Source organism: Pseudophryne corroboree, chromosome 3, assembly GCF_028390025.1.
Source record: "Pseudophryne corroboree isolate aPseCor3 chromosome 3, aPseCor3.hap2, whole genome shotgun sequence".
In the NCBI taxonomy this organism is placed as follows: Eukaryota; Metazoa; Chordata; class Amphibia; order Anura; family Myobatrachidae; genus Pseudophryne; species Pseudophryne corroboree.
This window is the reverse complement of record NC_086446.1, coordinates 658828348-659116705: the sequence shown is the minus strand read 5'-3', so window position 1 is coordinate 659116705 and position 288358 is coordinate 658828348. Positions and strand designations below refer to the sequence as shown.

The following is a 288358-nucleotide window of genomic DNA, read 5'->3' as shown; positions in this document are numbered from 1 at the left end:
GAGGTGTGAGGTGTTCAGAATAGACTGGAAATGAGTGGAAATTATGGTTATTAAGGTTAATAATACTATGGGATCAAAATGACCCCCAAATTCTATGATTTAAGCTGTTTTTTAGGGTTTTTTGAAAAAAACACCCGAATCCAAAACACACCCGAATCCGACAAAAAAAATTCGGTGAGGTTTTGCCAAAACTCGTTCGAACCCAAAACACGGCCTTGGAACCGAACCCAAATCCAAAACACAAAACCCGAAAAATTTCCGGTGCACATCACTACTATTTGGATGCTGTCACCGATATAATCCTCCATCATTCTTTCAATGGTGACAGCATCATGTGCAGTGACAGTAGACATGTCAGTAATCGTTGGCAGGTCCTTTTGTCCAGACCAGATGTCAACACTTGCTCCTGACTGCCCTGCATCACCGTCAGCGGGTGGGCTAGGAAATGTTATCCTTTTCCTCGCAGCGCCAGTTGCGGGAGAAATAGAAGGAGGAGCTGTCGATGGGTCACGTTCTGCTTGAGTTGACAATCTTTTCACCAGAAGGTCTTTGCACCTCTGCAGACACGTGTCTGCCGGAAAAAGAGTTACAACGTAGGGTTTAAACCTAGGATCGAGCACGGTGGCCAAAATGTAGTGCCCTGATTTCAACAGATTGACCACCCTTGATTCCTGGCAAAGCAAATGAAGGGCTCCATCCACAAGTCCCACATACTTAGCGGAATCGCTCCGTCTTAGCTCCTCCTTCAATTTCTACAGCTGCTTATGCAAAAGCCTGATGAGGGGAATGACTTGAATGGCCATTTGCTGCTCTTCCATCCTCTAAAGCATATAGAGTGTTGCATTCCACCTCATTACCACCTCTTGCTTCAGGTGATGGCAGGACAGGATCAGGAGTGTTTGCTGGCTCTCCAGTCTTCGGCACGCAGTAGCAGAGCCAGCCCTAACCAATATGATGCCATAGGCAAGATTTTGGCTGGTGCCCCCTAGCACCACCGCTGGTTCTGCCTCTGACCTTGCACTTCTTTCCCAGCACCATCACCCCTCATCCATAGCAATTATTTTGGTGTTTGTACCCCCTATATTTTAAATAGGAACAGTTCGCACATTTGGCGCACAGCCCAAAAAGGGGTGTGTTTTTGCTGGCAAGGGGCATGGCCACATAATAGTAACCCCAATTCTAATTACACCCCACAGTACTGCACTTTATTCACATTTGATCATGTGATAGTTTCCATAAGTCATATTATATCCCACGGTAGTACCACTTTACCTTATAAACGTTATTCCTCACAATAGAGCCCGTTATTCACATTACAACACATTGAATTGCTCCTTATTCACATTACACCACACTGAATTGCTCCTTATTCACATTACACCACACCCTATTGCTCTTTATTCACATTAGACGACACAGTAGTGCCCTTTCTGTATGCAACGCCACATAGTAGAGCACTTTAAACACATAATGCCACACAGTAATGCCCCTAACACATATGAGACACATTATTAATGTCCTTATAAACATAATGTGCCTTACACATTATGACAACCTTTATTAATGCCCTTTTACACATAATGTCCCTTACACATATGCCACACATTGTTAATGCCTTTATACACATAATGACACACATAGTGCCCCCTACACATTTGCTGCACATTATTAGTGCCCCTATACACATAATGACACATACAGTAGTACCCTGTTACACATATGCTGCACATTATTAATGCCCTTATGCACATAATGACAGTGGCCCTTACACATATGTTGCACATTATTAATGCATTTTTACATGATACACATAATGCTCCTTACACATATTTCGAACACTACTGCACAACCAACCCACTCACATGCACACAGCACTCACACTGCCACTAACAATGTGACCTCTGGCTCTGCTTGGATACAGATGTGTCCTCATAAATCTTGCCTCAATGCGAACGTCGGGCACATTTTTTTTTAATGAAAATGCATCTTATTTGCATTGCTATGTGGCTAGGATGCACAAGCAGCTTCTGCTGATTAAAATGATATGCAGCATGCCTATATACTGTGTGAGACTGTGGCTGTATCTGCATATGAAACACACAGAATATAGGCATGCCACATATAATTTTAATCAGCAGAAGCTGCTGGTGCCCCTAGGCATATCAAATGCCCTAGGTAATTGCCTAGTTTACCTATGCCTATGGCCGGCTCTGTGCAGTGGCTGAATGTCGAAAGTGGCCCGCAATTTTTCGGGCTACCGACAGCATCTCCTGCACGCCCCTGTCATTTTTCAAAAAATTCTGCACCACCAAATTAATTGTATGCGCAAAACATGGGACGTGCTGGAATTTGCCCAGATGTAATGCACGCACATTGGGCCTAATTCAGGGTTGATCGTAGCCGTGCAAAATTTTGCACATCAACGATCAGTTTTACAGAAATCACGTGAACACCCAGCATAGGGCTAGCCCGTCCCACATGTCTGGCTCTGCCCCGCCACACAGGTACAAAAGCATCTCACGGCGGCGATGCTTATGTAGCTGAAGAGTAGCTCCCTGCCAGTGCAGCTCCTGTGCGCTGTCAGGGAGCTACTCGTCACTGCTTGGTTCGCAGCGGCTGCATGCGATGTCACGCAGCCCCCGCGGCCCGTCCCCCCAATAGTCTGGGCACGTCTGCGTTGCCCAGACCGCGCCTCCTAAACGACAGCCAAATGCCGCCAGCCCGCCCCCTCCCACCCAGCGACCGCCTCTGCCTGTCAATCAGGCAGAGGTGATCGCAGGGCTGAGACAGCCTTCGGCTGTCTGGCATGCGCTGGCGCACTGCGGCGCTGGTGCATGCTGAGCTCAGCCCTGATCGCTGCTGTACGAAAATGCACAGCAGTGATCAGGTCTGAATTAGCCCCAATATTGGTGACGTTGTCCATTATCACAAATCCCCAGGAGAGTCTAAGTGGGGTAAGCCATTGTGCGATGATGTCCCTCAGTTTCCGTAAGAGGTTGTCAGCGGTGAGCCTCTTATGGAAACCGATGATACACAGCGTAGCCTGCCTAGGAACGAGCTTGCGTTTGTGAGATGCTACTATTGGTACCGCTGCTGCGGGAGGCAACACATCTACCCAGTGGGCTGTCACATTCATGTAGTTCTTAGTTTGCCCTGCTCCACACGTCCATATGTCCATGGTTAAGTGGACAGTGGGTACAACTGCATTTTTTAGGACACTGAGGACGTGTCTGTACATTCTCTGTATCACCTGCCTAGTGAAGTGGAATCTAGATGGGATTTGGAACCGGGGACACACTACCTCCATCAATTGTCGAAAATCCCACTGCACTAATGGCAGATATCGGACGCACGTCTAACACCAACATAGCTGTCATGGCCTCAGTTATCTGCTTTGCAACAGGATGACTGCTGTCATATTTAATCTTCCTCGCAAAAGACTGTTGGACAGTCAATTGCTTAGTTGAAGTAGTACAAGTGGTCTTCTGACTTCCCCTCTGGGATGACGATCGACTCCTAGCAGCAACAACAGCAGTGGCAGCAGCAGTAGGCGTACCACTCAAGGATACTCCAGAGGAATCCCGGTTAGGAGAGGACTCGTCAGTCATGCCAGTGACATGGCCTGCAGGACTACTGACGTTCCAGACTGATGAGGAAATTGACGTTGAGGGAGTTGGTGGTGTGGCTTGCAGGAGCTTGGGTACAAGAGGAAGAAGGGATTTAGGTGTCAGTGGACTGCTTACACTCTTAACCAAAGTTTCACAGCTTGACACTGACTTATGATGAATGCGCTGCAGGTGACGTATAAGGGAGGATGTTCCTAGGTGGTAAACGTCCTTACCCCTACTTATTACGGATTGACAAAGGCAACACACGGTTTGATACCTATTGTCCGGATTTGGGGAGAAATAATTCCACACCCAAGAGGTGGCTTTTTTGGTATTTTACCCAGGAATGACAAAGAGCTTATTCATCCCACAGACAACAACTGTCTCCCCCGGTGCCTGATTTAAACAAACCACATCACCATCAGAATTCTCCTCGTCAACTTCCTCCTCAGCGCCAGCAACACCCATATCCTCATCCTGGTGTTCTTCAACAGTGACATCTTCAATTTGATTATCAGAAACTGGACTGTGGGTGCTCCTTTCAGAACTTGCAGAGGACGTGCAAATGATGGAAGGTGCCACCGCTTCCCTTCCAGTGTTGGGAAGGTCAGGCATCGCAACCGCCGACACACTTGGACTCTCCTTGGGGATTTGTGATACCATCTTAGAACTAGAGATGAGCGCCTGAAATTTTTCGGGTTTTGTGTTTTGGTTTTGGGTTCGGTTCCGCGGCCGTGTTTTGGGTTCGAACGCGTTTTGGCAAAACCTCACCGAATTTTTTTTGTCGGATTCGGGTGTGTTTTGGATTCGGGTGTTTTTTTCAAAAAACACTAAAAAACAGCTTAAATCATAGAATTTGGGGGTCATTTTGATCCCAAAGTATTATTAACCTCAAAAACCATAATTTACACTCATTTTCAGTCTATTCTGAATACCTCACACCTCACAATATTATTTTTAGTCCTAAAATTTGCACCGAGGTCGCTGTGTGAGTAAGATAAGCGACCCTAGTGGCCGACACAAACACCGGGCCCATCTAGGAGTGGCACTGCAGTGTCACGCAGGATGTCCCTTCCAAAAAACCCTCCCCAAACAGCACATGACGCAAAGAAAAAAAGAGGCGCAATGAGGTAGCTGTGTGAGTAAGATTAGCGACCCTAGTGGCCGACACAAACACCGGGCCCATCTAGGAGTGGCACTGCAGTGTCACGCAGGATGGCCCTTCCAAAAAACCCTCCCCAAACAGCACATGACGCAAAGAAAAAAAGAGGTGCAATGAGGTAGCTGTGTGAGTAAGATTAGCGACCCTAGTGGCCGACACAAACACCGGGCCCATCTAGGAGTGGCACTGCAGTGTCACGCAGGATGTCCCTTCCAAAAAACCCTCCCCAAACAGCACATGACGCAAAGAAAAAAAGAGGCGCAATGAGGTAGCTGTGTGAGTAAGATTAGCGACCCTAGTGGCCGACACAAACACCGGGCCCATCTAGGAGTGGCACTGCAGTGTCACGCAGGATGTCCCTTCCAAAAAACCCTCCCCAAACAGCACATGACGCAAAGAAAAAAAGAGGCGCAATGAGGTAGCTGTGTGAGTAAGATTAGCGACCCTAGTGGCCGACACAAACACCGGGCCCATCTAGGAGTGGCACTGCAGTGTCACGCAGGATGTCCCTTCCAAAAAACCCTCCCCAAACAGCACATGACGCAAAGAAAAAAAGAGGCGCAATGAGGTAGCTGACTGTGTGAGTAAGATTAGCGACCCTAGTGGCCGACACAAACACCGGGCCCATCTAGGAGTGGCACTGCAGTGTCACGCAGGATGGCCCTTCCAAAAAACCCTCCCCAAACAGCACATGACGCAAAGAAAAAAAGAGGCGCAATGAGGTAGCTGTGTGAGTAAGATTAGCAACCCTAGTGGCCGACACAAACACCGGGCCCATCTAGGAGTGGCACTGCAGTGTCACGCAGGATGTCCCTTCCAAAAAACCCTCCCCAAACAGCACATGACGCAAAGAAAAAAAGAGGCGCAATGAGGTAGCTGTGTGAGTAAGATTAGCGACCCTAGTGGCCGACACAAACACCGGGCCCATCTAGGAGTGGCACTGCAGTGTCACGCAGGATGGCCCTTCCAAAAAACCCTCCCCAAACAGCACATGACGCAAAGAAAAAAAGAGGCGCAATGAGGTAGCTGTGTGAGTAAGATTAGCGACCCTAGTGGCCGACACAAACACCGGGCCCATCTAGGAGTGGCACTGCAGTGTCACGCAGGATGTCCCTTCCAAAAAACCCTCCCCAATCAGCACATGATGCAAAGAAAAAGAAAAGAAAAAAGAGGTGCAAGATGGAATTGTCCTTGGGCCCTCCCACCCACCCTTATGTTGTATAAACAAAACAGGACATGCACACTTTAACCAACCCATCATTTCAGTGACAGGGTCTGCCACACGACTGTGACTGATATGACGGGTTGGTTTGGACCCCCCCCAAAAAAGAAGCAATTAATCTCTCCTTGCACAAACTGGCTCTACAGAGGCAAGATGTCCACCTCATCTTCACCCTCCGATATATCACCGTGTACATCCCCCTCCTCACAGATTATCAATTCGTCCCCACTGGAATCCACCATCTCAGCTCCCTGTGTACTTTGTGGAGGCAATTGCTGCTGGTCAATGTCTCCGCGGAGGAATTGATTATAATTCATTTTAATGAACATCATCTTCTCCACATTTTCTGGATGTAACCTCGTACGCCGATTGCTGACAAGGTGAGCGGCGGCACTAAACACTCTTTCGGAGTACACACTTGTGGGAGGGCAACTTAGGTAGAATAAAGCCAGTTTGTGCAAGGGCCTCCAAATTGCCTCTTTTTCCTGCCAGTATAAGTACGGACTGTGTGACGTGCCTACTTGGATGCGGTCACTCAAATAATCCTCCACCATTCTATCAATGTTGAGAGAATCATATGCAGTGACAGTAGACGACATGTCCGTAATCGTTGTCAGGTCCTTCAGTCCGGACCAGATGTCAGCATCAGCAGTCGCTCCAGACTGCCCTGCATCACCGCCAGCGGGTGGGCTCGGAATTCTGAGCCTTTTCCTCGCACCCCCAGTTGCGGGAGTATGTGAAGGAGGAGATGTTGACAGGTCGCGTTCCGCTTGACTTGACAATTTTGTCACCAGCAGGTCTTTCAACCCCAGCAGACCTGTGTCTGCCGGAAAGAGAGATCCAAGGTAGGCTTTAAATCTAGGATCGAGCACGGTGGCCAAAATGTAGTGCTCTGATTTCAACAGATTGACCACCCGTGAATCCTTGTTAAGCGAATTAAGGGCTCCATCCACAAGTCCCACATGCCTAGCGGAATCGCTCCCTTTTAGCTCCTTCTTCAATGCCTCCAGCTTCTTCTGCAAAAGCCTGATGAGGGGAATGACCTGACTCAGGCTGGCAGTGTCTGAACTGACTTCACGTGTGGCAAGTTCAAAGGGCATCAGAACCTTGCACAACGTTGAAATCATTCTCCACTGCACTTGAGACAGGTGCATTCCACCTCCTATATCGTGCTCAATTGTATAGGCTTGAATGGCCTTTTGCTGCTCCTCCAACCTCTGAAGCATATAGAGGGTTGAATTCCACCTCGTTACCACTTCTTGCTTCAGATGATGGCAGGGCAGGTTCAGTAGTTTTTGGTGGTGCTCCAGTCTTCTGTACGTGGTGCCTGTACGCCGAAAGTGTCCCGCAATTTTTCTGGCCACCGACAGCATCTCTTGCACGCCCCTGTCGTTTTTTAAAAAATTCTGCACCACCAAATTCAAGGTATGTGCAAAACATGGGATGTGCTGGAATTTGCCCATATTTAATGCACACACAATATTGCTGGCGTTGTCCGATGCCACAAATCCACAGGAGAGTCCAATTGGGGTAAGCCATTCCGCGATGATCTTCCTCAGATGCCGTAAGAGGTTTTCAGCTGTGTGCGTATTCTGGAAAGCGGTGATACAAAGCGTAGCCTGCCTAGGAAAGAGTTGGCGTTTGCGAGATGCTGCTACTGGTGCCGCCGCTGCTGTTCTTGCGGCGGGAGTCCATACATCTACCCAGTGGGCTGTCACAGTCATATAGTCCAGACCCTGCCCTGCTCCACTTGTCCACATGTCCGTGGTTAAGTGGACATTGGGTACAACTGCATTTTTTAGGACACTGGTGAGTCTTTTTCTGACGTCCGTGTACATTCTCGGTATCGCCTGCCTAGAGAAGTGGAACCTAGATGGTATTTGGTAACGGGGGCACACTGCCTCAATAAATTGTCTAGTTCCCTGTGAACTAACGGCGGATACCGGACGCACGTCTAACACCAACATAGTTGTCAAGGCCTCAGTTATCCGCTTTGCAGTAGGATGACTGCTGTGATATTTCATCTTCCTCGCAAAGGACTGTTGAACAGTCAATTGCTTACTGGAAGTAGTACAAGTGGGCTTACGACTTCCCCTCTGGGATGACCATCGACTCCCAGCGGCAACAACAGCAGCGCCAGCAGCAGTAGGCGTTACACGCAAGGATGCATCGGAGGAATCCCAGGCAGGAGAGGACTCGTCAGAATTGCCAGTGACATGGCCTGCAGGACTATTGGCATTCCTGGGGAAGGAGGAAATTGACACTGAGGGAGTTGGTGGGGTGGTTTGCGTGAGCTTGGTTACAAGAGGAAGGGATTTACTGGTCAGTGGACTGCTTCCGCTGTCACCCAAAGTTTTTGAACTTGTCACTGACTTATTATGAATGCGCTGCAGGTGACGTATAAGGGAGGATGTTCCGAGGTGGTTAACGTCCTTACCCCTACTTATTACAGCTTGACAAAGGGAACACACGGCTTGACACCTGTTGTCCGCATTTCTGGTGAAATACCTCCACACCGAAGAGCTGATTTTTTTGGTATTTTCACCTGGCATGTCAACGGCCATATTCCTCCCACGGACAACAGGTGTCTCCCCGGGTGCCTGACTTAAACAAACCACCTCACCATCAGAATCCTCCTGGTCAATTTCCTCCCCAGCGCCAGCAACACCCATATCCTCCTCATCCTGGTGTACTTCAACACTGACATCTTCAATCTGACTATCAGGAACTGGACTGCGGGTGCTCCTTCCAGCACTTGCAGGGGGCGTGCAAATGGTGGAAGGCGCATGCTCTTCACGTCCAGTGTTGGGAAGGTCAGGCATCGCAACCGACACAATTGGACTCTCCTTGTGGATTTGGGATTTCGAAGAATGCAGTTCTTTGCTGTGCTGCTTTTGCCAGCTTGAGTCTTTTCATTTTTCTAGCGAGAGGCTGAGTGCTTCCATCCTCATGTGAAGCTGAACCACTAGCCATGAACATAGGCCAGGGCCTCAGCCGTTCCTTGCCACTCCGTGTGGTAAATGGCATATTGGCAAGTTTACGCTTCTCCTCCGACAATTTTATTTTAGGTTTTGGAGTCCTTTTTTTTCTGATATTTGGTGTTTTGGATTTGACATGCTCTGTACTATGACATTGGGCATCGGCCTTGGCAGACGACGTTGCTGGCATTTCATCGTCTCGGCCATGACTAGTGGCAGCAGCTTCAGCACGAGGTGGAAGTGGATCTTGATCTTTCCCTAATTTTGGAACCTCAACATTTTTGTTCTCCATATTTTAATAGGCACAACTAAAAGGCACCTCAGGTAAACAATGGAGATGGATACTAGTATACAATTATGGACTGCCTGCCGACTGCAGACACAGAGGTAGCCACAGCCGTGAACTACCGTACTGTACTGTGTCTGCAGCTAATATAGACTGGTTGATAAAGAGAAGATGTCTATGTAACTATGTATGTATAAAGAAGACTGAAAAAAATCCACGGTTAGGTGGTATACAATTATGGACGGACTGCCTGCCGAGTGCAGACACAGAGGTAGCCACAGCCGTGAACTACCGTACTGTACTGTGTCTGCAGCTAATATAGACTGGTTGATAAAGAGAAGATGTCTATGTAACTATGTATGTATAAAGAAGAATGAAAAAAATCCACGGTTAGGTGGTATTACAATTATGGACGGACTGCCTGCCGAGTGCAGAGACACAGAGGTAGCCACAGCCGTGAACTACCGTACTGTGTCTGCTGCGACTGGATGATAAATGATATAAAAAATATATATATATCACTACTGCAGCCGGACAGGTATATATTATATATTATATAATGACGGACCTGCTGGACACTGTCTGTCAGCAGAATGAGTTTTATTTTTATAGAATAAAAAAAAAAAAAACACACAAGTGAAGTCACACGACGAGTGTTTAACTTTTTCAGGCAATCACAATATAAGTATACTACTAACTATACTGGTGGTCAGTGTGGTCAGGTCACTGGTCAGTCACACTGGCAGTGGCACTCCTGCAGCAAAAGTGTGCACTGTTTAATTTTAATATAATATGTACTCCTGGCTCCTGCTATAACCTATAACTGGCACTGCAGTAGTGCTCCCCAGTCTCCCCCACAATTATAAGCTGTGTGAGCTGAGCAGTCAGACAGATATATATAATATTATATATAGATAATAGATGATGCAGCACACTGGCCTGAGCCTGAGCAGTGCACACAGATATGGTATGTGACTGACTGAGTCACTGTGTGTATCGCTTTTTTCAGGCAGAGAACGGATATATTAAATAAACTGCACTGTGTGTCTGGTGGTCACTCACTATATAATATATTATGTACTCCTGGCTCCTGCTATAACCTATAACTGGCACTGCAGTAGTGCTCCCCAGTCTCCCCCACAATTATAAGCTGTGTGAGCTGAGCAGTCAGACAGATATATATAATATTATATATAGATAATAGATGATGCAGCACACTGGCCTGAGCCTGAGCAGTGCACACAGATATGGTATGTGACTGAGTCACTGTGTGCTGTGTATCGCTTTTTTCAGGCAGAGAACGGATTATAAAGTAAACTGCACTGTCCTCACTAGTAAACTCTCTCCACTCAGTCTCTACACTTCTACAGTAACAGTACTCCTCCTAGTCAGCTCCAGTAAATCTCTCTCAGTCTCTTATAATCTAAATGGAGAGGACGCCAGCCACGTCCTCTCCCTATCAATCTCAATGCACGTGTGAAAATGGCGGCGACGCGCGGCTCCTTATATAGAATCCGAGTCTCGCGATAGAATCCGAGCCTCGCGAGAATCCGACAGCGTCATGATGACGTTCGGGCGCGCTCGGGTTAACCGAGCAAGGCGGGAAGATCCGAGTCGCTCGGACCCGTGAAAAAAAACATGAAGTTCTGGCGGGTTCGGATTCAGAGAAACCGAACCCGCTCATCTCTACTTAGAACGCACAGTTCTTTACTGTGCTTTTGCCAGCTTGACTCTTTTAATTTTTCTAGTGGTAGGATGAGGGCTTCCATTGTCATGTGAGGCTGAACCACTAGTCATGAACATAGGCCAGGGCCTTGGCCGTTCCTTGCCACTCCGTGTCGTAAATGGCATATTGGCAAGTTTACCTTTCTTCTCATATGATTTAAATGTATTTTTTGGGGTCATTTTACTGAACTTTGGCTTTTTGGATTTTACATGCCCTCTACTATGACATTGGGCATCGGCCTTGGCAGATGACGTTGATGGCATTTCATCATCTATGTCATGATTAGTGACAGCAGCTTCAGCACTAGGAGGAAGTGGTTCTTAATCTTTCCCTATTTTATCCTCCAAATTTTTCCTCCATTATATTTATGGAGTTATATAACAATATGCGACACAGGAGAGCGTACCCCTACACCACATGGCAAACCCTGTAAAAATTATTTGGATAATAACCCTTTTATTTTGAATTATTATAATAATATGCAGCACAGGAGAGCGTACCCCTACACCACACAGGGCAAAGCCTGTAAAAATTATTTGAATAATAACCCTTTTATTTGGAGTTATTATAATAATATGCAGCACAGGAGAGCATTCCCCTACACCACACAGAGCAAACCATGTAAAAATTATTTGGATTAAATATTAATAACCCCTTTACTTGGAGTAAATAATATACAGCACCACTGGACTTATACAGCAGTACCCCTGGACTTATACGGCAGTACCACTGGATTTATATGGCAGTACTGCTGGACTTATATGGCAGAACCACTGGACTGGACTTATACGACAGCACCACTGGACTGGACTTATACGACAGCACCACTGGACTTATGGCAGCACAGGACACCATCACTGGACTGATGCAGCACAAGACAGTACCACTGGACTGGACTTATACAGCAGCACCACTGGACTTATGGCAGCACAGGACATCACCACTGTGACTGATGCAGCACAAGACAGCACCACTGGACTGGACTTATACGGCAGCACCACTGGACTTATGGCTGCACAGGACACCACCACTGGACTTATGGCTGCACAGGACACCACCACTGGACTTATGGCTGCACAGGACACCACCACTGGACTGATGCAGCACAAGACAGCACCACTGGACTGATGCAGCACAAGACAGCACCACTGGACTGGACTTAAACAGCACTGGACTTATAGGTGCACAGGACATCACCACTGTGACTGTAGTCTTGCAGCACAAGACACCACCACTGGACTGATGCAGCACAAGACAGCACCACTGGAATGATACAAAAGAGCAGGTCGCCACCCCATGCGCCACGCCACTTTCCCGGACAGACACTGAGGATACACGTCCTCTTGCTACACTCTCCAGGAAGATGGCGGGGCGAGAGGTGCAAAATAAAGAAAGTCCAGATCTCACGAGAATCTGACACCAGGATGATGACGTTTTGCCTCATGAGTCTGGGGGGAAAATCCGAGTCGGACTCGGCTCGTGAAGTCCGGGGGTATTTGGATCTCTGAGATCGGAACCCGCTCATCCCTAATTATATATATATATATACATATATATATATATATATATTAGTGATGTGCACCGGACATTTTTCGGGTTTTGTGTTTTGGTTTTGGATTCGGTTCCGCGGCCGTGTTTTGGATTCGGACGCGTTTTGGCAAAACCTCCCTGAAAAATTTTTGTCGGAGTCAGGTGTGTTTTGGATTCGGGTGTTTTTTTACAAAAAACCCTCAAAAACAGCTTAAATCATAGAATTTGGGGGTCATTTTGATCCCATAGTATTATTAACCTCTATAACCATAATTTCCACTCATTTCCAGTCTATTCTGAACACCTCACACCTCACAATATTATTTTTAGTCTTACAATTTGCACCGAGGTCGCTGGATGACTAAGCTAACCGACCCAAGTGGCCGGCACAAACACCTGGCCCATCTAGGAGTGGCACTGCAGTGTCAGACAGGATGGCAGATTTAAAAAATAGTCCCCAAACAGCACATGATGCAAAGAAAAAAAGAGGTGCAATGAGGTAGCTGTGTGACTAAGCTAAGCGACCCAAGTGGCCGACACAAACACCTGGCCCATCTAGGAGTGGCACTGCAGTGTCAGACAGGATGGCAGATTTAAAAAATAGTCCCCAAACAGCACATGATGCAAAGAAAAGAAGAGGTGCAATGAGGTAGCTGTGTGACTAAGCTAAGCGACCCAAGTGGCCGACACAAACACCTGGCCCATCTAGGAGTGGCACTGCAGTGTCAGACAGGATGGCAGATTTAAAAAATAGTCCCCAAACAGCACATGATGCAAAGAAAAAAAAGAGGTGCAATGAGGTAGCTGTGTGACTAAGCTAAGCGACCCAAGAGGCCGACACAAACACCCGACCCATCTAGGAGTGGTACTGCAGTGTCAGACAGGATGGCAGATTTAAAAAATAGTCCCCAAACAGCACATGATGCAAAGAAAAAAAGAGGTGCACCAAGGTCGCTGTGTGACTAAGCTAAGCGACCCAAGTGGCCGACACAAACACCTGGCCCATCTAGGAGTGGCACTGCAGTTTTCTAGCGAAAGGATGAGTGCTTCCATCCTCATGTGAATCTGAACCACTAGCCATGGACATAGGCCAGGGCCTCATCCGTTCCTTGCCACTCTGTGTCGTAAATGGCATATTGGCAAGTTTACGCTTCTCATCAGACGCTTTTAATTTTGATTGTTGGGTCATTTTACTGAACTTTTGTTGTATACTTGACGACACAGAGGTAGAGCAGTGGACTACTGTACCATACTGCTATATATTATATACTGGTGGTCAGCAAAATTATGCACTGTCCTCCTACTACTGCGCACAACAACTAAAATGCACCACAGGTATGGATGGATAGTATACTTGACGACACAGAGGTAGGTAGAGCAGTGGCCTACTGTACCGTACTGTTATATATTATATACTGGTGGTCCGCAAAATTATGCACTATCCTCCTACTACTGCGCACAACAACTAAAATGCACCACAGGTATGGATGGATAGTATACTTGATGACACAGAGGTAGGTAGAGCAGTGGACTACTGTACCGTACTGCTATATATTATATACTGGTGGTCAGCAAAATTATGCACTATCCTCCTACTACTGCGCACAACAACTAAAATGCACCACAGGTATGGATGGATAGCATACTTGACGACACAGAGGTAGGTAGAGCAGTGGACTACTGTACCGTACTGCTATATATTATATACTGGTGGTCAGCAAAATTATGCACTGTCCTCCAACTACTGCGCACAACAACTAAAATGCACCACAGGTATGGATGGCTAGTATACTTGATGACACAGAGGTAGGTAGAGCAGTGGACTACTGTACCGTACTGCTATATATTATATACTGGTGGTCCGCAAAATTATGCACTATCCTCCTACTACTGCGCACAACAACTAAAATGCACCACAGGTATGGATGGATAGTATACTTGATGACACAGAGGTAGGTAGAGCAGTGGACTACTGTACCGTACTGCTATATATTATATACTGGTGGTCAGCAAAATTATGCACTATCCTCCTACTACTGCGCACAACAACTAAAATGCACCACAGGTATGGATGGATAGCATACTTGACGACACAGAGGTAGGTAGAGCAGTGGACTACTGTACCGTACTGCTATATATTATATACTGGTGGTCAGCAAAATTATGCACTGTCCTCCAACTACTGCGCACAACAACTAAAATGCACCACAGGTATGGATGGCTAGTATACTTGATGACACAGAGGTAGGTAGAGCAGTGGACTACTGTACCGTACTGCTATATATTATATACTGGTGGTCCGCAAAATTATGCACTATCCTCCTACTACTGCGCACAACAACTAAAATGCACCACAGGTATGGATGGATAGTATACTTGATGACACAGAGGTAGGTAGAGCAGTGGACTACTGTACCGTACTGCTATATATTATATACTGGTGGTCAGCAAAATTATGCACTATCCTCCTACTACTGCGCACAACAACTAAAATGCACCACTGGTATGGATGGATAGTATACTTGACGACACAGAGGTAGGTAGAGCAGTGGACTACTGTACCGTACTGATATAATACTGGTGGTCACTGGTCAGCATAATTATGCACTGTCCTCCAACTATTGCGCACAACAACTAAAATGCACCACAGGTATGGATGGCTAGTATACTTGATGACACAGAGGTAGGTAGAGCAGTGGACTACTGTACCGTACTGATATAATACTGGTGGTCACTGGTCAGCAAAATTCTGCACTGTCCTTCTACTACTGCGCACAACAACTAAAATGCACCACTGGTATGGATGGATAGTATACTTGACGACACAGAGGTAGGTAGAGCAGTGGCCTATACTGGCTCAACTAGGACTTTAAACTTTAGCAAAGCAAATTTTGAAAAGATGAGGGTATTTTTCAGGGATATTGAATGGAAAGGTTTGTTTTTAGGAAAAAATACTACGGAGAAATGGGAGGTACTAAAATTCCTGCTAGCTAAAAATACACTCAAATATATTCCTATGAGTAGCAAAAAAGGGAATAAAAATCATAAACCGATGTGTCTTAACAAAAAGATTAAGGAACTTATGGGCAAGAAAAGGCGAGCATTTAAAAAATACAAATCTGACGGGGAAGCAGAGTCATTTCAGCACTATAAGGAATGTAACAAAAATTGCAAAAAGGAAATAAGAGCGGCTAAAGTAGAAACTGAAAAACTAGTAGCAAAGGAAAGCAAAGCGAATCCCAAAAAATTCTTTAAATACATTAATAGCAAGAGATTAAAAAAGGAGAGTATAGGCCCTTTGAAAGACAAGTTGGGAGTCTTAAGCAAAAATGATAATGACATAGCGGACACACTAAATGAGTTTTTTTCAACAGTATTCACTAGAGAGGACCCAATTCAGGGACTGACACACAATCTCAATAATGACAATATCACACTGATAGGTACTTGTTTAAGCGAGGAAGTAGTCTGTGACCGATTAAAACATTTAAAGATTAATAAATCACCAGGGCCCGATGGTATTCATCCAAGGGTTCTAATGGAGCTTCACTCTGAACTGGCAAAACCGCTATCTTTGATCTTTGAGGATTCAGTTATATCAGGTATTGTTCCCAAAGACTGGCGTATAGCGGAAGTAGTGCATATATTCAAAAAGGGAAGTAAAGCTGAACCAGGTAATTATAGACCAGTTAGTCTTACATCTATAGTGGGGAAAGTATTGGAAGGTATTCTAAGAGATAGTATTCAGAAGTTCCTTGAAACCAATAAGGTCATTAAAAGGAATCAACATGGGTTTATGAAGGACAGATCCTGTCAAACCAACTTACTTGTCTTTTATGAAACAGTAAGCGCAAACCTAGATCAGGGTAAAGACGTGGATGTAATCTTTTTAGACTTTGCCAAAGCGTTCGATACTGTACCACACATGAGACTTATATACAAGCTACAAGAATCAGGGCTAGGAAGCACAATATGCACTTGGGTCAAAAACTGGTTAGATAATAGGAAGCAGCGCGTTGTGGTTAATGGATCTTTTTCAACTTGGACTGAAGTGCTAAGTGGTGTGCCGAAAGGCTCAGTATTAGGACCGCTATTGTTCAATATTTTCATTAACGACCTAACAGAAGATCTAGAGAGCATGGTGTCAATTTTTGCAGATGATACCAAATTGTGTAAGGCTATAAATACAGAGGAGGATGCCGAGTCTCTTCAGAACGACTTAGTTAAATTAGAAGCATGGGCAGCCAAATGGAGAATGCGCTTCAACACAGACAAGTGTAAGGTAATGCACTGTGGTAACAAGAACAAAAATTACACCTACCTACTAAATGGGGTAAAATTAGGGGATTCTGTACTGGAAAAGGACTTAGGTGTCCTCATAGATAGCAAGCTAAGCAGTAGTACCCAAAGTAGGACTGCAGCAAAGAAGGCTAATAAGATATTAGCATGCATAAAACGGGGTATTGATGCGAGGGACGAGAGTATTATACTCCCGTTATATAAATCACTAGTGAGGCCACACCTTGAATACTGTGTACAGTTCTGGGCACCGTACTACAAAAAGGATATCCTGGAGCTTGAAAAGGTACAGAGGAGGGCGACCAAACTAATTAAGGGCATGGAGACGATGGAATACAAGGAAAGGCTTGAAAGACTAGGCATGTTTACATTGGAAAAGCAGAGACTAAGAGGGGATATGATCAACATCTACAAATATATAAGGGGACAATACACAGAGCTTGCACGGGACCTGTTTTTGGTTAGATCAACACAGAGGACTCGTGGACACTCGCTCAGGTTAGAGGAAAGGAGATTCCGCACAATACGGCGTAAAGGCTTTTTCACGGTAAGGACAATACGTGTTTGGAATTCCCTGCCCGAGGGAGTTGTAATGGCGGAATCTGTCAACACCTTTAAGAATGGGTTAGATAAATTCCTAATGGATAAGGATATCCAGGGGTATGGTGCATAGTCATGCATTATAGTTACTATAAATAGGGATAAAATGCAATGGCTGACAGCAGCATCAGTCAGAAATTTTACTCAAATCATCATGCATAGGACACCACAAATAGGTTGTACTCGATGGACAATTGTCTTTTTTCAACCTCAGATACTATGTTACTATGTTACTATGTTACTATGTTACTGTACCTTACTGCTATATATTATATACTGGTGGCCAGCAAAATTATGCACTGTCCTCCTACTACTGCGCACAACAACAAAAATGCACCACAGGTATGGATGGATAGTATACTTGACGACACAGAGGTAGGTAGAGCAGTGGACTACTGTACCGTACTGCTATATATTATATACTGGTGGTCAGCAAAATTATGCACTGTCCTCCAACTACTGCGCACAACAACTAAAATGCACCACAGGTATGGATGGATAGTATACTTGACGACACAGAGGTAGGTAGAGCAGTGGACTACTGTACCGTACTGCTATATATTATATACTGGTGGTCAGCAAAATTATGCACTGTCCTCCTACTACTGCGCACAACAACTAAAATGCACCACAGGTATGGATGGATAGTATACTTGACGACACAGAGGTAGGTAGAGCAGTGGATTACTGTACCGTACTGATATAATATTGGTTGTCACTGGACAGCATAATTATGCACTGTCCTCCAACTACTGCGCACAACAACTAAAATGCACCACAGGTATGGATGGATAGTATACTTGATGACACAGAGGTAGGTAGAGCAGTGGACTACTGTACCGTACTGATATAATACTGGTGGTCACTGGTCAGCAAAATTCTGCACTGTCCTCCTACTACTGCGCACAACAACTAAAATGCACCACTGGTATGGATGGATAGTATACTTGACGACACAGAGGTAGGTAGAGCAGTGGATTACTGTACCGTACTGATATAATATTGGTTGTCACTGGACAGCATAATTATGCACTGTCCTCCTACTACTGCGCACAACAACTAAAATGCACCACAGGTATGGATGGATAGTATACTTGACGACACAGAGGTAGGTAGAGCAGTGGACTACTGTACCGTACTGCTATATATTATATACTGGTGGTCAGCAAAATTATGCACTGTCCTCCTACTACTGCGCACAACAACTAAAATGCACCACAGGCATGGATGGATAGTATACTTGACGACACAGAGGTAGGTAGAGCAGTGGACTACTGTACCGTACTGATATAATACTGGTGGTCACTGGTCAGCAAAATTCTGCACTGTCCACCTACTATATACTACAATGCAGCACAGATATGGAGCGTTTTTCAGGCAGAGAACGTATAATACTGGTGGTCACTGGTCAGCAAAACTCTGCACTGTCCTCCTACTATATAATACTGGTGGTCCCCAGTCCCCACAATAAAGCACACTGAGCACAGATATGGAGCGTTTTTCAGACAGAGAACGTAGATATTTTCAGGACACTGAGCACAGATATTTGCAAGCACACTGAGCACAGATATTTGCAGCACACTGAGCACAGATATTTGCAGCACACTGAACACAACTGAGAGAACGCTGCACACGTCTTCTCCCTATCATCTCCAATGCACGAGTGAAAATGGTGGCGACGTGCGGCTCCTTATATAGAATACGAATCTCGCGAGAATCTGACAGCGGGATGATGACGTTCGGGCACGCTCGGGTTAACCGAGCAAGGCGGGAAGATTCGAGTCCGCCTCGGAACCGTGTAAAATGGGTGAAATTTGAGGGGGGGGGGGGGGGGGTTCGGATCCCAAGGAACCGAACCCACTCATCTCTAATATTTATATATATATATATATATATATATATAGACAGATAGATAGAGAGAGAGAGAGAGAGAGACAGACCAGAGGGCGCTGTGACTTTAATTATGATTGTCCATGAAAAAGGCTACAGTTTTTGAGTGGAAGTTGAATATTCAAATATAATTGCAACATGACTTAGATCCCAAAGTGGAACCATTGTCGAATGGAGCTTGAACCACCGGATAATGTACTCAGCTAAGTAATGACCTTGAAGATATCCTCTCACCAGAGAAGACACCCCAAACATGGCACCAGAGGCCTTTAATTAATAGAAATTTATTCATGACATTCAAATATAAATATAAATATAGAAAGTCAATCTTACATCATAAAATAGGTGCTACACAGAGCCATTGCTATACTGGAACAGATATATTGAATTTTCACCAACCACCCTAAGGTGTGAGCTCGGTGGTGGAGGTCCCAATATAGACAAAAATGGGTCCGACCACCAAATACAATATGCGTTTTGTCTTTTGGACAGGACTTCTTCAGGGGTAAGGAGAATCACAATTTGTAATAAATGGTAAGCAAAAGTAGTGTTCACTAATAAAATCCACTGGCCTATAATGTCCCTTTGAGAATCAAAAAAGACCGCAAATTGCCACTAATAGCAGGTGGCAAAGGGTGTTCCCTAGCAAGAACCACTGACCAGTCACGTCCCTAAGGGGCTCAATAAGTACATGGGATCCTTCTAAGAACATATAAGTCAGCAGCAGAGTTCCTGTTTCTTCAGTGGTGCAGTGGACTTCCATCTAAATATATATATATATATATATATATTTGGAAAAGCATTTATTCATTTTTTGGATTGTTTTTGGTGCTGAATATTTTAACATTCTAATATTTCTTTCTCAGTTAATGAATTTTCTCTGTAACTTTATTGGGCGCGAGTATATATGTTGGAAATGATCAAATCTCTGAGGAAGAATATGACTTGAATAATTGTTGTCCAACTACGATGTAACATCTCTCTCTCTTGCTCAGATACATATGCACCACCTTTTAGAAAAGAGATTTTATATATATATATCTTATTATAACAAGATATAGTTAATTGTTGGATATATCCAAACAAGATGAGTGATTATATATTAAATGATTTTAGAGGTGGGTTTTAATTATGTTATTTTTATTGATTATAATGTTGTATGTGTTCCATTTGCGTGCTATCAGAGGCGTCACCAGGTGTGGTGACACCCGGTGCGCACCCCTGATGTACTGCCGCGATCGCGGCAAAAAAGGGGGCGTGGCCTTACAGCTAGGGGGCGTGGCTTCGCGGGGATACCGGGATCGTCACTCTGGGGGCGTGCCCAGCATCGGTGCTGTAACGGAATTTCACACTGCAGCACCTGGCTCCTGTCACTGCGGAGGAGCTGACATTTGGTGTCACCCCCTCCAGGTGTCACACCCGGGTGCGGGCCGCACCCCCCGCACCCGCCTTGTGACGCCACTGCGTGCTATATATATTGTTGTATGTATTTCTACATGTATTTTTATATGAACAAATTTAAGATAGACATTGGTGTATGTTTGAACGATTAGATTTGGTCTAATTATGTATTAACTAATGTAATCACGGCAAGCTGTAACAGCCGGCGGCTCTGTGAATTGAAGTATGACGTTGCTCTGTGGGAGAGGCCTTTTCCCCTATAAAATCCTTCTTGCTAACTGACAGACCAGCCTCCTGACGAAGTGATATACGAAACGCGTTGGGGCGTGGTCTGTCAGACGTCTCTCTTCTGCAAGTGTACTGGATGATCCGCTCGATTCCTCGGCACGGTGGCTTGACGGGTCCTGGCTTATTCACGGCCGGATACGGTGCTTTGTCCCAGACTGTGGTAGGCGATCACAGCTACAGCCTTGTGGAAACACTTTTATATCATGTGGTAATCAGCCCACAGCGTGGGTAATCAGGGTGTTTTATCCATTAAAGTATTAATTTGCACTATGAGCGCACCTTCTCCTTACTTTTATTTCTAGAAAATATATATATATATATATATATATAAAAATATGTAATTATTGTTTCTTATTTGAGGTATGTTTTGTTTTTTGTGTGTAATTGTGTTTTAAATTTAGTTTAATATATATTATATATAAGGATCACAAACACGGGGACTCCGATGAACACTTTCGGTGTTTATTTTGAACAGCAGGTCACCACATAGCAAGTTAAATCCATATACAGTCAGTATTACAGGCAGTAGCATACAGGCCCTCTCAGCATAGCAGACTCTTGATAGGCTCCAGTGGTCCCTAGTCTAACCCACACAACCTGGCCTATCACTTGGGTAGCTATTCCACCGTCAAGAGCAAGGTGACTCTGCCCTGGAAACCCTTATATCAGGAAATCCCAGGTGCTGCTGATCACACACCTGGTATTCTGCTACTGCTTCCAAAACCTGGTCTGGATCCTATACATTACTTTCACATGGTAAAATGCTGTCTCTGTCACACTCCTCCCCTCTTAGTTTCAACCACCCTGGTGAAGCTACACTATTTTCAGGTGAGCTCTCTGCCTCTCCCACCCTTACCTGTGTCATCCGCCCAGGTACACAGCCCTCCACTGCCTTCCGGAGGTCACCCACCTCGCCTTCTTCCTCCTCTCCTAGCTTCACCATAGGGTTGCTTGGAGGAACAGGACCTACAAACCTCCTGGAAAGGGCATCGGCATTGAGGTGCTGTTTCCCCGGACGATGCCTCAGCTCAAACTTAGATGGCTGCAAAGCCAAAAACCAACGGGTCACACGAGCATTCACCTCTTTGTATGCATCCATTGCAAGGGTGCATGGTCTGTGACCAACAAAAACTCTTGTCCCAATAAATAATACCTTAATGACTCAACTGCCCATTTAATGGCCAAGCACTCCTGCTCCACAGTTGAGTACCTGCGCTCCCTGGGCAATAATTTACGGCTAATATAGAGGATGGGCTTCTCTCCATCTACCTCATGGGATAGGACTGCTCCTAATCCTGTCCCAGAGGCATCCGTTTGTGACACAAATTGCTTTTTAAAGTCAGGAGCTTGCAAGACAGGCTCAGTACACAAATCTCATCTTAAATCCTGCCAAGCAGTTTCCACTACGTTATCTTGTCTGGGAATTGTATTTTAAGACATTCAGTTAGTGGAGCCGCTCTGGCGGCAAAATCTCGAATGACCCTGCGATAATATCCAACCAAAACGAGAAATGTCCTAAATTGTGATTTACATTTAGGTCTAGACCATGTGAGGACTGCTTCTACTTTACTAGGCTGAGGTTTAACCTGTCCTCTGCCCACAATGTACCCCTAATACTTGGCCTCAACCATACCAATGGCACATTTCTCAGGGTTGGCGGTAAACCTGTGTGCCCGTAGAGACTGTAAAACGGCATCTACCTTTAGTAGGTGTGACTTCCAGTCAGAGCTGAAAATGACAATATCATCTAAATATGCAGTCGCATATAACCTGTGGGGCCGCAGCTCTCTGGAAGGTTGATGGGGCACCATGTAAACCAAATGGGAGCATTTTATATTGGAATAAGCCTTCTGGGGTAGAGAAAGCTGTTTTTGCCTTAGCAGCTTCTGTTAACGGAATCTGCCAATAACCTTTTGTCAAATCAAGTGTAGTGAGATATTGACTATTGGCTACATTTTCTACCAACTCCTCAACCGGGGCCATAGGGTAAGAATCAAACCGGGACACTTGATTTAATTTACGGAAGTCATTGCAGAACCATAAGGCACGTGAAGGCTTCGGTACTAGGACAATTGGATTATTCCACTCACTGGTGGATTCCTCTATAACTCCTAGGCGTAACATCTCTTCCACCTCCTGCTTTACAGCTGCCCGCTTTGCTTTGGGTATGCGATATGGCCTCTGTTTAATGACCACCCCGGGTGGAGTCACAACATCATTGTCAGATCTGTGGTTATGTCTGTCCCCGGAGTGAGCACTAGTGGGTCAGTGCTGGTGGTGCGATGGAGAAACCGAGGTGGCTGTAAGAGATTCCTGCGCATGTGCGCAATGATGTTTATTAAATGCTCACGAGTATGTACAGTAATTGAAGCAGATGAAAACTTGAGATGCATGGTACAAGAAATGCTGACAACGATGAAATAAACAGTCACAGGTATCTAGCTGGTCTGGAAACCAGTGCAGTAATTAGGCAATGAAATACAGGCAATGAACTAGTCTGGAAACTAGTATAGCAATCAGATGGTGATCACTCCCACAGTTGGTTTGGAAACCAGCAACGATACTCCACACAGTCAGTTTGTAAAGCAAAGTCCACAACCAAGCAAGTTTAAGCAGGAGACAACTTGAAACACATATGGAGTGGTTGTATTAAGTGCCAGATGCCATAGCACAATGCTGAATGCAAGTTAACCATACACAGGTGAAGATAATGAATAGCACCTGAAGAAAGTCTCTTACTGCAAAAGGTGGAGGCTGACTGTAGCAGAAGTTAGAGCTGAAGTAAATGCTGGGACCTGTAGTTCCACAGGAATACTGGAACCGGGAGATCACTTGGAGATGCCAGAAATAGGAGATCGCTGGAAACAGGAGATTGAAGACTGGAGATTGGAGATTGGAAACTGGAGATTGGACACTGGAACCAGGAGACGCTATGCAGCAATGCGATGCGTTGTCCAAGGTGATGAGACCGAGCCGATGCTCTGGACTTATACCCCCTGGTCGGTAGTCATTGGATACTTGGATCATGTGAGCAATAACAGCGCAGGATTGGGTGCTCTCCTGTCAGCTGACCGCAAGTGTCATGGCAGCACCCATGCTGTGCAGATGGCTGGTACACAGGAGGGCACCCGCAGAATGGACTTCAGGGGTTCACCACAATAGTGGGTACTGCACTCCGCAGACAGGATGCTCATATAGCCGCAGACTGGGGCCATGACCTCCGGAGGCCTGCACACAAACATGTCTTTCCCGGAATGGCAGAAAACACATCTTGGTAGCGTTTCACCAAGTTCACCACTCCCCGTTTCTGTTCAGGAGTAAGCGTGACTTCAATGGGTACCTGGCATTCTGAAATCTTTTTAGCTACCAAAGTGGGCCGATTGGCAAATTCCTTCCAGGGTTTTAACAGGTTTACATGGTAGACTTGTACCTCCCTCCTTCTACCCTCCTGTTGGACCCTGTAATTGACCGGTCCCACTGCCTTGATGATCTCATAAGGGCACCGCCATTGTGCATACATCTTGCTTTCTGCGGTGGGCACCAGCACTAACACTTTGTCTCCTGGATTAAAGGACCGGTTGACTAAGGTGACGTCATACCTCTGTTTCTGACGTTGTTGGGCCCTTTCCATGTGTATGTTCAGTAGCGGCGCAATCTGCCTTAGTCGGCCGTATAACTGGGCCACAAACTGAACGACGTTATGGTCCTGGCATGGTTGTTCTTCCCACCCTTCTTTTAAGAGATCTAGAATTCCTCTGGGCTGTCTCCCATAGAGGAGCTCAAAGGGACTAAACCCTGTAGAGGATTGGGGTACCTCTCTGACCGCAAACATCAAGTAAGGTAGGAGCAGATCCCAATCTCGTTTTTCTTGTGACACTGCCCTCTTTATCATTTGCTTAAGGTTTTATTAAATCTTTCTACCAGACCATCTGTCTGCGGGTGGTACACCGAGGTGGTTATCCTGTTTATGTTTTACAACCAACATAAATCTTTCATGAGTTTAGACACGAAAGGTGTACCTTGGTCCGTTAAGACCTCTTTCGGTATTCCTAAGTGGGTATACATGATTAGTAGTTCTCTGGCAATAGTGCCAGATGTCATATTGCTCATGGGTATAGCCTCTGGGTACCTGGTGGCATAATCAGCTACCACCAATATGAATTGGTGCCCTCGAGCAGTTTTTTCCACTGGCCCTATCAGATCCATACCAATCCGCTCAAAATGTATGAAAATGATAGGGAGGGGTACCAGTGGAGCTCTAAACTCTGGCGGAGGGGCTGTCCCCTGGCAGACTGGGCATTCCTGACAATACCTCTTAACGGAAGCATAGATGCCGGGCCAAAAGAACCTTAACTGGATGCGTTGGAGTGTTTTCTCCTCCCCTAGATGGCCACCCCACAAATGTGTATGGGCAGCTTCTAACACCAAACGGTCCAGTTTCCGGGGAACCAAGAGCTGATCTACCCTTTTCCCTTGTAAAGTAACAACACAATATAGCAAATCATTTTTCAAAACAAAATATGGTACACCCTCGGATGGTAAAGCATCAACTACCCTGCCGTTAACTACTTTAACACTCTCAAAGGCATGTACCAAATTGCTGTAATCGCGTTGATCTCTCCCAAAGTCCTGCAGTGATATCTTCTCACCAACTGGGTTCCAATGGGCCTCGGACTCAGTCTCTTGGGGTGGTTTGGGACCGGCAGCCTCTCTCTCGGATGCTAAACTTTGGTAGTCTCTGGCTTCTGAGTTGTTTCGGTGGTTGACGGTTTGTTGCTAGCATGCCAGGTAACCAGCTCCTGCAGCAATGGAATGTCCCGGCACAGGATCGGCGGATACGGGGGTGAACGGTCAGGGGTAAGTACACACGTGGGCACTCCTCCACATCGACATGGACGCACAACACCCTGACAGGAGGCTGGACCTTGTCAGCTCCCGGAGAAACCACATTGGCCGCGACAATAGTGAGCTCACTGCCGATATCCACCAGGGCCTATATCTACCGGTTTTCCACCTGTACCTGTACCCGGAACAGGAAGGACTCTGCTTGGGATAACCCAGCCGCCACCATGCTGACCAACGGCCATGCCGTTTTTCCAGCACTGCAATCCATCGGCTCGCCCTGTTTCGGGCAGTCCTGCCGCACATGACCAGGCTTGCCACACTCAAAGCACACCAAGGGAGGCGGAGTCTTTGGTTTAAATACTGGCAGAGCCGGCCCTAACCAATATGATGCCCTAGGCAAGATTTTGGTTGGTGCCCCCTAGCACCATCGCTAGTTCAGCCTATGACCCTGCACCCCTTTCCCAGCACCATCACCCCTCACCCATAGAAGTCCATATTTTGGTGTTCCTACTACCTATATTTTAAATAGGAACAGTGGGCCCAAAAAGGGGTGTGTTTTTGCTGGCAAGGGGTATGGCCACGCAATAGTACCCCCAATTGAAATTACGCCACACAGTCCTGCAACTTTATTATCACACTGAATTGCTCCTTATTTACATTACACCACACCATATTGTTCTTTATTCACATTAGACCACACAGTAGTGCCATTTCTATACATAACACCACACAGTAGAGCACCTTATACACATAGTGCCACACATCAGTATGCCTTTATACACATAATACCACACAGTAATGCCCCTTACACATATAACATACATTATTAATGTACTTATAAACTTAATGCACCTTACACATTATGCCAATCTTTATTAATGCCCTTATACACATAATGTCCCTTACATATTTGCTGCACATTATTAATTCCCTTATACACATAATGAGGCACATAATATCCCTTACACATATGCCGCAATTATTAGTGCCCTTATGCAGATAATGTCCCTTACGCATATGCCACACATTATTAATGCCCTTATACACATAATGACACACATAGTGCCCCTTACACATATGCCGCACATTATTAATGCCCTTATACACATGACACACATAGTACCCCTTACACATATGCCACACATTACTAATGCATTTATACACATGACACGTATAATGCCCCTTACTCATATGCCGAATACTATTGCACAACCAACCCACTCACACACAGCACTCGCACGGCAGTTTACACTGTGACCTCTGCTTGGATACAGATGTGTCCTCATAAATCTTGCCACAATGCAGCAGGAGATGCCTGGCGTGGGTCAGCTGGCAGCTCTGCTAACGTCGGGCACCTTTTTTTTAATAAAAATTCATCTTATTTGCATTGCTATGTGCCTAGGATACACAAGCAGCTTCTGCTGATTAAAATGATGTGCGGCCTATATACTGTGTGCGACTGTGGCGGTATCTGCATATGAAATGCTACACACAGAATATAGGCATGCCGCATATCATTTAAATCAGCAGAAGCTGCTGGTGCCCCTAGGCATAGCAAATGCCCTAGGCATTTGCCTAGTTTGCCTATGCCTAGGGCCGGCACTGAATACTGGGACCTGAGTTCTGGGGTTTAGGTGGTGGCCCGTATCCTGACCTGGCTTTATTCAGCTTTCCCAGCATCAGGTGCCGCTCAATCACCACTGCCAACTCCTCAAATGTCTGGGGGTCAGCCTGAAGGGCCCACTGCTGCACCGAGCGGTCTAACACCTGCATAGCCTGGTCCAGTGCGAGTACTTCCACAATCTGTACTGCTGAGTTTTTATCTGGCTGCAACCAGGCCCTTGCCTGTCAGGCTAGTTTGGCTAGCTGAATCCTGGGAGGCTCAGAGCCCTCCAGCCACCAGTAATGGAATTCTTGGGCCCAGTCACTCCAATCCTATCTAGTATAGCCTTTTTCAGGCCAGGAAAGGAGCGTGCCTCAGCCACAGTCATGTCCACATACGCCAGCTGTGCCTGCCCTGTTAAATAGGGAGCCAGCCTGTCAGACCATTCCTCCGCAGGCCATCCCAACCGCGTGGCCATGCGCTCAAACGTGCAAAGGAATGCCTCTATATCAAGGGTGGGCAATTATTTCAGCCGAGGGGCCACTTGACACTTTCCTGTCAGTATTCGAGGGCCGCACACAAAATAGCAGAGTTACAGGCACATTATCATATACAGTTACACAGACATAATATAATTTATGGTCACTCATACCTTAAAGACTGTCACTGCATGAAAACTTTGGCTGCTTTGGCAGGTCTATCATTCTACCTGCCATGCAAGATAAAGTGCAGGAGCATCAGGGCTGTGCTCCGTGCTGGGTAGCCTCGCCCCCTGATGGGACACTGCTTCTTCCTTCCTTCCTTCTAATAATCAGGGATGGTCCATTGAAGTAGAGGGGGCCCAAGACATATGCCCCGAGAGACCCCTGCTGCTGTGAGCCCACCATTTTCCCACTGCAAAGCAAGCAGTCCTTCCCCCTCATCTCGCAGGCGGAGCTTTGCCTGGGCTGGCTGGGAGGGTGAGAGTAGCAGGGGAGGAGGGGCTGCGCTGACAGGGAGCAGGGGGAAAAGAGCACAGAGTGCCGGCTGTAGCTAATAGAGCCGCACTGTCGCAGGCATCATCTCGCAGCTGGTGACCTGGGCTGGAAGATGGCCGGGACAATGACAAGCGGCCCAGTCGGGCTGCTTGTCATTGCGCGCAGATGAGAGGCAGCGGGCCGGGCAGGATCGGTTCGCGGGCCGCATCCTGCCCGCGGGCCGTATTTTGCCCACCCCTACTCTATATCATCCGCTGGAGTGAGCTTTAGTAGCCTTTCCTGCTCTGGCTCAGATTTTTTAAGCGCTTTTAACTCATCGCACAACATTTGAATTTGAGTTTGCTGTCTTTCAGCCTGGGTTCGTTGCGCCTCATGTAACATCTGAATCTGGGTTCGTTGCGCCTCATGTAACATCTGAATCTGGGTTCGTTGCGCCTCATGTAACATCTGAATCTGGGTTTGTTGCCCCTCATGTAACATCTGAATCTGGGTTCGTTGCGCCTCATGTAACATCTGAATCTGGGTTTGTTGCCCCTCATGTAACATTTGAATCTGGGTTCGTTGCGCCTCATGTAACATCTGAATCTGGGTTTGTTGCCCCTCATGTAACATTTGAATCTGGGTTTGTTGCCCCTCATGTAACATTTGAATCTGGGTTTTTAGCGCCTCATGTAACATCTGAATCTGGGTTTGTTGCGCCTCATGTAACATCTGAATCTGGGTTCGTTGCGCCTCATGTAACATCTGAATCTGGGTTCGTTGCGCCTCATGTAACATCTGAATCTGGGTTTGTTGCCCCTCATGTAACATCTGAATCTGGGTTCGTTGCGCCTCATGTAATATCTGAATCTGGGTTTGTTGCCCCTCATGTAACATTTGAATCTGGGTTCGTTGCGCCTCATGTAACATCTGAATCTGGGTTTGTTGCCCCTCATGTAACATTTGAATCTGGGTTTGTTGCCCCTCATGTAACATTTGAATCTGGGTTTTTTGCGCCTCATGTAACATCTGAATCTGGGTTTGTTGCCCCTCATGTAACATTTAAATCTGGGTTCGTTGCGCCTCATGTAACATCTGAATCTGGGTTTGTTGCCCCTCATGTAACATTTGAATCTGGGTTTGTTGCCCCTCATGTAACATTTGAATCTGGGGTTTTTGCGCCTCCTGTAACATCTGAATCTGTGTTTGTTGCCCCTCATGTAACATTTGAATCTGGGTTCGTTGCGCCTCATGTAACATCTGAATCTGGGTTTGTTGCCCCTCATGTAACATTTGAATCTGGGTTTGTTGCCCCTCATGTAACATCTGAATCTGTGTTTGTTGCCCCTCATGTAACATTTGAATCTGGGTTCGTTGCGCCTCATGTAACATCTGAATCTGGGTTTGTTGCCCCTCATGTAACATCTGAATCTGGGTTTGTTGCCCCTCATGTAACATTTGAATCTGGGTTCGTTGCGCCTCATGTAACATCTGAATCTGGGTTTGTTGCCCCTCATGTAACATTTGAATCTGGGTTTGTTGACCCTCATGTAACATTTGAATCTGGGTATGTTGCCCCTCATGTAACATTTGAATCTGGGTTTGTTGCCCCTCATGTAACATTTGAATCTGGGTTTGTTGCCCAGCTGCAAGTTCAGCAAATTGTTTTAGTAACTCCTCCATATTGCCCTGCGTTGCCCCTTTAAGGACAAATCTAGGAGGTTTAATATAATGTGCCAGGCTTATCAAACAGTCCAAGCCGACACCCGCCTGTTTTGCTGACTATTTAACACATAACAGCAAACAGTCTGCCTATAATGCTATGGCCCTTTAAGGCTGCCACTTGCACTGCATAACCAGAGAGGAAGAAAAGAAAAGGGAAAACTTGCAGTTTAATCACCGGTATGCTTACCGACAGTTTCTGCTGTACACCGTGTTCCTTGCTCGCATTCTCCACCACTTGTGACATGGTAAAATGCTGTCTCTGCAACAATATATTAAAAATTTTTTTTGTGTATTTCAGTTAAAGACCAGACATGCCTAGTGAGAGGCATCATAATTCCCCATAGCTCAAATGGATAATATTTCTGTCAATCAATTGTTGCCTGTCAAATCAATTCATTTACCTGCTGTTTCAGCAAACACACACAAAGAGAATGAATTCAGGTGCATTATTCAATTGAATAGTGCACCTGCATCGTTTTTTTTGCTGGCATTACCCCATAGAAGCCTATTTCCCCATTGCTGGTGTGAGGGACCCCCCCTCCCCAGCATGCTCCCAGTGGCCGACTCCTGGGTCATAAACCCGGATGTCCATTGCGAAGAATAGTTCTATTGGAAGAGCTGTCCTTCGCAATACCAATTACATATGTTAGGCATATGTGATTGGTATCGCTGCGATGATCGGCGATGTCAATCAGCAGAGCCGGCGCAACCCGCTCAGCAGAGTCTGCAAAGCAGGGAGGCGCTGGCCAAGAGAGGCGCTCTCCCTGCTCTGAGACTCCGCTGCTGTGCGCTGCTGCTGCCGGCTGCCACAGCAACAAGAGGCTCGAGACCAGTCCACCAGCACTGTCCAGCAGATCTTCCCTCCCTCCTCCTACCAGCAGAACACGCAGGGGGGGGTTTCACTCCATCGTCCGCACAGGCTGGCCACTTTCACTTTCTATTCCACGTCCTGGCTGCAGCGGCAGCCTGCTTGTGATTTATGACATGAAGCTGTTCTCCGTTCTCCCTGCGCTCCAGCCCTCCCCCTCTACAACATGCTGACATAGGTACAGTTGGAGGGTATGCTGATGCAGGGGCTTGAGTGTGGTCAGAGCAGGCCGAGTTTAACTCTTTGAAACCTGTTTTCTAATGTATTGAAGAATGCTGCTGCTGTAAGTGTGTGCTTTCTATATATTTTTTTTGTTACCAGAGCTCTATCTATCTAGGGGGTGGGGGGGAAGAGAGCAATTATTATATGTATAAGTGGCACTGAAACTGTGGGCATGTGTATAAGTAGCACACACGTATATGTGTAACTGTATACGTGACACTGATACCGTGGGCATTATTATGTGTGTAAGCGGCACTGCTACCGTGGGCATTATTGTGTGTGTAAGCGGCACTGCTACCGTGGGCATTATTATGTGTGTAAGCGGCACTGCTACCGTGGGCATTATTATGTGTGTAAGCGGCACTGCTACCGTGGGCATTATTGTTTGTGTAAGCGGCACTGATACCGTGGGCATTATTGTGTGTGTAAGCGGCACTGATATCATGGGCATTATTATGTGTATAAGCGGCACTGATACCGTGGGCATTATTGTGTGTGTAAGCGGCACTGATATCATGGGCATTATTATGTGTATAAGCGGCACTGATACCGTGGGCATTATTGTGTGTGTAAGCGGCACTGATATCATGGGCATTATTATGTGTATAAGCGGCACTGATACCGTGGGCATTATTGTGTGTGTAAGCGGCACGGATACTGTGAGCATTATTATGTGTAACTGTATACGTGACACTGATACCATGGGCATTATTATGTGCTATCATGGGAATTGTGTATATGGGGCACTACTGTGTAGCATAACGTGAATATGGGGCAGTATTGTGTGACGTAATATGAAATAGGGGCACTACATACTGACGATACTTTTGTGCTACTGTGTGGTGTAATTTGAATTTGGGGTACAATTGTGTGGGCACACCCCTTCCTTGTGAGACCTCACTTGCCTTCAGTGTGTGCTTTCCCTTTATTAAGTATTGGAGAGAGGGCGCAAATTTATAGTTTGCAGGGAGGCGCCAAACACCCTAGCACCGGCCCTGTCAATCAGTACATCCAGCCCTGAGTGTAGTGCCCCGGCCTGACGTCAGGCAGCAGCCACCATCAGTGAAACTGAGCTGTGAGGACAGTAGGCGGGGCCTACCAGGGCTGTTTCTAGGCAATTTGGCTCCCAGTGTGAGATTTAAAAATGCGCCCCCGTCCCCCATTGCCATAAGAAATTGCGCCCCTGTAAAGGGGGCATGGCCTTGTTAAAATGGGCATGGTCTCATTAAATGGGTGTGGCCTTGTCTGGAAAGACTGCCTTACACCCCAGTTTTTGACCGTGCACTAACAGATCATGGCCACCACAGGAAAAAAAAAAAATCTACCATATTAAGCCCCACACAGTAATGCCCCCTACACCATATTATGTCACACACTGCAATGCCCTTGATACATTAAATCCCCATTTTACATATTACGGCAGGCAAGAGTCCCCATTTTGCACATTACAGCATCCAAGAGTCCGCATTTTCCACATTACGGCAGGCAACTGTCCCGATTTTACACATTGTGGCAGGAAAGTGGCCCCATTTTACACATTACGGCAGGCAACAGTCCCCGTTTTACACATTACGGCAGACAAGAGTCCCCATTTTACACATTACTACAGTCAGAGTCCCCTTCTACAAAGAAAGAGAGAGAGAGAGAGAGAGAGAGAGAGAAAGAGAAAGTTATACTTACGTTAGCAGCAGTCCTCCCGCTTCCCGCTCTTCAGCCCGCGCCGGCCCACCTCTCCCTCTTCCTAGCTTGCTGGCAGGCTTCCTGGGCAGCTCCCCCTTCTCCCCGTCATCAGTCCTCCACTCGGGCGCTGAGTTTCGTGTAATGACGCATTTGCATCGTGATGTCACTATGCAAACGCGTCATTGCACGAAACTCCGCCCCCGAGCAGAGTAGTAATGACGGGGAGGAGAAAGAGCAGCAAACTGAGCCACCTAGAGCCGCGGCGGGCGCCCCGTGCGAATGCACACCTCGCCCGCTGCAACAAATGGCTCTGGGGCCTCCCAGCCTCTCTCCAGCTCTGACTCTGTGAGTGAACATTTGATGAAGCCGGGACCAGCTCTTGATTAGCGCAGGCCGGGGCACGGATTTTAAGTATTGAGTGTAGAAATGCCCAAGTTGGAAAAATAGTAGTTAAGATGCATACACACTAGACAACGTTGCTCTATGAGCGATGTCATCTAGTGTCTCCCCTCCCGGGCCAAGCGGTCGACGGCCGGCCGTACACACTGAGCGATATGACCATTCATATCGCTCAGTGATGTCATGCATCAGCTGGGCCGTGCAGGCAGCTCCTGGACGACAGTCCAGATTGATCATGCATGCACCGCCAACATCATCGCCGGCATACACACTTGCCAAGAAAGTGAACGATGTCGCTCAGTAAGGGAGGAAATGAGCGATTATGTTTATTTTATCGGCAAGTGTGCTGGGGAAAATGACCAGGGATGGTAAGGGGAAGGACTGGAGGGGGAGGTTGAAGGACTGGAGGAGGATGGACGGACTGGAGGGGGGTGGAAGGACTGTATGAGGGGGAGGGGGGAGAGAGATCAAACACGACGAGGGAAAGGTCCAAGGAAGGGTACATAGAAAAGAAAGCGGGTTAGATTAAGAGACTATTACAGGTTGAGTATCCCTTATCCAAAATGCTTGGGACCAGACGTATTTTGGATATCGGATTTTCCCGTATTTTGGAATAATTGCATACTATAATGAGATATCATGGTGATGGGACCTAAAGCTAAGCACAGAATGCATTTATGTTACATATACACCTTATACACACAGCCTGATGGTAATTGTAGACAATGTTTTTTATAACTTTGTGCATTAAACAAAGTGTGTGTACATTCACACAATTCATTTATGTTTCATATACACCTTGGCCCTCATTCCGAGTTGTTCGCTCGGTATTTTTCATCGCATCGCAGTGAAAATCCGCTTAGTACGCATGCGCAATGTTCGCACTGCGACTGCGCCAAGTAACTTTACTATGAAGAAAGTATTTTTACTCACGGCTTTTTCTTCGCTCCGGCGATCGTAATGTGATTGACAGGAAATGGGTGTTACTGGGCGGAAACACAGCGTTTCAGGGGCGTGTGGCTGAAAACGCTACCGTTTCCGGAAAAAACGCAGGAGTGGCCGGAGAAACGGTGGGAGTGCCTGGGCGAACGCTGGGTGTGTTTGTGACGTCAACCAGGAACGACAAGCACTGAAATGATCGCACAGGCAGAGTAAGTCTGGAGCTACTCTGAAACTGCTAAGTAGTTAGTAATCGCAATATTGCGAATACATCGGTCGCAATTTTAAGAAGCTAAGATTCACTCCCAGTAGGCGTAGGCTTAGCGTGTGTAACTCTGCTAAATTCGCCTTGCGACCGATCAACTCGGAATGAGGGCCAATATTTTTAACAACTTTGTGTATTAAACAAAGTTTGTGTACATTGAGCCATCAAAAAACAAAGGTTTCACTATCTCAGTCTCATTCAAAAAAGTCCGTATTTCGGAATATTCCGTATTTCGGAATATTTGGATATGGGATACTCAACCTGTAGTAAGAATAAGAAATAAGATACCACAAACCAGATTAGTAGATGACAAGAGTCCTCACAGACATCCACTAGGTATTCAGCTCTTGGTATCTCCTCCAGTCCCATAGACATGCCAAGGGTCCAGCATTTGCAGGAGAGGTGCTCTGCAGCAGGGCACAGTCTTGAAGCCAACAAGCCACACTGGAAACGGGGACGGGAAGGAGAATTAGCAGAAATGGGGACCAGGAACAGGTAGCCACCAGTGCCTCACTAGCAGCGGGACAAGCAGGATTGCAGCAAACTTTAATGAGCGGGTCCCGTCAGAGTATGAAGAAGACCTCTACAATCTGGAACCACTGTAGAAGCAGAAAGGAGAACTGCCACACACTCCCCGTTTCAGCGCACTGCGGCACAGAACAGAGCGGCCAGCTGGCGCCCAACACAGCAGGCAGATGGTAAGGAGGGAGAGCGGCCGATGAGGGTAGTAGGGGCCCCCACACAGGCTTATCACAGGTCAGCGGCAGTCCCAGGCAGTCAACAACGAACCGCTCCAGTGCCCAACCGCCGGGCCCTGGATTTTAAACAATTAAAACAAAATAAAAAGCCTTGTGAAGTTTACCACCAACCACCACCTATCTCTCTACAAGCCCCCGTAACATGTTGGGCCCTAAGCAACTGCTTATGTCGCGTAGTGGTAAATCCGCCACTGGATCCGAGTGATGCATCTGAAGATGCAGCCTACGGATCACCATCGCAACCATCTGGCGCGATTCACAATGGTTTCAGGCACCGGCCAGCCTGCATAAGCTGAAGCTTAAAGGCCCCATACACTAGAACGATAATGTCCGATTTCAGCCCAATTCGGGCATTCGGGCCAAAATATTGTGTGAAATCAGGCATTTTGGCTGTGTATCCGATCCGATGCGCGTTCCTGTGAGCGTCGGATTGGATCCCCTAGGTCGCTAGTGCTGCACTCGTGATATATCGTGATCACCTTGAATCGTATGGAAAAAGGTGTATTTTCTGTGCCTGCGATATATCTCATGCGATATGTCGTAGGAAGTTTGACTGCCATTCCCAGGACACTCCCATCAGCGGCAGCAGCAGCATCAGCAACACACGATGCAGCAGGAGAAGAGCCCAGCAGATATTAATCCAATCAAATCAAATCTTTTTTTGGCCCAAGTAGGTATTTCCACTGACCACCAATCATTGTTCATCAAGCACACTGACCACCAATGTATTCACACTGTCCACCAATGTAATCACACTGACCACCAATGTATTCACACTGACCACCAATGTATTCACACTAACCACCAATGTATTCACACTGACCACCAATGTATTCACACTGACCACCAATGTATTCACACTGACCAGCAATATATTGTAAATTATTGTTCACATTTTATTATTTTCATGTGGGCCCAAAGTCATTTTCAAACCCCCTTATGGCCATGTGTTTTCCCTGCCACTGTACCCCCATGCTGTACCTTGTGTTTCAGGGGCCCTAAAGTTATTTCAACCCCCTAATGTTCATGTGTTTTCACCGCCACTGTACCCCAATGCTGCATCATGTGTTTCAGGGGCCACAAATGGCCATGTGTTTTCACCGCCACTGTACCCCCATGCTGCACCTTGTGTTTCAGGGGTCCTAAAGTAATTTCAACCCCCTAATGTTTGTGTTTTCACCGCCACTGTACCCCAATGCTGCATCATGTGTTTCAGGGGCCCCAAATGGCCATGTGTTTTCACCGCCACTGTACCCCCATGCTGCACCTTGTGTTTCAGGGGCCCCAAAGTAATTTCAACCCCCTCATTGCCGTGTGTTTTCACTGCCATTGTACCCCCATGCTGTACTTTGTGTTTCAGGGGCCCCAAAGTCCTTTCAACCTCCTAATGGCCAGGTGTTTTCACTACCACTGTACCCCCATGCTGTATCTTGTGTTTCAGGGGGCCCCAAAGACATTTAAACCCCCTAATGGCCATGTGTTTTCACCACCACTGTACCCCCATGCTGTACCTTTTGTTTCAGGGGCCCCAAAGACATTTCAACCCCCTAATGGCCATGTGTTTTCACCGCCACTGTACACCAATGCTGCACCATGTGTTTCAGGGGCCCCAAAGACATTGCAACCCCCTAATGGCCATGTGTTTTCATCACCACTGTACCTCAATGCTGTTCTTGGGCTCATGGTGTTACTAGTGATATACAGATACGTTTTTTACATGTGGCGAGGTAACAGTGTACTACTGATGAAGCAACAAAAAATGTTTCCTCTTTGTAGCGAGGAGGCGGAGAAACGCGTTAAGATAACATTTACTTTAAAGCATCATCCGTGGCGGAGCTCTTATCTACAAGTGGTCTGCAGTATCATTAATTATCATCTATTGAGCTCTCAGAGATGTCTGCGTATAAAGGATAACAGCACCAGCAGCCGGGAGACTCAGGATCTGTGAGACCAAAGCTAATTATTGTCTGGCCAGACATATAAACTGTTTATTCAAAATCCTGCTAGCAGACCCGTGTGGTGGACATTGATTACAGAGGAGTCTGTGTACCAATCTGATTCTGCTACAGCACTGCCTGTAATCATTTATAAACAGCTGAGTTTAGGGCATTTGCAACAAAGTTTCCGTCCTATGTTCCACAGTGTATTAACACTGAGTGGTAAATCACAGGCTATAAGGCTACAAAGAGGAAACATTTTTTGTTACAATCAATGTGGAATTGACATCATTCTTTTTATTTATTTATTTTTATGTTTATTTTTTATATTTATATGTGTACTGCATTTTAAACTATGAAAATTGTGGAGCATGTATCATTTAAAAACCGGCCGGTGGATGTAACTTTTTATGTGTTTTAGGGACATAGTATTTTAATAAATTGGTTATTAAATTCCTGAGCGCTGTAATAACTTTTCTTTTTTTGGGTTTTAGTACTTTTCTCAGGGTTGCGCAATCCCTATATTACTAGCAGCCCAGGAATTAAATTGATAAGCGCGTGGTCGCACCCTCTTGGTCTGTTCCATTGATGTTTGTGTAATGAGGAACGTATTTACTATAAAAAAAATATTAAAAAAAATATATTATTACAAATTAAACACCATGTAAACAAAAAACCATTTAACCATATAAACATTTAACCATATAACCATATTAACATTTAACCATAAAAACATTTAACCATATACCTTAAATAAAACCATTTGTAAAACACTAAATATGTGTGACATAGACTTCATCACCGGAGATGTACTGTGGATCAGTGCCGTAACTAGGCATTTTAGCGCTGTGTGCAAGAAATGGCATTGGCGCCTGCTATGCAAGATAGTCGCGCGAAAAATATATAGGGGTGTGGCTTCATGGGGAATGGGTGTGGCCACAAAATAATACCAATTAATACTACGGTGCACAGTAGTCTCCATTATTCAAATTACACTGCACAGTAGCGCCACTACACCAGGTAGAGCTCTTTTACACATTACGGCAGACAGTCCCCCTTTTTACACATTACGGCAGGCAGCGTCCCCTTTTTACACATTACGGTAGACAGCGTCCCCCTTTTTACACATTACAGCAGACAGCGTCCCCCTTTTTACACATTACGGCAGACAGCATCCCCTTTTGCACATTACGGCAGACAGCGTCCCCCTTTTTACATATTGCGGCAGACAGTCTCCCCAATTTTACACATTGCGGCAGACAGCGTCCCCCTTTTTACACATTACGGCAGGCAGCGTCCCCTTTTTACACATTACGGTAGACAGCGTCCCCCTTTTTACACATTACAGCAGACAGCGTCCCCCTTTTTACACATTACGGCAGACAGCATCCCCTTTTGCACATTACGGCAGACAGCATCCCCCTTTTTACATATTGCGGCAGACAGTCTCCCCAATTTTACACATTGCGGCAGACAGCGTCCCCCTTTTTACACATTGCGGCAGACAGCGTCCCCCTGTTTACACATTGCAGCAGACAGCATCCCCCTTTTTACACATTGCGGCAGACAGAATAGAGATAGATAGATAGATAGATAGATAGAGAGGAAGAGACAGACAGATAGATAGAGCGATATCTCTTCCCGCTGTCAGTCAGGCTCCTCGGTGCTGGCAGATCCGGGTCAGGGGGGAAGGAGGAGGAGGGAGGGGGACTGGAGCCACAGCAGCGCTATGTAATTGGTGGCGGCGCTGCTGCAGCAGTCCCCTCTCCTTCCGCATTGGCTGCCCGCCGCTGCTGTGAATGCTGGGATGAGGGAAGCGCATCCCAGCTTTCACAGCAGTGCCGGGCAGCCAATGCGGAAGGAGAGTGGACTGCTGCAGCAGCGCTACTACCAATTACATAGCACTGCTGCGGCTCCAGTCCCCCTCCCTCCACCTCCTCCTCCTCCTCCCCTGCCTCCAGCGCTGCTGCTCTCCTACCCTGCTTCCGGCTTCTCCAGCGCGGTGCACACAGCAGAGGTGGCTTGTAATGAGTCAATTTGACTCATTACAAGCCGCTGGCTGATATGCACCTCAGTGTGACTGTGCTGTGTGCCAGGCACACCTGGCACACACATAGTTACGGTGCTGCCGTGGACATGAATGTCTCTGGAAGGTCAAGGCCAAGGGGTATTCTGATAAAGTGCACCAGAATGCGGCATTGGAGGAATTAGTGGATTACTGAAGGCCCTTTGTGTCCACTGCGGACAAAGAATGGGTCAAGAAAAAGATCCAGAACCTTCGTACTGTGTTCCTTAAAGAACACAAAAAAATTGAGCAGTTGAAAAAGTCTGGAGCAGGTTCGGCCCAGATTTACAAATCCTCGCCCTGGTACTACAGCATGCTGGAGTTTGTCCTGGACCAGGAGCATACCCGAACAGGGGATATATTTACTAACATTCATATTTGTAGGGATTTGGTGGGAGATTAAACACGAATGACATCGGTTGTGTGAATTTGCAACTTTTTGAATAAAGTGCATGTTATTTACTAAGCTGCCGAGTTGTCTTTATTTGTATTTTCCGATGTCGATGTGATTCGTATTGTCTGGCAGTGTTTTACGGGAGTGATTAGTGAAACACTGCCGTACTTAACACAATGAATCCCGGCCGGATCAGTGAGATCCGTGCAGGGCTTCATTGTGTACATTATATGAAGTCTGTAAAGTGTTAAAAATCCCCAAAAAATTTGCGTGGGGTCCCCCCTCCTAAGCATAACCAGCCTCGGACTTTTTAAGCAGGTCCTGGTTGTAAAAATACAGGGGGAAAAATTAATAGAGTCCCCCCATATTTAAACAACCAGCACCGGCTCTGCACCTGGTCCTGGTGCAAAAAATATGGGGGACAAAAGACGTAGGGGTCCCCCGTATTTTTTAACACCAGCACTGGGCTCCACTAGCCAGAGAGATAATGTCACAGCCGGGGGACACTTTTATACTGGTCCCTGCGGCCGTGGTATTACCCCCCCCAACTAGTCACCCCTGGCCGGGGTACCCTGGAGGAGTGGGGACCCCTTAAATTAACAGGTCCCCCTCCAGCCCCCCAAGGGCCAGGGGTGAAGCCCGATGCTGTCTCCCCCATCCGTGGGCGGTGGATGGGAGGTTGATAGCCATAGTGTAAAAGTAAAGAATATTGTAACTACAGGGCTGGTCTTGTTTTGCACAAAATGTGTTTGCTGCTGCGAGGCTGCACAGGCGTTCGCACACTTGCAAAGCGAAAATACACTTCCCCGTGGGCGGCGACTATGCGTTTGCACGGCTGCTAAAAGTAGCTAGCGAGCGATCAACTCGGAATGAGGGCCAAAGTTCTATGTGCCATGTTGGCAAATAATTGCATAAATTTGCAGTTGGTTTAAAAAAACAAAAAACACTTTTTTTCTATAAACAGTTTAAAAGTAACTAAACAGGTGTGGTGTGTATTTTATTTACCTTTAAATACTGGTCCCGCAGCACCTTCACAATGGCCTTGCAGGTATCAGGGATTATCCAACCCAAAGCCTGGGGGGAGATGAGGGTCCCGAACTTCATATCCTCCAATGACCACCCTGTAGCCAGGAACCTCAGCGTAGCAGTCAGCTTCTCCTCAGCAGTGATGGCCCTCCGCATCTTGGTGTCCTGCCTCTCAATGTAGGGAGTCACAAGGCCCAACAACTCCTGGGAGGTAGCATCATCCATTTGCAGGTAGTTCTAATAGTCCTCGGGGTGGTTCTCCCTAATCTCATTGATAGCCATAGTGTAAAAGTAAAGAATATTGTTTTTGTAGAAGAACTACAAGTCCCAGCAAGCCTCCCCCGCAAGCTGGTACTTGGAGAACCACAAGTACCAGCATGCAGGAGAATAACAGGCACGCTGGTACCTGTAGTTCTACTACAAAAAAAATACCCAACAAAAAACACAAGACATAGAACAACTTTAGAAATAAACAACCGCGCCTGATTAAGTTACGAGATGCATACCCAAATACTTGTCATAAATATATTGTCAATTCTGAATATTGGCCCTCATTCCGAGTTGATCGGTCGCAAGGCGAATTTAGCAGAGTTACACACGCTAAGCCTACGCCTACTGGGAGTGTATCTTAGCTTCTTAAAATTGCGACCGATGTAATCGCAATATTGCGATTACAAACTACTGAGCAGTTTCTGAGTAACTTCAACCTTACTCTGCCTGTGCGATCAGTTCAGTGCTTGTCGTTCCTGGTTTGACGTCACAAACACACCCAGCGTTCGCCCAGACACTCCCCCGTTTCTCCAGCCACTCCTGCGTTTTTTCCGGAAACGGTAGCGTTTTCAACCACACGCCCATAAAACGCCGTGTTTCCGCCCAGTAACACCCATTTCCTGTCAATCACATTACGATCGCCGGAGCGATGAAAAAGCCGTGAGTAAAAATACTATCTTCATTGTTAAATTACTTGGCGCAGTCGCAGTGCGAATATTTCGCATGCGTACTAAGCGGATTTTCATTGCGTTGCGATGAAAAATACCGAGCGAACGACTCGGAATGAGGGCCATTAAGTATATAGCCCAGTTGTCAATGAAAATGATATCTTACACAATGTGTTCTTTTTGGGGATTTTAATCAGAAAAATGATGTATTAAAATCTTTTTGGTTATTGCATACATATAAAAGTACTAGGTGATTCATCGCGCCCTACGGGCGCTCTTCACACCGTCGTAAGGGGCTACGCCCCCTTAACCCTTGCACACCCTTGTGGCGTGCAATATTTTTATTATATGGAGTATTACCTCCAAGCATAATTGTGTGAGTGGTTAAATATTGCACGGACAAAGGGTGTGCAATGGTTAAGGGGTGGAAGCCCCTTGCAACGGCGTGATCAGCGCATGCAGGGCCTGGTGAATCACCTAGTAGGTGCTTTGGTTGGGGGAGTAGGGGGTGCGGGGAAGAGGCGGATGGGATCCTGGGGTGCCACGGGAGGTTGCGGTGGTGCCGCAGGTGGGGAAGGGTGCGTGGGTGGTGGTCCGGAGGCGCTGCGGGTGGGGGAGGAGCAGTTGCGGGGTTGCCCCAGGTGGGGGAGGGGTGGATGGGGTGGTGTGGTGGGAGGTACGGGTGCGGGGTCGCTGCGGGTGGGGGAGGGGGTCCGGAGCTATTGCATGTATGTGTGACTGCTGCATAATGTGTGTAAGTGTTACTGGTACAGGGGGCGTTACGTGTATACGCGACACTGGTACAGGGGGCGTTACGTGTGTAAGCAGCACTGCTACAGGGGGCGTTACGTGTGTAAGCGGCACTGGTACAGAGGGCGTTATGTGTGTAAACGGTGCTGGGGGAGGGGGCATTACGTGTGTAAGCGTCACTGGTATAGGGGGTGTTACGTGTGTAAGCGTCACTGGTACAGGGGGCGTTACGTGTGTAAGCGTCACTGGTACAGTGGGCGTTGCGTGTGTAAGAGGCACTGGTACAGGGGGCCTTACGTGTCTAAGCGGCACTGGTACAGAGGGCGTTACGTGTGTAAGCATCATTGCTACAGGAGGCATTACGTGTGTAATTGTCACTGCTACAGGGGGTGTTACTTGTGTAAGCGTCACTGGTACGGGGGGGGGCGTGACATGTGTAAGCGTCACTGGTTCAGGGGGCATTACATGTGTATGCGTCTCTGGTACATGGGGCATTACATGTGTAAGTGTCTCTGCTACAGGGGTCATTATGTGCGCTGTGCGTTTGTAAAGTATGCGAGGGTGCAAATTTATAGTTTGCAGGGGGGCGCTGAACACTCTAGCAACGGCCCTGACTGCACACCCACTGCAGTGCACAGCACTGTCACCTTTTACATTGATTCAGCGTCCAGACATTACCCTCCGCGATATCACCCTCTCTATCCGCTACATTAACCATCTCGGGGCTTCCAGGCCGGCAGGCCAGGTGCTGTGTTGCGGAGTCAGGGCCTCTGGGCATCTGGGTGCGGCTGTGGTGGGGAGGCACTTCTGTGACATCACACGCAGAGCAGGCTCTGGGGCTCAGAGAGTATGCGGCGCAGGGAGGCCTATGAATGTCTTCCGCTGCGCCGCTTTCATACACATCTATGCCAGTGGCCGCAGCAGCTTTTGTTCCACCAGTGGTGCGGCTAGGGAGTGGGGATTGTTGATGCCGGAGGGGGCAGGTGGACTGGCAGCAAGACATTGGTGGTCATTCCGAGTTGATCGCTCGCTAGCAGTTTTCAGCAGGCGTGCAAACGCTATGCCGCCGCCCAGTGGGAGTGTATTTTAGCTTTGCAGAAGTGGGAACGAAGGGATCGGAGAGCGGCTATAAAAAATTTTTGTGCAGTTTCAGAGCAGCTTCAGACCTACTCGGCGCTTGCGATCACTTCAGACCATTCAGTTCCTGATTTGACGTCATGAACACGCCCTGCGTTCGGCCAGCCATGCCTGCGTTTTTCCGAACACTCCCTGAAAACGGTCAGTTGACACCCAGAAATGCCCTCTTCCTGTCAATCACTCTGCGGCTGCCTACGCGACTGAAAAGCATCATCGCTAGACCCTGTGTAAAACTACATTGTTTGTTGTAATAGTAAGCCACACGTGCGCATTGCGCTGCATATGCATGCGCAGAAGTGCCGAGTTTTTGTCTGATCGCTGCACAGCGAACGAATGCAGCTAGCGATCAACTTGGAATGACCCCCATAGGACGCTGCAGTAAAAGGATTGTTTTTTCCCCTATCTACAGCGCAGAGACTTGCTGCAGATGCAGTGGCATACCCTCCAGCTGCACCTTTTTGGCAGGTACAGGACCTTTTTTTTTATGGTGTGTACCGTTTTTTGACTCTCCAAGCTTCCATTGAAAGTATAGGAAAAGGGGCGTGGCCACGCAGCTGTACTCGTGGCCACGCCCCCTTTTCGAATTTGCATCAATGTTTATGTGTAAATTGTTGGAGGGTGTGTTGCTGCAGATGCAGTGGGACTATTTTGGGTTGTGGGGCTGGAGCTGCAGCTCCATCAGTCCCATTGCTAATCCTGCTCTGTGAAAACACAGCAGGCAAAGGGCAGAGCCTCCCATTGGATGTAACCTGTGTGGGAGGGCGTTTCTCGGCCAATCAGCTGTGGGCTGGGTGTGATAGACCTGCCACTAACGCAATGGGAGCTCCTAGCCACGCCCAGCGTTAGAAACCCAGGCACAGAATCACAGGGCTATTATATAGGAGATGATGCAAAGTATAAGAGAGAGGAAGGGGGGGGGAGAAAGGGGGGGGAATGGAGGAGGGAGACAAACACGGGAAACGAATAAATGAGAGGATGAAAACAGTTGCTGCAGTGTTCAGGGGGAGAAAAATCTAGATGTTCTGATTTGTTTGGGAAAATTATAAACACTGCAGTGATCAGTCTGTGATGCACTCAGATCGGTGGCGTCCCACCTCTGTAGTACTAATGTCCTTCTGGATGTCTTGTGAGCTCAGTGCCGATGAAGTAGTGTGTACAAGTGTCCTTTTGAGGTTGCAGAATATGGGGTACCCCTGGTGACCTGCTGGCAATTTAGGATAAGATTGGGGCTGGTACTGTGGTAATTAGGACTCCGGACGCACCGTTATCCCTTGCGCCCCGATCAGCCGCGGTGTCGCTCTGAAAAGCGCACCGTGGTTCTCAGGGCAGCTGGGATGCAGTCACCACAGCAGCGGCTCTCTCGGTATGCTGTCCCCTCGCTCGTTCTCCAGAGATGAGGGTGTGACACCTGAGGGCTTGGCACACCCTCATCTCTGGATTAGCACCCCACCCACTGCCTCTCAGGCTTTTAAAAAGGGAACCAGCACATGCTGACTGCACAAAAGACATAGACAGAGCCGTGGAGAAGGAGAGGAAGCAGAGAACGAGCGAGGGGGCAGCATACCGAGAGAGCCGCTGCTGTGGTCACGTGACTGGACCGACCCGGAAGGAAGAGAGGTTACCAAGGAGAAGCGAGACGCTGCGGGCAAGAAGAGGAAAGACGGAGCTGAGGGAACGAGGTAAGGGACCCCGTAGGAGAGGAGAAGGCAAGGCGGACAGCCGAACAGGGCTGGAAGCATTTCCCTTCTCTCTCTCTCCAAGACGGTGACTGCATCCCAGCTGCCCTGAGAACCACGGTGCGCTTTTCAGAGCGACACCGCGGCTGATCGGGGCGCAAGGGATAACGGTGCGTCCGGAGTCCTAATTACCACAGTACCAGCCCCAATCTTATCCTAAATTGCCAGCAGGTCACCAGGGGTACCCCATATTCTGCAACCTCAAAAGTACACTTGTACACACTACCTCATCGGCACTGAGCTCACAAGACATCCAGAAGGACATTAGTACTACAGAGGTGGGACGCCACCGATCTGAGTGCATCACAGACTGATCACTGCAGTGTTTACAATTTTCCCAAACAAATCAGAACATCTAGATTTTTCTCCCCCTGAACACTGCAGCAACTGTTTTCATCCTCTCATTTATTCGTTTCCCGTGTTTGTCTCCCTCCTCCATTCCCCCCCCCTTTCTCCCCCCCCCCCTTCCTCTCTCTTATACTTTGCATCATACTTTTATATGTATGCAATAACCAAAAAGATTTTAATACATAATTTTTCTGATTAAAATCCCCAAAAAGAACACATTGTGTAAGATATCATTTTCATTGACAACTGGGCTATATACTAAATATTCAGAATTGACAATATATTTATGACAAGTATTTGGGTATGCATCTCGTAACTTAATCAGGCGCGGTTGTTTATTTCTATTGTGTATACCCTTAGAGGTGTGGGTTTACCTCTTTCACAACCTTGCTGCCACAAAAGATATCCAGACAGGCAGGGCGCCAGATACAAACTTCTCTGATAGAACAACTTTAATTTACATGCATGCACACTTACACACACACACATACTTACCTATGTTGACACGGAGCCCCTCGGTCCTCTTCTCCAGTAGAATCCCGGGGTACCTGTAAATAAAAAATATACTTACAAACAATCCTGTGTAGATTGGTCCTCTTCTTTAAGTTTGTAATCCAGGGACTTGTTAAAATAAAAAAATTAACAACCCGAACCACGAACTGAAAGGGGTCCCATGTTTACACATGGGACCCCTTTCCCCCGACTGGCGGGACCCCCCATGACTCCTGTCAGTGAAGGTCCCGCCAGCCAATCAGGGAGCTCCTCGTCATGGCACTCTCTTGATTGGCTGTGCACTCCTGCACTGTCAATGAGAGGAGCGCACTGGTTACAATGTAGCATAGCGGCACTTCATTGTAACCAATGATGGGAACTTTGCAGTCTGCAGTTAACTGCGAGTTAATTAGGGTCACCTCTGATTGACAGTGCAGGAGCGCACAGCCAATTAGGAGAGTGCCATGATGTGGCGCTCCCTGATTGGCTGGCGGGACCTTCACTGACAGGAGTCACGGGGGGTCCCGCCAGTCGGGGAAAGGGGTTCCATGTGTAAACATGGGACCCCTTTCAGTTCGTGGTTCGGGTTGTTAGTTTTTTTATTTTAACAAGTCCCTGGATTACAAACTTAAAGAAGAGGACCGATCTACACAGGATTGTTTGTAAGTATATTTTTTATTTACAGGTACCCCGGGATTCTACTGGAGAAGAGGACCGAGGGGCTCCGTGTCAACATAGGTAAGTATGTGTAAGTGTGCATGTATGTAAATTAAAGTTGTACTATCACGGTGTGTGTCTTGTGTTTTTTGGGGGTATTTTTTTTTGTAGTAGAACTACAGGTACCAGTGGGCCCGTTATTCTCCCGCATGCTGGTACTTGTGGTTCTCCAAGTACCAGCTTGTGGAGGAGGCTTGCTAGGACTTGTAGTTCATCTACAAAATAACAATATTCTTTATTTTTACACTATGGCTATCAGCCTCCCATCCACCACCCACGGTTTGGGGGGAACAGCCTCGGGCTTCACCCCTGGCCCTTGGGTGGCTGGAGGGGGGACCCCTTGATTTAAGGGGTCCCCACTCCTCCAGGGTACCCCGGCCAGGTGTGACTAGTTGGGGGGGGGGTAATGCCACGGCCGCAGGGACCTATATAAAAGTGTCCCCCAGCTGTGGCATTATCTCTCTGACTAGTGGAGCCCGCTGCTGGTGTTAAAAATACGGGGGACCCCTACGTCTTTTGTCCCCCGTATTTTTTGCACCAGGACCAGGCGAAGAGCCCGGTGCTGGTTGTTTAAATATGGGGGGAAACTATTCATTTTTCCCCTTTATTTTTACAACCAGGACCTGCTCAAAGAGCCCGAGGCTGGTTATGCTTAGGAAGGGGGACTCCACGCAATTTTTGGGGGGAATTTTAACCCATTCACACCCCTTCCCACTGATAAGCTTGCACGGATCTCACTGATCCGTGCATGCCTATCAGAATACGGATAAAAAAAGCAGGTCTATTTGAAAACTGCTTTTTTTTACAATTTGTAACATTTACCGGCAGTGTTTGGCTATTGCCGGCAGTGATTGTGAATAGGAATTGTTAGTAAATTACCGAGTTGTATAAAATAACAGGCATGTTTGACCAATGGTGTATTCATTCGTATTTTTTTCTCTGCCCTCAAAAAAAATACGAATGCACTCATCACTGCCGAGATTTGAGTTTAGTAAATTCACGAGATGACACGTTGAACAAAAAACGCAAAATCTGGAGCTTAGTAAATATACCCCCAGATTTCACCTCCCTCCCTCGAACTGACACACCAGAGCCTGAAGACGGTGAGCCATCGCTGTCGGCATCTGTATGCATATTTTTAAAAATAAGTTTAAGTTTATCAAAGTTCCACCATCAGTCCAGCACAGTACACTAATTAAATGTGGGCCTCCTGCCAATCCACTGCACCCATCCCGTTAAAATAGGCCAGGTACTCATCCCTGACTTGTTTTGCCTGTAGATTCGTCCTAGAATGGAGTGGAGGTGGCTCCACAGAGGGAAATGGTGAAGTCTCCTCTAGGTGTTCAGGGTCTGGGTCTCCTGGCGCTCCTATGGGCTGTGTCCTATACTGGGTAGTTTTGCTGTGCAAATAGTTATGCAGGATACAGCACGCAGTCACCACCCAATCAATCTTCTCCACCTGCAAAATGATAGCCGTAAGGAATATGTAGAAGCGGCTAGACAGGATCCCAAAAGTGTTCTCTACAATTCGTCATGCCTGGGATAGCCTAACATTGTAGATGCGCTTCTCCCTTGTCAGCTGCCTTTGGGGGTACGGCTTCATAATGTTCTCGTGGAGTGCGAATGCCTCATCAGCCACGAAAACAAAATTGAGGCCGTAATTGCTTTGCTCCCTAGATGGCAAGTTCAGGGTCTTCGTGGTGAGCTGCTCGTAGAAGGTGGTATTCTTCAGCAAGCCACCGTCTGATGCACAACCGTTTTTGCCAACGTCAATAAATATGAATTCATACTTGGCATTCACCACTGCCATTAGCATGATGCTGAAATACCCTTTATAATTATAATAAAGGGAGCTGCTGTTTGCAGGAGGATTGATGCTTACCATCTATCGCTCCACCACAGTTCAAGAAATGCCAGGTGGTGGCAAACTCCTCTTCCACGGCTTGCCATTCAGATGTACTTGCTGGGAGCTATAAAAAAAAATAGAAATAAAAAATTATAAAACATGTATTTAAACAGTGTTTTTTTTAAATCTACTACAGAATACAAGTGTGGAGATTCCACTCACCCCAGACCTGAGCCTCAACCTTGATACAGAGGAATCACAGCCCGAACTTCCTACCCCTGAAACACCCGCTACCCCGGATACCTCTGCATCACCAGCACCTCCGCCACGCCCCCGAAAGAGAGTCCCCCAAAAAAAGATCACCGCCCATGAGGGCGAAGACATAATATTTGAGGAGATAAAGGCAAGACTTGCGTGCCCCCCCCTTCAACCACTACTCCAATTTTGGGGATTTTATGGCATCTTCTATGCGCAAACTACCCCCAGGTGTCTCAAAATGCTGAATAAAGCACGCAAATCTAAACTTCACGAAGACCGCCGTCCTCTCTCTCTTCCTCCCACCTAATCTCATCCTATTCCACCCACCCAACCCGATCTCATTCCGCCCACCCAACCACAGCCTACTCCCCCACCCACCTGCTCCCCAGCCATATACTCTGCTATGCTGGAGGCAGAGGAGGACATGCCCCAGTTTGAACATTTGTAGGCATCTAATAATTCCCAATAAATATGGTGCGGTAAAGGCTATATGGTGTTTTGGGCCCAGATTTTTGGGGTAGGATACACGCATGCTGTAGGTGCATGATAATGGGTCTGGTACCATTCATTCTGCACTTTACAGCATGTGTGTAATCTCCCAATCAAATCTGTGCCCAAAACACCATATAGCCCTCCATTTTAGGAGTGAAAGTACCGCCCCATATTTATTGGGAATGAAAAGTAAAATAATCTATTATTTAATCCTTTTAATTATTACATTTATATATATATATATATATATATACACTCATACTAGGTGATTCATTGCGCCCTACGGGCGCTCTTCACACTGTCGTAAGGGGCTATGCCCCCTTGACCCTTGCATTCCCTTGTGGCATGCAATATTTGTATTATATGGAGTATGGTTAAATATTGCACGACAAAGGGCGTGCGATGGTTAAGGGTTCGTAGCCCCTTGCAACGGCGTGAACAGTGCACATAGGGCCTGATGAATCACCTAGTAGGTGCAGTGGTTGGGGAAGTGGCGGGTGCGGGGGAGATGCGGATGAGGGAGGGGGTCCGTGGGTGGCTCGGGTGGGGGAGGGGCTGATGTGGTGGTGGGGGAGGGGTGGGTTCTGCGGGTGGGGGTCCTTAGCCACTGTGGGTGGGGTAGGGGCAGGTGCAGGGGTGCTGTGGGTGGGAGAGGGGTCCAGAGCCACCGTGGGTGGTGGTGGTGGGGGTGCCGTGGATGGGGCCCGGAGGTACTGCGAGTGGGGGAGTGGCAGGTAATGTTTCTCCTGCTTCTCCTCCTGGAAGCAGCTAAGCTGCTGTCCTCCCTTTGGCAGTGGCTCTCGCACAGCAGCCAATCACTATTGTTAGCTCTGGTGTCCCAACACCCCACATTACAGGGAAGATGAACTTAATAAACGACAGCTCCCAGCAGGCCTTAGCGCCGGAATGCTTCGGTGCTAAGGGCTTCTGGGAGCCACAGTTTATTTAGTGCGTCTACTTCCCTGTAATGCGGTGCGTTGGTACACTGGCCCTAACAATAGTGACTGGCTGGCAGAACTGACTGACTCGCTGAATCAATGTAAAAGGTGAGAGTGCTGTGCATTGTCAGTGACACTGCACACCCACTGCACTGCACAGCACTGTCACCTTTTACATTGATTCAGCGTCCAGACATTACCCTCCGTGATATCACCCACTCTGTCTGTTACATTAGCCATCTCGGGGCTTCCAGGCTGGCAGCCCAAGTGCTGTGTTGCGGAGTCAGGGCCTCTGGGGATCTGGGCGCGGCTGTGGTGGGGAGGCACTTCTGTGACATCACGTGCAGAGGAGGCTCCGGGGCTCAGAGAGTATGCGGCTCAGGGAGGGTTATGAAAGCCTTCTGCTGTGCTGCTTTCATACACATCTATGCCGGTGGCCACAGCAGCTTTTGTTCCACCTGCACTGCGGTTAGGGAGTGGCGATTGTTGATGCCGGAGGGGGCAGGCGGACTGGCAGCAGGCCATAGGGAGTCATTCTGACCTGATCGTAGCTGTGCTAAATTTAGCACAGCTACGATCACTTACACTGACATGCGGGGGGATGCCCAGCACAGGGCTAGTCCACCCCGCATGTCAAGCCCCCCCCCCCGCACAAGTACAAAAGCATCGCACAGCGGCGATGCATTTGTACTTGAAGAGTAACTCCCAGCCAGTGCAGCTCCTGTGCCCCCCCTCCCGCCCAGTGACCACCTCTGACTGTCAATCAGGCAGAGGCGATCGCTAGGCAACGACAGCTGTCGGCTGAATGGCCATGCACAGTTCTGACCTGATTGCTGCGTTGCCATGAACTGCAGCGAGTTATCAGGTCACTATGACCCCCATAGGATGCTGCAGTAAAAGGTTTTTTTTTTCCCTATCTACAGCGCAGAGACTTTCTGCAGATGCAGTGGCACTCCCTCCAAGTTGACCTTTTTGGCAGGTACAGGACCTTTTTTTTATGGTCTGTACTGATTTTTGGCTGTCCAAACTTCCATTAAAAGTATAGGGAAAAGGGGCGTGGCCACGCCACTGTACCCGTGGTCACGCCCCCTTTTTGAATTTGTCCCGATTTTTATGTGTAAATTGTTGGAGGGTATGTTGCTGCAGATGCAGTGAGCCTATTTTGGGGTGTGGAGCTGGAGGTGCAGCTCCATCAGCCCCATTGTTAATCCTCTGGGAACACACAGCAGCCAACAAAGGGCAGAGCCTCCCATTGGATGTAACCTGTGTGGACTGGATGTGATAGACCTGCTGCTAACCCAATGAGAGCTCCTAGCCACTCCCAGTGTTATCCACACAGTCACAGAGTGACAGATCTGGGCAATTATATAGAAGATATATCTGAATTGTGATATGCTGTGTTTTTTTACATTTTTATGTGCCATGTTGACAACTAATTGCATAAAGGGGGTCATTCCGAGTCGATCGCTAGCTGCCATTGTTCGCTGCGTAGCGATCAGTGATAAAAAGGCTAATCTGCACATGCGTATGCACCGCAATGCGCACGTGCGTCGTACGGGTACGAAGTCCTTTGTGGTTTTGCACTGGTTCTAGCAACAATTCCAATTGCACAGCCGAACGCAAGTAAATTGACAGGAAGTGGGAGTTTCTGGGTGGCAACTGACCGTTTTCTGGGAGTGTTTGGAAAAACGCAGGCGTGGCCAGGCGTTTGCTGGGTGGGTATCTGACATCATTACCGTGTCACTCATCGCAGCAATCATCGCACAGGATAAGTAACTACAGGGCTGGTCTTGTTTTGCACAAAATGTGTTTGCTGCTGCGAGGCTGCACAGGCGTTCGCACACTTGCAAAGCGAAAATACACTTCCCCGTGGGCGGCGACTATGCGTTTGCACGGCTGCTAAAAGTAGCTAGCGAGCGATCAACTCGGAATGAGGGCCAAAGTTCTATGTGCCATGTTGACAAATAATTGCATAAATTTGCAGTTGGTTTAAAAAACAAAAAACACTTTTTTCCTATAAACAGTTTAAAAGTAACTAAACAGGTGTGGTGTGTATTTTATTTACCTTTAAATACTGGTCCCGTAGCACCTTCACAATGGCCTTGCAGGTATCAGGGATTATCCAACCCAAAGCCTGGGGGGAGATGAGGGTCCCGAACTTCATGTCCTCCAATGACCACCCTGTAGCCAGGAACCTCAGCGTAGCTGTCAGCTTCTCCTCAGCAGTGATGGCCCTCCGCATCTTGGTGTCCTACCTCTCAATGTAGGGAGTCACAAGGCCCAGCAACTCCTGGGAGGTAGCATCATCCATTTGCAGGTAGTTCTAATAGTCCTCGGGGTTGTTCTCCCTAATCTCATATGAGAGGAAGTTCCACTCTTCAACAGCCACTCCAAACCCTCTTCCATTTCAGATCCCTGTCACGATTCAGCTTCATATAGCCATAGGCTAACAGAAGTTGATACCTGTAGGAATCCATCACAAAGTAGGGTATAGCACTTTGTTGAAACAAGCCAAACAAAGCAAAGCGCATTAGCAATGTAGAATGCTCGGAAGGTATAAACCAGCCTCACTTATCACAGATCAGCAGTGTGCACATGTATAAAATGGCTGCTGCTATTTATATTTATATGCCTATTTGGCCCACCCCCCCAGCACCAATCCAGCCAATCACATATTGTATAGGTGCAGTGTCCACTGGGCTAATGGCTGCTGCTAGTTAATTTGCCTTTGGGCCAGCCCCCTAGCACCCTAATCCAGCCCATCAGATATATCTTATGGTACCTGTGAATGCATTGCGATAAATCGCCTGCGATATGTCGCCACGTGACATATCGCAGGCAATATATCACATGCAAAAAAAAAGTCAAATTGTACCAAATCGTTTGGAATCGTATGGAAGCTCCCGGGAGAGTTCAAGGGAAATCGCCCAGACTTCAGCCTCAGACATATCGTTCTAGTGTATGGGGCCCTTTACTCAGGATGGCCATAGGATCTGGTCACCAGGGTCCAGGAAGTCTTCATCTGATAACACAGACCCGGGAGTCGTCCCGCCCTCCAAACGGGGCGGCATGCCCTCTGTTTTGAGAAATGCCCCAGGTGCGTTCCCCGCATCCCAATTGCATGCTGCGGCTGACAGGGCAGCAAGCAATATCACAAGGCCTGTTATTCACATGCACAGTACGGGTCTTGCACCTGCGCAGACCTCCATACATCGCATTTGTACACAATCCATCGGGTTTGCATACAAATAGTAATTAGGCCCTTTGAACGTTGTTCCTTCATACTTGCACTTTGAGCTCACAATTAATTAATTTACATATGACCAGATTTAACAGAAAAATTCACCTCGTGGGATCTACATCCCCACCAGTTCATCCATTTGAAGGAGAATTATCATTAAAATATATATATATATATATATATATATATATATATATATATAAAAACAACAATAGGTTTATTATACAAAACAGCTGAACTTTTAATTGCTATATTATTTAATATCACAGGCAGATAAAATATACAAATTACATTTCTTTATAAACTCCCATACAGTAGTCTACACAGGGGGCCACTGACTGGGGCCACTTTTTGGCCCTGGCATTTGTGTACGCATGGGTAAAGGGGTGCGGAGACACTGTTCACGGGGGCTTGCTGTGAGTCAGGAAGGCGTGGACTCGCAGCACGCCCCCATATTTCTTTAAAACAGGCACTTCGGGTGGAAGGGGGGGGGGGGGGCAAAATGGAGAGCCAGAAGCTGCGCACGGCTTTCCCGGCTCCCTGTGTGACCGGCATATGCTAGAAGTGCCAGATGGGCAGTCTTGCCCTGAGTCCACATACCTGTCTTTGGGTGAATTATAAATTTGGGTGAATTATAAATTCAGGTGTATTCTAAATTTAGGTGTATTGTGTGTTCAACGCATAGTAATTTATAGCAAAGTCCTATGGTGGGTACACACTGATAGATATATCTGCAGCTCAATTGATCTGCAGATATATCTATACACGCACGGCCAGTTCAGCTGTCAATCACCGCCGGCTGCAGCAGCTTGTGTACGGGTGGTCGGCTGGTTGCCTGTGCACACACAGCGATGCGCCAATATATCGGTACATACTGTATATTGACCATCGGCTGTGCTGCAGGGCCGATGTGATATGTCTGTGAATGGTGGAGTTCACAGACATATTGCCCGTACACACTGGCGATGGACCCGCGATATATCGGCCATTCAATAGAACGGGCCATATATCGGCCAGTGTGTACGGGCCTTTAGTCGACATGTCTATTTTTTTTGCTTTATCTGCTATCTACTATCTTTCAGTTGCTGAATTATTCATTAATCTACTTCTAAATCTCATGGAACATGCATAATATCAGTGATATTACAGGAGTCTCTTCTGATAGGGGGTATTGAATAAAAAATATTGTTTTTCCTCTTCATTTAGAGCCTTCTTCATTTAATGTGGTTGTCAGATGTCTGGCTTTGGTAAAAAGGGATTAGCATCAAATTATGTCTGTAAAAACTGTCCTTGTTACTGGGGAGAAGCTGGCATAGTGCATGGTGCACATGCGGCACATAGGAGGTCAAGTGTCGTAATTGGGTCCAACCCATCAGTTGGATACAGAGGTTGGCAGATTTTCCAGCTTTGATATAGACCACCATTGTCACTACTGTCACACGTAGGCATTCTTGTCAAAGTGTCTAGGCAATCCTCTCTGTGCCTTTCGGCTATTATTATAGTCTTGATGATTTGTACGTGCTGACTTCACAGATGTTACTCCATTATAAGAATAACGTATCCTATAAAAGAAAATAGTTTTAAAAAGAGAAATAAAAAATAGCCTAAATATAAATACATACAATATGTGACATTTAAAGAAAGGTGTCCTGGTTTCAGACTCCAGTGATAGTGATGTAAGCTTTGCATTTTCCATCTATGGGCCTAATTCAGACCTGATCGGCTGCTGTGCGTTTTTGTACAGCAGCCGATCAGGTCTGAACTGCGCATATACCGGCGCACTATGATGGCCATCTCAGCCCTGTGATTGCATCTGCCTGATTGACAGGCAGAAGTGGTCGTTGGGCGGGAGAGGGCAGGCCGGCGGCATTTGGCTGCTTGTTTAGGGTGCGGTCCGGCAATGCACGTGTGCCCGGACCGTGTGGGGGGTGGGCCACGGCGGCTGTGTGACGTCACACGCAGGTGTTGCGACCCAGACAGTGATGAGTAGCTTCCTGCCAGCGCGCAGGAGCTGCGCTGGTAGGGAGCTACTCGTCAAGCACAAAAGCATCGCTGCTGTGCAATACTTTTGTACTTGTGCGGCGGGGCAGAGCCAGACATGTTGGGCGGACTAGCCCTGTGCTGGGCATTTTTCCGCATGTCTGAGTAACTGATCGTAGCTGTGCAAAATTTTGCTCTGCTGCGATCAAGTCTGAATTAGGCCCTATGGTGGAAGGAATCTATTTCTTCAGGGGACACCTTCCCTTTGCTAGGTCCTTATTTAACAGACAAAGGGGTATATTTACTAAAGTGTGCCGGGTTGGTGACACTGCTGGCAATGCGGCAGGAGCGGCGCTGGGAGATCACATGATCTCCCAGCGCCGCCCTTCCATAGACTGTAAACTGGAGCCGTGATGCATCGACATGGCTTCCTTTGAAACTGCACAGCTTACCGGGTTGAACCGGGTTGATCTGGGTTGACCCTTTTCCCCCTAGCAAAAAACACGGGTAAATGCGTGCCCCCGTACATTTATCCATGTTTTTTAAGCTAGTGGAAAAGGGGTATTACAAAGCCCTCACCCACTCCTCTCCCATTTACATCTCTGACCTTATCTCCCTCTACACTCCCACCCGTCATCTTCGCTCAGCTAATGCACACCACCTCTCCTGCCTACTGATTACTTTCTCCCACATCTAGCTCCCCGATTTCTCACGTGTTGCTCCATTTGTCTGGAATTCTCTCCCCCCCTCCTCAGACTCTCCACCTCTCTACAAATCTTCAATCGGGCCCTGAGGATCCACTTCTCCACCAAACCCAGCCTCATCTCATCTTAACCCTCTGTTCCATGCTGAATGTTTACCCCATCTGTGTCACCCCTGTCTGTCTGCCCCTCCACTTCAGAATGTAAGCTCTCACGAGCAGGGTCCTTGTCCTCATGTGCTTATCCTTCGCTTAATTAAAACGTCTTCAACTGCACCAAATCCCGCAGTTTTCTGCCACCCTGATACTTATGTCAGTGTCATCTGCTGATGTAGCTATGTTTATTTACCCTGTACTTGTCCTATATTGTCTTCAACTGTAAGTCGCTGTTTTCCTGTTTTGATTATTTTGTTTATGTACTCTGTAAATGGGCGCTGCGGAACCCTTGTGTTGCTATATAAAGGATGATAATAATAATCATCATCATCATCATCATAATAATGGTAATAATACACTTTTAGGATTAAGGAGACTAAGTTTTTTTAAATATATGTTTCATTTATAATACTTATTATGTGCTAATCACCAGTGCAAACATTACATTATTTACAGTCATAATGAATTATAGGCAAAATAATTTGCATATATGTAAATTATTTTGCCTATAATGCATGCTAATTATTTTGCGTATAATGCATTATGATTGTAAATGATTTAATTATCCACCTAAACGGTTGACATACAAGATTCAATGAATGGTAATCAACATATAGTAAGTGTTATAAATGAAAAATATATATATGTATAGTCTCCTTAATCCTAACTTCCCCTATGTGTTGAATAGCTACTTATGCCTGCTGTCTGGCACACTTTGGGTTGGGGGTGGTAGTGCCAGTATATGCATAATATATACAATATATATGCACTGGCAGAACTTGTGAGTGGTGGGCCCAGATGCAAAAAATAAGAATTTACTCACCGTAAATCACCGGTAATTCTATTTCTCGTAGTCCGTAGTAGATGCTGGGACCATGGGGAATAGACGGGCTAGGTACTATCTGGTGTGCACTGGCTCCATCCTCTATGCCCCTCCTCCAGACCTCAGTTAGGGAAACTGTGCCCGGAAGAGCTGACATTACCAGGAAAGGATTTTTGGAATCCAGGGTAAGACAAATACCAGCCACACCACTCACACCGTACAACTTGTGATAACCTTAACCAGTTAACAGTATGAACAACAACTAAGCCTCACTCAACGGATGGCTCATAACAATAACCCTTATTAAGCAATAACTATATACACGTATTGCAGAAAGTCCGCACTTGGGACGGGCGCCCAGCATCCACTACGGACTACGAGAAATAGAATTACCGGTGAGTAAATTCTTATTTTCTATGACGTCCTAGTGGATGCTGGGAACTCCGTAAGGACCATGGGGATTATACCAAAGCTCCCAAACGGGCGGGAGAGTGCGGATGACTCTGCAGCACCGAATGAGCAAACATAAGGTCCTCCTCAGCCAGGGTATCAAACTTGTAGAACTTTGCAAAGGTGTTTGAACCCGACCAAGTAGCCGCTCGGCAAAGCTGTAAAGCCGAGACCCCTCAGGCAGCCGCCCAAGAAGAGCCCACCTTCCTTGTGGAATGGGCTTTTACTGATTTTGGATGCGGCAATCCAGCCGCAGAATGAGCCATCTGAATCGTGCTACAGATCCAGCGAGCAATAGTTTGCTTTGAAGCAGGAGCACCCAGCTTGTTGGGTGCATGCAGGATAAACAGCGAGTCAGTTTTCCTGAATCCAGCCGTCCTGGCTACATAGATTTTCCAAGCCTTGACTACATCAAGTAACTTGGAGTCCTCCAAGTCCCGAGTAGCCGCAGGCACCACAATAGGTTGGTACAAATGAAACGATGATACCACCTTTGGGAGAAATTGGGGACGAGTCCTCAATTCTGCCCTGTCCATATGGAAGATATGGGCTTTTACATGACAAAGCCGCCAATTCTGACACACGCCTAGCTGATGCTAAGGCCAACAGCATGACCACCTTCCACGTGAGATACTTTAGCTCCACGGTCTTAAGTGGCTCAAACCAGTGGGATTTCAGGAAATGCAACACAACGTTAAGATCCCAAGGTGCCACTGGTGGCACAAAAGTGGGCTGAATATGCAGCACTCCCTTAACAAACGTCTGAACCTCAGGCAGTGAAGCCAGTTCTTTTTGAAAGAAAATGGATAGGGCCAAAATCTGGACCTTTATGGACCCCAATTTTAGGCCCATAGTCACCCCTGACTGTAGGAAGTGCAGAAATCGACCCAGCTGGAATTCCTCTATAGGGGCCTTCCTGGCCTCACACCAAGCAACATATTTTCGCCATATACGGTGATAATGCTTTGCTGTCACATCCTTCCTAGCTCTTATCAGCGTAGGAATCACTTCATCCAGAATACGCTTTTCCGTTAGGATCCGGCGTTCAACCGCCATGCCGTCAAACGCAGCCGCGGTAAGTCTTGGAACAGACAGGGCCCCTGTTGCAACAGGTCCTGTCTGAGAGGCAGAGGCCATGGGTCCTCTGTGATCATCTCTTGTAGTTCTGGGTACCAAGTCCTTCTTAGCCAATCCGGAACGATGAGTATTGTTCTTATTCCTCTCTTTCTTACTATTCTCAGTACCTTGGGTATGAGAGGAAGAGGAGGAAACACATATACCGACTGGTACACCCACGGTGTCACTAGGGCGTCCACAGCTATCGCCTGAGGGTCCCTTGACCTGGCGCAATATCTTTTTAGCTTTTTGTTGAGGCGGGACGCCATCATGTCCACCTGTGGCCGTTCCCATCGCTTTGTAATCTGTGTAAAGACTTCTTGATGAAGTCCCCACTCCCCCGGGTGGAGGTCGTGTCTGCTGAGGAAGTCTGCTTCCCAGTTGTCCACTCCCGGAATGAACACTGCTGACAGTGCTTGCACATGATTCTCCGCCCAATGAAGAATCTTTGTGGCTTCCGCCATTGCCATCCTGCTTCTTGTGCCGCCCTGGCGGTTTACATGGGCGACCGCCGTGATGTTGTCTGACTGAATCAGCACTGGTTGGTTTCGAAGCAGGGGCTCTGCTTGACTCAGGGCATTGTAAATGGCCCGTAGTTCCAGTATATTTATGTGTAGAGAAGTCTCCAGAATTGACCACAGCCCTTGGAAGTTTCTTCCCTGAGTGACTGTCCCCCATCCTCGGAGGCTTGCATCCGTGGTCACCAGGACCCAGTCCTGTATGCCGAACCTGCGGCCCTCGAGAAGGTGAGCACTCTGCAGCCACCACAGAAGAGACAGCCTGGCCCTCGGGGACAGGGTGATCAGCCAATGCATCTGAAGATGCGATCCGGACCACTTGTCCAACAGATCCCACTGAAAGATCCTCGCATGGAACCTGCCGAAGGGAATGGCTTCGTATGAAGCCACCATCTTTCCCAGGACTCGCGTGCAGTGATGCACCGATACCTGTTTTGGTTTCAGGAGGTCCCTGACCAGAGATGCCAATTCCTGGGCCTTCTTCACCGGGAGAAACACCTTCTTCTGTTCTGTGTCCAGAATCATGCCCAAGAAGAGCAGATGCATCGTAGGAATCAGCTGCGACTTTGGAACATTCAGAATCCAGCCGTGCTGTTGCAACACTTCCTGAGAGAGTGCTACGCTGATCAACAACTGCTCTCTGGACCTCGCCTTTATGAGGAGATCATCCAAGTACGGGATAACTATAACCCCCTTCTTCCGAAGGAGTATCATCATTTCGGCCATTACCTTTTTAAAAATTCTCGGTGCCGTGGACAGGCCAAACGGCAACGTCTGGAATTGGTAATGACAGTCCTGTACCACAAACCTGAGGTACTCCTGGTGAGGTGGGTAAATGGGGACATGCGAGTAAGCATCCTTGATGTCCAGAGACACCATAAAATCCCCCTCTTCCAGGCTTGCAATAACCACTCTGAGCGATTCCATTTTGAACTTGAATTTCTTTATATAAGTGTTCAAGGATTTTAAATTCAGAATGGGTCTCACCGAACCGTCCGGTTTCGGTACCACAAACATTGTGGAATAGTAACCCCTTCCCTGTTGAAGGAGGGGGACCCTGATTATCACTTGCTGGAGGTATAGCTTGTGAATTGCCGCCAGTACTACCTCCCTTTCCATGGGGGAAGCTGGCAAGGCTGATTTGAGGTAACGGCGGGGGGGAGTCGCTTCGAATTCCAGCTTGTATCCCTGAGATACAATTTGTACAGCCCAGAGATCCACCTGTGAGCGAACCCACTGGTTGCTGAAGTTTCGGAGACGCGCCCCCACCGCACCTGGCTCATCCTGTGGAGCCCCAACGTCATGCGGTGGACTTAGTGGAAGCAGGGGAGGACTTTTGTTCCTGGGAACTGGCTGCATGGTGCAGCTTCTTTCCTCTACCCCTGCCTCTGGCAAGAAAGGATGCACCTCTGACCCTCTTGCCATTCTGAGCCTGAAAGGACTGCATTTGAGAATACGGTGCTTTCTTAGGCTGTGAGGAAACCTGAGGCAAGAAAGTCGACTTTCCAGCTGTCGCTGTGGACACGAGGTCCGAGAGACCGTCATCAAACAATTCCTCACCCTTATAAGGCAAAACCTCCATGTGTTTTTTAGAATCAGCATCTCCTGTCCATTGCCGAGTCCATAAGACCCTCCTGGGCGAAATGGACATTGCATTAATTCTAGATCCCAGAAGGCAAATGTCCCTCTGGGCATCCCGCATATATAAGACGACGTCTTTTATATGGCCCAGTGTTAGCAAAACAGTATTTCTGTCGAGGGAATATATGTCGTCTGACAGAGTATCTGTCCATGCTGCTACAGCACTACACATCCAGGCTGAAGCAATAGCAGGTCTCAGTAGAGTACCAGAGTGTGTATACACAGACTTCAGGATAGCTTCCTGCTTTCTATCCGCAGGCTCCTTTAGGGCGGCCGTATCCTGAGACGGCAGGGCCACCTTTTTAGATAAGCGTGTCAGCGCCTTGTCCACCCTAGGGGATGTTTCCTAACGTAACCTGTCCATTGGCGGGAAAGGGTACGCCATCAGTAACCTCTTAGAAATCACTACTTTCTTATCAGGGGAACTCCACGCTTCTTCACATAATTCATTTAATTCATCAGATGGGGGAAAAGTCTTTGGCTGCTTTTTCTCCCCAAACATATAAACCCTCTTGGTAGTAACAGGGTTAACCTCAGAAATGTGTAATACATCTTTCATTGCAAAAATCATGCATCGGATGGCCTTGGTCATTTTAGACTGTAAGCGTGCCTCATCATCGTCGACACTGGAGTCGGACTCTGTGTCGACACCTGTGTCAACCATCTGAGATAGAGAGCGTTTATGAGCCCCTGACGGTTTCTGAGTCGCCTGGGCAGGCGCGGGCTGAGACCCCGGCTATCCCAAGGCTGCAGCGTCATCAAACCTTTTATGTAAGGAGCTTACATTGTCGTTTAAGACCTTCCACATATCCATCCAATCAGGTGTCGGCCCCGACGGAGGCAACACCACACTTATCTGCCCTTGCTCCGCCTCCACGTAACCCTCCTCATCAAACATGTTGACACAGCCGTACCGACACACCGCACACACACAGGGAATGCTCAGACTGAGGACAGGACCCCACAAAGTCCCTTGGGGAGACAGAGAGAGAGTATGCCAGCACACACCACAGCGCTATATAACACAGGGATTTTCACTTTTAATAAGTGATTACCCAATAGCTGCCTTATATGTCTTATTTGCACCTAAATTTATGTGCCCCCCCTCTCTTTTTTACCCTTCTTGTACCTGGATACTGCAGGGAGAGCCTGGGGAGCTGCTTGCAGCGGAGCTATGAAGAGAAAATGTCGCTTGTGTGCTGAGGAAGAAGGCACCGCCCCCTCAGTGGCGGGCTTCTGTCCCGCTTTCTGTGTAAAAAAATGGCGGGGTTTTTTACATATATACAGTGCCAGACTGTATATATGTATTTTTATTGCCAAAGGTACTTCAATTGCTGCCCAGGGCGCCCCCCAACCCCCAGCGCCCTGCACCCTACAGTGAGCGGAGTGTGTAAGTGTGCTGGGAGCAATGGCGCACAGCTGCGGTGCTGTGCGCTACCTTAATGAAGACAGGAGTCTTCAGCCGCCGATTTCGTCGTCTTCAAGCTTCTGTTCTTCTGGCTCTGCGAGGGGGACGGCGGCGCGGCTCCGGGAACGGACGATCGAGGACAGGTGCCTGTGTTCGAACCCTCTGGAGCTAATGGTGTCCACTAGCCTAAGAAGCACAAGCTAGCTGCAAGCAGGTAGGTTTGCTTCTCTCCCCTTAGTCCCACGTAGCAGTGAGTCTGTTGCCAGCAGAAGCTCTCTGAAAATAAAAAAACCTAACAAATACTTTCTTTTCTAGCAAGCTCAGGAGAGCCCACTAGGAGCACCTAGCTCTGGCCGGGCACAGATTCTAACTGAGGTCTGGAGGAGGGGCATAGAGGGAGGAGCCAGTGCACACCAGATAGTACCTAATCTTTTCTTTAGAGTGCCCAGTCTCCTGCGGAGCCCGTCTATTCCCCATGGTCCTTACGGAGTTCCCAGCATCCACTAGGACGTCAGAGAAATACAATTTGGGCCCTCCTCCTCCATCCCAGCCCAAGTTCACAGTATGCCACATGGCAGTGGGTAACAGGGAGAGGCAGAGGGTGATCGCGTAAGGCAGGGGGCGGCAGAGGCCGACAGGGAGAGGGATGACAGGGAAAGAAGGTGGGTGACAGGGGTACAAGCAAAATGTCCTGAGTGGTGAGAAGAACAGGGGGCATATACCTTGGTGAAGGCAGGAACATAGAGGCCTTTGCAGTGTCTGTGACAGGGGCCCCGGCCCCTTGTTGCTTTCTCAGTAAGGCACTTGGTCAGACAGACTCTGACAGTGCCAGTTACACAGGTTATGATTTGTTTTTAAGTCACAGACAGCAGATAGCTGTCTGTTAATTAGAGGCAGTATATGGCTGTGGTCATCAGAACTGATAGGTGGTAGTATGCCTATCAGTCCGGCACACACAAGGGACAGGTCTCTCAGGCATGGGGCCCACCCTGCTCTCTGCACTGTGCCATTCACCAGACGTTGCTCAAATTGGTCTGCAGGGGGGGCAAAATTGCTGGTCCGGGCAGCAGTGGGCCCCTTAGTACTCAGGGGCCCTGGTGCAATGCACCTGCTGCACCAATGGTAGTTCCGCCGCTCTATATATGTGTCTTTATATATAGACAGGGGAGTAAATTCATAACAGGAGAGTGGAGGCGAAATAGATGGTAGCATACAAGACAGCCTTCCCTGTTCTGTCTCACCCCCCCCCCCCCCCGTGACTCCCTAATCAGCCCCTTTCTGTCACCCCAGCCAGTTCCCTTTCTGTCTCTAGCCAGCCAACTTTCTGTCTCCCCAGCCAGCACCCTTCTGTTTCTTGAGCCAGCACTCTTCTGTCACCATTGTATGTTACATTATACACATCCAGATATTGAGGTTTTCATATATTGAGATTGTGGAATATTTCATATATTTAGATAGTGGAGCATCTTTTTGTATACCTTGCTTCTTTGATACTGTCATTCAAAGAGAAGCAGAGTATGGAACCTCCGATGATGGTAATAGATGATCCTCCCCATCCAATAAACAGAGCAGCTCCTAGCTCATACCTGTTTGGAAAAAATAACCTCTTATAAAGCCTTCCAAATAATGACTGTGGGGCAGATTTATCAAAGCTTGGAGAGGGATAAAGTACCAACCAATCAGCTCCTGCAAAATGACAGTTACAAGCTTATTGGTTAGTACTCTATCTCCAGCAGACTGCAGCGTCAGCCATATAGTGCAGGGGAGAGCCACTTAGCACACATGAACATACATGTTCTGATGTATGTTATATATGTGCTTGCTGGTTCCCCCGGTGATCGACAGCGCTTTGTGCTTTAGGCACCCGAAACTCAGCATCACACTCCTAAGCCCTTCCTCGTACGCCACTTGGCTAGTTTTACAGGAGTCTGGGGGTGAGCTTAGAAGAAGTGTGACTCCTTATGCTGAATCATAGGTGCCTCAAGGTGCCTGAAGCACACAGAGCTGCCTATCCGTGGGGGAGCAAGCCAGCACATATATTACATACATCAGAACATGCATGTTTATATGTGCTAAACAGTTCCCTGCAGCACATTATGGTTGGCACTGCAGCCGCCTCTGTTTATCTCTCTTCACTTTATATCACTTCAAATTTTGATAAATCTCCCCCAGAATGTTTCCTATCTCATTATTCACTAACTTACTTCTGCTCCAGGAATGATGGATCAAAGAATTCTGTGGTTATCCGGTGAGCATAAAGAGACACTCCAGCCATGGCACACAGACCTGGAACCAATATAAACACATAGTGAACATATGACCATGTATGTCATGTCTCTATTTCTTGTGAGTGGATGTTCTGCACTGTGAAGCTAGACCTGTTCCACTTTCATGAGCACATTTTACTTTTCATCTGAATTATAATTAGAATAAGGACTGTTTGTTATCTTTTATATATACATAATTGTTTGACATTTTTTCTCTAGTTTAAAATGGAATCCAAATTGGGCTCTAGTGAGAAAATAAGACATGAGGAGTAATTTATAGACTACTGAAAAAAAAAAAATCAAGAATAAGCAACAAACAAACTATACCAATGGATCAGCTCACTTTAGAGGAATCCAATTTATATGTAAATATAATCTAATTCCCTAACACTCAATAGTAAAAAGAAGGGAACATTTTCTCATAGAACAATGCAAACACATTGGAATTCTTCTGAGGCAAATGTCTCGGCATTGAAACACGTTCAAGAGTGTGCAACTAATCATAGTTGCCTACCCTCCCTCATTCTGCAGGAGACTCCCTGAAATAGCAGAAATCTCCCTGACTCCCTGACTAGTCCAGCAATCTCCCTCATTGCACCTTATCCCCATTATGTAGCTATTACATTCTTGGGGAAAAAATAAATCAGAGCTATATACATTAAAATGGATCATAAGTGCCAGTTCCCTGTATTAAGGCACAATGAGCCCTATGGCTACATGCATTTTAAATAAGGTTTCTTGTGGTCTCTTACAGTGTATGGAACCTCTTGTAAAACACAATACACAAACAAATCCTGTGAAATATCTTTGTCTTTTCTTCAATAAGTAGCTCTTACTAACTTTGGGGATCATTTACATTTGAATGTAAGTCATTTTCATGACACTCCTTTCAGATGTAGCAGTACATGTCCGCGCTGATAGGTGTTCACATAGATAACAAACTTAGCAGTAGTACCCAAAGTAGGATTGCAGCAAAGAAGGCTAACAAGTTATTAGCATGCGTAAAGTGGGGAATTAATGCAAGGGATGAGAGTGTTATACTCCCATTATATAAATCCCTAGTGAGGCCACATCTTGAATACTGTGCACAATTTTGGGCACCATACTACAAAAAGGATATCCTGGAACTAGAAAAGGTTCAGAGGCAGGCGACCAAACTGATTAAGGGCATGGAGACGCTGGAATATGAGGAAAGGCTTGCTAGGCTAGGCATGTTCACACTGGAAAAGAGGAGATTAAGAGGGGGACATGATTAACATTTACAAATTTATAAGGGGACAATTTACAGAGCTTGCGGGGGATCTGTTTTTGATGAGATCAACACAGAGGACACGTGGACACCCGCTTAGGTTAGAGGAGAGGAGATTTTGCACACAGAGATGAAAAGGTTTCTTCACAGTAAGGACAATGGGGGTAATTCTGAGTTGATCGCAGCAACAAATTTTTAAGCAGTTGGGCAAAACCATTTGCACTGCAGGTGGGGCAGATATAACATTTGCAGAGAGAGTTAGATTTGGGTGGGGTGTGTTCAAACTGAAATCTAAATTGCAGTGTAAAAATAAAGCAGCCAGTATTTACCGTGCACAGAAACAAAATAATCCACCCAAATCTAACTCTCTCTGCAGTTGTTATATCTGCCTCCTAGTGATGAGCGGGTTCGGTTCCTCGGAATCCGAACCCCCCCGAACTTCAGCCTTTTTACACGGGTCCGAGGCAGGTTCGAACCTTCCCGCCTTGCTCGGCTAACCCGAGCGCGCCCGAACGTCATCATCCCGCTGTCGGATTCTCACGAGGCTCGGATTCTATCGCGAGACTCGGATTCTATATAAGGAGCCGCGCGTCGCCGCCATTTTCACACGTGCATTGAGATTGATAGGGAGAGGACGTGGCTGGCGTCCTCTCCGTTTATAGAGAAGAGAGTAGAGAGTTAGAGACACTATTTAGTATTTACTAATTGTGGGGAGCATATTAGGACTGGAGTACTACTACTTGCTGATAGTGTGACCATTGACCACCAGTTTAATTAATCCGTTCTCTGCCTGAAAAAAAACGATACACAGTGTGACACAGTCACATACCATATCTGTGCTCAGCCTCAGTGTGCTGCATCATCATATGTAATACTGTATATCTGACTGTGCTGAGTGCTCACTGCTCACACAGCTTAATTGTGGGGGAGACTGGGGAGCAGTTAGAGCAGGAGTACATAAATAATATATTTTAAGTACAGTGCACACTTTTGCTGCCAGAGTGCCACACTGCCAGTGTGACTGACCAGTGACCACACTGACCACCAGTATATTGTGATTGTCTGCTTAGGACGGAGTACTACTTGCTGATAGTGTGACCAGTGACCAGTGACCACCACCAGTTTAATTAATCCGTTCTCTGCCTGAAAAAAAAACGATACACAGTGTGACACAGTCACATACTATATCTGTGCTCAGCCCAGTGTGCTGCATCATATGTAATACTGTATATCATTATCTGACTGTGCTGAGTGCTCACTGCTCACACAGCTTAATTGTGGGGGAGACTGGGGAGCAGTTATAGCAGGAGTACATATTTTAAGTACAGTGCACACTTTTGCTGCCAGAGTGCCACTGCCAGTGTGACTGACCAGTGACCACTGACCACCAGTATATTGTGATTGTCTGCTGACCACCAGTATATTGTGATTGTCTGCCTGAAAAAGTTAAACACTCGTCGTGTGGTGTTTTTATAAACGCATTCTGCAGACAGTGTCCACTGTCCAGCAGGTCCGTCATTACATAATATATACCTGTCCGGCTGCAGTACTAGTGTGATATATATATATATATATTTTAATTTTATCTCATTATCATCCAGTCTATATTAGCAGCAGACACAGTACGGTAGTCCACGGCTGTAGCTACCTCTGTGTCGGCAGTCGCTCGTCCATCCATAATTGTATACCACCTACCCGTGGTTTTTTTTTCTATCTTCTTGATACTAGTAGCTTACTTTAGGAGTCTGCAGTGCTGACAGACAGTGTCCAGCAGGTCCGTCATTACATAATATATATACCTGTCCGGCTGCAGTACTAGTGTGATATATATATATATTTTATTTTTATCTCATTATCATCCAGTCTATATTAGCAGCAGACACAGTACGGTAGTCCACGGCTGTAGCTACCTCTGTGTCGGCAGTCGCTCGTCCATCCATAATTGTATACCACCTACCCGTGGTTTTTTTTTCTATCTTCTTGATACTAGTAGCTTACTTTAGGAGTCTGCAGTGCTGACAGACAGTGTCCAGCAGGTCCGTCATTACATAATATATATACCTGTCCGGCTGCAGTACTAGTGTGATATATATATATATTTTAATTTTATCTCATTATCATCCAGTCTATATAAGCAGCAGACACAGTACGGTAGTCCACGGCTGTAGCTACCTCTGTGTCGGCAGTCGCTCGTCCATCCATAATTGTATACCACCTACCCGTGGTTTTTTTTTCTATCTTCTTGATACTAGTAGCTTACTTTAGGAGTCTGCAGTGCTGACAGACAGTGTCCAGCAGGTCCGTCATTACATAATATATATACCTGTCCGGCTGCAGTACTAGTGTGATATATATATATATTTTATTTTTATCTCATTATCATCCAGTCTATATTAGCAGCAGACACAGTACGGTAGTCCACGGCTGTAGCTACCTCTGTGTCGGCAGTCGCTCGTCCATCCATAATTGTATACCACCTACCCGTGGTTTTTTTTTCTATCTTCTTGATACTAGTAGCTTACTTTAGGAGTCTGCAGTGCTGACAGACAGTGTCCAGCAGGTCCGTCATTACATAATATATATACCTGTCCGGCTGCAGTACTAGTGTGATATATATTTTAATTTTATCTCATTATCATCCAGTCTATATTAGCAGCAGACACAGTACGGTAGTCCACGGCTGTAGCTACCTCTGTGTCGGCAGTCGCTCGTCCATCCATAATTGTATACCACCTACCCGTGGTTTTTTTTTTCTATCTTCTTGATACTAGTAGCTTACTTTAGGAGTCTGCAGTGCTGACAGACAGTGTCCAGCAGGTCCGTCATTACATAATATATATACCTGTCCGGCTGCAGTACTAGTGTGATATATATATATATATTTTATTTTTATCTCATTATCATCCAGTCTATATTAGCAGCAGACACAGTACGGTAGTCCACGGCTGTAGCTACCTCTGTGTCGGCAGTCGCTCGTCCATCCATAAGTATACTAGTATCCATCCATCTCCATTGTTTACCTGAGGTGCCTTTTAGTTGTGCCTATTAAAATATGGAGAACAAAAATGTTGAGGTTCCAAAAATAGGGAAAGATCAAGATCGACTTCCACCTCGTGCTGAAGCTGCTGCCACTAGTCATGGCCGAGACGATGAAATTCCATCAACGTCGTCTGCCAAGGCCGATGCCCAATGTCATAGTACAGAGCATGTAAAATCCAAAACACAAAAGATCAGTAAAAAAAGGACTCAAAAATCTAAAATAAAATTGTCGGAGGAGAAGCGTAAACTTGCCAATATGCCATTTACCACACGGAGTGGCAAGGAACCGCTGAGGCCCTGGCCTATGTTCATGGCTAGTGGTTCAGCTTCACATGAGGATGGAAGCACTCAGCCTCTCGCTAGAAAAATGAAAAGACTCAAGCTGGCAAAAGCACAGCAAAGAACTGTGCGTTCTTCGAAATCCCAAATCCACAAGGAGAGTCCAATTGTGTCGGTTGCGATGCCTGACCTTCCCAACACTGGACGTGAAGAGCATGCGCCTTCCACCATTTGCACACCCCCTGCAAGTGCTGGAAGGAGCACCCGCAGTCCAGTTCCTGATAGTCAGATTGAAGATGTCAGTGTTGAAGTACACCAGGATGAGGAGGATATGGGTGTTGCTGGCGCTGGGGAGGAAATTGACAAGGAGGATTCTGATGATGAGGTGGTTTGTTTAAGTCAGGCACCCGGGGAGACACCTGTTGTCCGTGGGAGGAATATGGCCATTGACATGCCTGGTGAAAATACCAAAAAAATCAGCTCTTCGGTGTGGAAGTATTTCAACAGAAATGCGGACAACATTTGTCAAGCCGTGTGTTGCCTTTGTCAAGCTGTAATAAGTAGGGGTAAGGACGTTAACCACCTCGGAACATCCTGCAGCGCATTCATAATAAGTCAGTGACAAGTTCAAAAACTTTGGGCGACAGCGGAAGCAGTCCACTGACCAGTAAATCCCTTCCTCTTGTAACCAAGCTCACGCAAACCACCCCACCAACTCCCTCAGTGTCAATTTCCTCCTTCCCCAGGAATGCCAATAGTCCTGCAGGCCATGTCACTGGCAATTCTGACGAGTCCTCTCCTGCCTGGGATTCCTCCGATGCATCCTTGCGTGTAACGCCTACTGCTGCTGGCGCTGCTGTTGTTGCTGCTGGGAGTCGATGGTCATCCCAGAGGGGAAGTCGTAAGACCACTTTTACTACTTCCACCAAGCAATTGACTGTCCAACAGTCCTTTGCGAGGAAGATGAAATATCACAGCAGTCATCCTGCTGCAAAGCGGATAACTGAGGCCTTGGCATCCTGGGTGGTGATAAACGTGGTTCCGGTATCCATCATTACTGCAGAGCCAACTAGAGACTTGTTGGAGGTACTGTGTCCCCGGTACCAAATACCATCTAGGTTCCATTTCTCTAGGCAGGCGATACCGAAAATGTACACAGACCTCAGAAAAAGACTCACCAGTGTCCTAAAAAATGCAGCTGTACCCAATGTCCACTTAACCACGGACATGTGGACAAGTGGAGCAGGGCAGGGTCAGGACTATATGACTGTGACAGCCCACTGGGTAGATGTATGGACTCCCGCCGCAAGAACAGCAGCGGCGGCACCAGTAGCAGCATCTCGCAAACGCCAACTCTTTCCTAGGCAGGCTACGCTTTGTATCACCGGTTTCCAGAATACGCACACAGCTGAAAACCTCTTACGGCAACTGAGGAAGATCATCGCGGAATGGCTTACCCCAATTGGACTCTCCTGTGGATTTGTGGCATCGGACAACGCCAGCAATATTGTGTGTGCATTAAATATGGGCAAATTCCAGCACGTGCCATGTTTTGCACATACCTTGAATTTGGTGGTGCAGAATTATTTAAAAAACGAGAGGGGCATGCAAGAGATGCTGTCGGTGGCCAGAAGAATTGCGGGACACTTTCGGCGTACAGGCACCACGTACAGAAGACTGGAGCACCACCAAAAACGCCTGAACCTGCCCTGCCATCATCTGAAGCAAGAAGTGGTAACGAGGTGGAATTCAACCCTATATATGCTTCAGAGGTTGGAGGAGCAGCAAAAGGCCATTCAAGCCTATACAATTGAGCACGATATAGGAGGTGGAATGCACCTGTCTCAAGCGCAGTGGAGAATGATTTCAACGTTGTGCAAGGTTCTGCTGCCCTTTGAACTTGCCACACGTGAAGTCAGTTCAGACACTGCCAGCCTGAGTCAGGTCATTCCCCTCATCAGGCTTTTGCAGAAGAAGCTGGAGACATTGAAGGAGGAGCTAACACAGAGCGATTCCGCTAGGCATGTGGGACTTGTGGATGGAGCCCTTAATTCGCTTAACAAGGATTCACGGGTGGTCAATCTGTTGAAATCAGAGCACTACATTTTGGCCACCGTGCTCGATCCTAGATTTAAAACCTACCTTGGATCTCTCTTTCCGGCAGACACAAGTCTGCTGGGGTTCAAAGACCTGCTGGTGAGAAAATTGTCAAGTCAAGCGGAACGCGACCTGTCAACATCTCCTCCTTCACATTCTCCCGCAACTGGGGGTACGAGGAAAAGGCTCAGAATTCCGAGCCCACCCGCTGGCGGTGATGCAGGGCAGTCTGGAGCGACTGCTGATGCTGACATCTGGTCCGGACTGAAGGACCTGCCAACGATTACGGACATGTCGTCTACTGGCACTGCATATGATTCTCTCCCCATTGAAAGAATGGTGGAGGATTATATGAGTGACCGCATCCAAGTAGGCACGTCAGACAGTCCGTACTTATACTGGCAGGAAAAAGAGGCAATTTGGAGGCCCTTGCACAAACTGGCTTTATTCTACCTAAGTTGCCCTCCCACAAGTGTGTACTCCGAAAGAGTGTTTAGTGCCACCGCTCACCTTGTCAGCAATCGGCGTACGAGGTTACTTCCAGAAAATGTGGAGAAGATGATGTTCATTAAAATGAATTATAATCAATTCCTCCGTGGAGACATTGACCAGCAGCAATTGCCTCCACAAAGTACACAGGGAGCTGAGATGGTGGATTCCAGTGGGGACGAATTGATAATCTGTGAGGAGGGGGATGTACACGGTGATATATCGGAGGATGATGATGAGGTGGACATCTTGCCTCTGTAGAGCCAGTTTGTGCAAGGAGAGATTAATTGCTTCTTTTTTGGTGGGGGTCCAAACCAACCCGTCATTTCAGTCACAGTCGTGTGGCAGACCCTGTCACTGAAATGATGGGTTGGTTAAAGTGTGCATGTCCTGTTTATACAACATAAGGGTGGGTGGGAGGGCCCAAGGACAATTCCATCTTGCACCTCTTTTTTCTTTCATTTTTCTTTGCGTCATGTGCTGTTTGGGGAGTGTTTTTTGGAAGGGCCATCCTGCGTGACACTGCAGTGCCACTCCTAGATGGGCCAGGTGTTTGTGTCGGCCACTAGGGTCGCTTATCTTACTCACACAGCTACCTCATTGCGCCTCTATTTTTCTTTGCGTCATGTGCTGTTTGGGGAGTGTTTTTTGGAAGGGCCATCCTGCGTGACACTGCAGTGCCACTCCTAGATGGGCCAGGTGTTTGTGTCGGCCAATAGGGTCGCTTATCTTACTCACACAGCTACCTCATTGCGCCTCTTTTTTTCTTTGCGTCATGTGCTGTTTGGGGAGTTTTTTTTGGAAGGGCCATCCTGCGTGACACTGCAGTGCCACTCCTAGATGGGCCAGGTGTTTGTGTCGGCCACTAGGGTCGCTTAGCTTACTCACACAGCTACCTCATTGCGGCTCTATTTTTCTTTGCGTCATGTGCTGTTTGGGGAGTGTTTTTTGGAAGGGCCATCCTGCGTGACACTGCAGTGCCACTCCTAGATGGGCCAGGTGTTTGTGTCGGCCACTAGGGTCGCTTAGCTTACTCACACAGCTACCTCATTGCGCCTCTTTTTTTCTTTGCGTCATGTGCTGTTTGGGGAGTGTTTTTTGGAAGGGCCATCCTGCGTGACACTGCAGTGCCACTCCTAGATGGGCCAGGTGTTTGTGTCGGCCACTAGGGTCGATTATCTTACTCACACAGCTACCTCATTGCGCCTCTTTTTTTCTTTGCGTCATGTGCTGTTTGGGGAGTGTTTTTTGGAAGGGCCATCCTGCGTGACACTGCAGTGCCACTCCTAGATGGGCCAGGTGTTTGTGTCGGCCACTAGGGTCGCTTAGCTTACTCACACAGCTACCTCATTGCGCCTCTTTTTTTCTTTGCGTCATGTGCTGTTTGGGGAGAGTTTTTTGGAAGGGCCATCCTGCGTGACACTGCAGTGACACTCCTAGATGGGCCAGGTGTTTGTGTCGGCCACTAGGGTCGCTTAGCTTACTCACACAGCTACCTCATTGCGCCTCTTTTTTTCTTTGCGTCATGTGCTGTTTGGGGAGTGTTTTTTGGAAGGGCCATCCTGCGTGACACTGCAGTGCCACTCCAAGATGGGCCAGGTGTTTGTGTTGGCCACTTGGGTCGCTTAGCTTAGTCATCCAGCGACCTCGGTGCAAATTTTAGGACTAAAAATAATATTGTGAGGTGTGAGGTGTTCAGAATAGACTGAAAATGAGTGGAAATTATGGTTTTTGAGGTTTATAATACTTTGGGATCAAAATGACCCCCAAATTCTATGATTTAAGCTGTTTTTTAGGGTTTTTTGAAAAAAACACCCGAATCCAAAACACACCCGAATCCGACAAAAAAAATTCGGTGAGGTTTTGCCAAAACGCGGTCGAACCCAAAACACGGCCGCGGAACCGAACCCAAAACCAAAACACAAAACCCGAAAAATTTCAAGTGCACATCTCTACTGCCTCCCCTGCAGTGCGCATGGTTTTGCCCAATTGCTAACAAAATTCTTGCTGCGATCAACTCAGAATTACCCCCAGTACGTATTTGGAATTCCCTGCCTGAGAGAGTAGTATTAGCGGACTCAGGGGGTAATTCTGAGTTGATCGCAGAAGGAACTTTGTTAGCAGTTGGGCAAAACCATGTGCACTGCAGGTGGGGCAGATATAACATGTGCAGGGAGAGTTAGATTTGGGTGGTTTATATTGTTTCTGTGCGGGTAAATACTGGCTGCTTTATTTTTATACTGAATTTTAGATTTCAGTTTGAACACACTCCACCCAAATCTAACTCTCTCTGCACATGTTATATCTGCCCCCCCTGCAGTGCACATGGTTTTGCCCAACTGCTAACAAAGTACCTGCTGCGATCAACTCAGAATTACCCCCTCAGTCAGTACTGTTAAGAATGGGCTAGAAAAATTCCTAATGGATAAGGATATACAGGGTTTTGGAGGGTAGATCACACACTATAGTTAAAAAAAAAAAAAGAGGAATAAACATAAAAGCCGACATTCACAGCAGATAAGATTAGTCGTAAAAATAATACAGTGTAGGAGACCACAAATAGGTTGAACTTGATGGACAAATTGTCTTTTTTCATCCTCAAAAACTATGTTACTATGTGTTACTTTCACAGTCTCCCTGAAATGCTTTTTCAAAAGTAGGCAAGTATGCCACTAATTGATATGGCTGAAGAAACCCCAAAAACCAAAGTTTTACCCACTTGGAGGGCCCAGAGCAGCTTGTTCTTTCTCCCTGCCAATTGTCCACTTGCTGTGACCAAGACAATAAACTGGAGCAATTTGATTATTCCAAAGGGCCATATGTGTATGAAGGCTGCAGCTGTTCTCGACAATCCAGCAGGATCCAATAAGATTGTCTCAGCAGTATTTACAGTGTGTATACAGTGTAACTAATTGGAATATCAAAAATCTCTTACTGATATTTACAGTTATAATTGTATATTTTTACATTGCCTGTTTCAAAATATTTGTATTAAGTGCCTTAGTGAATAAATGTTATAAATATGCACAGTACCTATGCAGAAATTATTACCATTACTTAAAGGCACATTTTCTAGTTTGTATGACTGAAGAGACGCACCAGTCTGAATTGTTCATTGTTATAATAAAATCATGGAATTTTAGAGAGAGAGCACAGAGTGCACATGTCCTGGGATGGAGCAGTGTAAATTGGTTAACTTATATCCAGGATTGAGGGGGTAAGAGGTGGGGTATATTGGGTTAACATATGTCCAGGAGAGAGAAGCAGGGGGCAAGGTGGATGGGGTGTATTGGGTAAGCCTATGTCCAGGAACCCACACCAAAACCGCCTTACATGCTTCCTACAGGTCCAACTGCTTCTTACTCTTGCTCTCAAGTTATTCTCCAACATTCCTGCAAACAGACTTGGGGGATGATAAGTAGAGGTGAAGTGCCAACCAAACAGCTTCTAGCTGCCATTTTACACACTTCTTAGTTGCTTGTTATGAACAACTTCTCCACTTTATCTCCTCCAAAATGTGATAAATCACCCCTCTGGTCTGTCAGGGCCAACTCACTTTCAATCTAGACCATTAAGCTGTTAGGATCTCCTGCTCTGTGCTGCCACGTCGCCATGGCAACCGGGAGGCAAGTGTTAGCGAAGTAACCTGAGCGCAGCTGATACTCCGGTCCGGATTTTTACTGTGCAGTGGTTACAGGCTCTGTGCACGGCAGGGAATCCGGCGCTGGTTTTGTGCTCACAGTCTGTGAGGTCTGAGTGGGGCGTGGACAGCACCTGCTATATAAACCATCCTCTCAGGCTAGGCAAATGCTGCTGAATCTTTGTTTGTTAGTTAGTTCCAGAGAGTTAGCTAGTACTGTGTGATTTTGTATTTACTTGTTGCTTACTGCAAATAGGCCTTGGGATTCGGTACTTCATTCTGCCAATCCGGACCTAGCAGTAAGACTGGAGTCAGTTGTTTAACCTGCTGGGGTTCTTTTGCTATTCTGTGAACCCAGCAGGTTTGCGGCTGTACTCTCAGACCTGCTTGCTTAATCCTCCCTCACTGTGCAGGGCGTCCAGGTGTCAGTTTAGTGGCAGTAAACTGAACCTGTGCCCTGCAAGTGGGGGTTAGGATTGTGGATACTCTCCTTGTGTCTATATTTCTATCTCTGACCAAGGAGTTTATTCCCACACCCGTTGGTAACCCTTTGGGGTTTTTTTCTGTTGCTCTTAGCAACATCATTTCGGGTGCTCCACATGTTAAATCACTACATCTTGCTTCATTGTCCGCTCTATTCCATCTGAGCATTCCTGACACTAGGGAGACACCCAGTTCCTGAGCCTTTGGGCTTCTCCGTTCACTTTGTGTTTATTAGTTATTCCATCACCTCCTGTGTATGTTATGTTATACTGTCTGTGAGTTCGTTTGCTTCGCATCCCTCTCTGGTCATACACCGGTATACTCCTGTTAGCACTGGTGTGCGTAACATATTCAGCAGCCTTACTCCTGTTGAAATTTTGTGGGAATATAGAGCATACCCCTCAAAATATTTTGCAACAGGTGGTCGATCAGGTGCAGGTCCTGTTTCGACAATTTAATGAGATGTCCATTAAAATGAACACCCCGCAGGCCGCTAGCGGAGCTCCCGCAGCAGCAGCGGCAAGTTCAGGGGTTAAGGAGCCGAAAGTAAATCTCCCGGATCGTTTTTCCGGAGATCACTCGCAGTTCTTTTGTTTCAAGGAGAGCTGTAAGCTATATTTCAGGCTTAGGCCCCAGTCTTCTGGGTCGGAGATTCAGCGGGTGGGCATGGTGATTTCCTTGCTACAAGGAGACCCACAGGTCTGGGCATATGGGTTGCAGCCTGACTGTCCGTCGCTTAAAAGTGTTGATGCTTTTTTTACGGCACTGGGCATTTTGTATGATGACCCTGACAAGATGGCTTCAGCCGAGGCTCAGATTACGGTCCTTAAGCAAGGGCGACGGCCAGCTGAGGTTTATAGTACGGAGTTTCGGATGTTGGCTCATGATACCCAGTGGAATGACCCAGCCCTGAGAAACCAGTACCGAAGGGGCCTTACTGACCAGATAAAGGACCAACTGGTACAATATCCCTCGCCTGATAGCTTAGATCAGCTCATGCAGTTATCCATCCGGGTGGATAGACAGCTGAGAGAGCGTAGGCTTGAAAGGGAGACCGCAGTTTCCTTTTTTCCCAAGGGAACCTCAGACTCTGAGGAATATTCCGAGGAGCCTATGCAGATTGGGGCTACCCGCCTCTCCTCGCGTGAGAAGACGCGGAGGAGACAGCAGGGTTTGTGTTTATATTGTGGGAATAAAGGTCATGTTGTAGTATCATGCCCAGAAAAGCCGGAAAACTTCAGGGCCTGAGGGTGATGGGAAATATCCTGTCAGGCCAGAAGTCAGAATTTCCCAAAAAGACTTTTCTCATTCCGGTGACTTTGGAGATCCTTGGCCAAGCTGTCAAGACAGAGGCCTTTGTTGACAGTGGGGCCGATGGGGTTTTCATGGACCATCAATTCGCCCTGGAACACTCTGTTCCCTCAGTACCTTTGGCATCAGAGATTGAGATCTGTGGGTTAAACGGGGAACCATTGCCCCAGGGTAAAATTACCTCCTGCACCAGCCAAATTCCTTTGTTTATTGGAGCCACACACTCTGAAAAATTGGCTTTCTATGTGACTGTCTGTTCTTTTGCCCCATTGGTTTTGGGGTTACCCTGGTTAAAGGCCCATAACCCTCAATTTGACTGGGTCTCTGGGGAGATTCTTAGTTGGGGTAGTGATTGTTTCAGGAGTTGCTTGAGCCTTCCAGTCAGGCTCTCGCACCTAAGTTTGCTGGGATTGCCAGGATGTTATGCAGATTTTGCGGATGTGTTCTCCAAAAAAGTTGCGGAGGTACTACCTCCTCATTGCCCCTATGACTGTGCCATTGATTTGTTGCCAGATGCTAAGCTTCCCAAGAGCAGGTTGTACTCCCTGTCACGTCCAGAGACTCAGGCTATGGCAGAGTACATTCAGGAGAACTTGGCTAAGGGATTTATCAGACCCTCACAGTCCCCAGTTGGGTCGGGGTTCTTCTTCGTGGGTAAAAATGACGGTTCGTTGCGACCCTGCATCGACTTCAGGGAATTGAACCGTATCACGATTAAAAACTCGTACCCACTGCCTCTCATTTCGGTTTTGTTTGACCAGCTTCGTACTGCCACCATTTTTTCTAAGATTGACCTACGCGGTGCTTACAATCTAATCCGAATAAGAGAGGGGGATGAATGGAAGACTGCCTTTACCCACTCAGGGCATTATGAATATTTGGTGATGCCTTTTGGGCTCTCTAATGCCCCGGCAGTCTTCCAGGAATACATGAACGATGTGCTCAGGGAATATTTGGATAGATTCTTAGTTGTTTATCTAGATGACATCCTAATCTTCTCCCATTCCCTGGAGGAACATCGGAAGCATGTAAGCTTAATCCTCCAGAAACTCAGAGACCACCAGCTTGGGGCGAAGCTGGAGAAGTGCGAATTTGAAGTCCAGCAAATCGCATTTCTAGGGTATATTATCTCCTCAGAAGGTTTCCAAATGGAGGGTTCTAAGGTACAGGCAGTCCTGGATTGGGTGCAGCCCACTAGTTTGAAGGCGCTTCAGCGTTTTCTGGGCTTTGCAAATTTTTATAGACGATTTATCGCTGGATTTTCGTCTATAGTGGCCCCCTTGGTGGCACTCACTAAGAAAGGGGCGGATGTTGCTCACTGGTCTTGTGAGGCCAAAGCGGCCTTTGCCCGTCTCAAAATGGCATTTGTCTCGGCCAAGGTGCTGCGACACCCAGATCCAGAGCGTCCTTTTGTGGTAGAAGTGGATGCCTCTGAGATAGGTATTGGGGCAGTGCTCTCTCAGATGGGGGTGTCTGATAATCGCCTTCATCCCTGTGCTTACTTTTCCCGTAAATTTTCGTCTGCCGAGATGAATTATGATGTGGGTAACCGGGAATTGTTGGCTATAAAGGATGCACTCGGGGAGTGGAGACACTGGCTTGAGGGGGCTAAGTTTGTGGTCTCAATTCTTACCGACCATAAGAATCTGGCATATTTAGAGTCAGCGAAACGGCTCAATGCCAGGCAGGCACGATGGGCTTTGTTTTTTGCTCGCTTTAATTTTTTGAGAACATATCGCCCTGGGTCAAAAAACATCAAGGCTGATGCGCTCTCGCTGAGTTTTGCTCCAGTCCAAGAGACCACCGAGGAGCCATTGCCCATTGTGTGCTCATCATGTATTAAAGTGGGCATTACCCAGGACCTCTTGTCATTAGTCCTTAGAGCACAGGAGCAGGCTCCTCCAGACCTTCCGGTAGGTCTCTTGTTTGTGCCTCCTAGGTTAAGACAGCGAGTGTTCCTGGAATTCCATGCCAAGAGGTCGGCAGGGCATCCGGGTATTGCCAGAACTCGGGAGTTGCTGTCTAGGGCAGTATGGTGGCCCTTGGTGGCTAGGGATGTGGATCAGTGGGTTCGGGCATGTGACGTTTGTGCCCGAAATAAAACTCCTAGAGGGGTTCCTGTCGGCCCATTACATCCACTCTCTATTCCATCTAAGCCATGGACCCACATTTCCATGGATTTTGTGGTGGACTTGCCCAAATCCTCGGGGATGACAGCCATTTGGGTTGTCGTTGACAGGTTTTCGAAGATGGCGCATTTCGTTCCACTGGTTTGGTTGCCATCGGCCAGACGCCTGTCTGAGTTATTTATGCAGCATGTTGTGCGCCTCCACAGGTTGCCACTTGATGTGGTCTCTGACCGTGGATCCCAGTTTGTGGCCAAATTCTGGAGGGCATTTTGTTCTGATCTCCAGATTTCTGTGAGCTTGTCGTCAGGCTACCATCCACAGTCTAATGGGCAGACTGAGAGGGTGAACCAGTCCTTGGAGCAGTTCCTCAGGTGTTATGTCTCCAAGTGTCATACTGACTGGGTTGCTCATCTGTCCATGGCGGAGTTTGCCTATAACAACGCGGCTCACTCTGCTACAGGGATCTCTCCCTTCCTTTGTGTGTATGGGCATCATCCTAAGGCCAATTCTTTTGACCCCCTGGATTCCACGCCTGGTGGTTCCTCTGTGGTTTCGGCCCTTAGGGGTATTTGGAGGAAAGTGAAGAAAGCCCTTGTGTCTGTGTCATTAGTGACCAAAAGGGTTTTTGATAAGCGGAGAAGACCCTGCAGCTTCAAATTAGGAGACTTCGTCTGGTTGTCCACCAAGAATTTGAAGTTGAGACAGCCATCTCATAAGTTGGGCCCCCGGTTCATCGGCCCTTATAAGATCACCAGGGTTATCAGTCCGGTGGCATTTCAGTTAGATCTGCCCCGTTCATTGGGTATCAATAAAACATTTCATTGTTCCCTTTTAAAACTGGCGGTTGGTAATCCTTCTGCCAGTGGTAGACCTTCTCCTCTTCTGATACGGGGTCAGAGGGAGTTTGTGGTTGAAAGGGTTCTTGACTCCAAGATGGTTCGGGGTCGGCTGTCATTTTTGGTGCACTGGAAGGGGTATGGCCCGGAGGAGCGGTCGTGGGTGCGCAGTTATGATCTTCATGCCCCCAGACTGATACGCTCTTTCTTCTTGCAGTTCCAAGATAAACCCGGTGGTAGGGGTTCTTTGACCCCTCGTCAGAGGGGGGGTACTGTTAGGATCTCCTGCTCTGTGCTGCCACGTCGCCATGGCAACCGGGAGGCAAGTGTTAGCGAAGTAACCTGAGCGCAGCTGATACTCCGGTCTGGGTTTTTACTGTGCAGTGGTTACAGGCTCTGTGCACGGCAGGGAATCCGGCACTGGTTTTGTGCTCACAGTCTGTGAGGTCTGAGTGGGGCGTGGACAGCACCTGCTATATAAACCATCCTCTCAGGCTAGGCAAATGCTGCTGAATCTTTGTTTGTTAGTCAGTTCCAGAGAGTTAGCTAGTTAGTGTGACTTTGTATTTACTTGTTGCTTACTGCAAATAGGCCTTGGGATTCGGTACTTCATTCTGCCAATCCGGACCTAGCAGTAAGACTGGAGTCAGTTGTTTAACCTGCTGGGGTTCTTTTGCTATTCTGTGAACACAGCAGGTTTGCGGCTGTACTCTCAGACCTGCTTGCTTAATCCTCCCTCACTGTGCAGGGCGTCCAGGTGTCAGTTTAGGGGCAGTAAGCTGAACCTGTGCCCTGCAAGTGCGGGTTAGGATTGTGGATACTCTCCTTGTGTCTATATTTCTATCTCTGACCAAGGAGTTTATTCCCACACCCATTGGTAACCCTTTGGGTTTTTTTCTGTTGCTCTTAGCAACATCATTTCGGGTGCTCCACATGTTAAATCACTACATCTTGCTTCATTGTCCGCTCTATTCCATCTGAGCATTCCTGACACTAGGGAGACACCCAGTTCCTGAGCCTTTGGGCTTCTCCGTTCACTTTGTGTTTATTAGTTATTCCATCACCTCCTGTGTATGTTATGTTATACTGTCTGTGAGTTCGTTTGCTTCGCATCCCTCTCTGGTCATACACCGGTATACTCCTGTTAGCACTGGTGTGCGTAACATAAGCTGCAGACAACACTGGGAGAACTAAAGACCTAATATATCATGTAAATAAAAACATGACGCCTACCCTTGTGATGAGTGTAAATGCAAAAAAAATCTTTTGTTAGGGAATGCCGGTAGACTCTGGAATTTCAGGTGGCTCTTCCTGATGCCGTTTCAACCACATCCCAAGTAAAAGTGGGCGGCCTAGGTAGTTTGATAACTCAATTTGCATTGTCATGAGACTGCCACCAGAGGGCAGCACAGAAGAAGTGCCAGCGGGATCCGATCTGAAGATCGACAGTATCTAGGTCGACAATATTTATGTCGACCACTATAGGTCGACAGTCACTAGGTCGACATGGATGGAATGTCGACAGGGTTTCTAGGTCGACATGTGCTAGGTCGACAGGTCTAAAGGACGACATGAGTTTTTCAAAAAAAAATTATTTTTTTGAATTTTTTCATACTTAACGATCCATGTGGACTACGATTGGAACGGTAAAGTGTGCCGAGCGAAGCGGTAGCGGAGCGAAGGCACCATGCCCGAAGCATGGCGAGCGAAGCGAGCCATGCGAGGGGACGCGGTGCACTAATTTGGGATCCCGGTCACTCTACGAAGAAAACAAAAAAAAAATCCTCATGTCGACCTTTAGACCTGTCGACCTAGCACATGTCGACCTAGAAACCTGTCGACTTTCCATCCATGTCGACCTAGTGACTGTCAACCTATAGTGGTCGACCTAAACATTGTCGACCTAGATACTGTCGATTTGATGAACCACACCCGTGCCAGCACATAACTTGTATAAGAAGTACCTTAGGATGAGCCTGGAGCTCAGCTTCCTGGCTGCAGCCCACTCTGTGTGATGTCAGTACATCAGATACAGTAAATGGAGAGGCCGGCCCAGGATGCATTAGTGCTATGGCCATCCTCAAGGATCCTAACAGTTCTTGTGGCCAGGACACCTATAAATCTTTTAAAATGTGTTTGTTAGAATGAATACACCTGTGCACTAGATAGGAGATCTGTAAAAATATTAGAAGTCCTTAAGGACTGTGTTTAGATCAGAACATATAACAGTCCTTAAGGACTGTATGATGTTGTAATGGTTAGCATCCACCATGGCCATAACTATGCAGTTTGTATATTCTCCCTGTACTTGCATGGGTTTCCTCTGGGTACTCTGGTTTCCTCCCACACTCCAAAAATATACCGGTAGGTTTATTGGCTCCCAACAAAATTAAACCTATCATAAATGTGTCTGCGTGTACATGTGGTAGGAAACATAGATTGTAAGCTCGACTGGGACCGATGTGAATGTGCAAACATTCTTTGTAAAGCGCTGCGGAATATGTGTGCGCTACATAAATAACTGGTAATAAATAAATAAACAAACAAACCCATTTTATAGTACATGCTTTCTTATTATGAGGCCAGCAATGCTACTATATTATTAAATAACAATGCAGTCTATGGTATGTGAACTTATGACTATTTATTATTATTATTATTATTATCCTTTATTTATATGGCGCCACAAGGGTTCCGCAGCGCCCAATTACAGAGTACATGAATAATCAAACAGGAAAACAGCAATTTACAGTTGATGACAGTATAGGACAAGTACAGGATAAATAAACATAGTTACATCAGCAGATGACACTGGAATAAGTATCAGGTGAAGGAAGACTGCTGGAGTTGATGTAGTTGAAGATTATTAAAGTAAGAAAGGATAAGCACATGAGGGAAGAGGGCCCTGCTCGTGAGAGCTTACATTCTAACGGGGAGGGGTAGACAGACAGGGATGACACAGACGGGGTACATGGAGAGTGTAGAACAGAGGGTTAGGATGAGATTTGGCTGGGTTTGGTGAAGAAGTGGGTCTTGAGAGCCCGTTTGAAGTTTTGTAGAGAGGTGGAGAGTCTGAGGGGGAGAGGTAGGGAATTCCAGAGTAGTGGTGCAGCACGTGAAAAATCTTGGAGTAGGAGTGGGAGGAGGTGATCCGTAGGCAGGAAAGTTGTTGTGCATTAGCAGAGCGAAGAGGACGTGTGGGAATGTAAAGGGAGATAAGATCAGAGATGTAGATGGGAGAGGAGTGGGTGAGGGCTTTGTAAGTGAGTGTGAGAAGCTTGAAATGGATTCTGAAAGGGAAGGTGAGCCAATGAAGGTCTAGTAAGAGAGAAGAGATAGACGTAGTGCGTTTGGTGAGGGAAATGAGCCGGGAAGCAGCATTGAGGATAGATTGGAGTGGAGAGAGGTGTTTGTCAGGAATGCTGGTCAGGAGGAGATTACAGTAATCCAGTCTGGAGATGACCAGTGAGTGGATAAGAGTCTTAGTAGCATCCTGGGTCAGAAAGGGTCTGATCCTGGAAATATTTTATAGATGAAAATGGCAGGTTTGTGAGAGGTGCTGAATGTGTGGTTTGAAGGAGAGGGAGAAGTCAAGGATTACTCCAAGACAGCGCACTTGGGGGCTAGAGGCGATAGTAGTGCCATCAATAGATAATGAGATTGTAGGAGGTGAGGTTATGCGGGAGGGAGGAAAGATGATCAGCTTGGTCCTAGACATGTTAAGTTTAAGAAAGCGCTGTGACATCCAGGAAGAGGTAGCAGAGAGACAGTTGGAGATACGAGTGAGGAGAGCAGGGGAGAGGTCTGGAGTTGAAAGATAGATTTGGGTGTCATCAGCATAGAGATGATATTGGAAACCAAAAGAACTAATGAGCTTACCTAGTGAGGATGTATAGAGAGAGAAGAGGAGAGGACCAAGGACAGAACCTTGGGGTACACCTACAGTTAGTGAAAGTGAGCGGGAGGTGGAGTCATGAGAAGAGACAGAGAATGAACGGTCAGGGAGGTAGGAGGATAGCCAAGAGAGGGCAGTGTCGCTATAGATCCTCACTTCTCCCTTCCAGATTTGAATCCACCAATTAACACCATGTACTCCTTACATTGTCCTTTCATCCCTCTCTTTAGTATACATAACTTCCAAATTCTCTTGAAAAAAAAATGAAAATATAATTTTACAAATAAAATAAGGAGATTTATGGTAGACTTACGATTGTTAAATCTCTTTCTGCAAAGTACATTGGGTTCCACAGGGAAACATCGGGTGTCGAGTGGATGTTGATGCAGAGAGGCATCAACAGGCTAAAGCTTTAGGCTGTCCCAGGATGCAATGGGGCCTCCTCTATAACCCTGCCTCCAGGCACTGTGAGCTCAGTTTTGTTAACCAGTCCAATGTAGGAGCAAGCAAAAGAGAAGGCAGATGTTAGTCACGTAGAACCACATTCTCACGACAGGAGAAGGGACCAGCAGCTAATGCCATACAAACTCATAGAAGCTAGATGTGTCAGGGTGGGCACCCTGTGGAACCCAATGTATTTCACAGAAAGAGATTTAACAATGGTAAGTCTACCATAAATCTCCTTTTCTGCAGCAAGGTACATTTTTTAACACAGGGAAACATCGGGTGATGTCCTAAAGCAGTTCCTCAAGGGAGGGGACATGCCTTAGCGGGTGTGAGAACCCAGCTTTCAAAGGAAACATCCTGGGAGGTGGAAGCATCAAAGGCATAGAACCTAATAAACGTGTTCACTGAGAACCACATAGCTGCCTTGCACAATTGTTCTGCAGACGCGCCATGGCGGACCGCTGAAGAAAGTCCAACAGACTGAGTAGAATGGGCCTTAATAGCAACAGGAGCTGGAAGTCCAGCCTGCGCATAAGCTTGTGCAATCACCATTCTAAGCCATCTGACCAAGGTTTGCTTATTCGCAGGCCAGCCACGTTTGTGGAAAGTGGAAACCAAACAGTACAAAATGGGTATCTGACCTCCTAATAGAGGCAGTTCTCTCAAAATATATGCGGAGAGCACGTACTACATCCAAAGACGTTCTTTGGAGGACAATTCAGTAGAGATGAAGGCCGGAACCACAATCTCTTGGTTAAGGTGGAAAGATGACACCACTTTAGGTAAGTAACCTGGACAAGTTCTCAGAACTGCCCGGTCATGATGGAATATCAGAAAGGGTGGACGACAGGACAGAGCCTAAGTCCGACACCCTCCTAGCTGAGGCAATAGCCAGCAGAAACAGGACCTTGGCTGTGAGCCGTTTAAGGTCCACAGACTCAAGAGGTGCAAATGGAGACTCTTGCAGGGCATTCAGGACAACAGACAGATTCCAAGGAGCCACAGGAGGGACATAGGGAGGTTGAATTTGTACACACCCTGAGTGAATGTATGAATGTCAGATATAGACGCAATTTTTCTCTGAAAACACACCGACAAGGCAGATATGTGAACCTTGAGGGAGGCCAGACGAAGGCCTAAGTCCAGGCCTTGTTGCAGAAAAGCAAGGATTCTGGGTGTTTTGTAACTGTATGCATCATAGTTCTTATCAGTACACCAGGTGAAGTAAGAATTCCAGATCCTATAATAGATCCGAGCAGACGTCGGCTTAAGTGCTTTCAACATAGTTTGAATGACCACCTCAGAGAAACCTTTGGCTCTCAGTAGTGAAGATTCAAGAGCCACGCTGTCTGAGCCAGCCTTGCCAGGTCTGGTAGAGACAAGGGCCCTGTACAAGGAGGTCCGGTCGTTGAGGAATTAGAAGAGGACGCTCTGTCAATAGACCCTGCAGGTCTGACAACCAATATCGTCTGGGCCACACTAGAGCGACTAGAAGTAGTATTCCTCCTTCTTACTTGAACTTCCGCAGGATCCTGGGCAGGAGTGACACCGGAGGGAACACATAAGGCAGCTTAAAGTTCCATGGAATAGCTAGTGCATCCATGTACGCTGCTTGAGGATCCCTGGTCCTTGATCCAAACACCGGAACTTTGTAATTGTGTCGAGACGCCATCAGGTCTACAGCTGGTAGACCCCACTTGTCCACTAGGAGTTGAAAGACTTCCGTATGAAGACTCCACTCTCCGGCTTTCACGTCCTGGTGACTGAGTAAGTCCACTTCCCAATTGAGGACACCCGGAATGAACACTGCCGATATTACTGGCAGATGGCGTTCCGCCCATTGATGAATTTATGACACTTCCAACATTGCCATGCGGCTTCGAGTGCTGCCTTGATTGCTGATGTATGCTACCGTGGTGGCACTGTCTGACTGTACTTAAACAGGCCTGTTCTGTCAAACAGTAAATAAAATGGTAACTTGTGCCCTAGCTGCAGCTCGGCACTCGCCCAAAAGAGCACAACTTCTTTCTAGATACAATAATAAACAGAAGAGCGATCTCCAAGCACTGCTATATGAGATTCAGATCCATATATATTTCCGTGGTCCTCAAAGAAAAAACATAATACAAGATACGTCTATTAACGGATTCCAAAGCTTTCTTTAGATATTAAATTCCGTCACCGGAAACTGACCTGTATTAAAAAAAAGATGCGTTCCCATAAAGGTTTCTTTGAAACTCCATATCTCTGAATAGTGTAACATCAAGCTTATAACATATGGCCCATCTGATTCTGAATACGGCTTACCTTTATAATAAGCCCTATGTGCACTGAAAGGTATCTTTGAGTCCTTGCTTGTGTGTGGACCTCCTATACCCCAAACAGATGTCTCCAACGTACTCGATAGAACAGCAGTTATTTATAAAAAAAATATTCCTTATTCCATCTTAAATAAGATAAAATTTATTTTCACAAACACTGTGAAACATAAAAAAAACATAAAAAGTCAAAAAAAACATGCAAACAGGAGGCAACTTGATATAGACTAGCGATGCCACTTCCACTTGCATCCCTCAGATGGAATGGGGGAATGTTACCAACCAATATGGGATAGAGTGAACAATGCCCATAAGATGGGTACCAACATCAGCGGTGTGGCCAAGTCCGGGGTCCTCCTGTAATAGCACCAACGCGTTTTGGATGTAATCTTTCCTCAGGGTTCTGTACTAGAGGCAGGGCAAGAGACAATGCATTGAACACTGCCCGCAACTCCAGAATGGTTATCGGGAGGAGTGATTCCCATCCCCTCAGGCTGGTGTCCGTTGTCAGCAGGACTCAGGCAGGGATCCGAAAGGGACGGCCCCTGCTTGATTGCTGGTCCTGAAGCCACCAGGTCAACGACAGACGAACCTCCAGAGTCAAAGTGATCATATGAGACCTGATCCAGTGAGGTAGGCCATCCCACTTGGAAAGTATTAACCTCTGCAGAGGGCAGGAATGAAATTGAGCATACTCCACCATTTGGCCAAGTACTTGCAGAGCTGAGTGTAACGACACTCCATTGCAGGAAAGGAAGTATCTCATCCTGAAGTTTCAGGACTTTCTCTGGAGACAGAAACAGACATTGATGGTGCGTGTCCAGGAGTGCTACCAGATGCACCGTGCTCTGAGTTGGGACCAGCTAGGATTTCTTCCAGTTGATGAGCCACCCATGGGCTAGTAGGAAGCTTACAGTCAGTTGTATGACCGAGGAGGACATTGTGGGAGTTTGCCAGGATCAGCAGGTCATCTAGATACAGCTGGATCCTGATTCCCTGACGATGGATATGCACCGTCATTATGGCCATGACCTTGGTGAAAAACTGAAGAGCCATTGCCAGTCCAAATAGCAGAGCCTGGAACTGATAGTGTAGGTTGCCAGTAGTAAACCGCAGATACTGCTGATGACTTGGCAATAGGTATATGCAGGTACGCAACCTGTATAGCCAGGCATACCTTATAGTCTCCGGGTTCCATCGCCAGTACATTTTAGTGCAGCGCACACTCTCACAAACTTGATTAGTGATTTGAAGTTGAGAATAGGCCAGAAGGATCCATTCAGTTTCGGTACTAGAAACAGGGTCGAGTCATGACCACTGCCTCTTGAGGACAGAGGCACCGGCACTACCACTCCTGTAACCAGGAGAGAACTCACAACCTGCTGCGAAGCTTGCGCCTTTAACTGATCAGAGAGGATGACCATGGCACAAAACTGGAAAGTGGGGTTTCTCTTGAACGAGACTGCGTGCCCGTGAGAAACAACTTCTCACACCCATGCGTCTGAAGTGGTCTTTAACCAGAGCTGGGTGAACTGCAGAAGTCGGCTTCCCACCCAGGGAGAGGCCCACCCCATCATGCGGCAGGCTTGTCTTGTTTAGATGCAAGCTGACAGGTCGCCCGAGACTGCTTTGTCTCGGGTATGCCTAACCTTTTGCTGTCCCTTGAGGCTGAAAGGAATGAAAAGTGGTACCTTTTGCCTTCTGTGCAGAAGGATTAGTATTTGGGAGGAAGGCAGTCTTAGCAGCCGCCAGTTCAGACTCAATTTAATTTAGGTCTTCTCCATGACCTCAACCGCAGAATACGACTAGCCAGAACAGACATAGTCGACGCCTTGACCGCCAACACACCTGCCTCAGAGGATGCCTCCTGTATGTATAGGTGGCGGTGGTAATTTGAGACAGGTATTGTCTGGCATCTACAGATATATCGTCAGGCAGCTCATCCGCTATTGCAATAGTGGGTCTATGTATAGCACCTGTAAGGAGTAAATAGATTTCAGGCATCCCTCCACATGCTTATCTGTCGTTTCTTTCAGAGAACTGACAGTGGTGACAGGCGGAGTGAATGACACCACTAGGTGGGTGACATGAGAATCCACCAGTGGTGAATTTTCCCACTTGTTACATAACTCTGCAGGGGGAGGATAGCGACTCAAGGCCCATTTAGAGTGAGAGACAGGGAACTTTTTCCCTGGATTAGCCCAGGTTTCCTGCCTGATGTTCACTAAATGGGCAGATTGGGGTAATAGATCATTAACCATCTTCTGTCTTTTAAACATATCAGTTTTCGTAGTGACAGTAGTGGATTTCTCAAAATCATCTGTGTTTTGTAGGATTTGCTTAATAGCACCCACTAGAGCAGGAACATCAATCTGTAATTCACTAATTCAGAGTCCTTGTCAGAAACGCCTGATTCAGTGTCTGACCGGACAGTACCCTCCTCTTCAGATGAAACACCTGAGAGATTCCTGGATTAGGAGGAGGAAGCAGTCCGCTTAGGTAACCCAGAGACACGGGAGTGACCTGGGGTAGATTTTTGTCTAACCAAGGAATGAGTAAACTGCAACTGGTTAGACAAATCATCTTCCCAAGGCGGATTTATCACAGGGACAATTTGAGGCTGTAATGGCACAGGTGGTCTCATAGGGGGCGTTAGGCGTTCCACTAGAGTACCCAGTAGGTATGAGAATTAAGTATGGATCCTGATTGGGTACAGGAGCTGTGTACTGACTGAGGGATGTATGACACAGAGTACACAGACCATCATACACAGATTCTCCCTCAGGTAAATCTGTGGGGCATACTCTGCATGATGCACTAGCATCCCCAGATTTCCCACCCTGTTAGACATTGTACACAATTGCAACACAGAGCGTATTAGTACGATGAAGCCAGACAGAGTATAACACCTGCAAATAAATCCGTTATTATGTGAATGAGTACACAGTAGAATACATATAATAGGTAAATATTGTGATGCACTATATAAACGACCCTGACGCACCTAGTAATTGAGGGTACAGAATATAGTGATAGATTTTCTGGGAAACAATGAAAGTGAAACCTTACGGCAGAAACAGGCACACACAGTCACATTAGCAGGGTGTGGTTCGTTTTATCGACAGTGCCTAGGTCGACAATGTTTAGGTCGACCACTATAGGTCGACAGTCACTAGGTCGACATGGATGGAAGGTCGACAGGGTTTCGTCCCCTCGCATGGCTCGCTTCGCTCGCCATGCTTCGGGCATGGTGCCTTCGCTCCGCTACCGCTTCGCTTGGCACACTTTACCGTTCCAATCGTAGTCCACATGGATCGTTAAGTATGAAAAAAAAAATTTAAAAAAACTCATGTCGACCTTTAGACCTGTCGACCTAGCACACGTTGACCTAGAAACCCTGTCGACCTTCCATCCATGTCGACCTAGTGACTGTCGACCTATAGTGGTCGACCTAAACATTGTCGACCTAGGCACTGTCGATCTTCAGACCGGATCCCCATTAGCAATGCAGATAATTATTATATGACAATGACAATAAAACTGCACTGAACTATTATATATATATTGTAACAGGAGTCTTGCTAGAATGTGCTCTGCTACAAAAATTCCACCAGCAACTGACTCCAGGCTTGTGCAAAAACAACAAATACCTTTTATTCAGGTTGCTCAAATCCAAAGATACACATAAAACAAAGATCACTGTCTCTAATATAAACAACCAGGGAGGTTAGGCCCTGCCTCACTCCCTGTTACTAAATAAGGAACACTTCAGGTCCCAGCATCCTGACACTAGTGCCCCAGTCTTCCGGATCCCACTGTACCTAGCAGGCCTATCACCTGGACACTAACTGCCTTCAGAAGCCCTGACTAATGAGAGAGACTCTGCTTTAAACCCAGCAGCCAGGTGCTGGCTGATGAAGCAGCTTCTTGGGCTAAGAATCCTATAAGACCTGGTCTGGGCCAAATGGATGGGAACCTGGTCCATCCACACTTCCCATCTACCCCCAGGACCCTGTGTGTAGCTTACAGGTGGCCAAGTACCTCTCCTGCCACAAAATATATATATATATATATATATATATATATATATAAATAAAAAACAAAGTGCAGTCCTAGACCGGAGGTATATATCAGAACAAAATACTCGTACAATATATCCTGTAATTGGTACACTTTTTCTTAACTAACGCTGTCTATACAGAGACATGTAGAATACTCAAGTGTTTGTAAAGTCACAGCGCTGTCTACAGGCAGCTTTACAAGGGAGACCTTGCCCTCAGTCCCAGAGACCAGACGCAGCTATACCTAAGATGGTGCCCAGCGTCTCAATCCGGGAGTGAGGGAGAGTGTGACGAAGCTCCAGGGTTGGAAAATCTGCAGTAGTTGTCGCCCTGGGCCGGGGAGGGGGGGGGGGGGCTACAGCTCCCATACCAACTCCTCTGTGCTGGGCCTCACCACCGGTACTATGGAGCCTTATTAACATGGGCGTTAGTACACACGACCTGTACTCCTGTGCCCTAATGGATATAGGGGGGAAGGCCTGCTCGGTGACAGTGTCCATGCCAGCATCACAGTCCGTCTCCGCGATTTAGTGGTGGGTCCCGCCTAGGGGACCCTCTTACCTTCTCCACGTAGCAGCCATGCGAACCGGGAGAGTGTCTGCGACCGTGTACCTTGAGCCAGAGCATCTCCGCCACAAGTACCCGGGAACTGAGTCTCAGGAGTATTCTATGCCACTTGGGAGGTGACAGAGACGCAGCGCTGAATGTCACTCTGACATGTAACAGCGCTGCGTCCCTTGAAGTTTTCTTTAAAGCATTTCTTCAGGGCTGCCCAGCGCAGCCCTCCTGTTAGTGACTGCTTCTACAGGCACCAACTCAAATCTGAGCTCACAGTGCCTGGAGGCAGGTTTATAGAGGGGGCCCCAATGCATCCTGGGACAGCCTAAAGCTTTAGCCTGTTGGTAACTCTCTGGATCAAGATCCACTCTACACCCGATGTTTCCGTGTGGAAACCAATGTACCCTGCTGCAGAAAAATAAATTTAGAGCTCACTAACACAGAGGGTTATGCAGGTAATTCAGAGATGAACACAGCTGCAACAGCATCTTCGTGCTAATGCAGCGGCAAATGAGACACAACTGGCTGCGACGCGAAACCGCCGATGTGTGTACAAAGACACCCTATAAGCACTGAACACTGCACCTACCTATGGCACCCACAGAATGTTACTGATACCGACCCACTTGTGACACACCCCTGAATGTTAGCCACCCCCAAGCCACCACCCAGAAACACCCATCAAAATAGCAAGGTTCTCCAAGCAATTTCAAACTGCATTTACCAGTGGTAAACATTGGTACTGCATCTCAGACGCATGCACAGAGGATAGGATTCTACACTTCCCATTGCTAGGAAGGACTTCCTGACCTGGGATAATGGAAATAATTCACCATGCAGCTTATAAACATATTTACCCATAATACAAATGATGACATACTCACCACTCAGAATGTACAGCAAGCCGGAAATACAAGTTATTTTCACTTTAGTCTGGTCGGAGCCTCCGATCTTGGTGCACTTCATCCCAACCAGGGCAAAAATGGAACCAAAAAATCCTAAGCTGACAGCAGCTATTAGTAAACCACGGCAGGCTTGGATATATCCTGAAATAAAGATGACATCTTGCTAAACTACTACATATGCACAAATCAGTGTCATCTGCAGCTATGAATTCACTTTTCAAATACTATGACTTGTTTTTACTTTGGCTTAAAAATCAAAAAGGTGTTGTTTTATATAGCCAGGCTGGCATTGTACTCTGTTCACTGCCACTCGGGTATTAGGGTCAATGGCTCATTGTATTGTGCAATGACTAATTCATTCTACGTAATGAAACAAGCAATATGGCAGCACCCACTTATACAGTACTAACTGATGTAACGCAGCACTACAAAGAAATAAGGTTCTATGGACCCGATTCAGCACTGATCATAGAAGTGCGGAAGTCGCTATTCAGTGAATTTCTGCACGTCTGCACATGCAATCGCAATCTAAGTCCCAGCGGGAGGGCAGCGACACAGCATTTTGGGGGCGCAGTCCGGACAATGGAGGCATGTCCGGACCGTTTGCGGGGCAGGCCACGGTGGCTGTGTGACTGCACACCCAGCATCTGCAAGCCAAAACATGGTGGCTCGGAGGCTGCCTTCGCAGCTAGGCGTAACCCTACACATGTGAGCGCATCGCTGCTTAGTGATGCGCTCACATTTTAGCGGGGGTGGGGGGAAAGACCCGGTATGTGGGGTGGCCTTGCCCTGTGCTGAGTGGCCCCCTGCATGCTAAAGAATGGAGTTGTAAAATCTGTGATTTCTCGCAAATCTACAACTCATGCTGAATGAGGCCCTTTGCGCAAAATGGTTCCTGACCACACAGTACGTGTTTGTTTGTTTTTTGCTATCTATGTAAAATCACGTGAAAACAAATCCAAGTACACTACACATACTGGCAGTGGGCATTTTCCTTCTAGTCTTCTATTTCTGTTCATAGACTCCTTAGGGTCAAACAGTAAGAAGATAAAACAAACAATCATGTTTTTAGGAGTTATCCATTAACAAACTCATAAAATGGTTCATTAATTTCTCTAACTCTAGAACACACACAGTTATAGGGTAAGCATCTCGTATAACTTCAAGTGATCCCATGGAATATTCTAAAGGTTTCAAAACATTAAACTTTTAGTAGCTTTGTTATTTAAATTCATACATTTTTTCATGAGAATTTATATTTAAAAAAAAGTTAAGTTGCAATGAGAAACTTTCTGAGGCCCATAGTAAATGGTGAGCATTGCACTTTACAAGGTCAGGTAAAATGTGCCTGTGTGAAAGCTGGTTATGGGGAAAAGGTCACAACAGTTTCAGAACAGTAATAATACAGTGTTGCTATAAAGGTGCCTCTTTATAGCAGTGGTTATCAACTCCAGTCCTCAAGTACCCCCAACAGAGGGACGTAACTAGGAGTATAAGAGCACTGAAGTCGTGGAGGGACTGCCCAGGAGGCAGCATCATCACTGCCCCATGACACTTGCATTTGGCTTGCAGGATTCTAGAACGGCACCCTGCAGCTAGTATTGCTGCTGCAGAGTTGCCCAGACACTGGACAGACACCCTGCAACTTATACAGCCACCCAGAGCTTGCGGCCCAGCACCCTTGGTGTGACATTAAGATGTCATGTGTACAGGAGACGGGTCCAGTACAGGGGGGATCAGAATGATTTCCCGACTGACGGGATTCCGGCGGTCGAAATGCCGACGCCGGACTCCCGACCTTGAGCGCAACGTGTCTCCATGCAGGCTCGCTGCGCTCTCCACAAGGTTCTATTCTCCCTTGGGTGGTGGCGTTGACCACCACCTAAGTGGGGTTTATGGCTGGCAGTCAGGATTCTGACTGTTGGCATTTCAATGGCCGACGAGATTTTGGCGTCAGGATTTTGACCGCCGGGATCCCAAAAGTCAGGAATATAACTGCATACTGTACAAAGTATATTTTACGTTTTCTATCTGTGAAAACAGGTGGGATAATTACTGACCCAGCAAAATAGATTAACTCAGCTGTGTATAATTGAAGAAAGACAGAAGATATGTCCTGTTTGGGAGTGCTGGAGATCTGGAGGTGAAAATCCCTCCTCTAGAGAGATGCTAAGGTGATCAATGTTACTGCTTGTAGCTGTTATTGCCCCAGGCTACCTCACAGGACAAGTTGCGTGTAGGGCTATTAGAATATATAGGCTTATGGGCCTTATTCAGCCACAGTTGCAAAATTGCAAATCGGGCGATTATCAGCAGACTGTGCATGCGCTGCGAATGCACTGCATGTGCGCAAATGCAAAATTTTAATTGCAATTTAGTTAAATGCGATCATAATTTGATTGACAGGAAGTGACCATTCGTGGGTGTTAACATGGCATTTGTGGGGAGTGGTTGGAAAAACGTAGGCGGATCATGGTTGTTTTCGGGGTATGGATCTGACGTCAGTTGCAATGGCCTGCGACTAAATACATGGTGACGGTGCGACTGCATTCTCATTATTCGGAGTAGCCCTGGGTCAACCACAGTTGTCAACGGTATTCGATTTCTGCATATGCAATGCATCACAATTTTGCGATTGCATCAATGGGCATCTGTTACCTTTCTGGGCGGCTCTTTACATGCGATTTTTAGCAGCCGCAGGATTAGGAAATCACAATTTCTGTCTCAATTGCGATCCAAGTTGAATTAGCCTCTATATCTTGTAGCAAATGCTAGGGGCTTCCAGATTTGTAATATTCATTCATGGAAGTATTTATTGTGACGCTACTAAGATGAAGCTGCAGTGCCTGATAAGGAAACTTTTATGAATAGTAGAATCATTATTTGGCATCTGTGTTTCTGCAGTCAGAATATGACCACTATGTGATCTTATGTACCTTCCAAGTGCACTACAGGGAAGTAATAGACAATCATACAGAGTGCCGCACTTGCCCACTTCTAAGGCTTCTATGTTAGTGGTGAAAATTGACAATAGACCCATTGTTCAGTTCTCAAGCCCACCTTTAGCAGTATTAGCAATGGCAGAGAAGAAAGTGTGATCTAACATTAAGATTAGAACTCTCATTTAAATTCTCGTGAATACATTTTTCGATATGACAAAATCTCATCATCATTATTTACTTGTAAATTGCACATAATACAAATTGTACATACAGTAAAACAACAAGCACATAGCAGGGTGATCACAAATGAGTAAATGTGAAATAGAAAGAATACAGAGGGACCTCTTCAAGAGGTTTTGCAATGTGTTAGATAAACAGCACAGAAATGCAGAAAGCACAAAACGAATAGGACATGCCAGCAATACATGTTAACCTGTGCGGCAGACACTTGACGTCTTTTTTTTTTTTTTTTGCCTTTATATGCATTAGATTTTTTAGCAGTATTTTTTAAGCAGCTGTTTGTATTTCCAGTAATCTCAAGGGAAAAAATAAGCTAAAAAACAGAATAAAAGTGGAAAAAAGCAGTAAACAGTAATTCACATAAAACAAAACCAAATACACAATTTTTTCAATGATAAAGGATTAAAATTATTTGGCAAGTAATTTAGAAACATAAGGTTCACTCACAGAAGCTCAAAGATCAAGGAGTATATATGTACAAAGTGGCATTAATATGAAATACAAACTCGCCAGGCTTTGTACTTAATATTAGTGCTGCTTAAAAGTTTGAGGACAAACCGATCAAGATGCAACAGCTTGCCAAAGCCGACTCTTCTTAAGATTAAATTCAGGATTCACATCCACCTAATAAATAAGAATGTCCTTAATGACGGAGCATTGCTCTGTAATTGGCTGTTATCTACAAAACAGGATACTGAACTGCAATTGCTTTCCGAACATTAAGCAATGAATGCGTCAGTAATGAATGGACCATCTAAAGATGTAGTCACCTATATTTCAATGAATAATTATTACTGTATGCTATATTTTAATGTAATCTGCTTCTTGATTTCCAGCTCTATGCAAGATAGTTATTTTATTTACATAAATGTTTATTGTAGTTACATTGGGGAAAAAGTTATTGACAGAGATTTCTCCATATCACTGGATTTAAATGGGCAATTTTTTTTTTAGTCAAACCAAAAATAATTTACCTTTTAAAAAATGTAGAAAAACAGCAATTTGGAAAAATCATTTGTTACATTTCCACCGAAATCTACATCTTCTTGTAGAATTAGAGAACAGTTTATGCACCTTAAATAATTATTTGCAAACCAACTTTTCCTACCTTCTAAGGCCAGCATGGAAGGAAAGTCTTTGCAGTTGGATACCCCGGTTGAGTCAGTAACACAGGTCTTCCAAAGGTTGGACCAGAAAGTTGCTGTGGTTATTACTGAACCATCAATAGAGGAGACCTTCCAGTAATCAGTGGGTAATGTGGAACAAACCAGGACCCAGCCTGAGACCGCCAGTAGAAAAGCAATAATCTCAGAGGCCATGTGGGACATTGTGGGACCAAGTTATTCTCTCAATCAAAAAAACTATTGTCCAAAAAAAAAAAAGTTCAGAAAATGTAAAGAAGTTAAAGAAAGGTAGAAAAGGAATTGTTAGAAAAGACGCAGATTGAGTTGTATGATTCTCCAAATGTTTCTGAACTATAAGGAAAGAGGATAGTTCCCAGCTAACAAGTCTTGCAACAGAGAAACTGCTGGAAATACTGTTCCACAAGCTTTATGACTGGGAATAGCCCACCCTTTTCCCTAAATGTCCCTCCCTAATTAATTCATTTCCATTCGAAGCAGTTGGTAAAGCATTGATATTGTTTTGTCGCAACCTCTCACCAATGTTTGATGTTTCTCACATATTTCTTGTTTTAACAAATCCTCTTAAATAAGGGGTTCAGCCTAGTCTGACATCTGCAATGACAAATAGTTGACGGAATGACCTAACTAAATGCTGTGAACTTAATGGAAATTGTTTTGTCTGTCAGACAATAATCACTTAATCCAAGAAAAGATTATAGACATTACTAAAAGTACTCACCAAGCCTCATTCATTGCCCATATTGAAGACTTCAATATTCTGTTGGCTACAGGTGAGTGGAATCACTCTCATTTATTTTTATTGAACTTTATGATCAAGGTAAGGACTCATCACCTAATTGTTCATATGTAATAGTGTATGTTATAAAACCTTTCAACACTACATCAAAGCCTACTGTATGCACTAATATTACATTCAGAGATTAATAAAAATAAACATTTGTAGATGCTAATTTTATCAAGTCCATACTGACCATGCCAAGAGTACACAAAATATGAAATCTTCCCATATCAGAAAATATATATTCTGTAGTAAATGTATAGAGATGTGGATATATTCTGTACTTTACAGTGTGACGTGGGTTAGGGTTAATCACCTTCACCTGAGTAGTCAAATAAATTTTGTTTAATGGATTCCTGTTGGCTAATGAACCCAGAATAGGCACATTAACGAGTTAATTAACGACTAGTGGGACCTGTAACTCAAACCTGTCAGAATAACAAATGAGGCATTTTCTTAAACTTTCTCTGTGACGTGGAGTATGGGCTATAATGGAAAGACAGAAATACTGGTAATCATTAATACGGAGAATAGTTTTTATGTAGTGGTGCCCATCTGTCAAGCAGGAATAAGTAGATTAAATATTGTCTGTTAACAAAGTAAAGAATCAAGTTGTAAACAAATTAATCACAAGAATACTTTACATTTAGAGCCACCATTATAGGCTGCTCGCAGGATCAGCCTTCCACGAAAAAACCACCAAAAGCCATTCCTGTGGTTCCGCATTTAGGTTGGGGCTGAAATTCTGGTGGTTGGGATGCTGTTAATCAAAATAGTGACTGTAGCATCCCTAGTGATAGTCTCCCGACAGGGGTCGGGAAACATTTATAACTAACCCCCTAACCCTCCCCGGTGGTGCCTAATCCTAACACCCCTTCCTGCAGCCTAATCATATACCCCCTCCCTGCAGCCTCACCCCAACCCTACCAGGGGGGGAAGGGTGCCTAACTCTAACACCCCTTCCCATAACCTAAACCCCCCTGCAGCCTCACCCCAACCCTACCAGGGGGGGTGCCTAACCCTAACACCCCTTTCCATAGCCTAAACCCCCCTGCAGCCTCACCCCAACCCTACCGGGGGGTGCCTAACGGTAGCCCCCCCCCCTCCCCGCAGCCTAAACCTAATCCCCCTTTCCACAGCCTAAACCTCCCCACGCAGCCGAAACCCCCCCTTCCCTCCGGCCTTACCCCTCTGGCAGCCCGGCAGCCCATTGAGATCCTGGCTGTTGGGATGCCGGCGCCAGCATTCTGATCCATGTCGGGATTCCGACATCAGTATTTTGATGGCCGGGATTCCAGCCATCGGGATCCTAATTTAGGGGAAGATTTATCACAGATTGGAGATAGAGTGGAGAGTGATAAAGTACTAGCCAGTCAGCTCTCTAACTGCCATGTTACAGGCTGTGTTTTAAAAATACGTTAGGAGCTACTGATTCCAATGCTAATTTAGCAACGGCATTTTACACTGCCGTTATACAAGACATGTGTTTACTTATGCAAAGTGTCAGAGGTAGTACCGGGGCATAGGGATTCTTCTTTGCCACCTGGACCAGCCTTCCCATAGGCATAGTCAAACTCCAAAAACATTCAGTTAATGAAGTTTGATGAATGAATGTCCCCATAATACAATATGGCGCCAGCAGACAAGATCAGGAATAAAAGGAGATATCACTGATATCTCCTACTTTAGAATGAATGGGTCCATTACATCATTCCTTCAAAAGTAGGTGAACAAAAAAATCTTTCACCTACTTTAAGGAATAATAAATAAGCCACTATGCGCGGGATGTAATGCGGTGGCCGTGCAGGATGCCAGCAAACTCTGACTTTTTTTAAAGGGTTAATCACAAAGCATGGTTTTGCCTTTTAAGTGATTGCCCCTTTAAAAAAAGTCAGAGTTCGGCCAGCACCCCTCACAGCCGCCGATCTCGGACGTCATTACACCACCCTATGTATTCTCCACCTATCTTGGAACAGGGATAGTATCAATCACACTTGAGGATGGTAGTTGGGTGTATTTTAAACAGCAGGAACTCTCTCACCCAAATCAGATGATCTTATAGAAGGCAGCTTCCCCTCAGAACACAGATAGCTCAGCATGGGTGTAAACTAGGTTCTACTCCTTCTGTATCTGTGACTGGAAGTCACTGTGTTTAGTTATGGGTGGCTCTGGATATTGATCAGACAAACTGCACTCTCTTGTTTATGGCTCAGGATAAGAAACAGTTTACATGACATGCAGCTGCGCACGTGGGCGGGTACATGTGGGTACGGCGTACCCTTAAGAATTTAGCCGTGGGTACGCCGTACCTACCGCCGACGGGCCGCTGCTCCATCCCTCCCTCCGCTGCTGCTCACCGCCGCTGCTGCTTGAGGGGAGGAGAGCGCAGCATGCGCCTCTCTGCCCCTAAGTGTCTACCTTCAATTTAGCGCTGGCCCGTGAGCCAATCAGAGCTCGCAGTCTGGCAGCCAAGGCTCCTGATTGGCTGCCGGACCGCGAGCTTTGATTGGCTCACGGATCAGCGCTGAATTAAAGGTAGACAACCGCACCCCCGCCGGAGACTGAGGGGCAGGAGAGGCACAGGCTGCGCTCTCCTCCCCTCACACACAGGATCAAGACAGCAGCAGCGGTGAGCAGCAGGGGAAGGGGGGGGGGGCATGTATACCTGGCACTGGAGGCATATCTGGCACCGGGGAAATATCTGGCACTGGGGGCATATCTGGCACTGTGGGGGCATTTTTGTGTCTGGCACTGGAGGCATATCTGGCACTGGGGGGGCATTTCTGTATCTGGCACTGGGGGCATATCTGGCACTGCAGGGACATGTGTATCTGGCACTGGGGGCATATCCGGCACTGGGAGTATATCTGGCACTGTGGGGGCATTTCTATATCTGGCACTGGGGGCATATCTGGCACTGGAGGTATATCTGGCACTGGGGGGACATGTGTATCTGGCACTAGGGGCATATCTGGCACTGGGGGGACATGTGTATCTGGCACTGTGGGACAATGTATATCTGGCACTCTAGGGGCATTTGTGTATCTTGCACTGTGGGGCAATGTGTATATGGTACTGTGGGGCAATGTGTATCTGGCACTGTGAGGCAATGTATATCTGGCACTCTGGGGTCACCTGTGTATCTGGCACAGTGAGGCAATGTGTATCTGGCACTGTGGGGCAATGTATATCTGGCACTGTGGGGCAACGTGTATCTGGAACTGTGGGGCAACGTGTATCTGGCACTATTGGGGTCATATGTGTATCTGCCCCTCCCCCATGTGTATCACGCCCCCATTTTCATTGGCCACGCCCCATGTGGCATTTGGTCACACCCATTTTTTGGCACGCGCGCACACAGTACCTATAAGACATTTTTTCTACTTGCACCACTGATGATATGTATAGACAGTCCGTCATCTCAAACCTTGGAGCAAGGTTTTGATATATCACACTCAGTATGCTGTGACATACTCTCTTTGCCAGACTGTCAAAATCATCATCATTACCAGTACTATTAGGTAGCAGTTTTACTTTTAATCAAAAGATGTTAATATCTTTGTTTTTCTTTATATATGGATAGCTGGGATCAGACCAGCTGGAAGAATATTATAAGGATTTTTCCAGATTTATTTATAGAAAAACTGCAAATCACATGCAAGCTACTTACAACTACTGTAGTGATAATTTTGTATTAGTGCAATCAAAACATGGAATCGAGGTATAAATATTGACAATGTTACTCTCATGTCATCTGATAACAGAAACTGCATATTGAGGATTTCCAAAACACCCGCTGTACCCCTGTGAACTTTAATTATCAAGAATATGATGCTGTTCATAGAGGAGGGTCATTGCTGCCTGTTGGAGCAATCATCACATTATGAAACATTACAGGCATCAGTGGGTATGACAGAGTCCAGGCAAGCAATATTCAGTGTTATAGTATAACTTATTGAACTATACCCAAATATCAGATTTGTGTGGAAACAAAATACAGCATAGCAAGTAAATTATAAATATAAATTGTAAATTATATCTAGAAAATGTCTGGATCCCAAGTAAGAAGTACATTCCCATAAATAATTCTAAACAGTGTCAAGCAAATATATATATTTTTTTTTTCAAACACATTTTTTATTATGTATTAATGAAAAATAAGTTCTGATCACAAAATATTATATGATATGACATAGAAATTCAGAGTCAAAGTCGTACATTGAAAAAGATACAAGGAAGTATAGATAAACAGGTATTTAACAATACCAATCGAGCAGGAACTGCATAAACTGTTTGAGATATCTCTAATACAAATCAGAAGAACCAGTTCCTATTAGATACCCGTATCTAACCCATGTTATATATATAATAGACGTAAGGATATGACTCTGAAAATAAATGTTCACTATCTAAGTATACCGGATATGTATAAACAAAGTAATAAAATAATAACAACCCTAAACGCCTAGGAGATGGGGGAGGAAGAGGGTGAGGGGGAGGGGAGAGTAGCAGCAATTCACCAAGTATCCTATAAATAAAGCTCCGAACATCAAAAAGGGGTAAATAAACAAAGAGTCAATTCCGGCCACAGCCCAAGGGAGAGGTAAAAGATTAAAAGAATTTGCAATGTTACGAAGTAATTGCCATTCAGAATTTTCAAAAACTTGCATAATGCGCTTTTGTGTTTCTATATTAAGCGAATCAATAAATGGTGACCATTTCTGATAAAATTTGTCTATGTATTTATCTATATCAGACAGGGTATCCTTCCTATCGAAGTACAAAAGCTGAAGTAGTTTGATTTTGACTTCTTGCAAAAAAGGAGATGACCTATATATCCAATGTATTAAGATAATTTTCTTTGCCACAGTTACTATTATGGTTATTAAAGGGATATAGTCTGACAGATGAAATCTAATAATCCAATTTTTAAAATTTGCACATAAACATGCCAAAGGGTCTAAAGGAAGGGAAGTGTGAAGCAAAGTATTTATGTAATTCAAGACTTTGTTCCAGAATTTTTTAATCTTTCTATAGCAAATATATTTTTATTAAAAATACAATATGTATATATACATAACAAGGTGCAATTTTCATCTGCATATGTGTATTTGACCAATTACAGTAGCCAGAGAGATTGGGAAGTTTACATGACCCCTCAGTAAGCCTGGTTGCCAGCAACTGACCATTATCTAAAATTGGAGGTACTGGTAGTATTATGAGAGGTTCTGAATAATACATTCCACTGTCTCTCAGAGTTATCTCGTCATGTATGTCACTTCCTATGTAGTGCAGTAGTTCTCCTATATAGTTATTGCTAGTGTTTTGTTCAAGTACAACCATTAAAGTACTGTAAGTTGTTCTTCAGTGACATTAAAATGGTACTTGGTGAAACAAAATGGCTACTACCCCTGTATGCGGATGTGTCTTTATTACTCTGTAAAACATCCTCCAAGTAAGAATAGATTTATAGCAAAATGGATTTCTGTCGGGAATATATGACTTCATACTATAATTTTCCCCAAAAACTTAAAAAACAAACAAACAATGCATACCACCAATGAAACAGATGCATTATAGAGGATTTAAAGTTATCTTAACCTGAATTATTAATAACTGCAGGGGTCATTCATGCATTGAAATCTTGAGGACACATTATGAACAAAAAAGAAAAGAAAAACAGGACAAAACGGTTATTTGCAATTGTTAAAGAAGTATGCATATTTATACATTTGATCCAATGCTTTTTCTTCAAGACAAATGTATCTTAGGGAGAGATTTATAAAATCTTGGAGAAAGGTTGCGTGTGGAGAGCGAGAGGGTGAAAAAGTGCCAACCAATAAGCTCCTATTATTTTTGGAACACAGCCTGACAGGAGTAAAATGACAGGATCTGATTGGTTAGTGTTTATCTCTTTTCACTTCAGCTCTCCACAATCTTTGATTAATCTCCACTAAGTTTCAAGGTTAAAAAAAAAAAAAGTAAACATAGATGAAAAAGAAAATTTGCTGACATTTGTGACAGCAGGGCATGGTTTCCAGTTTTCCCCGATGCATCTGTAATAATAGAAAATATTGTAAACACAGGACAATGTTTTCTGTCTTCTTCGTCCATTGGCAAAGGTTTCAAAAATGTTAATGTAACATTCCCATGATTAGAGGACTATGTTTCTATACTTGTCTCTCACAATGAGTAACATCTAGTGAGACAAATAATAGCCCTTTATTAAAAAAAAAAAAAATTCTTTCTTCATCCACATAAATAAATAATTTTCAAGTCTATTAATATGAGTCCAGCTAAAGATGTCTTCCAAGACTTTGTTGTCAAAGGACCGTGTAGTCAGTTTCCATTTTGACAGCTTCTGTCCCGGCGACACCCTCATATAGCTCTGGTACAACCAATTCGGGGACCTGTAGCACTGTCCTATCATTGGAGGTCTTCTTCCCACTCTCCAGTCGTTTGTGCAGTTCCGAAAGGGAAATCCGGTCGGCAGCCCTCCAGGCCCAGCAAGACTTCATAATGTTGTATCTGAAAAAGAGATGTATGATAAGGCAGGCATAAAGCATGTATGACATTGGGGTCTATGTACTAAGCTTTGAAGATTGATAAAGTGCGGAGAGCTAAAGCACCAACTAATCAGCTCATAACAGTCATTTTTCATACACAGCCTGTTAGGAGCTGATTGGCTGGTACTCCTACCACTTTATCTCTCTCCAAGGCTTAGTACATAGACCCAAATATTTTGAATACGATGAGGAATCTGAATGACTATACAATATGACAACACATTCCATTAAACACATCTTTATGTAGGACTGAAGGAGTACTATAAAAATAGAGATGTGCACCGGAAATTTTTCGGGTCTTGTGTTTTGGTTTTGGATTTGGTTCCACGGCCGTGTTTTGGATTCGGACGCGTTTGGTAAAACCTCCCCTAAAAATTTTTGTCGGATTCGGGTGTGTTTTGGATTCGGGTGTTTTTTTTTCAAAAACACCCTCAAAAACAGCTTAAATCACAGAATTTGGGGGTAATTTTGATCCCATAGTATTATTAACCTCAATAACCATTATTTCCACTCATTTCCAGTCTATTCTGAACACCTCACAATATTATTTTTAGTCCTAAAATTTGCACCGAGGTCGCTGGATGACTAAGCTAAGCGACCCAAGTGGGCGGCACAAACACCTGGCCCATCTAGGAGTGGCACTGCAGTGTCAGACAGGATGGCACTTAAAAAAATTGGCCCCAAACAGCACATGATGCAAAGAAAAGAGAAAAAGAGGTGCACTGTGGTCGCTGGATGGCTAAGCTAAGCGACACAAACACCTCAATATCACAGGAATTATTCGTTCTAATCAATGGTATTATTGGTCCAAATCACTGGAAGAAAATGACAAAATCACAGGAATTATTTGTTCTAATCAGTGATATTATTGGTCCAAATCACTGGAAGAAAATGACAAAATCACAGGAATTATTTGTTCTAATCAATGGTATTATTGGTCCAAATCACTGGAAGAAAATGACAAAATCACAGGAATTATTCGTTCTAATCAATGGTATTATTGGTCCAATTTACTGGAAGAAAATTACAAAATCACTGGAATTAAATGGCAGTAATGTCGGGAATTATAGCAAATGGCAGTACCACTGGACATTTACGGAAGTGTCAGACAGGATGGCACTTAAAAAAATAGTCCCCAAACAGCACATGATGCAAAGAAAAGAGAAAAAGAGGTGCACTGTGGTCGCTGGATGGCTAAGCTAAGCGAAACAAACACCTCAATATCACAGGAATTATTTGTTCTAATCAATGGTATTATTGGTCCAAATCACTGGAAGAAAATGACAAAATCACAGGAATTATTTGGCAAGATCACTGTAATTAATAATTATAAATCACTGATATTAATTGGTAAAATCTCGCTATCGCCTGCCTAGTGAAGTGGAATCTAGATGGGATTTTGTACCGGGGACACAATAACTTCATCAATTGTCTAAATTCCAATGCACTAATGGCGGAAAACGGGCGCACGTCTAACAGCTCACTGATTATACTGAGAACTGATTATACTGATCACTGATGATACTACAGAGAACTGACACTGAGCAGAGAGAACAGCACTGGACTATTGTACTGTAGTATACTGGTCACCACAATGCAGCACTGACACTGAGCACAGATATTAAGCACTGATCAGGATACTAGAAGTGACACGGTGCAGCAAGATAACGCTATGGCCTACTGTACTACTATATACTGGTGGTCACCACAATGCTGCACTGTACTACTATATACTGGTCACACAACAATGCAGCAGATATTGAGCACTGATCAGGATTCTAGAACGGAGTCTGACACGGAGCTGCAAGATACAGCAATGGCCTACTGTACTGTACTACTATATACTGGTGGTCACCAAAATGCTGCACTGTACTACTATATACTGGTCACAACAATGCAGCACAGATATGGATACTAGAAGTGACACAGAGCTGCAAGATACAGCAATGGCCTACTGTACTGTACTACTATATACTGGTGGTCACCAAAATGCTGCACTGTACTACTATATACTGGTCACAACAATGCAGCACAGATATGGATACTAGAAGTGACACAGAGCTGCAAGATACAGCAATGGCCAACTGTACTGTACTACTATATAATGGTGGTCACCAAAATGCTGCACTGTACTACTATATACTGGTCACAACAATGCAGCACAGATATGGATACTAGAAGTGACACAGAGCCGCAAGATACAGCAATGGCCTACTGTACTGTACTGTACTACTATATACTGGTGGTCACCACAATGCAGCACTGTACTACTATATACTGGTCACACAACAATGCAGCAGATATTGAGCACTGATCAGGATACTAGAATTGAGTCTGACACGGAGCTGCAAGAAACAGCAATGGCCTACTGTACTGTACTACTATAATATACTGGTGGTCACCACAATGCAGCACACTGAGCACAGATATGGAGCTTTTCAGGCAGAGAACATGGCCACGTCCTCTCCGCTCAATCTACAATGTACGAGTGAAAATGGCGGCGACGCGCGATTCTTTATATGGAATACGAATCTCGTGAGAATCCGACAGCGGGATGATGACGTTCGGCCTCGTTTGGGTTAACCGAGCAAGGCGGGAAGATCCGAGGCTGCCTCTGTACCGTGTGAAACACGTGAAGTTCGGGGGGGGGGGGGGGGGGGGTTGGATCTTGATGAACCGAACCCGCTCATCTCTATATAAAAAGAATACTAAATACAAGGTAATGGCAAAATGTATATTTGTTTAAGAATATCCACATTTGCTAGTGCACATAACTTGATGAAAAGTTACTTACGAGTGATGAAATTAATATTTGTTCTACTATTAACAAGTGAAAATGAACTTAAACGTTAAGGCTGGTTACATACCGTCACAACTTGACAGAGCGGATGACCCAGGTAAGCATATACACTTACCGATTGGCTGCTCGTTGTGTCGGTTTTGCATCCCAGCCAGGCATTTGAATTTGCCCGCCCAGCTGTGACTTCAGCCATACGCAGCAAGTGCAGAGATGGTCAGCGAACTCCCCGTACACACAGTCATATGCGCTGATACTGTATATCTGAAGATATATTAGCCATCGGCTGTGCTGAAAAGCCAAAGCAATATGTCTGCGAATGACATTGTTCACAGACATATCATTTGTCTACACCAGCAGACCTGTTAGCAATATATTGTCCATACGCTAGAATGGCTGATATATTGTCCAGTGCATACCCAGCATAAAATATTAGAAGGTAATTAATTTGAAGAAAATAAACAGATAGAATGGGAAAATTAATACAGGATATATAAAACCAACGATAAGAGTCTGATCCTTACAAAGTTTGTTTGCAGCTGGACGGTCTCTTCATGATGTTACCACGCTGCAGGTGTTGCAAGGTTTGGGAAGGAGGAACCTCAGGGTATGGGGGAGCACCTAAAGTACAACAGATAAAACATATTCATATACAGTAGATCTTTGTTTCACAATTTTGATTTTCAACTAACCCCCAGTAAGTCATATTCTGGTGATTTCCTAAAGCATGTACAATTAACCTATTTGACACATAATCATCCTACTGTATGTGTCCCCGTAGATGTATATATTCAGGACACAACCTATGTTGGTACATGAGTTCCAGTTGAAATACCCTGAAATAAAATAGTTTGTAGTTCCAGTAATTGCCAGCCGGTAGCTAGAACTTAGTTTATCTTACATCTGAGAACATCATACATATACAAGAGTAATAGCACGCTCATGAATAAGCTATTCTAATACAATAATATGTCTTTCCTCTTCTGTGGTTACAGTAAACGGATGAGCACTGCTTACCCAATGTTATAATCTCGTACAGGAGAATTCCAAAGGACCACCTGAAAGAAAGCAAGATAAATAATAGTAAACAAATAGTGCATTATCTATACAAACTAAGCTGAAAACAGGATAAAGATTCACATTTACTAAGTAAACTACAGTATTGCTACATATTGTACCATAATTGTTATATTCTCCTCTATGGGAAGATGTTAGCTTCCCGACAGATGGGATCCTGGTCAATATACCGATGCCGGGATCCTGAGGGAGGATGCAATACCGGCGTCACATTACCGACAGCCAGCATCCCAATCGTCTTCACAGCAGGATGTGCTGACGTCCGGCCGCAGGGGTGTTTTAGGTTTAGGCAGGAGAAGGGGAGATAGGGTTAGGGAGCAGGAATGGGAAGGTTAGTGATCGGGGAGGGGGTGGGGGGTTAGGGTCAGGCACCACTGGGGAGGTTTAGGGTTAGGCACCCACAAAGGAGGGTTAGGGTAAGGATAGGGAAAAGGTGAGGGTTAGGGGGATTAATGGGGGTCTGTTGGGATTCTGAAGGACAGGATGCCACTGTCGGTATACTGACAGCCGGCATTCCATCCATCGGTAAATCATACTGAACCCTTCTCTATGTACACTTGTGAAAAGTTATTTAATTTGTACAGTACAGTACTTGTGTTTTACCAACACTGACAGTTCAGTATATATAAAGTAAAACATTCACAAGATTGTGGTTAGTAAAAGTATTATGTAAATGGGGATGTGGTAAATGTTATATGTTTCCCTTAACGTATTCATGTTATCATAGGAGATACAATGTGCCTACAAAGTGGTATAACTGACGAATATAATTCCTTAAATGTCATACATACATACATGCTTGCTGGAGAGAGATGCATGTCAGCATCAAAAGTCATTGTAAATCCAGCACAATGAAGCAATGAGCTGTCATGTACTTTGGGCCTAATTCAAGGTTGATTGTAAAACAACATTTTCCTCTAATGAGAAAAACCATGTGCACTGCAGGTGGGGCAGATATAACATATACAGCGAGAGTTAGATTTGCGTGGGTTATACTGTTTCTGTGCAGGGTAAATACTGGCTGCTTTATTTTTACACTGCAATTTTGATTTCCGTTTGAACACACCCCACCCAAATCTAACTCTCTCTGCACATGTTTTATCTGCCTCACCTGCACTGCACATGGTTTTGCCCATTAGAGGAAAATGTTGTTTTGCAATCAACCTTGAATTAGGCCCTTACTGCTGTGCATTTGTTATATTGCGTCAACATGGAAGCAGTTTTAGGAGAGTCTAATTAACCTCCTTCTGATTGGAGGAGGTGGATAGATCAGGGCTCTCTAGGTTACCTGAGATAAAGCCTGATCTGAGCCAGATGTTTACAAATGTCCACCTTGAGCACTAATGATTATGAAGCAACTTATTAAAAAAAAGAGTCCAATGCAATTAAGATATGAAACCATACAACTGACACTTGGACTGATAACGATCCCCATATATCTTTGTTGTGATTACTTATTTATGGCATACATGAGATTCCCAAAAGTATTGTTTCAGGAAAAGAGTAACACACCTACCAAATAATGGGCTGGTCAGTGATAGAACTATTTTGAAGAGGTTCCCAAACGCGGTCCTCAAGGCACCCTAACAGTCAAGGTTTTAAGTATATCAATGGTTCAGCACAGATGGTTAAAACAGATTTACTGAGGTAGTATTATGTCACCTGTGGCCAAGCATGGATATTCTGAAAATCTGGACTGTTAGGGTGTCTTGTGGGCCGAGTTTAGGAATCTCTGAGCTAGTTGATCGTATGCAGCACATGTGCTCTAGGAGTAATAAAACCCTGATAATGGAAAAGGCCCCTAGGTATGCTGATTATGGAAATGGATATGAGCATATGTATGTGTAATTTGTTTTCTATGCCACAGATTTAAACTTAGTGGTAGGAATTATGGATAACAATTATACATAATGCAGGTAACTGCAGTTCATTTTTTATACTGAATAAGCCAAAGATTATTTAGATCATCTTATGTATCCTACTTTCTGGGTCTTAATACATTAGTGTGAAGCTGATGAGAACTCACACATCAGATTTGTCTGCAACAGGTAAGTGAAGGAGGCGTTCAGGAGACATCCATTTCAATGGGGTAGGACGTCGGTTGGGAAAGGATCCCCTAAAATGCATTTCAGAGGCCCCACCCAGACCAGTGAGTTTTGTGGTAAAATTCCGATGGATGATGACGTTCCGAGCTGCTACATCCCCATGCACCAGACCACGCTCATGCAGGAACTCCTGTGGGAGAAACACAGTGGATGTAAGTCATTAGCAGAGATTTGGAGCTTATATCCACTAAGTGAAACATGTGCAATGATAATAATAATGTTGCAACCCGTGCAGTCCCTAAATGACCTACAGTAAGTATATTAAATTTGATAGTATCATTATTGGCTTAATCAAAAGAGAAGACTGCACTAACAGATCCCAGTCTGTGATCTAGCTGCAGTCAATACATATAGGGTCAGTTTGGCAACTCACTGCTCTAAGCACCAAAGGGCAGGTGTGTCCCATTTGTTTGTTGCTTAAATTATTTTACAAGTACGGGGGATCCTTTTCAGAACACATTTAAGCGTACCTGTGTTTTGTGGGCTAAACCAATTACTGTACACTAATTTGTAATGTATCATGACATACATTTATTATATAAATCGCCATTGTGTCTGTCTAGGACAAACGCAGTAGAGCTGGATGGCATGTACACCTTCACCGCTTATAGCTTCCTCCCACTGCCACAAATAATCCTGAGGAAGGATTCAGAAAAGTTCCCGGTAATGCTGATAATGTGGGAGCCTCCTCAGGAAGACACCCCCCCCCCCCCCTAATCCTGGCAGAAAGTGGGGGGTAAAGAGGAAGCCTGGCTGATGACTGATGGGATAGGCAGCTACCTGCAGACTGCACATAGAACCCCAACAATTACTGTCTGACATTCCTACAATTTGCTCCATGCAGCCCAGCCCTACTCTCCCACCTTAGACACAGCAACAGATTCTCCTTGGGTAGATGCACATCCTGACAAGACCCCAAGCTCAGTTGTGTCCCCTGGAGGCAGAGAGGAAACCCAAAGTACTGGAAGGTGTGCTCTGCAGTAGTGCCAAGAGTTTGAGAGAGAGAGAGAGACGGAGGGGGGGGGGGGGGGAGAAACCCTGCAATGGCATGCACAATAGCTAGTGACAGGGGAATGGTCGGTCCAAATACTCATTTTCAATATTGGTTAATCCACCAAATGGCTGGCACTATTTGTTGGTAATGGTAACGGCCTGGTACAAACTGATTTCCAAAGCAGAAGAGGGTGCATTCAATAACATATGGGGAAACGGGAAAGCTCAGAATGCCTTAATATGCAGACAACATTCTGCATTTCTGTTTATATACTCTATATATCCACCTTCACGGCACTCCACAAATCCAGTCTATTGCGCTGTCTTGTCCCTTCCTCCTTCAAAACATTTCCAGAATATGGTAATTTCTTACTCAAGATGTTACCAAACCTTTATACATCCTCTCATTATCTCCCACCTAAACTAACTGCTACTATCTGGGCTTCCCCTCGCCTTTCCTTCCCTTCTACAAACCATCCAAAATGCAGTGGCAGGACTGATCTTCATATCTTGCTGCTCCACATTCACAGCAACACTCTGCAATCCCAATACTCATTCCCCATTACCTCCAGATTTCAGTTCAAGCTCCTCACTTTCACCTTCACCAACCCATCCTTTCATATTTCTCTGACTGTGTCGCAAATACATTGACACTCTCTTAGATCTGCCTCTGGCCTTTACATCTCCTCTCTGATAACCACCTCTCTCTTCCGCCTCAAAGACCTCTCTCGCGCTGTACCCAAATTAAGGTTTGCACTACTACACCTGACCAGATGCTCCCTCAACTTTCAATTTTTAAAAGCTCTCCCACAACCTACCTCTTCACTATAGCCTACACTATGCCATCTCATAATACTACCTTAGGGTTATGCTGCTGGGGGTATTAGAGTTAGGCTTTGGGGAGGGTGGATTAGAGTTAGGTACCTCCGGGGGAAGGTTAGGTTTAGACACTTAGGAGGGAGGGGCAGGGGAGAGGGGTTAACACTCTTACCTCCCCCCTGTCGGGATTACAACTATCAGGATTGCCGGCATCAGTATATCACATGCGCCAGCAATCATACAGAACCCCTGTAGACAAATGTAAAATTGAACAATACAAGACTTGCAGAAATGTGTTACACGTACCAGCCCTGAAAGTATCTGTAGTGCAATGATGTAAACTTGGCACTCGGTGATGTCATAGAGTAGCCCATCCATTGATATGACATCCTAAAAAAAAAAAAAAAAAAAAATTAATTTTACACACACACATTATACACTCCTCCAAAGAAAGCATGGCACTCGTAGGGACTCCTTTCCAACAGGTGTTTTAATCAAGGTGTACAAACAGGTTTGTACACCTTGATTAAAACACCTGTTGGAAAGGAGTCCCTACGAGTGCCGTGCTTTCTTTGGAGGAGTGTATGCCATTGCACTGGGCACCGGGATCAGCTGTTCTCAAACATGGAGTGCCGGTTGATTTGGAGTAATATAGACTCCAAATCAATAGAAAAACCATCTACCGTATGCGTGAGTATCAGCATTGTGTACAACTAGAATAAGGCCCTTAAACTGCACAGCTAAATGTGATCCCTTTTATGCATGAGGCGGAAAAATACAGGCATTTGTACAAAAAGGATGTATGTGGCTAATATATAGCTCTATAGCTTGTAACTGATCTTTATTATATCTGATTCTGCAGTGCCGCCAGTGGATAATGGATAATGACACATGGTACAATGGGCCTCCTTCAGGTTTGTAAGCAAAGTAAAAAAGCACACAACTGGGCAACACCATGCTGCACTGCAGGTGGGGCAGATGTAACATGTGCAGAGAGAGATTAGATTTGGGTGGGGTGTGTTCAAACTGAAATCGAAATTGCAGTGTAAAAAAAAAGCTGTCTAACATTTGTGAGCTACATGCAAAAGCAGTCAGTATTTACCCTGCACGGAAACAAAATAACGCACTCAAATCTAAAATTATCTGCACATGTTACATCTGCCCCACCTGCAGTGCAACATTGTTTAGCTTACAAACGTGAATCAGGTCCAGTATGCAATAACAAATGTAAATCATTTCAAGCACAATCCACTACAGTTGTATTCAACCAGAGCTGTATGGAATGCTTAACAGACAAGTGGGGTCATTCCGAGTTGATCGCTCGCTAGCATCTTTTTGCTGTGCTGCGATCAGATAGTCGCCGCCTATGGGGGAGTGTATTTTCGCTTTGCAAGTGTGCGAACACTTTTGCAGCCCACGGCACAAAAAAGTTTTTCGCAGTTTCTGAGTAGCTCTGGACTTACTCAGCCACTGCGATCACTTCAGTCTTTTTGGTCCCGGGAATTGACGTCAGACACCCGCCCTGCAAACGCTTGGACACGCCTGCGTTTTTCAAAACACTCCCAGAAAACGGTCAGTTGACACCCACAAACGCCCTCTTTCTGTCAATCTTGCATACACATGGGTCAACCAGTATTGTCAATGGTGGTCGATGGTTCTTATTTTCTGTGTATACATTGCACTTATGCATACGCAAATTTGCAAATGCAGTGGTGGTGCTCCTTTCTGGGTGGCTCTTCACATACGTTTTTTCGCAGAAGCAGGATTGAGAAAATTGCAACCTGAATAAGGCAGAGTGTGCGTTAGCACCACACAATGTGTCCCAAGTCACTTGTAGGTGCATGCGTGATGATGACAGCTACGGATGCTAGAACAGTGGGTGGGACAGGTTTGCGCTTTTAGACCCACAGAGTTGCGACTTAGGGCTTTAGTCAGAGTTGGACGCAGCCACTGTGTTCGCACGAAGTGGTCGCATCCATAGGGTTTGTGCACGCGCACCAGCAATAGTAAGTATGCCCTACCCTTCACCATGCGATCGCGATGACATGATCAGGATACGATGCCATGATGATTGACAGGTGATGGGCATCCTGGGGCGCAGATGCTTTATTTTTGGGAGGAGATCAGGCCACGCAGGGGTGTCATGGCCATTTCCGGGGCCAGCCAATGACGTTGCCTGTAATTCCTATGTCTACGCAGCCAGGTTATGAAGGCAGGGGTCTACCTCTATTCAATGCCTTCACAATTAAATTGCGAATGCATCACATGGCGGTGCCACACATGCTGCGCGGCCTTGCCCTGTGCTGGGCGGCCCCCAGCATGTGGGTATATGGACACAGACTGTGCTCTGGGAGTAAAATCTGCACCATACTTCCTGGTAATGTATGAATCCCATCACCTGTGGTGAGCTAGTTAATTGATAAGAAAGGTGTTTCACCACAGGTGATGGTGATCATACATTACCAGGAGAGTCCAGGAACAGAGCATTTTCTCCCTCATGGAGAGGGTCAGGTAGGCAAGTATGATCTGCACCCATCTCTGACTAACCCCCTCAGTCCAGCCAATTGTTGCATTAGTATATGAAAGTGAGTACAATGCAGCAACCAAAGGGAAAAACAGCCACAGAAGTGTTTGACTCAGAAACAGGCCATAGAGAACATAGGGGCAGATGTATTAACCTGGAGAAGGCACCAGCCAATCAGATCCTAACTGTTAATTTACATATTGGAGCTGATTGGCTGGTGTCTATCACATTGCACATATCACTGGTTTATCACTTCCTTATGCCTTCTCCAGGTTAATACATCTGCCCCATACTTCTATAATAGAACGTAATCTCTTTATTATTGCACAGTATTAAACACATAAAAAGGTTAAAAGATTTTTCTCTATATAGATGGTAAGTAAAAGGGCTTGTAAAACTGGAACTGTGTACAGAACAAATCAACACCTGTATAAACAAACAACATAAAACATTTTTTTATTATGATCACAAGTTCAAATAGGGATAGAGACTTGGCCGGGTGTTTCCTGAAAATAGTTGCTATTCACAGCTTAAAAGCACCATTGGCGGGGGCACTGCTTTCAAAGTACTTAGCAAAATGAAGAAGCTCATGAACGCTAGCATCATCTATTTGCTAATGTGGCAGGTAGGGTGAAAGTTCTATTTTTTAAATATGTTCTAAAGCAAAGTTGCCTTTTAGGAATACATTTGGTGGCTTCTACTCACCTTACGGCAGTTCCAGAGAAACTGCAAAAATGATCCTGGTTGCACGCACTCCAGCACCATGCAAAATGGCTTTGCCTCAGAGCGGCACCCTATAATCTCCACCAGGTGAGGGTGTGGGCCCAACCACAACTGAAATTCTGCCCTTTGCAGGAAATCACGGACATCATTTGGCTCAGCGGTGCCTAGGGGAATCAAATTTGACTTACAAATTTGTAGTTATAAATAAGGTAGAAAGGAAAAGTAAACAAATGCAATAATGAGAAAAGTGACAGGAGAGATAAATGTACTGAGATGCACACACGCACTGTATCAGCTACTGAGAATTTCCTGCCATTGATTTTACTTATGTTGTGGGCAAGTGCTGGGACAGCCTAGGCAGATGCTTGAGGCCCAGAATTGTTTGGGAGTCAGAGTATACGTAATAGATTTGGGGGTGCATTGGATGTAATAAAAATATTATCACTGCCTTTCATACAAACTATCCATAGCAATATAATACGTTTATTTCTGAGTGCCAGCTCTACATAGAGAACAAGGACCAGATGTACTAAGCCTTGAAAAGTGATACATTTCATGGTAATAAAATACCAATAAACCAGCTTCTAACTGTCATTTATCAAACCCAGCCTGTGACATGACAGTTAGGAGCTGATTGTCTGGCACTTTATAACTGTGCAATTTATCAGTCTTCAAGGGTTAGTGCATCTCCACCTCAGTGTAAAAAAATCTAACTTTCTTTATGAGATATAATTACCTCAAATAAATAATATAAGTGGTCAGAAAATAGTTAAAAATCCCATAATAAATATAACCAGTAGGAGGAAACAGATTTGAGCTTTCTAAGCACACTGTCTCACACCTAATGGTAAAACGCCTCTCTCTTGTTGCTGGCAGTTGCTCTCTATTCTCTCCGATTCGGTGCGCTGATTGAGTGTTCAGAACCACACACACAGCAATCATAGCAGAAGCTGCTTCTATTGGACATGCACAGCAGCTGCATTATGTCCCTTATACTGCATGTTGTGGACATAAGGGGTCATTCCGAGTTGATCGCTAGCTGCTTTCGTTCGCTGTGCAGCGATGAGGCAAAAAAAGGCACTTCTGTGTATGCGTATGCGGCGCAATGCGCACGTGCTAAGTAATATTACAACAAACGATGTAGTTTCACACAAGGTCTAGCGAAGCTTTTCAGTCGCACTGCTGGCCGCAGAGTGATTGACATGAAGGGGGCGTTTCTGGGTATCAACTGACCGTTTTCAGGGAGTGTTCGAAAAAACGCAGGCGTGTAAGGAAAAACACAGGCGTGGCTGGGCGAACGCAGGGCGTGTTTGTGACGTCAAAACAGGAACTGAACAGTCTGAAGTCATCGCAAGCGCTGAGTAGGTATAGACCTACTCTAAAACTGCACAAAAAAATTATGCCGCCGCTCTGCGATCCTTTCGTTCGCACTTCTGCTAAGCTCAAATACACTCCCAGCGGGAGGCGGCATAGCGTTTGCATGGCTGCTAAAAACAGCTAGCGAGCGAACAACTCGGAATGACCCCCATAGCTCTACTAAAATCCTATTATGGGCCTTATTCAGTTGCAGTTGCAGTTTTGCTAAACCAAAACTGCAACTACTATCACTCACTAGCACAGGGCAAGGCCGCCCAGCATGCTAATGGCGGACAGCAATGCGATCCGTAGCCTAACTGCGAAGGCAATCGGACAGTCGCCACTTTTTGCGTTGTAGCAGCCACTTATGATGTGGCGCGGCCGCCCCTAACCCACCCCATTTCCAACACCACGGCCCGCAATGCCGCATCGCTGCCCACCCAATGCCATGACGCTGCCCCTGACCGCCTCTGTCTGTCAATCAGCAGAGGCGTTTGCATCAATGTGATCGCATTGGCTGCCCACGCATGTGCAGATAGGTACAGGCACTTGGCAGAAAACTGGCCAGATGCGATCACAGCCGAACAAGGCACTATATACTACAATTGTGGACATGACTTGAGCCTCTGTAGATGAGTGGGTGTTTGTGTGGTGCTGGTGGTGGTGGTAGTGGTGGTGAATGGGGGTGGGGTTAAGTGGCAACTGGAACCTTCCCCCTGCATTTGCCTATGCTACTTCTGTAGCCCTAATCATTGTTTGCTGCAGTAATAAGTTGCTGTAATCTGACAAGTGCATCTTGTACGTGGCCAATTCGGCAATTTTGGACCACCATAAACCATCACAGCAGCAAACATAGATCAGTCTCATAAAAGTGTAAGTGCTGAATAATAGGATAGGCAACATGTTTGTCTTTCTCCTACACCCTTCATAAAATACTTTCAGGAAGTGTGCTACAGGGAGCAACCTGCTATGTGTTTATCAGGCTGATATTTATATAAAGAGGTTACACACCCATGTGACCCATTATAACATACAGTAAAAGTGATTCTGGGCTACTTGTGTTGCCCAGCCAAAGCACAGACTATACAAAAAGTAAAAAATAGCGGATCATAAGTACAAAACTATAAATATGATACTGGCTGGCTATAACTTATGTACATAGGGCCTCCGTGATCCATATTTGGGGCACAGCGATGTTATATACATTTGTTATTACAGTTAATACAGCTCTGCTCAGCTGTTGCGCTAAGCTAACTTCTGTGACCGCAGACATGGCAGAGGATTTTGAAGCATTGAGGAGTGCGGGAAGCAGTGGTGGCTTTCCCACTTGGCACGTGAGCATCAGGAACACATATGGTCAACTAGTGTCATCTGCTGATGGCCACGCACAGAGCAATCATTGGTTCTGTTGTTATCCGCACACATATATGCAGATGTGAGACTGACACATACGAGATGTATTAATCAGATAAGGTATTTTGTGGACCTACCTTTCAGTTGTTTAACAACAACATCTCTGCCTTGACTTCCATCTCTTCCTGTCAGCACTGTCTTATAAAGTGGACCAAACCTTCCTTCCCCTATCGGCTGTAGGGGATTGCTGATACTCTCCCATGGGGTCTCTAGAGCCAACAAACTGGGATCTCGTGACTTCAGCACAGTCTCCATTGACATTTCTTCTAGAGAGATCCCTAAGTTGACACCTCTGCTGCTGTCCTGGAACAGCTGATCTGCATTTAGGAAACAAAAGAATTACAAGTAAGAATCTGTGCATAATATAATGTTCTCTTAATTCATGAAGGACGACTGGGAAGATTTATTAAACCTCCTAAAGAGCAAAAGTGGAGTTGTTGCCCATAGCAACCAATCAGATTCACTTATCTATAGTAGTACATTCTATAAAATGAAAGCTTCTGTAGAATATGATTGATTGATAAATAACCCAACTTTTTCTTTTTAGAAGCTTTGATAAATCTCCTGCTAGTCTCTAATTACATTGGTATCTTGGCTGCTTTGAATGAGGTTTCCTGTTTCCAAGGAATTCTACACTGGTGACCAATAGCAGCAAACAAGAACCGGCATTATCATGGGACACTGATTCGTAAAGAGCGTCAGACTAGACTACAAACAAATATCTCTATGGTAACTTTTCTAACCAATATATGGAATATTTACTGGCAACATTTAGAAAACTGCAACTAATTATCTTGTATAGTGTTGTATAAACCGTATATTAGCAGGAAATGGGACATTATCACTTGGAAAAGGGAGCTATTGCTTCATTCACATTATTGTTTCACTTGCATATATAAAATACAAATAAAAATAATAGACATAGTTATACATGAACATATTATTGTCTATGTAAAATAAAAGTTTTAGGGGTGTATGTACTAAGAGGCTGATTTATTAATCAATTTTATCATATGCAAGAGTTTTCAAACTCGTTGCGCATGATAAATGGTCTTTCAGCCAATCAACTCCCCTATTTGAATTTTGGACTGCGCTGAAGCCCCACCTGTGCAGTCCTAATTGTCATGTGTTTGAAAAATGACAGTTGGGAGCTGATTGGCTGGAGCACCCATTAATCATACGCAACAGGTTTTAAAACTTGTTGCATATGATAAAACTCGTTGATAAATCAGCTGCTCCAAACCCTTTGATTGGAATTTTTTTAGTAACCCACATCGCATTTCCCATACTTACAACGGGAAATGCGATGTGGCCGAATTCACAGAAAATTAAAAAAATAACAAAAAAAAAAAAAAACCCACTGCAGTGTGCCCTGTGGCAAAAACACAGGGCAGCACTGCGATCTGCAGCCTTTGCCTAGATTTCTCTGCCCCCTGGCAGAGAAAGCTATGTGGAGACCAGGCTCCGGTGATCAGCTCTGTGTGTCCGACAGACACACAAGCTGATCACTGTTTAAAACAAAAAACAAAAAGCATAAGAAAAATCATACCAGTCCAGGAGCAAGTGATCGGTTCTCCGGTGCAGGCTGCCGGGCACCGGGTCCTCTATGTGCTGCACTGTGACCCCCTGGTGCAGTAAAGTGACACCGCAAAATGGCAGCTCATTTTACAGCACCGGAGGTCACAACAGTGCACAGGATCCGGCGCCCGGCAGCCTTGCAGGAGCAGCGATCACCAGCTCCCTGGACTGGTAAGTATAATGACCTGCGGGGGGGAGTAGTCGTGACAGGGGGTCGACCCGGCTGTAGCGGCGATGTCAACAGTGGCAGTGCATGCATAGCAGGACATCGGGGTATTTTTCCGGAAAAAAAATACCCTGATGATGCTGCGGAGTGTCATTGCAGGGATAGAGATCTGTCCCTACATGCGATAATTGATACATCCATGCAATGTAATCAATTATTGCAGTGCGAATATGTGCGAATATGGGCGATTTTATCACCTCACTTCCACATCCTTGAATGCTGATGGTGATGAATAGGCCCCTTACTCTTTTTATAAAATATATTTTTACAATTATTTCTCTGACGTCCTAAGTGGATGCTGGGGACTCCGTCAGGACCATGGGGATTAGCGGCTCCGCAGGAGACATGGCACAAAAGTAAAAGCTTTAGGATCAGGTGGTGTGCACTGGCTCCTCCCCCTATGACCCTCCTCCAAGCCTCAGTTAGATTTTTGTGCCCGGCCGAGAAGGGTGCAATCTAGGTGGCTCTCCTAAAGAGCTGCTTAGAGTAAAAGTTTGTTAGGTTTTTTATTTTCAGTGAGTCCTGCTGGCAACAGGCTCACTGCTACGAGGGACTTAGGGGAGAGAAGTGAACTCACCTGCGTGCAGGATGGATTGGCTTCTTAGGCTACTGGACACCATTAGCTCCAGAGGGAGTCGGAACACAGGTCTCACCCTGGGGTTCGTCCCGGAGCCGCGCCGCCGACCCCCCTTGCAGATGCCGAAAAGTGAAGGTCCAGAAACGGCGGCAGAAGACTCTTCAGTCTTCATAAGGTAGCGCACAGCACTGCAGCTGTGCGCCATTGTTGTCAGCACACTTCATAGCAGCGGTCACTGAGGGTGCAGGGCGCTGGGGGGGGGGCGCCCTGGGCAGCAATGATAGTACCTTATTCTGGCTAAAAATACATCACATATAGCCCCTGGGGGCTATATGGATGTATTTAACCCCTGCCAGGTCTCAGAAAAACGGGAGAAGAAGCCCGCCGAAAAGGGGGCGGGGCCTATTCTCCTCAGCACACAGCGCCATTTTCCCTCACAGAAATGCTGGTCGGAAGGCTCCCAGGCTCTCCCCTGCACTGCACTACAGAAACAGGGTTAAAACAGAGAGGGGGGGCACTTATTTGGCGATATGTATATATATATTAAAATGCTATAAGGGAAAAACACTTATATAAAGGTTGTCCCTGTATAATTATAGCGTTTTTGGTGTGTGCTGGCAAACTCTCCCTCTGTCTCCCCAAAGGGCTAGTGGGGTCCTGTCCTCTATCAGAGCATTCCCTGTGTGTGTGCTGTGTGTCGGTACGTGTGTGTCGACATGTATGAGGACGATGTTGGTGAGGAGGCGGAGCAATTGCCTGAAATGGTGATGTCACTCTCTAGGGAGTCGACACCGGAATGGATGGCTTATTTAAGGAAACACGCTGCAAGGTCGGTTGACGACATGAGACGGCCGGAAAACAAATTAGTACCTGTCCAGGCGTCTCAAACACCGTCAGGGGCTGTAAAACGCTCATTTACCTCAGTCGGTCGACACAGACACAGACACGGACACTGACTCCAGTGTCGACGGTGAAGAAACAAACGTATTTTCCTTTAGGGCCACACGTTACATGTTAAGGGCAATGAAGGAGGTGTTACATATTTCTGATACTACAAGTACCACAAGAAGGGTATTATGTGGGGTGTGAAAAAACTACCTGTAGTTTTTCCTGAATCAGATAAATTAAATGAAGTGTGTGATGATGCGTGGGTTTCCCCCGATAGAAAATTATTGGCGGTATACCCTTTCCCGCCAGAAGTTAGGGCGCGTTGGGAAACACCCTTTAGGGTGGATAAGGCGCTCACACGCTTATCAAAACAAGTGGCGGTACCGTCTCCAGATAGGGCCGCCCTCAAGGAGCCAGCTGAGAGGCTGAAAAATATCCTAAAAAGGTATATACACACATACTGGTGTTATACTGCGACCAGCGATCGCCTCAGCCTGGATGTGCAGCGCTGGGGTGGCTTGGTCGGATTCCCTGACTGAAAATATTGATACCCTTGACAGGGACAGTATTTTATTGACTATAGAGCATTTAAAGGATGCATTTCTATATATGCGAGATGCACAGAGGGATATTTGCACTCTGGCATCAAGAGTAAGTGCGATGTCCATATCTGCCAGAAGATGTTTATGGACACGACAGTGGTCAGGTGATGCAGATTCCAAACGGCACATGGAAGTATTGCTGTATAAAGGGGAGGAGTTATTTGGGGTCGGTCCATCGGACCTGGTGGCCTTGGCAACAGCTGGAAAATCCACCTTTTTTACCCCAAATCACATCTCAGCAGAAAAAGACACCGTCTTTTCAGCCTCAGTCCTTTCGTCCCCATAAGGGCAAGCGGGCAAAAGGCCAGTCATATCTGCCCAGGGATAGAGGAAAGGGAAGAAGACTGCAGCAGGCAGCCCATTCCCAGGAACAGAAGCCCTCCACAGCTTCTGCCAAGTCCTCAGCATGACGCTGGGGCCGTACAAGCGGACTCAAGTGCGGTGGGGGGTCGTCTCAAGAGTTTCAGCGCGTAGTGGGCTCACTCGCAAGTGGACCCCTGGATCCTACAAGTAGTATCCCAGGGGTACAGACTGGAAATTCGAGACGTCTCCCCCTCGCAGGCTGCTGATGTCTGCTTTACCAACGTCTTCCTCCGACAGGGAGGCAGTATTGGAAACAATTCACAAGCTGTATTCCCAGCAGGTGATAATCAAAGTACCCCTCCTACAACAAGGAAAGGGGTATTATTCCACACTATATTGTGGTACTGAAGCCAGACGGCTCGGTGAGACCTATTCTAAATGGGAAATCTTTGAACACTTACATACAAAGGTTCAAATCAAGATGGAGTCACTCAGAGCAGTGATAGCGAACCAGGAAGAAGGGGACTATATGGTGTCCCTGGACATCAAGGATGCTTACCTCCATGTCCCAAATTGCCCTTCTCTCCAAGGGTACCTCAGGTTCGTGGTACGGAACTGTCACTATCAGTTTCAGACGCTGCCGTTTGGATTGTCCACGGCACCCCGGGTCTTTACCAAAGTAATGGCCGAAATGATGATTCTTCTTCAAAGAAAAGGCGTCTTAATTATCCCTTACTTGGACGATCTCCTGATAAGGGCAAGGTCCAGAGAACAGTTGGAAGTCGGAGTAGCACTATCTCAAGTAGTTCTACGACAGCACGGGTGGATTCTAAATATCCAAAATCGCAGCCGTTTCCGACGACACGTCTGCTGTTCCTAGGGATGGTTCTGGACACAGTCCAGAAAAAGGTGTTTCTCCCGGAGGAGAAAGCCAGGGAGTTATCCGAGCTAGTCAGGAACCTCCTAAAACCAGGAAAAGTGTCAGTGCATCATTGCACAAGAGTCCTGGGTAAAATGGTGGCTTATTACGAAGCGATTCCATTCGGCAGATTCCACGCAAGAACTTTTCAGTGGGATCTGCTGGACAAATGGTCCGGATCGCATTTTCAGATGCATCAGCGGATAACCCTATCTCCAAGGACAAGGGTGTCTCTCCTGTGGTGGTTACAGAGTGCTCATCTTCTAGAGGGCCGCAGATTCGGCATTCAGGATTGGATGCTGGTGACCACGGAGGCCAGCCTGAGAGGCTGGGGAGCAGTCACACAGGGAAAAAATTTCCAGGGAGTGTGATCAAGTCTGGAGATTTTTCTCCACATAAATATACTGGAGCTAAGGGCAATTTACAATGCTCTAAGCTTAGCAAGACCTCTGCTTCAAGGTCAGCCGGTATTGATCCAGTGGGACAACATCACGGCAGTCGCCCACGTAAACAGACAGGGCGGCACAAGAAGCAGGAGGGCAATGGCAGAAACTGCAAGGATTTTTCGCTGGGCGGAAAATCATGTGACAGCACTGTCAGCAGTGTTCATTCCGGGAGTGGACAACTGGGAAGCAGACTTCCTCAGCAGGCACAACCTCCACCCGGGAGAGTGGGGACTTCATCGGGAAGTCTTCCACATGATTGTGAACCGTTGGAAAAGACCAAAGGTGGACATGATAGCGTCCCGCCTGAACAAAAAACTGGACAAGTATTGCGCCAGGTCAAAAGACCCTCAGGCAATAGCTGTGGACGTTCTGGTAACACCGTGGGTGTACCAGTCGGTGTATGTCTTCCCTCCTCTGCTTCTCATACCCAAGGTATTGAGAATTATAAGACGTAGAGGAGTAAGAACTATACTCGTGGCTCCGGATTGGCCAAGAAGGACTTGGTACCCGGAACTTCAAGAGATGCTCACAGAGGACTCATGACCTCTGCCGCTAAGAAGGGACTTGCTTCAGCAAGTACCATGTCTGTTCCAAGACTTACCGCGGCTGCGTTTGACGGCATGGCGGTTGAACGCCGGATCCTAAGGGAAAAAGGCATTCCGGAAGAGGTCATTCCTACCCTGGTCAAAGCCAGGAAGGAGGTGACCGCACAAGATTATCACCACATGTGGCGAAAATATGTTGCGTGGTGTGAGGCCAGGAAGGCCCCATGAAGAAATTTCAACTCGGTCGTTTCCTGCATTTCCTGAAAACAGGAGTATCTATGGGCCTCAAATTGGGGTCCATTAAGGTTCAAATTTCGGCCCTGTCGATTTTCTTCCAGAAAGAATTGGCTTCAGTTCCTGAAGTCCAGAAGTTTGTCAAGGGAGTACTGCATATACAACCCCCTTTTGTGCCTCCAGTGGCACTGTGGGATCTCAACGTAGTTCTGGGATTCCTAAAATCACATTGGTTTAAACCGCTCAAATCTGTGGATTTGAAATATCTCACAGGGAAAGTGACCATGCTGTTGGCCCTGGCCTCGGCCAGGCGAGTGTCAGAATTGGCGGCGTTTGTCTCAAAAAAGCCCATATCTGATTGTCCATTCGGACAGGGCAGAGCTGCGGACTCATCCCCAGTTTCTCCCTAAGGTGGTGTCAGTGTTTCACCCGAACCAGCTTATTGTGGTACCTGCGGCTACTAGGGACTTGGAGGACTCCAAGTTGCTAGATGTTGTCAGGGCCCTGAGAATATAGTTTCCAGGACGGCTGGAGTCAGGAAAACTGACTTGCTGTTATCCTGTATGCACCCAACAAACTGGGTGCTCTTGCTTCTAAGCAGACGATTGCTAGTTGGATGTGTAGTACAATTCAGCTTGCACATTCTGTGGCAGGCCTGCCACAGCCAAAATATGTAAATGCCCATTCCACAAGGAAGGTGGGCTCATCTTGGGCGGCTGCCCGAGGGGTCTCGGCTTTACAACTTTGCCGAGCTGATACTTGGTCAGGGGCACACCCTGACTGAGGAGGACCTGGAGTTCTCTCATTCGGTGCTGCAGAGTCATCCGCACTCTCCCGCCCGTTTGGGAGCTTTGGTATAATCCCCATGGTCCTGATGGAGTCCCCAGCATCCACTTAGGACGTCAGAGAAAATAAGAATTTACTTACCGATAATTCTATTTCTCGTAGTCCGTAGTGGATGCTGGGCGCCCATCCCAAGTGCGGATTGTCTGCAATACTTGTACATAGTTATTGTTACAAAAATCGGGTTATTATTGTTGTGAGCCATCTTTTCAGAGGCTCCGCTGTTATCATGCTGTTAACTGGGTTCAGATCACAGGTTGTACAGTGTGATTGGTGTGGCTGGTATGAGTCTTACCCGGGATTCAAAATCCTTCCTTATTGTGTACGCTCGTCCGGGCACAGTATCCTAACTGAGGCTTGGAGGAGGGTCATAGGGGGAGGAGCCAGTGCACACCACCTGATCCTAAAGCTTTTACTTTTGTGCCCTGTCTCCTGCGGAGTCGCTAATCCCCATGGTCCTGACGGAGTCCCCAGCATCCACTACGGACTACGAGAAATAGAATTATCGGTAAGTAAATTCTTATTTTCTGTTATTAGGGTTATTTCAGCGCTTCTGATAATGGAGGAGACTATGCAGGTAGTAGCACAATACCCCTAACCAAACATCTGACATGCCACACCCAAATACAAAAGGATGAGACTATTCCATGAAACAGCTTTGTACATGTACTCTGTAGTACAGAATAAACAGAGTTTATAAGTAATTTTGTATCACTCTAATGTACATATTCCATAGTTACGTCTTTATACAGCATAATGTTTCCTTTTAAGAAATGAAATTACCTTGCAGATGCTTCATTTTAGATTTCCTCCCACGATACCGGAAATACAGAATAATGGCAAGCAGAATCACAGTAATCCCAACTAGGAAGACAGGGACCACAATCACTTCATACTGATACGTCTCTACAACTAGAGAGGAAAAAGAAGTCAAATTGCTTAATATTCTACAAGGGGTATTGCCATACCTATGGTGTGCCTTCTATCAGTCAGTTATTTTCATTCAACTGTGTTGCTCCACCCCAGCACTATCTGTGATTATGGAGTCTATTTACTAAGCCTTGGATGGAGGAAAAAGTGGACGGAGATAAAGTACCAGCCAATCAGCTCCTATCATTTTTCAAACCCAGCCTGTAACATGGCAGTTAGGAGAATATTGGTTGGTACTTTATCTTTCTCTACTTTACCTCCATCCAAGGCTTAGTACATAGACCCCATTACTGTACAGTCTATGGTGCTGGAAGCCTGAACATATTGTGCAATAAATTAGTTACAACACAACATTGTTTTGCATTACTATAGCTATGTAATTGTATTATTTTGGTCCCCAGATTTTAAGATCCTCATGATTTCCTTGGGAGAAGCTAATATATATATATATATATATATATATATATATATCAGTACAGCAGCAACCGGCACTCACAAAAAGAGACTCAATTTGCTCAGGTGCCTGGATCCAAGGGTATATATACATCCAGTAAGTGAAACAGCACTTGGAGACAACAGTAGTAGTATATCAAAAAAGTATAATGTGACAGTCAACGTTTTGGAGCTTAAAGCCCTGTCGTCAGGACCAAAAAAACACAACAGGTACATATATATTAGCTACATACCCGTGCTTCGCTACGGGATGAGGATGGTAAATTAGAATTATAATTGTTCGTTAATTTACGTTGGTTGGAGATCTAGTATATAGGCATATCTTGCTTCCCTGATCCACTTTGTGTAGTGGCCGGACCTCTTTTTGGTCCCCCAAGGGACCCTGCTCTTCCCGCTATACAAATCTCAGTCTGTGGCTTCTTGCTGCCTCCATTCCCCTCCTCACATCATGTCAGTGCCCCTGTGAAATGATCGATTTATTTACAGTTTCTTATATAGCGCAGCACATTATGCATCTCCTGATATACTCTGTGCTGCTCGTGGACCCTGCTACTTCCACTATATAACTCTCAGTGTGTGGGTTTGTGCTACCTCCATTCCCCTCCTGACATCATGTCACTACCCCTGTCACATGCAGCCCTGCCCTGCCTGACATATCATGCATCTCCTAATATACTATGTGCTGCTGGGGACCCTGCTCCTCCCACTATATAACTCTCAGCGTGTGGCTTCCTGCTTCCTCCTTTCCCCTCCTCACATCATCTCACTGCCATTGTCACTTGAAGCCCTGTCATCACTGACATTTCATGCATGTCCTGAAGTCTGTGCTGCTGGCCCACCCCTAGGGGTGTTACCACCACAGTGTTTGTTCCCAGATTGTAAGTCATATGTGTACCAAGTTTGGTGTAAATTGCACCAGGCATTCCAGAGTTTTGCTTTCTGCTGAAATATTCTGTGCTGCTGCCTCATGCCTAGGAGAGCTAGGGGTGTCTTACCTGCACAGTGTTGGTTCCCCGATTGTAAGTCATATGTGTACCAAGTTTGGTTTAAATTGCTCCAGGCATCCCAGAATTATGCTGTCTGCTGAAATACTCTGTGCTGCTGCCTCACCCCTAGGGGTGCTAGGGCTGTGTTACCCCAACAGTGTTTGTTCCCAGATTGTAAGTCATATGTGTACCAAGTTTGGTGTAAATTGCTGCAGGTATTCTGGAGTTATGCTGTTACATACATATACACATACACATACACATCCATTGTTGGCGATTTCCATGGATGGGCAGTGACATTTGTAAAACCGGTTCTTAGCAAGCACCTGGGACCTAAAGAGAAGCAACCTGCCAAGTTTCAATATTGTAGGCCTTGTGGTTTAAGAGATTTCTTGATGAGTCAATCAGCGAGTAAATCTTTTTTGCCTTTCATATATATAGATATATATAAATCCCCAGCTTCGGCACTGCACAGGTAAAAATTCTATACTTTGCCCGGTGCCCTCCACATCACAGACTGCACGGCTGTATGTAGTATATGAATCCAATGGCGGTGCTCAGGACTTAAAAGAAACACGCTTCACACATAGCTTACAGGCAACGTTTCAGCGCTGCAGCACTTTTATCAAGCCACAAGCTGCGGCGCTGAAACATTGCCTGTATACCGTGTGTGAAGCGTGTTTCTCCTAAGTCCTGAGCACCACCGTTGTATCTATATATTACATAAAGCCCTGCATTCTGTGATGTGGAGGGCACAGGGCAAAGTATAGAGGTTTTACCTGTGGAGTGCCGGAGCTGTCAATTTTTATGAGATATATATATCCTGAAGAAGTCTGATTGAGACGAAACGCATTGGGTTCCCTGTAGTGACCCCCCTTGCCTATTTTAAAAGCTAAATCCGAATTCCTTACCTTTTACAAAGATCTTTTATGCTTTTACTTGTGAAATTTTATGTCTTTTTTATTCCACTTTTACATATTAAAAAGCTTGTTTGTTAATTTTATATTTTTTGGCTCATAAATCTTAATCTTTAATGACTCTGTTTTAAACAACACCAGTCGCCGTTACCCTTATTCCCCCATTCTATATCCTTTTAGCAGTATTGTGCCTGTACTGCACCTTTAGGGTTGGCAGACACCTTTAAGTAGGTACGTGTGCGTTTTTTTTAATCAATACTAGTGCTTTTTTAAATCACTTTTTTTACTGAGATTTTACCTCACAAGTGGCGCAATATAATTTTCTGTTACACAATATATATATATATATTTATATTGTCAATAGCGATGTATTGTATGTCTTATCTTTTATGCTAAAATAGCTGTACATTTTACCTTGAGAATCTGTGCTCTGTCCCTCCCTATATAAGGGCAAAAACCCTGTGACAAGGGGAGTAACAAGTCATTTGTGAGTGCTATAGCAACATTTGTAAATATCCCATGTACCGTCCAATGGCAAAAAAAAAATAATTCCCATAGAAACATGGGACAGACAATGAAGACACGCCCCGCTCAGTTGTGGACCTACATAGCAGCTGTACCTGCTGCTCCTATGGTAAATACACCCTGCCTGGGGCAACTACGGACACTTCCTGAGTAAGGCAATGAATGTTATATTTACTGTGATCATTCGGAAAGTACTGTAACTTACGGCAGAGTTGATCAGTGCTGGAACAGTTCAACAGAGTACGTCCAGGGGGTCGGTAATGTGGGTCATCCATTATTAAATACTTGGGTTACTTGTTACAATCTATACAGAAACAAATAAAACAAAAATAAAACAATGTTTAACGCAAATAAAAGCAGAGTTAAATTACATAGTTAGAAACATAGAAACATAAAATTTGACAGCATGTAAGAACCACTTGGCCCATCTAGTCTGCCCCTTTTTTTACCATATTTTTACCTTGAACCTTATTTAGCCTTATTTTTTTGTAAGGATATCCTTATGTCTATCCCATGTATGTTTAACTTGCTCTACTGCCTTAGCCTCTACCACCTCTGATGGGAGGCTAGTCTACTTATTTCTGTGAAGTAATTTTCCCTCAAATTTCCCCTGAACCTCCCTCCCTCCAGTTTCAGTACATGTCCTTGTGTTTTAATACTTCTTTTAATTTGAAGAATGTTTCCCTCCTGGACTTTGTTAAAACCCTTGATATATTTAAAAGTTATCATGTCCCCCTTTTCCCTTCTGTGTTCCTAACTATACATATTGAGATTTTTTAGTCTTTCTGGGTACGTTTTGTGATGTAGGCCATGCACCATTTTAGTTACCCTGCTTTGTATGCTCTCTAATGTATTAATATCCTTCTGAAGATATGGCCTCCAGAATTGAACACAGTATTCTAGATGAGGCTCTACCAATGACCTATACAGTGGCATTATTACTTCTTTCTGCTGCTGCTGCTTCCTCTCCCTATGCAACCAAGCATCTGATTTGCCTTCCTCATTGCTTTGTTACATTGCTTACCTGCCTTTAAGTCACCTGAATAGTGACTCATAGATCCCTTTCCTCCTCAGTAGTTTCCAGTATAGTGCCATTAATACTATATTTAGCCTTTGTATTTTTGAGACCCATGTGCATGATTTTGCATTTTTTTTGGCATTAAACTGTAATTGTGACATTCTTGACCATCTCTCTAGTCTACCTAGATCTTCAATCATTTATTTTACCCCCACCTAGTGTGTCTACCCTGTTGCGTATTTTTTTTCCATCTGCAAAAAGACATACTTTCCCTTAAATGCCATTTGCAATATCACCAATAAAGATATTAAAAAGCACTGGTCCAAGTACAGATCCCTGGGGTACTCCACTGGTAACATTTCCCTCCTGTGAGTGTACTTCATTTACTACAACTCTCTGTTTTCTATCCTGCAACCAAGATCTTATCCATTCAACCATCTTAGTATCCAATCCCAAGATTTTGAGTTTATTTAGCAGTCTGCAATGTGGGACAGTGTCAAAAGCCTTACTAAAGTCTAGATAAGCTATATCTATGGCTCCAACTTTATCTATTACTTTAGTTATACAGTCAAAAAAGTCAATAAGGTTTGTTTGATATGATCTCATTCCCCAGTGAATCCATTCTGTTTGGGATCCTGTAAATTTCCGGATTTGAGATAATCTACAACTCTTTCTTTTAAGAGTGTTTCCATCAATTTCCCTACTACTGATGTAAGTCTCACTGGTCGGTAGTTGCTTGCCTCTTCCTTGTTTCCACTTTTGTGCAGTGGGACTACGTTCACTCTTTTCCAGTCCTCTGGAATTACTCTTGTAGCTAGTGACTGGTTAAATAATTCTGTTAATGGTGCTACCAGCACCTTTTTAAGCTCTTTTAGAATCCTTGGATGTATCCCATCTGGCCCCATTGATTTATCCACTTTCAGCTTTGAGAGTTCTGTTAGGACCTTTTCCTCTGTAAATGTACTGGTTTCATTTTTTCTGAATATCCCTGCAACTTAACTGTGGCCCCTTCCCCTCTCTTTCAGTAGTGAATATTGAGCAAAAATAATTATTAAGATGAACCGCTATTACATTGGCTCCTTCAACAAGACTCCCAGTCTCTGTCTTTAGTCTTATTATTCCGCGTTTTGTTTTTCTCCTTTCGCTTATATACAGTACCTAAAAAAAGTTTTGCCTCCTTTAACCACTGACTGGGCCATATTCTCCTCAGCTTGTGCGTTTGCACATCTGATTACCTTCTTAGTCTCCTTCTCTCTAACAAGATATATATCTTTGTCTTCATTATTTTGTGTCTGCTTATATTTCCTAAAAGCCATCTAAAAGCTTGAAATCCTAGCAAGTTTAATTGACAGATACAATATATTTTCTTATGTTTGATGTGTTTATATTTTATATATACTCCATTTGTACAGTATATTGTGTTCTTTGATTGGCACATGCACATTCCACATGATATCTGGAATAGATTTTATTGATATGGGGTGTATCTAAATATGTATCATACTACTTTATTTTAACCCTATTTGAGTTCTCTATTTACTTGCAAATCTTTTATTATTATTAGGATTACTACTCTTATTGTTTGTACTTATGTAGTGCCTTGAACTCTTTAATTTTGTTTGTAACATTTCCCAATGTGGCATAAGTGCAATGCCCTAACATTCTTATTTCTTATCAAATTAAACATTTGTACCGGAAATTCAGTTTTCTGCCAATCTTGTTAATAAATTGAGCATGTGCTCTATTATCTTGAATATGAACCAAATACATAAGCCAGTTTCATAGTAATCCAAATGTGTCGCACATGTGCAGGTATTTTTTAATCGATAATTTACTGTATACTGTATGTAATATTTACATAGCAGAGCTGACCTCCTTTACCTCTGAGGATTTGGGCACATAAAGGATGGGAGACTGGGCAACATTATTATTATTATCCTTTATGAGGCTTTGACATATTACGCAGCACTGTAATTAATCTCATAATGCAAACAAATCAGGTACTATGAGATGAAACAGAAGATACATATGACCTAGCTCAAGTGGGCTTACACTCTAAGAGGTGTGGGGAACAAAATTACACATAAGATAGCAGAGTAAGTATTGCAGTTGGCGGTAGGGAAAGTGCATGTGACCATTGTGAAGCATTATCAGCCACCACTATTAAAGCATATACTGGAGACTAACATTTCCTTGCAGCTACCAGCGGTTGGGCATGGTTGGAATGAGGAGAGGCAGTGGAAGGTGGAGAAATGAAAGATGAACCAGTCATTCCAGAAATCTTAAAACAGCCAGCTAATGTCAACCATGTCCATCATTAAGATTAACCAAACCTCCTTCCTCTCTCTCTCTTGCTCAAGCAGCTGTGACTGGTATATTTGTTTTGCATCATGCTCACTGCTGGATTCTGGAGTCAGGACACATTAACCATGTTTGCAGAAGTTGTGGTGACAGCTGTTGCCACCAAGGAGGCTGCAGTGATCAACAAAGGAGGAACAGAGTTGGTAACAGAAATGTCAGTTGAAATCAATGGGTCCAGGCAGCGATGGGCTCTTCTAAGCGGCTCAGACGCAGCCTGGGCCATGACTTATTGCGACATAGCGGCATGACATCATAGGTCATCCAGCTGTACGTGCATCCACTGGTGCCGAGAGTGGGAGGGTAACTAATTACCTGGGGCTGTCTTGCTGTAGGGGCCAGACAGGGGCCCAGGTTCACCGTCCCACCCTCCTCATCCTGAGTATACTTACCTTGAAAAAAAAAACGAAATACCTAGGCGCTAATTTTAAGGAAAAATTGGATATGTATGTGTATATATACACATGCAAATATGCACGTGTACATCCAAATTGATCGTACCTCTGTGTCTCCCGTTCGCTGCTGCAAACAAACTTCTGTACGTTTGTATATGAATATAAGAAGAGAAAAATAATACAGCTGCGCCCGGGATTAACAGAGCATATAGTAAACCATAATTAATCCATTAATTGCACATGCGGATACAGGTCACCGAGTGTCAAATCAATCAAACCCAATCAATAATGCACATAAATGTTTTAATATAACAAAATAAAATTATATTTAAAATATACTGTGCACAGTATCAAATTAATATTGCTTTAAAAAAGCCAAGGAGAAAACATATAAGACATAAATCATAAAAATGTATCCAGTTATGGACACAACACTGTAGCATAAATGATATCTCAGACTTGTCTCAATTGGGAAATATGGTCATTGAGAAACACTGTTTGCGCAATTGATTTTTTATACAATGACTATAAAATCAATTTAAAGTCCACAATATTGTATGGTGCTATATAAAATTTGCACAGATATCTCAATTCATCAAGTCCATACGGTATATAACTGGTCTTATGATAAGTACTGTTCGTGCAAAAAAAAAAAACTGTGATATAAATTGCTTGTTCACTAAAACAGGTACGTGTGGCGTCCCACCGTGATGTTACCTGATATGTAGTAAAGGTAGGAGCTGATGTTCGGATTAAGCACACCTCATGTGGCTGCTAAATTGACTGGTAATGTTGAGACCGCTGGTCCTTGATTAAATAGCGGAGGGAAAGGTGCTAGTAATGACCGCCAGACTGCGCTGGCCTCAATGATCACCTCGTGATGCTCTCACCGGAAAATCCGTCCCGTAGATAGTGCAGATAGTGACCGCCAGACTGCGCTGGCCCGAAGGATCACCTCTTACCGCTCTCACCGGCAGACCCGTCCTGTGGCGAGGAGGAGCCGAGCTGGATTTAAACACCTCACGTCAACCCGCCGGGTCAGATGGAAAAGATGTGACCGATAAGCTGCAGCAGAGATAGATTAGCTGTGTCTCATAGGCACCAGTAAAGGCTTTTTTGTCGGTTCGGACCTCTGGATATCAGACCAGAGGAATAACGTGTAGCAGGTATCCCAGGTGGGAACAATAGGGAGGAGTCCTAACGCGTTTCGTCACACCCACGTGACTTTCTCAAAGGTACCTTTGAGAAAGTCACGTGGGTGTGACGAAACGCGTTAGGACTCCTCCCTATTGTTCCCACCTGGGATACCTGCTACACGTTATTCCTCTGGTCTGATATCCAGAGGTCCGAACCGACAAAAAAGCCTTTACTGGTGCCTATGAGACACAGCTAATCTATCTCTGCTGCAGCTTATCGGTCACATCTTTTCCATCTGACCCGGCGGGTTGACGTGAGGTGTTTAAATCCAGCTCGGCTCCTCCTCGCCACAGGACGGGTCTGCCGGTGAGAGCGGTAAGAGGTGATCCTTCGGGCCAGCGCAGCCTGGCGGTCACTATCTGCACTATCTACGGGACGGATTTTCCGGTGAGAGCATCACGAGGTGATCATTGAGGCCAGCGCAGTCTGGCGGTCATTACTAGCACCTTTCCCTCCGCTATTTAATCAAGGACCAACGGTCTCAACATTACCAGTCAATTTAGCAGCCACATGAGGTGTGCTTAATCCGAACATCAGCTCCTACCTTTACTACATATCAGGTAACATCACGGTGGGACGCCACACGTACCTGTTTTAGTGAACAAGCAATTTATATCACAGTTTTTTTTTTTTGCACGAACAGTACTTATCATAAGACCAGTTATATACCGTATGGACTTGATGAATTGAGATATCTGTGCGAATTTTATATAGCACCATACAATATTGTGGACTTTAAATTGATTTTATAGTCATTGTATAAAAAATCAATTGCGCAAACAGTGTTTCTCAATGACCATATTTCCCAATTGAGACAAGTCTGAGATATCATTTATGCTACAGTGTTGTGTCCATAACTGGATACATTTTTATGATTTATGTCTTATATGTTTTCTCCTTGGCTTTTTTAAAGCAATATTAATTTGATACTGTGCACAGTATATTTTAAATATAATTTTATTTTGTTATATTACAACATTTATGTGCATTATTGATTGGGTTTGATTGATTTGACACTCGGTGACCTGTATCCGCATGTGCAATTAATGGATTAATTATGGTTTACTATATGCTCTGTTAATCCCGGGCGCAGCTGTATTATTTTTCTCTTCTTATACTTACCTTGACTTGGGAAGCCAGTCACTTCTCCTCTGCAGTGTCATCTTTTGAGTGACAACTTCGGAAAGATGATGATGTAAAAGCAACGACTCTTTGCTTAATAGTGCACATGCGCCATCTTCCCAAAAATCACTTGGTGCTGGCAGAGGAAGAGGGACCCGCTTCCCGGATCAAGCAAAGTAAAATTCCATTATGCTATTATTACCATGCTTGCATGCCGTAACTCCACCCCCTATGCTGCTCCATGACAGCTGACAGCATAAGGCAACCGAGGAGAGGCAAACAACGAGTTGAAATGGGTACATTTAGTCTATAGACCACAATAAAACACAAAAATACATTGTCAGTTTACAATCTATAGACTAACATCTCCATATTCACATGTGATACATATATTTTACTTGAGATCCAGACACCTGTAATGCCATGGTTAAAGCACCTATGGGTTGAAGTAGAGAATCTGGCTGGTATACGTACCTATAAAGTACGATGGATTTAGATTTGCTCTTATGAATATGATTAATTCCTGGATAATTTGAAGGACATATGAGTTGTATGACACGTATATTTTTAGTATATATACATTGAAGCAAATAAAAAAACCTGTGTCATTCAGCCTTGTGACATCCCTTCATTGGGAAATTAGTTCTAGAACTGAATTACTTAAGGTAAAGACTTTCAACTGTTTTTTTTTAACCTACAATTACTATCCCTAAGGAGATACAATGGATGTAAATCTGTTCGTAAATTGAATTGAATGTAGGGAGAATACCCCAAAACTAATAATATTTGGAGGAAAGTAACCTTTACCATACAATCCTTTATCAATAGACCAATAAAGGTCATTTAATAAGTGCAGCATATAGTGTGTGAGTGCACAAAAGTACAGGACATCTGTATTATTATTCCTGCTTATCCTTCTCCTTCTACTTTCTCTTCTTCCAATAACAAAGTACATGGTAAGACAGTTCAATAGAGAAAAAATAAGAATTTACTCACCGGTAATTCTATTTCTCGTAGTCCATAGTGGATGCTGGGGACTCCGTAAGGACCATGGGGAATAGACAGGCTTCGCAGGAGACTGGGCACTCTAAAAGAAAGATTAGGTACTATCTGGTGTGCACTGGCTCCTCCCTCTATGCCCCTCCTCCAGACCTCAGTTAGGAAAACTGTGCCCGGAAGAGCTGACACTACAAGGAAAGGATTTGGAATCCAGGGTAAGAATCCAGGGCAGGACTCATACCAGCCACACCAATCACACCGTATAACTTGTGATAACCATACCCAGTTAACAGTATGAACAACAACTGAGCCTCAATCAACAGATGGCTCATAACAATAACCCTTTAGTAAGCAATAACTATATACACGTATTGCAGAAGAAGTCCGCACTTGGGACGGGCGCCCAGCATCCACTATGGACTACGAGAAATAGAATTACCGGTGAGTAAATTCTTATTTTCTCTGACGTCCTAGTGGATGCTGGGGACTCCGTAAGGACCATGGGGATTATACCAAAGCTCCCAAACGAGCGGGAGAGTGCGGACGACTCTGCAGCACCGAATGAGCAAACTCAAGGTCCTCCTCAGCCAGGGTATCAAACTTGTAGAACTTAGCAAATGTGTTTGAACCCGACCAAGTAGCAGCTCGGCAAAGCTGTAAAGCCGAGACCCCTCGGGCAGCCGCCCAAGAAGAGCCCACCTTCCTTGTGGAATGGGCTTTTACTGATTTTGGATGCGGCAATCCAGCCGCAGAGTGAGCCAGCTGAATCGTGCTACAGATCCAGTGAGCAATAGTCTGCTTCGAAGCAGGAGCGCCAACCTTGTTGGCTGCATACAGAATAAACAGCGAGTCAGATTTCTGACTCCCGCCGTTCTGGAAACATAAATTTTCAAAGCCCGGACTACGTCTAGCAACTTGGAATCCTCCAAGTCCCTAGTAGCCGCAGGCACCACAATAGGTTGGTTCAAATGAAACGATGATACCACCTTAGGGAGAAATTGGGGACGAGTCCTCAATTCTGCCCTGTCCATATGGAAGATCAGATAGGGGCTTTTACATGACAAAGCCGCCAATTCTGACACACGCCTAGCCGAAGCTAAGGCCAATAGCATGACCACTTTCCACGTGAGATATTTTAGCTCCACGGTCTTAAGTGGCTCAAACCAGTGGGATTTCAGGAAATCCAACACAACGTTAAGATCCCAAGGTGCCACTGGTGGCACAAAAGGAGGCTGAATATGCAGCACTCCCTTTACAAACGTCTGAACCTCAGGCAGTGAAGCCAGTTCTTTTTGAAAGAAAATGGATAGGGCCGAGATCTGAACCTTTATGGACCCTAATTTTAGGCCCATAGTCACACCTGACTGTAGGAAATGCAGAAAACGACCCAACTGGAAGTCCTCTGTAGGGGCCTTCCTGGCCTCACACCAAGCAACATATTTCCGCCATATGCGGTGATAATGCTTTGCTGTCACATCCTTCCTAGCTCTTATCAGCGTAGGAATTACTTCATCCGGTATACCCTTTTCCGCTAGGATCCGGCGTTCAACCGCCATGCCGTCAAACGCAGCCGCGGTAAGTCTTGGAACAGACAGGGCCCCTGCTGCAACAGGTCCTGTCTGAGAGGCAGTGGCCATGGGTCCCCTGTGACCATCTCTTGAAGTTCTGGGTACCAAGTCCTTCTTGGCCAATCCGGAACAATGAGTATTGTTCTCACTCCTCTTTTTCTTACTATTCTCAGTACCTTGTGTATGAGAGGAAGAGGAGGAAACACATATACCGACTGGAACACCCACGGAGTTACCAGTGCGTCCACAGCTATCGCCTGAGGGTCCCTTGACCTGGTGCAATATTTTCTTAGCTTTTTGTTTAGGCGGGACGCCATCATGTCCACCTGTGGCCGTTCCCACCGATTTGCAATCTGCTCGAAGACTTCCCGGGTGGAGGTCGTGCCTGCTGAGGAAGTCTGCTTCCCAGTTGTCCACTCCCGGAATGAACACTGCTGACAGTGCTTGTACGTGATTCTCCGCCCAACGAAGAATCCTTGTGGCTTCCGCCATCGCCACCCTGCTTCTTGTGCCGCCCTGTCGGTTTACATGGGCGACTGCCGTGATGTTGTCTGACTGAATCAGCACTGGTTGGTCTTGAAGCAGGGGCTCCGCTTGACTCCGAGCGTTGTATATGGCCCTTAATTCCAGTATGTTTATGTGCAGACGAGTCTCCTGACTTGACCACAGCCCCTGGAAGTTTCTTCCCTGAGTGACTGCCCCCCATCCGCGGAGGCTTGCATCCGTGGTCACCAGGACCCAGTCCTGTATGCCGAACCTGCGGCCCTCGAGAAGATGAGCACTCTGCAGTCACCACAGAAGAGACACCCTGGCCCTCGAGGACAGGGCGATCAGTCGATGCATCTGAAGATGCGATCCGGACCACTTGTCCAACAGATCCCACTGAAAGATCCTGGCATGGAACCTGCCGAAAGGAATGGCTTTGTATGACGCTACCATCTTTCCCAGGACTCGCGTGCAGTGATGCACCGACACCTGCTTTGGTTTCAGGAGATCCCTGACCATGGTCACTAACTCCTGAGCCTTCTCCTCCGGGAGAAATACCTTCTTCTGTTCTGTGTCCAGAATCATACCCAGGAAGGGCAGACGCGTCGTAGGAATCAGCTGCGACTTTGGAATATTCAGAATCCAGCCGTGCCGTAGCAACACTTCCTGAGTGTGCGCTACGCTGACCAACAACTGCTCTCTGGACCTCACCTTTATGAGGAGATCGTCCAAGTACGGGATAACTGTAACTCCTTGCTTCCGGAGAAGTACCATCATCTCCGCCATTACCTTGGTAAAGACTCTCGGTGCCGTGGATAGACCAAACGGCAATGTCTGGAATTGGTAATGACAGCCCTGTACCACAAACCTGAGGTACTCCTGGTGAGGCGGATAAATGGGGACATGCAAGTACGCATCCTTGATGTCCAGAGATACCATAAAATCCCCCTCTTCCAGGCTGGCAATGACCGCTCTGAGCGATTCCATTTTGAACCTGAACTTTTTCATGTAAATGTTCAAGGATTTTAAATTTAGAATGGGTCTTACCGAACCGTCCGGTTTCGGTACCACAAACAGTGTGGAATAGTAACCCCTTCCCTGCTGAAGGGGGGGTACCATTATTATCACTTGCTGGAGGTACAGCTTGTGAATAGCCGTCAGGACTATCTCCCTCCCCGTGGGAGAAGCTGGCAAGGCGGATTTTAGGTAACGGTGAGGGGGCGTCACTTCGAATTCGAGCTTGTATCCCTGAGATACAATTTGTATAGCCCAAGGATCCACTTGTGAGCGAACCCACTGGTTGCAGAAATTTCGGAGACGCGCCCCCACCGCTCCTGGCTCCGCCTGTGGAGCCCCAGCGTCATGCGGTGGACTTAGTGGAAGCAGGGGAGGACTTTTGTTCCTGAGAACTGGCTGCATGGTGCAGCTTCTTTCCTCTACCCCTGCCTCTGGCAAGAAAGGATGCACCTCTGACTCTCTTGCTTTTTTGAGAACGAAAGGACTGCATTTGGTAATACGGTGCTTTCTTAGGCTGTGAGGAAACCTGTGGCAAGAAAGTCGACTTTCCAGCTGTCGCTGTGGATACGAGGTCCGAGAGACCGTCCCCAAACAATTCCTCACCCTTATAAGGCAAAACCTCCATGTGTTTTTTAGAGTTGGCATCCCCTGTCCATTGCCGAGTCCATAAGACCCTCCTGGCAGAAATGGACATAGCATTTATTCGAGAGCCCAGCAGGCAAATGTCCCTCTGGGCATCCCCCATATATAAGACGACGTCTTTAATATGGCTAAGTGTTAGCAATACGGTATCCCTGTCCAGGGTATCCAACTCCTCTGACAGAGTATCTGTCCATGCTGCAACAGCACTGCACATCCAAGCTGAAGCAATAGCCGGTCTCAGTAGAGTACCAGAGTGTGTATACACAGACTTCAAGATACCTTCCTGCTTCCTATCCGCAGGTTCCTTTAGGGCGGCCGTATCCTGAGACGGCAGGGCCACTTTTTTAGATTAGCGCGTCAGGGCCTTGTCAACTCTAGGGGAGGATTCCCAGCGTAACCTATCCGTTGGCGGGAAAGGGTACGCCATTAGTATTCTCTTGGGAATCACCACTTTCTTATCAGGGGAAGACCACGCTTCTTCACATAACTCATTTAATTCATGTGACGGGGGAAAAGTCACTGGCTGCTTTTTCTCCCCAAACATATTAACCCTCTTGTCAGGGACATGGTCAGCCTCTGAAATGTGTAATACATTTTTCATTGCAATAATCATGTATTGGATGGCCTTAGTCATTTTTGGCTGTAATAGTGCCTCATCCTCGTCGACGCTGGAGTCGGACTCCGTGTCGACATCTGTGTCAACCAACTGAGATAGTGGGCGTTTTTGAGACCCTGACGGCCTCTGAGGCGCCTGGGCAGGCCCGGGTTGAGAGCCCGGCTGTCCCCCGGCAGCAACATAATCAAATCTCTTATGTAATGAGTTTACATTGTCATTTAAGACCTTCCACATATCCATCCAATCAGGTGTCGGCACCGACGGGGGCGACACCACATTTGTCTGCACTTGCTCCGCCTCCACGTAACCCTCCCCATCAAACATGTCGACACAGCCTTACCGACACACAACACACACACACACAGGGAATGCTCTGACTGAGGACAGGACCCCACAAGGTCTATGGGGAGACAGAGAAAGAGTATGCCAGCACACACCACAGCGCTATATACACAGGGATACACACTACCAGAAGTGAATTTTTCCCAATAGCTGCTGTATCAATACACCTTTTGCCTAAATGTATGTGCCCCCCCTCTCTTTTTACCCTCTTAGTGCCAGGAGACTGCAGGGGAGAGCCTGGGGAGCGTCCTTCCAGCGGAGCTGTGAAGAGAAATGGCGCTGGTGTGCTGAGGAAGAAGGCCCCGCCCCCTCAGCGGTGGGCTTCTGTCCCACTGTTTCTGACTAAAAAATGGCGGGGGTTTTACACATATACAGTCACAGACTGTATTATGTGTCTTTTTTATGCCAAAGGTATTCTTATTGCTGCCCAGGGCGCCCCCCCCCCCCAGCGCCTTGCACCCTACAGTGACCGGAGTGTGTGGTGTGCAGTGGGAGCAATGGCGCACAGCTGCGGTGCTGTGCGCTACCTTAATGAAGACAGGAGTCTTCAGCCGCCGATTTCATCACCAACTTCTGATCTTCTGGCTCTGCGAGGGGGACGGCGGCGCGGCTCCGGGAACGGACGACCAAGGACCTTTGCCTGTGTTCAAACCCTCTGGAGCTAATGGTGTCCAGTAGCCTAAGAAGCGCAACCTAGCTGTGAACAGGTACGTTTGCTTCTCTCCCCTCGGTCCCACGTAGCAGTGAGTCTGTTGCCAGCAGATCTCACTGAAAATAAAAAACCTAACATTACTTTCTTTACTAGCAGGCTCAGGAGAGCCCACTAGTTGCATCCAGCTCTGGCCAAGCACAGATTCTAACTGAGGTCTGGAGGAGGGCATAGAGGAAGGAGCCAGTGCACACCAGATAGTACCTAATCTTTCTTTTAGAGTGCCCAGTCTCCTGCGGAGCCCGTCTATTCCCCATGGTCCTTACGGAGTCCCCAGCATCCACTAGGACGTCAGAGAAAAATACACTACTTTACAAAAACAAAAAAATAAGAAATACCACTATAACTCTTAGCACAGAGTTTGGCTGGTGAGCAAGAAAAGTAAATGGAGAAAACAGGAGAGAGGAGGACCCTGCTCATATGAGTTTACAATCTATATTGGAATGGAGAGACAAATAAGTGACATAAGCAGTGAGTTGAGTGCAAGCAACAATAGTGGGTGAGATGGTGGAAGAAGAGGGTGAGGTAGGGTACAAGGTGACATGGCTAGCTGGTGGACTGATATGCTTTTAAGAACAGGTGTTTTTTCAAAGCCTGTTTGAAGCTGTGCAGGCTATGGGATAATCTGATAAAATGAGGGAGATCATTATATTTGTGGAGGGAAGCATGGGAGAAGTTTTGGATATGGGAATGAGATGTGGTAACTAGAGTGGAGGAAAGGCGACAGTCATTGTCTGACCAAGAGGGTGGGAGAGAGTATGCATGGAGATGAGACAGGAGATGTAGGGAGCAGTGGTGGGCATTGTATGTCAGGATGAGGAGTTTGAAGAGGGTTCTGTAGGGGAAGGAGAGACAGTGCAGAGCTTGACAGAAGAGGAGGGCAGATGTGAAGTGGCAGGAGAGGAAGATAAGTCTAGCTTTAGCGTTAAGTACAGATTGGAGAAGATTGAGATGGGAGTGGAGAGGCCAGTGAGAAGAAATTTGCAGTAGTCGAGACTAGAAATGATCAGAGAGTGAACAATAGTTTTGATGGCAATCTGGGAGTTGAAGGGTTTAATGCGAATGATGTTGCAGACCTGGAAATAACAGGATTGGCCAAGGGATTGGATGTGGGGGCAAAGGAGAGGGAGGAGGCAAGAATAACAGCCAAGCAGTGGAGTTGGGGGACGGAGGAGATAGTGGTGTTGTCGACAATGATAGAGAGATCGAGGGGGAAGGAGACACTCCTCCAGTAGTGTTCGGATGTGCAAGATGATTTTTGAAGGAAATGGGTCACTTTGGAATGCCAGGGTTGGCCACTGGAGCGGCAAAGGGTGACAGAAGGGGGGGGGGGCAGCAGAGTTTAGAGCAAAGGAGGGTATAAGGTTTTAGAAGGAGGCTGCCTGTGTAAGATAGGCCAGGGAGTATAGAAGGCAGAGGAGATTATCAAATGAGGAGGACAGGATAGCGGGGTCAAGAGCAGTGAGATCGCATCTGGTGACAGTTAGTTTGGGCATGGGGTGGGGTTGAGGAGGTGAGGAGAGAGTGAAGGAGAGGAGATGGTCAAAGACAGGGAAGGGAGAGTTGGAGAAGTCAGAGAGAGAATAAAGATGAGAGAAGATGAGGTCAAGGAAGAGGCCGAGACAGTGGATGGTGAGGAGGTCTATTGAGAAAGGCAAAGAGAAGGAAAGAGCAAGAAAGAGCAAGATGTTTGGTGAATACTGGCTTAGTGGGGATGTCAGTGGGGATGTTAAAATTGCCTAGAATGATTGTGGAAAGGTCAGGGAAGAGGTAGTGGGGATGTTAGATGACTGATATGAAGGTATATGGCATAAAAGAGGTTGATAGAGTGGAATTCAAAAGGAGTAGAAGCAAAGGGAGATCTCGGAGGGATGACCGGAGTATGCCAACTCTGCTGCTGGATTGGTCCTCAGGTCTGGCAGAGTGGGTGAAGGAGAGGCCCCCATAGGAGAGAGCAGCAGGGGAAGAAGTGTCAGTAGAGAAAGCAAGGTTTCAGGTATAGTGAGAAGGATAAGAGAGTTGGAGAGGAAAAGGTCATGGATAGGTGGAGTTTATTTGCAGATGAATCTGGAATTCCAGAGGACACAGAAGAATGGGTAGAGGGGATATATATATACATGAGATTGGGTGGGTTGTTGATTTGAGGTGGTTGCAAGAAAAGGGTCAAAGTGAGGAGAGGGGGGTGGGGATGGGGATGGGACAGGGGTGATCAGACATGGTAGGCGAGTAAGGGAATAGAGAGTGGTGGGGTAGAAGGGTAGCAGAGGGGCTTTTTTTAATAGAGTGAGGATAAGAGGGGTAAATAGAACAGTATACATTACAGAGACTACAGCTGGTAGTAGGCAGTAAAATAAGGCAGTAAAAATTGCAAGAATGCGGTTAAAGGCAATACATTAACACAGTAAAATACAGTAAGATAGTAAATAATGTCAACAATGGAAAACTGAAATGACAGAATTAATTTTCAATGGTTCCTTAAAAACGCTCTGTGTAACTTTTATCAGGATTGCAAATCTGGCAATAAATGTGCAGTGATAATAGTAAAAACAGCATAACGTCCCTCCTGCTATTACTTTAGTACAGTGCATTTATTAAGTTTGCCTGTGTTAACTAGTGCTATCTGAAGATGGGTGGAAGATAGAAAATCAATTGGTCGACATCAGATGTTTGACAGCCGAGGTCAACAGGGTCAAAAAGTTGACATTGTCAAAAGGTCAATGGTTAAATGGTAGAAAGGATCAAAAGGTCGACATGCAAATGGTCTACACAGAATTGGTCGATATACGGTTTTCATGATATTTCACGTTACGGGTTAAGTGTTAAAGTTAGGGTACTTGGGAGAAAGTTAGGGTTAGGCTGACGCTGGGGACAGCTAGGGCTAGACACTTGGCGGAGGGTGAGAGTTAGGCTGCAGAAGGGAAGGACTAGGGTTAGGGTTAGGGTTAGGCAGTAGGGAGAGGGTTAAGATTTAGCACTAAGGGAAGGATTAGGTTTCGGGCTACAATGACCAAAAGAAATGTGTTGATCTTTTCTGTGTCATCATTTTGACCCTGCCAACCTTAATCCATGTGGACCATTTGACTGCCAATTTTTTTACCCTGTCGACCTTTTCACACTAGCTATTGACTGACAATCAGCTGGTGTTGTCCTAGTGACTATCTATATACTGTCGATCTTTTAATCCACACCCCTGAAGATAGCATTATACCGCTGTTGCCTATGGCTACGTTTGTGCCATTGCTTAGCTAGATCCAAACCTGAAAATAAAAGGAGAGTCCTGAAAACACATTCAAAATCGCTGCTACAATGTGCAGCAATAGGGAGTGTTAATTTCTAACACTCTTGATAAATAGGGCCCTTAATGCGATATGTTACATTTAAGAATTGTCCCGTCCGAGTGTATGCAAAAAAAAAATCATTAAACCTGCCACTAGAACACCTCACCCACAGTTAGTATACCATTATTTGAAAGATAAAGCCATAAATAAATAACATAATATAGGGCGTGAGTCGGGAAAAGACGTCACAGGCAATATGTAGAAGAGAGGTTCCTGTTACAATGTAAACAGCTCATGTGTCTAAAGTTAAAGCGTTCAGGATGTCTTGGAGTCACCACAAATTACTGACATTTCAACATCTCTCCTTCAGGAAGCCTTTATGTTTTATTCACCAGGTAGCACGAGACCTGCCTACCAGCTATCAGGTTACGCATTTCAAGCTTTACTTGTATGTTTAGTGAAACTGACACAAAACAGTTGTATATGTTTTACATACCATTGATAAAGGACATTATGTACTGTACACATACAGCACCTACATTAATTAGTAGAGAACACTGTTTTTTTTACGTAGCTGGCAGCTGTAACTTAGAAGTATATTTATCACAATCCGCATTTTTAATGCAGAACTCATACATATATTTCACCAAAATTCGCAATGTTAAAAATATTTTCACACAAATTTACTAAATCCTCTTGTTAGGAGATGGACTGGCGAAGAACTTAAAATACAGTAGTGTGATAGCGTAATGCCAAAGGCAAATGTGGAGGGGGGTAGGGGGGGTTCCAGTTGCCCATAACCCTCCCTTCCCCACAGCTTGTTCAGTGGCCACTACATACAGTATAAACATACCTCCCAACTGTCCTGACTTTCGCGGGACAGTCCTGTGTTTTGGGGACTATCCCGCTGTCCCACCCGCGGGCCGCAGTGTCCCGCGTTGGGGGGGGGGGCACAGTTGGGAGGCTCCTGCACGCGCTGCCCTGCTTAGCAGAGCATGCGCACAGCATCTATTCACTGGAGTCAGAGGGAGAGGGGGCTCACAGAGCGCTGGGCATGCCCCCTCAGTGACAAAAATGGGGCTTGCGATCACAGGTCCTCCGTGAAGCCATGCCCCCTTTTATTAGGACACATCCCTTTTTCGGGAGCGCACGCGGCTTTGCCGCGCGCGTGTCCCTCTTTATGAAAATGCAAAGTTGGGAGTATGGTATAAAGCTCAATTTCCAGGGATGAGACGGAGCATTGTGGGGGTGGTGCGTCGTGAACAGGGGGTGGAGGCGGACGAACGGGGGGGTGTCGTGGTGTGATCACAGCGGCTGCATGACATCACACGCAGCCGCTGCAATCAGGAAACTGATGGTGAGTCTCCTGCAGCTGCAGCTAAGCTGCATCGGCAGGAGGCTCCCACAGTTTGGGGGTTATTCAGATTGGATGCACAGTGGCCGCGCATCCTGTAGGGATATGATCACACTGAGTGACAACGGCGGGTACTGTGGGGTAGTGTCCGGCCAACGCAGGCGTGGGGGTCATCCACAATTGCAGCGACCGCAATCGGATATCGATTGCAGCTGCGGGGCGGGAGTTAGCATGCTGGGCGGTCTTGCCCTGCACTGGGCGGCCCCCAGCATGCTACAGAAGAGATTGCGGATTCTGCTTTTTAGCAGAATCTGCAATCCCTGCTGAACAGGTTCCATTGTTTGGTGATCACAAAAAAAGTGCACAAAATATTACATTTTGTACAATGCCCAGATCTCCCCCTGTCAATCACCACGCCCTAGAGTATCAGGATTTTTTCATGGCACATCATGGCCAAGCGTTTCTTAATGTGAAATTCATAGAAAAAATATTAAATTAAGTAAAATTGTGTTTTTCTGCAGCAGGGTACATAGGGTTTCCACAGGGCAACATCAGGGGTGTAGAGATGGATCTGGATCTAGGACACCAACAGGTTAAAGCTTTAGCTGTCCCAGGATGCATTGGGCCCCTCCTCTATAACCCCACCTCCAGGCACTGTGAGCTCAATTTTGTAGTTGGTGACTGCAGTAGCAGGTCACCAAACAGGAGGGCTGCGAAGGCAGCCCTAAAAGCTTTAAAGAATTAACTGTTCAACAAGGACTGGCAGCGCTGTAAGTCTGAGAGACTTCAGCGCTGCAGCTCCATCACCCTCCATGCGGCGCTGCATACTCCCACTGGCTTGCCCGGGTACTTGCGGTGGGAATGTTCACGGCACAATGTACTTCTGTGAGACGCTTCCTGGGATCGTGTGGCCATCACCGGGGAGAGCAGGTAAGGTTGAAATTGTATTCCGTCCGCAGTCTAGAGACTGGATCGCAGCACTTGCATGGACACTGTCACTGAGCAGGGACCCCACTAGACCACCAGGGCATTAGGAGCACAGGTCAGGTGTATTAACACCTGTTTTACAAAGGCTCCATAGAACCTGGGGTGGAAGTCCAGCATAGGGGAGGCGGCACATGACTTGTAGCCCCTCCCCCGGCCCAGGCCACATATTTTATGATTGGAAGCCACAAGGACTGATTTTGCCTATTATACTGACCATAAATCACTGAGCTACTGTACCCTATTATTTCTAAAATTGTGAATATTCAAATTGAGATGGTGAAAAAAAAATAACAAAAAAATAAGAATTTACTTACCGATAAATCTATTTCTCGGAGTCCGTAGTGGATGCTGGGGTTCCTGAAAGGACCATGGGGAATAGCGGCTCCGCAGGAGACAGGGCACAAAAGTAAAGCTTTTACAGGTCAGGTGGTGTGTACTGGCTCCTCCCCCTATGACCCTCCTCCAGACTCCAGTTAGGTACTGTGCCCGGACGAGCGTACACAATAAGGGAGGATTTTGAATCCCGGGTAAGACTCATACCAGCCACACCAATCACACCGTACAACTTGTGATCTAAACCCAGTTAACAGTATGATAACAGAGGAGCCTCTGAAAGATGGCTTCCTAAACAATAACCCGAATTAGTTAACAATAACTATGTACAAGTATTGCAGATAATCCGCACTTGGGATGGGCGCCCAGCATCCACTACGGACTCCGAGAAATAGAATTATCGGTAAGTAAATTCTTATTTTCTCTATCGTCCTAAGTGGATGCTGGGGTTCCTGAAAGGACCATGGGGATTATACCAAAGCTCCCAAACGGGCGGGAGAGTGCGGATGACTCTGCAGCACCGAATGAGAGAACTCCAGGTCCTCCTTTGCCAGGGTATCAAATTTGTAAAAATTTACAAACGTGTTCTCCCCTGACCACGTAGCTGCTCGGCAGAGTTGTAATGCCGAGACCCCTCGGGCAGCCGCCCAAGATGAGCCCACCTTCCTTGCGGAATGGGCCTTAACAGATTTAGGCTGTGGCAGGCCTGCCACAGAATGTACAAGTTGAATTTTGTTACAAAACCAACGAGCAATCGACTGCTTAGAAGCAGGTGCACCCAACTTGTTGGGTGCATACAGTATAAACAGCGAGTCAGATTTTCTGACTCCAGCCGTCCTTTAAATGTATATTTTTAAGGCTCTGACAACGTCCAACAACTTGGAGTCCTTCAAGTCGTCTGTAGCCGCAGGCACTACAATAGGCTGGTTCAGGTGAAACGCTGATACCACCTTAGGGAGAAAATGCGGACGCGTCCGCAGCTCTGCCCTATGTCGAATGGAAAATTAAATAAGGGCTTTTATAAGACAAAGCCGCCAGTTCAGATACTCTCCCGGCCGAAGCCAGGGCCAGTAACATAGTCACTTTCCATGTGAGATATTTCAAATCCACATTCTTTAGTGGTTCAAACCGATTGGATTTGAGGAAATCTAAAACTACATTTAGATCCCACGGTGCCACCTTAGGCACCACAGGAGGCTGTATACGCAGTACTCCTTTGATAAAAATCTGGACCTCAGGGACTGAGGCCAATTCTTTGTGGAAGAATATTGATAGGGCCGAAATTTGAACCTTAATAGATCCCAATTTGAGACCCATAGACAATCCTGATTGCAGGAAATGTAGGAAAACGACCCAGTTGAAATTCCTCCATCGGAGCACTCCGCTGCTCGCACCACGCAACATATTTTCGCCAAATACGGCGAGAATGCTTCGCGGTGACTTCCTTCCTTGCCTTTATCAAGGTAGGAATGACTTCTTCTGGAATGCCTTTTCCTTTTAGGATCTGGCATTCAACGCCATGCCGTCAAACGCAGCCGCGGTAAGTCTTGAAAAAGACAAGGACCCTGCTGAAGCAGGTCCCTTCTCAGAAGTAGAGGCCACGGATCGTCCGTGACCATCTCTTGAAGTTCCGGGTACCAAGTCCTTCTTGGCCAATCCGGAGCCACTAGTCTTACTCCTCTTTGCCGTATAATCCTCAATACCTTTGGTATGAGAGGCAGAGGAGGAAACACATATACCGACTGGTACACCCAAGGTGTTACCAGCGCGTCCACAGCTATTGCCTGCGGATCTCTTGACCTGGCGCAATACCTGTCCAGTGTTTTGTTGAGGCGAGACGCCATCATGTCCACCATTGGTTTTACCCAACGGTTTAATAGCATGTGGAAAACTTCTGGATGAAGTCCCCACTCTCCCGGGTGAAGGTCGTGTCTGCTGAGGAAGTCTGCTTCCCAGTTGTCCACGCCCGGGATGAATACTGCTGACAGTGCTATCACGTGATTCTCCGCCCAGCGAAGGATCCTGGCAGCTTCTGCCATTGCCCTCCTGCTTCTTGTGCCGCCCTGTCTGTTTACATGGGCGACTGCCGTGATGTTGTCCGACTGGATCAACACCGGTCTTCCTTGAAGCAGAGGTTCCGCCTGGCTTAGAGCATTGTAGATTGCTCTTAGTTCCAGAATGCTTATGTGAAGAGACTTTTTCAGGCTCGACCACACTCCCTGGAAATTTCTTCCCTGTGTGACTGCTCCCCAGCCTCTCAGGCTGGCATCCGTGGTCACCAGGATCCAATCCTGCATGCCGAATCTGCGGCCCTCCAATAGATGAGCCTCCTGCAACCACCACAGAAGGGATACCCTTGTCCTCGGCGACAGGGTTATCCGCAGGTGCATCTGAAGATGCGACCCTGACCATTTGTCCAACAGATCCCTTTGCATGGAATCTGCCGAAAGGGATTGCTTCGTAAGAAGCTACCATTTTTTCCCAGGACTCTTGTGCATTGACGTACAGACACCTTTCCTGGTTTTAGGAGGTTCCTGACCAGGTCAGATAACTCCTTGGCTTTTTCTTCGGGAAGAAAAACCTTTTTCTGAACTGTGTCCAGAATCATCCCCAGGAACAGCAGACGAGTTGTCGGCATTAATTGGGATTTTGGAATATTCAGAATCCATCCGTGCTGCTTTAGCACCTCTTGAGATAGTGCTAAACCCATCTCTAGCTGTTCTCTGGACCTTGCCCTTATTAGGAGATCGTCCAAGTATGGGATAATTAATACGCCTTTTCTTCGAAGAAGAAATATTATCTCGGCCATTACCTTTGTAAAGACCCGAGGTGCCGTGGACAAACCAAACGGCAGCGTCTGAAACTGATAGTGACAGTTTTGTACAACGAACCTGAGGTACCCCTGGTGTGAGGGGTAATTGGAACGTGGAGATACGCATCCTTGATGTCCAAGGATACCATAAAGTCCCCTTCTTCCAGGTTCGCTATCACTGCTCTGAGTGACTCCATCTTGAACTTGAACTTCTTTATGTATAGGTTCAAGGACTTCAGATTTAGAATAGGCCTTACCGAGCCATCCGGCTTCGGTACCACAAATAGAGTGGAATAATACCCCTTCCCTTGTTGTAGAAGAGGTACCTTGACTATCACCTGCTGAGAATACAGCTTGTGAATGGCTTCCAAAACCGTCTCCCCTTCTGAGGGGGACGTTGGTAAAGCAGACTTCAGGAAACGGCGAGGTGGCTCTGTCTCTAATTTCAACCTGTACCCCTGAGATATTATCTGCAGGATCCAGGGATTTACCTGCGAGTGAGCCCACTGCGCGCTGTAATTTTTGAGACGACCGCCTACCGCCCCCGAGTCCGCTTGCGAAGCCCCAGCGTCATGCTGAGGCTTTTGTAGAAGCCGGGGAGGGCTTCTGTTCCTGGGAAGGAGCTGCCTGTTGCTGTCTCTTCCCTCGTCCTCTGCCTCGTGGCAGATATGAATAGCCCTTTGCTCTCTTATTTTTAAAGGAACGAAAGGGCTGCGGTTGAAAGGTCGGTGCCTTTTTCTGTTGGGGAGTGACTTGAGGTAGAAAGGTGGATTTCCCGGCCGTAGCCGTGGCCACCAAATCCGATAGACCGACCTCAAATAACTCCTCTACGCATCGCCTGTCCACTGTCGTGTCCATAAAGCTCTTCTGGCCGAAATGGACATAGCACTTACCCGTGATGCCAGTGTGCAGATATCTCTCTGTGCATCACGCATATAAAGAAATGCATCCTTTATTTGTTCTAACGACAGTAAAATATTGTCCCTGTCCAGGGTATCAATATTTTCGATCAGGGACTCTGACCAAACTACCCCAGCACTGCACATCCAGGCAGTCGCAATAGCTGGTCGTAGTATAACACCTGCATGTGTGTATATACCTTTTTGGATATTTTCCATCCTCCTATCTGATGGATCTTTAAGTGCGTCCGTCTCAGGAGAGGGTAACGCCACTTGTTTTGATAAGCGTGTTAGCGCTTTGTCCACCCTAGGAGGTGTTTCCCAGCGCTCCCTAACCTCTGGCGGGAAAGGGTATAAAGCCAATAACTTCTTTGAAATTAGCAGTTTTTTATCGGGGCACCCCACGCTTCATCACACACGTCATTTAATTCTTCTGATTCGGTAAAACTACTGGTAGTTTTTTCACACCCCACATAATACCCTGTTTAGTGGTACCTGTAGTATCAGCTAAATGTAACATCTCCTTTATTGCCAAAATCATATAACGTGTGGCCCTACTGGAAAATACGGTTGATTCGTCACCTTCACCACCGGAATCAGTGCCTGTGTCTGGGTCTGTGTCGACCGACTGAGGCAAGGGACGTTTTACAGCCCCTGACGGTGTTTGAGGCGCCTGGACAGACACTAATTGAGTGTCCGGCCGCCTCATGTCGGCAAACGACTGCTTAAGCGAGTTGACGCTATCCCGTAATTCCACAAATAAAGGCATCCATTCTGGTGTCGACCCCCTAGGAGGTGACATCCTCATATTTGGCAATTGCTCCGCCTCCACACCAATAACGTCCTCATAAATGTCGACACACACGTACCGACACACAGCAGACACACAGGGAATGCTCTATACGAAGACAGGACCCACTAGCCCTTTGGGGAGACAGAGGGAGAGTCTGCCAGCACACACCAAAAAGCGCTATATATGACAGGGATAGCCTTATGATTAAGTGCTCCCTTATAGCTGCTTTTATATTAATATATATTGCCATTTATTCTGCCCCCCCTCTCTGTTATACCCTGTTTCTGTAGTGCAGTGCAGGGGAGAGACCTGGGAGCCTTCCTGACCAGCGGAGCTGTGACAGAAAATGGCGCCGTGTGCTGAGGAGATAGGCCCCGCCCCTTTTTCGGCGGGCTCGTCTCCCGCTATTTAGTACATTTAGGCAGGGGTAAATATCTCCATATAGCCTCTGGGGCTATATGTGAGGTATTTTTAGCCTTTTTAAAGGTTTTCATTTGCCTCCCAGGGCGCCCCCCCCCAGCGCCCTGCACCCTCAGTGACTGCCGTGTGAAGTGTGCTGAGAGGAAAATGGCGCACAGCTGCAGTGCTGTGCGCTACCTTAAGAAGACTGCAGGAGTCTTCAGCCGCCGATTCTGGACCTCTTCTTGCTTCAGCATCTGTGAGGGGGCCGGCGGCGTGGCTCCGGTGACCATCCAGGCTGTACCTGTGATCGTCCCTCTGGAGCTTCATGTCCAGTAGCCAAGAAGCCAATCCATCCTGCACGCAGGTGAGTTCACTTCTTCTCCCCTCTGTCCCTCGTTGCAGTGATCCTGTTGCCAGCAGGAATCACTGTAAAATAAAAAACCTAAGCTAAACTCTCTAAGCAGCTCTTTATGAGAGCCACCTAGAATTGCACCCTTCTCGGCCGGGCACAAAAATCTAACTGGAGTCTGGAGGAGGGTCATAGGGGGAGGAGCCAGTACACACCACCTGACCTGTAAAAGCTTTACTTTTGTGCCCTGTCTCCTGCGGAGCCGCTATTCCCCATGGTCCTTTCAGGAACCCCAGCATCCACTTAGGACGATAGAGAAATAAACATTTCACGTGCAAATTAACTTGTGAAAACCTACAAGTATAATCCTGCTTGTTGCAATTTAGGAAAGTGAAGCAGGAATTACAATCTATTTTTTATTGTGTTTATATACAAAATAAAATAAAAAAACAACATTTAATATTCATTAACTTTCTTGAAATTTCAATGACACGTTAGAGGGAACAAAAAAATGAACAGTCTGCTGACAAGAACAAGGTATAATTTCTGCTGGTGCTGCTTAAAAAAAATTAGGATATTGATGTTTCAATGTGACGAGCACAAATTTTGAAACATGGGCTCAGCACAGGATGAGAAAACCTTCTCAGTCCTGTTCAACAACATAAAACAAACAATGCATATGATATGCAAGAAAGTAGCAAAGTATCACAAACACCAATATGGGGGGTAATTCCAAGTTGATCGCAGCAGGATTTTTTTTAGCAATTGGGCAAAACCATGTGCACTGCAGGGGAGGCAGATATAACATGTGCAGAGAGAGTTAGATTTGGGTGGGGTGTGTTCAATCTGCAATCTAATTTGCAGTGTAAAAATAAAGCAGCCAGTATTTACCCTGCACAGAAATAAAATAACCCACCCAAATCTTACTCTTTCTGCACATGTTATATCTGCCTCCCCTGCAGTGCACATGGTTTTGCCCAATTGCTATCAAAAATCCTGCTGCGATCAACTTGGAATTACCCCCATAGTGCTGATTCTACTAATGCAACATTTTGAATATCATAAAGACGAACCACATATATAGTTCAAAGTCCGCTTTAAAAGCAGTCAAAATAGAAAGTATCACTATAGAAAGTAGAAACTGTTGCGATACTTTCTATTTTGACTGCTTATACAGAGAACTTACATTCATACAGTTGGTTTATGTGCTACTTTCTTGCATATGCATGGGTTGTTTTACGTTTGTTGTTTATACTTTGTTTTCTTCGTGACCTACACAAGACAGGCGTGCCAGTGTGAAGACGCACTTATGATTTTACCAGAAGTTGATCCCATTGCTGGATGCAGCCCACTGGGAACATTCTGCATATTTAAGGGGAGTGTTTTCTATGGTATACTGTTGCCCGGCTCATCTTCCTTTTCAAACGTACTACGTCTACCTCCCCTCCCATACAAGCTCTACATTGACTCTACTTCCCCTTATTCACCTAATTCAAGCTTCTCACACTCATAAAGCAGTCACCTATTCCTTTCCGATTTACATCTCTGACCTCATCTCCCTTCACACTCCCTAATAATATGTTAGATAGATACCTAGATAAATATATAGATATTTGAATAAAAACATGCATATATAGTATATATCAGCCATCATCCAGAACATTAAAATCACTGATTAAGTGAATACATTGATTGACTTGGTGGAATATGTTAGACAGCAAGTGAACACTCAGTTCTTAAAGTTTATGTGTTGGAAGCAGGAAAAATGGACAAGTGTAATGATCTGGGCTACTTTGACAAGGGACGAATTGTGATGGCTAGACGACTGGGTCAATGCATCTCCAATATAACATGGTCTTATGGGGTATTCCCGATATGCAGTGGTTAGAACTTACCAGAAGTGGTCCAAGGAAAGACAAATGGTAAACTGGTGACAAAGTCATGAGCATCCAAGGCTCACTGATGCACGTAGGCAGTGAAGGCTTGCTCCTCTTGTCCAATCCCAAAGAATGATGAGCAAGTGCACTTCATGTGCAGTAGAGAATTGAAGGGAGATTCAAGGGTAAAATGTTTTCTTTCACTTTAGTTAGCCTGTCAGAGCTTCCAGGGGCAGGGCTAGGTTAGGAAAAGGCGCATTTTGTGGGTTGTTAAGCAGGACCCTGAGTGATTCCTTTTGGTCTCCCACCCTCCTTCCACAATTTTTCTTTAATTTTACTTAGTTTTAGTCTTTGGCAACCTTTTTTGTGGTAAAGAAAGGCAGTCTAGGGGCTAGCTCGCTGCAATACCATCTGGGTCTGCTCTCCTTCAGCACATTAGGCTGATTTTATCTAACTAGGGTCACTTTGTTGTTGTATTGCAGGAGTGGTTATTCCTAGTGCTTGCCTTTGAGTAGGGCAATTGGCCCGACTCAATTGATATTACTATTGAGCTGCCTTTCTTTCCTTTGCCACCATATTATTTTGAATTCCATATGGTTGACAGTGTCATTATTTTAGTTATCTTAGTTACGTTTTAGTTAGGTTTAAGTAGCACCTGTATCTTGGTTCCCATCTGAAATGAAATGCAATGGAAGAAGGTGGCCTGGTCTGATGAATCATGTCTTCTTTTGCATTATATGGTCAGCTGGGTGCATATGTGTCATTTAACCGGGGAAGAGATGGCACTAGGATGCACTATGGGATGAAGGCAAGCCAGCAGTGATGCTCTGAGCAATGTTCTGCTGGGAAAGCTTGAGTACTTGCATCCATGTGGATGTTACGTTGACACATATCAACTAACTAAACATTGTTGCAGACTAAGTACACCCCTTCATGGCAATGGTATTCCCTGATGGCAGTTGCCTCTTTTAGCAGGATAAAGTGCCCTATAACTTTTCAAAAATAGATTAGGAATGGTTAGAGGAATATGACAAAGAGTTAAAGATGTTGACTTGCCCTCAAATTCTACAGACCTCAATCTGCCTGAGCATCTGTGGGATGTGCTGGAAAAACAAGTCTGAGCCATGGAGGCCACAGCTCGCAACTTGTAGCACTTAAAAGATCTGCTGCTAAACACCTATAGAGGTCTCCATGGCTTAGTGGGTCAGGGCTGTTTTATTGCAAAAAAAAAGGGGGCGGGGGATGGGGGGGGCACATTACCCTGGGGTCTCCCAATTTTTTTAAATAGGACTGCCTACTAGCTGGAGATGTGAATCAGGAGGTAGAGTCCGAAAAGGGGTTGGGTTATGCAGCACTGTACAGTCATTGCTGAAGCAGCATGGGAGAGAAGAGGAGACCTGACTATCAAGCATCCAGCCTATATTGTAAGAGAGATTCGGGGAAGGGCAGTGGTGCAAGTAGAAATATTTTCTTAGTGGTACTGAGTGTGCTGAAATATGGGCATGGTCACGTGTCAGAGGGGGCATGGCCACATGACACTAGGAGGAGTGGCTACATTACACTAGTGGTGTGGCGACACAGTATAGTCCTTTTTATTTGCACTCTAGTGTTCCACATTACAATATAAATATATAGTAATATCCCATAATAATAGCCATATATAGCAGTGTCCGACATTACAATAGAAATACATAGTAATGCCCCATAATAATAGACATATATAGTAGTGTCCCATATTACAAAATAAATATATAGTAATGCCCCATAATAATAGACATATATAGTAGTATCCCATATTACAAAATAAATATATAGTAATGCCCCCATAATAATATAAATATATAATAGTGTGCACATTACAATAGAAATATATAGTAATGCCCCATAATAACAGACATATATAGTAGTGACCCACATTACAGTAAAAGTATATAGTAATTCCCCCATAATAATATAAATATATATTAGTGTTCACATTATATTAAAAAAATAATTACCCCACACAGTGAAGAGACATGCTCAGCCTATGAAGAACAAAAACCACTCAGTGCCTATGCCTCACTCGAGCCAAATTAAGGGAAACAGCTGGATACTGTGGGAAAAGGCACCCAGTCCAGTCCCCGGGCTCCTCTCTTCTTGCCAGCCATGGCGCCAGGAGAGGAAGCGTGATGTGATCTCATTATGTCACCATTGGGCTCCCTGTAGCCATGACAAAGTCAGAGGCGCCATCATGCTGCCGAACACCATGGTCTTGTTGCTCGGCAGCGCATTATAATTGCGGTAATGGCAGTCACAGGTGCAAAGTGTGCAGTGTGCTGGTACTGCGCACCTGCTGCCAAATTCTTAAGGGTACTCCATCCGTACCTGAGAGTACCTGCATACTTACAGCACAGGGGAAGGGTCATCGTCTGTCTGTAACTATGTATGTATGTATGTATGTATGTATGTATGTATGTGTGTGACTATGTATGTGCATATAGGGGTGACTGTATGTATGTGTGTGTGTGTGCATGTGTCAACTGTGTATATGTGTGACTCTGAGAGTATACTGTATTTATATGTATAAGTGTGTGATTTTATGTACAATATGTCTGGCTGTCTGCATGTATGTGACTATGTATGTATTTGTGTGTGTTGCTGTTGCTGGATATTAGTGCTGGGCAATGATTAATATTTTAATCATGATTAATCGCATGATTTTATGCAATTTATCACATTGTGTTATGCACAAAATTCAATAATGAATTCAAAGGTGGTGTATTGCATACTTTTATTTTAAAAGTACTGCTATATGAACAAAAGTGGAATAACATTTGGTTTGCAAAGCAGGGAGTCCTTAATGAACAAAGGGGAAGGCAGCAAGCTTTCAATCCCGGAGCCCCGACTAGCAGTGGCAATGCAGGGCAGACCACTGTCAATGTATTTCCTGCAGCAGTGCTAGAACCTCAGCGCATGTACCCGGCTGTGTTGTAGATCTGGTGTCCCCAGGCTGAGCCAGCAGAGAGGGAGTACGCCCGGTCCATAAGTCCCAGCAGAAGTTGTTTGGGAGGTCGCCAATCTGCGATCCGGGTGATGGCGATGAGCAGTAAGCGGGTCCGGACACTTCTGGTGATGAACGGATCCTCCGGGCTAAGCAGAAACTTTGGGCCCCTGCTTTGTCCCAACTGGTGGGCCGCAACCTGTGAAGAGGCAGAAAGCCTCTCCTGGTTCCACAGCCACTGCCAATCCAGCAGCGCAGCACCCTAAGGTAAGCAAGGGGAGACAGGATGAGGACCCAAAGTGTGGGAGAAGCTGCCAATCTCCTGTATTCCTGACAAGAGCCCGCAGCTGCACATCTTCTCCAATGGTCGCCAAGCTGCGCCCCTCCTCCGACAGTTCTTTTCTGTACCGGGTCATTTGAGCACTGCAGCAGTCTTATGGTGCCCATACACTTGTGCGATGCCCCGTGACGCGACATCGCAGGGCATCGCACCGGCAGTTCAGGTGCGACGAAATCGCACCTGAACTGCCAAAGTGATTACAATGCGATCATGCGATAGATCGCATGGTAATCACGTGATGGGCACATCACTGCCGAGTGGGAGCGGCCTCAGGCGGGTGCCCATCGCACATCGCAGTGCGATATATTGCATGTGTTTTAAAAAAAACACATGCGAACGCACTGCAAAGCGATAAATATGAAGGACAGCACATACTATCATGAGACGCGATATTCGAGCGGCGTGCCCGCGCATCGCGTCAGATGGTACCTTAAATGTCCATACAATCCTTCGATTTCTCTCACAGATGCTGTCGAAATCGAAGGATTGTATGCCCTATCGCACAAGTGTATGGGCTACATTAAACCCACCGCAAAAATGCTCAGTGCTGGTTGACACGCGTGATGACGCCCATCCCAAGCCAATACTTATCAACCAAAAAATAATAATGAAAAACTTTGTTAATGTAATAAAATAATTGTTAGCGTTAGTTAATTAATGTGTTAACGCAATAATAACACGTTCACATGCCCAGTCCTACTGGATGGATGGATGGATGGATGGAGATATATATATATATATATATTTATTAGAGAACCGAACCCTACCGAACTTTGCATTCCGAGCCCGCATCTGTCAGGCTCAGGTTTTCTGAAGTTATACTAAAATACAATTATACTATAATTCTGTTGAGCATATATACATATATATCTCTCAGAAAGCACATTCGTTTTTAAACCATTTATTATACAATAAAATACATAGCACTCTGCTTTGATCAATTAATCATACAATTGCAATTGTATGATTAATTGATCAAAGCAGAGTGCTTTGTATTTTATTGTATAATAAATGGTTTAAAAACTAATGCGCTCTCTGAGAAATATATACGTATATACACCCTTACAGTGTTGTTGTGTTGTGCTGCATCAGACCAGTGGTAGTGCCCTGTCCATCAGTCAATTTGGAGGATAAAATAGGGAAAGAACCACTTCTCCTAGTGCTGAAGCTGCTGCCACTAGCCATGACATAGACGATGAAATGCCATCAACGTCGTCTGCCAAGGCCGATGCCCAATGTGATAGTAGAGGGCATGTAAAATCCAAAAAGCCAAAGTTCAGTAAAAAGACCCAAAAAAATAGATTGAAATGGTCTGAGGAGAAACGTAACCTTGCCAGTAGGCCATTTACGACACGGAGTGGCAAGGAATGGCTGAGGCCCTGGCCTATGTTCATGACTAGTGGTTCAGCTTCATATGACGATGGAAGCCCTCATAAGTGAGGCCTTGACACTTATGTTGGTGTTAGACGTGCACCCAGTATCCGCCATTAGTGCAGTGGGATTTAGACAATTGATGGAGGTATTGTGTCCCCGGTACCAAATCCCATCTAGATTCCACTTCACTAGGCAGGCGATAGCGAGATTTTGCCATTTAATTCCAGTGATTTGGACGTATAATTACAGTGATTTTGCCAATTAATGTCAGTGATTTATAATTATTAATTACAGTGATCTTGCCATTTAATTCCAGTGATTTGGATGTATAATTACAGTGATTTTGCCAATTAATGTCAGTGATTTACAATGATTAATTACAGTGATCTTGCCAATTAATTCCAGTGATTTGGACGTATAATTCCAGTTGGAATTGTTTGTGTCACTTGGCTTAGTCATACATCTACCTCATTGCACATCTTTGACATCTTTGCATGAGGTGCTGTTTGTGGCCTAGTTTTTGAAAAGTGCCATCCCGTCTGACACTGCCGTATGAGTCCAGTGGTACTGCTATATTAGTCCTGGGGTACTGCCGTATAAGTCCACCAATTGCAGATTTTTTAAAAAAGTGACTGGAGCGTGCTGGAGATTCTGTCAGTGGACCGAACAATTGCGGCCCACTCTCGACATTCAGCCACTGCGTGACACTACTAGATGGGCCAGGTGGTTGTGTCGCTTAGCTTAGGCCTACAGCAACCTCGGTGCACCTTTTTTTCTTCTTTGCATCATGTGCTGTTAGGGGCCTTTTTTTGATATCCACCCTCCTGTCTGACACTGTAGTGCCACTCCTAGATGGGCCAGGTGTTTGTGCCGCCCACTTGGGTCGCTTAGCTTAGTCATCCAGTGACCTCAGTGCAACCTTTTGGCCTAAAAACAATATTGTGAGGTGTGAGGTGTTCAGAATAGACTGGAAATGAGTGGAAATGAATGTTATTGAGGTCAATAATACCGTAGGAGCAAAATTACCCCCAAATTCTGTGATTTGAACTGTTTTTATGTATTTTTTAAAAAAAAATCATCCAGATACAAAACCAAAACCAAAACACGAAAGGGTGGTTTTGGCAAAACCAAAACACGAAAGTGGAATTAGAACCAAAACCAAAACACGAAAAGTGCCAGCCACACATCTCTAATATATATATATATATATATATATATATATATATATATATATATATATATATAAAAATATATATCCAATTAGTACAGTTGGCACTCAAAAAGATTGTAAGGACCGGGGTGCCCTCCTTAAAGGATATTTACCTGAATATGCTTACATTGTTTCCCGGTCACATAATGTTACAGCTATTTTTAATCTATCACTTACACTGTACTGGAAACTTTATTTTGTTTCCTCTTATTGATTTTACGTTTCACTTTTAATTCTTTGCATTACAGTGCAGCAGCGGGATGCGCCGGGTGGTGATGTTTCCCGGTAGCCTAGCAACGGTGACGTCATCTCTTGCGGCCGGACGCCGGAGCCGCCGGCGACTCTCCCGCCCTCCGCACCCGTCTGAATGTGCTGACATGTGCAAGGTATTTAAGGTAAGAACTATGCTCACTCTGTTTGCTTCACCATGTGTCCTTGACAAAAACACCCGCCACGGGGTTGAAACGTTGGACTCATGCTGTCTGTCACATAAAATTTCACCTGTTATACTAAAATCCGTGGAGTGCCGCCTGTTTCTGTGGTAACGGGGGCAGTGGACAGTGTTTCCCGACACTACAGACACCTACATTGTGTATATATATATATATATATATATATATATATATATCACACACACACACACACACACACACACACACACACACACACACACTCCTCCACTGGCAGCACTCGTAGGCTTTTCCAAAAAAATGACACAAGTCGGCTGTCTGTGGGCAACGTTTCAGCGCCGTGTAGCGCTTTTATCAAGCAGTGTTTACTATATATATTTATCCTTCTTGCCCAAGTCCTACACTAGATAGAAAGGAAACGCTCTCACCTAAATCTAAACCCGGAAGTGCAGTGATCGCACAGGACAGGTCTTATCACAGGAGACCTGTCCTTTGCTATACTTATCGCTTTTCTAGGTACATATTGGCATTATTAAAGACGTACCTGATAAGTGGCAGGATGCATCGAGGATGCGATGAGTAGTACATTCTGCCCATGTTGCATTATGGTTACTTTAAAAAACAATGGAGTGTGCCTTAAATAAACTGAAATAAGTAGGTGTTTAATCACCAGGCTTACACAACATAACTGCTGATGTAATAAAAGTCAAACATGTTTCATATTTTGTTTACATATAAATATATGCAAAATGTGCATATAAATCACAACACAAACTGCTAAAATTGCCACATGTCTGAACACGAGACAAGTCTGGCCGGATTCTTCTGTAAGCACCTTATGCACGTGTCAACGAGTATTTCTAGCCGTATTACTTATATCATCATTAGTTCTACCCGTTCAGAGAAATCCAGTAAGGACGAAATGCACCAGAAGAAATATTTACATATTTTGTAAGGAGGATTAAAATACAAGTTAAAATATTACAACAGCTTTGCTTTCCTAGAAAATGTTCTCATAAGTTGTTCAACACCAACTGCCATATTTCTTTAGTAAGCCCCACATTCCTAGCCACTGATTCAAGAATCATGTTTATTATCTGCCATATGAGTATTATCCTTCTTATATTGTTTACTTCTTTATAAATATAAAAGCAATGATCAGAACAAAATGGTGGGGTTTTTATACAGTATTTCAAATATTCTCCACTCGCAGAAATAAATATATATATATATATATATATATATATGTACACACACATAATAAATAAATATATATATATATATATATATATATATATATACATATACACACATACACACACACACACACACACACACACACACACACACACATATATATACACACACACACACACACACACTTGTGGAGCAGGCGGCACTCAAACAGACTTTTAGATAAAGGTGATGAAGCTCAGTTTAATGAACATTAAACTGGTCTTCATCACCTTTATCTAAAAGTCTGTTTGAGTGCGGCTTGCTCCACAAGTCTATTATTGAGGAACTGCAGGAGGGCACCACAGCTATATACAATACTGAAGGGGAGTGCCGGGCCCGTTTTCTGTGTATGTATGTATATACAGTATTAACGATGTGCACCGGAAATTTTTCGGGTTTTGTGTTTTGGTTTTGTATTCGGTTCCGCGGCCGTGTTTTGGATTCGGACGCGTTTTGGCAAAACCTACCTGAAATTTTTTTGTCAGATTCGGGTGTGTTTTGGATCCGGGTGGTTTTTTTTTACAAAAAACCCTCAAAAACAGCTTAAATCATGGAATTTGGGGGTCATTTTGATCCCATAGTATTATTAACCTCAATAACCATAATTTCCACTCATTTTCAGTCTATTCTGAACACCTCACACTATTATTTTTAGTCCTAAAATTTGCACCGAGGTCGCTGGATGACTAAGCTAAGCGACCCAAGTGGCCGACACAAACACCATCTAGGAGTGGCACTGCAGTGTCAGACAGGATGGCACTTCAAAAAGATAGTCCCCAAACAGCACATGATGCAAAGAAAAAAAGAGGCGCAATGAGGTAGCTGTGTGACTAAGCTAAGCGACACAAGTGGTCGACACAAACACCTGGCCCATCCAGGAGTGGCACGGCAGTTTTCTAGCGAGAGGATGAGTGCTTCCATCCTCATGTGAAGCTGAACCACTAGCCATGAACATAGGCCAGGGCCTCAGCCGTTCCTTACCACTCCGTGTCGTAAATGGCATATTGGCAAGGTTACGCTTCTCCTCAGATGCTTTTAATTTTGATTTTTGGGTCATTTTACTGAACTTTTGTTTTTTGGATTTTACATGCTCTCTAGTATGACATTGGGCATCGGCCTTGGCAGACGACGTTGATGGCATTTCATCGTCTCGGCCATGACTAGTGGCAGCAGCTTCAGCACGAGGTGGAAGTGGATCTTGATCTTTGCCTATTTACCCTCCACATTTTTGTTCTCAATTTTTTAATGTGTGGAATTACATGCCAGTATCAATAGCAATTGGCCTACTACTATATATACTGCGCACAACTAAAATGCACCACAGGTATGGATGGATAGTATACTTGACGACACAGAGGTAGGTAGAGCAGTGGCCTACTGTACCGTACTGCTATATATTATATACTGGTGGTCAGTAAACTGTGCAAAACTGAAATGCACCACAGGTATGGATGGGATAGTATACTTGATGACACAGAGGTAGAGCAGTGGACTACTGTACCCTACTGCTATATATTATATACTGGTGGTCAGCAAACTGTGCAAAACTGCAATGCACCACAGGTATGGATGGATAGTATACTTGACGACACAGAGGTGAGTAGAGCAGTGGCCTTCTGCACCGTACTGCTATATATTATATACTGGTGGTCAGCAAAATTATGCACTGTACTCCTACTATATACTACAATGCAGCACAGATATGGAGCGTTTTTCAGGCAGAGAACGTATAATACTGGTGGTCACTGGTCAGCAAAACTCTGCACTGTACTCCTCCTATATAATACTGGTGGTCCCCAGTCCCAATAATAAAGCAGTGTGAGCACAGATATATGCAGCACACTGAGCACAGATATGGAGCGTTTTTCAGGCATAGAACGTATAATACTGGTGGTCACTGGTCAGCAAAACTCTGCACTGTACTCCTCCTATACAATACTGGTGGTCCCCAGTCCCCACAATAAAGCAGTGTGAGCACAGATATATGATTATGCAGCACACTGAGCACAGATATGGAGCGTTTTTCAGGCAGAGAACGTATAATACTGGTGGTCACTTGTCAGCAAAACTCTGCACTGTACTCCTCCTATATAATACTGGTGGTCCCCAGTCCCCACAATAAAACAGTGTGAGCACAGATACAGGGGTGTATCTAGGGGTCTGAGCACCCCTGGCAAAGTAAGGAAAGGCACCCCCCACCTCCCCCACCCAGGGACACAGAGGGGGGAGTTAAAGATAGGCTGAGGTCAGGGACACTGATGGAGAATTACAGGAAGGGTGCAGGTAGGGACAATGAGGAGGAGGCCTTACAGGGAGGCTGAGGTCAGGGACACTGAGGGGCAATTACAGGGACGGTGTGGGCACGGACACTGAGGGGGAATTCCAGGAGCGTGTGGGCAGGGACACTGAGGGGGAATTACGGGGAGGGTACTGGCAGGGACACTGAGGTGGAATTAAAGGAGGATGTGGGCAGGGACACTGAGGGGGGAGTCACAGAGAGGCTGAGGTCAGGGACACTAAGGGGGAATTACAGGGAGAGTTCGGGTATGGAAAATGAGAGGGAGGGGCTACAGGGAGGCTGAGGTCAAGGACACTGAGGGGCAATTACAGGGAGGGTGCGGGAGGGGACACTGAGAGGGAATTACAAGAGTGTACCGGCACGGACACTGAGGGGGGAGTCACAGGGAGGCTGAGGTCAGGAACTCTGAGGGAGAATTACAAGGAGGGTGCAGGCGGGGACACTGAGGAGGAATTACGAGAAGGGGGCGGGCAGGGACACTGAGGGGGGAATTACGGTTAGGGTGCGGGTAGGGCGCACTGAGAGGGAATTACGGGGAGGGTACGGGCAGGGATACTGAGGGGTAATTATGGGAAGGGTGCGGGCAGGGACACTGAGAGGGAATTACAGGAGAGTATGAGTAGGGTCACTGAGGGGACAGTTACAGGAATGGTGTGGGCAGGGACACGGAGGGGGAATTACAGGAGTGTATGGGCAGGGTCACTGAGGAGGCAGTTACAGGGATGGTGCGGGCAGGGACACTGAGGGGGAATTACAAGGAGGGTGCAGGCAGGGACACCGAGGGGATATATGCACACATACATACAGTTAAAAACCCCTCTCTAGGTGTGATTGCACTACATGTCCCAGCAAATCCAATTGACAAGGTGTGCTGGGAGTTGTAGTTTCAACACAGCTGGACAGGCAGTCACTGGTCTAGATACCTCTCCATACAGAGCTCTTTGTAACCTTTGATCCAGACTGCCAAGATAGACCATGCACTGCTGACTGTTGCTGATTGTAGTGGCTGCTGTTTAGTGACAGACTGCATGGGATCAATGAGAAGGGGAGCGGATGAGGAAGAGAAGGTGCCTCGCCCCTCCCCATACCTGGAAGTGCCCCGCTCCCCGGCTGTAGTCACAGAGAGTGTCAGAGTGCAATACGCTTCTGAGAGTCTGGCAGTGGATGAGCACTGCTAAGGGATGTACTCGGTGAGAACTACTATGTCATTCTACCCCCTGGCATGGGTGGCACTACCGGGCGGTGCCCCCCTCTTGGCTGGCGCCCCTGGCAAGTGCCATCCAGGCCAATAGGAAGATACACCCCTGCACAGATATATGCAGCACACTGAGCACAGATATGGAGCGTTTTTCAGGTAGAGAACGTATAATACTGGTGGTCACTGGTCAGCAAAACTCTGCACTGTACTCCTCCTATAATACTGCTGGTCCCCAGTCCCCACAATAAAGCAGTGAGCACAGATATTTGCAGCCACCTGAATAAAACTGAGAGGACGCCAGCCACGTCTTCTCACTATCATTTCCAATGCACGAGTGAAAAATGGCGGCGACGCGCGGCTCCTTATATAGAATCCGAATCTCGCGAGAATCCGACCGTGGGATGATGACGTTCGGGCGCGCTCGGGTTAACCGAGCAAGGCGGGAGGATCCGAGTCTGCCTCGGACCCGTGTGAAAAGGGTGAAGTTTGGGGGGATTCGGATTCCGACGAACCGAACCCGCTCATTACTAATATATATATATATATATATATATATATATATATTCTATTTTAAAACCAGGCACTCTCCTCATTAAATGCAACAAATTTGTTAGAACAATAAAGTGCTTATAATGCCATAGAGTCAGCGATGTTTCAGTCCTGTCCGCACCTTTTTCAAGCTTACAGCAGCAAGTAATGTATACAGACAGATACACTTCTTGGATCAAATTCTCAGAGGTCCTTTGATCCGAGATGTTTTATAGTTCTAATTAGAGATGGGCACCGGAAATTTTTCGGGTTTTGTGTTTTGGTTTTGGATTCGGCTCCGCGGCCGTGTTTTGGATTCGGACGCGTTTTGGCAAAACCTCCCTGAAATTTTTTTGTCGGATTCGGATGTGTTTTGGATTCGGGTGTTTTTTTACAAAAAACCCTCAAAAACAGCTTAAATCATAGAATTTGGGGGTAATTTTGATCCCATAGTATTATTGACCTCAATAACCATAATTTCCACTCATTTCCAGTTTATTCTGAACACCTCACACCTCACAATATTATTTTTAGTCCTAAAATTTGCACCGAGGTCGCTGGATGACTAAGTTAAGTGACCCAAGTGGGTGGCACAAACACCTGGCCTATCTAGGAGTGACACTGCAGTGTCAAACAGGATGGCACTTAAAAAAATTAGCCCCAAACATCACATCACAGAGATAAAAAAAAAAAAAAAAAAAAAAGGAGGTGCAAAATGGAATTGTCCTTGGGACCTCACACCCACCCTTATGTTGTATAAACAGGACATGTACACTTTAAGAAACCCATCATTTCAGCCACAGGGTCTGCCACACGACTGTGGCTGAAATGACTGGTTGGTTTGGGCCCCCACCAAAAAAGAAGCAATCAATCTCTCCTTGCACAAACTGGCTCTACAGAGGCAAGATGTCCACCTCCTCCTCATCGTCCGATTCATCACCCCTTTCACTGTGTACATCCCCCTCCTCACAGAGTATTAATTAATTCGTCCCCACTGGAATCCACCATCTCAGGTCCCTGTGTACTTTCTGGAGGCAATTGCTGGTGAATGTCTCCACGGAGGAATTGATTATAATTAATTTTGATGAACATCATCTTCTCCACAATTTCTGAAAGTAACCTCGTACGCCGATCACTTACAAGGTGAGTGGCTGCACTAAACACTCTTTCGGAGTACACACTGGAAGGGGGGCAACTTAGGTAAAATAAAGCCAGTTTGTGCAAGGGCCTCCAAATTGCCTCTTTTTCCTGCCAGTATATGTACGGACTGTCTGACGTGCCTGCTTGGATGCCGTCACTCATATAATCCTCCACCATTCTTTCAATGGTGACAGAATCATAAACAGTGACAGTAGACGACATGTCAGTAATCGTTGGCAGGTCCTTCAGTCCGGACCAGATGTCAGCACTCGCTCCAGACTGCCCTGCATCACCGCCAGCGAGTGGGCTTGGAATTCTTAGCCTTTTCCTCGCAGCCCCAGTTGCGGGAGAATGTGAAGGAGGAGCTGTTGACGGGTCACGTTCCGCTTGACTTGACAAGTGTCTCACCAGCAGGTCTTTGAACATGTGCAAGACTTGTGTCAGCCGGAAAGAGAGATACAACGTAGGCTTTAAACCTAGGATCGAGCACGGTGGCCAAAATGTAGTGCTCTGATTTCAACAGATTGACCACCCATGAATCCTGGTTAAGCAAATTAAGGGCTCCATCCACAAGTCCCACATGCCTAGCGGAATTGCTCCGTTTTAGCTCCTCCTTCAATCTCTCCAGCTGCTTCTGCAAAAGCCTGATGAGGGGAATGACCTGACTCAGGCTGGCAGTGTCTGAATTGACTTCACGTGTGGCAAGTTCAAAGGGGTGGAGAACCTTGCACAATGTTGAAATCATTCTCCACTTCGCTTGAGTCAGGTGCATTCCCCCTCCTTTGCCTATATCATAGGCAGATGTATAGGCTTGAATGACCTTTTGCTGCTCCTCCAACCTCTGAAGCATATAGAGGGTTGAATTCCACCTCGTTACCACCTCTTGCTTCAGATGATGGCGGGGCAGGTTCAGGAGTGTTTGCTGGTGCTCCAGTCTACAGCACGCGGTGGCTGAATGCCGAAAGTGGGCCGCAATTCTTCGGGCCACCGACAGCATCTCTTGCACGCCCCTGTGGTTTTTTAAATAATTCTGCATTACCAAATTCAATGTATGTGCAAAACATGGGACGTGCTGGAATTTGCCCACATGTAATGCACTCACAATATTGGTGGCGTTGTCCGATGTCACAAATCCCCAGGAGAGTCCAATTGGGGTAAGCCATTCTGCGATGATGTTCCTCAGTTTCCGTAAGAGGTTGTCAGCTGTGTGCCTCTTATGGAAAGTGGTGATACAAAGCGAAGCCTGCCTAGGAACGAGTTGGCGTTTGCGAGATGCTGCTACTGGTGCCGCCACTGCTGTTCTTGCTGCGGGAGGCAATACATCTACCCAGTGGGCTGTCACAGTCATATAGTCCTTAGTCTGCCCTGCTCCACTTGTCCACATGTCCGTGGTTAAGTGGACATTGGGTACAACTGCATTTTTTAGGACACTGGTGACTCTTTTTCTGACGTCTGTGTACATACTCGGTATCGCCTGCCTAGAGAAGTGGAACCTAGATGGTATTTGGTACCGGGGACACACTACCTCAAGCAATTCTCTAATTCCCTGTGAATTAACGGTGGATACCGGACACACGTTTAACACCAACACAGCTGCCAAGGCCTGAGTTACCCGCTTTGCAGCAGGATGACTGCTGTGATATTTAATCTTCCTCACAAAGGACTGTTGGACAGTCAATTGCTTACTGGAAGTAGTACAAGTGGTCTTCCGACTTCCCCTCTGGGATGACAATCGACTCCCAGCAGCAACAACAGCAGCACCAGCAGCAGTAGGCGTTACACTCAAGGATCCATCAGAGGAATCCCAGTTAGGAGAGGACTCGTCAGACTTGCCAGTGACATAGCCTGCAGGACTATTGGCGTTCCTGTCTAAAGAGGAAATTGACACTGAGGGAGTTGGTGGTGTGGTTTGCAGGAGCTTGGTTACAATAGGAAGGGATTTAGTTGTCAGTGGACTGCTTCCGCTGTCACCCAGAGTTTTTGAACTTGTCAATGACTTCTGATGAATGCTCTCCAGGTGACGTATAAGGGAGGATGTTCCTAGGCTTGACACTTGTTTTCTGCATTTCTGTTAAAATAATTCCACACCGAAGAGGTGATTTTTTATTTGTAATTTGACCAGGCATGTCAATAGCCATATTCATCCCACGGACAACAGGTGTCTCCCCGGCTGCCTAACTTAAACAAACCACCTCACCATCAGAATCCTCACTGTCAATTTCCTCCTCAGCGCCAGCAACACCTATATCCTCATCCTGGTGTACTTCAACAGTGACATCTTCAATTTGACTATCAGGAACTAGACTGTGGGTGCTCCTTCCAGCACTTGCAGAGGGCGTGCAAATGGTGGAAGGCGCCACCTCTTCCCGTCCAGTGTTGGGAAGGTCAGGCATCGCAACCGACACAATTGGACTCTCCTTGGGGATTTGTGATTTAGAAGAACGCACAGTTCTTTGCTGTGCTGTGCTTTTGACATCTTAACTCTTTTCAGTTTTCTAGCGGGAGGATGAGTGCTTCCATCCTCATGTGAAGCTGAACCACTAGCCATGAACATAGGCCAGGGCCTCAGCCGTTCCTTGCCACTCCGTGTCATAAATGGCATATTGGCAAGTTTATGCTTCTCCTCAGACGCTTTTCATTTAGACTTTTGTGTCATTTTACTTAACTTTAGTTTTTTGGATTTTACATGCTCTCTACTATGACATTGGGCATCGGCCTTGGCAGACGACGTTGATGGCATTTCATCGTCTCGGCCATGACTAGTGGCAGCAGCTTCAGCACGAGGTGGAAGTGGATCTTGATCTTTCCCTATTTTACCCTCCACATTTTTGTTCTCAATTTTTTAATGTGTGGAATTATATGCCAGTAATATATCAATAGCAATGGCCTACTGTAGTGTACTATATGTATACTGCTGGTCACCAAAATGCTGCACTTTCCTACTATATACTGCTCACAATAATGCAGCACAGAGATAGTATAATTGACACAGAGCTGCAAGATACAGCAATGGCCTACTCTACTGTACTATATTTATACTGCTGGTCACCAAAATGCTGCACTGTCCTACTATATACTGCTCACAATAATGCAGCACAGAGATAGTATACTTGACACAGAGCTGCAAGATACAGCAATGGCCTACTGTACTGTACTATATGTATACTGCTGGTCACCAAAATGCTGCACTATCCTACTATATACTGCTCACAATAATGCAGCACAGATAGTATACTTGACACAGAGCTGCAAGATACAGCAATGGCCTACTGTACTGTACTACTATAATTATATACTGGTGGTCCCCAGTCCCCACAATGCAGCACACTGAGCACAGATATTTGCAGCACACTGAGCACAGATATGGAGCGTTTTCAGGCAGAGAACGTAGATATTTTCAGCACACTGAGCACAGATATTTGCAGCACACTGAGCACAGATATTTGCAGCACACTGAGCACAGATACAGAGCTTTTCAGGGAGAGAACGCAGCCACGTCCTCTCCATTCAATCTCCAATGCACGAGTGAAAATGGCGGCGACGTGTGGCTCTTTATATAGAATACGAATCTCGTGAGAATCCGACAGCGGGATGATGACGTTCGGGCGCGTTCGGGTTAACTGAGCAAGGCGGGAAGATCCGAGGCTGCCTCGGAACCGTGTAAAATAGGTAAAGTTCGGGGGAGGGTTCGGATCTCGGTGAACCGAACCCGCTCATCTCTAGTTCTAATAAATTTGTTACATTTAATGAGTCGAGTCCCTGGTTTTAAAATAGTGGATATTCAGTACAAGTGGACCGGTACAGAGCACCCCGTTGATGGATTATATGGTGAGAGTGTGGAACTTTGGATCTCTCTCTCTCATATATATATATATATATATATATATATATATTGCAAATTTGAATAAGAAAATGTGAACATATAAAGGCAAACTGCTGGAGGGTTAGGTTTAGGCATGAGGATGGAGAGTTAGGTTTAGGCACCACCGGAGCGTGATTAGAGTCAGGCACTAAGAGGGGAGGTTAGGGTAAAGCTAAGTACACACTATCTAATTATTGGTCTGATTTGCCAATAATTGAGACATTGGCCTGATTTATCATATAGTGTGTACGATCGATCGTTTCAACGATAATTCTGGAAAATCTTGCCCACACACATGAGCGATTGATTTTGTGAACTATCATCCTAAAACTAAACCAGAAATCTCTGCAACAATCTCCCGATATCAAGCAGTGTGTGTGCATTCTCAATAATTTGCCCATATTTCCTATGTTTTTCTGTCACCATGTCATCCACCTTGTGGGCAGACATATGCAAATGCAGTGTGACGTGGCAGAAAATTGCAAACTTAAAAAAAAATCTTTCAGTGTGTACAGTAGCTCAGATATTGATGCCTACAATTTCCTGAAAAATTGTCAGATTGTCGGACAGACAAAAAAAATCTGACAGTGTGTACCTAGCTTTAGACTGCAGGAACAGAGGGTTAGAGTTAGGGGTAGGGGAGAGGGGAAAACAGCCCACACTCACCCCTGTTGATCTTTCCCTTATCGGTATTATGACCGCCGGAATCCCGTAAGCCGGCATTTCATACTGAACCCTATACATTACTGCCTCACAGCACTGAGGTCATGGGTTCGATTCCCACCATGGCCCTAACTGTGTGGAGTTTGTATATTCTCCCCATACTTGCGTTGGTTTCCTCCGGGCACTCCGGTTTACTCCCACAATCCAAAAATATACTGGTAGGTTAATTGGATCCCAACAAAATTAACCCTAGCGTGAATGTGTGTGCGTGTACATGTGGTAGGGAATATAGATTGTAAACTCCACTGGGGCAGAGACCGATATGAATGGGCAAATATTCTCTGTAAAGTGCTGCGGAATATGTGTGCGCTATATAAATAACTGGTAATAATAATAATAAATAATAATAATAATACAGTACAAACTTTGTCATTTAGCTATAAACACCAACTAATTGTCATAATACAAAAGATAACATTTACATGCCAGTGCCTACAAATTACACATACAGTATACCCACTGACAGATCCACATTCCTGAGCATAACAACAAGTACACAAACCAGTTGCCTTTCATAAAGCCACTATCAGCGTGATCTTATTCTACTTGTCCAGCACACAAGTGGTGAGTGGGAGTAGAGTTGTGTGAGAATCTAGCTCTCTCATCCGGACCTTTTCTCCTACCTGTCAGCTCAGTCCCCTCCCCAGGATACATTTACCTGATTCACGTGGATCTTCCTAGGGAAAACTAGGCTCACATCCTAGCACTACCTTTCACTTCAGACTAGAGAGTTATTATTATTATTGGATCAATACTGAGAACACAAGCTTAAATAACAATTGTCATAGGCTTTCTTTACACTAATCTCTCCACCAACTCTATCGTTTGGCAAGTCTTATAATTTCTTTTTTATGATGTCTGTATGTATCCCATTTACATACACATGACAATAGTGGTGAATTTCTGATATTATGTGAAACTGTGTTTCTTTAGAAATAGTAACTTTTGATGGACTACTCTTTGAGCATCTCTGTATACTTGTGCCCAGGGGCACAGAGTGGGGTGGAGTGGGTACAGATTACTTAGGCCCAGAGTGCAGGAAATGCGTAATTCCAAATCCGTCATGTCACAACACGACCACACCCCCTGGTGCCACATGTATTTACTAAACAGCTGATCAAGGGGGCGTTTCCACACTCCCTCCTGTGACCAGGCCCCCTCCCCCCAAACACCTAGTCCCATAAAAACTGGGCTCCCTGTAATAATTATTACATCCAGATGTAGTATGCCTTGGAGAGTGATAAAGTGGACAGAGATAAAGGGGTCTATTTACTAAGCAAGAGAGATAAAGTATCCTGCACCCAAGGGCGCATATTATCAGTGTGACCGCACACCCAAGAGTGGTATAGCTATCTTATAAAATGGCCTCTGTAGTGACAAAATAGTTCTATGTGGAGATGTAGGGTGAGAAAGACACAGAATACAAATAAAAAATAGTTCAATTTGAATTACTTTTAATGAATAATCATTAAACTGGATAACAGTGTAAGTGACTAAAACAGGCGAACATTCAGAATAAGCTGTTAAACATCAGATATTTGTATTTCTGTCAGAGTGAGGCAGTGATGTGCTGCTCCTTTGAGTAGTCGCTCTCTGAGTGATGGTACTTGTGGAGTGATACTGCTGTGGTTATGTGATTAGGTTTTGATCACAGAAGGAAGTAGTTTGGGTGTGCAGTCACACTGTGAGTTGTGTGGTCATTGGTAAATAACGCACGGTCATGTGATTTAGGGTGTCCAATAGTGTTAGTGGGATTTATGTAATTCAACACACCATTTTATCAGTGTGTGTGTGTGTATATATATATATATATATATAGTATCCGGACTCCAGGTCGACACACCTTAGGTCGCCGCCAATTGGTCGACACACCTTATGTCGACATGGATAAAAGGTCGACAGGAACAAGGTCGACATGGAAAAAGGTCGACATGAGTTTTTTATGTTTTTTTTTTTCTTTTTTCGAACCTTTTCATACTTAACGATCCACGTGGACTACGATTGGAACGGTAATCTGTGCCGAGCGAAGCGAAGGCACCATGCCCAAAGCATGGCGAGCGAAGCGAGCCATGCGAGGGGACGCGGTGCGCTAATTGGGGTTCCCGGTCACTCTACGAAGAAAACGACACCAAAAAAACCCAAAAAACTCATGTCGACCTTTTTCCATGTCGACCTTGTTCCTGTCGACCTTTTGTCCATGTCGACCTTTTGTCCACGTCGACCTAAGGTGTGTCGACCAATTGGCGTCGACCTAAGGTGTGTCGACCTTTTTGTTGTCGACCCTGAGTCCCAGACCCATATAGATTGCACAGCACCAGTCAGTTTATGCCTCCATGTAGTGTACAGCCCAAATACTCTAGCGCACATTTATGTCAGAAGCCACTTAACCTACCAATGTGTTTTTAAACTCTGGGAATGGCAATCACACAAACCTGGAGAGAACATACACAATCTATACAGATGGTAAGGAATACTCAGAATACCATTAAAAATGTAAGGAGGTGATGACACTTCAGGGAGTAATATACAATACAACTATATGTATCAAACGCAAATAAGATAGGAGCATTCGGAAGTAAAGAGGGAAAGAGTACAGGTACCATTGCCTTAGCTATCCCCACTTATGTATCTTATGCGCTGCATCTCATTTTCCTGTTGTGTTTATATACAAAGATCGACAATAAACTAGAATGTGTCTGTCTTCTTCCACATTATACATGAGTACAGCATAAATCATTGTCTATGGGCTGTGTTTCATTTTACTCTCTTGTCTCAAACGCTTACCTGTATGTAGTCTGTGCCCTTTACTGGTGATCATGTTCTTCGTTAGTCCTGTACTATATCACCGACTGTCCCTGGGCAATGTATGTGCTTCTTTCTATGTGACACTCACCACTGTAGAGCTCTTCAGACAGACAGGAAGGTCCCAGGATACACGTCTGTGATCACATTTCCACTGACTTCACACCTGTCTGACGGGTCTTTCTGGCTCTGATGTGTACTGACTGCCTCTCCACCCTCTCTGTGTGCAAGGTAAGAAACCTCCTTCTCAGTGTGCAAGGTGCAGCTGCAGGGCACCAATGTGCTTTACAGCCCCAGTGACACACTCACATATACTGTGTACCTACACACACAATCTCTGTAACCAGTGCCAGATTAAGGTCCATATGGGCCTGGAGCTGAAATTTAGGAAGGGCCTATTGTGTGCCTCGGCAGGAGGTGTGACAAGCGCTGCGGTGGTGTGACTAGTGATGTGGGTGTGTGATCAGTGTGGTGTGGGTGTGGTCTAAATAGGGGGTGTGGCCTATGCCATGTGAGTGACACAGTCACCACTTACTGACAGACACTACTTACTGACACACACACACACACACACACACACACACACAACACAAAGCTTACTGACACAATCACCACTTACTGACAGACACTATTTACTAACACACACACTCACAACACAAAACTTACCGACACAGACACTTACTGATAGATATTACTGACTGACACACACGCACAACACAGATAAACTTACTGACACAGACATTACTTACTGACACACACACAACACAATACTTATACCGCTCTCCCATCACAATGCCGGGTCCCACCTAGGAATTGGAAATGGGTCCATTCCTGGGTGGGACCCAGCATTTGACCCTACACACCGCCAACCCGACCCGGCAATTTGCCGGTTCGGGTTGCCATCTGTGGGCGGAGATGGAGTAGGCATCCGGTGCAGAGGCGGTGCTGGGAGATGAGATCATCCCTATGCAGTGAACGGGTCCCGGGTTGCATCGACCTGGGTGACCCGTTCACACTGCACCGGACCTGGTATTTAACCCGAGAATAACCCTTCTTTATTCCCGGGTTGAATTACTGGGTCAGGCAATCCAGAATTCGCCCATGACCCCTTTCACAACACACATCGGAACGTATCGACCCAGCAATATACCCAGTCTATACCAGCAGGGCCGGTGCTAGGGTGTTTGGCGCCTCCCTGCAAACTATAAATTTGCGCCCTCTCTCCAATACTTAATAAAGGGAAAGCACACACTGAAGGCACGTGTGGTCTCACAATTAACGGGTGTGCCCACACAATTGTACCCCAAATTCAAATTACACCACACAGTAGCACAAAAGTATCGTCATTACACCGTATGTAGTGCCCCTATTTCATATTACGTCACACAGTACTGCCCCATATTCACATTATGCTACACAGTAGTGCCCCATATACACAATTCCCATGATAGCAGTGCCGCTTATACACATAATAATGCCCACGGTATCAGTGCCACGTATACAGTTAACATAATAATGCTCACAGTTTCAGTGCTGTTTACACACATAATAATGCCCACGGTAGCAGTGCCGCTTACGCACATAATAATGCCCACGGTAGCAGTGCCGCTTACACACATAATAATGCCCACAGTAGCAGTGCCACGTATACAGTTACACACAATAATGCCCATGGTAGCAGTGCCGCTTACACACACAATAATGCCCACGGTAGTAGTGCCTCTTACACACATAATAATGCCCACGGTAGCAGTGCCGCTTACACAAATAATAATGCCCACGGTAGCAGTGCCGCTTACACACATAATAATGCCCACGGTAGCAGTGCCACGTATACAGTTACACATAATAATGGCCATGATAGCAGTGCCGCTTACACACACAATAATGCCCACGGTATCAGTGCCACGTATACAGTTACACATATACGTTTGTGCCACTTATACACATGCCCACAGTTTCAGTGCCACTTATACATATAATAATTGCACCCCCCTGTGTGTGTGATAGATAGATAGATAGATAGATCGATGGTAAAAAAATAAAAAATATATATATAGAAAGCACACACTTACAGCAGCAGCATTCAATACATTAGAAACCAAAGCTTTCAAAGAGTTAAACTCACTTTTGGCACAGTCGGCCTGCTCTGACCACACTCAAGGTCCTGCATCAGCATGTTGTAGAGGGGGAGGGCTCGAGCGCAGGGAGAATGGAGAACAGCTTCATGTCATAAATCACAAGCAGCCAGGAAGTGGAACAGAAAGTGAAAGTGGCCAGCCTGTGCGGACGATGGAGTGAACTCCCTACTGCATGTTCTGCTGGTAGGAAGAAAGAGGGAAGATCAGCTGGTGGACTGGACTCCAGCCTCTTGTTGCTGTGGCAGCCGGCAGCAGCAGCGCGCAGCAGCAGAGTCTCAGAGCAGGGAGAGCGCCTCTCTTGGCCAGCGCCTCCCTGCTTTGCAGACTCTGCTGAGCGGGTTGCGCCGGATCTGTATACCAGGTTATTTTTGCGGTGTGAAAGGGGTATTACTGACACAGACACCCACCACTTACTGACAGACACTACTTACTGACACACACACACACACACACACACACACACACACACACACACACACACACACAGTACAAAACCTACTGACAAACGCTACTTACTGACACACACAAAACTTACTGACACAGACACCATGCAAAATGTACTGACACAAACACTACTTACTAACAGACACTTCTTACTGACACCTGTGGTGCACACAGCATTTTTTCCTCAGTGGTACTGTGCCTGCGTGCCGTGGGCGTGGTCACATGTCATTAAGGGATGTAACCATGTGACACTAGGTGAAGTGGTTATATATTATGTGAATCCATGGCACAGACACCCCCTGTCCCTGCGGACTACAGAGACAAGGACAGCAGGATGTGACACTTGTTATAGAATAAAAAATATTATATATAAGCTGTGTACCCAGCACTCATCCTGTTATAATGTGAATATTTGCTCCAGTGCCCTCCTTCGGTTTTTCAAGCTGTGGACAGAGTACAATGAGGCAGCACTCCCAAGTCTTGCTGGTGCAGTAAGATTTATTTAGTAAGATTCTGGATCAATAAATCTTACTGCACCAGCAAAACTTGGTAGTGCCGCCTCATTGTACTTGTGAGGAGGGGTCCCGACCATTAGAGTTACTCACCGGGGTGTAGTATGAGTTGCCGGCGGCCGGGTCCCCGGCGGCCAGCATACCGGCGCCGGGATCCAGACTGCCGGCTTCCCGACAGCAAAGTGAGCGCAAATGAGCCCCTTGCGGGCTCAGTGGCGCGCGTAAGCGCCACGCTATCCTCCCTCCAGGGGGTTCGTGGACCCCCAAATGGGAGAAAAGGTGTCGGTATGCCGGTTGTCGGGATTCCGGCGCCGGTATCCTGTGCGCTGGGATCCCAACAACTGGTATACTGAATACCACCCACACACCGGTGGCCCGGCACCCCATCGTCACTTTTTCTCTGCCAGTCTGCCAGGTGCGGGAGGGTGATGACATCACCTTCATGCTCCCAGCAGTCCTTTTCCTGGAAAAGGAAGAAGGTGCTGGCGGCGCCTCCGAGCAAGATCTAGGAGCTTGGTGGTGGTGTTTTACAGTGTGGCGGGGGTATGGCGTACTGGCGGACACATTCTTAATGGTACGCCATACCGGAGCGTACTGCCACACTCGCAGGACTGACTAACACACACACACACACACACAACGCAAAACATATTGACACACACGACACAACACAAAACTTACACAGACACACACAAAATGCAAAACTTACTGACACAGACACAATGCAAAACTTACTGACACTACTTACTGACACACACACACACGCAAAACCTACTGACACTACTTACTGACAGACACTACTTACTTAGCGACACACACATATCCCCTCCCCCTTCAAAACTTACTGACATAGACACCACTTACATAGCAGACCTCGGGGCCTGGTGTGGGCTGCTACTCACATGGTTTGCATGCCCCCTCAGCTCTGACATCCAGGGACCCAGCTCTCCTAAAAGACAGCAGCCTCCTGTCAAGACCCTTCCCCTCTTTCAATGTTATTGTTGGGAAGCTGCAGCAGGAAAGGTATACTGCAGCAAAAACATTTACGTTTTGATGAACAAGGGGGCGGGGCTTCTGGTGGGTTCGGGGGCGGAGCCTCGGAGATATCTCCGAGGCTCCACCCCCCATGCCCATCCGAAGCCCCGCGCCCTCGCCCATCAAAACATAATTGCTTTTGCTGCAGCATACCTTTCCTGCTGCAGCTTTCCAACAATAACATGCCTCATGAAAGAGGGGCAGGGTCTTGACAAGAGGCTGCTGTCTCGTAACTATTTACGTGGCTCCGCCCCCTTGCCCGTCCGAAGTCCCGCCCCCTTGCCCGTCCGAAGCCCTGCCCCTTGCAACACAAAGCGGTCAGGACACAGGCTGACCAGTTTGGGGTGGGGGTGAATGGGCAGCCGGAGGATAGTGAGCTGATGTATGTGCTGACAGGAAATGTTTTTTTCCTAGCAGCACTGGCTACTGCCTGCACTGCAGGGAGGTCTGTGGGCCTATTTTCAATGGGGGGCTTGGAGCTGCAGCTCCATCCGCCCCATTGTTAATCCGGCCATGTCTGTAACACACTGACAGCAACAATGGAACAAAGAACTGTCACATAGGTACTTCTGTAAAAATTACTATAAAGACCGGTTGGGAAATTTTTAAAGTGGACTTTTAGAATTTATATACTGTAGTTACTTAGCGATGGTCTTATTTTTCTATGGACTATACCAAGGAGTCAGCACAGCACAAAAATAAACAGCCATGAAAATGCTGATTTGCCCATAAAGGGAGCTTCCAGAACCACAAAATTGGGGGTCTGCAGTCATCTGCTTATTTTGCATATTCCTTTTGAATTCAAGCTAAGTTTACCTGTGCTTCAGGTATTGCCAGGTCCATTAGAATATTCTTAGACCCCAATACAGCTGCTTCTCTAGGGTTGCCCAGCATCATCTTCTGAAAAGGCAGGTTGCACCAACAGCCTCTTCAGAAGATAGTAGTAGAGAAGAAGTAGAGGCTCGAGGGCATGGCCGCACTGACTGACCCCACCAGACAAACTTTTGGGCCAAATGTACTAAGCCTTGAAAAGTGATAAATTTCACTGTGCTAAAGTACCAGCCATTCAGTTCCTGTCATTTTTCAAACCCAGCCTGTAACATGGTAGTTAGGAGCTGATTGGCTGGTACTTTAGCACCGTGAAATTTATAACTTTTCAAGGCTTAGTACATCGCCGCCAAAATCTTGCTTATGGCACCAAATTGATCATGGTCAGCTCTGACTTTGGGTACCCTGTCATTCGGTACAGAACCTTCTTGATAGAAATCACAGCTTCCAAATGTTTCTTAATGCATACTTCCCAACATGACCCTCTCCAGGAGGGACAGAACGCTCTGCTCCTGGACTTCTCTCTTAATGTATGCTTGCCATCACCTGTAGTGAAACACCTTTTTTATCCATTTACCTGTTCAAAACATGCCGGCAATCATATATTAAAAGAAAAGTCCAGGAGCAGATCATTCTGTCTCTCCTGGAGAGGGTCATGTTGGGAGGTATGTTAATGCCAGTTGAGTGGCTTTCTTTGTGAACTTCAAATTGTAGAAGTATGAGAAAGAGGCCTATTTAATTAGGCTTACCATACTATTCCTTTTAAACCAGGACGCTCATGAATTACACAGGTTCTGTGTCTACTGACTTCAAGCCTGGTTGTAATCAGCCACAGAACCTATGTAATCCATGAGCGTCCTGCTTTAAAGGGATAGTATGGTAAACTTGTATTTAATATACTGGATGTTTTCAGGAATTTTCACTAGAAGGAACTGTACTATATTAGATATCAGAGATATCTACGGTGGTTCCTCAGTTTCCTATGGCAAAAGCATTTCCAATGGTTTTTATAGGAACTGAGAAAATTTCTAATTTACCAAATTCTGAAACGCTTAGCATTTTGGAGCTTTGCTCAATAGCTAATGCCATTGTAACTAATAGGCTGTATTTTCACTCATTTTGCTAATATATTTATAGCGGAATACAGACCATATAGTACCTGCAGGTTGAAGCTGAAATGTTGGCGTTTGGGAAGGCGGTGGTCAGCATCTCGATAGTTAGAATGCTGACAGGGGTCAGGTAAAGATTCTAACTCTAACACCCACAGCTTAAACCTAAACCTCCCCCTACAGTCTAACCCTAACCATCCCCGTGGGTGCCTGAACCTAACCCCCCTTCCCGAAGCCTAACCCTAACCCTCCCCCCACAGCTTAAACCTATCCCGCCCCCTTGCGCATGGCTTACCGCTCCGGCGGCCCGGCAGTCACTTGTTCGGAATGCCGACGTTAGGATTGTGATCTCATTCGAGATGCCGGCGCCGACATTCCGAGCAGTGTCGGAATTCTGGTTTCGGTATTTTGACTGCCGGAATCCTGACCAGATCCCCATGCCTGGCTCAATATCTCTCTCTTCTTAAATTGACCAAAAAAATATTTCCTTAATGCCCCGATATGCAGTCATAGGAAATTCAAATTATTGGGGCAAAATTGTTGGGAATAAATATGTGCCCCTAAGTCACAACTCCAGACAGGCGGTAAATATGCAGCATATTTTCTCTCTGAAAAGTACCTACCCCTCGGAAAATAAGGAAACATCCTTTTTTCAGCTCATTTATAATTCCAATAACCATTTTAGTTGAGGAGCAATACAGGCAGAATGTTATGCCTTTTTCAGACCGCCTGAGGCGGGTCACACCCGGGAGCCTGACACGGGAGCTCCCAGTGTGCGACCCGCCTCAGGCGCCCCGCTGCCGCTGTCTGCAACCTGGCATATTCACATGATCTCCAAGCGCCACCCGTACACACAGAGTGAATGGGAAATGGGTCACATCGACCTGGCTCCAGTCCACACCACACAGTGAGCAGGGTTGAACACGAGTTCAACATTGCTCGTGACCAGAGTTGAAATACCGGGTGGCTCGAACCGGTATTTCAACCCTTTCACCTTTTAGACCGCACTTGAACACGGGTTATTAACACTGAGGCTCATTCAGATGTGGTTGTTCTTGCTGCTGCTGTTGCTATCTTTTGCCATACGCAATTGTGATTATATACTAGAGATGAGCGCCTGAAATTTTTCGGGTTTTGTGTTTTGGTTTTGGGTTCGGTTCCGCGGCCGTGTTTTGGGTTCGACCGCGTTTTGGCAAAACCTCACCGAATTTTTTTTTGTCGGATTCGGGTGTGTTTTGGATTCGGGTGTTTTTTTTAAAAAACACTAAAAAACAGCTTAAATCATAGAATTTGGGGGTCATTTTGATCCCATATTATTATTAACCTCAAAAACCATAATTTCCACTCATTTTCAGTCTATTCTGAATACCTCACACCTCACAATATTATTTTTAGTCCTAAAATTTGCACCAAGGTCGCTGGATGACTAAGCTAAGCGACACTAGTGGCCGACACAAACACCTGGCCCATCTAGGAGTGGCACTGCAGTGTCACGCAGGATGTCCCTTCCAAAAAACCCTCCCCAATCAGCACATGACGCAAAGAAAAAAAGAGGCGCAATGAGGTAGCTGACTGTGTGAGTAAGATAAGCGACCCTAGTGGCCGACACAAACACCGGGCCCATTTAGGAGTGGCACTGCAGTGTCACGCAGGATGTCCCTTCCAAAAAACCCTCCCCAATCAGCACATGACGCAAAGAAAAAAAGAGGCGCAATGAGGTAGCTGACTGTGTGAGTAAGATTAGCGACCCTAGTGGCCGACACAAACACCGGGCCCATTTAGGAGTGGCACTGCAGTGTCACGCAGGATGTCCCTTCCAAAAAACCCTCCCCAATCAGCACATGACGCAAAGAAAAAAAGAGGCGCAATGAGGTAGCTGACTGTGTGAGTAAGATTAGCGACCCTAGTGGCCGACACAAACACCGGGCCCATTTAGGAGTGGCACTGCAGTGTCACGCAGGATGTCCCTTCCAAAAAACCCTCCCCAATCAGCACATGACGCAAAGAAAAAAAGAGGCGCAATGAGGTAGCTGACTGTGTGAGTAAGATTAGCGACCCTAGTGGCCGACACAAACACCGGGCCCATTTAGGAGTGGCACTGCAGTGTCACGCAGGATGTCCCTTCCAAAAAACCCTCCCCAAACAGCACATGACGCAAAGAAAAATAAAAGAAAAAAGAGGTGCAAGATGGAATTGTCCTTGGGCCCTCCCACCCACCCTTATGTTGTATAAACAAAACAGGACATGCACACTTTAACCAACCCATCATTTCAGTGACAGGGTCTGCCACACGACTGTGACTGATATGACGGGTTGGTTTGGACCCCCCCCAAAAAAGAAGCAATTAATCTCTCCTTGCACAAACTGGCTCTACAGAGGCAAGATGTCCACCTCATCATCACCCTCCGATATATCACCGTGTACATCCCCCTCCTCACAGATTATCAATTCGTCCCCACTGGAATCCACCATCTCAGCTCCCTGTGTACTTTGTGGAGGCAATTGCTGCTGGTCAATGTCTCCGCGGAGGAATTGATTATAATTCATTTTAATGAACATCATCTTCTCCACATTTTCTGGATGTAACCTCGTACGCCGATTGCTGACAAGGTGAGCGGCGGCACTAAACACTCTTTCGGAGTACACACTTGTGGGAGGGCAACTTAGGTAGAATAAAGCCAGTTTGTGCAATGGCCTCCAAATTGCCTCTTTTTCCTGCCAGTATAAGTACGGACTGTGTGACGTGCCTACTTGGATGCGGTCACTCATATAATCCTCCACCATTCTTTCAATGGTGAGAGAATCATATGCAGTGACAGTAGACGACATGTCCGTAATCGTTGTCAGGTCCTTCAGTCCGGACCAGATGTCAGCATCAGCAGTCGCTCCAGACTGCCCTGCATCACCGCCAGCGGGTGGGCTCGGAATTCTGAGCCTTTTCCTCGCACCCCCAGTTGCGGGAGAATGTGAAGGAGGAGATGTTGACAGGTCGCGTTCCGCTTGACTTGACAATTTTCTCACCAGCAGGTCTTTCAACCCCAGCAGACTTGTGTCTGCCGGAAAGAGAGATCCAAGGTAGGCTTTAAATCTAGGATCGAGCACGGTGGCCAAAATGTAGTGCTCTGATTTCAACAGATTGACCACCCGTGAATCCTTGTTAAGCGAATTAAGGGCTCCATCCACAAGTCCCACATGCCTAGCGGAATCGCTCCGTGTTAGCTCCTCCTTCAATGTCTCCAGCTTCTTCTGCAAAAGCCTGATGAGGGGAATGACCTGACTCAGGCTGGCAGTGTCTGAACTGACTTCACGTGTGGCAAGTTCAAAGGGCATCAGAACCTTGCACAACGTTGAAATCATTCTCCACTGCGCTTGAGACAGGTGCATTCCACCTCCTATATCGTGCTCAATTGTATAGGCTTGAATGGCCTTTTGCTGCTCCTCCAACCTCTGAAGCATATAGAGGGTTGAATTCCACCTCGTTACCACTTCTTGCTTCAGATGATGGCAGGGCAGGTTCAGTAGTTTTTGGTGGTGCTCCAGTCTTCTGTACGTGGTGCCTGTACGCCGAAAGTGTCCCGCAATTTTTCTGGCCACCGACAGCATCTCTTGCACGCCCCTGTCGTTTTTTAAATAATTCTGCACCACCAAATTCAAGGTATGTGCAAAACATGGGACGTGCTGGAATTTGCCCATATTTAATGCACACACAATATTGCTGGCGTTGTCCGATGCCACAAATCCACAGGAGAGTCCAATTGGGGTAAGCCATTCCGCGATGATCTTCCTCAGTTGCCGTAAGAGGTTTTCAGCTGTGTGCGTATTCTGGAAACCGGTGATACAAAGCGTAGCCTGCCTAGGAAAGAGTTGGCGTTTGCGAGATGCTGCTACTGGTGCCGCCGCTGCTGTTCTTGCGGCGGGAGTCCATACATCTACCCAGTGGGCTGTCACAGTCATATAGTCCTGACCCTGCCCTGCTCCACTTGTCCACATGTCCGTGGTTAAGTGGACATTGGGTACAACTGCATTTTTTAGGACACTGGTGAGTCTTTTTCTGACGTCCGTGTACATTCTCGGTATCGCCTGCCTAGAGAAGTGGAACCTAGATGGTATTTGGTAACGGGGGCACACTGCCTCAATAAATTGTCTAGTTCCCTGTGAACTAACGGCGGATACCGGACGCACGTCTAACACCAACATAGTTGTCAAGGCCTCAGTTATCCGCTTTGCAGCAGGATGACTGCTGTGATATTTCATCTTCCTCGCAAAGGACTGTTGAACAGTCAATTGCTTACTGGAAGTAGTACAAGTGGGCTTACGACTTCCCCTCTGGGATGACCATCGACTCCCAGCAGCAACAACAGCAGCGCCAGCAGCAGTAGGCGTTACACGCAAGGATGCATCGGAGGAATGCCAGGCAGGAGAGGACTCGTCAGAATTGCCAGTGACATTGCCTGCAGGACTATTGGCATTCCTGGGGAAGGAGGAAATTGACACTGAGGGAGTTGGTGGGGTGGTTTGCGTGAGCTTGGTTACAAGAGGAAGGGATTTACTGGTCAGTGGACTGCTTCCGCTGTCACCCAAAGTTTTTGAACTTGTCACTGACTTATTATGAATGCGCTGCAGGTGACGTATAAGGGAGGATGTTCCGAGGTGGTTAACGTCCTTACCCCTACTTATTACAGCTTGACAAAGGGAACACACGGCTTGACACCTGTTGTCCGCATTTCTGTTGAAATAGTTCCACACCGAAGAGCTGATTTTTTTGGTATTTTCACCTGGCATGTCAACGGCCATATTCCTCCCACGGACAACAGGTGTCTCCCCGGGTGCCTGACTTAAACAAACCACCTCACCATCAGAATCCTCCTGGTCAATTTCCTCCCCAGCGCCAGCAACACCCATATCCTCCTCATCCTGGTGTACTTCAACACTGACATCTTCAATCTGACTATCAGGAACTGGACTGCGGGTGCTCCTTCCAGCACTTGCAGGGGGCGTGCAAATGGTGGAAGGCGCATGCTCTTCACGTCCAGTGTTGGGAAGGTCAGGCATCGCAACCGACACAATTGGACTCTCCTTGTGGATTTGGGATTTCGAAGAACGCACAGTTCTTTGCGGTGCTACTGCTTTTGCCAGCTTGAGTCTTTTCATTTTTCTAGCGAGAGGCTGAGTGCCTCCATCCTCATGTGAAGCTGAACCACTAGCCATGAACATAGGCCAGGGCCTCAGCCGTTCCTTGCCACTCCGTGTGGTAAATGGCATATTGGCAAGTTTACGCTTCTCCTCCGACAATTTTATTTTAGGTTTTGGAGTCCTTTTTTTACTGATATTTGGTGTTTTGGATTTGACATGCTCTGTACTATGACATTGGGCATCGGCCTTGGCAGACGACGTTGCTGGCATTTCATCGTCTCGGCCATGACTAGTGGCAGCAGCTTCAGCACGAGGTGGAAGTGGATCTTGATCTTTCCCTAATTTTGGAACCTCAACATTTTTGTTCTCCATATTTTAATAGGCACAACTAAAAGGCACCTCAGGTAAACAATGGAGATGGATGGATACTAGTATACAATTATGGACGGACTGCCGAGTGCCGACACAGAGGTAGCTACAGCCGTGAACTACCGTACTGTGTCTGCTGCTAATATAGACTGGTTGATAAAGAGATGTCGTAGTATGTATGTATGAAGAAGAAAGAAAAAAAAACCACGGTTAGGTGGTATACAATTATGGACGGACTGCCGAGTGCCGACACAGAGGTAGCCACAGCCGTGAACTACCGTACTGTACTGTGTCTGCTGCTAATATAGACTGGTTGATAAAGAGATGTCGTAGTATGTATGTATAAAGAAGAAAGAAAAAAAAACCACGGTTAGGTGGTATACAATTATGGACGGACTGCCGAGTGCCGACACAGAGGTAGCCACAGCCGTGAACTACCGTACTGTACTGTGTCTGCTGCTAATATAGACTGGTTGATAAAGAGATGTCGTAGTATGTATGTATGAAGAAGAAAGAAAAAAAAACCACGGTTAGGTGGTATACAATTATGGACGGACTGCCGAGTGCCGACACAGAGGTAGCCACAGCCGTGAACTACCGTACTGTACTGTGTCTGCTGCTAATATAGACTGGTTGATAAAGAGATGTCGTAGTATGTATGTATAAAGAAGAAAGAAAAAAAAACCACGGTTAGGTGGTATACAATTATGGACGGACTGCCGAGTGCCGACACAGAGGTAGCCACAGCCGTGAACTACCGTACTGTACTGTGTCTGCTGCTAATATAGACTGGTTGATAAAGAGATGTAGTAGTATGTATGTATAAAGAAGAAAGAAAAAAAAACCACGGGTAGGTGGTATACAATTATGGATGGACTGCCGAGTGCCGACACAGAGGTAGCTACAGCCGTGAACTACCGTACTGTGTCTGCTGCGACTGGATGATAAATAATGATATAAAAAATATATATATATCACTACTGCAGCCGGACAGGTATATATATTATATAATGACGGACCTGCTGGACACTGTCTGTCAGCAGAATGAGTTTTTTATAGAATAAAAAAAAAAACACCACACAAGTGAAGTCACACGACGAGTGTTTAACTTTTTCAGGCAATCACAATATAGTATACTACTAACTATACTGGTGGTCAGTGTGGTCAGGTCACTGGTCAGTCACACTGGCAGTGGCACTCCTGCAGCAAAAGTGTGCACTGTTTAATTTTAATATAATATGTACTCCTGGCTCCTGCTATAACCTATAACTGGCACTGCAGTGCTCCCCAGTCTCCCCCACAATTATAAGCTGTGTGAGCTGAGCACAGTCAGATATATAATATATACATAGATGATGCAGCACACTGGGCTGAGCAGTGCACACAGATATGGTATGTGACTGTCTTGTACTCCTGGCTCCTGCTATAACCTATAACTGGCACTGCAGTGCTCCCCAGTCTCCCCCACAATTATAAGCTGTGTGAGCTGAGCACAGTCAGATATATAATATATACATAGATGATGCAGGCATGCAGCACACTGGGCTGAGCAGTGCACACAGATATGGTATGTGACTGAGTCACTGTGTGTACCGTTTTTTTCAGGCAGAGAACGGATATATTAAATAAAACAACTGCCCTGCTGGTGGTCACTGTGGTCAGTCACTAAACTCTGCACTCTCTTCTACAGTATCAGCCTCAGGTCAATCTCTCTCTCTCTCTCCTAATCTAAATGGAGAGGACGCCAGCCACGTCCTCTCCCTATCAATCTCAATGCACGTGTGAAAATGGCGGCGACGCGCGGCTCCTTATATAGAATCCGAGTCTCGCGAGAATCCGACAGCGTCATGATGACGTTCGGGCGCGCTCGGGTTAACCGAGCAAGGCGGGAAGATCCGAGTCGCTCGGACCCGTGAAAAAAAAATGAAGTTCGTGCGGGTTCGGATTCAGAGAAACCGAACCCGCTCATCTCTATTATATACTAATACCGGCAGAAGCTAACCTGAGAATAGGGATGCCCACTGCAGTTACATCATTTCCATCTGACGGCATATAATTGCTGATACACTTGTACCATCATTGCAAATCGGGTCATGTCGTAGAGTCTGAGTGCCTCTGTATACACCCAGGCTGTGCTGCTCTACAGGGACGTAGAGGACTCTCCAGTAGCATGTAAGATCGCAACTGCTAATTTATTCACGCCCATAAAATGGCATCTGATCAGCCATGACATGCCTGCGTTTACCCAACCACTCCCATTCCCACGCCCAAACTCTGTCTGTCTTTCTGTCACTCACTTTGTGACTAATTCCTTGGTGCAGTCACAATTCAATCGCAATTCAATCAACAACACCTGAATAAGCCTCACTTTGTAACTGTTCCTCTTTATCCATTATACAGCTGACTTAGTAACATATTTGCAAAGATTTCACTTGGCTTGTAAATATATTATCATGGGTCACAGCTGCACTACAGCAGCCATGCTGACATCACAAAGAGGAAATCTCTGGTCTTGCACTGTGTTTGCACAGTCCGTGGCATGGAGTTTTATAAGCCTTGCCAAAATAAACAATCCACTATTCTGACAATTTTTTAATGTTTGCACTTCTAGTTACACACTTTGATAATTCATGTAAGATTGCAGAATGGGGGTCATTCCGAGATGATTGTAGCTGTGCTAAATTTAGCACAGCTACGATCATTCACACTGACATGTGGAGGGACGCCCAGCACAGGGCTATCCCGCCCCGCATGTCAGTGCCGCTCCCCCCCCCTCAGAAGTTCAAAGGCATCGCACAGCGGCGATGCCTTTGCACTTCAAGAGTAGCTCCCGACCTGCGCACCTTTAGCGTGCTGGCCGGGAGCTACTCATCGCTTCCCGGCCCGCAGTGGCTGCGTGTGATGTCACGCAGCCGCTGCGGCCCGCCTCCCATTTGATCCGGCCATGCCTGCGTTGGCCGGACCGTGCCCACGAAATGGCGGTCAAAAACGCTGCAGTTCCACCCCTTCGTCCAGCGACTGCCTCTGCCTGTCAATCAGGCAGAGGTCGATCGCAGTGGCACGACGGCCTTTGGCCGTCTGGCATGCGCTGGTGCACTGTGGCGCCGGCGCATGCGCAGTTCTGACCCGATCGCACTGCTGCGATAAACTGCAGCGTGCGATCGGGGCAGGATGACCCCCAATATTTTATTGTCATTCTGTATATACAGTGCTTACAGTCTTGTACTAAGCCTTGGGGTGGGATGTAATGCCGTCCAAGTTCGGTAGCCATACGGGAAGCAGTCTGAACTCGGGTCAGAATAGTCAGATTTCATCTGGTTTCCCACACGGCCACCGAACTCGGGCAGCATTACATCCTGCCCTTGGAGAGAGATAAAGTACCAGTAAATCAGCTCATAGCTGCAATGTTGCAGGCAATGAGGTAAATATATAACCTGGCGATATGGGGGGGAAGTGGTATCAGCGCACGTTATGTGCACTATACCGCTCCCCCCTGCATGTATGATAGCTGCGGTGCTTTGCGTTGCTGTCCATATCAGCTCTGCTATCTAAAAGATAGCAAGCCGATATGTGCGGGCACTGTATGAACGGTGAGCATGTGACAGCTGCATGGTGTCCCTGGCCGTGGCAGGTGCCGGCTCCGGACTGCGCAGGGGATCTCGTGTGAGTGGCAAGATCCCACACATGCGCAGTGGAGCCGGCTGGGCAGGGAGACACAGCGCATCAGCACTAAGCTGATGCGCTGTATGCTCAGGGCCACATCACCAGAGGAGTGAGGCAGTGTGGTAGACACAATGTTAATAATACATCTTGTTGATGTTCTTTCCTGCTTCGCCTCGGTAATGAGGCGAAGCAGAAGTGTTATAGTGGCTATAATACATGTACTCCTGTGTTTGAAAATTTACAGGAGCTGGTTGGTTTGGATTTTGTGGCCTATTTACTAAGCCTTGGAGAGAGATAAAGAGCACAGAGATAAAATACCAGCCAATCAGCTCCTAACTGCCCAGGGCTTAGTATACAGACCCTATATTTATCTATTTATTTATTTTTGATCCATTTGACTAGGATGAGAGCACCTATGGTCTCGTTCAAAACTAGGTGTACATGGATAAGCAGAAGATAAAGTGGGTGAGACTTCGGCACCCACTAACCAATCATTCTTACCCAGTGGTGTCACTAGAGGTGTATAGGCCACACCAAGATGTCAACCTTAGAGGGGTGACCTCAAAATGCTGATTCCTTCTCAGAGTTAGGAGCCAGGTGCTGAACTGTGACATTACGTGCAGCACTCAGCTCCTGTCACAGTGGTGGAGCCGGCAGTACAGCCATACGAGTCTCCAGGGTCAATCCAGCATTTCCAGGAATGCTGGGCACGTCCCTGGAGAGAAGAAACTGGGGTTGGGCCATGAGGCCAAGCCCCCTTCCCATGAGGTCCATACCCCTTTTTGGTTGCGTCCAATGTCGGGGACTTGTCAGTGTACCCAGGTGACGCCCTTGTTCTTACCTACTCTCCTGGAATGTCTATGAGACTCCCAAATTTTGGTGCGACCCCACGAACCATGTTGTATTCAGGACAAAGACAGGATTTCTAAGGCAAAGTTCCATAAGTTTGATTTGGGAAAAAAGAACAAACAATTTGCTGTAATATGTCTTCAACTCACTGTAAGGAACCATGTATTCAATGGGTTGGGTTTGATATGCCGGCAGTCAGGACGCCGGTGTTTAGAATAACGACTGCGGCATCCCGATGTTCAGAATCACGACACCGGAGCAATGGTGGGACTTTAAGTAGGCATAACACCATCATTTGATGGCACTTTAATTTTCTGATTCTGACACGCAACGAAAAGTCAAAGCAGACGGCTGCTAAATTATACAATATGGTAGGCACCACATGAGAAATCTCTAATTTCTCCATGATGGAATGACTAATGTTACATTTTGATAAAACTTTTTAAAAAACAGTTTTCAGTAAAAATATTGGAAAAAGGGGTTTATCTCCACATAATACATCTGTCCCTATGTAATTAACAATCATTTAAATTATTTATCCAGGTTCACATAATTAAGCAAGCTCACATACAAGGTGCACCTGCATTCCACAAGTCAAGCAACAAGTAACAAGTAACCACATACAAAACACAATTTACAAATATAAATAAGCAGTAGATTCAAGAATACAATAATGCAGGAGAACATGCAATAACAGCATGAATAAAAATGCATTTTATGCTTATGTAATAGTCATTCCATAGGTTGTAAAAAAACAAAGAAATCATATAGAGGTCTATTTATCACCATGCGCATCTGATGATGCGGATGACCGGTGATAAACTCGACCAGACTCATAGAAATATAGAAACATAGAATTTGACGGCAGATAAGAACCACTTGGCCCATCTAGTCTGCCCCTTTTTTTTTTTTAACATAATTTTTTTCTCTAACCTTGTTTGATCCTAATTTCTTTGTAAGGATATCCTTATGTCTATCCCATGCATGTTTAAATTGCTCCACTGTCTTAGCTTCTACCACCTCTGATGGGAGGCTATTCCACTTGTCCACTACCCTTTCTGTGAAGTAATTTTTCCTCAAATTTCCCCTGAACCTCCCCCCCTCCAGTCTCAGTGCATGTCCTCATGTCCTATTGCTTCTCTTCATTTGGAGAATGTTTCCCTCCTGGCAGTGCCGTAACCAGACATTTTAGCGCTGTGTGCAAGAAACGGCATCGGCGCCCCCCCTTAACGTAAACCAGCGGCAGTGTGCGCCGTAGGCGCGCACAAAAAATATAGGGGCGTGGCCACAAAACAATACCAATTCATACAATGGTGCACAGTAGTCTCCATTATTCAAATTACGCGCACAGTAGCGCCACTACACCAGGTAGTGCCCCTTTTTCACATTATGGCAGACAGATTCCCCTTTTTACACATTATGGCAGACACGTCCCCTTTTTACACATTACGGCAGACAGCGTCCCCTATTTTACACATTACGGCAGACAGCGTCCCCTTTTTACACATTACAGCAGACAGCGTCCCCTTTTTTACACATACCTAGTTCCGGCACTGGAAATACCCCATATATAGCCTGCATCCCCCTGCAAAAAAATAAAAAAATAATAAAAAAATGTGTGTATATATATATATATATATATATATATATATACACACACACTCACACAAACATCTACTCTAATATACAAAGACATACATATATGAACACATACACTATATACAAATATGTATGCAAGTGTGTATATATATATATATATATATATATATATAATGTGTGTGTGTGTGTGTGTGTGTGTGTGTGTGTGTGTGTGTGTGTGTGTGTGTAATATTGTGTTAAATGCTCCCCTAATACCTAGAGTAGGTTAACGTCAGCCCTCCTGGACCTGTGGTGAAACAGTAAGCAGCAAGAAGCTGGGGAGGTGGGAGAGATTGTCAGTCCCGCCATTTCTTCAGTCATCACAGACCCGCGGTGCATCATGGGACTTGTAGTTTGCTGGGAGCGCTGGTACTACAAATCCCGAGGAGCTGTACTACAGAGGAGCCGGGACTCAGGGGAGGTAGAGTGGACTAGCAGCGAGCCTGCAGCAACAGATTACGGCGGCGAAAGCGGACAGTAACGGCAGTTTCCCACTGTGGGGCGGAATTATAGTGGACGGCAGCAGGTGAAAAAGAGGGTTCTGTGGGACAGCAAGAGCGCCGTCTACAGAGATATGCGCTGTGTGCGGTGCCCCCTTTGCCCACATGTAGTTACGGCACTGCCTCCTGGACTTTGTTAAAACCCTTGATATATTTGAAAGTTTCTATCATGTCTCCCCTTTCCCTTCTCTGCTCCAAACTATACATATTGAGATTTCTTAGTCTTTCTGGATATGTTTTGTGATGTAGGCCATGCACCATTTTAGCTGTCCTACTTTGTACAGTTTCTAATGTATTAATATCCTTTTGAAGATATGGCCTCCAGAATTGAACACAGTATTCTAGATGAGGCTCTACCAATGACCTATACAGTGGCATTATTACTTCTTTCTGCTGCCGATTCCTCTCCCTATGCAACCAAGCATCTGACTAGCCTTCCTCATTGCTTTGTTACATTGCTTACCTGCCTTTAAGTCCCCTAAAATAGTGACTCCTAGATCCCTTACCTCCTCAGTAGTTTCCAGTATAGTGCCATTAATACTGTATTTAGCCTTTGGAATTTTTGAGACCCAAGTGCATGATTTTGCATTTTTTGGCATTAAACTGTAATTGCCACACTCTTGACCATTCCTCTAGTCTACCTAGATCCTCAATCATTTGTTTTACCCCACCTGGTGTGTCTACCTTGTTGCATACCTTTGTGTCATCTGCAAAAAGGCATACTTTCCCTTTAATGCCATTTGCAACGTCACCAATGAAGATATTAAAAAGCACTGGTCCAAGTACAGATCCCTGGGGTACTCCACTGGTAACATTTCCCTCCTGTGAATGCGCTCCATTTACCACAACTCTCTGTTTTCTACCAAGATCTTATCCATTCAATAATCCTAATATCCAATCCCAAACTTTCAAGTTTATTTAGCAGTCTGCGATGTGGAACAGTGTCAAAAGCTTTACTAAAGTCTAGATAAGCTATATCCATGACTCCATTCCTTTTCCTTGTGTTTTTCCTAACACTTTTGATACAAAGGTCTGTTGCCTTTAATATTGCACATTTTAATGTTTCCCACCTCTCCTGCACTGCTTCCAAATTCCCCCACTCTGCCAAAGAACCACTTACACATTTTCCCATCCCTACAAAATCAGCCTTCCTAAAATCCAACACCTTTGTTTTTGTGTGGGATGAGTCAGTCTCTGTCTTTATGCTGAACCATAATGCTTGATGATCACTGGATCCCAGGTTTTCACCTGCGATGTACTGCAATATTTGAGTACATCGCATGGATGTATCAATTAACGCATGCAAGGACAGAGCTTGCTGGCAAGCTCTGTCCCTGCGATGCCTCTCCACAGCATCATCAGGGTATTTTCGTAAAATATACCCCAATGTCCTGTTGCGCATGCACCGCTGTCGGTCGCTACCACCGCCGCTGGGTTCCCCCCCGTCGCTACTACCCCCGTGCCGCAAAAAGCTTCCCCGCCCCAGATTTTATCCTTACCAGTCTAGGAGCCGGTGTCCATTGCTCCAGGAGGCTGGCGGGCACTGGATCCTTATTCTGTGCTGTGACCCCTGCTGCTGTAAAGTGAGCTGCTGCTTTGCAGCTTCATGTTACTGCACCAGGGTCACAGCAAAGCACATGGATGACTGGCAGTGGTCACCGAAGCAGCCTGGACTGGAAAGTATGTTTTTTTATTTTTTACTTTTTTTTATTTATTTTTTTACTCTGCTATCAGCTTGTGTGTCCATCGGACACATATAGCTGATCACCGGAGGCCAGTCCCTGCACAGCTTTCTCTGTGCGGGGCAACATTGTATTTCCCATTATAAGTAAGGGGAATGCGATGTGGTTTACTAAAAAAAAAAAATGGCAATTAAAGGGTTTGGAGCAGTTTTTTATGAAAACTGCTCCAAATGCCCTTTAATACATTTGAGAGATACTTAAATAATGGGAAAAGGGTGTGAAAACACCAAATTTCACATTATTTTAGTAAAAGTAATGTTAATACTGTAAATAGGCCCCATATTGTTTAGTACTCCTGTGCTGTAAGAGCACTACAGTCAGAATAAAGATTACTGAACATGGAGGCTACAAACAAAGTGACATAAACAGACATTTTAAAAGGATTCAGGAATGCTGTGAGTATACAAGGAAGAGGAGATCTAGGGTAACAGGTAATTAGGTAACTCAGGGCATAGTTATGTATTGATGTGAGATGGAAGGAGAGGAATGGGAAAATGAGGACAGTAGGAGGGTGGAGTAAATAGGGATTGCTGAAAGCAGTTGTAGTGTTGTAATGTCAGTTAAATATAATATTTTAAGCAGTTATTCTAACAAGAGTTCCTGGTTTCAGTGATTTCCAGATTTATATTAAGACATCTCTTCCAAAACCAGTTAGGGCTTTGGGCACTTTCAGGGAAGTCAGGGAAATTAATACAGTAATACTGCAGCACAGACAGCTAACCAGACAAGAACACATCTAGAATACCAGATTGAGCTAGATTTAATTTCTTTAGGTGCTCTAGGCCCTTGTTTTTGCTGCCACCTCCCCTCCCTTGCTTAAACAATATAGACATGATACATTATTAATGCATGCATTTTGCCGATAGTAGCATAATAAGTATTGTAAGAATAAAAATATTTACAGTGATAAACATTTAAGCATGGTCAATTAAATATATCTAAATTTGCACAAATCACCTATATTCATCATGTAATGCATTTATTTAATGAAATCTTTTACCTGTTGCAAGAAACAATTGTATCTCTGTTGCCTCCTGTAGTCCTCCAGGGCTTTGCTAATTGTACATGGGCTTTCCCATACTCTTCAGGTCACCTTACTGAAATCTCCAGGGCAAAAGCAGGGAACCAGCGACTGTGTTTTCTGAGTTGTGAAATGAATTGTACAGAGAATTCTCCTGCTGTGACTGTGAGTCTCTCGTGGTGTTGGCATTAGTTGGGGAGTAGATGATCAGCACAGAATTCATTGACTTGTCAATCTAGAACTATCAGGGCTATGCAAGTATTTTGTTCTGTGACCATTTGTGCTATCGGACTGCACATTTTTTTTTTAAATATTTATTGGAAAAGACACCCAGAGAACAATACACAGCAACATGTACAATTGCAGTATAGCGTGGTAATTTACTGTACATGAGTGTTCCAATCAGCAATGGAACAAGTTAGAAAAGTTAATCTTACTATTGGCATAGGAGAGGGAACTTACTTTAATAATATACATCCTTTCTATAACATGATCTCTTTAAAATCTATACAGAACATGTATGTCACTTTTATACAAAAAACACCATGGGGTCTATTTATTACATCTTGGGTTTTAGGCCCAATATTGTGCTTCTTATTGCTGCTTATCATAGCAATGAGAAATGATGTGTCACTGGGATGTATTAAAAGACACACACGGGGACCGGGACTCCAGTAGAAGCCCTACCCTGTGTTGTGTACAAGTAAAGTGATCACTAGTACAATTACTTTACATTCTCGTACTGGCTGGCTGCGCTATTGAGAACATGCACGGGTGAATATCCATTGCTGGTGAGGAATCCCTCATCATCTGAAGATGGCTGTCACAATCCTTAATCTCTCTTGTTTAGTGACTCTAAGCATGACTAAGTGATCCGTCCGCATAGACCCGCCGGAGTGCACAGAGACGCTCTCCCATTCTAGTGAATGAGACCCGTCTCTGTCACTCACACGCGCGCCCCTGACGGAGATGCTCTCCCATTCTAGTAAATGGGGCGTGTCTCCGTCATGGATGGAGACGCTCTCGGTGATAGGCCAGATGGAGCCACGATTACCGTGGCTCCATCTGTACCTCTGACATCAGTCCTGCATCCCAAGAGTGTCCTGCTTGCTGGGTTTAGCCCAGTTCACCAGTACAAGGTATATCCTGTTTTGCTGAGTCTATTATCTGAGAGGTCTGCTCAGTTTCCAAGCTGCAGTCTGTATTGCTAGCTGCTGAATCTTCTGATTAGCCACATGAGTGAGTTCTCCTGTAGAGTTCTGTATTCAGTAGTGAAGTCTGTCCCTGCACAGCGAACCCAGCATTGCATGCTAATCCTAGATCCAGCTCTCCAGTGCTCTGCCCAGTGTCCACTTCCCCAGCATTCGGGTCCACTTCCTCCATGCTAGAGTTCCCTCCAAAACTCAGACATGTGTGCTGCCATGACGCTTGCGATCATCTGACTGCTGATTCCACCTGACTCTACACACCAATCCACTGTGATTCTCTGCTTTACCAATCCCTGGCCTAGCAGCAGTCATCTGACTTGGTCCTCCAGCCTTGAACTGAGCTATGTCCATAGGTTCCAGATTCCGAACTTCTGCAGATTGTGGTAGTACTCTGTCTGTACCATCATTTTCAGACTGATATTAGAAGCATAATCGGTTCCAGCCCAATATTGGAAGCATCATCGGTTTCATCCTGATATTGGAAGTGTCATTGGTTCTAACCCGATATATGAAGCATCATCGGTTACAGTCCGATATGTGAAGCATCATTGGTTCGTTAATCCTGTGCCATTGAAGTCCAGTCCGCTAATCGTGTGCCATCGGTCTCAGTCCGATAATCCTGTTCTATCGGCTCCAGTACAATAATCTTGTGCCATTGTCTCAAGTCTGATAACCTATGCCATCGGCTCCAGTTCGATTACCTGTGCCATTGCTCCTAGCTCTCAACTAGTGTCCTCAGAATCTTAGTCATCAGAAGTCCACAGGCATCAGTACTGGAAACCCAGGCAGAGTGCCGCGACCTTCTTGTTAGGTGCAGAGAAACCCAAATCCCCTTGCAGGGGTTCCCTTGAGAAGACCACCATTAGACTCTGCGCCTCTGTCACAGGTATTCATCAATTCCCTAATGCCTAAGGGTTAAAGTAGACCGTAAAAGGGTGGAACTGTGTTACGTCCCTTCTACTTGAAAGCGGAACCAGTTCCGTCTCCGCCCAGCCACCAACAACTAAGCATCAGGTCCCAAATGTAACTTCTCTGCACATGGTACATCTGCCCCACCTGCAGTGCAACATGGCTTTGCCCATTAGTGTGTTTTTTTTTGTTTGCTAACAAACCTGAATAAGGCCCTGTATGTGAACTTGTTAAAATATTTGAAAAAGATTGTTTCATATATTTATATTAGGTCCTTAAAATAGGTAAATGCAATGAGTGGAGCGCTTGGTATAGTTAATATTCTGAAAAGGTACAGTAGTTACACATACCACGAGAAGAAAAATTGTTTTATCAACAAATTCCAGGTTGGATTCAGTTGTACTGGGCTGAATACTGCATGGTTTCAAATGTTATATTCCCATTCAAAGAAAATAGGATTTTGGTTACCTACCAGTAAATCCTTTTCTCGTAGTCCGTAGAGGATGCTGGGGTCCACATTGGTACCATGGGGTATAGACGGGTCCACCAGGAGCCATTGACACTTTAAGAGTTTGAGAGTGTGGGCTGGCTCCTCCCTCTATGCCCCTCCTACCAGACTCAGTCTAGAAACTGTGCCCAAGGAGACGGACATCTTCGAGAGAAGGATTTAACACAGATAGTGGCGAGATTCATACCAGCTCACACATACAAGGCCCATCAAGCTAACTAGCCTGAAAAACTCAGCAACTGCTGAAACATTACTTACCAAGTAACAGTGCAGTACATAACTAAATAAAGTTGTACTGAACCAGATAACGGTTGCAGGAAAACAAAGCACTGGGTGGGCGCCCAGCATCCTCTACGGACTACGAGAAAAGGATTTACCAGTAGGTAACCAAAATCCTATTTTCTCTTACGTCCTAGAGGATGCTGGGGTCCACATTAGTACCATGGGGATGTACCAAAGCTACCAGAATGGGAGGGAGAACGCGGAGACTCCTGCAGAACTGATTGACTGAACGTCAGATCATCAGAGGCCAAAGTATCGAACTTGTAGAACTTAGCAAACATGGTTGACCAAGACCAAGTTGCCGGTCAGCAAAGTTGTAACGTCGAGACACCCCGGGCAGCCGCCTAGGAAGATCTAACCTTACGAGTAGAGTGGGCCTTAACAGATTTTGGACACGGCAATCCAGCCGTACAATAAGCATGCTGGAAAGTGAACCTGATCCAGCGAGAGATCGTGTGCTTAGAAACAGGACACCCAGTTTTCTTTGGATCATACAGGACAAACGGAGAGTCCGATATTCTGTGACGAGTAGTCCTCATCACATAGATCTTTAGAGCCCTTACAACATCCAACTTTGAAGAATTTGAGGAGTCAGTAGCGACTGGCACCACGATAGGTTGGTTGATATGAAATGCCGACTCAACCTTCGGAAGAAACTGCTGACGTGTCCGAAGCTCAGCTCTATCTTCATGGAAGATCAAGTATGGGCTGTTACATGACAAAGCTCCCAACTCCGACACACGTCTAGCAGAAGCTAAGGCTAACAAAGTGACAGCCTTCCACGTAAGAAACTTGACCTCTACCTCTTGTAGAGGCTCAAACCAGTCAGATTGGAGAAACTGCAACACCACGTTAAGATCCCATGGCGCCGTAGGTGGTACAAAGGGAGGTTGGATGTGCAGGACTCCTTTCAAAAAGGTCTGAACCTGAGGGAGGGCAGCCAATTGTTCCTGGAAGAAAATGGATAGGGCCGAAATCTGGTCCTCCACGGATCCCAACCTCAGGCCCATATCCACACCTGCTTGCAGGAAGAGAAGAACCCGTCCCAGTTTTAACTCCACCATAGGAAACTTTTTGGACTCACACCAAGACACATATTTTTTCCAAATACGATGGTAATGTTTAGACGTTACTCCTTTCCTAGCCTGTATCAGGGTAGGAATAACCTTGTTCGGAATGCCCTTCCGAGCTAGTATCAGGCGTTCAACCTCCATGCCGTCAAACGTAGCCATGGTAAGTTTTGATAGGCAAACGGCCCCTGCTGCAGCAGGTCCTCTCGAATAGAAAGAAGCCATGGCTCTTCTCGTAGTAGATCCAGAAGGTCTGCATACCAAGCCCTTCTCGGCCATTCTAGAGCAATGAGGATCGCTTGAACCCTTGTTCTCCTTATGAGCTTTAGAATTCTTGGGATGAGTGGGAGTGGTGGAAACACATACACTGACTGGAACACCCACGGAGACACCAGGGCGTCCACTGCCACTGCCTGTGGGTGCATCAACCTGGAACAATAACGCCGAAGCTTCTTGTTGAAACGAGAGGCCATCATGTCTATTTGGGGTCAGTTATTTCCTTGAACACCTCCGGATGGAGACCCCACTTCCCTGGATGGAGAACGTGTCTGCTGAGGAAGTCTGCTTCCCAGTTGTCCACTCCCGGAATGAAGATTGCTGACAGTGCCAACGTGTGTTTTTCTGCCCAGAGGAGGATTCTTGCCACCTCTAACATTGCAGCTCTGCTCTTCGTTCCGCCCTGTCGTTTTATGTAAGCCACTGTTGTTACATTGTCCGACTGCACTTGAATGGCCCGATTATTTAGAAGATGGACCGCCTGTAGAAGACCGTTGTAAACAGCTCTTAATTCCAGAATGTTGATCGGTAGGCCGACTTCCAGAATTGACCACCTTCCTTGGAAGGTCTCCCCTTGAGTGACTGCGCCCCAGCCCCGGAGGCTTGCATCCGTGGTTAGAAGGATCCAGTCCTGAATCCCGAACCTGCGGCCCTCCAGAAGGTGAGTTAATCGGAGCCACCAGAGGAGTGAAATCCTGGCTTTTGGCGACAAGACGAATTCTCAGGTGCATGCAGATGAGATCCTGACCAGTTGTCGAGGAGATCCAGCAGGAAAAACCTAGCATGAAACCTTCCATACTGGAGGGCCTTGTAAGAGGCTACCATCTTCTCAGGAAGGCAATTGCAGTGACAAACCAACACCCGGGCAGTCTACAGGACATCCCGGACCGATGTTTGCATCACCAACACTGTTTCTCGTGGAAGAAACACCCTCAACACTTACGTGTCGAGGATCAATCCCAGAAAGGTTGTCCTTCACACTGGTACATTCCTGTTAGGAAAGCTAATGTGAAGCTGCATACAACAATTTTGTGATTTAAATGGATATTGATGGTTCCAAAGTGATTTTGTAATGTTCAGAATCCAAACGTGGACTCTGAGTAGATGCCATGGACTGCAACAGCTTCTCCTTGGATGATGCCTTTATCAGCAGAACATCCAGATATGGAATCATGTTCACCTCTGTGTGTGGAGGAGAACCATCATCTTTGCCAACACCTTGGTGAATACCCTCGGTGCTGTGGAGAGGCCGAATGGCAGGTCCTGGAACTGGAAATAACAGTTCAACAGAGAGAATCAGAGAATTGCTTGATGCGGCGGCCAAAAACGGAATGTGGGGTTATGCATCCTCAATATCCAGAGATACCAGGAAAACTCCTCCCAATATTACCGTCCTTAGAGACTCCATTTTGAACTTGCACTCCCTCAGTAAAGGGTTTTTTAAGTTTAGAATGGCTCTGACCGAACCATCCAGTTTCGGTATATGAAAAGGTTTGAATAGAAACCTTTGTTTTGCATATGAGGTGGTACTGGCACAAGAACCTGTGCCTCCACCAATGTCTGGATGGCATCCTGCCGGACAGTCCTGTCTGCCTGCAGAGCTGGCAGGCCTGAATCGAAAATCGGTGAGGAGAGAAATTAAATACCAGCCTGTATCCCTGGGCCACAGTATATAGCACCCAGACATGACTGAAACGTCTGAGCTGCGCTTCCACCAGCCCCACCACCGGGGCGTGCAGTCCACCGTCATGCAGAGGAATTTAGTGCACCTGAAGCAGGCTTCTGTTCCTGGGAACCTGCAGCAGCAGGTTTTTCTGGACTTGGCCTACCTCCCCGAAAGGAGGCATTGGATGGCCTGACTTCTCTGCTTTGGCAGCCCCACAGGGCTGTGATGCAGTTGAAGAAAAGGGTTTCTTCGGAGCAGGCGTAGCTGAGGGAAGAAAAGGTCACTTACCCGCTGTAGCCGTGGAGATCCACGCATCTAGTGCTTCCCCAAAGAGAGCCTGACCTGTGTAGGGTAGGGTCTCCACACTTCTCCTGGAGTCTGCGTCGGCAGACCACTGACGTAGCCACAGTCCATGACTAGCTGAGACAGACATGGAAGAAATTCCTGCAGACATGGAACCCAGGTCCTTCATGGATTCAGCCAGAAAACCTGTCGAACACTGAATGTTACGTAAAAACAATTTAACATAATTTTTGTCCATTTTATCCAAATCCTCAAGTAACGTGCCTGACCACTTTACTAAGGACTTGGCAATTCATGTACTGGCAATAGTGTGACTTGACATTGCCCCTGAAGCCGTGCACACTGATCTGAGCGTCAGGGTCGGCTCCAGGCCTACTAGCACCCTGAGCGAGAAAATATAAAAGCACCCCCCCCGCCCCAAAAAAAAAAAAACCACCCCTATGCGCGTGCTGAAGGCGCGCGCTCCAGGAAAAGTGGGTGTGGCCTCCTGGAAAAGTGGGCGTGGCCTCATATTATCACACTATAAATATATTTTCACACCCCCTCTACGCACACAATTAGCAGCCTTAGACATAACAGCCACAGTAGTGCTCCTTACACACAATGTCTCCAGTATATTGGCAGATACACATAATGTGCAGTGCCAGAGAGATATGATATGCCCCCCAGCAGTGCCAGCTACACATGACATGCCCCGCAGCCGTGCCAGCTACACATGACATGCCCCGCAGCCATGCCAGCTACACATGACATGCCCCCCAGCAGTGCCAGATACACGTGACATGCCCTCCAGCAGTGCCAGATACACGTGACATGCCCCCCCAGCAGTGCCAGATACATAAATGCCCCCACAGTGCCAAATAAATGCCCCACAGTGCAAGATAAATAAATGCCCCCACAGTGCCGATATGCCCCCCAGCAGTGCCAGATACATAGATGCCCTCAGAGTGCCAGATAAATAAATGCCCCCACAGTGCCAGATACATAAATGCCCCCACACTGCAGATATGCCCCCACAGTGCCAGATACATAAATGCCCCCAGTGCCAGATAAATAAATGCCCCACAGTGCCAGATAAATAAATGCCCCCACAGTGCCAGATAAATAAATGCCCCCACAGTGCCAGATACATATAAATGCCCCCACAGTGCCAGATACATATAAATGCCCCCACAGTGCCAGATACATATAAATGCCCCCACAGTGCCAGATAAATATATGCCTCCACACTGCAAATATGCCCCCACAGTGCCAGATACATAAATGCCCCCAGTGCCAGATAAATAAATGCCCCCACAGTGCCAGATAAATATATGCCCCCACAGTGCCAGATAAATATATGCCCCCACATTGCTGATATTCCCCCTCAGTGCCAGATACATAAATGCCCCAGTGCCAGATAAATATATGCCCCCACAGTGCAGATATTCCCCCACAGTGCCAGATACATAAATGCCCCAGTGCCAGATAAATATATGCCCCCACAGTGCAGATATTCCCCCACAGTGCCAGATACATAAATGCCCCCAGTGCCAGATACATAAATGACTCCACAGTGCCAGATACATAAATGCCCCCACAGTGCCAGATACATAAATGCCCCCAGTGCCAGATAAATATATGCCCCCACAGTGCAGATATTCCCCCACAGTGCCAGATAAATAAATGACTCCACAGTGCCAGATACATAAATGCCCCCACAGTGCAAGATACATAAATGCCCCCACAGTGCAGATATGACCCCACAGTGACAGATATGCCCCCACACAGTGCCAGTGCCCCCACAGTGCAGATATGCCCCCACACAGTGCCAGTGCACCCACACAGTGCCAGTGCCCCCAGTGACAGATATGCCCCCACACACAGTGCCAGTGCCCCCACAGTGCAGATATGCCCCCACACAGTGCCAGTGCCCCCACACAGTGCCAGTGCCCCCACAGTGACAGATATGCCCCCACACACAGTGCCAGTGCCCCCACAGTGCAGATGACCCCACAGTGACAGATATGCCCCTCACACAGTGCCAGTGCCCCCACAGTGCAGATGACCCCACAGTGCAGATGACCCCAAAGTGACAGATATGCCCCCACACACAGTGCCAGTGCCCCCACAGTGCAGATATGCCCCCACACAGTGCCAGTGCCCCCACACAGTGCCAGTGCCCCCACAGTGACAGATATGCCCCCACACACAGTGCCAGTGCCCCCACAGTGCAGATGACCCCACAGTGACAGATATGCCCCACACACAGTGCCAGTGACCCCACAGTGCAGATGACCCCACAGTGCAGATGACCCCAAAGTGACAGATATGCCCCCACAGTGACAGATATGCCCACACAGTGACAGATATGCCCCCACAGTGACAGATATGCCCCCACACACAGTGCAGATGACACTACAGTGCAGATGACCCCCACATGGACAGATATGCACCCACACAGTGCCCGATGATCCCAACAATACCTGCGGCGGCGCTGGGAGGGGAAGTGCTGCCGTCTGAGCCTGAGGGCACCGACTGTTCCCGGCCGCTTGAGCGCTCAACGCGCGCTGCGCAGCGCCGGCGTCTGACGTCAGACGCCGGCGCAGCGCAGCGCACACACAGTGAAAGGCCGGGGACGGCGGGGAGAGCTGCCTGCAGTGTACAGGGCCGGCTCCAGGTACGACTATGGCGGCGCCAGCGCGCGGCGCCCATTAAGGGTGGCGCCCCGCGCGGCCGCTCTAGTCGAACGTGCCTAGAGCCGGCCCTGCTGAGCGTATTATCAATCTTACGGTCAGCCGGCTGCAATACCGGTCGGGTTTCCCACTCAGTCCTATCCTCTACAGGGAAAGGAAAAACCACCTGGATCCTCTTAGGGATCTGGAATTTTTTGCAGGATTAACCCATGCTTTTTCAAACATAGCATATAAAGCCTTTGATGCAGGGAAGGGTAGCAAGGTTCCCTTATAAGTGAAGGAAGCCTCCTCAACCTGCTCAGGCGTTGTATCAGAAATATTAAACATATCTCTAATGGCCTCTATCATTAACTGCACTTGTGTATGATATGCAGTCCACCCAAACATATCCCCATCACCGTCCGCAGTGTCAGAAATGGTACCCGTGTCAACCTGCCTAATCTGTGCAAGAACACGTGTTTGGGAACATACAGCAGAGGGCAACAGAACTGGGCCAGACTGCCATAGAGTCCTGTAAAGTCTGAGGTGCAAATTCAGATTGTGCAGCTCTATTAGAAGTCTGAGAAATCACAGATTCGATAGAGGAAAAACACTCAGGTTCCCTTGCTAGTATCTGTGCTAAACCAGTGCTATCCTGATTACATGGAATGGGATCATCCTGAAAGGACATATCCTCTGCAGCATATGACACAGAGACCCTGGACATTGCTTAATGGAGACCACAGACACTCCACACACACACACGGGAGTGCAGACAGAGTTTCCCACGCAAGAATGGCAAAGGAGACACAGAGATTGCAGCCAACCCACACACACAGTGCTTTTAACACAAATGGAGACCCCTTATCAGCGCTGACTGTGCACCTTAATAGGTTACACAGTCGTTTTGCAGCCTCCCCCCCCCCCCCCTTCTACAATCCCCTGGTACCGTGAGAGATAGCTGGAGTTGTTGTGGAGGGACTTGCTTCTTCCTGGACAGCGCTGTCCATAAGATTATACTGGCCTGAGGTTTAATGCTGGCTGAGATCCTGGGAGCCCGACAGGCTGTGTGACCAGTGTAGGGTGTAGCGCTGGCTCAGGGCGCCCCTCACAGCGCCGCACTATGTACCTCTGAGCCTCCGGAGCGCAGTTAATACTCCGCTCCTACCCTGATGCTGCCATCTTCACACTGGCCCCCTGCTTGCTAGGGGGTTCAGTGTCTCACTCGCCACAATCTTCAGCTCTGCAAGGGGATGTTGGCATGCTGCTGGGGTGAGCGATCCCCTGTGGCGGGGAACGATCTATCCCCTCTGGAGCTCAGTGTCCAGTCAGCGGAGACAGTGGCTCAGACCCTGCAGGGTGGACAGTGCCAGATTAAGGGCCTCATGGGCCTGGAGCTGAAATTTCTCAAGGGCCTATTGTGTGGCGCCACCGGGGGTGTGTGGGGGGGGGGGGGTGATATGGGTGTGTGTGACCTGTGCTGTGGGGGTGTGGTCTGTCATGGGGTGTAGCTAGCACCATGTAGGGCATAGCTACCCACCAACTTTCAAGCACAACAGTCTCCCTCCCCTCTTTGCTTATGATGTATAAACCACCTGCTATATTACTGATCCTTGAATTAATAAAGAAATGAAAACACAAAATATGGTTTATTACTATAATGCAACCATTTTTATATATAAACTGCTTTAACAAACATTCCAGAAAATTGCTAGTTTTCCTATAATTAACTAACTGGGATGACCTCCAAGAACCTCCAATATGGCACTACAAGGACCAGCACACCCTCCAACTACTAATCCCATCCACGCGTCTCAGAACAGAGATACAAAAAAAATAAGATTTTAAACCTACCGGTAAATCTTTTTCTCGTAGTCCGTAGAGGATGCTGGGGACTCCGTAAGGACCATGGGGATAGACGGGCTCCGCAGGAGACATGGGCACTTTAAGAAAGACTTTAGATCTGGTGTGCACTGGCTCCTCCCTCTATGCCCCTCCTCCAGACCTCAGTTAGAAAAACTGTGCCCAGAGGAGACGGACAGTACGAGGAAAGGATCTTTGTTAATCCAAGGGCAAGATTCATACCAGCCACACCAATCACACCGTATAACTTGTGATATACTATCCAGTTAACAGTATGAAAACGACATAGCATCAGTCCAAGACCGATGAGACTATAACATAACCCTTATTTAAGCAATAACTATATACAAGTCTTGCAGAAGTAGTCCGCACTTGGGACGGGCGCCCAGCATCCTCTACGGACTACGAGAAAAAGATTTACCGGTAGGTTTAAAATATTATTTTCTCTTACGTCCTAGAGGATGCTGGGGACTCCGTAAGGACCATGGGGATTATACCAAAGCTCCCAAACGGGCGGGAGAGTGCGGATGACTCTGCAGCACCGATTGAGCAAACAGGAGGTCCTCCTCAGCCAGGGTACCAAACTTATAGAACTTTGCAAAGGAGTTTGAACCCGACCAAGTAGTAGCTCGGCACAGCTGTAGCGCAGAGACCCCTCTGGCAGCCGCCCAAGAAGAGCCCACCTTCCTAGTGGAATGGGCCTTGACCGATTTAGGTAATGGCAATCCCGCCGTAGAATGCGCCTGCTGAATCGTGTTACAGATCCAGCGAGCAATAGTCTACTTTGAAGCAGGGGCACCAATCTTGTTGGTTGCATACATGACAAACAGTGCTTCTGTTTTTCTGACTGTAGCCGATCTGGCCACGTAAATTTTCAAAGCCCTGACCACATCAAGGGACTCGGGATCCCCCAAGTCACGCGTAGCCACAGGCACCACAATAGTTCATATGAAAGGATGAAACCACTTTTGGCAGGAATTGAGGACGGGTCCGCAATTCCGCTCTATCCATATGGAAAACCAGATAGGTTCTTTTATGTGATAAAGCCGCTAATTCCGACACTCGCCTAGCCGAAGCCAAGGCTAATAACATGACCACCTTCCAAGTGAGATATTTCAACTCCACCGTTTTAAGTGGTTCAAACCAGTGTGACTTAATGAAACTTAACACCACGTTAAGGTCCCAAGGCGTCACCGGAGGTACAAAAGGAGGCTGAATATGCAGTACTCCCTTCACAAAAGTTTGTACTTCAGGGAGAAAGGCCAATTCCTTTTGAAAGAAAATAGATAAGGCCGAAATCTGAACCTTAAAAGATCCTAATTTTAGGCCGAAATTCACTCCAGTTTGCAGGAAGTGAAGGAAACGGCCCAGATGGAATTCTTCCGTAGGAGCATTCCTGGCCTCACACCAAGAAACATATTTTCGTCATATACTGTGACAATGTTTAGATGTCATGTCCTTCCTAGCCTTTATTAGCGTAGGCATGACCTCATCCAGAATACCCTTATCCGCTAGGATCCGGCGTTCATCCGTCATGCATTCCAACGCAGCAGCGGTAAGTCTTGGAATAGACAGGGCCCCTGTTGCAACAGGTCCTGTCTTAGAGGAAGAGGCCACGGATCTTCTGTGAGCATTTCCTGCAGATCCAGATACCAGGTCCTTCGTGGACAATCTGGAACAATGAGGATTGTTCTCACTCCTCTTTTTCTTACTATTCTCAACGCCTTGGGTATGAGAGGAAGAGGGGGAAATACACAGACCGACTGGAACACCCACGGTGTCACTAGGGCATCTACAGCTACTGCCTGAGGGTCTCTTGACCTGGTGCAATACCTCTGTAGCTTCTTGTTGAGGCGGGACGCCGTCATGTCTATCTGTGGCAGTTCCCACTGACTTGCAATCTGTGCAAAGGCTTCCTAAAGAAGTCCTCTCTTGGATGCAGGTCGTGTTTGCTGAGGAAGTCTGCTTCTCAGTTGTCCACTCCCGGAATGAACTGCTGAAAATGCGCTTACATGATTTTCCGCCCAGCGGAGAATCCTGGTGGCTTCTGCCAATTGCACTCTGCTCTTTGTGCCACCTTGGCGGTTTACATGAGCCACTGCGGTGATGTTGTCTGACTGGATCAGAACCGGTAGGTCGCGAAGCAATGTTTCCGCTTGCCGAAGGGCGTTGTATATGGCCCTCAGCTCCAGGATGTTGATTTGAATACAAGTTTTTTGACTTGACACAAAGACCTTGGAAGTTTCTTCCCTGTGTGACTGCTCCCCCACCTCGGAGGCTCGCGTCCGTGGCTACCAGAATCCAGTCCTGGATGGCGAACCTGCGACCCTGCAGAAGGTGAGCACTCTGCAGCCGCCATAGGAGAGACACCCTGGCCCTAGAGGATATGGTGATTAACTGATGCATCTGTAGATGTGATCTGGACCACTTGTCCCGTAGATCCCATTGGAAAGTCCTCGCATGGAACCTGCCGAAGGGAATGGCCCCGTAAGATGCCACCATCTTTCCCAGGACCCAAGTGCAGTGATGCACTGACACCTGTTTTGGCTTTAATAGATTTTTTACCAGAGTCATTAGTTCCTGGGCCTTCTCTATCGGAAGATAAACCCATTTCTGGTCCGTATTCAGAATCATACCCAAGAAGGGCAGACGAGTCATAGGAACCAACTGTGACTTCGGGATATTGAGAATCCAGCCGAGTTGCCGTGACACCTTCAGCGAAGTGACACGCTGTTCAACAACTGCTCTTTTGATCTCGCCCTTATTAGGAGATCATCCAAGTATGGGATAATTATGACTCCTTGCTTGCGTAGGAGCACCATCATTTCCACCAATTACCCTGAAATTGGTAATGACAATACTGTACCGTAATTCTCAGGTACGCCTGATGGGTTGGATAAATGGGAACATGAAGGTATGCAGCCTTTATGTCTAGATACACCATAAAATCCCCCCCTTCCAGGCTCGCGATGATCGCTCTGAGCGATTCCACCTTGAATTTGAACCTTTTCAAGTATAGGTTCAGAGATTTTAATTTTAAAATAGGTCTGACCGAACCATCCGGTTTCGAGACTACAGCCAAGGTTGAGTAATATCCCCATCCTTGTTGAAGGAGGGGAACCTTGAGCACCACCTGTTGGAGATACAATGTGTGAATTGTATTTAATATTATCTCCCTTTCTGGTGGAGAAGCCGGTAGGGCCAATAAGGAAAACCGGCGAGGAGGCACCTCTTCGAATTCTAGCTTGTAACCCTGAGAAACAATTTCTATTGCCCAGGGATCCACCTGTGAGTGAACTCAGATGTGGCTGAAGAGTCGAATACGTGCTCCCACTGGGGCGGACTCCTTTAGCGGAGCCCCAGCGTCATGCTGTGGATTTAGTAGAGGCCAGGGGGGACTTCTGTTCCTGGGAACTAGCTGTGTCCTGCGCCCTTACCTCTGGTAAGAAAGGACGCTCCTCGTACTTGTTTTTCTGCGACCGAAAGGACTGCATTTGATAATGTCGTACTTTCTTAGGCTGTGAGGGAATATAAGGCAAAAGATCAGATTTACCAGCTATAGCTGTGGAGACCAGTTCCGAGAGCCCTTCTCCACCCAATTCCTCACCCTTGTAAGGTAAAACCTCCATATGCCTCTTTTAGTCGGCATCACCTGTCCATTGCATCTTCCACAGGACACGTCTAGCAGAAATCGACATAGCGTTGACTCTAGAACCCAGTAGACCAATGTCTCTTTGAGCATGTCTTATATATAAGACAGCATCTTTTATATATCCTAGGGTCAATAACATGGTATCCTTATCCTTATCTAGGGTTTCAATCTCCGCTGATAAGGTATCTGTCCACACTGCTACAGCGCTATAAACCCCTGCCGACACAATCGCCGGTCTGAGTAGTGTACCAGAATGTGTGTAAATGGACTTCAAAGTACTTTTCTGCATGCTATCTGCAGGATCCCTGAGGGTAGCTGTATCAGCGCTACCTTTTGGGTAAACATGTCAATGCCTTGTCCACCCTAGGGGAGGATTCCCATCGTATCCTGGCCCTAGCAGGGAAAGGATACGCCATGAGAATTCTTTTGGGAAACTGCAGTTTCTTGTCTGGAGATTCCCTCTCTTTTTCACACAATTCATTTGGTTCATGAGAGGGGGGAAATGTTATCTCAGCTTTCTTCCCCTTAAACATGTGTACCCTCGTGTCAGGGACAGATGGGTCATCAGTGATATGCAAAACATCTTTTATTACAATAATCATATATTGAATACTTTTCTGCCAGTTTTGGCTGTAACTTTGCATCATCGTAGTCGACACTGGAGTCAGACTCCGTGTCGGTATCAGTGTCTATTATTTTGGATAGTGGGCGTTTGGGACTCTGAAGGTCTCTGTGACATAGGGACAGACATGGGTAGATTCCCTGTCTGTTCTCTAATCTTTTGTGCAATAAATTTACCTCAGCACTTAATTCCACATATCCAGTCAGGTGTCGGCGTTGTCGACGGAGACACCACACACACACATTTGCTCCATCTCCTCCTTAGAAGAGCCTTTTACCTCAGACATGTCGACACACACATACCGACACACCACACACTCGGGGAATCCTCTTATCTGAAGACAGTTCCCCCACAAGGCCCTTTGGAGAGACAGAGAGAGAGAGAGTATGCCAGCACACACCCAGCGCTAATACCCCAGGAAAAAACACACAATGTGTTTACCCAGTTACGCTGTAATACTATTATTTGCTGCCAATTATGTGCCCCCCCCCCCCCTCTTCTCTGAAACCCCCTTTCACCGTGGATAAGCAGGGGAGAGTCCGGGGAGCTTCCTCTCAGCTGTGCTGTGGAGAAAATGGCGCTGGTGAGTGCTGAGGGAGAAGCCCCGCCCCCTCGGCGGCGGGCTTCTGTCCCGCTTAAATATAATAAAAACTGTCGGGGGCTCTTTATATATACAGTGCCAAGCTGTATATATATCTCTTTTGCCAGAAAGAGGTTTATATTGCTGCCCAGGGCGCCACCCCCACCTGCGCCCTGCACCTGTTAGGATCTCCTGCTCTGTGCTGCCACGTCGCCATGGCAACCGGGAGGCAAGTGTTGGCGAAGTAACCTGAGCGCAGCTGATACTCCTGTCCGGGTTTTTACTGTGTAGTGGTTACAGGCTCTGTGCACGGCAGGGAATCCGACGCTGGTTTTGTGCTCACAGTCTGTGAGGTCTGAGTGGGGCGTGGACAGCACCTGCTATATAAACCATCCTCTCAGGCTAGGCAAATGCTGCTGAATCTTTGTTTGTTAGTCAGTTCCAGAGAGTTAGCTAGTACTATGTGACTTTGTATTTACTTGTTGCTTACTGCGAATAGGCCTTGGGATTCGGTACTTCATTCTGCCAATCCGGACCTAGCAGTAAGACTGGAGTCAGTTGTTTGACCTGCTGGGGTTCTTTTGCTATTCTGTGAACCCAGCAGGTTTGCGGCTGTACTCTCAGACCTGCTTGCTTAATCCTCCCTCACTGTGCAGGGCGTCCAGGTGTCTGTTTAGTGGCAGTAAGCTGAAACTGTGCCCTGCAAGTGGGGGTTAGGATTGTGGATACTCTCCTTGTGTCTATATTTCTATCTCTGACCAAGGAGTTTATTCCCACACCCGTTGGTAACCCTTTGGGGTTTTTTCTGTTGCTCTTAGCAACATCATTTCAGGTGCTCCACATGTTAAATCACCACACCTCGCTTCATTGTCCACTCTATTCCATCTGAGCATTCCTGACACTAGGGAGACACCCAATTCCTGAGCCTTTGGGCTTCTCCGTTCACTTTGTGTTTATTAGTTATTCCATCACCTCCTGTGTATGTTATGTTATACTGTCTGTGAGTTCGTTTGCTTCGCTCCCCTCTCTGTTCATACACCGGTATACTCCTGTTAGCACTGGTGTGCGTAACATATTCAGCAGCCCTACTCCTGTTGAAATTTTGTGGGAATATGGAGCATACCCCTCAAAATACTTTGCAACAGGTGGTCGATCAGGTGCAGGTCCTGACTCGACAATTTAATGAGATGTCCATTAAAATGAACACCCCGCAGGCCGCTAGCGGAGCTCCCGCAGCAGCAGCGGCAAGTTCAGGGGTTAAGGAGCCGAAAGTAAATCTCCCGGATCGTTTTTCTGGAGATCGCTCGCAGTTCTTTTGTTTCAAGGAGAGCTGTAAGCTATATTTCAGGCTTAGGCCCCAGTCTTCTGGGTCGGAGATTCAGCGGGTGGGCATGGTGATTTCCTTGCTACAAGGAGACCCACAGGTCTGGGCATATGGGTTACAGCCTGACTGTCCATCGCTTAAAAGTGTTGATGCTTTTTTAACGGCACTGGGCATTCTGTATGATGACCCTGACAAGATGGCTTCAGCCGAGGCTCAGATTACGGTTCTTAAGCAAGGGCGACGGCCAGCTGAGGTTTATAGTACGGAGTTTCGGAGGTTGGCTCATGATACCCAGTGGAATGACCCAGCCCTGAGAAACCAGTACCGAAGGGGCCTTTCTGACCAAATAAAGGACCAACTGGTTCAATATCCCTCGCCTGATAGCTTAGATCAGCTCATGCAGTTATCCATCCGGGTGGATAGACGGCTGAGAGAGCGTAGGCTTGAAAGGGAGACCGCAGTTTCCTTTTTTCCGAAGGGAACCTCAGACTCTGAGGAATATTCCGAGGAGCCTATGCAGATTGGGGCTACCCGCCTCTCCTCGCGTGAGAAGACGCGGAGGAGACAGCAGGGTTTGTGTTTGTACTGTGGGAATAAAGGTCATGTTGTAGTATCCTGCCCAGAAAAACCGGAAAACTTCAGGGCCTGAGGGTGATGGGAAATATCCTGTCAGGCCAGAAGTCAGAATTTCCCAAAAATACTTTTCTCATTCCGGTGACCTTGGAGATCCTCGGTCAAACTGTCAAGACTGAGGCCTTTGTTGACAGTGGGGCCGATGGGGTTTTCATGGACCGTCAATTTGCCCTGGAACACTCTGTTCCCTCAGTACCTTTGGCATCAGAGATTGAGATCTGTGGGTTAAACGGGGAACCATTGTCCCAGGGTAAAATTACCTCCGGCACCAGCCAAATTCCTTTGTTTATTGGAGCCACACACTCTGAAAAATTGTCTTTTTATGTGACTGTCTGTTCTTTTGCCCCATTGGTTTTGGGGTTACCCTGGTTAAGGGCCCATAACCCTCAATTTGACTGGGTCTCTGGGGAGATTCTTAGTTGGGGTAGTGATTGTTTCAGGAGTTGCTTGAGCCTTCCAGTCAGGCTCTCGCAGCTAAGTTTGCCAGGATTGCCAGGATGTTATGCAGATTTGCGGATGTGTTCTCCAAAAAAGTTGCGGAGGTACTACCTCCCCATCGCCCCTATGACTGTGCCATTGATTTGTTGCCGGATACTAAGCTTCCCAAGAGCAGGTTGTACTCCCTGTCACGTCCTGAGACTCAGGCTATGGCAGAGTACATTCAGGAGAACTTGGCTAAGGGATTTATCAGACCCTCACAGTCCCCAGTTGGGTCGGGGTTCTTCTTCGTGGGTAAAAAGGACGGTTCGTTGCGACCCTGCATCGACTTCAGGGAATTGAACCGTATCACGATTAAAAACTCGTACCCACTGCCTCTCATTTCGGTTTTGTTTGACCAGCTTCGTACTGCCACCATTTTTTCTAAGATTGACCTACGCGGTGCTTACAATCTAATCCGAATAAGAGAGGGGGATGAATGGAAGACTGCCTTTAATACCCACTCAGGGCATTATGAATATTTGGTGATGCCTTTTGGGCTCTCTAATGCCCCGGCAGTCTTCCAGGGAATATTTGGATAGATTCTTAGTTGTTTATCTAGATGACATCCTAATCTTCTCTCATTCCCTGGAGGAACATCGGAAGCATGTACGCTTAGTCCTCCAGAAACTCAGAGACCACCAGCTTGGGGCGAAGCTGGAGAAGTGCGAGTTTGAAGTCCAGCAAATCACATTTCTAGGGTATATTATCTCCTCAGAAGGTTTCCAAATGGAGGGTTCTAAGGTACAGGCAGTTCTGGATTGGGTGCAGCCCACTAGTTTGAAGGCGCTTCAGCGTTTTCTGGGCTTTGCAAATTTTTATAGACGGTTTATCGCTGGATTTTCGTCTATAGTGGCCCCCTTGGTGGCACTCACTAAGAAAGGGGCGGATGTTGCTCACTGGTCTTGTGAGGCCAAAGAGGCCTTTGCCCGTCTCAAAAGGGCATTTGTCTCGGCCAAGGTGCTGCGACACCCAGATCCAGAGCGTCCTTTTGTGGTAGAAGTGGATGCCTCTGAGATAGGTATTGGGGCAGTGCTCTCTCAGATGGGGGTGTCTGATAATCGCCTTCATCCCTGTGCTTACTTTTCCCGTAAATTTTCATCTGCCGAGATGAATTATGATGTGGGTAACCGGGAATTGTTGGCTATAAAGGATGCACTCGGGGAGTGGAGACACTGGCTTGAGGGGGCTAAGTTTGTGGTCTCAATTCTCACCGACCATAAGAATCTGGCATATTTAGACTCAGCGAAGCGGCTCAATGCCAGGCAGGCACGATGGGCTTTGTTTTTTGCTCGCTTTAATTTTTTGATAACATATCGCCCTGGGTCAAAAAACATCAAGGCTGATGCGCTCTCGCGGAGTTTTGCTCCAGTTCAAGAGACCACCGAGGAGCCATTGCCCATTGTGTCCCCATCGTGTATTAAAGTGGGCATTACCCAGGACCTCTTGTCATTAGTCCTTAGAGCACAGGAGCAGGCTCCTCCAGACCTTCCGGTAGGTCTCTTGTTTGTGCCTCCTAGGTTAAGACAGCGAGTGTTCCTGGAATTCCATGCCAAGAGGTCGGCAGGGCATCCGGGTATTGCCAGAACTCGGGAGTTGCTGTCTAGGGCGGTGTGGTGGCCCTCGGTGGCTAGGGATGTGGATCAGTGGGTTCGGGCATGTGACGTTTGTGCCCGAAATAAAACTCCTAGAGGGGTTCCTGTCGGCCCATTACATCCACTCTCTATTCCGTCTAAGCCATGGACCCACATTTCCATGGATTTTGTAGTGGACTTGCCCAAATCCTCGGAGATTACAGCCATTTGGGTTGTCGTTGACAGGTTTTCGAAGATGGCGCATTTCGTTCCACTGGTTGGGTTGCCATCGGCCAGACGCCTGTCTGAGTTATTTATGCAGCATGTTGTGCGCCTCCACGGGTTGCCACTTGATGTGGTCTCTGACCGTGGATCCCAGTTTGTGGCCAAATTCTGGAGGGCATTTTGTTCTGATCTCCAGATTTCTGTGAGCTTGTCGTCAGGCTACCATCCACAGTCTAATGGGCAGACTGAGAGGGTGAACCAGTCCTTGGAGCAGTTCCTCAGGTGTTATGTCTCCAAGTGTCATACTGACTGGGTTGCTCATCTGTCCATGGCGGAGTTTGCCTATAACAACGCGGCTCACTCTGCTACAGGGATCTCTCCCTTCCTTTGTGTGTATGGGCATCATCCTAAGGCCAATTCTTTTGACCCCCTGGATTCCACGCCTGGTGGTTCCTCTGTTGTTTCGGTCCTTAGGGGTATTTGGAGGAAAGTGAAGAAAGCCCTTGTGTCTGTGTCATTAGTGACCAAAAGGGTTTTTGATAAGCGGAGAAGACCCTGCAGCTTCAAATGAGGAGACTTCGTCTGGTTGTCCACCAAGAATTTGAAGTTGAGACAGCCATCTCATAAGTTAGGCCCCCGGTTCATCGGCCCTTATAAGATCACCAGGGTTATCAATCCGGTGGCATTTCAGTTAGATCTGCCCCGTTCATTGGGTATCAATAAAACATTTCATTGTTCCCTTTTAAAACTGGCGGTTAGTAATCCTTCTTCCAGTGGAAGACCTTCTCCTCTTCTGATACGGGGTCAGAGGGAGTTTGTGGTTGAAAGGGTTCTTGACTCCAAGATGGTTCGGGGTCGGCTATCATTTTTGGCGCACTGGAAGGGGTATGGCCCGGAGGAGCGGTCGTGGGTGCGCAGTTGTGATCTTCATGCCCCCAGACTGATACGCTCCTTCTTCTCACAGTTCCCCGATAAACCCGGTGGTAGGGGTTCTTTGACCCCTCGTCAGACGGGGGGTACTGTTAGGATCTCCTGCTCTGTGCTGCCACGTCGCCATGGCAACCGGGAGGCAAGTGTTAGCGAAGTACCATGAGCGCAGCTGATACTCCGGTCCGGGTTTTTACTGTGTAGTGGTTACAGGCTCTGTGCATGGCAGGGAATCCGGCGCTGGTTTTGTGCTCACAGTCTGTGAGGTCTGAGTGGGGCGTGGACAGCACCTGCTATATAAACCATCCTCTCAGGCTAGGCAAATGCTGCTGAATCTTTGTTTGTTAGTCAGTTCCAGAGAGTTAGCTAGTACTGTGTGACTTTGGGATTCGGTACTTCATTCTACCAATCCAGACCTAGCAGTAAGACTGGAGTCAGTTGTTTGACCTGCTGGGGTTCTTTTGCTATTCTGTGAACCCAGCAGGTTTGCGGCTGTACTCTCAGACCTGCTTGCTTAATCCTCCCTCACTGTGCAGGGCGTCCAGGTGTCAGTTTAGTGGCAGTAAGCTGAAACTGTGCCCTGCAAGTGGGGGTTAGGATTGTGGATACTCTCCTTGTGTCTATATTTCTATCTCTGACCAAGGAGTTTATTCCCACACCCGTTGGTAACCCTTTGGGGTTTTTTCTGTTGCTCTTAGCAACATCATTTCAGGTGCTCCACATGTTAAATCACCACACCTCGCTTCATTGTCCGCTCTATTCCATCTGAGCATTCCTGACACTAGGGAGACACCCAATTCCTGAGCCTTTGGGCTTCTCCGTTCACTTTGTGTTTATTAGTTATTCCATCACCTCCTGTGTATGTTATGTTATACTGTCTGTGAGTTTGTTTGCTTCGCTCCCCTCTCTGTTCATACACCGGTATACTCCTGTTAGCACTGGTGTGCGTAACAGCACCCTTACAGTGACTGCCGTGTGTGAGGTGTGTGGGAGCAATGGCGCACAGCTGCACTGCTGTGCGTTACCTCAGTGAAGATCATGAAGTCTTCTGCCGCCTCTGAAGTCTTCTTTTCTTCTCATACTCACCCGGCTTCTATCTTCCGGCTCTGTGAGGAGGACGGCGGCGGGGCTCCGGGACGAACTCCAGGGTGAGACCTGTGTTCTGCCTCCCTCTGGAGCTAATGGTGTCCAGTAGCCTAAGAAGCAGAACCTTGAAACTCACAGAAGTAGGTCTTCTTCTCTCCCCTCAGTCCCTCGCTGCAGGGAGTCTGTTGCCAGCAGGCTCCCTGAAAATAAAAAACCTAACAAATATACTTTCTGTCAGAATGCTCAGGAGAGCTCTCTGAAAAGCACCCAGTCTCCACTGGGCACAGTATCAAACTGAGGTCTGGAGGAGAGGCATAGAGGGAGGAGCCAGTGCACACCAGATCTAAAGTCTTTCTTAAAGTGTCCATGTCTCCTGCGGAGCCCGTCTATCCCCATGGTCCTTACGGAGTCCCCAGCATCCTCTAGGACGTAAGAGAAATGGTAGTTGCTGAAATAAATTTAAAAGCCCATCACAGGTGCGTGAAAGGAGGAATTAACCTACTGTAGAGTGTAGACAAGAAAACAAATTCCACCAGCAGTCTAATAGACCAGTAAAAATCTTTACATCCTATATAATAGTAAATGCAGAGATCCCAGTTAGATACAATTACAAACATATGATTAATCCACCAGCCACGCTGCTAATACACACATACACACACACACATCTCCTATATATTAGCCCAGATCTGTGACTCATTTCCTAACGCTGGGTGGAGTCACAATGCTGGGCGGAGTCAGAGTCTTAGAGTGACAGATCTGCCCAAATATATAGGAGAGGTGGCTGGATGCAGGCCATGATCCTTTTACTTTCTGGTGAGTAGTTGATGCATCCGCGCCTCCCCCACCCTCGGCACACCCCAAGAGTGTGAAAGGGTTAAAGGGGCGTAGCCCCTTGCGACGGTGTGAAGAGCACCCATAGGGTGCGATGAATCACCTAGTATAAGATAATACACACATAATAAGATCTTAATGGTGAGGCTGTGTGTGTGTGTGTGTGTGTGTGTGTGTGTGTGTGTGTGTGTGTGTGTGTGTGTGTGTGTTTGTGTGTGTGTGGCGCATCTCTGGCACTGTGTATCATACCCAGAGGTTTTGGCTCCGGTTGCCGGAGGAACGCTACACACATACTGTACATAACCTCAGTATTAAAATCTTATTTAAGGTAAGACGCGGCCCTCTCTGTTCTTGCTTGATTTTGTTGTACTGCACAACATTGCATGATCTGATGAAAAGTCCTGCGAGCCTCAAACAGGTTGGTATTGATTTGCCAGCGGGCGGGATGCCAGCGGTCAGAATACCGACCACGGCATCCCGAAGATCTGAATCCCATCATGGGAAGTTATGTATACTTACCCCCCCCCCTTGCACCCTAACCCTCCCCCGCCCTCCCCACAGCCTAAACCTAACTCTCCTCCTCCCGCTGCCTAACCCTAAATCCCCCAGCAGCCTACTGTATCCCTAACCCCCCCTCCCTGCAGCCTAAACCTAACTCTCCCCCCCCCAGCCTAAGCTTAACTGTACCTGGGGGGTGCCTAAACCCCCTCCCAGCAGCCTAAACCTAACTCCCCTCCACCCCGAGTGCAGCGTAACTCTAACCCTACTCTGAAGCCTAAACCTGTAAATACCCCTCCCATGCACCTTACATGTCCTGTGTCCTGGCGGCTGGTTGTTCTGGATCCTGGCTGTCAGGATTCCAGCACCGGGATAGTGACCCTATTCGGGATCGCCGCATAATACACCGCATAATACATCTACCCCATAATGCTTTGATAGAACAATACTCTATTTTTAACCAGTCTAACTGCTTTCAGATCGCAATGCCGGGTCCCACCTGGGAATTGGAAACAGGCCCTTCCCGGGTGGGACCCAGCATATGCACCGCGATCCCGACCCGGCAACATGCTGGGTCGGGTTGCCATCCAGAGGGCGGGGACGGAGCAGGCTGCGGAGACGGAGATGGTGTTGCGAGATGACATCATCTCTGCGCTGCCTCTCCCTATGCAGTGGATGGGTACCGGGTAACTTGTTCACCATGCCACTGACCCGGTAATTATCCAGGAATAACCCTTCTTATAACCCTGGTTGAATCACCGGGTCAGGTGAACCGGGAATTCGTCCATGGCCCCTTTCACACTGCACAGCGACCCGTGTCGACTCGGCAATATACTGGGTCGAAACCGGGTTATTTGTGTGGTGTGAAAGGGGTATGTGAGTGCTGCCTATGGAGGTCATTCCGAGTTGTTCGCTCGCAAGGCGATTTTAGCAGAGTTGCTCACGCTAAGCCGCCGCCTACTGGGAGTGAATCTTAGCATCTTAAAATTGCGAACGAAGTAATCGCAATATTGCGATTACACACCTCGTAGCAATTTCTGAGTAGGTTCAGACTTACTCGGCATCTGCGATCAGTTCAGTGCTTGTCGTTCCTGGTTTGACGTCACAAACACACCCAGCGTTCGCCCAGACACTCCTCCGTTTCTCCGGCCACTCCTGCGTTTTTTCCGGAAACGGTAGCGTTTTTTCCCACACGCCCATAAAACGGCCTGTTTCCGCCCAGTAACACCCATTTCCTGTCAATCACATTACGATCGCCAGACCGATGAAAAAGCCGTGAGTAAAATTACTAAGTGCATAGCAAATTTACTTGGCGCAGTCGCAGTGCGGACATTGCGCATGCGCATTAAGCGGAAAATCGCTGCGATGCGAAGATTTTTACCGAGCGAACAACTCGGAATGAGGGCCAATGTTCTTCAATAGAGGGAACTGCTACGTTCCACACAGAAGATATAAATATATATATATATATATATATATATATAAATATATATATATATACATATATATATATATATATATATACATATATGTAAACATGTACAAATTATATTAACACACTATATATATATATATATATATATATTTATTTGTGCTGTCTATATTAACATATTAGGTATAGTTTTAAAAACATTATATAGATAATAATTTTAATGATCCAGTGCCCTGCAGCTGCATACCTGTAATATCTATACACAGCAGCAGTCAGCAGGTCATGAAGATCAGACACCTGTTGCCGGGCTGCCTGCTGGTGGAGTCCCTGGAGGATCTGACGGTGAGTGTCGTTCAGCTTCAGGTGCGGTGGTGGCGGGTGGGACACACTGCAGAGGAGGAGCCGCTTCAGTGTGCGTAAGCGGCGCAGGGAGCCAGGGAGGACAATGAAAGCTTCCGCTGTGCCGTGGGCGGCAGCGTTCGATTCACTGGCGGGCGGGGGGAAAGGGGGGTGTGATAGTTGCAACTGGGGGCGGGGTTTGGATGGCCACAGACAGGCTGCTATAGAAGGAAAATAAATTCCTGTCTACAGAGCAACAGTGTACAGAAGCTGTGGGCCTATTCTGATGGTGGGCTTGGAGCTGCAGCTCCATCAGCCCCATTATTAATCCGGCCCTGAGGGTGGACACTGCTCCCCCTTCCCCCCCCCTAAGTCCCTCACTGCAGGGAGGCTGTTGCCAGCAGCCTCCCTGTAAAACAATAAACTCTAAAAAAGAACTTTTACTAAGGAAACTCTGGAGAGCTCCCCTAGCTGTGACCGGCTCCTCCGGGCACATTTTCTAAACTGAGTCTGGTACGAGGGGCATAGAGGGAGGAGCCAGCCCACACTCTCAAACTCTTAAAGTGCCAATGGCTCCTGGTGGACCCGTCTATACCCCATGGTACCAATGTGGACCCCAGCATCCTCTAGGACGTAAGAGAAACTCAGAATACCTAGTGTTCAACTGATAGCCTCTAACCATACAATAGCATGCAGGGATAGGTACAGTTGTTCCAAACTAAAGGAATTTTGTATCCAAACTGAGGAGACAGTAAAATTGATATGATACAGTGTTCTATTGCTTAAATCATAGGTCAAGTGAGTTTGAATGTGAAACAAAAGCACAGCAAAGGTTTAAAGGTTCACCAAAGGTAATAAAATGTTAACAAGGTTTTTAACCATTAGGTCTCTGATTTAGGCAGATTAATCATGTCTGTCAGAGAAACATATAATCAATGTTTAAGCAGTAACACCTTAGCACACAGTTATTACAAAACAAAGTATATACTGTACTTTGCTAAACATGAGTGGATTGTGAAAATAACAAGACACAATGCTATATTGCTTAAATCATGGTTCAAAAGAGTTCAGTGTAAAACGTATAAGTCACAGCTGAAGTTCCAGATTCACTATAATAGATATAATTGGATGAGCTGGAGAGATGCAGGGGGGTGAGCTGGAGAAATGCAGGGGAGTGGGCTGGAGACACATACTGTAGGATGATGGTACTGAAGAAATACACGGGCTAATGGTACTGTAAAGATGCAAGGTGGATTGCGTTGTGGAGACATGGGGGATGTTGCTATAGAGATACAGAGGGGTTGGCGCTGGAGAGTCGCAGAAGGACTGCCCTGGAGACAGTGCTGTAACTAGACATGTTGGTGCCCTGTGCCAGAAATAGAATTGGTGTCCCCTCTCCCACCATATTCAAAATAGTGTCAGTGTGTGCTGAAGGTGTGCGTCCAAAATTTATTGGGGTGTGGCTTTGTTGATAAGGTGCATGGCCACAGAATATTACCAGTTCAGATTACATGGCACAGTAGTTTCCGTTATTCCCATTACACCACACAATAATACCCTTTACACACATTACACCACAGTAGAGGCCCCGATACGCATTATGCCAGGTAGAGTCCCTGATACACATTATGCCAGGTAGAGCCCACATTATACCAGGTAGAGCCCTTGACACACATTATGCCAGATAGAGCCCCTGATATATATTATTCCAGGTAGAACCCCTGATCCCTGATTCTCAGTATGCCAGGTAGAGCCCACATTATGCCAGGTAGAGCCCCTGATACACATTATGCCAGGTAGAGCCCACATTATGCTAGGTAGAGTCATTGATACACAATATGCCAGGTAAAGCCCATATTATGCCAGGTAGAGCCCCTGATGCACATTATGCCATGTAGAGCTCACAATATAAAAGGGTGTAGTGAGCAGTGAGTGAAGGTGAGTTTATAAAGCAGTGTAGAAAATGGTGAGGAAGGGTGTAGGGAGCAGTGAGTGAGGGTTGCAGAGAGAGTGGACATAGGGAGCAATAAGTGAAGGTTGTTATAGAAAGCAGTAAGGAAGGGTGGGAGTAGGAAGTAGTGAGGGTGAGTGTAGGGCACAGTGAGGGTGGGTGTAGGGAGCAGTGAGGCTGGTTGAGTGTAGGGAACAGTGAGGAAAGGTGTAGGGAGCAGTGTGTGAGGGGAGCAAAGAGAGTTGGTGTAGGGAGGAGTGAGGGTGAGTGTAGGGAGAAGTGAGTGAGGGAAGCAGAGAGAGAGGGTGTAGGGAGCAGTGAGTTTAGGGAGCCATGAGGGTGAGTGTAAGCAGTAGTGAGTGAGGGGAGCAGAGAGAGTGGGTGTAGTGAGCAGTGAGTTAAGGTTGTTATAGAGAACAGTAAGGGAGAGTGATAGTAGGAAGCAGTGAGGTGAGTGTAGGCTGCAATGAGGGTGAATATAGGGAACAGTGAGGGACGGTCAGTGTGGAGCCGCTGAGCCCAGTGTGTGTTCATGCTGCCCCCTATAACCTTTCCCCACCTCTGTGACTCACCATACTGCTGCCTCTGTCCGGTACTGCGCTGCACTCTCCCTCCTACATGTGTGTACTGAATGGATTGCAGAGCTCTGGAGCTCTGCATGCAACAAAGCTGACAGCTGAGCTGACAGACAGGACTTCCTTGAAGGGAGATAGGCCAGCTGCGGGTTGGCGGGTTGCAGCAGTGATCGCGGGTACTGGCCAGTTTTCGGAGGATACAGGAGGCAGTGGTGGTAGGCGGGTGCCTGGTGGGTTTGGTGTGCTGGTTGCCTATGCACCATGAGCTGAGCACACTCGGCACACATATAGTTATGGTCCTGGATGAATCCCCACAAGATATGTATTTGACAGCAGGCAGCGTAGAGACGCAGTATATGCCACACCGGCTGCTGGATTTTCCTACCTCCTTTGTTGCAGATCAGAATTACTGAGGGCATGGCAAACTCCACAACAAACTCTTGTTACCTCCAGTACATGATCAGTGCCCGCAGGCCATGCCCTTACCTCTTGACATGTCAGCATCCACTGGAGACAGGGTATCAGATGTTTGGAGTCCAAGCCCAACTTTGCAGTTAGCCCCTTGTACGTCCAGCCACTTCCTACAGGCAAAACATTGAACGTGGAGGAGGAAGCAGCAGGAGTCGAAGTGGGCAAAGAAATGAGAGCAGCATGTTCTGGGCCACAGAGGGAAGAGGAAGGTGGCAGGGAATACTCCCAGTTCCAGTGCTGGAAAAATGCGCTGTGTGCTGAGCACCATCTGCACACACCTAGTTATGGACCTGCCTGGAGAAATGTAGCAGGTTCACATCTCTCCGGGATGTTTAAACAGAGAAGTTTACATTTTGCCGTGCCTCAAAATTGCTATTAATAAGTATTACAGGTTGAGTATCCCTTATCCAAAATTCAAAATCCCACATTTTTTGGTACTCTACTGAGATAATGACATATGTATTATATACACTATCTATAAATATATATATTTATAAATAATATATATAATATATATAATGTTTGTGATCATCTCAGTAGGGGACCCAAAAATGTGGGATTTTGAATTTTGGATAAGGGATACTCAACTTGTACCTGATTGAACCTCTGTTGTAAGAAGATTCAGTGCCGTAACTAGGTGTGTGCTAGTGGTTCCTTGCACAAAGCGCACTCTCTGCACTCCCTACACCCACTCAGATGCGCTGGAGGCACAGGACCACTAGCAACACCAGCCGTGTCGCCGTGCCGCCACTATCGCCGCCGCCGCACTGAGGTGTCCTGGCCGCGTCTCCCTGCCTGTCACCGGCCGGCCCCCAGCTGCATTGCCCGGCTACCACTCACACAGGTAGCCGGGCAGTGCTACAGCTCCCCCTCTGCTCCCCACGTGACCAGTGTGCTGGGAGAGATGACGTCTCTCCCAGCCCGCCTCCAGCCCATTCACAATGCCCTGTGCTGCCAAGAGGGCAGAGCAGGAAGACGGAAGCGGTGTGGAGAGGAGAGGCGCATCTATCATGCTGGCACAGGTGGTGAGTATAACTAACTCTCTCTCTCTCTCCTTCCTTTCCCTCCCCACCCATAATGTGTAAAAAGCGGGACTGCCTGCAGTAATATGTAAAAAAGGGGGACTGCCTGTATTAATGCGTAAAAAAGGGGGACTGCGTGCTGTAATGCGTAAAAAAGGGGGACTGCCTGCTATAATGCGTAAAAAAGAAGGACTGCCTGCTGTAAAGCGTAAAAAAGAGTACAGCTTTCCATAATGTGTAATAAATGGGGACTGCCTGCAGTAATGCGTAAAAATGGGGACTGCCTGCAATAATGCGTAAAAAGGGGGGACTGCCTGCCGTAATGCGTAAAAAAAGGGGGACTGCCTGCCGTAATGCGTAAAAAAGGGGGACTGCCTGCCGTAATGCATAAAAAAGGGTGACTGCCTGCCATAATGCGTAAAAAAGGGGGACTGCCTGCTTTAAAGCGTAAAAAAGGGGATAGCTTTCCATAATGTGTAAAAAATGGGGCCGGCCTGCAGTAATGCGTAAAAAGGGGGGACTGCCTGCAGTAATGCGTAAAAAAGGGGTACTGCCTACCGTAATGTGAAAAAAGGGGGCCTGCCTGCCGTAATGTGTAAAAAAGGGGGCCTGCCTGCTGTAAAGCGTAAAAAAGGGGATAGCTTTCCATAATGTGTAAAAAATGGGGACTGCCTGCAGTAATGCGTAAAAAGGGGGACTGCCTGCAATAATGCGTAAAAAGGGGGGACTGCCTGCCGTAATGCGCAAAATAGGGGGACTGCCTGCAGTAATGCGTAAACAAGGGGGACTGCCTGCTGTAATGCATGAAAAAGAGGGACTGCCTATCGTAAAGCGTAAAAAAGGGGGAATGCCTGCCGTAATGTGTAAAAAGGGGGACTGTCTAGCATAATGTGTAAAAAAGGGGGACTGCTTGCCGTAATGTGTAAAAAGGGGGGACTGCCTGCCGTAATGTGTAAAAAAGGGGACTGCCTGCCGTAATGTGTAAAAAATGGGGGACTTCCTGCCGTAATTTGTAAAAAAAGGGAACTCTGCTGCCATAATGTGTAAAAAAAAAAAGGGCTCTGTTGCTGTATGTGTGAAAAAGGGTGACTTTGTTGTCGCAATGTGCAAAAAGGGAACTGTGCTGCTGTAATGTGTAAAGAAGGGGGTCTCTCTTGCTGTAACATGTAAAAAGGGGACTCTGTATTTTTTTCACTGGCCCTGCTATGTATATGGGGGGGGTTGCCGATGCTGTTTCTTGCACATAGCGCTAAAATGCCTAGTTACGGCACTGAGAAGATTACATTTTATTCCTTTATGCATACCAAATACCAGCTCAAGACATTGTCTGCCCTGCAAGGCTCGATTTCTTCAGAGATCCCTCATTGCAGAGATATAGGTAAAAGAAGACTATCAAGTTCAGGGGATACATAGAGGTTGCAAAATGTGTTTAAAAAAAAAAACATGGGTCACTCAAGTGACAAAAACGTATTTGGGAGGACCCCATGAAATAGTCAGAGGGGTGGCAGAAAATAACTAAGAGTGACACTGGTGGCATAGAACACATTTTTCATTTTAAGTGACCTAATGTTTTCACAGCTAGTGACAGTAGTGCTAAAAAAGCATCTAAAATGTATTTCACACGATCATGAAAATGTATAGTTGTATCTGCAAACTCAAGGGTTATACAATCCAATTTACATCCAATTATGTGCCTTATTCAGGTTTGTTAGCAAACCAAAAAAGTAAGCAATTGGGCAAAACCATGTTGCACTGTAGGTGGGGCATATGTAACATGTGCAGAGAGATTTAGTAGTTATAAAATAGTACAATACAGTAGTAGTTACCACTGATATCGCTATCACTGTTGAGGACTAGACAATCAATCCTACCTCACAAGCTTGCTGGCAGGATGTCATCCTTGACTTGAAATTGTCCTTTGTTCCCCACATTCAGTCATTCTCAAAGTCATGTTACAAGCATATAAAAACATATCCCAAATATGACCAAACCATACACAAGACACTGCAAAAACTCTAATCCATGCTCTCATTATCTCCCGCATTGATTATTGCAATAGTCTTCTTACTTGTCTCACCAAAAAGAGACTCTCACCACTACGATCCATTCTGAATGCAGCTGAAAGGCTGATCTTCCTTGCCTTATAGTAACATAGTAACTAAGGTTGAAAAAAGACAATTGTCCATCGAGTTCAACCTATTTGTGGTCTCCTATGCAGTCTTATTATAGGACTAGTTATTTTTATGTTAGGACTAGTTATATTAACTATAATGCGTGCCTACGCACCATAACCCTGAATATCTTTATCCAATAGGAATTTATCTAACCCATTCTTAAAGGTGTTGACTGAGTCCGTAGTTACTACTCTCTCAGGCAGGGAATTCCAAACACGTATTGTCCTTACTGTGAAAAAACCTTTTCGCCTCAGTGTGCAGAAACTCCTCTCCTCTAACCTAAGCGAGTGACCACATGTCCTCTGTGCTGATCTTATAGAAAACAGGTATCTCCCAAGCTCTGTATATTGACCCCTTATATATTTGTAGATGTTGATCATGTCCCCTCTTAGTCGCCTCTTTTCCAATGTAAATATTCTTAGCCTTGCAAGCCTTTCCTCATATTCCAGCGTCTCCATGCCCTTGATTAGTTTTGTCGCCCGCCTCTGAACCATTTCTAACTCCAGGATATCCTTTTTGTAATATGGTGCCCAAAATTGCACACAGTATTCAAGATGAAGCCTCACTAGTGATTTATATAATGGAGTATAATACTCTCGTCCCTTGCATCAATTCCCCGTTTTATGCATGCTAATATCTTATTAGCCTTCTTTGCTGCACTTCTACTTTGGATACTGCTGCTTAATTTGTTATCTGTGTGAGCCCCTAAGTCTTTTTCCAGTACAGAATCCCCTAATATTAACCCATTTAGTATGTAGTTGTTATTTTTGGTCTTGCCCCCACAGTGCATTACCTTACACTTGTCTGTGTTGAATCTCATTCTCCATTTTGCTGCCCATGCTTCCAGTTTAGTTAAGTCATTCTGAAGAGACTTAGCATCCCTTTCCGTATTTATAACCTTACACAATTTGGTATCATCTGTGAAAATTGATACCATGCTCTCTAGACCTACTGTTAGGTCGTTGATGAAAATGTTGAACAAAAGTGGTCCAAGTACAGACCCTTGTGGCACACCACTTAGTACTTTAGTCCAATTTGAAAATGATCCATTGACCACAATGCGCTGCTCCCTATTATCTAACCAATTACTGACCCAAGTGCATATTGTGCTCCTTAGCCCTATTTCTTGTAGCTTGTAGATAAGACGCATGTGTGGTACAGTGTCAAAAGCTTTGGCAAAGTCTAAAAAGATTATATCCACCTCCTTACCCTGATCCAGATTCGCACTTACTGTTTCATAAAAGCCAAGTAAGTTGGTCTGACATGATCTGTCCTTCACAAATCCATGTTGGTTCCTTTTAATGACCTTATTTGCTTCAAGGAACTTTTGAATACTGTCCCTTAGAATACCTTCCAATACTTTCCGCACTATAGATGTAAGACTAACTGGTCTATAATTACCTGGTTCAGCTTTGCTCCCCTTTTTAAATATTGGCACTACCTCCGCTATACACCAGTCTTTGGGAACCATACCAGATGTAACCGAATCCATGAAGATCAAAAATAGAGGTCTTGCTAGTTCAGCGTGCAGCTCCATAAGAACGCTCGGGTGAATTCCATCGTGACCAGGTGACTTATTAATCTTTAACTTTTTTAATCGGTCACAGACTACCTCCTCACATAAACAAGCATTTAGCAGTGGGACATTATCTTTGTTGAGATTTTGGGGGATATCCAATTATCCCCGTGAAAACATCGGGTCCGAAAAACGGCAATTTTCGGCCGTTTATCGGACTTTATTTCCGATGTTTCACCAATTTTTTTTTTACAGCCTATCCTATTAAATCGGGTGTAAAAAAAAATCTTGCCGCGTCTTATCGGGGCTAATTAGATAGCCCCCGGCGGGACAATTAGCCCCGGTAAAAAACCAGGGCAAATTGGATATCCCCCTTTGTGTTAGACCCAGCATTTGGTCCTCTCTGGTAAATACCGTTGAAAAAAACTTGTTTCGTTTGTTTGCTATGTCATTATAATTTTTGATCAAGACTCCCCTCTTGTCCTTTAAAGGGCCTATATTCTCCTTCTTTAGTCTCTTGCTGTTGATGTACTTAAAAAAAAAAATTTGGGATTCGCTTTGCTTTCCTTTGCTACTAGTTTTTCAGTTTCTATTTTAGCCGCTCTTATTCCTTTTTTGCATATTTTGTTACAGTCCTTATAGTGTTGAAATGACTCCACATCCCCCTCAGATTTGTATTTTTTAAATGCTCATCTTTTTTGTCCATTAATTCCTTTATATTTTTGTTAAACCACATTGGTTTGGGATTTTTATTCCTTTTTTTGCTGCTGGTGGGAATACATTTACGAGTATTATTAATTAGCAGTGATTTTAATACATCCCATTTCTCTGTAGTATTTTTTCCTTGAAACAGAATTTCCCATTCAATGTCCCTTAACGCTTCCTTCATCATGTCAAAGTTGGCTTTGCTAAAGTTAGAGTCCTAGTTGAGCCAGTATAGGATTACTTATGAAAACTGATATTGAATGTGACCATACTGTGGTCGCTGTTACCTATGGGCTCTGCTACTTGAATATTTGATACCAATTCCCCATTGTTAGTTAATACCAGGTCTAAGATTGCATTGTACCTAGTTGGTTCCTTGATTAATTGAACTAAGTAATTATCATTTAGCGTGTTTAAAAACATATTGCCCCTAGCAGTATCACATGAATTGATTTAACAGTTTATCTCGGGATAGTTAAAGTCTCCCATCACTACTATGTCTCTTACTCCTGATGCTCTTTCTATTTGGTTCAGTAACAATTTCTCATCAGACACATTAATACCAGGCGACCTGTAGCATAACCCCAATAATAACTTCTTTATTCCTTTACCCACGCATGCAATTTCTACCCATAACTTCTCAATAATATTTACAGTCCCTTCTTGAATATCTTCCTGTATAACAGGTTTTAGAAATGGCTTTACATAAAGACATACCCCTCCACCTCATTTATTTAGTCTGTCTCTCCTGTACAGCGTGTAACCCTCTAGATTGACTGTCCAATCGTGAGATTCGTCTCACCACGTTTCAGTAATGCCTATAATATCATATTCCCTGCTTGCTGCGAGGATTTCTAGTTCCCCCTTTTTACCTGTAAGTCTTCTAGCATTTACATACATACAATTGAGATATGTCTTTCCCCTTATGGTAGGTATATAATATTTCGAATGCTTTTAAGATGACCTGTTATCTTCGTTGGATACTGTTATTCTAAAACCCTTTTTAGTTCCCATATTACTACCCTTGCCGTCTGCTCTATTCCTCCCCCCCTACTACTCCCCCATTTTGTTCACTAACGCCACCCCTGCTATTCTTACTGAATGACCCGTAATTTCTTGCTAAACCCTCCCCCCAGGCACCTAGTTTAAAATCTCCTCCAGCCTTCTAACCATCCTCCCCCCCCCCCCCCCAGCACCAAACCCTTCTTTCCTGCACCAATACTTAAGCCACACATTTGCCTCCCTAATCTCCCTCTGTCTCCCTGGGCTAGCGCGTGGCACAGGTAATAATTCGGAGAATATTACCTTAGATGTCCTTGTCTTAAGTTTCTTGCCTAATTCCCTATAGTCTTTCTTTAGGATATCCCACCTTCCACTAACTTTGTCGTTGGTGCCAACGTGCACCAAGACCGCTGGATCCTTCCCAGCCCCTCCCAACAATCTATCTACCCGGTCCACGATGTGCCGCACCCGAGCACCTGGGAGACAACAGACCGTATGGCGATCATGCTCCCAGTAGCAGATTGCCCTATCTGTCTTCCTAATAATGGAATCCCCTACCACCACAATCTGACTACGTACCTTACTAACTTTTATCCCAACTGCGTCAGAGGGACTGCTCTGGTTGCTAGATGGAACAGTCTCCTCCGGCACCGTCATTTCCTCACTATCATCTTCCGATTCCTCATCCAGTCGTGCAAATTTATTCGGGTTTGACAGTTCAGAGATGTCGAGCCTCCCCCTCTTTTTTTTCCTTTTAACTGTGACCCAGCTAACTGCCTGGTCATCCTCATCTACCAGTGACCCCTCCCTCAACTCCTCCACCGTTCTATCTAAAGTTCGCTCGAGATTGTGAATATCCCTCAGTCGCATAACGGTTTGCTCTAGATCAGTTACCTGGGCTTCCAGGGCAACCATTCGCACACCTCGTGCAGATGTACTCACACTGGGACAGTTGCTCCAGGTGCGCGTACATCTTGCACGACATGCACTGAGTGAAATCGCCAATCCCAACCCCACCCACATTTTTGTAAGGTCTAGCTCCCTGCTACCCAAGAAGAAATAAGAGAAGCAAAACAATCTAGGCAAAACACTCACTATACAATAATGAAGTTGAGCTTTTACTAATCTATCCTTTGCGTTGCCTAGTCCTTTGCTTTTATGCAGTAGTCACCGGTTCCTTCGCTTTTATTCAGCAGTCTCCGTCCCCTTCCGTCCTCTCTTCTGATGTCTGCAGCAGCAGTCTTCCTTGCCCCCTTGTGCAGCTCAGCAGTGGATTCAGACCCCGCAGGCCGGTGGGCACAACACTACAACTCCTTTCACTAGCACTTCGCTAAACAGAGCTTTGGGTCATGTGACATCAAAACGCAGTGACACTGCCCCGTCACCGCCCCCCACTGGCAATTAGACTGGGTCCACTTGTGATCGCAGTTTAAGTCCTCATGCATGCGCACAAAATTGCAAAATAGTGATTTCCGCATTTCAGCAATCAATGCTGAATCGGCCCTAAGTCTATTTCAGTAGACTACTATTAGGAGATTGGCTATATTAAAAGTTATATTAAATTACACAATTATTTTTAAAAGTGCCCCACAAAGAAGCCATATTTCTCTTCCTTCGTTGGAGAGGTTTCAATTTTGCAGGTTTCCTGCAAAATTAGTTTAATAAATAATAGTTTGAAACTACATTTATGTCCCCAGTCATGTAGCTCATACGTCATGCATGTGCATAGACAGATTCTCATCTTCTTTTTTCCCTCATGATCTATATGGTGCATACGCAGATCTTCTTGAGTGCGGAGAAAAGCATTGGGCTTTCCCCTCTCAAGCAAAATACTGACATATATAGAAAGACAGACTTCACTACTTTACTCATCGCAGGTCACGAAAGTCACATGAGAATCACCCAAGTGCACCCAGGCTGAGCAGCAAGTCCACTGGATCCATTAACAACCTTTATTCCCATGTAACACATGACCAAGCTAAGATGAGGCACAGAAATATCGACATACTGTAAGTGGCGGTCACAGGGTGGAGCCGGTTATGCAGATCCACTTCTACAGGAGGATTCATTGGTTCAAGAATGCGCCTCTCATCTCCGTTGAAGGAATGTAAGTATTATTATTATTATTATTATTATATGATGAGTACAGTGATATATCTGGCCACAGCAGTTCAAGCAGCAAGTCAAGCAGCTCAGGCAGATTGAACAAGAGCTCATGCATGGCACTTCAATGGCTAACATGCAGCTTGCAGAAAGCTCACAAGCACACATGATCGACATACTGTACAAGTCCTTTTTCCACTGAATGGGAGAGATGCAGGGCTTCACTGCATGCTACCTAGAGACAAGACCAGATGATTTAAAGATGCTGAGCCATTTGCACATGATACACAATATACGGGCCAATGCAGACCAGGAACCTGGCTGACATACTGTACAATGAGGCCTTCATAGATTTTGGGTCAAGGAACAGGGAGATATTATTCAAAGTAAATCAAGGGTTAGCATTACTGTCTCGCAGCACTGAGGTCACGGGTTCGATTCCCACCATGGCCCTAACTGTGAGGAGTTTGTATATTCTCCCCGTACTTGGGTGGGTTTCCTCCGGGCGCTCCGGTTTCCTCCCACAATCCAAAAATATACTGGTAGGTTAATTGGATCCAAAAAAAATAAATAATTAACCCTAGCATGAATGTGTGTATGTACATGTGGTAGGGAATATGGAGTGTAAGCTCCACTGGGGCAGGGATTGATGTGAATGGCCAAATATTCTCTGTAAAGCGCTGCGGAGTATGTGTGCGCTATATAAATAACTGGTAATAAATAAATATTAATAATAAACGTAACACACCTCTCCCAAAATGCCCAGGGGACAGCAGGACGGCAGACAGAAGAGGAGTGGCAGACAGACCAGGTGATTTGAATTAACATCCTTTTATCTATTTTCAGGATTTCCCAGCATCGTCTCCCCCTCAGGATTACAGCTACTGTACATCACAGACAAGAGGCAGAAGGTGAAGATGACCTGGTTAAAGCGAGGGGTGGTGAGCAGCTAGCAGGTATAAGGGGAGTGACAGGCAGACCAGTCAGCAGGTAAAAAAGAGTAGCAGACAAAACAGCTTTTGTAAGGGGCTTTTAATTAATGTTCTCTTGTCTTTTTACAGGATTTCAGTATTCAAAACTGGAGCTACAGTACATGAAGGATAGAGAAAATCAAGTTGGATTTCATGAAATGAAACCTATGTAAAGAACTACTGTACATTAAAGTTATCTGTTCATCCAAGAATTCTAAATTAATTTCCAAGGATATCTTTTGAAGTCTTTATCAATTTTTTTTATTTTATAAAGAACGTGATACTGTAGTTTCACTTGTTTTTAGAATATGATCCTTATATTTTTGCAATATAATTTTTGGGAAAAATATAACCATATTTAAATATTAATTTAAATTTATGATTGAATGATTTTGTAACAAAAAAAATAACATTCACATATTTGAGCATCTTTTTGGTGTATGTTTGCTATGTGAACATCTGTATACTGCTAAGCCATAGCAATTATGCGAAAGCCATTAGTCACAACTACTGTACATATACCAAGCAAATGGAATTTTTTAATATTGGCCAACATTAATCATGAACCTGCAAAAAAACTAATGAAATACTGTAGGAAACTTATTTATTAAACACCAGTTAAAAAAATTACAACATTTGATAAAATATTTGTATTGCTATTTAATACGTCATTGGATTCCTCATTTTCTTTTGTCTGTTTTGCTCGAAGATTCATAATCAGATTCTTTTTGTTCTAGAAATAAAGATAATTTTATGGCTATGTTCTTATATTACCAAAATAAACCCTGCTTTTTATTATTATTAAAAAAAATAATTTGATTCTTTTGATTGAATACTATTCTTATATCGGGTATGAAAGGAAATGTTAACTTTCAAGTATGTATACAGCACTTGTAGAATTATAAATTTCCAAATCATCACTACAGTTACTATGGCGAAGGTGGAGACCATGGATCCCAAGGTCTGCATGGCTGAGTGAATGGACACTCGGCGATTGTGGAGTAACTGGCATACTCGTTGTTGCAATGCGGAAATTATGTCTGATGGCAAAAAAAATTCTCTGTGCCTGAGAATCCAGGAGAGCTTCCAGATGTAGCATCCTTTGAGAAGAAGTCAGGGAGGACTTCTGCCAGTTGATTAGCCAGCCGTGTGCTTGCAGGTAGACAATGGTCAGCTGAAGATATGGTGAAGGACCTCAGGCGAGGGTGCCAGGATTAGCAGGTCATCCAGGTAAAGGAGTATCCTGACTCCCTGACGATGAAGCTGGTTCGCCATGACTGCCACGATTTTGGTAAAATCCATTGGAGCTGTAGAAAGTAAAAAAAGGCAGTGCCTGAAATTGGAAATGCTGTTGTAGAATAGCAAACCAGAGGTATCGTTGATGAGAGGATGCTACAGGTACATATAGGTAGGCATTCTGAATGTTGAGAGACACTATAAAGTCCCCAGGCTCCATAGCCAGGACAATTGAACTAAGGGTTTGCATATGAAACCTGGACACTCTGAGAAACTTGTGCAGAGACTTGAGATTGAGGATAGGCTGACGAGACCCATTGTACCAGGAATAGAGTGGAGTAAAAGCCCATTCCTCGCTGTGATGAAGGGACAGGAATTATTACCCCTGAGTGCAGCAGGGATTGAATGCCTGTCTGCAGGGCCTGGGCTTTGCTTTGGTCTGATGGAGGTCCATTGCAAAATAATTAGTGGGGTGGCTGCCTCAGGAATGAGAGGGTGTACCTGTGGGAGACCACTTCTCACACCAAGGTGTCTGTGGTAGTCCAACGCCAGGCCTGTGTAAACTGAAGAAGCCAGCCTCCCATCCTGGGAATTCCCAGAAGGAGGCCCCCTCAGTCAGGCGGAAGGCTCATCGTCCGACATGGCAGCTGGACGTCTGGTAGCCCAGACCTGATTGGTCCTGGGCTTGGAGGTCTTTGAGCAAGCTGACTATCAAGGAAAGGACTGACGGCTAGCCTTTCTTTGGGGATGAAAATACTGAAAGGATGAAGTCCGAGGCCATAGAGTGGATGCTGAGGGCAGGAAAGCCGTCTTAGAAGCCGCCAGGGTAGTGACAATCTTGCATCCTAATTTTGAAATAAATAACCTGTGCCAGTACGTTAGACCTGGTGTGCCAGTGGAGTCCCCACCCCTAACCAGTTTCCACCTCAACAGCTTTGGTCTGTCTCCCAAGACCGGAGGTAGGACTTCATTAAAGCCGCGGTGCTTCCAAGACTCAGGTTCCCACAAGCGGGGACCCACCTTACCTGTACTCCCTTGATCCAGCTGCAGTCCGGGCTCTCACCGTAGAACCTTGTTAGCTAGGTCCCCAGGCATCTTGCCGTAAGTACCTCACCGTGGCTGTAATTACAGCGCCGGTGGGGGGTTGTTGGAGGAGTAGCACTGGCATCCAGAAGACGATTTTCTATAGACATATTCATGACATCGTTCCTAACTGGGTGTCTTTAATATTTCTACCTCTCCTATGACAATTGAGGATTTTGGTATCCTTTAAAATTTGTACATTTTTATCTGTGGTATTTACAGGCCAATATTTTCTTGTTGTCTTGGATATAATCAGACTGGCTGTTGAGAACTAAGTCACAAATAGGAGACTCTCATGTCCAGTGGCCTGACTAGCACTGCTAGCTCTTTCATAAAGAGAAAATAAATTTAAAGTAACTAGAATAAAGCTTGGGTGTCTTAAAAGCTGCTCCACTGTTCTAAGGTGAACCAGCTCCTGCTGGCACCAAACAAAAACTGAGGAGCCTGAGCTGTGGGTGGGGTATGGGGATTAAGGACCAGTGCATTCTGGGAGCTCTGAAAAGCTTAATTGTTTGGTGCCCGCTCCTGCCCACCACCATACCCCACAATTATCCATGTGGATTCCTATGGATCCTGAAGAAGATAAAATCTATGAGTACACAGAACCACTACATAATGGGAAAAATTTAGCATCTGCAGTAATAATATATAATAATAATAATAATAATAATAATGCAAATTGTAAAAGAATATCTACAAAAAAAAACCATTAAAGACCAGATGCTTGTGTAGGCCATATGTGGCCACAGTATTGCAATTAAATATCCATTTTGTTTCGAAATAAAGCAAAACCTTGCTACGATCACCTCCTCTGATCAATGGAAGCACATGATCTAGCAGTTTGTATCACAACGTGGCAAGAGAGTGATGTGCGGATTTAAATTGGCGTGCCACTGGTTGGTCACAAGCCTTACCTTCTAAAGCCGGTCTTATCACAGACCTTTGCTGTGCTCGTCATTCTCTAAAAATACAAGTGGTTTTACCCACGTATCTCAACCCGCATGGGCATTTAATAATGTACACTATGTACCAACTGGTACATGTAAGAACATACTTTATAGGTATTTTTTTTTTTACTTGAATTCAGGTGAGTAACATAGGGCCCTACTTCCAGATGAGAACAAATATTGCAGCCCAGACATCTATAGGCTCCTTCTAAGAAAATGAGTAGATTTTCCATAGGCATATTCGTGACATCGTTCCTAACTTGGTGCCTTCAATATTTCTACCTCTCCTATGACAATTGAGGATTTTGGTATCCTTTAAAACTTGTACATTTTTATCGGTGGTATTTACAGGCCAATATATTATTGTTGTCTTGGATATAATCGGACTGGCTGTTGAGAACTAAGTCCCAAATGGGAGAATCTCATGTTTGGTCCATTTCTTGGGACACAAGCATTGTTCCCTTGGAATTGCTAGGGCTTTGTCCTTTGCTGCCACAAGCTCATTATGGCCACATCCTCTTTGCTCAAACTTGAGTAACATTGCATCCATCTGCATCCTCATTTCAGAAATGTCATTGGTGTTCCTTCTTATTCTCAAAAACTGAGAGAAGGGGAGCCCCTTCTTCATAAACAGTGGATGATGACTATGGGCATGCAGTAGGGTATTTTAATACGTAGGCTTCTGATATATCCTAGTTTCCCATCTTCAATCAATCTGTTTGAGTAATCTTTTCCATCTGCTCACTAAATTCCTCCTTTGTGCCCATTCAAATTAGCATGATGTCATCAATATAGCATGTGAAAATTAACAAGAGATGTGCAAATTTATGATTTAAAAAAAGAGTCTCCTTTCTATGAAAATATGTAGACATTAGTAAATATCGGGGCAACATTGGACCCCATAGGGCATCCAAGTTGCTGTAAGAAATAGGCCCCATCAAAATAGAAATAGTTGTTGATTAGCAGTTTTTCCAGAAGTTGGAAAAATAATGACAGATTAGGTCCTTTATATAGAGCATTATTGATAAGCAGCGCCTTAACTGCAAGCAACCCCATATCATGGGGGATATTCATGGATAGAATCCATTCTTAAGGAGAGGTACTAGGCTGATCAGCCGGGCTGATCAGGGTTGTATTAGAAGGGCTGTTTAAAAGGGTAATGAAATATTATAAAAGACTTATCCAGGACTTAAACAGGATGGAAACAGACAAACAACATTACAGCAAAGGAATAGACATACAGTGCAACCGGCCTTTAAACCTCATGCAAACTCACCTGTCCATTTAAACGTATGTACATATGTTTCTCTCTCACATCCTCATGCAGTCTAAGAACAGTTGTTATATCATGATTTGCTTGCGACTGTTAATATCTGGGTTTGTAATTTTTGCTTAGTTATGCATATTCAATGAAAGCATGCTGGCCTGGTGTTTACATACTCACATAAAGTGTCACTTTCACCTATAACCAACTAAACTTTTGGCACACTGGTAGCCTTTATTAATTTGGCAAGTATTCCTTTAGATGCAATCTAGGGTTAGCTGTGCTAATCAATTTGCCCTCACATACGTAAATTATTCATAATACTGAACAATACTGAAATAAGCTGAACAACACCAGTAAACAGGTATTTGAACATTTACATTTAAATATTGAAAATTTTTGCACTCCAAGCCTAAAGAACTGCACTTTTATCTGAAACAAACCATGTACCACAAATTAATTTTCTTCATTGTACTCCAGTTTTTTCGCTAAAACAAAAACATCCTTCATTATCCCTGCTACTCACCCCTCTGTACACATTGCTGCCACAATTATTCACTCCCCTCTTATTAACACTCATGAGATTTTTAATTATCTCTATACTTTGACAATAACATCCACAACCGGTCACCATAAAAAACATTCACAAACCTCCAACTTTATTTATCTCTCTCTCCTGCTTCTTTTAGCTGGTGACATTTCCCCAAATCCAGGACTGAATCACTTGCCCCACTCACTCCTACCTGATTCACAGCAGTATAGAAATCCAGCCAACCTCACAAACATCACGTCTCCCTGCACCCTCCAAATCACTAAAATGTGCCTTATGGAATGCACGCTCCATTTGTAACAAATTAACATCCATACATGACCTCTTCATATCTAACAACTTCAATCTGCTTGCTATAACAGAAACATGGCTCACACAATCAGACACGTCCTTCCCTGCAGCACTGTCACATGGTGGTCTCTACTTCGCACACACCTCCAGACCTGGTAACTGTAAAGGAGGTGGGTTTGGATTATTGCTTTCCCAATCTTTCACATACACAGTTCTACCACAGATACCATCACTCACATTCACATCATTTGAAGTACATTCCATCAGGATTTACACATTCCTTTCTCTCTGTGTGTTACAGCTATCGCCCACCTGGGCAACCCAAACAATTTCTGGAAGATTTTTGTGCCTGGCTCACTCACTTCCTATCCTCTGACATCTCCACCATCATCATGGGTGATTTCAATATTGCTATTGATAGTCCAAAATCTGCTGCTCATTCCTCCAAACTACTCTCTCTAACTTCCTCTCTCAGCCTCTCCCAATGGACTGACTCCTCTACTCAGCAGAAGGGCCACTGCCTTGATCTAGTATTTACCAGACTATGATCAGTTTCTGAATTCACTAACGCCCCTTTCCCTCTCTCAGATCACAACCTTATCACCTGAATGCTCTCCACCATTACTTCAAACTCAGAGTCATTTAAGTCCTCTAATCCTCGTCAAACCCACAGAAATATTAACACAATTTTCAAGAACTGTCCACCTCTCTGCAACAACTGCTCTCACCTAGTTCTGCATTTACTTCTCCTGGGACCGCTGTATCACACCTGAACCAGACTCTAGAAATAGCCCTTGACCAAGTGGCTCCAGCTACCCATCACACTCCACGTAGGTCTAGATGTCAACCGTGGCACTATAAATTAACAAGACACCTACAAAAACTCTCACGGAAAGCTGAACGTCAGTGGCGTAAATATTGTATTCCAAGCGACTTTCTCACATATAAGACTGTCTACCACTCTTATTGAAATTCCCTGGACTCTGCCAAACAAACATATTTCCAAACTCTCATCTCTGCTCAAGCCTCTAACACCAAACAACTTTTTAATACATTTAAATCACTTCTGAACCCTCCCTCACACAACCCACGAGCCACTATCAAGGCGCAAGATCTTGCTTCCTACTTCAAGGACAAGATTGATAAGATCCGAGATGAAATGGTATGCTCTTCCTCAGCCAGTGATCTGCTCAATTCTCTATCTGAACCCTCTGGCACTCTCTCCTCATTTGATCCCACAAATGATGAAGTGTCAACACTCTTCTCATCCTGCTACTCTACTACCTCTCCTCTTGAGCTTATACCCTTTCAAGTAAGTAAATCGCTGTCCCCTGTGCTCATCCCAACCTTAACTAACATCAGTAATCTCCTCTCTCTCTCTCTCTCTACTGGTATCTTTCCTTCACTGTTCAAGCATGCACTGATTACTCTCATTCTGAAAAAACTAATTTCTGACCGTAACTCTCTCAAACTACTGTCCCATCCTCAGCCCCCATGCCTCTCTCTAAACTACTTAAGAGACTTGCCTACACTTGCCTCACACACATTTTTAAATCACACAATTTATTTGTCCCACTATAGTCAAGCTTTCGTTCCCAACACTCCACAAGGACAGCACTGACTCAAGTAGTGAATGATCTCATCACTGCAAAGTCCAAAGGCCATTACTCACTTCTTATCCTTCCAGATCTCTCTGCTCCCTTTGACACTGTTGGCCATTCTCTTCTCATACAAACACTACAATCTCTAGGTCTTCAAGACACAGTCCTCTCTTGGTTTCTATCCTACCTATCTAATCGCTCCTTCAGTGTTCGCTTCCCTGAATCCACCTCCTCTTCACTACCTCTTTCAGTTGGAGTATCACAAGACACAGTCTTAGGTCCTCTGCTTTTTCACTCTATACCTAATTTCTTGGTAAACTAATCAGCTCTTTTGGATTTCAGTATCATCTGTACGCAGATGATACTCAAATCTACCTATCCTCCCCAAATTTGTCACCATCTTTATTGGTTAGGCTCACTGAATGCCTTTCTGCCGTTTCATCTTGGATGTCATCTCACCACCTCAAACTTAATATTTCCAAAACAGAGTTACTTATATTTCCAATGGCCAATAGTATTTACCAACCTGATATCTCTATCACTGTTGAGAACTCAACAATCAACCCTACCCCACAAGCTCGCTGCCTATGTGTCATACTTGACTCAGAACTGTCCTTTGCTTCCCACATTCAATCTGTCTCAAAATCATGTTACATGCATCTAAAAAACATATCTAAAATACGGAATGGGGTAGATGGAATTTTCCCACTGCGCAAAGAATGGCTACTAATGTGTGAAATGGAGGGAGTGTCACCCACACCCCAAACAAATGCAATACAATGGAACAATACCACCACACGAAAAGCGCACAACTCCTCAAGTAAATGGCCCAAACAGAACCGGTTCTTTTCCTTCTCGAGGTTCACATAGATCAGTGATACTCAATACCTCAAAAGAACAAAAATAAACATAGCGTAATATGGTAATGAATGAAAACAATATCAAATATTGAGGTGGTGACTCGTACCCCTTCTGATGGTCTACCGTAAGTAGACAATAAAGCTTTGGAGGAGCGGATATCACCGTGAGGTCTGTCTGGTCTTCTTCAAATGGTATGTGGGTTTTTCACTTCCACAGTTATACAATGAAGAAAAGAAAAGCCTCCATAGTGTAAAACCTTACAGCATTTTATTTTTATAAAATCAAGTGGGACAAATATATGAACTTACTCTGTTAAAATCACAACAAGATGTAATCCTAAAATACAGAAGCTGGGACTCCTACCAGATGGTGTTGTCCACTCCAAGAAGTAGATAATATGAGCATGGACTGGGGGGCCAACAGGCGTCCCTGAAGTTCGACCTCCAAATCCTAGATAGGAATCCCTCTGTCTGTTCACCTTCCTTGCCAACGCGTTTCGATACCCACAGTATCTTCCTCAAGGCATAAGGAAGGTGTGCACACAGTGGGCCTTTTATACCGACTAGGTGGTGAACATGAGCTATCCCTAAAACTAGACATGGATCAACTGACATTCTTTCCCTAAGTATACATATGGAACAAATTTTCCCACATCCAATCCATTTCCTAAATTATAGGATCCCCTTTTTCTTAAAAAGTCCGCCAAAAGGAGCCATATACATCATCTAAACATCATCAGGCCGCGCCACTACGTATGACCACATCCCTCGTTCCCGTCCGTCTCCCGGAAGTGACGTAAGCTGCGCCGTCATCAGCCGCGTCATACCCGGAAGTCCAGTGTTGCGTTTCAGACCTTCGCCTCCCGGAAGTGATGTATACCGCGTCATCATCATCGGCATTGCACCCGGAAGTCTTATTCCACGCTCCGTCCTTAATCTTGTATGGGACTCGAGGGATGGAAAATAATACCCGAAATGGATTCCAAATGTTCTCGGCTTATCTTTCACAATAAATATCCCATGATGTCATCATCGGCGGAACATATTTGTATATCACGATGTAGTAGATTTTAATAACTCAGCTGTATTGAATCTTCATCTAATATACCTTAATATAAAAATGCATGTGTTAGATTCTTTCTTGGATACAATGGGTGTACATTATAAAAACCACTTCAACTCAAAGTCTTTGTTAATACCCTCTGGTTTCAGTGTCTTAAAACAATGTATCATATTCATTTCCATTTTAGCCAACCTTTTATTAATATCACTGTGTATTATGTCACCACTAACTTTTTTCAAACCATAAAAATTAATAACGTGTTTAATATCACAGCTGTGTTTTTCTCTAAAATGTGAAGATAAAGCATGGGTTTCTATCCCTTTTTTAATATTGCGTAGGTGCTCACTAATTCGTATTTTTAGCGGCCTGCTTGTTCTGCCAATATAAAATAGATGGCATGAATACTCAATCCCATAGACAACGTTATTAGTGTTGCAAGTTATAAACTCCTGAATCTTACACATTTTCCCATTTATGTTAACATCCTCTTTTTTGTTGCCAAAGGTATTCTTTACGTTCTTGCATCCTACACAGTCTCCACATCTATAGAAACCTTTTGATGTTATCGTGGGGATGTTTACTGGTGTTGGGCATAAACTTTTGACCAGCTGTGATTTAAGGTTTGGTGCTCTTCTAAATATGCACAGAGGTTTTTCAGGGATATCATTTCCAATGACCGGATCCCTTTTTAACAAGTTCCAGTGTTTCTTCAGAACCCCTTCTACTTGTTTATGTTGTGAGGTAAATTGTGTTGTAAAGGCCCACTTAAATCTTTCATCTTCCCTGTTTGTCTTCCGTTCTTTATATAAGATCTTTTCTGTCAGTGTTTTGGGCGATTTCTAATGAACTCAGGACACTTTTCTCATCATAGCCACAGGCTAAAAAGTTATCTTTCATTTCAGCCGCCTGTTCATTTTAAAAGTAGAGTTCTCAGTGCAGTTCCGTCTTAACCTTTTAAACTGCCCTATAGGTATCGATTTTAACCAGTTGTCGTGATGACAACTGTCCCTTTGGATATATGCCCTTGAATCAGTTGGCTTGATGAAATTCTTCGTTTTTAGAACCCCTTCTTCCACATATAAACTAAGGTCTAGGAAATCTATCCGGTGTTTATCAATATTAAATGTTAGAACAATATTCCTGTCATTAGAGTTGAGGTAGGCACAGAAAGAGTCTAACTCTTCTCTATTCCCTTTCCAGACGAAAATTATGTCGTCTATATACCTCCGCCAGGCCACCAGGTTCGCCCCGTGTGGGTTGTTATTCCACACTACCTCATCCTCCCATACGCCCATGAAAATATTGGCGTAACTCGGGGCGAACCTGGTGCCCATGGCGGTCCCTCTCTTCTGGATGAAATACTCATTTTTAAAGATGAAATAATTATTGTTAAGTATGAAGAATATACCTTCCCGAATGAATTCCTGAAGTGAGGGATCAAGGGTGGTGGTCATTAATTTAGTGCAGACAGCCTCTATCCCTTGTTGGTGATCAATAATAGTATAGAGGGAGCTGACATCAGCTGTTATAAGGAAGTAACTATCCTCCCATTTTATCTTTTCCAAAAATTCAAGGGTGTTCCGTGTATCCTTAAGATGTGAAGGGTTGAGTGACACCAAAGGTTGAAGATGGTAGTCAATCCATTGTGACAGATTTGACGTGGCAGACTCAATTCCCGATACGATGGGTCGTCCTGGGGGATGAGTTGCATTTTTATGAACCTTAGGTAATACATACAGTGTAGGGACTACCGGATTTTCAATGAATAGGAATTTAGCCTCATTATCGGTGAGGATCCCTTTCTTATTAAATTTCTCAATCAACTCTTTGATCTTAAGGGAGATCTTATTGGTTGGGTTACCCCTCAGTTTTTTATAAGTCCCGGTGTCACCTAATTGACGATAAATTTCTTTTTCATAATCATTGATATTAAGTAATACGACCCCTCCCCCCTTATCTGTGGGTTTAATAATCAGCTGGTTGTCAGATTTCAATCTTATGAGTGCCTTCCTCTCCTTACTGGTAAGGTTGTATTTAATGGGTTTATCATGTATTTTGTCAAGATCTTCTTTCACTAAAAGGCTAAAGGTCTCTATAAAATTCCCCTTTAGATAACTGGGGCAAAAAATCGATTTGGGCTTAAACCTTATATCCGTAGTATCATTAACCCCATCATCTTCTTTTGTCCTTAGTTTGTGAAATTTTTTTAAGGTTAATTTTCTCACAAACTTTTGGGTGTCTATAAAGACTTGAAAATTATCTATCTTTGTTGCTGGAGCAAAATTGAGCCCTTTTTCCAAGAGACTCCTTTCTTCCTCCAAGAGCAGGTGACTGCTAAGATTGAATATTTTAATTTCCTCAATCTTGGTTTCTGGGTGTATTTCTTGTAGTTCTATATTAGATATTGGATTTCTAGGTATGATCTTTCTCTTTCGTTTCTGACTTTTGTTCTTTTTAGTCCCCCCATCTTTTGCCCCTATGGGTGATTTTTACCTCCAACCTTTGGTTGGCCCTCTTCTCTCTAAAAAAGGTGATGTTGATCGGTTTTGTTCTAGACTGTTGAACCTGTTACTGGATTCCCAGCTTGAATATATGGGTCTCTGTTCCCCCCTAAACGTGGAACCCCCAAAATGATTTGTGCGAGCTGTTAATCTGGGTCGCCACTGCGTGGTTTCCTTCCAATTTCCATTATCCCCATAGTGCCTTGGGACCCAGGGTTCCCGTGGTTCAAATGATCTGGCTGACTTATACTCCCATTTATTTTCCCTTCTTTCATTATAAATTGGTCTCTTTCTACCACGATTGGGTGTATAATTGGGGTGGGATGATCTTTCTAATTGGACATTGTTTGTGGATTTATTAACCCTTTTCTGAGTATCCTCTAATCGCTCCTGTCCTGCCTCTTTTTGATTAGCTATTCCCTCTCTATCCCTCCACAATTTGTTAACTTTTTTGGAGATAAGGCTTGTCTCCATCTTTTTAATATTGGCCATAATTTCTTTTTCTTTTTCCTGATATTCCTTTGAATTTATAAAAGGGTTTAATAATTCCTTATGATCGGCAATATCTTTATCCAAATCAGATAATTCCCTTTTCCTTTCTGTTATGATTAGATTAATCAGAGAGATGGAGCAACCTCTCAGTATGTTGTCCCAGTTCTTTTTAAACAATTCTGTAGCATGTGTAAAACTAGCTTCTTTATGGATTTTTAATCCTTTTGGTATTAAATCTTTAGCTAGATAATGTTCAAGGGTGGCTACTTCCCACCAAATCTTGGTCTCCTTAATTAGGACATTTTCTAGTTTCTTTAATAAATGATTTAGATCTATATCCTCTGTATTTAGAGGTTCTATAGATGAATTGAATGCACAATTAAGTTTCTTTATTCTTTCGTCCCTAAGACTGAACATATTGCAGCAGTGGAAAAACTCCTAGGTGAAAACAATTCAATCTTTTCCCACTGCGCAAAGAATGGCTACTAATGTGTGAAATGGAGGGAGTGTCACCCACACCCCAAACAAATGCAATACAATGGAACAATACCACCACACGAAAAGCGCACAACTCCTCAAGTAAATGGCCCAAACAGAACCGGTTCTTTTCCTTCTCGAGGTTCACATAGATCAGTGATACTCAATACCTCAAAAGAACAAAAATAAACATAGCGGAATATGGTAATGAATGAAAACAATATCAAATATTGAGGTGGTGACTCGTACCCCTTCTGATGGTCTACCGTAAGAAGACAATAAAGCTTTGGAGGAGCGGATATCACCGTGAGGTCTGTCTGGTCTTCTTCAAATGGTATGTGGGTTTTTCACTTCCACAGTTATACAATGAAGAAAAGAAAAGCCTCCATAGTGTAAAACCTTACAGCATTTTATTTTTATAAAATCAAGTGGGACAAATATATGAACCCACTCTGTTAAAATCACAACAAGATGTAATCCTAAAATACAGAAGCTGGGACTCCTACCAGATGGTGTTGTCCACTCCAAGAAGTAGACAATATGAGCATGGACTGGGGGGCCAACAGGCGTCCCTGAAGTTCGACCTCCAAATCCTAGATAGGAATCCCTCTGTCTGTTCACCTTCCTTGCCAACGCGTTTCGATACCCACAGTATCTTCCTCAAGGCATAAGGAAGGTGTGCACACAGTGGGCCTTTTATACCCACTAGGTGGTGAACATGAGCTATCCCTAAAACTAGACATGGATCAACTGACATTCTTTCCCTAAGTATACATATGGAACAAATTTTCCCACATCCAATCCATTTCCTAAATTATAGGATCCCCTTTTTCTTAAAAAGTCCGCCAAAAGGAGCCATATACATCATCTAAACATCATCAGGCCGCGTCACTACGTATGACCACATCCCTCGTTCCCGTCCGTCTCCCGGAAGTGACGTAAGCCGCGCCGTCATCAGCCGCGTCATACCCGGAAGTCCAGTGTTGCGTTTCAGACCTTCGCCTCCCGGAAGTGATGTATACCGCGTCATCATCATCGGCATTGCACCCGGAAGTCTTATTCCACGCTCCGTCCTTAATCTTATATGGGACTCGAGGGATGGAAAATAATACCCGAAATGGATTCCAAATGTTCTCGGCTTATCTTTCACAATAAATATCCCATGATGTCATCATCGGCGGAACATATTTGTATATCACGATGTAGTAGATTTTAATAACTCAGCTGTATTGAATCTTCATCCAATATACCTTAATATAAAAATGCATGTGTTAGATTCTTTCTTGGATACAATGGGTGTACATTATAAAAACCACTTCAACTCAAAGTCTTTGTTAATACCCTCTGGTTTCAGTGTCTTAAAACAATGTATCATATTCATTTCCATTTTAGCCAACCTTTTATTAATATCACTGTGTCTTATGTCACCACTAACTTTTTTCAAACCATAAAAATTAATAACGTGTTTAATATCACAGCTGTGTTTTTCTCTAAAATGTGAAGATAAAGCATGGGTTTCTATCCCCTTTTTAATATTGCGTAGGTGCTCACTAATTCGTATTTTTAGCGGCCTACTTGTTCTGCCAATATAAAATAGATGGCATGAACACTCAATCCCATAGACAACGTTATTAGTGTTGCAAGTTATAAACTCCTGAATCTTACACGTTTTCCCATTTATGTTAACATCCTCTTTTTTGTTGCCAAAGGTATTCTTTACGTTCTTGCATCCTACACAGTCTCCACATCTATAGAAACCTTTTGATGTTATCGTGGGGATGTTTACTGGTGTTGGGCATAAACTTTTGACCAGCTGTGATTTAAGGTTTGGTGCTCTTCTAAATATGCACAGAGGTTTTTCAGGGATATCATTTCCAATGACCGGATCCCTTTTTAACAAGTTCCAGTGTTTCTTCAGAACCCCTTCTACTTGTTTATGTTGTGAGGTAAATTGTGTTGTAAAGGCCCACTTAAATCTTTCATCTTCCCTGTTTGTCTTCCGTTCTTTATATATAAGATCTTTTCTGTCAGTGTTTTGGGCGATTTCTAATGAACTCAGGACACTTTTCTCATCATAGCCACAGACTAAAAAGTTATCTTTCATTTCAGCCGCCTGTTCATTTTAAAAGTAGAGTTCTCAGTGCAGTTCCGTCTTAACCTTTTAAACTGCCCTATAGGTATCGATTTTAACCAGTTGTCGTGATGACAACTGTCCCTTTGGATATATGCCCTTGAATCAGTTGGCTTGATGAAATTCTTCGTTTTTAGAACCCCTTCTTCCACATATAAACTAAGGTCTAGGAAATCTATCCGGTGTTTATCAATATTAAATGTTAGAACAATATTCCTGTCATTAGAGTTGAGGTAGGCACAGAAAGAGTCTAACTCTTCTCTATTCCCTTTCCAGATGAAAATTATGTCGTCTATATACCTCCGCCAGGCCACCAGGTTCGCCCCGTGTGGGTTGTTATTCCACACTACCTCATCCTCCCATACGCCCATGAAAATATTGGCGTAACTCGGGGCGAACCTGGTGCCCATGGCGGTCCCTCTCTTCTGGATGAAATACTCATTTTTAAAGATGAAATAATTATTGTTAAGTATGAAGAATATACCTTCCCGAATGAATTCCTGAAGTGAGGGATCAAGGGTGGTGGTCATTAATTTAGTGCAGACAGCCTCTATCCCTTGTTGGTGATCAATAATAGTATAGAGGGAGCTGACATCAGCTGTTATAAGGAAGTAACTATCCTCCCATTTTATCTTTTCCAAAAATTCAAGGGTGTCCCGTGTATCCTTAAGATGTGAGGGGTTGAGTGACACCAAAGGTTGAAGATGGTAGTCAATCCATTGTGACAGATTAGATGTGGCAGACTCAATTCCCGATACGATGGGTCGTCCTGGGGGATGAGTTGCATTTTTATGAACCTTAGGTAATACATACAGTGTAGGGACTACCGGATTTTCAATGAATAGGAATTTAGCCTCATTATCGGTGAGGATCCCTTTCTTATTAAATTTCTCAATCAACTCTTTGATCTTAAGGGAGATCTTATTGGTTGGGTTACCCCTCAGTTTTTTATAAGTCCCGGTGTCACCTAATTGACGATAAATTTCTTTTTCATAATCATTGATATTAAGTAATACGACCCCTCCCCCCTTATCTGTGGGTTTAATAATCAGCTGGTTGTCAGATTTCAATCTTATGAGTGCCTTCCTCTCCTTACTGGTAAGGTTGTATTTAATGGGTTTATCATGTATTTTCTCAAGATCTTCTTTCACTAAAAGGCTAAAGGTCTCTATAAAATTCCCCTTTAGATAACTGGGGCAAAAAATCGATTTGGGCTTAAACCTTATATCCGTAGTATCATTAACCCCATCATCTTCTTTTGTCCTTAGTTTGTGAAATTTTTTTAAGGTTAATTTTCTCACAAACTTTTGGGTGTCTATAAAGACTTGAAAATTATCTATCTTTGTTGCTGGAGCAAAATTGAGCCCTTTTTCCAAGAGACTCCTTTCTTCCTCCAAGAGCAGGTGACTGCTAAGATTGAATATTTTAATTTTCTCAATCTTGGTTTCTGGGTGTATTTCTTGTAGTTCTATATTAGATATTGGATTTCTAGGTATGATCTTTCTCTTTCGTTTCCGACTTTTGTTCTTTTTAGTCCCCCCTCTTTTGCCCCTATGGGTGATTTTTACCTCCAACCTTTGGTTGGCCCTCTTCTCTCTAAAAAAGGTGATGTTGATCGGTTTTGTTCTAGACTGTTGAACCTGTTACTGGATTCCCAGTGTCACAACTGAGGGCCTGAGCTGACGGAAGGCAGCCTCAGTTGTAGGGGCTGAGATGTAACGGAACCTGGGAGGTTGTATCAGACCCCTAGACATGTAAGTAACATGTAGAATAACTGCCCGAAGGCGTGACCACGACAACCAGGATAAAAGTCAATGATGTTTATTATGACAAACTCCGTAACACAGCAGCAGTAAAGGAAACATAAAAGTCAACAGATGATAAATACAATTCCTGGGTACTACAGGGTGGCAAGGGCCACAGGCACTGGTAGAGTGAGACAGTTCTTATAATCTTCTAGTTGGAAAGTCCTTACCAGACCTGACTGTAGCAATGGAGAGAACCCAGGATCATACCAGCTGGTGTTCCAGGAAAGGCTGGGTTGCTGAAGATAAAACGGCTGCTGTGGATACTGGCTGGAACCAGACTGTTGTTGGTACGGAGTGGATACTGGCTGGAACCAGTTAAATAATAAACGAACTTGAGAGCAATGAAATAATAATGAAGTTTGGAGTTTGAGAGCGGTGAAATAATAATACCGGTGGAGAGTGGTAAACTGCAGAAAGGACACCGGCCCTTTAAGAGAAGCTGTACACTGCTGGAAGCTGGGCTGGAAGCAGGTGATTGATGAAGTTTGGAGTTTGAGAGCGGTGAAATAATAATACCGGTGGAGAGTGGTAAACTGCAGAAAGGACACCGGCCCTTTAAGAGAAGCTGTACACTGCTGGAAGCTGGGCTGGAAGCAGGTGATTGATGAAGTTTGGAGTTTGAGAGCGGTGAAATAATAATACCGGTGGAGAGTGGTAAACTGCAGAAAGGACACCGGCCCTTTAAGAGAAGCTGTACACTGCTGGAAGCTGGGCTGGAAGCAGGTGATTGTTGTAACTGGAAACAGGTGAGTCCAGAATGGATCGGAGAGTCAGGCTACACCGCAGATGGAATGCTGGTGCGGGTCTCTATAGCAGAAGTCTGGAGACAGGAGCTGGAACCTGGAAGACAACCACAGGAGAGAGACAAACTGGAACTAGGTTAGACAACCAAAGCACTGACGCCTTCCTTGCTCAGGCACAGCTTACTTATACCTGCAGCAAGGAAGGGGTTGGCTAGGCAATTATGCAAATCAACAATACAGACAGCAGATTGGTGGAAATGCTCAGATGACAAAATCCAAGATGGCTGCGCCCATGCAGACACTTGGAGGGAAGTTTGGTTTGTAATCCATGTGAGAATTGAAACAGTAATGGCAACGCCGGCCACAGGAGACAGGAGACGCCAGACTGACAAGCGCACATTTAACCACGCGGGCACAGCGGAGGCCGCGGCTGATGAAATCACCACTCTGACATTCTGCATGTGGAAACTCAGGAACAGCGGGATCCGGTCCTGGAACGCTGAGCCAGCCTTAGGAGGCATCTGAAGGGTAAGTAATGGCGTCCAGATACCCGGATCGTGACAGCACCCCCCCCTTTAGGAGTGGCCCCAGGACACTTCTTAGGCTTTAAAGGAAACTTTGCGTGGAAATTTCGGACCAAGGCAGGAGCATGGACGTCTGAGGCATTGGTCCAAGAGCGTTCTTCAGGACCATAGCCCTTCCAGTCAATGAGGTATTGTAACTGACCGTAACGGAAACGTGAGTCCAAAATCTTGGCCACCTCGTACTCGACTCCCCGTTGAGTCTGAACTTTGGGAGCTGGAGGAAGTGCGGAATGAAACCGATTCAGGATCAGCGGTTTCAACAAAGAAACATGAAATGTCCTGGGTATTTTCAAGAAGGATGGTAACTGTAACCTGTAGGCAACAGGATTGATGACTTGTTCAATCTTGAAGGGTCCGATGTAGCGAGGTGCAAATTTCATGCTGGGAACTCTCAACCTCAAATTCTTCGTGGACAGCCACACACGATCACCCACCTTGAGAGCAGGAACCGCTCTACGCTTTCTATCGGCAAACTTCTTATACCTGAATGAGGCTTTAAGCAGGGCTGCGCGGACGTTCCTCCAGTTATTTGAAAACTGACGCAAGGTGACATCCACTGCTGGAACAGAAGTTGCGGGAAGCGGTTGGAATTCTGGGACTTTAGGGTGGAATCCATAATTAATGAAGAATGGTGTAGAAGAAGATGAGGATTGGTATTGATTGTTGTGGCTGAACTCGGCCCAAGGAAGGAGTTGAACCCAGTCATCTTGAGAGGAAGACACATATATACGGAGGAAGGCCTCCAAGTCCTGATTCACCCTCTCGGTTTGACCATTGGTCTGAGGATGGTAAGCCGTGGAAAACTTTAACTTGACTTGGAGGGCTTGACACAAACTTCGCCAAAATTTGGCTACAAATTGTACTCCACGATCCGAGATGATCTCTTCAGGAAGACCGTGAAGTCGGAAGATCTCTTGTATAAACACTTAAGCCAACTTGGAAGCTGACGGAAGACCGGTGAGAGGGATGAAATGTGCCATCTTGGTGAACCGGTCAACTACCACCCAGATGGTATTAAACTTGTTGCAGATAGGTAGATCGGAAACAAAGTCCATCGACAAATGGGTCCAAGGTCGACGTGGAACAGATAATGGAACCAGTTGCCCAGCAGGCGACTGGCGGGAGACTTTGTGTTGGGCACACTTTGGGCAGGAGGCAATAAATTCCATAACGTCCTTCTTCAGAGTTGGCCACCAGTAGGACCTAGAAATAAATTCAAGGGTTTTCTGAATGCCTGTATGTCCAGCAAAACGGGAAGCATGGGCCCAATGCATGAGCTTCTTCCTTAGAACTGGCTTAACAAAACTTTTCCCTGGTGGAGGCGTAGAGTCCATCCCTACCGTGGAGAATGCCAACGGATTAATAATAGGATGCTTGTCTGCAGACTCGGACTCATTTTCTTGCTCCCATGAGCGGGAAAGGGCATCGGCCTTACGATTCTGAGAACCCGGACAGAACTGGAGTTTAAAGTCAAACCTAGAGAAGAAAAGTGCCCATCTGGCCTGACGAGGATTTAGACATTGTGCGCCTTTGAGATATAAAAGATTTTTGTGGTCGGTAAGAATGGTGATTGAGTGGGAAGCTCCCTCCAACAGGTATCTCCACTCCTCCAGAGCGAGCTTGATGGCTAGCAACTCCTGATCGCCAATGGCATAGTTGCGCTCAGCTGGGGAGAACTTCCGGGAGAAGAAACTGCAAGGATGTAGATGTCCATCTTTGGCCCTCTGGGATAACACTGCTCCTACTCCAACGGAGGAGGCATCTACCTCTAAGATAAAAGGAGAGTCGGTGTCGGGCTGTTTCAGAACTGGTGCAGAGATGAACCGTTGCTTCAGAAGGTGAAAGGCCTGTGTAGCTTCCTCGGACCACTTGGACGGATTAGCACCTTTCTTGGTTAATGCAGTGATAGGCGCCACAATGGTGGAAAAGTCTCGTATAAATTTTCTATAATAATTGGCGAACCCTAAGAACCTCTGGACCCCTTTGAGGCTTAAGGGTATAGGCCAATTCTGGATTGCTTGGAGTTTCTCAGGATCCATCTCTAGTCCGGAACCGGACACAATGTAACCTAGAAACGGAATGGTTTTAACTTCAAACACACACTTCTCCAATTTACAATAGAGGTGATTGACACGGAGACGGGAAAGAACCTCTTTTACCCAGAAACGATGATCTTCGAGATTATTAGCAAAGATGAGGATGTCGTCTAGATAAACCACAACATGGCGGTACAAGATGTCCCTGAAAATCTCATTCACGAAGTGCTGGAAGACTGCTGGAGCATTGCTCAATCCGAAGGGCATGACAAGGTACTCATAATGTCCGTCACGGGTGTTAAAGGCGGTCTTCCACTCGTCACCCTCACGGATTCGGATGAGATTGTAGGCACCCCTCAAGTCCAGCTTTGTGAAAATAGTTGCACCACTAACTCTATCAAAGAGCTCGGTAATCAGGGGTAAAGGGTATCGGTTCTTGACGGTAATGTCGTTCAGACCTCTGTAGTCGATGCACGGACGCAGACCACCGTCTTTCTTCTTAACGAAGAAGAAGCCTGCGCCGGCTGGAGAAGAAGATGGTCGGATGAAACCCTTCGCCAGGTTCTCTTTGATGTACTCTTCCATGGAGTGTGTCTCAGGTAGAGACAACGGATAAGTTCGGCCTCGCGGTGGAACCTTCCCTGGAATGAGGTCGATTGGGCAGTCCCATTCTCTATGAGAAGGAAGGATATCAGCAGAGGCTTTACTGAACACGTCCGTGAAGTCTTGATATGGAGGAGGCGGAACATCAGATGACCTGGGGAAGGAAGAACAAACAGGAAGAACTTTGGCTAAACAAGTCTCAGCACAGGAGGGACCCCATGCCAGTATTTGCGTAGTCGTCCAGTCAATTGATGGGTTGTGGAGACGGAGCCATGGAAGGCCTAAAACCACTGGATGTGTGGCTCTTGGAATCACTAAAAAAGAAATATACTCAGAATGAAGAACTCCCACTCTCAGACGAACTGGAAGAGTCCTTAAGGAAATGACTGCGTCAAAAATCTTGCTGCCATCCACGGCAGTCAAAGAGATGGACGAGGACAGTCTCTCGGTGGGTAGGGACCACCGTTTAACATAAGCTTCGGTTATGAAATTCCCAGCTGCTCCGGAATCAAGGAGGGCAATGACGTTCCTGTAACGTTGAGCAATTTGGAGCGACACTGGGAGGTTACAGTCATGAGGAGATGGAGAGGAGATCATTACTCCTAGCCGGCCCTCTCCTTGGCGAGCTAGGATCTGGAGTTTCCCGGACGTTTGGGACAGGCATTGATAGTGTGCGACGGAGCTGCACAGTAGAGACAGAGAGACTCAGAGAGACGTCTTCGGCGCTCAGCGGGAGATAGACGAGAACGACTAATTTGCATAGGCTCATCCTTGGATGGAGATGGTTGACGAGGAGGAGGAGCAGAAGATTTAGGAGTAGATGATCTTCCTCGCTCAGTTGCTCTCTCTCTGAATCGTAGATCAACCTTCGTGCAAAGAGAAATTAGCTCATCCAACTTAGAGGGCAAGTCTCTGGTAGCTAACTCATCCTTGATGCGTTCTGATAAGCCATGCCAGAATGCAGCATACAGGGCCTCGTCGTTCCATGCCAGTTCGGATGCCAGGATTTTAAACTGTATAAGATACTGTCCCACAGTACGTGTTCCCTGGCGTAAACGGAGAATCTCAGATGAAGCAGATGTTATCCGGCCTGGCTCGTCGAAGATGCGCCTGAATGTAGCTACAAAGTCAGTATAGGAGGATAGCAGGGGATCAGACTTCTCCCATAAAGGTGATGCCCAGTCAAGGGCTGAGCCACTGAGAAGGGAGATGATATAGGCAATTTTGGTACGGTCACTGAAGAAATTGCCAGGTAGAAGCTCAAAGTGGATTTCACATTGATTGAGAAATCCCCTGCAGAACCTTGGAGATCCATCAAATTTTGCTGGCGTTGGAAGATGAAGATGTGGACTGGAAATGGGTAAGGTGGGTGGGGTTACAGCTGGTGTCACTGTAGTGGACGCACCGGATGTGCCAGGTCCACGGAGGGTCGTTTGAATCCCATCCAGCCGTGTAGAGAGATCCTGGAGACAGCGGATGATGTGGCCCTGTGCAGCCTCCTGATGTTCAAGTCGGGCTGCCAGTTCTTGCATTGGCCTGGCCGCTTGATCCTGGTCTCCGGCTGGATTCATTAGGTCAGTGCTTACTGTCACAACTGAGGGCCTGAGCTGACGGGAGGCAGCCTCAGTTGTAGGGGCTGAGATGTAACGGAACCTGGGAGGTTGTATCAGACCCCTAGACATGTAAGTAACATGTAGAATAACTGCCCGAAGGCGTGACCACGACAACCAGGATAAAAGTCAATGATGTTTATTATGACAAACTCCGTAACACAGCAGCAGTAAAGGAAACATAAAAGTCAACAGAGGATAAATACAATTCCTGGGTACTACAGGGTGGCAAGGGCCACAGGCACTGGTAGAGTGAGACAGTTCTTATAATCTTCTAGTTGGAAAGTCCTTACCAGACCTGACTGTAGCAATGGAGAGAACCCAGGATCGTACCAGCTGGTGTTCCAGGAAAGGCTGGGTTGCTGAAGATAAAACGGCTGCTGTGGATACTGGCTGGAACCAGACTGTTGTTGGTACGGAGTGGATACTGGCTGGAACCAGTTAAATAATAAACGAACTTGAGAGCGATGAAATAATAATGAAGTTTGGAGTTTGAGAGCGGTGAAATAATAATACCGGTGGAGAGTGGTAAACTGCAGAAAGGACACCGGCCCTTTAAGAGAAGCTGTACACTGCTGGAAGCTGGGCTGGAAGCAGGTGATTGATGAAGTTTGGAGTTTGAGAGGGTGAAATAATAATACCGGTGGAGAGTGGTAAACTGCAGAAAGGACACCGGCCCTTTAAGAGAAGCTGTACACTGCTGGAAGCTGGGCTGGAAGCAGGTGATTGATGAAGTTTGGAGTTTGAGAGCGGTGAAATAATAATACCGGTGGAGAGTGGTAAACTGCAGAAAGGACACCGGCCCTTTAAGAGAAGCTGTACACTGCTGGAAGCTGGGCTGGAAGCAGGTGATTGTTGTAACTGGAAACAGGTGAGTCCAGAATGGATCGGAGAGTCAGGCTACACCGCAGATGGAATGCTGGTGCGGGTCTCTATAGCAGAAGTCTGGAGACAGGAGCTGGAACCTGGAAGACAACCACAGGAGAGAGACAAACTGGAACTAGGTTAGACAACCAAAGCACTGACGCCTTCCTTGCTCAGGCACAGCTTACTTATACCTGCAGCAAGGAAGGGGTTGGCTAGGCAATTATGCAAATCAACAATACAGACAGCAGATTGGTGGAAATGCTCAGATGACAAAATCCAAGATGGCTGCGCCCATGCAGACACTTGGAGGGAAGTTTGGTTTGTAATCCATGTGAGAATTGAAACAGTAATGGCGACGCCGGCCACAGGAGACAGGAGACGCCAGACTGACAAGCGCACATTTAACCACGCGGGCACAGCGGAGGCCGCGGCTGATGAAATCACCACTCTGACATTCTGCATGTGGAAACTCAGGAACAGCGGGATCCGGTCCTGGAACGCTGAGCCAGCCTTAGGAGGCATCTGAAGGGTAAGTAATGGCGTCCAGATACCCGGATCGTGACACCCAGCTTGAATATATGGGTCTCTGTTCCCCCCTAAACGTGGAACCCCCAAAATTATTTGTGCGAGCTGTTAATCTGGGTCGCCACTGTGTGGTTTCCTTCCAATTTCCATTATCCCCATAGTGCCTTGGGACCCAGGGTTCCCGTGGTTCAAATGATCTGGCTGACTTATACTCCCATTTATTTTCCCTTCTTTCATTATAAATTGGTCTCTTTCTACCACGATTGGGTGTATAATTGGGGTGGGATGATCTTTCTAATTGGACATTGTTTGTGGATTTATTAACCCTTTTCTGAGTATCCTCTAATCGCTCCTGTCCTGCCTCTTTTTGATTAGCTATTCCCTCTCTATCCCTCCACAATTTGTTAACTTTTTTGGAGATAAGGCTTGTCTCCATCTTTTTAATATTGGCCATAATTTCTTTTTCTTTTTCCTGATATTCCTTTGAATTTATAAAAGGGTTTAATAATTCCTTATGATCGGCAATATCTTTATCCAAATCAGATAATTCCCTTTTCCTTTCTGTTATGATTAGATTAATCAGAGAGATGGAGCAACCTCTCAGTATGTTGTCCCAGTTCTTTTTAAACAATTCTGTAGCATGTGTAAAACTAGCTTCTTTATGGATTTTTAATCCTTTTAGTATTAAATCTTTAGCTAGATATTGTTCAAGGGTGGCTACTTCCCACCAAATCTTGGTCTCCTTAATTAGGACATTTTCTAGTTTCTTTAATAAATGATTTAGATCTATATCCTCTGTATTTAGAGGTTCTATAGATGAATTGAATGCACAATTAAGTTTCTTTATTCTTTCGTCCCTAAGACTGAACATATTGCAGCAGTGGAAAAACTCCTAGGTGAAAACAATTCAATCTGGAATGGGGTAGATGGAATTTTCCCACTGCGCAAAGAATGGCTACTAATGTGTGAAATGGAGGGAGTGTCACCCACACCCCAAACAAATGCAGTACAATGGAACAATACCACCACACGAAAAGCGCACAACTCCTCAAGTAAATGGCCCAAACAGAACCGGTTCTTTTCCTTCTCGAGGTTCACATAGATCAGTGATACTCAATACCTCAAAAGAACAAAAATAAACATAGCGTAATATGGTAATGAATGAAAACAATATCAAATATTGAGGTGGTGACTCGTACCCCTTCTGATGGTCTACCGTAAGTAGACAATAAAGCTTTGGAGGAGTGGATATTACCGTGAGGTCTGTCTGGTCTTCTTCAAATGGTATGTGGGTTTTTCACTTCCACAGTTATACAATGAAGAAAAGAAAAGCCTCCATAGTGTAAAACCTTACAGCATTTTATTTTTATAAAATCAAGTGGGACAAATATATGAACCCACTCTGTTAAAATCACAACAAGATGTAATCCTAAAATACAGAAGCTGGGACTCCTACCAGATGGTGTTGTCCACTCCAAGAAGTAGACAATATGAGCATGGACTGGGGGGCCAACAGGCGTCCCTGAAGTTCGACCTCCAAATCCTAGATAGGAATCCCTCTGTCTGTTCACCTTCCTTTCCAACGCGTTTCGATACCCACAGTATCTTCCTCAAGGCATAAGGAAGGTGTGCACACAGTGGGCCTTTTATACCCACTAGGTGGTGAACATGAGCTATCCCTAAAACTAGACATGGATCAACTGACATTCTTTCCCTAAGTATACATACTGTATGGAACAAATTTTCCCACATCCAATCCATTTCCTAAATTATAGGATCCCCTTTTTCTTAAAAAGTCCGCCAAAAGGAGCCATATACATCATCTAAACATCATCAGGCCGCGTCACTACGTATGACCACATCCCTCGTTCCCGTCCGTCTCCCGGAAGTGACGTAAGCCGCGCCGTCATCAGCCGCGTCATAGTCCAGTGTTGCGTTTCAGACCTTCACCTCCCGGAAGTGATGTATACCGCGTCATCATCATCGGCATTGCACCCGGAAGTCTTATTCCACGCTCCGTCCTTAATCTTATATGGGACTCGAGGGATGGAAAATAATACCCGAAATGGATTCCAAATGTTCTCGGCTTATCTTTCACAATAAATATCCCATGATGTCATCATCGGCGGAACATATTTGTATATCACGATGTAGTAGATTTTAATAACTCAGCTGTATTGAATCTTCATCTAATATACCTTAATATAAAAATGCATGTGTTAGATTCTTTCTTGGATACAATGGGTGTACATTATAAAAAACCACTTCAACTCAAAGTCTTTGTTAATACCCTCTGGTTTCAGTGTCTTAAAACAATGTATCATATTCATTTCCATTTTAGCCAACCTTTTATTAATATCACTGTGTCTTATGTCACCACTAACTTTTTTCAAACCATAAAAATTAATAACGTGTTTTATATCACAGCTGTGTTTTTCTCTAAAATGTGAAGATAAAGCATGGGTTTCTATCCCCTTTTTAATATTGCGTAGGTGCTCACTAATTCGTATTTTTAGCGGCCTACTTGTTCTGCCAATATAAAATAGATGGCATGAACACTCAATCCCATAGACAACGTTATTAGTGTTGCAAGTTATAAACTCCTGAATCTTACACGTTTTCCCATTTATGTTAACATCCTCTTTTTTGTTGCCAAAGGTATTCTTTACGTTCTTGCATCCTACACAGTCTCCACATCTATAGAAACCTTTTGATGTTATCGTGGGGATGTTTACTGGTGTTGGGCATAAACTTTTGACCAGCTGTGATTTAAGGTTTGGTGCTCTTCTAAATATGCACAGAGGTTTTTCAGGGATATCATTTCCAATGACCGGATCCCTTTTTAACAAGTTCCAGTGTTTCTTCAGAACCCCTTCTACATGTCTATGTTGTGAGGTAAATTGTGTTGTAAAGGCCCACTTAAATCTTTCATCTTCCCTGTTTGTCTTCCGTTCTTTATATATAAGATCTTTTCTGTCAGTGTTTTGGGCGATTTCTAATGAACTCAGGACACTTTTCTCATCATAGCCACAGGCTAAAAAGTTATCTTTCATTTCAGCCGCCTGTTCATTAAAAGTAGAGTTCTCAGTGCAGTTCCGTCTTAACCTTTTAAACTGCCATATAGGTATCGATTTTAACCAGTTGTCGTGATGACAACTGTCCCTTTGGATATATGCCCTTGAATCAGTTGGCTTGATGAAATTCTTCGTTTTTAGAACCCCTTCTTCCACATATAAACTAAGGTCTAGGAAATCTATCCGGTGTTTATCAATATTAAATGTTAGAACAATATTCCTGTCATTAGAGTTGAGGTAGGCACAGAAAGAGTCTAACTCTTCTCTATTCCCTTTCCAGATGAAAATTATGTCGTCTATATACCTCCGCCAGGCCACCAGGTTCGCCCCGTGTGGGTTGTTATTCCACACTACCTCATCCTCCCATACGCCCATGAAAATATTGGCGTAACTCGGGGCGAACCTGGTGCCCATGGCGGTCCCTCTCTTCTGGATGAAATACTCATTTTTAAAGATTAAATAATTATTGTTAAGTATGAAGAATATACCTTCCCGAATGAATTCCTGAAGTGAGGGATCAAGGGTGGTGGTCATTAATTTAGTGCAGACAGCCTCTATCCCTTGTTGGTGATCAATAATAGTATAGAGGGAGCTGACATCAGCTGTTATAAGGACGTAACTATCCTCCCATTTTATATTTTCCAAAAATTCAAGGGTGTCCCGTGTATCCTTAAGATGTGAGGGGTTGAGTGACACCAAAGGTTGAAGATGGTAGTCAATCCATTGTGACAGATTTGACGTGGCAGACTCAATTCCCGATACGATGGGTCGTCCTGGGGGATGAGTTGCATTTTTATGAACCTTAGGTAATACATACAGTGTAGGGACTACCGGATTTTCAATGAATAGGAATTTAGCCTCATTATCGGTGAGGATCCCTTTCTTATTAAATTTCTCAATCAACTCTTTGATCTTAAGGGAGATCTTATTGGTTGGGTTACCCCTCAGTTTTTTATAAGTCCCGGTGTCACCTAATTGACGATAAATTTCTTTTTCATAATCATTGATATTAAGTAATACGACCCCTCCCCCCTTATCTGTGGGTTTAATAATCAGCTGGTTGTCAGATTTCAATCTTATGAGTGCCTTCCTCTCCTTACTGGTAAGGTTGTATTTAATGGGTTTATCATGTATTTTCTCAAGATCTTCTTTCACTAAAAGGCTAAAGGTCTCTATAAAATTCCCCTTTAGATAACTGGGGCAAAAAATCGATTTGGGCTTAAACCTTATATCCGTAGTATCATTAACCCCATCATCTTCTTTTGTCCTTAGTTTGTGAAATTTTTTTAAGGTTAATTTTCTCACAAACTTTTGGGTGTCTATAAAGACTTGAAAATTATCTATCTTTGTTGCTGGAGCAAAATTGAGCCCTTTTTCCAAGAGACTCCTTTCTTCCTCCAAGAGCAGGTGACTGCTAAGATTGAAAATTTTAATTTTCTCAATCTTGGTTTCTGGGTGTATTTCTTGTAGTTCTATATTAGATATTGGATTTCTAGGTATGATCTTTCTCTTTCGTTTCCGACTTTTGTTCTTTTTAGTCCCCCCTCTTTTGCCCCTATGGGTGATTTTTACCTCCAACCTTTGGTTGGCCCTCTTCTCTCTAAAAAAAGGTGATGTTGATCGGTTTTGTTCTAGACTGTTGAACCTGTTACTGGATTCCCAGCTTGAATATATGGGTCTCTGTTCCCCCCTAAACGTGGAACCCCAAAAATTATTTGTGCGAGCTGTTAATCTGGGTCGCCACTGCGTGGTTTCCTTCCAATTTCCATTATCCCCATAGTGCCTTGGGACCCAGGGTTCCCGTGGTTCAAATGATCTGGCTGACTTATACTCCCATTTATTTTCCCTTCTTTCATTATAAATTGGTCTCTTTCTACCACGATTGGGTGTATAATTGAGGTGGGATGATCTTTCTAATTGGACATTGTTTGTGGATTTATTAACCCTTTTCTGAGTATCCTCTAATCGCTCCTGTCCTGCCTCTTTTTGATTAGCTATTCCCTCTCTATCCCTCCACAATTTGTTAACTTTTTTGGAGATAAGGCTTGTCTCCATCTTTTTAATATTGGCCATAATTTCTTTTTCTTTTTCCTGATATTCCTTTGAATTTATAAAAGGGTTTAATAATTCCTTATGATCGGCAATATCTTTATCCAAATCAGATAATTCCCTTTTCCTTTCTGTTATGATTAGATTAATCAGAGAGATGGAGCAACCTCTCAGTATGTTGACCCAGTTCTTTTAAAACAATTCTGTAGCATGTGTAAAACTAGCTTCTTTATGGATTTTTAATCCTTTTGGTATTAAATCTTTAGCTAGATAATGTTCAAGGGTGGCTACTTCCCACCAAATCTTGGTCTCCTTAATTAGGACATTTCCTAGTTTCTTTAATAAATGATTTAGATCTATATCCTCTGTATTTAGAGGTTCTATAGATGAATTGAATGCACAATTAAGTTTCTTTATTCTTTCGTCCCTAAGACTGAACATATTGCAGCAGTGGAAAAACTCCTAGGTGAAAACAATTCAATCTGGAATGGGGTAGATGGAATTTTCCCACTGCGCAAAGAATGGCTACTAATGTGTGAAATGGAGGGAGTGTCACCCACACCCCAAACAAATGCAATACAATGGAACAATACCACCACACGAAAAGCGCACAACTCCTCAAGTAAATGGCCCAAACAGAACCGGTTCTTTTCCTTCTCAAGGTTCACATAGATCAGTGATACTCAATACCTCAAAAGAACAAAAATAAACATAGCGTAATATGGTAATGAATGAAAACAATATCAAATATTGAGGTGGTGACTCGTACCCCTTCTGATGGTCTACCGTAAGTAGACAATAAAGCTTTGGAGGAGCGGATATCACCGTGAGGTCTGTCTGGTCTTCTTCAAATGGTATGTGGGTTTTTCACTTCCACAGTTATACAATGAAGAAAAGAAAAGCCTCCATAGTGTAAAACCTTACAGCATTTGATTTTTATAAAATCAAGTGGGACAAATATATGAACCCACTCTGTTAAAATCACAACAAGATGTAATCCTAAAATACAGAAGCTGGGACTCCTACCAGATGGTGTTGTCCACTCCAAGAAGTAGACAATATGAGCATGGACTGGGGGGCCAACAGGCGTCCCTGAAGTTCGACCACAGTATCTTCCTCAAGGCCCACTGTGTGCACACCTTCCTTATGCCTTGAGGAAGATACTGTGGGTATCGAAACGCGTTGGCAAGGAAGGTGAACAGACAGAGGGATTCCTATCTAGGATTTGGAGGTCGAACTTCAGGGACGCCTGTTGGCCCCCCAGTCCATGCTCATATTGTCTACTTCTTGGAGTGGACAACACCATCTGGTAGGAGTCCCAGCTTCTGTATTTTAGGATTACATCTTGTTGTGATTTTAACAGAGTGGGTTCATATATTTGTCCCACTTGATTTTATAAAAATAAAATGCTGTAAGGTTTTACACTATGGAGGCTTTTCTTTTCTTCATTGTATAACTGTGGAAGTGAAAAACCCACATACCATTTGAAGAAGACCAGACAGACCTCACGGTGATATCCGCTCCTCCAAAGCTTTATTGTCTACTTACGGTAGACCATCGGAAGGGGTACGAGTCACCACCTCAATATTTGATATTGTTTTCATTCATTACCATATTACGCTATGTTTATTTTTGTTCTTTTGAGGTATTGAGTATCACTGATCTATGTGAACCTCGAGAAGGAAAAGAACCAGTTCTGTTTGGGCCATTTACTTGAGGAGTTGTGCACTTTTCGTGTGGTGGTATTGTTCCATTGTATTGCATTTGTTTGGGGTGTGGGTGACACTCCCTCCATTTCACACATTAGTAGCCATTCTTTGCGCAGTGGGAAAATTCCATCTACCCCATTCCAGATTGAATTGTTTTCACCTAGGAGTTTTTCCACTGCTGCAATATGTTCAGTCTTAGGGACGAAAGAATAAAGAAACTTAATTGTGCATTCAATTCATCTATAGAACCTCTAAATACAGAGGATATAGATCTAAATCATTTATTAAAGAAACTAGAAAATGTCCTAATTAAGGAGACCAAGATTTGGTGGGAAGTAGCCACCCTTGAACATTATCTAGCTAAAGATTTAATACCAAAAGGATTAAAAATCCATAAAGAAGCTAGTTTTACACATGCTACAGAATTGTTTAAAAAGAACTGGGACAACATTCTGAGAGGTTGCTCCATCTCTCTGATTAATCTAATCATAACAGAAAGGAAAAAGGAATTATCTGATTTGGATAAAGATATTGCCGATCATAAGGAATTATTAAACCCTTTTATAAATTCAAAGGAATATCAGGAAAAAGAAAAAGAAATTATGGCCAATATTAAAAAGATGGAGACAAGCCTTATCTCCAAAAAAGTTAACAAATTGTGGAGGGATAGAGAGGGAATAGCTAATCAAAAAGAGGCAGGACAGGAGCGATTAGAGGATACTCAGAAAAGGGTTAATAAATCCACAAACAATGTCCAATTAGAAAGATCATCCCACCCCAATTATACACCCAATCGTGGTAGAAAGAGACCAATTTATAATGAAAGAAGGGAAAATAAATGGGAGTATAAGTCAGCCAGATCATTTGAACCACGGGAACCCTGGGTCCCAAGGCACTATGGGGATAATGGAAATTGGAAGGAAACCACGCAGTGGCGACCCAGATTAACAGCTCGCACAAATAATTTTGGGGGTTCCACGTTTAGGGGGGAACAGAGACCCATATATTCAAGCTGGGAATCCAGTAACAGGTTCAACAGTCTAGAACAAAACCGATCAACATCACCTTTTTTAGAGAGAAGAGGGCCAACCAAAGGTTGGAGGTAAAAATCACCCATAGGGGCAAAAGAGGGGGGACTAAAAAGAACAAAAGTCGGAAACGAAAGAGAAAGATCATACCTAGAAATCCAATATCTAATATAGAACTACAAGAAATACACCCAGAAACCAAGATTGAGAAAATTAACATTTTCAATCTTAGCAGTCACCTGCTCTTGGAGGAAGAAAGGAGTCTCTTGGAAAAAGGGCTCAATTTTGCTCCAGCAACAAAGATAGATAATTTTCAAGTCTTTATAGACACCCAAAAGTTTGTGAGAAAATTAACCTTAAAAAAATTTCACAAACTAAGGACAAAAGAAGATGATGGGGTTAATGATACTACGGATATAAGGTTTAAGCCCAAATCGATTTTTTGTCCCAGTTATCTAAAGGGGAATTTTATAGAGACCTTTAGCCTTTTAGTGAAAGAAGATCTTGAGAAAATACATGATAAACCCATTAAATACAACCTTACCAGTAAGGAGAGGAAGGCACTCATAAGATTGAAATCTGACAACCAGCTGATTATTAAACCCACAGATAAGGGGGGAGGGGTCGTATTACTTAATATCAATGATTATGAAAAAGAAATTTATCGTCAATTAGGTGACACCGGGACTTATAAAAAACTGAGGGGTAACCCAACCAATAAGATCTCCCTTAAGATCAAAGAGTTGATTGAGAAATTTAATAAGAAAGGGATCCTCACCGATAATGAGGCTAAATTCCTATTCATTGAAAATCCGGTAGTCCCTACACTGTATGTATTACCTAAGGTTCATAAAAATGCAACTCATCCCCCAGGACGACCCATCGTATCGGGAATTGAGTCTGCCACGTCAAATCTGTCACAATGGATTGACTACCATCTTCAACCTTTGGTGTCACTCAACCCCTCACATCTTAAGGATACACGGGACACCCTTGAATTTTTGGAAAAGATAAAATGGGAGGATAGTTACTTCCTTATAACAGCTGATGTCAGCTCCCTCTATACTATTATTGATCACCAACAAGGGATAGAGGCTGTCTGCACTAAATTAATGACCACCACCCTTGATCCCTCACTTCAGGAATTCATTCGGGAAGGTATATTCTTCATACTTAACAATAATTATTTCATCTTTAAAAATGAGTATTTCATCCAGAAGAGAGGGACCGCCATGGGCACCAGGTTCGCCCCGAGTTACGCCAATATTTTCATGGGGGTATGGGAGGATGAGGTAGTGTGGAATAACAACCCACACGGGGCGAACCTGGTGGCCTGGCGGAGGTATATAGACGACATAATTTTCGTCTGGAAAGGGAATAGAGAAGATTTAGACTCTTTCTGTGCCTACCTCAACTCTAATGACAGGAATATTGTTCTAACATTTAATATTGATAAACACCGGATAGATTTCCTAGACCTTAGTTTATATGTGGAAGAAGGGGTTCTAAAAACGAAGAATTTCATCAAGCCAACTGATTCAAGGGCATATATCCAAAGGGACAGTTGTCATCACGACAACTGGTTAAAATCGATACCTATAGGGCAGTTTAAAAGGTTAAGACGGAACTGCACTGAGAACTCTACTTTTAATGAACAGGCGGCTGAAATGAAAGATAACTTTTTAGCCTGTGGCTATGATGAGAAAAGTGTCCTGAGTTCATTAGAAATCGCCCAAAACACTGACAGAAAAGATCTTATATATAAAGAACGGAAGACAAACAGGGAAGATGAAAGATTTAAGTGGGCCTTTACAACACAATTTACCTCACAACATAAACAAGTAGAAGGGGTTCTGAAGAAACACTGGAACTTGTTAAAAAGGGATCCGGTCATTGGAAATGATATCCCTGAAAAACCTCTGTGCATATTTAGAAGAGCACCAAACCTTAAATCACAGCTGGTCAAAAGTTTATGCCCAACACCAGTAAACATCCCCACGATAACATCAAAAGGTTTCTATAGATGTGGAGACTGTGTAGGATGCAAGAACGTAAAGAATACCTTTGGCAACAAAAAAGAGGATGTTAACATAAATGGGAAAACGTGTAAGATACAGGAGTTTATAACTTGCAACACTAATAACGTTGTCTATGGGATTGAGTGTTCATGCCATCTATTTTATATTGGCAGAACAAGTAGGCCGCTAAAAATACAAATTAGTGAGCACCTACGCAATATTAAAAAGGGGATAGAAATCCATGCTTTATCTTCACATTTTAGAGAAAAACACAGCTGTGATATTAAACACGTTATTAATTTTTATGGTTTGAAAAAAGTTAGTGGTGACATAAGACACAGTGATATTAATAAAAGGTTGGCTAAAATGGAAATGAATATGATACATTGTTTTAAGACACTGAAACCAGAGGGTATTAACAAAGACTTTGAGTTGAAGTGGTTTTTATAATGTACACCCATTGTATCCAAGAAAGAATCTACCACATGCATTTTTATATTAAGGTATATTAGATGAAGATTCAATACAGCTGAGTTATTAAAATCTACTACATCGTGATATACAAATATGTTCCGCCGATGATGACATCATGGGATATTTATTGTGAAAGATAAGCCGAGAACATTTGGAATCCATTTCGGGTATTATTTTCCATCCCTCGAGTCCCATATAAGATTAAGGACGGAGCGTGGAATAAGACTTCCGGGTGCAATGCCGATGATGATGACGCGGTATACATCACTTCCGGGAGGCGAAGGTCTGAAACGCAACACTGGACTTCCGGGTATGACGCGGCTGATGACGGCGCGGCTTACGTCACTTCCGGGAGACGGACGGGAACGAGGGATGTGGTCATACGTAGTGACGCGGCCTGATGATGTTTAGATGATGTATATGGCTCCTTTTGGCGGACTTTTTAAGAAAAAGGGGATCCTATAATTTAGGAAATGGATTGGATGTGGGAAAATTTGTTCCATATGTATACTTAGGGAAAGAATGTCAGTTGATCCATGTCTAGTTTTAGGGATAGCTCATGTTCACCACCTAGTGGGTATAAAAGGCCCACTGTGTGCACACCTTCCTTATGCCTTGGGGAAGATACTGTGGGTATCGAAACGCGTTGGCAAGGAAGGTGAACAGACAGAGGGATTCCTATCTAGGATTTGGAGGTCGAACTTCAGGGACGCCTGTTGGCCCCCCAGTCCATGCTCATATTGTCTACTTCTTGGAGTGGACAACACCATCTGGTAGGAGTCCCAGCTTCTGTATTTTAGGATTACATCTTGTTGTGATTTTAACAGAGTGGGTTCATATATTTGTCCCACTTGATTTTATAAAAATAAAATGCTGTAAGGTTTTACACTATGGAGGTTTTTCTTTTCTTCATTGTATAACTGTGGAAGTGAAAAACCCACATACCATTTGAAGAAGACCAGACAGACCTCACGGTGATATCCGCTCCTCCAAAGCTTTATTGTCTACTTACGGTAGACCATCAGAAGGGGTACGAGTCACCACCTCAATATTTGATATTGTTTTCATTCATTACCATATTACGCTATGTTTATTTTTGTTCTTTTGAGGTATTGAGTATCACTGATCTATGTGAACCTCGAGAAGGAAAAGAACCGTTTCTGTTTGAGCCATTTACTTGAGGAGTTGTGCGCTTTTCGTGTGGTGGTATTGTTCCATTGTATTGCATTTGTTTGGGGTGTAGGTGACACTCCCTCCATTTCACACATTAGTAGCCATTCTTTGCGCAGTGGGAAAATTCCATCTACCCCATTCCAGATTGAATTGTTTTCACCTAGGAGTTTTTCCACTGCTGCAATATGTTCAGTCTTAGGGACGAAAGAATAAAGAAACTTAATTGTGCATTCAATTCATCTATAGAACCTCTAAATACAGAGGATATAGATCTAAATCATTTATTAAAGAAACTAGAAAATGTCCTAATTAAGGAGACCAAGATTTGGTGGGAAGTAGCCACCCTTGAACATTATCTAGCTAAAGATTTAATACCAAAAGGATTAAAAATCCATAAAGAAGCTAGTTTTACACATGCTACAGAATTGTTTAAAAAGAACTGGGACAACATACTGAGAGGTTGCTCCATCTCTCTGATTAATCTAATCATAACAGAAAGGAAAAGGGAATTATCTGATTTGGATAAAGATATTGCCGATCATAAGGAATTATTAAACCCTTTTATAAATTCAAAGGAATATCAGGAAAAAGAAAAAGAAATTATGGCCAATATTAAAAAGATGGAGACAAGCCTTATCTCCAAAAAAGTTAACAAATTGTGGAGGGATAGAGAGGGAATAGCTAATCAAAAAGAGGCAGGACAGGAGCGATTAGAGGATACTCAGAAAAGGGTTAATAAATCCACAAACAATGTCCAATTAGAAAGATCATCCCACCCCAATTATACACCCAATCGTGGTAGAAAGAGACCAATTTATAATGAAAGAAGGGAAAATAAATGGGAGTATAAGTCAGCCAGATCATTTGAACCACGGGAACCCTGGGTCCCAAGGCACTATGGGGATAATGGAAATTGGAAGGAAACCACGCAGTGGCGACCCAGATTAACAGCTCGCACAAATAATTTTGGGGGTTCCACGTTTAGGGGGGAACAGAGACCCATATATTCAAGCTGGGAATCCAGTAACAGGTTCAACAGTCTAGAACAAAACCGATCAACATCACCTTTTTTTAGAGAGAAGAGGGCCAACCAAAGGTTGGAGGTAAAAATCACCCATAGGGGCAAAAGAGGGGGGACTAAAAAGAACAAAAGTCGGAAACGAAAGAGAAAGATCATACCTAGAAATCCAATATCTAATATAGAACTACAAGAAATACACCCAGAAACCAAGATTGAGAAAATAAAAATGTTCAATCTTAGCAGTCACCTGCTCTTGGAGGAAGAAATGAGTCTCTTGGAAAAAGGGCTCAATTTTGCTCCAGCAACAAAGATAGATAATTTTCAAGTCTTTATAGACACCCAAAAGTTTGTGAGAAAATTAACCTTAAAAAATTTTCACAAACTAAGGACAAAAGAAGATGATGGGGTTAATGATACTACGGATATAAGGTTTAAGCCCAAATCGATTTTTTGCCCCAGTTATCTAAAGGGGAATTTTATAGAGACCTTTAGCCTTTTAGTGAAAGTAGATCTTGACAAAATACATGATAAACCCATTAAATACAACCTTACCAGTAAGGAGAGGAAGGCACTCATAAGATTGAAATCTGACAACCAGCTGATTATTAAACCCACAGATAAGGGGGGAGGGGTCGTATTACTTAATATCAATGATTATGAAAAATAAATTTATCGTCAATTAGGTGACACCGGGACTTATAAAAAACTGAGGGGTAACCCAACCAATAAGATCTCCCTTAAGATCAAAGAGTTGATTGAGAAATTTAATAAGAAAGGGATCCTCACCGATAATGAGGCTAAATTCCTATTCATTGAAAATCCGGTAGTCCCTACACTGTATGTATTACCTAAGGTTCATAAAAATGCAACTCATCCCCCAGGACGACCCATCGTATCGGGAATTGAGTCTGCCACGTCAAATCTGTCACAATGGATTGACTACCATCTTCAACCTTTGGTGTCACTCAACCCCTCACATCTTAAGGATACACGGGACACCCTTGAATTTTTGGAAAAGATAAAATGGGAGGATAGTTACTTCCTTATAACAGCTGATGTCAGCTCCCTCTATACTATTATTGATCACCAACAAGGGATAGAGGCTGTCTGCACTAAATTAATGACCACCACCCTTGATCCCTCACTTCAGGAATTCATTCGGGAAGGTATATTCTTCATACTTAACAATAATTATTTCATCTTTAAAAATGAGTATTTCATCCAGAAGAGAGGGACCGCCATGGGCACCAGGTTCGCCCCGAGTTACGCCAATATTTTCATGGGCGTATGGGAGGATGAGGTAGTGTGGAATAACAACCCACAAGGGGCGAACCTGGTGGCCTGGCGGAGGTATATAGACGACATAATTTTCGTCTGGAAAGGGAATAGAGAAGAGTTAGACTCGTTCTGTGCCTACCTCAACTCTAATGACAGGAATATTGTTCTAACATTTAATATTGATAAACACCGGATAGATTTCCTAGACCTTAGTTTATATGTGGAAGAAGGGGTTCTAAAAACGAAGAATTTCATCAAGCCAACTGATTCAAGGGCATATATCCAAAGGGACAGTTGTCATCACGACAACTGGTTAAAATCGATACCTATAGGGCAGTTTAAAAGGTTAAGACGGAACTGCACTGAGAACTCTACTTTTAATGAACAGGCGGCTGAAATGAAAGATAACTTTTTAGCCTGTGGCTATGATGAGAAAAGTGTCCTGAGTTCATTAGAAATCGCCCAAAACACTGACAGAAAAGATCTTATATATAAAGAACGGAAGACAAACAGGGAAGATGAAAGATTTAAGTGGGCCTTTACAACACAATTTACCTCACAACATAAACAAGTAGAAGGGGTTCTGAAGAAACACTGGAACTTGTTAAAAAGGGATCCGGTCATTGGAAATGATATCCCTGAAAAACCTCTGTGCATATTTAGAAGAGCACCAAACCTTAAATCACAGCTGGTCAAAAGTTTATGCCCAACCCCAGTAAACATCCCCACGATAACATCAAAAGGTTTCTATAGATGTGGAGACTGTGTAGGATGCAAGAACGTAAAGAAAACCTTTGGCAACAAAAAAGAGGATGTTAACATAAATGGGAAAACGTGTAAGATACAGGAGTTTATAACTTGCAACACTAATAACGTTGTCTATGGGATTGAGTGTTCATGCCATCTATTTTATATTGGCAGAACAAGTAGGCCGCTAAAAATACAAATTAGTGAGCACCTACGCAATATTAAAAAGGGGATAGAAATCCATGCTTTATCTTCACATTTTAGAGAAAAACACAGCTGTGATATTAAACACGTTATTAATTTTTATGGTTTGAAAAAAGTTAGTGGTGACATAAGACACAGTGATATTAATAAAAGGTAGGCTAAAATGGAAATGAATATGATACATTGTTTTAAGACACTGAAACCAGAGGGTATTAACAAAGACTTTGAGTTGAAGTGGTTTTTATAATGTACACCCATTGTATCCAAGAAAGAATCTACCACATGCATTTTTATATTAAGGTATATTAGATGAAGATTCAATACAGCTGAGTTATTAAAATCTACTACATCGTGATATACAAATATGTTCCGCCGATGATGACATCATGGGATATTTATTGTGAAAGATAAGCCGAGAACATTTGGAATCCATTTCGGGTATTATTTTCCATCCCTCGAGTCCCATATAAGATTAAGGACGGAGCGTGGAATAAGACTTCCGGATGCAATGCCGATGATGATGACGCGGTATACATCACTTCCGGGAGGCGAAGGTCTGAAACGCAACACTGGACTTCCGGGTATGACGCGGCTGATGACGGCGCGGCTTACGTCACTTCCGGGAGACGGACGGGAACGAGGGATGTGGTCATACGTAGTGACGCGGCCTGATGATGTTTAGATGATGTATATGGCTCCTTTTGGCGGACTTTTTAAGAAAAAGGGGATCCTATAATTTAGGAAATGGATTGGATGTGGGAAAATTTGTTCCATATGTATACTTAGGGAAAGAATGTCAGTTGATCCATGTCTAGTTTTAGGGATAGCTCATGTTCACCACCTAGTGGGTATAAAAGGCCCACTGTGTGCACACCTTCCTTATGCCTTGAGGAAGATACTGTGGGTATCGAAACGCGTTGGCAAGGAAGGTGAACAGACAGAGGGATTCCTATCTAGGATTTGGAGGTCGAACTTCAGGGACGCCTGTTGGCCCCCCAGTCCATGCTCATATTGTCTACTTCTTGGAGTGGACAACACCATCTGGTAGGAGTCCCAGCTTCTGTATTTTAGGATTACATCTTGTTGTGATTTTAACAGAGTGGGTTCATATATTTGTCCCACTTGATTTTATAAAAATAAAATGCTGTAAGGTTTTACACTATGGAGGTTTTTCTTTTCTTCATTGTATAACTGTGGAAGTGAAAAACCCACATACCATTTGAAGAAGACCAGACAGACCTCACGGTGATATCCGCTCCTCCAAAGCTTTATTGTCTACTTACGGTAGACCATCAGAAGGGGTACGAGTCACCACCTCAATATTTGATATTGTTTTCATTCATTACCATATTACGCTATGTTTATTTTTGTTCTTTTGAGGTATTGAGTATCACTGATCTATGTGAACCTCGAGAAGGAAAAGAACCGTTTCTGTTTGAGCCATTTACTTGAGGAGTTGTGCGCTTTTCGTGTGGTGGCATTGTTCCATTGTATTGCATTTGTTTGGGGTGTGGGTGACACTCCCTCCATTTCACACATTAGTAGCCATTCTTTGCGCAGTGGGAAAATTCCATCTACCCCATTCCAGATTGAATTGTTTTCACCTAGGAGTTTTTCCACTGCTGCAATATGTTCAGTCTTAGGGACGAAAGAATAAAGAAACTTAATTGTGCATTCAATTCATCTATAGAACCTCTAAATACAGAGGATATAGATCTAAATCATTTATTAAAGAAACTAGAAAATGTCCTAATTAAGGAGACCAAGATTTGGTGGGAAGTAGCCACCCTTGAACATTATCTAGCTAAAGATTTAATACCAAAAGGATTAAAAATCCATAAAGAAGCTAGTTTTACACATGCTACAGAATTGTTTAAAAAGAACTGGGACAACATACTGAGAGGTTGCTCCATCTCTCTGATTAATCTAATCATAACAGAAAGGAAAAGGGAATTATCTGATTTGGATAAAGATATTGCCGATCATAAGGAATTATTAAACCCTTTTATAAATTCAAAGGAATATCAGGAAAAAGAAAAAGAAATTATGGCCAATATTAAAAAGATGGAGACAAGCCTTATCTCCAAAAAAGTTAACAAATTGTGGAGGGATAGAGAGGGAATAGCTAATCAAAAAGAGGCAGGACAGGAGCGATTAGAGGATACTCAGAAAAGGGTTAATAAATCCACAAACAATGTCCAATTAGAAAGATCATCCCACCCCAATTATACACCCAATCGTGGTAGAAAGAGACCAATTTATAATGAAAGAAGGGAAAATAAATGGGAGTATAAGTCAGCCAGATCATTTGAACCACGGGAACCCTGGGTCCCAAGGCACTATGGGGATAATGGAAATTGGAAGGAAACCATGCAGTGGCGACCCAGATTAACAGCTCGCACAAATAATTTTGGGGGTTCCACATTTAGGGGGGAACAGAGACCCATATATTCAAGCTGGGAATCCAGTAACAGGTTCAACAGTCTAGAACAAAACCGATCAACATCACCTTTTTTTAGAGAGAAGAGGGCCAACCAAAGGTTGGAGGTAAAAATCACCCATAGGGGCAAAAGAGGGGGGACTAAAAAGAACAAAAGTCGGAAACGAAAGAGAAAGATCATACCTAGAAATCCAATATCTAATATAGAACTACAAGAAATACACCCAGAAACCAAGATTGAGAAAATAAAAATGTTCAATCTTAGCAGTCACCTGCTCTTGGAGGAAGAAATGAGTCTCTTGGAAAAAGGGCTCAATTTTGCTCCAGCAACAAAGATAGATAATTTTCAAGTCTTTATAGACACCCAAAAGTTTGTGAGAAAATTAACCTTAAAAAATTTTCACAAACTAAGGACAAAAGAAGATGATGGGGTTAATGATACTACGGATATAAGGTTTAAGCCCAAATCGATTTTTTGCCCCTGTTATCTAAAGGGGAATTTTATAGAGACCTTTAGCCTTTTAGTGAAAGAAGATCTTGACAAAATACATGATAAACCCATTAAATACAACCTTACCAGTAAGGAGAGGAAGGCACTCATAAGATTGAAATCTGACAACCAGCTGATTATTAAACCAACAGATAAGGGGGGAGGGGTCGTATTACTTAATATCAATGATTATGAAAAAGAAATTTATCGTCAATTAGGTGACACCGGGACTTATAAAAAACTGAGGGGTAACCCAACCAATAAGATCTCCCTTAAGATCAAAGAGTTGATTGAGAAATTTAATAAGAAAGGGATCCTCACCGATAATGAGGCTAAATTCCTATTCATTGAAAATCCGGTAGTCCCTACACTGTATGTATTACCTAAGGTTCATAAAAATGCAACTCATCCCCCAGGACGACCCATCGTATCGGGAATTGAGTCTGCCACGTCAAATCTGTCACAATGGATTGACTACCATCTTCAACCTTTGGTGTCACTCAACCCCTCACATCTTAAGGATACACGGGACACCCTTGAATTTTTGGAAAAGATAAAATGGGAGGATAGTTACTTCCTTATAACAGCTGATGTCAGCTCCCTCTATACTATTATTGATCACCAACAAGGGATAGAGGCTGTCTGCACTAAATTAATGACCACCACCCTTGATCCCTCACTTCAGGAATTCATTCGGGAAGGTATATTCTTCATACTTAACAATAATTATTTCATCTTTAAAAATGAGTATTTCATCCAGAAGAGAGGGACCGCCATGGGCACCAGGTTCGCCCCGAGTTACGCCAATATTTTCATGGGCGTATGGGAGGATGAGGTAGTGTGGAATAACAACCCACAAGGGGCGAACCTGGTGGCCTGGCGGAGGTATATAGACGACATAATTTTCGTCTGGAAAGGGAATAGAGAAGAGTTAGACTCGTTCTGTGCCTACCTCAACTCTAATGACAGGAATATTGTTCTAACATTTAATATTGATAAACACCGGATAGATTTCCTAGACCTTAGTTTATATGTGGAAGAAGGGGTTCTAAAAACGAAGAATTTCATCAAGCCAACTGATTCAAGGGCATATATCCAAAGGGACAGTTGTCATCACGACAACTGGTTAAAATCGATACCTATAGGGCAGTTTAAAAGGTTAAGACGGAACTGCACTGAGAACTCTACTTTTAATGAACAGGCGGCTGAAATGAAAGATAACTTTTTAGCCTGTGGCTATGATGAGAAAAGTGTCCTGAGTTCATTAGAAATCGCCCAAAACACTGACAGAAAAGATCTTATATATAAAGAACGGAAGACAAACAGGGAAGATGAAAGATTTAAGTGGGCCTTTACAACACAATTTACCTCACAACATAAACAAGTAGAAGGGGTTCTGAAGAAACACTGGAACTTGTTAAAAAGGGATCCGGTCATTGGAAATGATATCCCTGAAAAACCTCTGTGCATATTTAGAAGAGCACCAAACCTTAAATCACAGCTGGTCAAAAGTTTATGCCCAACACCAGTAAACATCCCCACGATAACATCAAAAGGTTTCTATAGATGTGGAGACTGTGTAGGATGCAAGAACGTAAAGAATACCTTTGGCAACAAAAAAGAGGATGTTAACATAAATGGGAAAACGTGTAAGATTCAGGAGTTTATAACTTGCAACACTAATAACGTTGTCTATGGGATTGAGTGTTCATGCCATCTATTTTATATTGGCAGAACAAGTAGGCCGCTAAAAATACGAATTAGTGAGCACCTACGCAATATTAAAAAGGGGATAGAAACCCATGCTTTATCTTCACATTTTAGAGAAAAACACAGCTGTGATATTAAACACGTTATTAATTTTTATGGTTTGAAAAAAGTTAGTGGTGACATAAGACACAGTGATATTAATAAAAGGTTGGCCAAAATGGAAATGAATATGATACATTGTTTTAAGACACTGAAACCAGAGGGTATTAACAAAGACTTTGAGTTGAAGTGGTTTTTATAATGTACACCCATTGTATCCAAGAAAGAATCTAACACATGCATTTTTATATTAAGGTATATTAGATGAAGATTCAATACAGCTGAGTTATTAAAATCTACTACATCGTGATATACAAATATGTTCCGCCGATGATGACATCATGGGATATTTATTGTGAAAGATAAGCCGAGAACATTTGGAATCCATTTCGGGTATTATTTTCCATCCCTCGAGTCCCATATAAGATTAAGGACGGAGCGTGGAATAAGACTTCCGGGTGCAATGCCGATGATGATGACGTGGTATACATCACTTCCGGGAGGCGAAGGTCTGAAACGCAACACTGGACTTCCGGGTATGACGCGGCTGATGACGGCGCGGCTTACGTCACTTCCGGGAGACGGACGGGAACGAGGGATGTGGTCATACGTAGTGACGCAGCCTGATGATGTTTAGATGATGTATATGGCTCCTTTTGGCGGACTTTTTAAGAAAAAGGGGATCCTATAATTTAGGAAATGGATTGGATGTGGGAAAATTTGTTCCATATGTATACTTAGGGAAAGAATGTCAGTTGATCCATGTCTAGTTTTAGGGATAGCTCATGTTCACCACCTAGTGGGTATAAAAGGCCCACTGTGTGCACACCTTCCTTATGCCTTGAGGAAGATACTGTGGGTATCGAAACGCGTTGGAAAGGAAGGTGAACAGACAGAGGGATTCCTATCTAGGATTTGGAGGTCGAACTTCAGGGACGCCTGTTGGCCCCCCAGTCCATGCTCTTATTGTCTACTTCTTGGAGTGGACAACACCATCTGGTAGGAGTCCCAGCTTCTGTATTTTAGGATTACATCTTGTTGTGATTTTAACAGAGTGGGTTCATATATTTGTCCCACTTGATTTTATAAAAATAAAATGCTGTAAGGTTTTACACTATGGAGGCTTTTCTTTTCTTCATTGTATAACTGTGGAAGTGAAAAACCCACATACCATTTGAAGAAGACCAGACAGACCTCACGGTGATATCCGCTCCTCCAAAGCTTTATTGTCTACTTACGGTAGACCATCAGAAGGGGTACGAGTCACCACCTCAATATTTGATATTGTTTTCATTCATTACCATATTACGCTATGTTTATTTTTGTTCTTTTGAGGTATTGAGTATCACTGATCTATGTGAACCTCGAGAAGGAAAAGAACCGGTTCTGTTTGGGCCATTTACTTGAGGAGTTGTGCGCTTTTCATGTGGTGGTATTGTTCCATTGTATTGCATTTGTTTGGGGTGTGGGTGACACTCCCTCCATTTCACACATTAGTAGCCATTCTTTGCGCAGTGGGAAAATTCCATCTACCCCATTCCAGATTGAATTGTTTTCACCTAGGAGTTTTTCCACTGCTGCAATATGTTCAGTCTTAGGGACGAAAGAATAAAGAAACTTAATTGTGCATTCAATTCATCTATAGAACCTCTAAATACAGAGGATATAGATCTAAATCATTTATTAAAGAAACTAGAAAATGTCCTAATTAAGGAGACCAAGATTTGGTGGGAAGTAGCCACCCTTGAACATTATCTAGCTAAAGATTTAATACCAAAAGGATTAAAAATCCATAAAGAAGCTAGTTTTACACATGCTACAGAATTGTTTAAAAAGAACTGGGACAACATACTGAAAGGTTGCTCCATCTCTCTGATTAATCTAATCATAACAGAAAGGAAAAGGGAATTATCTGATTTGGATAAAGATATTGCCGATCATAAGGAATTATTAAACCCTTTTATAAATTCAAAGGAATATCAGGAAAAAGAAAAAGAAATTATGGCCAATATTAAAAAGATGGAGACAAGCCTTATCTCCAAAAAAGTTAACAAATTGTGGAGGGATAGAGAGGGAACAGCTAATCAAAAAGAGGCAGGACAGGAGCGATTAGAGGATACTCAGAAAAGGGTTAATAAATCCACAAACAATGTCCAATTAGAAAGATCATCCCACCCCAATTATACACACAATCGTGGTAGAAAGAGACCAATTTATAATGAAAGAAGGGAAAATAAATGGGAGTATAAATCAGCCAGATCATTTGAACCACGGGAACCCTGGGTCCCAAGGCACTATGGGGATAATGGAAATTGGAAGGAAACCACGCAGTGGCGACCCAGATTAACAGCTCGCACAAATAATTTTGGGGGTTCCACGTTTAGGGGGGAACAGAGACCCATATATTCAAGCTGGGAATCCAGTAACAGGTTCAACAGTCTAGAACAAAACCGATCAACATCACTTTTTTTAGAGAGAAGAGGGCCAACCAAAGGTTGGAGGTAAAAATCACCCATAGGGGCAAAAGAGGGGGGACTAAAAAGAACAAAAGTCGGAAACGAAAGAGAAAGATCATACCTAGAAATCCAATATCTAATATAGAACTACAAGAAATACACCCAGAAACCAAGATTGAGAAAATTTAAATTTTCAATCTTAGCAGTCACCTGCTCTTGGAGGAAGAAAGGAGTCTCTTGGAAAAAGGGCTCAATTTTGCTCCAGCAACAAAGATAGATAATTTTCAAGTCTTTATAGACACCCAAAAGTTTGTGAGAAAACTAACCTTAAAAAAATTTCACAAACTAAGGACAAAAGAAGATGATGGGGTTAATGATACTACGGATATAAGGTTTAAGCCCAAATCGATTTTTTTGCCCCAGTTATCTAAAGGGGAATTTTATAGAGACCTTTAGCCTTTTAGTGAAAGAAGATCTTGAGAAAATACATGATAAACCCATTAAATACAACCTTACCAGTAAGGAGAGGAAGGCACTCATAAGATTGAAATCTGACAACCAGCTGATTATTAAACCCACAGATAAGGGGGGAGGGGTCGTATTTCTTAATATCAATGATTATGAAAAAGAAATTTATCGTCAATTAGGTGACACCGGGACTTATAATAAACTGAGGGGTAACCCAACCAATAAGATCTCCCTTAAGATCAAAGAGTTGATTGAGAAATTTAATAAGAAAGGGATCCTCACCGATAATGAGGCTAAATTCCTATTCATTGAAAATCCGGTAGTCCCTACACTGTATGTATTACCTAAGGTTCATAAAAATGCAACTCATCCCCCAGGACGACCCATCGTATCGGGAATTGAGTCTGCCACGTCAAATCTGTCACAATGGATTGACTACCATCTTCAACCTTTGGTGTCACTCAACCCCTCACATCTTAAGGATACACGGGACACCCTTGAATTTTTGGAAAAGATAAAATGGGAGGATAGTTACTTCCTTATAACAGCTGATGTCAGCTCCCTCTATACTATTATTGATCACCAACAAGGGATAGAGGCTGTCTGCACTAAATTAATGACCACCACCCTTGATCCCTCACTTCAGGAATTCATTCGGGAAGGTATATTCTTCATACTTAACAATAATTATTTCATCTTTAAAAATGAGTATTTCATCCAGAAGAGAGGGACCGCCATGGGCACCAGGTTCGCCCCGAGTTACGCCAATATTTTCATGGGCGTATGGGAGGATGAGGTAGTGTGGAATAACAACCCACAAGGGGCGAACCTGGTGGCCTGGCGGAGGTATATAGACGACATAATTTTCGTCTGGAAAGGGAATAGAGAAGAGTTAGACTCGTTCTGTGCCTACCTCAACTCTAATGACAGGAATATTGTTCTAACATTTAATATTGATAAACACCGGATAGATTTCCTAGACCTTAGTTTATATGTGGAAGAAGGGGTTCTAAAAACGAAGAATTTCATCAAGCCAACTGATTCAAGGGCATATATCCAAAGGGACAGTTGTCATCACGACAACTGGTTAAAATCGATACCTATAGGGCAGTTTAAAAGGTTAAGACGGAACTGCACTGAGAACTCTACTTTTAATGAACAGGCGGCTGAAATGAAAGATAACTTTTTAGCCTGTGGCTATGATGAGAAAAGTGTCCTGAGTTCATTAGAAATCGCCCAAAACACTGACAGAAAAGATCTTATATATAAAGAACGGAAGACAAACAGGGAAGATGAAAGATTTAAGTGGGCCTTTACAACACAATTTACCTCACAACATAAACAAGTAGAAGGGGTTCTGAAGAAACACTGGAACTTGTTAAAAAGGGATCCGGTCATTGGAAATGATATCCCTGAAAAACCTCTGTGCATATTTAGAAGAGCACCAAACCTTAAATCACAGCTGGTCAAAAGTTTATGCCCAACACCAGTAAACATCCCCACGATAACATCAAAAGGTTTCTATAGATGTGGAGACTGTGTAGGATGCAAGAACGTAAAGAAAACCTTTGGCAACAAAAAAGAGGATGTTAACATAAATGGGAAAACGTGTAAGATACAGGAGTTTATAACTTGCAACACTAATAACGTTGTCTATGGGATTGAGTGTTCATGCCATCTATTTTATATTGGCAGAACAAGTAGGCCGCTAAAAATACAAATTAGTGAGCACCTACGCAATATTAAAAAGGGGATAGAAATCCATGCTTTATCTTCACATTTTAGAGAAAAACACAGCTGTGATATTAAACACGTTATTAATTTTTATGGTTTGAAAAAAGTTAGTGGTGACATAAGACACAGTGATATTAATAAAAGGTTGGCTAAAATGGAAATGAATATGATACATTGTTTTAAGACACTGAAACCAGAGGGTATTAACAAAGACTTTGAGTTGAAGTGGTTTTTATAATGTACACCCATTGTATCCAAGAAAGAATCTACCACATGCATTTTTATATTAAGGTATATTAGATGAAGATTCAATACAGCTGAGTTATTAAAATCTACTACATCGTGATATACAAATATGTTCCGCCGATGATGACATCATGGGATATTTATTGTGAAAGATAAGCCGAGAACATTTGGAATCCATTTCGGGTATTATTTTCCATCCCTCGAGTCCCATATAAGATTAAGGACGGAGCGTGGAATAAGACTTCCGGGTGCAATGCCGATGATGATGACGCGGTATACATCACTTCCGGGAGGCGAAGGTCTGAAACGCAACACTGGACTTCCGGGTATGACGCGGCTGATGACTGCGCGGCTTACGTCACTTCCGGGAGACGGACGGGAACGAGGGATGTGGTCATACGTAGTGACGCGGCCTGATGATGTTTAGATGATGTATATGGCTCCTTTTGGCGGACTTTTTAAGAAAAAGGGGATCCTATAATTTAGGAAATGGATTGGATGTGGGAAAATTTGTTCCATATGTATACTTAGGGAAAGAATGTCAGTTGATCCATGTCTAGTTTTAGGGATAGCTCATGTTCACCACCTAGTGGGTATAAAAGGCCCACTGTGTGCACACCTTCCTTATGCCTTGAGGAAGATACTGTGGGTATCGAAACGCGTTGGCAAGGAAGGTGAACAGACAGAGGGATTCCTATCTAGGATTTGGAGGTCGAACTTCAGGGACGCCTGTTGGCCCCCCAGTCCATGCTCATATTGTCTACTTCTTGGAGTGGACAACACCATCTGGTAGGAGTCCCAGCTTCTGTATTTTAGGATTACATCTTGTTGTGATTTTAACAGAGTGGGTTCATATATTTGTCCCACTTGATTTTATAAAAATAAAATGCTGTAAGGTTTTACACTATGGAGGTTTTTCTTTTCTTCATTGTATAACTGTGGAAGTGAAAAACCCACATACCATTTGAAGAAGACCAGACAGACCTCACGGTGATATCCGCTCCTCCAAAGCTTTATTGTCTACTTACGGTAGACCATCAGAAGGGGTACGAGTCACCACCTCAATATTTGATATTGTTTTCATTCATTACCATATTACGCTATGTTTATTTTTGTTCTTTTGAGGTATTGAGTATCACTGATCTATGTGAACCTCGAGAAGGAAAAGAACCGTTTCTGTTTGAGCCATTTACTTGAGGAGTTGTGCGCTTTTCGTGTGGTGGCATTGTTCCATTGTATTGCATTTGTTTGGGGTGTGGGTGACACTCCCTCCATTTCACACATTAGTAGCCATTCTTTGCGCAGTGGGAAAATTCCATCTACCCCATTCCAGATTGAATTGTTTTCACCTAGGAGTTTTTCCACTGCTGCAATATGTTCAGTCTTAGGGACGAAAGAATAAAGAAACTTAATTGTGCATTCAATTCATCTATAGAACCTCTAAATACAGAGGATATAGATCTAAATCATTTATTAAAGAAACTAGAAAATGTCCTAATTAAGGAGACCAAGATTTGGTGGGAAGTAGCCACCCTTGAACATTATCTAGCTAAAGATTTAATACCAAAAGGATTAAAAATCCATAAAGAAGCTAGTTTTACACATGCTACAGAATTGTTTAAAAAGAACTGGGACAACATACTGAGAGGTTGCTCCATCTCTCTGATTAATCTAATCATAACAGAAAGGAAAAGGGAATTATCTGATTTGGATAAAGATATTGCCGATCATAAGGAATTATTAAACCCTTTTATAAATTCAAAGGAATATCAGGAAAAAGAAAAAGAAATTATGGCCAATATTAAAAAGATGGAGACAAGCCTTATCTCCAAAAAAGTTAACAAATTGTGGAGGGATAGAGAGGGAATAGCTAATCAAAAAGAGGCAGGACAGGAGCGATTAGAGGATACTCAGAAAAGGGTTAATAAATCCACAAACAATGTCCAATTAGAAAGATCATCCCACCCCAATTATACACCCAATCGTGGTAGAAAGAGACCAATTTATAATGAAAGAAGGGAAAATAAATGGGAGTATAAGTCAGCCAGATCATTTGAACCACGGGAACCCTGGGTCCCAAGGCACTATGGGGATAATGGAAATTGGAAGGAAACCACGCAGTGGCGACCCAGATTAACAGCTCGCACAAATAATTTTGGGGGTTCCACATTTAGGGGGGAACAGAGACCCATATATTCAAGCTGGGAATCCAGTAACAGGTTCAACAGTCTAGAACAAAACCGATCAACATCACCTTTTTTTAGAGAGAAGAGGGCCAACCAAAGGTTGGAGGTAAAAATCACCCATAGGGGCAAAAGAGGGGGGACTAAAAAGAACAAAAGTCGGAAACGAAAGAGAAAGATCATACCTAGAAATCCAATATCTAATATAGAACTACAAGAAATACACCCAGAAACCAAGATTGAGAAAATAAAAATGTTCAATCTTAGCAGTCACCTGCTCTTGGAGGAAGAAATGAGTCTCTTGGAAAAAGGGCTCAATTTTGCTCCAGCAACAAAGATAGATAATTTTCAAGTCTTTATAGACACCCAAAAGTTTGTGAGAAAATTAACCTTAAAAAATTTTCACAAACTAAGGACAAAAGAAGATGATGGGGTTAATGATACTACGGATATAAGGTTTAAGCCCAAATCGATTTTTTGCCCCTGTTATCTAAAGGGGAATTTTATAGAGACCTTTAGCCTTTTAGTGAAAGAAGATCTTGACAAAATACATGATAAACCCATTAAATACAACCTTACCAGTAAGGAGAGGAAGGCACTCATAAGATTGAAATCTGACAACCAGCTGATTATTAAACCCACAGATAAGGGGGGAGGGGTCGTATTACTTAATATCAATGATTATGAAAAAGAAATTTATCGTCAATTAGGTGACACCGGGACTTATAAAAAACTGAGGGGTAACCCAACCAATAAGATCTCCCTTAAGATCAAAGAGTTGATTGAGAAATTTAATAAGAAAGGGATCCTCACCGATAATGAGGCTAAATTCCTATTCATTGAAAATCCGGTAGTCCCTACACTGTATGTATTACCTAAGGTTCATAAAAATGCAACTCATCCCCCAGGACGACCCATCGTATCGGGAATTGAGTCTGCCACGTCAAATCTGTCACAATGGATTGACTACCATCTTCAACCTTTGGTGTCACTCAACCCCTCACATCTTAAGGATACACGGGACACCCTTGAATTTTTGGAAAAGATAAAATGGGAGGATAGTTACTTCCTTATAACAGCTGATGTCAGCTCCCTCTATACTATTATTGATCACCAACAAGGGATAGAGGCTGTCTGCACTAAATTAATGACCACCACCCTTGATCCCTCACTTCAGGAATTCATTCGGGAAGGTATATTCTTCATACTTAACAATAATTATTTCATCTTTAAAAATGAGTATTTCATCCAGAAGAGAGGGACCGCCATGGGCACCAGGTTCGCCCCGAGTTACGCCAATATTTTCATGGGCGTATGGGAGGATGAGGTAGTGTGGAATAACAACCCACAAGGGGCGAACCTGGTGGCCTGGCGGAGGTATATAGACGACATCATTTTCGTCTGGAAAGGGAATAGAGAAGAGTTAGACTCGTTCTGTGCCTACCTCAACTCTAATGACAGGAATATTGTTCTAACATTTAATATTGATAAACACCGGATAGATTTCCTAGACCTTAGTTTATATGTGGAAGAAGGGGTTCTAAAAACGAAGAATTTCATCAAGCCAACTGATTCAAGGGCATATATCCAAAGGGACAGTTGTCATCACGACAACTGGTTAAAATCGATACCTATAGGGCAGTTTAAAAGGTTAAGACGGAACTGCACTGAGAACTCTACTTTTAATGAACAGGCGGCTGAAATGAAAGATAACTTTTTAGCCTGTGGCTATGATGAGAAAAGTGTCCTGAGTTCATTAGAAATCGCCCAAAACACTGACAGAAAAGATCTTATATATAAAGAACGGAAGACAAACAGGGAAGATGAAAGATTTAAGTGGGCCTTTACAACACAATTTACCTCACAACATAAACAAGTAGAAGGGGTTCTGAAGAAACACTGGAACTTGTTAAAAAGGGATCCGGTCATTGGAAATGATATCCCTGAAAAACCTCTGTGCATATTTAGAAGAGCACCAAACCTTAAATCACAGCTGGTCAAAAGTTTATGCCCAACACCAGTAAACATCCCCACGATAACATCGAAAGGTTTCTATAGATGTGGAGACTGTGTAGGATGCAAGAACGTAAAGAATACCTTTGGCAACAAAAAAGAGGATGTTAACATAAATGGGAAAACGTGTAAGATTCAGGAGTTTATAACTTGCAACACTAATAACGTTGTCTATGGGATTGAGTGTTCATGCCATCTATTTTATATTGGCAGAACAAGTAGGCCGCTAAAAATACGAATTAGTGAGCACCTACGCAATATTAAAAAGGGGATAGAAACCCATGCTTTATCTTCACATTTTAGAGAAAAACACAGCTGTGATATTAAACACGTTATTAATTTTTATGGTTTGAAAAAAGTTAGTGGTGACATAAGACACAGTGATATTAATAAAAGGTTGGCCAAAATGGAAATGAATATGATACATTGTTTTAAGACACTGAAACCAGAGGGTATTAACAAAGACTTTGAGTTGAAGTGGTTTTTATAATGTACACCCATTGTATCCAAGAAAGAATCTAACACATGCATTTTTATATTAAGGTATATTAGATGAAGATTCAATACAGCTGAGTTATTAAAATCTACTACATCGTGATATACAAATATGTTCCGCCGATGATGACATCATGGGATATTTATTGTGAAAGATAAGCCGAGAACATTTGGAATCCATTTCGGGTATTATTTTCCATCCCTCGAGTCCCATATAAGATTAAGGACGGAGCGTGGAATAAGACTTCCGGGTGCAATGCCGATGATGATGACGTGGTATACATCACTTCCGGGAGGCGAAGGTCTGAAACGCAACACTGGACTTCCGGGTATGACGCGGCTGATGACGGCGCGGCTTACGTCACTTCCGGGAGACGGACGGGAACGAGGGATGTGGTCATACGTAGTGACGCGGCCTGATGATGTTTAGATGATGTATATGGCTCCTTTTGGCGGACTTTTTAAGAAAAAGGGGATCCTATAATTTAGGAAATGGATTGGATGTGGGAAAATTTGTTCCATATGTATACTTAGGGAAAGAATGTCAGTTGATCCATGTCTAGTTTTAGGGATAGCTCATGTTCACCACCTAGTGGGTATAAAAGGCCCACTGTGTGCACACCTTCCTTATGCCTTGAGGAAGATACTGTGGGTATCGAAACGCGTTGGCAAGGAAGGTGAACAGACAGAGGGATTCCTATCTAGGATTTGGAGGTCGAACTTCAGGGACGCCTGTTGGCCCCCCAGTCCATGCTCTTATTGTCTACTTCTTGGAGTGGACAACACCATCTGGTAGGAGTCCCAGCTTCTGTATTTTAGGATTACATCTTGTTGTGATTTTAACAGAGTGGGTTCATATATTTGTCCCACTTGATTTTATAAAAATAAAATGCTGTAAGGTTTTACACTATGGAGGCTTTTCTTTTCTTCATTGTATAACTGTGGAAGTGAAAAACCCACATACCATTTGAAGAAGACCAGACAGACCTCACGGTGATATCCGCTCCTCCAAAGCTTTATTGTCTACTTACGGTAGACCATCAGAAGGGGTACGAGTCACCACCTCAATATTTGATATTGTTTTCATTCATTACCATATTACGCTATGTTTATTTTTGTTCTTTTGAGGTATTGAGTATCACTGATCTATGTGAACCTCGAGAAGGAAAAGAACCGGTTCTGTTTGGGCCATTTACTTGAGGAGTTGTGCGCTTTTCATGTGGTGGTATTGTTCCATTGTATTGCATTTGTTTGGGGTGTGGGTGACACTCCCTCCATTTCACACATTAGTAGCCATTCTTTGCGCAGTGGGAAAATTCCATCTACCCCATTCCAGATTGAATTGTTTTCACCTAGGAGTTTTTCCACTGCTGCAATATGTTCAGTCTTAGGGACGAAAGAATAAAGAAACTTAATTGTGCATTCAATTCATCTATAGAACCTCTAAATACAGAGGATATAGATCTAAATCATTTATTAAAGAAACTAGAAAATGTCCTAATTAAGGAGACCAAGATTTGGTGGGAAGTAGCCACCCTTGAACATTATCTAGCTAAAGATTTAATACCAAAAGGATTAAAAATCCATAAAGAAGCTAGTTTTACACATGCTACAGAATTGTTTAAAAAGAACTGGGACAACATACTGAAAGGTTGCTCCATCTCTCTGATTAATCTAATCATAACAGAAAGGAAAAGGGAATTATCTGATTTGGATAAAGATATTGCCGATCATAAGGAATTATTAAACCCTTTTATAAATTCAAAGGAATATCAGGAAAAAGAAAAAGAAATTATGGCCAATATTAAAAAGATGGAGACAAGCCTTATCTCCAAAAAAGTTAACAAATTGTGGAGGGATAGAGAGGGAACAGCTAATCAAAAAGAGGCAGGACAGGAGCGATTAGAGGATACTCAGAAAAGGGTTAATAAATCCACAAACAATGTCCAATTAGAAAGATCATCCCACCCCAATTATACACACAATCGTGGTAGAAAGAGACCAATTTATAATGAAAGAAGGGAAAATAAATGGGAGTATAAGTCAGCCAGATCATTTGAACCACGGGAACCCTGGGTCCCAAGGCACTATGGGGATAATGGAAATTGGAAGGAAACCACGCAGTGGCGACCCAGATTAACAGCTCGCACAAATAATTTTGGGGGTTCCACGTTTAGGGGGGAACAGAGACCCATATATTCAAGCTGGGAATCCAGTAACAGGTTCAACAGTCTAGAACAAAACCGATCAACATCACTTTTTTTAGAGAGAAGAGGGCCAACCAAAGGTTGGAGGTAAAAATCACCCATAGGGGCAAAAGAGGGGGGACTAAAAAGAACAAAAGTCGGAAACGAAAGAGAAAGATCATACCTAGAAATCCAATATCTAATATAGAACTACAAGAAATACACCCAGAAACCAAGATTGAGAAAATTTAAATTTTCAATCTTAGCAGTCACCTGCTCTTGGAGGAAGAAAGGAGTCTCTTGGAAAAAGGGCTCAATTTTGCTCCAGCAACAAAGATAGATAATTTTCAAGTCTTTATAGACACCCAAAAGTTTGTGAGAAAACTAACCTTAAAAAAATTTCACAAACTAAGGACAAAAGAAGATGATGGGGTTAATGATACTACGGATATAAGGTTTAAGCCCAAATCGATTTTTTTGCCCCAGTTATCTAAAGGGGAATTTTATAGAGACCTTTAGCCTTTTAGTGAAAGAAGATCTTGAGAAAATACATGATAAACCCATTAAATACAACCTTACCAGTAAGGAGAGGAAGGCACTCATAAGATTGAAATCTGACAACCAGCTGATTATTAAACCCACAGATAAGGGGGGAGGGGTCGTATTTCTTAATATCAATGATTATGAAAAAGAAATTTATCGTCAATTAGGTGACACCGGGACTTATAAAAAACTGAGGGGTAACCCAACCAATAAGTTCTCCCTTAAGATCAAAGAGTTGATTGAGAAATTTAATAAGAAAGGGATCCTCACCGATAATGAGGCTAAATTCCTATTCATTGAAAATCCGGTAGTCCCTACACTGTATGTATTACCTAAGGTTCATAAAAATGCAACTCATCCCCCAGGA

The 288358-nt window shown here is 45.0% G+C and overlaps 2 protein-coding genes across 5 annotated transcripts; both read right to left on the bottom strand.

Moving 5' to 3' along the window:
• Positions 1-54870: 54870 nt before the first annotated feature.
• Positions 54871-96870, bottom strand: LOC135058134 (claudin-10-like). Its single transcript, XM_063963726.1, has 5 exons — positions 96651-96870; positions 92340-92501; positions 64562-64643; positions 63836-63943; positions 54871-55127 (listed from the first exon to the last, which is right to left on the bottom strand). The coding sequence occupies exons 1-5, from the start codon at positions 96868-96870 to the stop codon at positions 55001-55003; spliced, it is 699 nt and encodes a 232-aa protein (XP_063819796.1). The 3' UTR covers positions 54871-55000.
• A 4762-nt stretch (positions 96871-101632) lies between these two features.
• Positions 101633-178610, bottom strand: STYK1 (serine/threonine/tyrosine kinase 1). 4 transcript variants are annotated; one of them, XM_063961832.1, is made up of 11 exons: positions 178427-178610; positions 176594-176783; positions 129016-129114; positions 125783-125911; positions 117916-118155; positions 115052-115233; positions 112129-112212; positions 109932-110140; positions 107846-107886; positions 107353-107449; positions 101633-103993 (listed from the first exon to the last, which is right to left on the bottom strand). In XM_063961832.1, the coding sequence occupies exons 3-11, from the start codon at positions 129083-129085 to the stop codon at positions 103789-103791; spliced, it is 1257 nt and encodes a 418-aa protein (XP_063817902.1). In that variant the 5' UTR covers positions 129086-129114; positions 176594-176783; positions 178427-178610; the 3' UTR covers positions 101633-103788. The 4 variants fall into 4 exon arrangements, with proteins under 4 accessions (XP_063817902.1, XP_063817904.1, XP_063817903.1 ...); XM_063961834.1 differs by having other exon boundaries at positions 176594-176786; positions 178465-178610; XM_063961833.1 differs by having other exon boundaries at positions 178465-178610.
• Positions 178611-288358: the final 109748 nt, after the last annotated feature.

What these genes read in the sequence shown, in the direction of transcription:
- LOC135058134 (XM_063963726.1), bottom strand. Translation starts at nt 96,870, where the DNA reads ATGTCCCACATGGCCTCTGAGATTATTGCTTTTCTACTGGCGGTCTCA. An exon ending in TTCCATGCTGGCCTTAGAAG is followed by an intron (nt 92,502 to 96,650) that starts GTAGGAAAAGTT and finishes TCTTTATTTCAG; the next exon opens with GATATATCCAAGCCTGCCGT. An exon ending in CCATCATTCCTGGAGCAGAA is followed by an intron (nt 63,944 to 64,561) that starts GTAAGTTAGTGA and finishes TTTTCCAAACAG; the next exon opens with GTATGAGCTAGGAGCTGCTC.
- STYK1 (XM_063961832.1), bottom strand. Translation starts at nt 129,085, where the DNA reads ATGGATGACCCACATTACCGACCCCCTGGACGTACTCTGTTGAACTGT. An exon ending in TGTTGTTAAACAACTGAAAG is followed by an intron (nt 115,234 to 117,915) that starts GTAGGTCCACAA and finishes TGATTCCCCTAG; the next exon opens with GCACCGCTGAGCCAAATGAT. An exon ending in GTTGCAGACAAATCTGATGT is followed by an intron (nt 107,887 to 109,931) that starts GTGAGTTCTCAT and finishes GCTTTCTTTCAG; the next exon opens with GTGGTCCTTTGGAATTCTCC.